We start from the raw sequence: 265,352 nt of genomic DNA on the forward strand, positions 1-265,352 counted from the left end.
TGCCATAACTCAAGAATTATGCTAATTATGACAACATTTCCTACAAATGTCTAATAGGATAATAGCAGTGCTGGAGAGGAACTACTTACATGTAGCTACTTACATGCAATCTAATTCCAATATATATATATATATAATTATTTGTAACTAAATTACAGTTACTAATTAAAATGTTGGTGATTAGAAATGGGTTACATCCAAATATTCTTTTCAGGTTGACTGACAGAGATCTGCACTCTACTAAGTGCACCCTAGTCTGCTTCTAGTACATAAAATGTGTATTTTTCTAAAAGGATAATCCATAGTAAAGTCAATAAAGCATGTTTAAAACAAGTTTGAACAAAGTGATCTGCAGAGAAATGACTATGTTAGGGGTCTGGATGCAGATTAGCAGATTCAGTGTTTCACTCGCCACAGGAGAAGGGAAGCCATGACATCTCACATCAGACACCCAGATTCATGCTAAATATGGACATGTGAAGACAGAAGTCCAAGAAACAACATGTTGTCTACTCTCATTCTAAACATGCTAAACTTTTGGGCCATTTTAAAGAGACTGAAAATCTGTCACTCTCTCTCTCTCTCTCTCTCTCTCTCTCTCTCTCTCACTCTCTCTCTCTCTCTCTCTCTCATACACACACTGGCATCACTATTGTGTTTATATGAATGTCAAGTAGGTTGTAACACTTACTGTAGGCATGTAATCACACACAAATCCAGCCAGTAATAAATTTAGGAGAGTTTAATTATAGGTACACTTATGTTGTGTTGTTGAAAGAGGGAGGGAGAGATAGAGACAGAGAGAGAGAGAGAGGAGAGAGAGAGAGATAGAGACAGAGAGAGAGAGAGAGAGAGAGGAGAGAGAGAGAGATAGAGACAGAGAGAGAGAGAGAGAGAGAGGAGAGAGAGAGAGGGAGAGAGAGAGAGAGATAGAGACAGAGAGAGAGAGAGAGAGAGAGAGAGAGAGGAGAGACTAATCCCTCTCATTCACTCACACTCAGCCTGAAGAAGAAGAAACGCTTGAAAATGCTCCTCTTCCTCTTCCATCTGAAGTCATTTGATATACTTTAGTTCGGGGCTGAGAAAATAGAAAACAGGCTACTGTACATTAGTCGCCTGCAGACATGAGGATGGCAATTAGCCTCTCTTTGAGTATTTCGGTTTGATTTTTTGTACATATATTTCTCTGCAGCGTTTCTTCTGTCAGCCCATATTTGATGTATGTCCTGACATTGTGGATTTTCTTTTTTTTCCCTGCAGGCACTGAATGTCAATAACAGTGATATTTACAGTAGGGTGGATGTTTTGTGTGGAGGCGACGAACTGTGTGATGGTTTAGGGAAGTGCTTGCTGGGTTTCATGGAAATGTGTGTCCTTATCTGCTAAAGATTTTCCTATGATCGAAATATGGTTGTAAAAAGGTTTCAGAGAGAATCACAGTGTTTTATATCTTTTAAATTGGATTTTTTTTCAGGGTGTCATGTGCATATCTGTTTTGCTGTCTTTATTTGGCAGTCTTATTGGCTCATGCAGGACTGATATGCCTTGAAATGACTGTGCTGTATGTCTCTGATGCGCTTTTGCTGTGCCGGCTGTAACAGAGCTATTTCTGTCAGCCTCTTTTTTTTTTTTTTATTTCCTCCTCCCACCTAGCCTGATTTATTGTCAAGAATGTTTCTTCCATTCACCCGGTGTACATCCCAGAGCTATTACTTGTTCCAGTAGGTGCCGATCATTTTCCGTCCGAGTAAGCCCTTTCTTTCTGATGCTTTTTGAACTCTTGTTTGAGTCTGAGATTGAGTGGCGGGATCAGGTTGGATCTCTGCCCTCAGGCGTCTGACCTCGCCCTTTGGGATCCATTTTCTGTCTGATTGCAATCCTTGATCCAGAGGGGCTTATCTGTTATTTTTGATTTGTAGGACCTTGTCTTTTCTAATGCTTCTACAAGCTGCTCTGTGCAGCCATATTGTACCGGTTGTCCACTCTCCTTCCATACAGCTTTTTGCACTTTGATCTTTTGTATCATTTAATAATGCCTTCAATGTGGTGCTTTAGAGTGAAGATAAAACCTTTGATATTGTTCAAATGAAGACCTCTAGAGAGCTCAACTGGGGATGGGAAAGATGAAAAAAAAAAGACAATTCTCAACAGATGACATCAAGAGGACTTCTATGTTTTCTTCTAGTCAGTGCGCATGTTGATAAAAATGTCAGTTCTCCTGAAATATCTTGATATTTAGTAAAGAATATTAAGGTGATTGCAAGGTTGTGTTAAGATTTTTTTTTTCGAATTAGGCCTTTTTATTTTCTGGCGAGAGTTACATGAGAAAATCGATACCACTTTGAAGTGTGCACAGTGGTAAGTGTGAAGCTAGTAAACAGCAAACTGGTTAGTATAGCTTACAAGGGGAAGAGGAGCTAGCCTGACTGTGTCCAAAGATTACAAACTACACCTACCAGCATCCCTAAGGCTCTTTTGTTGACAGACATGACAGTGGCATCAACTTTCTCATTTTACTCTCAGTATGAAAATGAACAGCCATATTTCTAAAAATGTCTGTTCCTTCATTTTTTGGGAAATGTAACTGGAAGTATTTTTGAGCTGAAACGAGTTTTCTCCACTCTGTGACACTAAAACCCAAACCTGACAGAGGTCAGACAGCATTCACCATCTGTCCTCCGCTCTGCTCTTTTGGGAAATGAGACTAACAAACGTCATTGGCTGGTTAACAGATGAGATGTACTTTCAGTGGAAAGTCAAGAGGAAATGGAGAGGCTGGGGAAAGGAAAGGTTGCCAGATGAAAGGACTTTGATCCCCTGAAAATACCCTCCATTCAGTGGCAGATGTATGTAAGCACCTGAAGCTCTCCACACTGCCTCTGAGAGGCCGGAAGTATAAAGTGACACTTAATCAGTTCAGGATATAAACAAAAACTTAGTGGGAAGATGTCAACGTCAGGAAGAGAGCTGCTCATTTGACAGAACAAAGCTTGCGCTCATAAACAGACTCCTTTGTTTACTGGTATCAGGAGGAGAGAATGTTATTCAGGAGATTATATAATGGGGTGGATATAGTCAATAAACTTGACAACACAGCTGAGTGGTCTCTGCACTTATTGGAAATCCTGTCATGTTTAGTGACAGTCTGATCTGCAGGTACATTCTGTTGTAAATGAGCGTCATAAACTATCTAGACTTGAATGTACATTAATGTGCTTTAAATATCCAGTTTTCTAGTGGAGCCGTTGTTAGTATGAGCTGTGCATTCTGACCGCCTCAGATTCCCATATGGCAAATACACTCTTGTCTGAAGAATAAGGGCGCCATTAGAACCATTTAATCTACAGAAACACTTTTGGAAGAGAAAATTCTTTAAGGATTGTTAAAATCCTCGAAGACCTTTTTCATAAAGGATTTCTTTTATCAAATTGTTCAAGGGTTCTTGGTAGAACCCCCTGGGCAGGTTCTAGGTGAAACCCTGTGGGTGTGTTGTAGAGAAAACCCCTGGAATGTATAAAGGTTCTCTCTGGAACCCACTGAATATATGTTCTAGATAAAGCCTCACTAGAACCTCCATGGTGACTTCTCAGTCAAACCCTTGGAATATAAAAGGGCTCTCAGCAGAACCACTTGGGTGGGTTCTACTTGAAATACTTGGAATATAAATTTTTTTTTGTACAACCCCGTGGATGGGTTCTTGTTAGTACCCTTAGAAGGTGGAAAGGTTGAGGAGAGAGCCCCACAGAAGGTTCTGGGTGGGTTCTCCTTAAAAACCTTTCATAATGGGTTCTGGGTGAAACATGTCACACATAGTTCTAAGTACAGTCATTTATGTTGGGTTCTAGGTAGAGCTCTCTGAAAGACTTCCAAGTGGAACCTTTATTAAAGGTCAAATCAAAGAACCCTGTGTGGTTCTGGTTAGCGTCTCTATTTCTAAGAGTGTATCCAGGAAATGAAACCTTGTAAATGTGGACTTGGATTGTAATGAAAGGAGCAGCCATTGTTTATATTGTTTAATGATGATACAAACACAAAACAAAGATCTCAGTGATTACAGCTTTTGTTAATCTGTGCTGTGTTTCTGTGAATTAAAGAGTTTTCCAATGCACTTCAATGTGACACTGTTAAGCTCCAGAAACAGAGCGATAATATCGGCATGAAACTAGGTCTTTAACCAAACACCATCTCAGCAGCAACCCTCTGGGATTCGATGACATTAGCGTGAATTAATCACCTGTATGCAAATCAGCCAAAGCATTGAAAGCAGCAATCACACCAGTGTTGTTCTTTTGTTAGCCAGGCTGGTTGCATGGCTGACACTGTTTAACATCTGATTATTATACCCTCTAATGATGTAGTCTGTTGATTGGCAGATTTGCTGCTTCTGGAAAATCAAAGGAGGCGATTGTTGCAGTTTAGCTGTGGCTGAGAATAGAAAGCTTTTTAGGAGAATGACGTATTTGTCTGAAATTAGAAATGGAAACAAAAGCCCTAATTTATGCACAATATAACAAGGCCGCCATGATTGTGTCAGACATACTTAGTGAAACCTAGAACTAATTTCATTGTTGTAATGATGTCTCCACAATCGGTGCAGATTAAATTCACAATTTTTTGTTTGTTGTTCTGCACTGAATTGTAAGAACTCGTACTCCAGCAATTTAGTGCAATTTAGTGTTACTACGGGTCACAATTCTGGGAGCAGAACAACAAACTACTGTTGTTTTAATGAAGAGGTAGAAAAATGACACAGAATTATGATGAACAATTGTGGTCAGTCTCAAGTTCACCAACAAATGCATTGCATCTCTTGTGACTACTTCAAAATAAACGTTAACTAATTTTTCCCCAGTTAAATGCTTTTAATGTGTAGCTGCAGCATTAGGAAATGTTTGGTTTGCATTCACAGTAATACAGTATTTTTACTAAATACTACAAAAATTGTTATGCCAGTTGACGATCCCTGATTATTAAGTTTTAGTTTAGATCCTACACTTCCCATAATACAACTTACCAGCTTCTCCCTGCCTGCCTCCTAAATACCACCTCTTTTTAACCCCAAACCTCCACCTTGTAATCCAGACTTTCAGATAAAAAATAAGACGTTTCAAGCCCAAGCCAAGTAATCATGGGGATATAATCTGAGTTATTTTTTCTGACAGAAAGATCCACAACAAACATTATGCAACTGCTGCCCCGGACAAGTAGTACAAATGCCCCTTTTAGTTTCTCTAAAGCTGAAAACTGTACCTGTACTGTATATCTGCTGCTCTAAATGCCATTACAGTATGGGCCATTTATTATATTACACTCCCATTATTAGAGGGCAGTGGATCACGCAACGATATGTCTTATTATTATATGCATGGATAATCATGTTTTTTCATGAGGCAAGGGCCATTACTATATGACATTTCAGTTCAGTTACAGAGAACAAAAATAGAGAATGAACTAAAGCTGGACTGTGCAGTCGAGTGGTTCTGCTGTAAATTGGTCAGACAGATGGGGAATACTTTGGATCTTTTGGCTTTAAAGTCCTGGTGGTCCCTCCACAGATTAATGTAAAGACCACCATGACTGTAACCTTGAGAGAGGGACGGAGAGGCAGAGGAAAAAGAGAAGAAACAGGAGAGGAAGAAGTTTGCACAAAGCAGAGCATAATGGGTGCAGTTCCTGCCAGGATGAATATGGAGCATGTAACTGAACGCAGGGAGGGGTTCAGTTTTGGGAATCGAGTACAGCTCTTCAACCAGACTTCAATTATTATTTTAACTCAATTTAAAGCACCTATAAACAATATTTTAGTATTAACAATGGAGCACATGACCACTTGCATTTAAAAGGGATTGCCCGCAGTCAGTTAGTGATTTGATCATTTCTAACAGCTGAGATGGCCCTAACCCAAAACCCACCCCTAACCCTGTAGTAAAAACTACTTGTAGTCATGTCTCCCCTACATTATTTTGTTAGATTGGTCTGGGGGTTTGTTTTCAGCAGTACAGACACTGAATTATCATAGAAATATTATAGGAATACTAGCAGCAGTGTGTCTCTATCATCCTCTTGCTCCTCCACAGCTACATGTCGGTACTTGTCACTTTGATCATGAAGGTGACACTATTCCATAGAGTATATAGGGTACAAAACACAGTCATATAGAATTACATATTTATAGTATGCATAATTTAGAGAATATAAAAGTCAGATGGGTGCAACTGATAGAAAACTATGCAATTACAATCCGACTGCCACTTCAGCACCGCGGATGGCGCCATGGATTTATCAATACACAGCACAACTATGTCACTGGAGCATGTAGCAGCTAAAGAGCCAGCTATTGCCCATAGGAGGTGGTAGGGACCAAAACAGAGCTAGAGAGTGAGAGGAGAGTGAACATTGGACTTGCATTCATCAGGTATCCAGAAAAACTGCATCAAAATGATGCTAATGTTGCTCAGTATCTTGAAAAGATTCAGGATGTAATTAATTTGTTGTTCCAAAGTACACAGCATAACTTTCCCAGACATGTTCCAGACAGATTGGTAAAAATTACTGTAATGCTCAAATTAGGCTCATTTAGGGATGTCACAGAAATGGAAAATCCATGTTCATTTTGGGATGTTACCTCACAGTAAAAAAACAAAACAAAAAGTAGTTATGCTAAGATGCATGGGCACACCTAAGGCTGTTAACCACAGCTGAGTTATTAGCTGTGGAGATGAAGAGTGGTGCAGAGGGCTCCGACCTGTTCCATGCAGTCATAAGTGGAGAGAAGGAAACGGTAAGATGGCTCCCATCAGTCTGCCTGGCAAACACTGAATAACACCAATTTATATTTGATGTATGTTTCCTGTATTTGAAAGGAGTCATGCCAGTTAGAAGAAAAATGAAAGGGAGGCGGCATTGCTTAAGAGCAGCAACATGGGTACTGGATCAAGCTAATGTATCTGGACGAAGTCTAGATTATGACGAGATGTTATCCACTACAGCTATCCATGTTTCCTTTCCTAATACCCCCTTACAATCCCTGTCTCTTCCATGTCTGCCCCGTCCATTTCTCTCTGGTCTGGGAGAGGAAGTGTGTGGGATGTCACTGTGTTAGAGATCAGGTATAAATCAACTCTTTGCGCAGAGCCAGGGAGAGTCCTCTTATTACCGGAGGCTTGTTTTGAACAGCTGGAACACTGGAGCACACAATACTCTCTTGCTTCAGCGCCCCCAGCCATATTGCTGCCACTTCACTGGTGAATAACAGGCAGGATTTGAGAAAGGTACTTGAGCTCAAATACTGGAAGGCAATATAGCCCCTTTAGGGTGGGTTACAGCACTAAATGTCTCTTGAAAGGGCAGACAACAGAGCTTTTAATAAAGAGTACAGGAGCCGGTGACCTCTAGTTTAAATTTCATGCACTTACTGGAGGGTAATCATTACCTAAGATTGGGAGAATGAATGAGCTTAAGGATGCGTAACATGTACAGGAAGGCTGTGTCTGTAATTAAAAACGCTGACCTCAGGAAGATGAATCACATTATGCTGGAGGAGATAACTGTCCAATCAATCCAGACTATGAAGGCTTTGTGTATGCACATGCATCTTAATTTGTTTAATCATCATGGCGATGAGTCTCCCTGTCACAATCTGTTTGGGCTTCCACTGGTCAACCATCCACAAATTCGTGGGCTGTTTGGGATGTCAGACAGTAAATCAGGCCTCAACAATCCTTGTCCCATCATTATCATGTTTGCTTAAGACTCATTATCAGAGAAAACAATCACACGAAGGATTTTAACCACTAAGCCACTGAGTCTGCATCCGAAACTGATCAATCAAAGAGAGAAAAAAAGAGACACAGATTGAATGAGTATCCAGTTCTTTCCATCACATCAACAGCATGAGCCAAACTAGGAGAAGTCACTCAGTAGAGTGTAGCTCCGCGTCAGGCAACAAACACATGAGGAAGCACCTACTGCAATGTCGCCACAACTGCCAGATTCAGGTTCATCAAGTTCTGTCCACATTAACATGACCCCCACATACGTTGTCTTTAGCTTAAATAAGGTTTCAAACTGAAGCTGTTGTTGATAACTTGTGTATTTTTTACAGAGAAGCACAGAGTGATAGAGAGCTGAACATTATGATGTCATAGTAAAGCTGACCTTTGAATTTTTGGATACAAAATGTCACCACCTCATGATTTTACCCCGTTAGATATTTGTGTGTAATTTTGTCATAATTAGCGTATGAATTCTTGATGTTATGGCCAAAATATGTGTTTAGTGAGGTCACTGTGACCTTGTCCTTTGACCACCAAAACTTAATCAGCTCATCTTTGAGTCCAAGTGAATATTTGTGACAAGTTTGAAGAAATTCTTTCAAGGCGTTCTTGAGATATAGCATTCACAAGAATAGGATGACCTGAAAACATAATGCATGTGGCCATAAAAAAAAAAGCATAAAAGTCATAACAAAAGGGTTTTTAAGGTTTTTCAAGAATTATGAACACTCATGCGTACCACCTGGCGGGGATAACAACAACACTGACTGTCTGACTATGAGCATTTGTTTTGTTCCAGTGCTGAGACATTGCTAACTAACTGACTGAGTATACACCAAATACTGAGGTAGACTGCAGTAGCAATTCATCGTCCAATGAGGTGAAAGATGCATAAATCGAGTCAGAAATTGTGGTGACTAACAAAAGCATGCAAAATGAGACTTGCAGAACTTGACACACAACAAACAAATTCATTATTTTTTGAATCTCTATTAACAGCACAAGCAAACAGTCGTTCATAACTGTTCTGAATCAGGAGGAATATGGTGAGGCAGTCTGCTCAATACGCCCAAGAAATGTAGTCTTTTTTCTGCTTGAGGAGGACACAGTGTGATGTTATGTGTGTGGAGGAGGTGTGGATTCAGCTCAGCCTCTGGGTCCTCAAAAAAAGTGGTTCCCATAGTGGTTTTGTCTGTTGTGCACCCACAGCCACAATGACGAGCTCAAGTACCTCTTCATGGACACCACTGGTGACGCTCCAAAATTATTCAACACTACTAATTATATAAAAATGGATGCTTTGATGGTTCTGGTTTTTACACTCTCTTATTTGCAGCTGTCAACATAGGTGGTAATTTGTTAGTTAAGGGCTGTACAAAAACTATTATGGAGTGTGGGTGTCAAAAAGTGGGTAGGAAAATTTTAATTTTAAAAATCAAGCAAAAAGAATTAAACGAAAAAAGATTAAATCGATTCCCATTAACATATTATGGCATGTTATCTTCAGATATTGGGTCAAGAGAATGGTCCAAATGAAATATTAAAAAACTCCCCACACCAATATTTTTCCTCTTTTTGTGTTTACTTTTTTGTGTGTGTGTTTTAGCAAATCATTATTTCTATTTTTTTTTTTTTTTTTTTTTTTTTTATCAAATTAGCTTAGCTAGTCCACAATTTGTAATTGTGCTCAGTGGGCGATTTGAGGGGGAATGAGGAGGGATGTTATCCTTCATCTTAACAAAATGACCAAAATGCATTAATCTGGTATTCCATTAAAACATCAGGTTTACAGCTGATTAAACTTTTCACTGATAACAGCATTTTAACACGCCAAATTCAAGGCTGATTATCAAGCGTTCAGATGTGATTTTACTGTATTTTATAGTAAAAGACCATCTGTTATGCTGCTTTTCTTTAAGTTTTTCAGTAGTTCTGTGTCTTGTCTGGTTGCGTGGCTACATATACACTGTACAGTAGAGCAGGGAACAGGACTGTCTGTGCTGTGTGTGTGTATTCTGTGGAGCACAGACAGATTAGTTGAAAATATGATGTGTCACCATAACGGGAACCTGTTTAATGTTTAAAGGATGTGCTAGTTGATGAATCTGCTGGATGTGCCCAGAGAACTAGAGAAAAAGCCGGAAAGGGGGAGAAAGAGGAGACTGGAGAGGAAAGGAGGCCAGAGCTTTTAAAGGGGGAGATTTTAGAAGAAGGGAGGGGAAGCAGGGGGAGCCAGAGCAGGAGTGGAGGGGGTGGTGGATGAGAGAGAGATAGAGAAACGAGGTGAGAAGGGAAATAGATTAAAGGAGCAGAAGATATATGGAAGTGAAAAGGGAAAAGAGGCCAGAGAGGAAATGAAAATACAGGGAAAAGGAGGATTTGGGTGAGGAGGGGGAGGTAAATGCAAGTGAGGAAACGAAACAAGCTTGTTCTTTTTACCTTAATTGGAGAGACTGGCATTCGGTATATTTTTAGATAAATGATAAAGCCAAAAAACATGAAAAAAGACCAGCTGCAGATCTTTCATCGCTTTCACCGTTTACCTGTTTCACCTCAACACAAGCTTGACTCTAACACAGAAATATGCTCGCCTCAAAAAGTGCTGAAAAGAGACTCAAGAGCAGGGTAATAAAACTGACTGATCAAGCCACATAACTTGGACTGATGTAAGGTTCTCCTCCTCTGAGTGGAATTTTATCATAATGAGTCATTTTTTAAAAAAATATCATCTCCATATATATCAGCGTACAAAACATTAGTTTCAAGATCGGTGACCTCCTTCCAGGCAGGCATGTTTCCATTTATTTCACTACTGTGAAAGTTACAACAATTTCGTGATATATATGATTGTCCATCACTGGGAAGATACGTTAAATCACGTTATCATCATGGTAATGCAGTTTCTTGTAGAAAATGTTTGCAGAACTGTTGGTGCAAACCTTAGAAAACAACCAATAAGCAAAGATTAATGCCATTAAAAGGATATGCACAAAGTTTTAGACCCCGGATGGTTGAATGTGCTCCATCAAGGATCACTTAAAACAGTCCCTGCTTGCAACTGCTCACAACTGCAACTGATGCATGCAAATAACACCACTTTACACTTTAAAATTGCATGTAGTGCATCCGCCAAAGTCCTGTCCTGCAAGCAGGTGATATGCCATTCCTATTAAGGGTCCAGTGTGTGAGATTTCAGGGGATCTATTGGCAGAAACAGAATACCATTTTCATAATTAGATTTTAATTAGTTTTTAATGACCTGAAAATAAGAATTTTTGTGTTACCTTAGAATGAGCTGTGTATAACTACAGAGGTTCTGGGTTGTCATCCACAGAGGCCACTGTGTTTCACTGCCAATTTTCAGTTCATGTTACAGTAGCCTGGAACAGACAAACCAAGCAAGTTTTGTGGCCACTGCAGGTTCTCCTAATCGTTTGGAAGGGGAGGGTGAGGTGAGGTGTTTGTAATCCGCAAACTAACCACTAGATGCCACAATAAACCATACATACTGGTCCTTTAATTTAATTTAATGTGGAAAGAAGATCCATCCATTCATCAGATCAAGTGACCTTCGTCATCATGGTAACAAAATAAATACTTGGTTAACGTTGTGAAACGGTCACAGTTTGATTCGGTTCATGTTACACAATTCACCTACTGTAACTTTAAATAATGTCAACTTTTGGTTTGACATGGGACACAAACACAAACCTCCCCTGCAAAAGTCCTGGGTTTGTCTGACCCATCCAACAACCCCACCTCATCCACATGCAGACTTTCTTGCTCATTATGCTGTGTCACCTGTGATTTTTTTAATGGGATCACCTACCAACAAAACTGGATTTTGGTGTATGCACTGCAAGTTTAAAGTCATGTTCTTTGTGCACAGATTAAAGAGAATGGGCCAGCTAGACTACTGTAAATCAAGAAGAGTCTCTGCAGTAATGTAATGTGTTTTTAAGAGTGGGCAATATGACATAATATAACATAAGATGATGAACGTGTGACTTTTCATAGATTTTGCTTAACTGTTGCCATGGTAGCTCTTCTTTTAAAGCAGGGCTGCTTTATGGAAAGATAATTTTTATGTGATTTTTGCATCAGTGTATATAGTGAAGCTCTAAATTATCTTAACAACAGACATTGCTGTTTGGAAATGTTATCATTCTGCATCAAGTTAATATTGATATAATGATATAAAATTGCACACAGTGATGGAGTGAGGAATTTATTCACATCACTTAGATCTTTGCATGATAGTTGTCACAACTGGAGGATCGTCTGTGGTGTTGCATAATCATAGGTCATTGAATTGGCTTATGAATGGGCTCGTAGGAAGCTGTGAATGAGTTGACGTCATCAGTATTGCTAAGGAGCCGTGTTGTTTCTAGTACGTGAATCAGAAGCCTTTGATGGTTTGTTTGGTCAGCTAAGTGCTACCATGGAAAAACGGTAGGTTGATTTAAGGACAAGTTTAGTTTAGATTGGTGTTTTGTGAGTTTAGCGTGGTGCTGGTGGGTTTTGGTATCGGCTGGTGTGCAGCTGTTTGTGTGAGAGCAATGTTCCCCATTAAGTTTAGCAGTGTTGCTCTTTTGAGCTTCACAGGTTTTGTTTTTGTAGGGTTGGGTTGACAACGGTTAGACCTTTGTCTCAAGTGATATTGGTTCTTTATATTTATTGGTATAAAGTGTGCAAAAACCTGCAAAAATTGACCTTTAAAGAATATAAAATATGTAATAGTTTTACCAGATTATATTGTTTTTCTTCACAATATTTCAAAATGCATTCAATGCAGATAAAATCTGTATATATTCAGTATGTGTGCGCCATGCATTATCATGCCTCTGCATGAATGTGCCTTCATTGCGGGCATTCACACAGATCTCTGCTGCACCTGAAGCTTTTACTGATGTCTATAACTCTCCCTGACAGCACAGTCAGGAGGCCATGACATGTTGTGCATTAAACATTATTTAATGGGAAGTGTGATTATAGATGTATTGCCGTAGAGCTGTTAAACCTCAGTAGCAGTGAGCAGTAAAGAGTCTTATAATATGGCTTTGACATCATGCAAGTCGTAGATTATGGCAACATTTTGTTCTTTAGATGAGACTTATATGACAGCCTTGTGGGTAATGTCCAGAATCTGTCCATTCATCAAACTAATCCACCTGAGCTTGCATTGTAATCCAACTCATTTGTCCTGGCCCACAAATGGGACGCCAAATCACGTCCGTTTGTCTGCTCCCTTCAGACTGAGTGATGGGCTCTGAAGTGGTGAAAAGTCAGAGGAAAGCAGATCGAGCTGCTGCGTCCTCCATTACTGATGTGATGTCAGCACAAATCTGTTGTCACCATGCCTGTGACCGCTCACTGCAAGAGAGAGGGGAAGAGATTGTGGCTCCGTCTGCTGCTGTCAGAGTGATGTAAGGATGCCAAAAACAGAGGGAGACGAAAGGGTAAACTGAGGAGGAGAGGAAGCAAACGAGGGCAGAGATGAGACAGAGGCCCGAGACCAAAGACAAAAATACATTAATAATAATTGTAATAAAATCAGGACACTTTTATTCAATTTTTGGATTTTGGGAATAACAAAACAAAGCCTAAGGCCACAACCAAAAGTGTAATTCTTAAAAAGAAAAATTGTTTTTTTTTTTTAGATGAACAAAAGTACAAATGTATTTTGTGGTAGACTTGAATTTGAAAGGATTTGTTATAGGGGTTGCAAATGAAACAGAATAGAGATACTGAAGGCAGATGATGGCTAGAACAGACATGAGATATGAGAAGTTTGAACGTCAGTCACACATTTATTATGTACCTTTACAGAATACCAGGAAAAAGATGGTTTTCAAACTAAACCAATGTCAGCTGAAGGGCACAAATTCAAGAGTAAAAGCTGAGTCTAAAACAGTTTTTAGCATTTTTTTCTTTATATTTATTAAGGTTCCGAGGTTGTACCGACAATTATTATTTTTTAATTTAAATTAATTTGCACGTAAATGATTTTAAACTAGTTTAAAATTAAGAAAGGAGTTTTAAAACCATCTTTAAAGCTCAGTTTATTTTTACTCTAAACATAGGTTCAGTCTACTTCTGTTGCATTAAAACTTAAAACTCAAATTTCAAATGTGATCTAGTATTAACTTTAAACTTATCCTTGAGGAAGTTTAATTTTTAAAATGACTGCCTTATTTTTAGATGGATTGAGCAAAATCAAGTTTCCCACAGAAAGCTGAGGGACAGGCTCAATCCAAGCGAGTTTTATGATGTGTCTTCATTCTGTCATTTGATAATTTAGCAAACACATTTTTCTCTAATGTTTCTGTAATGTTTTTAAGTCACTGAACTTGGATTTACTAAACAGAGATTAGTTTTAAATTGTGAGACAGAGCTCTGCTTAATTTTAAATCTGGTCTTACTCATTTTGAACCTAGCTTTGCTAAACTTGGATTAGAATTAATTTTAGATTAAATCAATCTTTGTTGGTCACTTTCAGTCAGTATTTTTATTTACAGTCCTCATACAGGAATTAAGTTTATTTTGAAAGTGTTTCAGATCCATTAAAATCCCTAAATTTAATGGATTTACCATTTAATTTACAGTAGATTTCATGCTTCACAGCATCCTGTGAGAGCATCAAGTGCTGTAAATCTATGCTATGCAGTCACTCGTCCTGTCTGAGTGCTTTTCGATGTCTTCTCTCTAGGAGGTCTTGTCTCTTTAATGAGCTACACATGCTTCAAGCCTTACTGTTCATATCACATTGGACCTAATGGCCCGCAAAATGCTTCGGGGACTATGTTTAGAGTCGTCTAAAGAGCTAATGTGTAAGGCAGAAAGACAGAGCTGTTGAAAGAGCCCACACTCCCCCCCGCTGAAAGACAAATATAGCTGGGAGGTTTGAATTTGAGCAAACTGTCATATGTGCAGCAGAGATAAGTTATGAAATCTGCTGTTGGCAAATTTATTATTGATGGACTGAGAGTGAGTTGTAACTCTGTGATGGACCACATGGGTCTAAAGAGACCCGGCTGAGTTTTAACTTTCTGTATATTTTAAATTAATTTCATCATTCAGCATTCCAGTATTCCCCAATTAACCTTTCTTTGATCATCACAAATCCTTATTTTAATTTTTCCTTGATAATTTTCTGAATAAAAATAATGTTTGTATCACTACTCTTCTAACGCACAACATGGGCCTAAAATGATCGGTATTAATTTCCTATGTGATTTTATGCATTGCTCAATGATTCTTTCCTATATTTTTGGAATACATGTAGTTTATCATTTAATATACCAGGTTTTCACAAATTTCAATGTCAGGGCTCATGACCAAAACAAGCCCCCCCCCCCGCAAAGCTGTTAAGCAGAGGCATCATTGCTGCATCCTGGGCTTAGCGCTGGCCACAACAGTTGTGATTAGTTTAGAGAAATACAAACAATCCAGATCATTTCTTTTTTCCTCTATAGCAGAATAATCGTGTGTATGCTATGGAGACAGGTCTGGCTATATGGGTCTGCGGAAGTGGGATGAAGGACCCTTTAGTTTCTTAAAAAGTCGTTCCTGGTACTAAAGGTTCTGGGTATTTTGGGTGGAAACGAGCTCTTAGTTGACGTCATATGATGAGTGTTTGAGTATGAGAGGCTGCTAAGGACAGAAATGGTCTAAATGGGAATGGGACAGCACTTGCCAACTTATCCCTTATCCCTGTTACAAACAAATGTGGGTTTGGAGCTTTGTATCTCACTTTGTTTACTTTCTTCACGGCCAAGACACTTCACTTTGGACCAACTGCCTGATTTGAACGTCTCCAAGGCTCTTGCCTGAAGCCGTTCACGGTTTCGGGCTGTCCCAGACAGAAGATGACCAAAGTGAACGAAACGTAGAAAGAAATGCAGTGATATCTTTGGTCTGGTCAGCCTGGGTGATGGCTGAAATCCCAGTCTAGGCACCATTTCAGAGTGGATGAGAAGTAATCAAATAGCTTAATCATTTTACTTTTTGTCAAAACAGCATCACACTTGTGTAAATTTCTTTTTCCTTGTTGCTTCTTGTTGTATGTTTACTGTTTTTTTTTTTCTGGGCTTCCACTGGCAATCCTGTGGATAATTCAAAGAAATGTGGACTTATGGAAAATGTGTATAAAGGGCTCAAAATGTCTTAGAGAGATCCCTCATGGACTTGATGATTTGACAGTGGCACAGACAGCACTAAGCCCCTGTGGACTTAGTGGGAATGCGCCTAAAAGTCTGTGTGTGTGTGTGTGTGTGTGTGTGTGTGTGTGTGTGTGTGTGTGTGTGTGTGTGTGTGTGTGTGTGTGTGTGTGGATATTGGGATTGGGCCTGTGACCTCAAAACTCCAGGATGTAACTGAGATAGGCCCAGTTTATAACCTGGATGGATTAAATAAACAAGATATATTATGGTAATTAGTGAGTTTTGGAGGTGCTGGTAAGTTGTTACCTCTGGACAAAGCCAGGCCAGCTGTTTCCCTCAGTTTTCAATATCATATTTAGCATGCAGACATCAAGTGATATTGCTCTTCTCATCTAAGACTTGAACAAAATTAAAGCAGCATATTTCCAGAGAACACTCTTACCTGTCAGTGTGCACCTTTGTTTCTCTCTGTCCACACGAATGAACAAATAAACAAACCATCTATGAAAACTCCCAGGTTTACAGTTGACAGCTGCTGTAACACAAAGTCAGAAGTGCCAGTTGTATACTGTTGTTTGACTTGTAGAAACATGCCTCCCTTTAGAGAATATCCCACTTTTAGACAAATTCACATGCACATGCGCACCCGGAGGTGATTGGCTGATAATTGACTGGTGTGAATCCTCTGCTCTCCGGCTGATGATAATGGTTTTTATAGATCTTCTCTTCCTGGAGGCCGTTTTGGGATCCATACTTTCCCTCCTCTGATTTCTGTTATCCCTTCGCCTTTGATTGGTGTTTCTGTGCTCTTCTTTGTGTTCCTTCCTCACTTCTTTTCAAAGCAGAAGTACTGTATGGAGCCATTTCGTCCTTGACTGGGCATTTCAGCACACTGGATCCACATGGGTATACTGTATATAGTCTCTTGTATACTGGAAATATTGAGCAGAGTGTAGAGCTGAGCTGAAAATGGCTGAATAGCAGCTATGATTGGAAATGCGAGCTAAAACAATTAATCTGTTGATCTGTCTGTCAAAAATTTAGCAGCAGATATTTTAATTATCATGTTATGTTAATCTTTGGCAGTTTAAACTAGTGATTATTGATCGAAAGATTAAAAAGATGATTGTCAGGTGTTTGTTTGTGTTTAGTATAAATCATTAAAGATCTTATTTTATTTGTATGCAAGAAAATTATCTACTTTACCATGAGGTGAACTGTCATCAAATGACCTGTAACTTCAAAACGCTGTCAAAAAGTTCAAGTTAATTTGTTAGATTTGGTATCTTTTGTTTTCTGAGCTCTCGTGACATCAGCTTCCACTACTTTACAGGATTTATTGGAAATATACAAAGTATGGAATATGCAATGCACTAGAAGTATAAGTACATTTTCTTTTTCCATCATAACAGTTAACAGGAACATCACATACCCTAGCATACTTCAGCATTAAATTAATACAAGATTTAGAGATTTCAGAAATTACTGCAATAAAATATTTCCAAAAAGCCTCCAGGAGCAGACGGCTCCAGAAGAAGAAGAAGATTCTCTGTTGAAATTCTACATCCCTGAAACACTGTTGATGTTGCCGAGGTCTTTCAAAATGTGTTTGAATTATTATTATTATAATTATTTTTAAAAAGATAAGGTTTACATTCATTGTTTATTTTGGGCTTCCATCACTTCTGTTTCATGATTTATTTATCGTTTGTTCGCATTATGAAAAAATAATGATCATCAACTGTTAAAAGTGAAAAATTAAGTACCAGTGCTTTTGTTATCTGTTGTCCAAATGCATTTAGAATTTCCGTATTGTAGTTCTGCAACTTGTGATTATTTGAATTATTCATCTAGCTGCCGGTTATTTTCTCACATAATTTTGAAATAAACTTAACAAAGAGTGGCTGACTTTCATTTTTAAGATAAACTTGAATTGTTCAGTTTTAGAACACCCCAAAAAATTGCATTAAAAAAATGCACAGTGAGCTCTTAACCTGATTGCCGTTATGTGGGTGCTCGACAATTAAATTGTGACAACCGACAATTAAATTAAATGCAATTTATGGGTGTTTCTAAAACTCAGAGATTCAAAGAAGAAAAGTAAATTATCTCAATTAAACTAATAGTTGGTAAAAACTCCTTCACTCAAAAATCTGTTGGGGTAAGTTACCTTGAAATTTAGATTTTTACCTCAACTTTTTCATTTTTACAGTGTAATCATCTGGCTATAAAATACCACATAAGACTGGACAATGCCCATCAACCAGGGTCTGCAAATTCATTTCATCACGTCTAGCTGCAGCTAATTCACACAGCTGAAACCAGGCAATGTACCATGTGTTTCTTGGACAATTACTTAAATTATGAAAACAGCTGCGGATGAATTCCCAGTCAGTTGACTCAATGTTTCAGCTATACTGTATGCAAATGAGACAGAGAGACGGTCTATATTTGAGCCTGGAACAGAAAAGTCTCTTTCTGAATCTAGATTTAAGACAGAGGACAGTATGACTACTTTTAATGATAATAATCATCCTCATATATCAATTTCAGTATTAGTTTTGTATTTCAATAACTCATGGATGAGACATAATAAATTTGAGACAAATTTCAAAGCATCCCTGGTCAGAGCTCAGCACTTGTAGCCTTAAATTCTTTGCAGATGGAGCTCCAGGTTTATTTGTCAGCCTAATGCTAAGTAGCCTACCATCAGCGTGCGTCTGAAAGCCAAAACAAACACTATCAATCCTGCTAACCTTTCACGGTGACTTACAGGCCTTGCTCATGCATGTCTATCTGCTGGAAAGCCTGCCCCTCGGGCCGACGTGGGCTGTGCAGAACAACCAGTAGGTCGCCCTAACTGTTCAAACTGCGGCGTGATGGAGCTTCCATCAGGGACTCTGCAAGCCAAAGCAAAGAGACCTGAAGTGAATTTTAATCTCACATGCAGTCAGTTATTAAACTGACTGATCTGCTGCTGTGGAGGATCAGCACAGCATGACTGATGACCATCAACTATTTTTGTCTGTCTCTGTCTCATGTTTTGTCTTCCTCCTTTAGCTCAAGCAGTATTACATTACTCTTTCATGCTTTTCATGTATTGACAGGTATTTTTTTCTGTCAGGCACAAACACAAACACACACACACACACACACACACAGGAAAAGTGTGTAATGTCACAAACTGCGGTGCCTCTGCTGCAGTGTTTTGCATTTCAGATTAATGATTGCTGTTGCTGTTTTCTCCTGAGAGGATGTAATCCTGATTTGAAAGAGCCATATGTTTGTTCAGTCACTTTCACAGCAGACAACTTATTTTCTGATAGTTTCAACTCCACACTCTCTTTTCTCTCTCCAGACATATTCCTGAGAGAGGAAGATATGATGTTAGTGGGCTCCCTTTGGATTCTTTGGTTTCTCCTGGTGGTAAGCTCTCTTTCTTAAATTTTTCTAGCTCATTATGTATGCTTCACATGTATGTTTAAACATAGGATTCAATTTTCATTAGAAGGACATGTAATATGCTGTGGTCTAGTGGTTTCTCTTTTCTCAGCAAAAAAAAATCTCATAATTAATTTTCACTCTCTTCATAATTAATAATTATAGTTTATAATTAGCTCAGCTTATTCATTGCAAACTTGAATGATCTGAAAGAGAGGACATGTGGACCATGACTGCATGTTTCTGTGTGTGTTTAATGCTTTTTCACTATATCTGAGCCTTTCTCTTTTATGCAGATGATGCACTATTTAGGATGTCTTGAATTTTACATGTATTTTAACCTGGATTTAGAATTTTTTTGGGGGTCCCATTTGCTAATGGGTCCATTCTTTCTTGCAACATATTAGGATATTTGTCTTTATAAAATAAAAAAAAAAGGACAAAATGCTTTGATAAATGTTGAGCATAGCTTGGCATGAATATATACACTAAATGAAAATGTTATACCTATAATACCTCATTGTGTTTTTGTAGTGGGTCTAAATTGTCTTCCAGCACTTTATTGCGATGCATCAGACAGGCAACAGCATGACACTCCTGTAGCTGTAGAGAAACATATAAAACATGTCTGTCTCAACAGAGCACTTTATCATTAAATGCTACAAGGCAGCTCTGCTACACAACAAAATCAAATTTTTGAAGAAGCCCTGGCAAGGACTGCTGCAGTACAGTGTTTCAAGCAACACACACAAACATTAAAAACATATAAAACATAACATACATGAAGTCACAAGTCCATACGTCAGAGAGGATTGACAGGAAGAAGCAGTTGTAGCTAAGAAAGCAGTTACAAATTCCAAATGAATTTGCCTTCAAACCCTCCACTACATTTTTAAATCCCATAATTCGGCCTGTAACTGCAAATCTGTTTGCTGGTGCTTCCAGGCTGCAGTGGTAGAGAACATAAAAGCGTGTTTGCCCATTTTAGTGTGAACCGTAGAAACAATAAGAGGATATCATTTGTGCAAACAATAAATTTAGTGTTTGGAGTAAGATAAACCCATAAAGACAAGAGGGGAGCAGACCAAGGATGGATTCATAAATAAATATGTACCAGAGAGTGAGATCTGCTGCTGCAGTGCTGCATGAAAATAAATACAATTTTAGTTCAAAATGCAAAAATGTCAAAACAGTCATATTACACTAGGAACTTAGATATACAAAGTAATAATGCCAAAGGTGAGCAGAGTGAAGAAAATGTGTACCTTAAATGTGTAGTGAAAAAATTGTACCTTATCAGGGACAAGTCCAGAGCGAAAAGACAAAGTAGAAGTTGGTGGAAGTACAAAACATACACTTAGAATAAAACTGTCTGCGACCACACTAGTTTAGTTTCACACCACACAACACCTTCCACACATCACCCAGTCACTCATCCATCTGATGACACACTGAGAATTCAGATTAACACACCTCATCCCTTCCCACCCTTATATTTTTGTAATAATTTTTTACACCTTTGAGTTTAGACCTGTGGCTCTCCCATTTTTGACTCAGGGATTGACTTCTGGGATTTGATCGTGGGACCTCTGGCAAAAACATTCTCTTCTTTTGTAATGCCTCATGAGCCGAATCATGACATGAACAAAAACTTTCCCTTTCTTAAAGAAAGATTGTGGAAATTCTACATCACAACATATTTACAGCCGTAAAAATAGATGTGGAGGAAAACTGGAAATTTAACACTTCAACTGTTCATCTGTACCCGTCAAAATAAAAGTTTCTGCCTAATCCATATCAAATTTTACAGGTATTTCTTAAGCTCCACTCATAATTTCAGGCAACAACATATATTGAAGAATACTGCATTTCCTGAATTTATTGTCAGGGTGGTGGGGTTGTTGAAGTGGGGATAGATGGCTTTTTGTCCAGCAGTCTGAAGGGTTGAGTCATGTTCTCACCGTGTTCCTGTAGTTTTGAGAAATTACATCAAATATCTTAATGGAAGTGTTGCAAACATTAGTCAACGATGGTAACACAAGACAAATCATGTATGGGTGACACATCTGGGCACTACAGTATGTTCTGTCATTTAAAAATACACTCGTTTGTTTGATGAAGGTGTCATAATTAAACAAATCAAACTTTGAAATGTCCAGACTTGCATTCCTTCTTACAAATTACAGCACACCACTTGGCGTGATGAGGCTTTTATAATGAATTATATTTTCAACACCATCATGGCTCTACATTTTGGAAAGTGCAGAGACAATATTCATTTTGTTTCCGACAGGCTAAACACGGGGTGACATATTCTCTTTGGCTTTTACAGCAGAAAAGCAGAGGTCTTTCATGACTTATTGTCCCTCATGAAAAATACATTTTGTCCACTATTCCTCAGTGTCAGTGCGAAATGTAAGTTTACTGTTTCAGTTTCCTTTGCTGTTAAGCATCAAGCTTGACATGGAGGTTCTGGAGAATGTCCCTGCCAAATGTTTTATGCCTGCTGTATCTCTGCTGCTCTGCTTTATGTTTTCTTTTTTGAGGAGTCCTGTCGTGTTGATTCAGGAAGATGAATTAATTGTAATAGGTGACGAGAGGCCTTGACAAGAGAGACGATTTGTTTTTCTTTTTTTCTTGTTCAGCTCATCTGTTGATATTGGTGGTGGCCTGGTGGTCGTATGTATGACGTCATTTACTTCAATGTTTGGAGTGACATCATATGTACGGCTGCTAAACTGCTACATGGGACATCAGCATTCTCACACTTTTTTTTTTTTTAAGTGTTTTTACCTTTTACAAGCTTTTATCAGACAGGTAAGAATGGTATTTTGGCCTAATGATATTTCCTTTTCCCTCCACAAAGAGACGGAGTTAGGAGGTTTGCATCTCAATCGTGATAAGGCATGTGCAGTCTCCCAGGCGAAGTATTAGAAAATTCCTCAAATAATTCAGAAAATGCAAGTGCATGAGCCTGGCACTCTGAGAGACTTAATTTTCATCCAAAAAAAATTCACGAGATAAGTCAAAGCAAAAGGGGCTCTTTATCCTTCACCGAGCAGCATTATCAAACTCAGAATTTCACACTGGCAGGCGTCTTCAATTTTAATGCTGCCTCCAAATACAAACAATAGAGCAGAGATAAGATTCATATGGAGAAAATCAGCTGCTCTTTACTTCTTTTGTGAGCTCTCAAACACTATAATGAGTTACATGAATAGTCAGGGACTAGAATTTCAAAGCCAAGTGAAATCCTCATCAGATTAGCTTTGAAGATGCTTCAAAAAACTTTCCATTTAAAATTTTTATCTCATGAAAGGGTGCGTGTCTTCATCTAGGTGTGATAAAGCTCTGAAATATTACAAATTTAGTGAACATCATCATGCAAGATAATATTTACACTTTGTCTTATTTTTTGACAGTCAAGGGAATGTAGATCAGACACTAACAACTCCCTCTCTACACTCCATATTTTGTTCCAAGTCAGATTAAAACATGTTTTCCTTCCCCCTTCCTCTCACCTTTGCTGTCGTGTTGTCTCCACAGTGCAGGGCGGCGGCGGTGGCGGGCGCTGAGTCAATCTCAGACCCATCGCTCAGGCCTGGACAGAGCATGACAGAGGGACAGGCGGTGAGCCAGGGTCAATACAAATGTCTTGAGCTGTCCAACAAAGACCACCAAGAAAACAGAACTGGTGAGACGCCTGAATCATTTTAAGGCCAAATGGATTATCTCTGAGAGAACATCACAGGTGTAGTGGTGTTGTAAGTCAGAGGACTGGGATCAGAACATTGTTGCTGTTCTTGTTTAAGGTAATGGTAGTGTTGTCAGCAGTGGTATACATCACCTGACCTTAAAGGGCTTTTGGAGTAGAAGCTGTGAGGTTATAATTGCTTTCAAGGCAATTTCAATAAATTGTGTATTAAATAGGTTTACACCCTATTGAATGTACACTCTGTGGTTGAAGCGACTTGTTTCCCCCCACTGCCTTCTCCCCAGACTCAAAGCTCAGGCAGGTTGCCTGCAGGCTGCAGGGACACCGAACCTACACGAGCACAAGACAAGTGCAACACTGACAATAACAAGCGACAACAAGTCCTACACTATAAGTTGATCAGCTCTCAGTTGTCTTCCGGTGTAAGGCTAAGCCCATTATCCCGAAAACAAAAGCCCACTTCTCCAAAAATATGCATGGTAAAAAACAGTTTACCGGTTTAACTCCACAATTCAGTACTACATAGTTCTCAACAACCATTTCTAAACTGTGTAATGTATTAAAAAGATTTCAGGGTTTTTTTTTTCAATTTAGGATGTTTTCCTAATCTATGATGACATATCATGGTAATTTTATAATTTAGTACATCAAATATATTACATATTTCTCCTTTAAAGACAGAGAAAATATGTCAGTAATAACCTTGAAGAGTCATTTCATCTTTTTCCTTTCTCAAGGTATGTTCTGTGGACGTGCTTGGGATGGCTTGCTGTGCTGGGATGAGACACCAGCTGGGACATCTGTAACACAGAACTGTCCAGATCACCCTGACCTGGACACAACTGGTAAGAAAGATGCACACACATCTCACCACAGTCTACAAGAAGCTCACTGAATGGAGAGTGATGGGAAGCTGAGAGGGTTTTCTGCAATGCTTTTTGATTCTGGGTCAGGAGGCAACACAGATAAAGATCCAATCCTGTGTGCAATGAAGGTCAAAGGTCATGGGGCTGATTGTATAAACCAAGCTGGTTTTATTTTATGTGTTTTTATTTAATTTTACCAGCTGTTTCCATGAGACAGTCACAGCCAAGTGGTTTATTATACAGTACGCTGTGCTTTGAGTTTTGAGCCTGTATCAACAATATATTGTGGTAATTACAGCATAAAACTGTAATATGATTTTAAGATGTAATGGAATTTAAATTGGAAATATGATATGCTCCATCTTATATTTATTATATTATTTATAATTATTATTATTATTAGTTGATGAAGAGCACTGAAGTTGCATTTGTAATAGATGATGGGAATAAACTGTTTTATACATGCTTCATTATCACTGGCTTATTCGTCAGTTATTTGGTTACCAGCTGACTAGTGACATCCAATGAAATCCATGCAGCACGGCCGTTATAATTCTGCTGCTCCAACAACCCAACCTCCACATTATATTTTTGGTGACACTGATTTAAGTAAGATTCAATGTACATGTGTTTATTGAGGAGGGAGCAGATTCTTTGGATTCTTTCTCCTCATTACTTTTCCACCAAATCTAACTGCAGTTTATAACCATTTACAACTTACTATAAATGCTCAATTCCTTGATGCAGATGTCTGACTAAAGTGCACATTGTAATTGCATTTTATGCATCATGTCTTAAGCAGATATGATTTATGGTGAGTAGTAAGTAGATACTTTATTTAAAGGAAGATTTCATGATTAATGATTGCAAAAAGTGGTAACCTGTCAAATTCTCTGCTGCACTGCTTTTTTCTTTATAATATATCAAACAATACATTAATCAAACAACACAGCCAGAACTGTGACATATTTTCTTATATGTACTGTTCTGCAGGTGCTCTTTGTTACTTGTTGGCCTTGGGTTCATACTAACTATCAAGTTCTTTATTTTTCTTACTATACCATATTAGTGGCTCTGATATAAGTAATGGTCTATTGGTCAGTCCACCACTTTGGCCCTGGCTGAAATATCTCAACAACTATTGGATGACTGTCATTAAATTTGGCACAGATACTAATGGTGCCCAGTGGATGAATCTTAATAACTTCACCTAGGTCACCAGAAGATGAATATTTATTTTATTAAAATTGATCAATATCTACTGGATGAACTGGCAACCAGCCATTTCAGAGGATGTCATCAATAATGACCATTGATTCCCTCACTTTTCTTTCAGTGATACAAGGTGCGCATTTTTGGTTTTTGAGGTTTTGGTCACATTTGGTTGTATTGATGCATTTATTCCCTCCTCAGGATAAATTTTAATTCCTCTGGCAAACCATTGATTTTTCAGTTAGCGTCATCATCAAGTTAAAATATGTCCAGTATTTTGGTTTATGAGCAAATACCTCACTCTCAGCTGTATTTTGTTCTAAATACGCTAAACTAAGATTGTGAACATTAGCATGTAGACGTGTAGATGTGTTGCAGCCCCTACTGACTGGTTAACAGGAATCAGTGTAGGTTATATATACAGTAGGTCTTACAATTTTTGTTCAGGTTTTTAAAGAAACTGGGAATCACCACTACTGCGAGAGATTCTTGAGCACACAGTGTGTATATATATATATATAATTTTAGGATGATAGGTCCAGAAGTATGTGAGATTGGCTGCAGACAATCTCTAGCACACACACACACACACACACGCACAACACATTGAATGATCTCTAGGATTATGCTTGTCAGTTTTGTTGTATTAATCAGACTAAATGAAAACAGACATTTATTTATATTGAAATTGACTTTGAAAATTGATTATGTAAGTACACTTAATGTCTGGAGTTAAGTATAAGCAGCCACTGCAGCATGAGCAGTTTTCACATCATGAGGAATGCAAGGCTCAATAATGTCTACTTGAAGAGATCCAGAGTCAAGTCATGTCTGATTTAGTAGATGCAATATGATGAAGAGAGGGAAGGTGAGGGAGAGGGCAGAGAGAACAATCAAGGGTATATACAGAGAGAGAGAAAGAGAAGAGGGATTACAAAAAAAGAGAGAGAAGTCAGAGTCAGAGCGATGGATGGGGAGAGAGAATATGAATGAGAAGAGAGAGAAGGTGTTTTTGTAAGAGAGGGCCCATAACAGATCTTCCCAAAATGCCTGTGACGTTAAGAGTCCCCTCATGGCTCCTTATTTGAAAACCGATGCTGCTGATATGAGGCTTTTGGGGAGACGTACAGTTGGAAGTGGTTGTTTAGCAGTTGATGAGCTGTCGGAGAAGACTAGGCAGCCGGACTTCAGTCGTTGATGTCAGGAACAGTGTGATCTCATTCTTAGCCCAGTTGTGGCTCTGCAGTACATGTGGTTTTAAGCTTGACATTTGAGACTTTGCCAGAAAATTACTCCAAAGAGGGAATTTTATTTGACATAATGTTTGATGATGCGTGCCAAGTTAAATTAATAGCAGTTGCGCAGTAATGCCAAAACTCAGGGTCCAATTTATGTGTTTTGATTATGCCAATATAGCTACTACTGCTGAATAACAAAGACAGAGACAAAGAAGACAGCGATTCTCCACTTAGCATGAACATCAAAAACAGGAGTAATAATGTACCCATAAGTAATGATACAGTATACTGGGCTGTTGGAATGTTTCCTAAAGTTAGTTAGTTTGGTTTAATAGTGCAATAATGGTATTAGTACTATTCTGTTGTTTGTTTTAGCAAATTACTGAAGTAATTTGGTTCAGTAATACTAAGTGTAACATTATCTGTGGCTCTCACCTGACTGCCCAGTGGGCAACGTTATGGTCTGAACAAGCTAACTGCAGGATGCTAGTCATAGTAACACCGAGCTGCAAATGAATTCCTGCAGTTTGACCACTTCTTTTTCACATGTAGTTATATTGTTACCTGCAGGGCATGTCTATCGAGCACATCAAACACAAGCTCCACCCACAAGGATAACAGCAGAATCACTACCAGCATCCAGCCTACTTCTCTAGTTATTTAGTTAGTATCTCTAGTTGGCTTCATATGAGCCTTTAAGACAGTTTCTCTTGACTGTCCCTTACTATTATAACTCTAATCCAGTAGCATGGTGTTTATTATATAAATTATTATATAAATTATTAGTTATTGAAACCGTCTTAATGGCATGTGAAGCTTTCAGGATAATCTTCAATGTTTTTTTTCCCTCACAGAAAAACTGACCAAATATTGTGATGAACTGGGTAACTGGGTCCAGACTGGGTCCACTTGTCAACCAGCCTCAAAGAACAAAGTACAGGTATTTAGGTGTTTCACTGCAAGTAATAAGGGAACTAGATTATGCCAGCCTCAGCTGCTCTGTAAATTGAACTGTCTTTTTTTTTTTTCTCAGAAGGAAGTCTCCCATTTTCTAAGCGACGCTGCAGGAGAGCCCAGCACAGAGGCCACGGGGCTAAACACAGAAAAAGGGGGTGTAATGGAAATCATCCTTGAGAACGAAAAGAAATGCTCAGAGAAAATGAAGCAAGATCCGCCTTATAACAAGTCAGGTAGTGATACTGTCTACTGAAACCCACTATGCAACTCTGATCTATCGACAAATGTTTTTATTTTATAGCAACATGATTTCCACATGGTGAGTTTTCATGTTTGATGAACTTTGCCTGTGAACATTTCTTTGTTTTTACATTTTATTTTATTTTCCTGGTCAAGACAGACAGATTCAAAACAAATCTGACAGTGTTCACATGCAGAACATATATCCCTCCTTTGTGAAATATAAGCAAATGGCCTTGTATATGGAAGTATACCATCAACCATATGTAATGTGTGAGCAGGGGCATATGTATGCACAAAATTCCCATAATCCACCACAGGCAAAAGAGTTGCAGCAAAAACTTTTTTACATTAAAAGAAAAACACAAATTTTCTCTCAAGTAAAAACTTACTTTAAGCCTAATTTTTTTTCACCAAATTCTGTACATGTGGCTTAAAAGTACAAGAGTAATCACGAGAATGCCCTGAGAATTCAGTGAGAATTAACTTTCTAGATTACCTGTCCCTCACGAGTAACCACTGACGGGATATTCAATGGCCTACTCTTGGCATTAAAAAATATCAAAAGCTTGTTCTTATTAGCATACAGCATATGTCAGCATACAAATTATTTACATAAATGCTGAAAAGAAGTGGGCCAAGCACAGAGCCGTGTGGAACACCCCTGTAAACAGACAAAACATGAGAGCAACTTCTATCCTATTAGTGCGTGTTTTTGTTGGTGTTACAGGTCTGTACTGCAGTCGTAACTGGGATGGCTGGCTGTGCTGGGACGATACTCCAGCAGGAACTTATGCCTCCCAAAACTGCCCTGGTTATTTTAGTGACTTTGACCCCACGGGTGAGCAGTGAAACTGTACTGATACCTTGTTACCCTCTGACAATGAATTCTTCTTTAATCATCTGTTGACTGTGTTTAAAGAAATTTAGTTAAATTGCATAATTGTGTTTTTCAGAAAAAGCGACTAAATACTGTGGAGAAGATGGTCAGTGGTTTCATCATCCAGACATCAACAAGACTTGGACCAACTACACACTCTGTGCAGCCAACCATGAGAAGAGGCTGAGGGTAATGTACAGTATTTTTGATATGATAAACTTCTGTGGATTTATTGTACAGTTTTGCATACAAGTTCTCTGTAATTAGGTTTACTGATATTGTTGGTCATCCCAGAAAGTCCAGGATGTGTGGCATCGTTCACAGTTATGAATTAAAATAATGAATATTACAGAAGAGGTACAGGTCAAACTTTGTACTCAAAAGTACAGTCTAAACAATTAATACTATTCTTATGAGAGCAGATGCCTATTGATTCACTATAAAGGTATAAAGGGGATTTAGGATGTGCAGCAGCATAGACTGAACTGAACTTAAATAAGTCATGGTAGCACACTGATTAAAGTGCCTGGGGAAAAAAAAACATCTGTCAACTACTTCAGAAACCGGTGGTGCTTCCAGCTCAGCCCGACCAACAAGACTTAGCAGTGTTGGTGGGTGGGAAGCTGGTGAGGCCTCACCATTTTGTCATTGTAGCACTAGAACATCTTTGTGTTTGGTCTTTCTACACTGTATAGTTCTCGTTTTACAACAAGTGCTCCACCAGAAACAACAAATTAGGTTGTCATTGCTTTCCATAATTACTCCCTTTTAATTACTTTATCGGCAAACTGACTGACTATTGACTCACCAACCAGATAACTCAAAAGTTGTTCTAATTTATGGCTTATAACTAGCCATACATTATAACTACTTTATACAGATCTTGTCAGCACATAATGATCTTAAACCTTGGAAATTCTGAAGCAGTTTTTTGATTGAAAGTGGGTGTGAATGCACCTAACTGTGGTTGTTTGTTGTTTGAGCAGTCTCCAGTGTTAGACTCTGACATCATTTTCCTTCAAAGTAAGACTGTAGCCCCCTTTTTACTGCCCTTTTCTTAGGAACTATTGTGGCTAAACTTTTCCAAACATGTGTGGGTTGACCAAGCTCTCTGACTACTTGAGATTACTGTTGATCAATGTTTATAAAGGTCAGGATCTGAGCCACACTTTTGATTAATCCTCAACTTGTCTGTATAATGTGGTTTTGTAATGTCAAAACATCTATTTTTTTTTTTTCGCAGAAAGTGAAAATGCTTGAGAATGAATACAAGTGCCTCTTGAAAATAAATCGAGATCCGCCTTTTAACAAATCAGGTATTGATACAGTGTACCTTTGTTAACTCAGATACTTTGTGATCACACTTTTATTTGAGATTTCATGTTTGACAAGTATATGAACAACAGGCCTGTAAACATTTGGAGTCATGTTTTTGTGGCTATGCTGGTGATGCAGGTCTGTACTGCAGTCGGAACTGGGACGGCTGGCTGTGCTGGGACGACACTCAAACAGGAACTTACGCCTCCCAAAACTGCCCAGATTATTTTCCCAACTTCGACCCAACTGGTGAGTCAAGAATTTAGCTGTAAAGATCTTCTGATATCTTGTTAACCTTCTGATTTTCTACTGAGTGTTTCGACAATCAAAAAGTCTTTAAGGATGAGTCATTTATCAAATCTAAGGGGACTGAGTTTATATCAACATAGGAGAGGACGTTCTGGGAACCTTCCTTGTAGCCCTTTTTCCATCAACATGGAACTGCCCCTTCCTGGCTTGCAAGCTAATTTTCGACAATTCTGAGAATGAAGAAAAGTTTGTTCCCAGCTGGAACCAAGAAATGCCAGGTCTTTGATTACAATGGATCCACTCGAAACTGGTGGAAACAAGGATTAGTTCACTAGATATCTCCAAGGTTCCAACTATCTTGAACAGTACCAGTTCAAGAACCAGAGCTGATTTGGTGGTTAATGGCCTTTTGTTACTTCACAAGGATATTCTATTTCTTATTATTTTATGTTCACATCACAACGGTACAAAGAGGACATTTTGAGCATAAACATAATGTAATATATGATTCTCTGTTGGTTATATGAGATGAGGTTTCCTTCAGGTTCCTGTAATGTCACCAAAGGTTCTGCAAACAGTAAGGGAACGTCCTACAGTAACTGTTCTCCGAAAGCTCACTAAATAATGTTCCCCTACCCTTTAAAGAATTCCATATTGTGACCATCCTGGAACGTTCTGGAAATATGGCATTACAAAACAACATCCTCTACACCAGCAGGGACGTTCTCAGAACATTTTGAGAACCTACAATTACTAGCTCGATAGACAAGGGTGCACAGATTTATAGAGGAGTGGAAATTGTCAAGAGAATGTGTTACACACTTGATTTTTCTTTTATGGCATAATCACACCTTTCAGAAAAGGCAACAAAGTACTGCGGAGATGACGGGCAGTGGTTCCACCATCCAGAGAGCAGCAAGGCTTGGACCAACTACACACTCTGTGCTGTCAACACTAAGGAGAAGTTGAAGGTAATGTTTACGTAACAACTTTTCATCATAAAGATCATCATGCACAGACTTTCTTGGAAACTGGCTTAAGACCACTGCTGGGTTTTCCTGTAAGCTTAAGACATGTGGCCTCTTTCACAATTATGAAATACTTAGAATGTAGCTTCCACAAAACCTCAGACCATACACAGTATCATATAGTTGCATAGATTTCACAAGGATAAGCCTCACATAGAGGTATTAAGCATTTCCACTGGGGGATGTGTGTATATCTGTATTACAGCTGAAATATGAGAATAAACTAGGTTCATCTAGCTACTGCAGGAAAGTATTATGAAACAAAATAGCAAACGTTACACTGCCATGAGCCTAAAACTTGTCTTTACTTGTTTTTCACCAATAAAGTAGGTTTATTTGTCATTTGTATATTGTCTGATCTGGTTCATGATTTATGAAAATCTGTTTTTTTTCTCATGTGAACATCAATTCAAAATGATCGCCAAAAGAATCACATGGGACAAAACTGACCTTGGCAAAAACAAGAATTTGTAACTAAACACCATTGGGGTCGTAAAAATAACAGATGGGAATGGGAACCTATTTCTTCCACTACACTATAGTAGGTGGTCAACAGTACAGTACAGACACTGTCAACCACAGAGATACAGGGCAAACATGTTTTTACACTCAAAACTTTTACACTTTGAATCTCTGTGCTCATTGTATAGTTTGAGTGATCATGACTCTGTGTGTGTGTGTGTGTGTGTGTGTGTGTGTGTGTGTGTGTGTGTGTGTGTGTGTGTGTGTGTGATGTTGACTTCACTAAAATGAAGGCAGCTGCCCAGCTCTCAGGGGACACTGAGGTAGAGCCCACTGATGAGGCCACAGTCAGTCCAATGGTAAACCCAGAGGAGCAGGAAATTGTGAGGAAGAAAATCCTTGACAGTCAGTACAAATGCTTCGAGAAAATGAATCGAGATCTACCTTACAACAAATCAGGTAAGAGACGATGTCTACCGAGACTCACTGTGGCTCTCTGTTATTGTGCTTTTTCCTCTGTGGATGTTTGAGTCTTTCTGTTGCTTTGTTTAGGTCTGTACTGCAGTCGTAACTGGGATGGCTGGCTGTGCTGGGACGACACTCCAGCAGGAACTTACACCTCTCAAAACTGCCCCAATTATTTTGTCGACTTCGACCCCACAGGTGACCTCAAGCACTCAAGAGTCTATGAAATATTAATTGCTTTGAGGATGAATTATTCACCAGTGATAACAGAACCTGTATACATAGACACAACTGTATGGATTTTAATAAATTGTTGGAGATTCTGTATTTATTACTAAATTGTTACTTTTAGAAAAGGCCACTAAGTACTGTGGGGAGGACGGGCAGTGGTTTCGCCATCCGGATACCAACAGGACTTGGTCCAACTACACACTCTGCAATGAAAACACTAAGGCAAAGTTGAAGGTAATTCATTTAAGATAAAGTAGCCTGCTATCTAAAATCTATTGCATGGTAGCCACAGTGTGATGGGTCAGCATAATCTTTTTCTTTTTCCCAGTATTTGGATTGTGGGCAGATAGGATAAAATGTGGAAAGTGGAAATATGTAGCTCTGATGTATTAACTCATAAATATTGTAGCAGACACCATTATTAACAGGCTTTTTATTTCCAAGACACATTACTCTCCTATACTGAGCTATACAGGAATATTTAGAGAGGGTTGTACCACCAAAGATAAATTTAATCTTGGATTAGCCTAGTTCTAATCAGAGTTTAGCCAAACTAGGTTTAAAATGAGTAAATCCATTTTTAAGAGCTCTGTTGCACAACTAAAAACCAACCAAAAGTTTAGTAAACCTGTTTACTGGTATAAAGTGAAATGTGGAGATGCTTGCCACCGCTTCATGTCACTTGACCTGCCCGTCATAACCTGTGGTATTTTCTAGACAGTCAATCCACACCTGCCTGCCCCATGGGTTGACTGCATAATTCTTTTTCATTTGTGCCAATGATGCCAAAATTATTTAACCAATAATTTTGCATTTTTCAACTCAAATGCAAGACGTCATGAGTGTGTTTGTTGGAAAATGTCCTTAGTAACACAATATTGGACAACTGGAAGTGTTTTTGTTAGTTTTTTTTGTGCAGTTTATAACTATTTGTCTACAAGCTGACAACAGTAATTGGTCGGTTATGTAAAACTGCATGGTGCCAAATTTCACTTCATGCCAAATCTTGCACAAAACCATCATTTGCACTCCAAACGTAAGTTTGCTTTTTTTGTTTGCTTAAACGTTATGGCTTTCCTCTTGAAAACTTTTCCATTTTTAATGCAGATGAATAGTCCAACTCTATCTTAGCGAGAACACTTAGGCATTTTTTTTTTTCTCACCCTGCAAATATCCATGGAAATAAAAACAAAACAACAACTCTACTCTGCTCTCCAACTGGAATAGAGAAGATGGACAATTGCAAACAAGTGCAACTTGTAAACTTATACAAACATCAACAAACTCCAGTCAGTTGGAACAGCTGTCCTGGCAAACCTGAGAGAAATAAGTCTGCTGATCGATCAGAACCAGAAATCAGCCGCTCCATCTGTTACCACAGAAACCTGATCTTTGCTGATTCAGCCTCCCAGCTTTAGGAAACTTCTGGGAACAAACGGCCTCAGCAGTACGATCCCAAAGAGAAATACGGTTAAATAAACGTTTCACTGATGCCAACTTTGGCTTATAATTCTTTCTTTCACAAGCAAGGACCACACCACCGACTGAGGTGTGGAAAGATTGTTGTAGTTCTATCCTTTACAAGATTCTGCCACATTTTTTAGGATTTATGTGACTCTGAGTTTTCATAATCTCATTTTATCATTCATTGATTTATGCATTATTTTCGTAATGTAGGGTCAACCAGTTTCATTATTCCAAATTAACAAATGGCATGTTATTTTGTTCTGGTTGTCTTCACCTACCATTTATCAGATTATATTAATTAGTATGTACTCAATAAATATCTCCATTCTTTCAAGCAGTTCTGGCTTCATTTCACTGCTACATGTAAGAATTATATCCTGATTGAAAAGGGGGTGCATCAGATTGATGAAAATAATTTTATTGTCATCATCATCATTATCATTATCATTAATAAATGATAAATTGATAGATAATTGAACTTTGTTAATAGTTATTTTACTGTTAACAAACAATGAAATTATAAATATTTCAAATTCATTTTATTTTATCATTAGTTTGTGTAATATACAATAAAAAACACATTTTGTATAATAAATGTTAGGAGATGAGACATCTCTAACAAGGTGAAAGATAGCATTACTAATAATTAGGAACTGTTATCAATTATAATTTCATTGTTTGTTAACAGTGAAATAGCTATTAACTAAAGCTTAATTAGCTATCAATTTATCATTATTTATTGATGATGGTTATTGTAAAGTGTTACCATGTCCATTATGAGCTAGTGTTGAATTCTGATAAGGTATTTCCTGCACCAGCTTTTATCTGCAGTACTAACCGAACCTGAGACCTGAAACATGGCTTGATGACGTGCCAGATCCATGATCCCCCAACACTATATAAGCCCTACAAACTGACACACAAACCACACTGCCTCACCCTTTCCTGGTCACTCACGAACATACCTTCAGTGACTCTCTCAGTTAAAATCAGCCTAGCAGTTCCATTCAGGTCACTTCATTTCCAATAACCCTGACACCCAAGAAAAAAAACATAACATCCTGTCACGGTCCTCTGGCTCTGGTGGCTCAAACATGTCCAATAAAGCTGCTAGATGTCCATGTTTCAGGTCGTTTTCAGGTCGTGGTGGTGTTTGACACTGAGATAGCAGAGTGGTCACATCCCCAGCATTTCTGAGCAGAGAAAACTGCTCATTTTTATATAATTAGAGATATTTTTAATCATTCAAATTTGGCTGGGTGGTTAATAGCACAATTCTGTGGTGAGACAAATTCAGAGCACACATTTATTGATGCTTTATGGTATCTTTAACCAAAGAGCCTGCCTGCAAATCTGAAGTAAGGTGCAACATGGAATGAATGCAAATGTGCCATAAAATGCATCACACAGTTTTAGGAAGATTCAGTGAGAAACTCTGAGCCTTGATTGGTTTACAAAATGTACAACCTGTGGCACCTCATTTATATAAAATTTACACTGTATATCTTCTAATTCTGATTTTTCCAATGCTACACATTATCTGATACTACTCAGTGCTGTTTGTCTGTGTTTTTTTTTTGTTTTTTACAGTCAGCGTACATCCTCTTTTACATGGCAATTGTGGGTCACGCTTTATCCATAGCCTCCCTGCTCATTTCTCTGGCCATCTTCTTCTACTTCAGGTAAGGAATTCAATCTGATGTTTTTGCCTTCCATGTCAGATTTTAATATATAAGAGAATTTGGCTGTCGTTGCAGTTATTGGTTGAATAATGCACATTATAATGAATGATTAACGTAGTGCAAATGGATGATAAAGTTTGTCATGTGATGATTAATTGGTGGTAGTTTTGCCCTTAAAGGCTCAATCATCTGATCACTATCATCAGTGAATCTGACAGACGCACAGATGGTGTTCATACAGTCTCCTCCAGCCATTTCATTACTCATCATCAGTACTTTGCTCTCAGTCTTATTTGCAGTCAGCAAAATCCTCATTTTGCCTCTATCCACACCAGCACAGTAAATTAAATAGTTTTACAGTTTTAAAATTTAACCCAGAGCCACTCAAAAAAAAGTTTTAGTGTTAATGAGCTTTGATGTTCTAGTCACATTTTATAATCAAAAGTGTTGATTGTTGATTCATGCATAGAGCTGTTCTGAGGCACGTAACATCACCTAAAAACGTTAAAAGAAGCCAAACATTAGCACAGTTTTAGATTAACACCGAAAAACAGTCACAACCTGAAAATAGTTCTGCTGCTTCATTGAATGTAATTTATACACAACTTAACTGTCGTTAATTTCATGCCAACTTGGTTTCCTTCTCCTTTATTTCATGGATATTTAGGATTCAGAACCGGAGGGCTGTGGCGTCCATTGGATGTGTTGGTGCTTTGCTGTTATTAGAAACGTGTGCACCTGAGTGCGTTGCTCATTAAGATTGTTCATCCCAACATAGTGCCTAATCCCAGAGGGAAAAAGTGCACAATTAACTGAGATACTGCTGTTGAAATTCAATTAGATGAGAGTTCAAAATAACAGACTGGATAAGGGGAAGGGATGTATAATATTCACTTAATGTGAAATTTATAAACGGTTAAGCCTGAGAAAAAGTTAACAGACTGTGCCAAAGTTAACACACTGTTGAAACCTTATATTTTATCTCTGAAGAAACTTAATCAAAATAGTTTTTAATGGCGCTATATGGTTGTGTTGCACCAGCGAGGATTATTCTAATTTAAACCTCGGTTTAGTTTCTACTCTAAATCTAGATTAAATTTAATTGTGTTGCACCAAAATTTTAAACTCCAATTTAAAATGTGATCCAGTATCATCTTTAAACTTACACTTGAGGAGGTTTAATGTTTAAATAGGTTATTTTCTTGTATGTAATTGAGCAAAAATAATTAAGACAGAGCCATCACAAGTTAGCTAGCTAGAAAACAATATAATGTTTTGTTAAGGCATACAGGGCAGCCGATAGTTAATGTTTCCCCTCCCTCTTTTATACTTTCTAGGTCCTGACAGCAGTCTTATTATTTTTATAATTCTTTGTTAATTGTAAATTGTAGACATTCACCAATTTCAATTTTCTTGGCTGATTCTGATTTCTGATTTTTTGAAGGGTCTGACCCTTCTGATTCCAATTTTAGCAGATTCCAATTTTCAGTCTTTCTAAGAACTATGATTGACAGCATTCACATTTTTGCAACTTTTCTTGTAAAAAAATAAATTGGATGTCCATAATAAGACACTGACTATTAAATATTCATTAAATACTATTTAAATTTTCTCCAAAGTCCTCCAGGTTACAGCCAGGCCTTATTATAGTTTTATATTAAGATTATGAATCAGGTGAACATGATTGTGTGAGATCATGGGATCTCGCAAGATTTTGCGGGACATAATTTTACGTGATTTCCTGTGGAAGCAGATGTAAACAAACTGGAGACTGACGCGGTGCAGCAGTTTGCTGCAGTAAAACTTTGCTGTGAGAAAAACAGACACAGAAGTTAAACGAGTCTGGATGAGGAAATGTTTGAGGAGACACATCAACACAGGATCTGTGTGGTGATATCACGGTCAGTTTGTCTGCTGCACACATGACATGACCATCGTACAAAAGTTGTGTGTGACAATGACCGGCACAGAATCAGATTTGTGACGCTGACCAGCCGGTCACTGGTCAGGGCCTGTTATGTGAAAACCAGCCCGATTCCAAGCATTGTCGATTAATTGGTGCAAGTCTAGTAAATTGGGTAAGCTAGCATCACCATACTGATAAACTTCATGTAATTTTAGTTTGCATCACTAAACTTGGATTCACTAAACAGAGATTAGTTTTTAATTGTGCTACTGAGCTCTGCTTAGTTTTAAATCTGGATTTACTCATTTGAAACATAGTTTTACTAAACTCTGATTAGAACTAATCTTAGATTAAATTAAACTGTTAGTGCAACCCAGTCTGAGGACTACAGATATCTGTGCTGAAACCTGAATACGGAGTGGAAAGGAAAAAATTGACTTTATGTTCTGTAACAATATTTGGAAAAGTTGCTTTGTTGGCCCTGCTGTTGTTGAGCACTGCGGTCATGAAATTTGATGTGTTGACCTCCTAAACGCAGCTGTTATCCAGAACAGATCTTGTAAGAGACCCTCAGTTTGCTGCAGAGTTTTATACACACTCATAAATCCAGCAGGCGTGTTTAGGGCAGGTGCATTATCGCGAAACCCCCGTGACCCGCTGAGAGTCAAACTCTTGACTCAGACAGAGACACAGAAATTCAGCAGGACAATTCATCAAGGTCAAAGTCCTAACAAATTAAGAACTCAGTAAAATACAGAAGTTATTGGCTCAGATAATCTTTTATTTCTTTATTCTTTTCAACCATGTCTTACCATATTTATAGCCAAAACACTTAAAATATTGGAGACTTAATCCTGTATTATAAGATCCAGATGTGAGGCCTACAGTGGAATGTGATGGTATACAGCTGCACTACTCCGTTATTTACAACTCTACATCAACACTGTCAGGATTCCCAGATAAAAATACTCCAGCAAGCTCGCTGTGGAAAAACCAGAGGTGGTTTAACGGACGAGCTGAAGATGTGACAGTATGAACAACGTTGCCATGAGAATTCAGCCTGTGTTTTGACATTGCCTTTTAGATAAAAACCCCTTGTATATACGCATTCAGCAGCTCCTGCATTGCCTTTTATGTCTGGAGCTAAAGCCAGACTGTTTTTTCCTGCTTGAGATAACCATGGCCTCTGCATGAGACAGTGAGAATGTGTGCTGGTTTGCCTTTGCTTGTGGAAATTTAGCACTCTTCCCGTTTTTCATTGGTCTCTAGAGCTTTATGACTCATCAAAGATAAAACTGGCCATAAGCAGTAAAAGGATATAACTTCTTTAACTGTAGAGGACATATTTATAGGAGGCTACATCCAGCGAAATATATCTGGTGCGAGGTTTCATTCCGCTTTAAACACTCTGTGAGCTGCAGTAAGTTTGATTGCTGCCTTGAAATTAAAACATTATTAAACCATTACAACAGTAAAGCTACTGGATATGAATGACTTGTAACCATTTTGATTCTAATAGTTACTTTCACTTTGCTTGTCAAGCGTTTCATTATGCGATTAATTCTGAGTGGCCAGCCAAGGTAATGAAGAAGCACCCTTGGGATCCATTATGCATTATTTAACAGGGTTTCTAGCAGTACACAGAGCATTTAGAGGCAATCCAGCTCATTGATCCCAGGGATTATTTACCAACCACTAAAAACGATCTGAAATGAAAGATCCCAATTATTTCATATTTTACAGACTGTTGCAACATCTGACAAACACATTAAACTATAAACCTGACAGTCATGAGTTTGTTTTTGTCCTGTTTACTACATCAGTTGTAGAAAAATATTCTTGCCTTTCTTTTTTGTGTGTCATAAAAGATGTCACTCACAGCTTGCAGAAGGTATTTTTGTTTAATCATCATGTCAGCATAAGTCATGGCATTCCTGTTCATGCAGGAGTCTGAGCTGCCAAAGGATTACCCTGCACAAGAACCTCTTCTGCTCCTATGTGCTCAATTCAGCCCTCACCATCATCTACCTCGTGGCAGTGGTCAATAATCCTGAAGTCGTGGGCAGAAACCCGGTGAGTACGGCCTCTGATGAAAATTTACAGCCGAGACTACCCATGTTTGTTAATTAGCATAAAAAAGTACAACTTGCTGATGGCAGTGTCTTTGTTTTTGGCATCTTCTGCCAGAAAATCTTTGCAAGGTCAGGTGACAGAGAATGAAGAAATCCTCAAAGTTTTTTTTTTCTGCCAGAAATAACGCCAAATATCAATACATTCAGAAATCAACACAGTATTTCCCCTACCATTGTCTTAGGGAGGAGGACTGGACAGTCTCAGAAATGTCTGTCCTCTTCTCTGTGTGTCACTAAGGGCTGGGCTCACATAAAGTGGGGCAGAGGGGGACAGATGGAGTAGATGTTGTTGCCTCACTGAACTGTTGCGGCTTACATGAGTGTGCCGTGTACGCAGGCAGTGTTGCTGCCCAGTCTTTCTACACTGAGTTTACAGAAGAGTTGTGGAGACAGAAAAAAAAGAGAATCGAGAGAGCACACTATAAATCCCTGCCGTTCAGACGATTTTGTCCGTGTGTGACATATTCTACAGATCCAGACATTGAAACTGTGACGGAAGGTGACATGTTGCTGGTATGATGCCAGTATGACTATCAACAGATCATTTTTACTGTCTAATTTAGCTGAGAACTCTGTATGTCACACAGAAAAATAGGTGAGGTGCAGAATCTTTAGATGACACGTGGCTGCAGCTGTGTGTGCAATTTTTTTCTGTCAGAAAACCTTTCTAACAAGAGGGGTTTCTGGCAGAAAGCCCTGAAGGCTGGCTTCTCCCATGTGCTTAGTTTTGCAGATCATAAACCAAAGTACTGAACAAATTAAAATTTTGACCTGGTAATGGCACCAGAGGAATGTTATTGGAACTAAAGTATTACAAGTCATCCTAAGAGGGACATAACTGTCTTTATCCAATTTTATTGTCCAATATTTTTCGAGCTATTTAAGACTGGACCAAAGTGATGGAACGTCAGACTGACCAGAATTGCCATCCACAGAGCCAGATGCTAGCATACAGAATATTTAACAGAATACTGTGTGTGAGGAGGAGGATTAGTTTGACTGTCTTGAAATGAGATACAAATTTATTCATAATTTAATGCTAAGCCAAAAAAATGCAAGGAAGAACAAATTTCGATGAACTTTTTAAAATTCATTTGCTCTGCAAGACCAGGCAATGTGAGTAAGAGAAATTTAAATGCAGTTGCTCTGTATTTTAAGTATTCAAAAGTTTGTACAACGGTCTTTTAAGTGTATCCTAATTAGTATTTCACACTGACTGTGCCACATCTTGGCAGTGTCACACGGTCAACAGTGTTTTTTTTTCTCTCCTCTACATTCTGCTGTCAAGAGTTTTGGAGCTACACTAAATGCATTATGTGAATTCTTTGAAACCCTGAGGCCTGATTTGGTAGAGATGATAAATCTGTCTTGTAGGAATGCCTCACTATCAGGTCTAAACATAAATTCATGTGTTACTTTTCAAGAAACACTCCTTTCTGGAAATAATAATGAAAGACTGAGTGCTTGCTGCTTCTTAAACGTGGGTATTGCAGCTCCATAAAACGATCACACGGATCATAACTTTCCTTTTATGGAGAACTGAATAAAATTAAACACATTCAGGTTCTAGAGGTTAAAATTAGTAAAAAAAAAAAAAAAAAGGTCAGAATATTGCTTACACTATAAGAAATAAGGATTCCTGAAGGGCTGACGTTCTACCCAGAACCATTTACTTATGCAGAACCCTTTTTGAAGAAAGAGTTCATTGAGAGTTCTTTGTAAGACTGCAGGTTCAATTAAGAACCATTTTCAACCAAAGAACACTTTTTGTAAGAAAGAGTTCTTCAAGGATTGTTGAAATCTCTGAAGAACACTTTCCTCAAAGGTTCATCAAGGGTTCTTTGTACCAAAATATATGAGAGTACATATAAGTGTTCTTGGTAGAACCCACCCAGGGTTCTCCCTAAATAAACCCCTTGGAATATAAAAGTGTTGTGGGTGGTAACCACAGGGTGGCATCTAGATAAATCTGGGATTTAGATAAAAAGGTTCTTGGAAAAAAAAAAACCCTCTGCAAAGACTTTAGATAAAACTCTTGGATTATAAAGAGGTTCTTGGTAGAACTCCCCAAGTGGGTACTAGATAAAAACCATTTGAATATTAAAAGGTTCTTGGTAGAGGCCCCTAGGTATGTTCTTTTTAGCACCCTTAGAAGGTTGAACATTTCTAGATAGAACTTCCACAGAGGGTTTTGGATGTAACCATTAGAAGGGTTCTCTGTAGAACCTCTCATAGGCAGATTTGGGTGAAACCTTTTACAGATGGGTGCAGGTATTACCTTTTATGTTGGGTTCTAGAACTCTCTGGATGGTTTCCAGGTAGAATCTTTATAAAAGGTTTTACCAGAAACCAAAAAGGGTTCTCTCCGGGTAGTTAGCATCTTTATTTCTAAGAGTGCACTGCAACTCCCCCCAACACAAATATATTAATGTGCAAAAACTAAAAAGAAAAGAAGACTTTCAGATGATGATTGTGCCGTACAGAAACAACAGATAGGATTGTAGAAGTTGGCTCACAGTGTGCACAATCCCATTATAGCCCCAGCCTGCTTTCAGCTGGAGCATCTCTGGCCAGACAAAGCACTAGAAACATCCAGGAGACAGTGCGGGCTTCAGCTGGGGTCGGGTTTGATTCTGCATCCTGCTGCTGCTTCTGTCCGTGCATTCATAGTCCGTCTGGCTCATCCTGTCTGCCGTCTTTATTCACATCTCATCTCCAAACGTATTTGAGAAGCAGCCAGGAATGACAATCATCATCATCAATGTGAGGAAATATATGTTTTTTTGTGCAGTGGATTGATTTCAAGACTCTCCTCCTCACCATTTGTCAAAAAGGTCTGTGTTGAATCTATTACTTTCTGACGTAGAGCTGTCAAGCTGTGCTAACTCGCCGCAACATGTCAAAACAATATTGGTCACTGTGGCCCGGTTTCTCAAGAGGAAGCAGAAAAAGAAATCACAAGCATCATTGGTTGGGATTCATGCATGTCTGTTGGGAAGCATTTTGAAATTTACTGCTGCCAATGTGAGACTTATGTGCCTGTTTTCTGCACCGGTGATTTAGGAATGGTGGATTGTGGTGGAGATTTGCTCTCACAGAAAAAACAAGCTTTGTATTCTCTGGTGTGGTGATAGAGAGCCTGGGTTTGGCTTGCCAGCAGTGTGGAGGAGTGAATCCCCAAAAGCTTATGTCAAACCAGGAGGAGGAGGCTGAAAACATGAGAAACATCTAAATGATCTATAGTAGCTTGATTTGTAAACCAGAACATTGTCGGTAACTTTACACAAACCTTGGTGAGCTTCGATGAAAAACGGTTGCGAATTCATGAAAAATGAGTGACCCGACTCTGTGTATACTGATATGAGTCCATGTCTGTTATAGTGGAGATTCTTCATGTGGAAAGGGAAACGCAGGAAAGTGAGGGATAGACATATGGACAAAAGTTTAGAAGTGAATTACTGTTGTGTGTTTTGAGCTAAGAAGGCCCCTGAGAGCAGCAGCTAAGGCAGTACTAGCATATTTGAATTATACTGTGTCTGGATGCATGCACGTTTTACACAGTGAATGTCAGCATTTCAAAAATATATACAGTATTCATGTGAAGGTTTCTTCATGTACGCTATGTGTTTCAGGGAAAACAATGAATTCAGTACGTGTTTTATTAATATAAGAAGTAATTATGTTAAGCTTTATGTATTGAGTGTCATTGAGAGACCTGAGAACAAATATACAAGATTACAACAAGCACTAACACAAAACAATCACTATACAGACACGCTAATAAAACAAGACATTTGGAGTAGCCACTCAGGCGTATATAGCCTAGCATGGCAGAGACAAACACCCAGGTGTCTGTAGCCTGCAATGCTGTTTGCATCCATAGTGTTAGTAGCCCATGTGGCTATTTACACCTGCATGGCAAAAGACAAATCATGATCTTTTCCCAAAACTCACCAAGTAGTTTTGTTTCCTAAAACTAAACAAAACAGAAAATTGAAAATATTTTTTATAAAATCAAGTGTACAATATAAGCCAACCCTGACTTCTAATGTCACACGAGATGTGTGCAAGCCACAAAAAATAAACAAAATGAACTCATAAAATGTCAAGAAAGTAAATATTCTCACAACTGTTTTCCTTCTTGAACAGAAAAAATACAACCAACCACCCAAGTTTTTCTATTTTATCAACCTAAGACTAGCTTTAATTGCCTCATTAACTCCATAAAACACACTTCACTCAAAATCAATAGACAGAAACTAAATAAAACTCACCAATAAAAATGTTGTTAGCCTTCCACTGTTATAACAACACCAGCACTGCATTGGTCAAAATAAATCCGTAGATGTTGTTGTTTGTTTTGTTAGTGCCTCTCTCACACTGGCAGGAGAGTCCTGTGTTTGACCTTGTCATCCACCACCACCTCTAATCTACAGTGAATTTGTCATTCTTCATCGCAGAACTAAGGGAGTCAGGTGTGAATAGTGCCTATTCTCACCCGGGTATAAATAGACACTTCATTAAAAGAAGGCATCACAAAAATGGTTTTAGAAATATCCGCAAGCAGAATGTCAAAGTAGTTCAGAGGAATGAGTGTCTCCAACTTTAATTTGTTCATTCCAGAAATGAAAGTCCATTTAGTATAAGAATCCAGTTATGTTTTTAGTTATTTAATGAGGTGTTCAACCTGAGCTTTATTGGACAATTGTCTAACCAAATGCCTATTTTAATGCTGCACTGTATCGATTCAATTTCCTTGAGAGAATGGACCAGAGGAGGAACATCAGGAGTTTGTGCTCATATAGTCTTTCTGTAGTAGGTAGGTACAAACAGAGTAAATACTAGTGGGCCTAATATTGATCCTTGTGGGACACCTTTCTCAACTGTTTCAAAAGTTGATTTGAAACCATCTACAAGAACAACAGTAAAAACTGGCTGTAAGCAAAATGCAGGAGGAAAAAGCTAATTTAACAGAATGTCGTGCCAGAAAAGCATAGGAGAGAACTTTTTTAGCTTTTTTACTTATACAGTATGATTTGGTGCTGTGCACTATGATATTGTTTTTTGAGTAGTTACCATAGACTAAAGGCAATCAATTTGGTCCAGTAACAATTAGAATTTCTTGATGGATTTGATTTTACACTGTGCAGCCATCTTGGCTTTTATTTAGCCACATGACATAATCCAAATTTGGGCACAGGGGAAGCCATCTGGGATGGGACAAGCAGCAGCCAACACCGCTGACGTGATCGGGTGGGGAGCCTGTCAGTTCAACAGATATGTCCAAAATTGTGTCTCCTTAACAAATCTCCAAATAAATTTCCAGAGGCACAAAATTACCACTAACTTTTGCTGAAGAAAAGCTATTTTGAAGAGAGAAGTTTGTACTTTTCAACAGAGGTCAGCAGAGTCAGGTTCACAGAAGCTAATGTCATTTGCAGAATTAGAGGTTATGGCACCTGCATTAGCATCTTGGTAATTACAGCATTAGTAGACTATGGTTAGATAAGATTTACATAATAATATATCATCAGAGTCATCTCTTTCAAGAAATAATAATAGTTCAATCAAAGGCACAGGATCTATAATGAGGCATATTGTCATGTTGTGGCACTGTGCTGGATGATGAAAAGAAAACAGCACTATAGCCTGCTGTAGGTACTCTTACATCCTTGCAGAACATGGCTTTTCTCACTTCCTTGTGCAAAGTGAGTACAAAGAAAAAACATAATTTCCATCTCAGCTCACCTCCAGAGGGGGTAAATGAATAAACATCCTCTTGGTCTGCAAAGCGTAATGCTGGCTAATGATTTTGTGCCATGAGTGCAGAAACATCATCTTAGAGCTTTTCAGTGTCCTGCTGAGATGATGTCAGGAGTGTTTAAATTGAATCATCTTACTAGAATTCTAGTCGAAAACAGACTAAATACTCCTCTTTGGGCTCTCTGTCTCTCTGTAGGTTGGCTGTAAGGTTTTGCACTTCTTCCACATGTACATGCTGGGCTGCAATTACTTCTGGATGCTCTGTGAAGGCATCTACCTGCACACGCTCATCGTGGTGGCTGTGTTTGCAGAGGAGCAGCATCTGCATTGGTACTACCTCCTGGGCTGGGGTGAGTTCATCTGCATGTGGCCTTAAACGGTCCTAAATTTTACTACACATATGATGTCTCCAAAAGTGTTCCAGGTAACTGTCAGGCCTTGTCCTCTTTTCCTCTTTTCTCTCTCCTTCTCCGACATTTCCTTCTTCCAACCTTTCTTCTCCTGTCCTCTCATATTTTCTAGCTCTCTCTGTTTGTGTAATATCTATTTTTCCCTCTCTTCTTTCCCTTATTCCTCTTTTTGTCCTGTTCTTTTATTGCTCCTCTCATCACTGACGACATGCTAGCATGGCTGTGACCAGTGCTGTAGTGCCTACATCATGATTATGTCAAAGTGTTGGCTGGGGGAAAAACAAAGGAAAAACTGGGGGCAAGCTCCTAGTCAAAATGTCATCTTTCTGTGCTGTTGGGTGACAGAATCAAAGAATCAGAATCACAAGAAGAAAGCTGGGAGATGTGTGCAAGTCGTGACAAAATAAACAAAATGAACTGTCATTTCACTCCTGTTGTCCTTATTAAACAGACAAATACAACTGATCATCTTCTGAAGTAAAGTTTCTGCCTTTGAGCAAACTAAAGGGCCATGTACACCAAAAACTATAATTACAAAATGTAGTTCTAAAATCGTTCGAACTCAAGCGGATGGTGGTGTCCAGACTGTAGCTGTTATTCTTTATTCAGATCCTCATTAACTTCTGCAAAGGGGTTGCTAATAATCCTGGGGTTTTATGATTACAAACTATATTTTTCATAGTTACTGTTATAGTCCTTAAGAGGAGCTTGTATTTTCTTCTGCCACTGTACAGAATCAAGCCAACCAAACTTGCTAGTTACTGTTAGCAAATGTGTTTAGGGAATTGTTTTGCCTCTATCTAAGCTCCGCCCACAAAAAAAGTCATAATTTGTGTCACAGTGTGTCTGCAGTGACACAGAATCGGACATATCTCACACTGATGGCCAATCAAACTGAAAACTGGCTGATTCCGGTCACCAGCCAATCAATCAGTGCATCTTTACTTTTTAGACTATCACTGGACTCAGTCACAGCTTGAAAACTCACTGAAAAGCATTTCAGCGAGGCAGGACCCAATCTAGCAGCCACAATTTACTCATATCCACCCTATCTTCATACAGTATATCAACCTGGATGCGGTGACAGTTTTATTGGCCCTCCTGCCGCTGAGTGCTTAGTGCAGTCCTGTTTTTCACCTTGTTCAAAACAGGAATAATGGGTGCAGTCTGTCAAACAAGTACGCAGTGGGACTAAATGGATGGTCATTAAAAATAGGAGGATAACCTTTGTGTATGTGTGTGTGTGTGTGTGTGTGTGTGTGTGTGTATGAGTCTGTGTGAAAAGCATCCAGTTAGTTAGGTCCATCTGTGGCCGATATGCCGCAGGGCCTCAGTGGTGTCTGAAAATGAAGTGCACATGGATTCATGTGTTTATATCCCGACCAAAAGTAAAAAGCAAATCCAAGCCCAGCCTCTAGTGTTTTTTTTTATATAGACGTGATGTCAAATTAGACAGGATTGCTGCATGAAATTAACAATGTGGTGTTGTTTTTGGGGTTGGAGCAAACCAGTTGTGATTGGAAAGTTTTTAATGAGGATATGAAAGTTGATCCACTTTCTTTCAGCCGCTCTAGGAAATATATACAATATTTATAAAGTAATAATTTATTTGATGAGGAAGTCTAAGACCAGCAAAACAACTGCCCAACCTAACCACACTTTCACTGTTACATAAATGACAAATGAATTTCGCTAAATTCACTCAAGACCTCATATGGCCGCCATCTTTTTTCATGTCCAAGGCTTTCCTCTAGTGCCTGCATCCATCCACGCCGTGGCAAGGAAAAAGTATTTCGATGACAAGTGAGTAATGTTCCAGAAACTTCTGCAAATAAACAGGAGCTGTTTGCATATGTGCTCGTCTGTGTGTGTGGCAGAGAGCGTGCACGTCCATACACGGCATGCACGTTTTTGTATGTGCGCGTGTGTGCATGTGTATTTTGGGCAGCAGACAGCACTGACTGATATGTTTTTCCCCCTGTAGCTGTTGGATGAGTGTGGAAACCCATCTGCTCTATGCGGTCCATGGTCCTATAGTGGCAGCGCTCCTTGTAAGTCTGCAAATCCACAGTTTCAGCACAATATAAGAAAAACTAACGGAAAAATCTGATTATTGGGTTGTTATTTTGGTAGCTTGCATTCTAAAACATAAAAAGAAAGAAAAAAATGACATTTTGTTTGTTTTTCATGTATATTTTTTTCATGTTTTGCAGGTGAACCTCTTCTTCTTACTAAATATTATAAGAGTGCTGGTTACCAAACTGAGAGACACACACCGAGCAGAGTCCAACATGTACATGAAGGCAGTGAGAGCCACCCTGATCCTCGTGCCCCTGCTGGGAATACAGTTTGTCATTTTTCCCTGGAGGCCAGAGAACCGGCTTGCTGGGGAGGTCTATGAGTACATCATGCACATACTCATGCACTACCAGGTAGGCACTGAGCTGACAGCACTGCACCACATTAATCAGAATTTCCATTAAAATGCTAGGTTGGAGCTCAAAATATAATTCAACAGTAAATTAGAAAGCAAATACGTGGGTTGAGGTATTCTGCACAAGTTAATGAAGAAAAAGAAATATCTGTAAGCATTGTAATCAGTGTATTTAGTACTGAGTACTTTGTGGTAGTATTTATGTGCTAGCCCTGAACTTTAAGTGTGCCTGCAAACATTACCTAGCCGACATTGTCAGTTCCTTTGGGTCCCATCAGGTTTTAGATTTAGACGTTTGTCTTGCTTGTTTTCACCAATTAAAACCTTGTTTTCTCCCTTGTGATTGTTGTGATTGATTGATGTGATTCACTGCTGATTTACCCTTTAATGAACCAGTTAGGCACTCCATTAACTTTATTTAGCTACTACTTAAGCACTTAATTCAACAACAGGCAGTCAGGAAGGCTGTGAAATTTCACTAGTTGGTTTATTCTCTTACCAGATATGGATTACACTGCTCCACCAGATACTCTCTCCACTGTACTTTTCTTTTCAATATATACTCTAGATGACTGTGAAGTTGCTGCCCAATCTCACTTTTAGAAACTGATGCATTTGGATTAAATTCTATTACTTTTGGAAAATAAAAATTGCTAATTATGTCTGTTCATTTTGTTTTTTTAAGGGATTACTGGTGGCAACAATATTCTGCTTCTTCAATGGAGAGGTAAGCACTGTTCATGTAGTTTTGTTTCCTTACAGGGACTACCAATTATTCTGACAAAAAAATGTCCCATTGGACTGAAAGTCCACCTTCCCTGAAAGGATTTTGTCCAAAAAACAAGCACCCATTGCTCCACAGGTCTTTTGCTCCAAAAATACACACTCCCCCTGCAGTATAGTTCAGTGACAGCCAGACCTGTCCATGAATCATCAGAGTTTTTGCCCTTAATACGCTATCTTTCTGTCTTTGAACCAAAGTACATTTCAAGTGATTTTAGATGTTGGAAAAAATCCCAGAGAGTTTTAAGCTTCGGTTGCCCAACTTGTTAGATATAAGCTAATCAAAAACAGTAGCCTACAGTCTTTTTGTCGTTTTGGCTGTTCCAATAAAGTCAAAGTCAAACATATTTGATATTAGCTATTGGATATTAGAGCGTTTTAGGACTTAGCTCATGCAGTGTTTGAGGCGCAAGAGAATGACTTACAACCCTACAGTATAAACAGTCAATGAAATATACTGGCTGTCTGATCAGTTAAAACTAATGGGTACAGTATGTGCACCAAAGTGAAGTCAAAAAAGATCTGGTATCGTGTATAAAGCCTCTTTTGTGAAACTTGCTTTTCAACCAAGAATATTCAGCAATTCAGATTCAGAAAGCGTTCAAGCCACATGGAGTCAGAGTTTTGTCAGATGGAGATGTTTAATTGTTGAAGTTTTTGATGAGCACTGCTGTACATCAGGCCTGTATGTGTGCACTGCTCCCTGCCTCCCTGCATCTGTATCACGACCACAGCATTTTCTGATTGTAGCACATAAATCAATAATGGTCTTTTTAATGAATCTCTATTTTCTTGTTCCAACAAAGTCTTTTCTGTTTGATGGTATCAGTGTTGTTTTGTTTTTTGCCAAGAGTTTGATGAGAAGATCAATAGCACTGTCATGTTTGTGAGTTAAGTATGAAACTAGAGCCAGTAGACATTTAGCTTAGCACAAGGCTAGAGTCAGGTGGGGATGGCTAACCTGGCTCTGTCCAGAGGAAGACATTTCTATCAGCACCAATAAAACTCACAAATTAAACATGTTTGACAGTTAGAAGGAGGCTGAACAAATACAAGAAGATACATATCTATTTTATCATTTGAAAGTATTTCTGTAAAACAAAGATTTTGCTATTTGCTTTTTGTACTAAAGCTGGTATTAATGGCTGTTTTTTATTTTTGAAAAATTGCATACCCATTTAAAAAAATAGCATCAGTATCAGCACAACTGTGACAAAAAGTATTGGTATTATATCAAATTTAAAAAGCTATTGCCTGTCCCTAAGGGAGTCAGGCTAGCTGTTTTGCCATTTCCAGTTTTCATGCTAAGCTAGGCTAACATCTCCTGGATCCAGCTTCACATTTAATAGACAGGTTTGAAGAGTGGTATGAATCCTCACTCTCGTGTAATGCTCAGCAATAAAGCATCTAATTCCCAAAACATTGAACTACTCCTTTAAGAATAATGTATCCTGGAAAGGTTCCATGTTTGGTGCAACGTGTGACAAAATAAGGCTGTGGTTTTGATGGAGAAATTGACCTTTCTTAAAGGTCAGCCTGCACATGTTACTCTCGGAGCTGTTCAGTCACGGAGCAATAAAACCGCTCATTGCTTATGACATTAAGTATAAGACATCAGACTCCATCAAGCAAAACATTTTCATATTTGTTTTTCCAGGTCAGATATCTGGGATCTTACATCTGTGCCTGATAGCATATCAAGAAGTGACCCAGACACAGATTAAAACTTGGGTTTTGGCATTAAATGACTTGAATAAAATAGTTGTAACTTCACAGAGATGCTACATCTGTCATTAGTCCAACTGTAACAGGTAATAAAGCATTACGCTGCTCGTCTCTTCTGAGACCAATCTTGTGCTATGGCAGTGGAAGCTGGAGGGTCATGTCAGGTGAAGAGTAAGACACAGTTTATAAATGACTGTGTGGTTTCCAAGCCCAGCTGGAAATTGACTCTGCTTTCAAGTCCTCCTGTCAGCCTTACTAAGTCTGTCTGCAGCTGTCTGACTGCGAGCATCCTTAACTTGGTTCACACACGTCTCCAAACCAATGAGTTTGATTTCCATTAAAACTCAGATCTGGGGTTAATAGTGTTGTGGAGACCCTTTCAACGTTTCCACAGACTTGTTGCGTGATAGATGGTTTCAAGCTCAAGAAGTTGGCAAAGCACCAACAATATGTGCTATAAGGTTGAATTAGGTATTTTCAGCAGTTCCACCGTGGTGTGAATACCAGTCAGATCAGGCAATTACAAACACTTGTGTTTGCGTGTTTAAAATTAATATAGCATTGTAGTATTCTGTGAGTTAAATAACAAATAAAATGGGACAGTGAAATTCTTTGTTATATAAAGACAATGACTGCTACTCAATATATAGTACACTACATAGTGAGTTTGCCTTTTTGTAGTGCTGTCCAAATGTGTGGTTAAAATTATCATGTACTTATATCACTCCCTTCTGGATTTCACTCTATATCTGTGAGTCATGTAGCGGTGCTTTACGTGTTTTTACAGTAAAAACTGCAGGAGCAATGCAGGGAGGAAAAAAAACACACTCTGTTCTGAGCGTTCTACGTAACCTTGCCAGAAAGGTTCAGCATTACAAAGCTTTTAACAAAATATGCTGCAATTTGTAAATGAAGAAGTGCATACTATTCACAAAGACGCAATCTTTTTGGAGTTACATTGAGTCAAAGCAGCATGTGCACAGAGCACTGAAAAATGTCAACAACAGTGACAAACCTTGTGTTGTTTTCAGTACCTGTGGCAATTTTTTTTAAAAGATTACAAAAAATAGTATATAATAAAACATTGAGTCTATTAATTGAGATGTACATGTATGACTTTTGAGCGGGGGACTGTTATGATTGTTGGAACTCAAGAGAAGCTGTGATGATTGGTCAAATTTGTGAAAAAGGTGTGGTGATTGGACTAAATTGCTGGATCATGCAGAATTCACAGAGACTGGTTGAATTTGGTAAAATCTGAATATGTTTAAAGTGTTAATTTTAGGTGTGGTGATCACAACAGAGTAACTTCCTGGAGGGACTGCAAATATTGGGGTTTTACTTCAGTTTGTGAGACACAGCCTCTTGCCTGTTTTAAGTCAGCTCTGTGCATTTTAACAAACCAACTACAGTTTGCAAGGCTGAGGTAGAGATGCATATACAAAACAAAAGCCCACATTTCTGGTTGGAAGGAGAAGCACACCTAGATTTAAACATTATGAAAGGCTTGGATATTAACAGGTTTCTGGATATGAGCACATGTCACAACCCTGACCTTTTCAAGAAGGTGGCTGAGCAAATATAAGACTGGGATGTGTTTCCACGCTTGAACAAGTGGAAAACTTTGACAAAATCCTATTTTGACTCAAAGAAGAAAAATGACTAAAGCAGTTCCAGCCGTCCCACGTTTACATAATCTGAGTATGCATGGCTGCAATGGGAATACTGTGGAATATTCATGTCCATTATCCATGACAACAGTTTTGCAGGAATACTGGCTTTTTCAAAATAAGGGCAAAAAGTTTGCATTTTACTTTGTGCATGTAAACATTGTTGATTTTTTTGGATATTTCTTTGCATGAGAAATAAAGAGGGCAGAGATGGACAAACAGAGAGCAGCAGATTTAAATACTCAGCATGAAGTGTCTGGCACAAAGGAACTAGCAAGCTATTGTGGAGTTGTGTTTTATACATTCAGCATGGAAAATAGGTCAGCTATTAGCTCATAGATGAACAGACAGAGCACAACAGCATTTTCCTAATTGATGCAAACAATTTATGGAGTGAAAACAATGTGTGGAGCATACGCTCAAAGGACGAGCCCCCTTCTGGGTGATATGGGGTCAACTAATGCACAATCTGTCACAGGAGAATGAGACAAGAACGATAGGATTTGTTTGCTTCACCCACATAATGACCAATTCAGCTCACTTAATCAGGACGCGGGGTTCTGGGGCCAATTTCAATTCTGTTTTTTGATTTCAAGGCCAAACTGCACAGACCTGCCTTGTTTCTTCAATGGCCCCATTGTGAGGTTAGGTCAGTGAGACAAACAGCTTTCATGCTGTGTTTGTGATATCAAGCAAGACGTTCCACATGGGAGCTGTAAGCCCCGGCTGCTCCTTTGTCTCATTATAACAATTAGTGTCATAATTTATAGAATTAGATCATCATGTGCTAATATACCAGCAGTAATTGCAGTAGTATTAGGGGGTTACAGAATAAAAGGTTTAGCATTGTAGAGCAGGAGGATTGTAGCTCTGGTTTCTGTTTTTAGCCCCAGCTTCTCAAATGTATATATTGCTGCTTTTCTTTGTTTAATATCACTTTGAATTTCGATTGGATTATTGGTTGGATGAAAAAGCTAATAACATTACATTATTGGTTCAGAAATGTCATTACATTAGCTATTACAGTTATTACATTATCCACTTTTATTCGATCAATAATTAAAAAAAACTTTTTGTAAACAATGTAATATTGCCTTATTGACTGTTATTAAATTATTAGCTGTGTTAAAAAAAACATCTAATAATTGGATCTGATAATGCAATAATACACTTATATGACTATGTTTAAAAAAAATGAATGGCAGCTACTTGCTATTTGAAAGAGGCAACGGTAAGAGTAAGTGTTATGGAAGTGTGACATTTTATAGCCAATAAATAAAACTTATTATTACATTACTGACTCCAGTTATTATATTTTTAATTTTTCTTTAATCTCAGTTAATAAAGTAATATCGACTTTTATTACATTAAGAATGAAAAAATTATTACATTATTGGCAGTTATTACATTGACAGTAGTTATTAGTGTACATTATCTGCTGCTACAGGCACTAATTGAGAGCCAAAGCCCTCCTCCTATTCAATCTCCTGAACACACACACATCTACATACACACGCACAGACACACACACATTCCCCCAACCCTTTTTGGTCAGAAGCCATCCTGTATTTCTATGTTAGAATACTATCATGTCCCAAGTTTGCTGTATGTGAGTTCATGACAATTTAGTCAGAAACAATTTCGTCTTCATGATATTCGCCATAAAAGTATAATATCAATTATACAAATAACATTTTGTAAATGTTTGACACAAAAACACATCTATCAGGAACACAAGACTTGGTTTAAAAAAAATGGCCTTTACCGTTTCAGTTTTTAAGTTACTGTGCAATTGTAAAACAGTCTGACTCAATTTTGTCTGAAAACCTTGAGCTGTTTTACTGTTCAGAAACCTGCCTGTGTCCGATTGATTTACCACTGGTGACAAGTGTAAGACATTTCAATATTTTTTAATAAACAAGTGTCTCTGAATAGGACATCCTGAAGTGACATTTCTTCTGTAACTGAATGCTCAGCAGGCAGCCATGACAAGCTTTTTTTCCTTTTGTCCTTTTTCTTGGTAATGTAGGCGAAATGAGGGAGGGGGTGTCAAATATGGAACACTGAGTTCTCCGAGGCATTTAGGCTTCTGGAGAAGTTTAAGTTTGTTGTTTTGTTGTTTTGCTTCTGACAGAGTAACCATCTTACAGTAGAATAAAGAAGTGGAGCAGCAGAGCCTCTGAAAACATATGCAGTCTATGCCATATTTAAAACATTTTTTAGTTGACTGATTTAGAAGTCTGAACTTGGGAGTTTTATTTAATAACTGAATAAAACATCATAACCACTCAACATGTTAAGGATCAGAAAAGAGCTATTATGGAGGGTTACTTACAGTGTGTCATCAGCATAATAATGGACTTAGTGATGCTTCAGTGTGGATGTAATTTAAATGATTATCCTTCCGACTGTTGTGCCCACAGACCCAAGAGGTAGACTCTTGTCACATCTCACTGAACTTAATTTTATCATTTTATCATTTTGTTGCTAATATCTAGGGATGGGAATTTCTAAGATTTTATTGAAACCGATAGTATTATCTATTCTACATATCAGTTTGATTCTTTATCAATTCCCTAATCTTGAACTGATTCCCTGATCAATTTTCTGTCTTGAAAAAAGTAGACCTACCAGGTTTTTCGGCATCAACGCAACTTGTTCATCCTTTCTTTGCTCATCTCCCTCATGTGCTGCAAGTTTGAAAAGTTTTTGGTGTCTGGGAGCTGACTGGTTTTCATTTAGGTTTTCCAAGTAAAGTAAAATCCGCTAAGCCTGCCTCTGTATGTTATAATAACATAGGATATTTACCCTCTGTAAGAGACGTGCTGCTCGGTGAAGTAGTGCCACGTGTAATATGTCATGTTCTGAAAGATGTTTAAGCATATAGCAGGTGTTGACACAATTGCTTTTTATAATTATTTTACTTACATTTCTTCTTCGCTGCATGACTCCTTGTTGTTGCAAGTTTCCAGCAGCATAGAATCATGATTTTGATGTCAAGGATTTACACTGTTTTGCGATATGAAAATAAGAAAAAATAAACCAGAAAAATATGCTTGAACTATCTTGAACATATAGCTCAGTATATATTACATCTTATTTCCATTTTATAATGTGATTATAAACCAAATGCACATCTTGGCTACATTTCAAGAAGTGAGACTTTGGTGTTTACATTTCCTGACTGGCATCTGTGAATGAGATTGAAATTTGAGTGATCCACATATGCTGCAGCAGTTACGCTTGCATCAGTTAAGATCACTGTCACTTGGATTAATATTGTCACAAGACGGTGTTTACATGGGCTCTGCCTCAGTCATTTTACCCAGACTGCATGTTCATTTGCATGTAAATTTGAACGTCTGGTGGAATAATTTCGTGGTCAAAAGTGGAACAGATAAGCATAACAGACAAAAGTTCTGAGAAATGTTTGTGATAATTAACTCTGACAACTAAAACACAAAATATAGATCAAATTGACTTAATTTCTGTTGAGAAATTATCTTATGGATGCAAAGACAAAACTTTTGGTTATACTTTATTTGAATGTGTGTACATATGACTGTCATAAGATCATGACATCTGTCAAGAACATAAGGAGTCTTTATGAATGTTTGTTAATGACTGTGGTCATTAAGTATCATTTGGTCAAGTCTGTCATTATACTGTCATATGTAGTCATCATGACACTATTATAAGTGTGTCATGAATATTTTCTTTGACCTCAAGTAAAGTGATACCTTTTGGAATTGTCATAAAGATGTCATTAAGTTTCAAATGCTTCTATAACACTGTCATAAATAATTTCCTGGACTTCAACCAAAGCGTCTGGATTTGTCATAAAGATGTTGTTAAATGTCATTAGGCCAGTTACCTGATGGACAGATACCAGCTAGCTAGTTCACTTATTGCTAAAGTAGGCTAACCGCTATCTGCTGTTAACTGTAGCTGGCTACAGTTAACAGCAGCTGATGTCAAGTTGTCATAACAAAGACATCTCACAAAATGTCAAATTTGCAATGGAAATGACATAATCGATCTATTGACACTTAATGACAACAGTCACACACATTCAGAAAGACTCCTTCACGTTCATGACAGGTGTTATTACATGGTTAGCATCGCCCAAATTTTATGTAACCTTAAGTGCTTGATTCCCACATTAGTTCAAAAGCATTACCTACAAAAACAACGTAAAAGATTTGAACCACGATACTGAACTATCTGTTTGTGTGTTGTCCAGGTACAGGCAGCTCTGAAGAGACAGTGGATGCAGTATAAAACCCAGTGGGGTCAGAGACGAAAGGACCACTGTTCAATGCGCTCCACGTCCTACACAGCCACCTCCATCACAGAGGTGCCCGCCTTCATGTACCACCACGACTGTAACAGCGAACACTTGAACGGGCGTCACACAGACGACTCTGAAGTGGTTGCACTGAAATCAGGAGAGACGTACGCATGAGCCATCAAGTCACATCGAGCATAAAGAGGGCAGTGGTGGGAACAACCGAAGAAGAGCAACAGAGCAACAGAGATGTACAGTAAGAAAGGAAAATGAATCTCAGTGATTAAATCTCAGAGGCTGGTTGGTTCAGCCCAGGACGATAATACGGGTCTGGAAATAAAGAGCTCATCGGGACGGAGATGGATTAGCTTCAAATGGCTGACATTTTACTTTATATTGCTGTTGCGGCTGCTTTTTGAGAACTTTTGATGTCAAGAACTTGTGGCATGAGACAAGAGCTGCTTTTTTGACGTGTCACTTCCTAAAGCTGCTAAACTGTGTGAGCGCGCTCACAGTGACGGAGGCTGGCGCCGGCGTGGAGACAGAAATAACTGCGACTATGATGACTGTCTGTTTCGAGGTGATGCTGCTGAATGTGACGGTGGTGGTGATACTGGTAATGATTGACATGAGGTAGAGGAGAATAATGCTTTTAAATGGTGTCATCATGCAACCCTGTCTCCTAGAAATTACGTTTGTATATTACTAAATTGTTTTCACGATTACATTGTGGTGGCAAATGTAATTTCAGCCTGAAATATGTTCACAAACATTGTCTCTTTGAAACTATACATTTGCCAGGAGCTGGCTGGGGTGGATGGCAGGCTGATGAAGGTTTAGGACTTTGTGGCAAAACACCAGAGTCTGGAGGTTGATGTCCTGCAACAAGAGCTCCTTAGTTAAGACAGTGGTTCTCAACCTGGAAGTCGGACTCCCAAGGGGGTTGCAAGATAATTTCTGGGGGTTGTCAGATGGTTGAGGAGACATTTGCATTTTCTAACATAAAATAAATGAGTAAACTCAAGAAACTACTCAGTTCAGCACTAGGCATGATGGTAAAGGAATATCAACACCAGTGATATAAAATGCCCTAGAATAGAGTTTATGATCTGTTTGTGAGAATCAAAGGACTGGTCTTCCTGTTTGACTTTCTCAGGCAGACAGGGGTAGGGGTTGCAATCACCAACCTGATTATTCTTGGGGGTCACAATTCATAAAGGCTGAGAACCTCTGGGTAAAGATAAGGAGATATTGTTATTTGGGTATGTTTAGGCTATAAATGGATTTTGGGTAGGGTTAGGAAAACATTGTGATTTTGGTTAGGTTTTGGCAACAAAGGATTTTTGGTTGGGATTATGGAAAGATCATCACTTCAGTTAAATATTAATTTAAAAAAAAAATAATGTTAAAACATTCAGTGTTTTGCGACTTGCCAGCTATGTTAAATAACCTCATTATGTTAAAGCTACTAAAAGGAACTTTCATATTTTATTGATTTTGGAGGCCCCTGTGGACTGTAATAACTGCAAAATATAACGTAAAAAATACAATTATCTCAAGAAAACTCTCCTTCTGCTTTCTACCTAGCTAAAGTAGCTTCCACTGTAACTGGAAGCCCAATGGCAAAAATTAAGCCAACTATAAAGAAATATTTTATCTTCTTGTAGATTATCTTGCAGGCCATGTAGAGCTATCAGTAATGAACTGAGAATTTTTAACTACTAACTAGTTAAAACTCCTTGTAGTAGCTTTAACATAAATGTATTCTGGACGACACCACATTTTCCTCAAAAATGCATTTGCTGTTGCAAATTAGTTGTATATAAACAGAATTTCTAGGAGACATGATGATGATTTTTGAGGTGAAGAGGAAGAACCAATCTTTCCTAACCTCACCGATACCAAAGGGCACTGTATGTTGGTCACGGCTATGAAGGGGTGTCCAGACACACACACACAAACTCATCAACAAACTTCACAAACCTGATCATATGTGCCATGATAGAGGTCGAATTTTAAAAGACTCTCTATGTTTGAAGCTCTGGAATTGTGTACATAATGTATGTTCACCAAGTTTAATTTGAAAAAAATGTTTTAAAGGATTTTATTTTATTTTCTATTAATATTTTATTCTTGCTGATTCCTAAGTATGTGTTCTCTATGTGTGTGTCCCGTGATGCTGCACTCCTGACTGCTTTGTTGTTTTGCAGTTGCTGTATTTGTGCCGATGCCGAACATCACAGGGCTGAGAAGCAAAAAGAAGAAGCTAGATGCACAACAAAGTATATAAATAAAAAAAAACTTTATTTTAAGGTTGAACAACCACAAGAGTTGTTTCACTGTGTACGAGTCAAATATGCTATCAGTCGTGCCAATGATGATGGCAGTTTCTCTGACGTGTGGGAGCTGCAGCTGTCTGATTCTACTCCCAATCATCCTTTGTCATGATGCCTTTAATCTATGATATTCTCTCCTCCATGCATATTTATTCATGAATTTTGTAGCATTTTGTATGAATGAGCATCCAGGGCAAAGTACAGGCTCACTAAATATGAAAAGATCACATGCATATTGTCTGCACAGACTCAACAAATTTTTATCTTAAAGGCATGTTCACATCTTGCTCACATCTCGCACAGACAACAGACATGAATAATTTACTTTTTATCCTAAATGCATTCATATTAGTCATGTCGCTTTATTGTTGCTTTGTCATAACAGTGCCATAATATTGTGCAGGATGAAAGTTTAGACTCTTGATCGCCATTTAAGTGCAAATGCAAACAAAAGACCACACTGAATTCTCTTGTGTCTGTAGCAAATATTTTAAAAACCATAATTTGTTGGATTAAGATTTCGTCTTGCATTTATCTGTGAAAGTTATTGAGAAATCCCTAAGTTTCTAAACTGCATATCTGATAAGAGACATTTAAATTCAGCCAACGAAAAACATTTATTATCCTACAGCCAATAAAGCCTCTAGCTGGCTCAGACTGCTGTTATTTGTTTGTTGACCTCCTCACAGGAAACTGCTGCTCCCTGTTTATGTGACGGAAAAACGTTCAGAGAACTAAAAACTTTGTAAAAGACACAAAGAAAGGACATCTTTAAAGATAAGACTGGACATATGTATTATGTATTTTGTTACTGTTAGCAAATTCCAAGAAAAAGCAAAACCTACAATGCATTTGTCAGTCTCTCACTACTTTCTCAACCCCATTTGTTGTTTTACAAATGGGTAAAATAAATAAATGAATAAATAAAGTTTCAATGGTAACACTTCACTTGAGGGGTGTACACAACATAAGTCAATACACTGTCATAACCATTTCATGACATGTGTTATGAACATAATGGAGTCTTTGTGAATGTTTATGACTGTTGTCATTCAGGATCATTTGGTCAATTATATAATTTTAATGCAAAGTTAAGATTGTGGGAGATGTTTGTTAAAATAACTTGGCATTAAGCAGACATAGGTTAGCCTACATAGCAACAAGTAAACTAGCTATCCACTGTCTGTCCACCAGATAACTCTGTAAGCTGTCAAACTGGCCTTATAACATTTAATGACTTTATGACAGGTCCAAATGGTACCACTTAAATTGAAGTCCAGGAAATTATTCATGATATCGTTACAAATGCATTTGACAGTGTAATAAAACATAATGACATTTTTATGGTCAGGGAAATTATTAATGACAGAATTATAATGTCCCATCACAGCCAATGTCAAAACCAACCTCACAGGACAGTTTAATGTCATCTTAAAAATAAAGCTTAACAGTTACTTTAAGTTTAATAATGTCTAGTTGTCATAGCAAAGACATTGACAGGGTATATTGTCTTGGTTAATGTCAAGTTTTCATAATTGACCAAATGACACCTCATAACAGTCAAAAACATTCATAAAGACTCCTTTACAGGTGTCATGACATGGTTGTGACAGTGTTATGACAGTATTACATACACTCCTTCAAATAAAGTGTCACAGTTTCATAATTTAAAAAAGGCTTATTTTCTAAAACACCCCTCTAGTTATTAGGAAATGTTACTAAAAGAAGAAGAAAAATTGCACTGTCGTTAGGGACTATTTTCAGCTGTGGAGAAATACACATTTGATGCTTTAGCGAGTTTTTTCCAGTAACATGATATTTTGTGTGACTGACTCAAAATGAACTACAGTGCCCATGTTCATCATAATGAAGAGACTTGCCAAGCAGTGCAGCAGTGTGGCTGAGTGATGTGTTTTTAAGAGCTTATAGAGAACAATGAAGCCTTCGTTCATGAAGGAATAAACTATATCAGCCCTTAGATACACAGATATATCGTTTTGGTTTTGTCTTTTCATGGTGTTTTCTGACAAAAACAAAAATACTGAATACCACCAGACATTTGGACTAATTTTGAACCCGATTTGGTTGTTTCAGATGACATTCTTTCAGACTCACAACATTTTTTGTTTTTGTCTACATGGGTGCTACTGTGTTATTGTCTATTTAATGTCTGGTCACCATATATGTGATGATTTTCTTGTCACTGTCAACTGGAATAACTTTCACCACAATTTGTGTGAGACATTAGAGAGATATTAGAGGGTTGTAAAGAAATGTATATTTCCATGGATTTATAGAGTGAAAATAAGAGAAGATTTGCACATTTTGCTACACAGAATAAGAGTGAAGTTTATCTACATTTGAAAACAGCTCACACTGTAACAATTGGCTTAACATTATTACAACGTTAACCAATAATTATATAATTAGAGATGAAACAATTTGAAAATTTCACATCATGATTATAGTGACCAAAATTATCACAGTTATCAGTATTATCGCGCTTTTGTTATCACAGTGATCAGTATTATCGCGCTTTTGTTAAAATGTGCTAACACTTTTTAAAAAGTACTGACACATACAATTAAATTATTTCACTGACTTTTATGATAAAAACCTCTCAGAAATGTAAAGGCATCCTGCCCGTGTTGCTTCTGTGTCTGTGGGAGACTCCTGCTAACTTTGGTCAACGCTGAACAGTATTTACTGTTAGTTTTACAAAGTTCTGTAATCAAATGCGCTTTTAATGATAATCAAAATCTGAAACTGTAATACTAAGGGTTGGCAACTTTATTGCAAAACTGGTAATCGTTTCATAGACTATTTAATAAAACATAAATAATGAATATACAGATACACTGTGAACGAGGGCTATCTGCAATAGCAATATAGGATATGACGAGGACCATGCATACATTATATTTAATACAGTTTTATCTGAGCAGGAATTTGAAAACCTACCACTGCAAGCTCATAAAACATGAAATTGGTATAATAACCTAATCAAGTCAAATCATCAATCAACTTATCAAAGGATGCAGCTCTAAAAAGTTGCAGTTTAGCCAACAGTGGACATATTAAAATAATTACCTTAATACCTTAATTCCACCTCAAATAAAACAGACATCTGGATCTATTTCAAACCTACATTTCAATGACTTTTTTGTTTTTGGTCAGATATCAGGAAGGAACAGAGAGTGACAATCAATATGAGAGAGTAACATCATCACCCTATGATGCTATAGTAGGTTTTATGCTACACATGTTCTCATGTGTAATATTAAAAAATGTTATTTATTTTAGTATGTAATTCACCTTCCTCTACATCTTTATAACTGGTTTGTCTTGGATATGATGCACACTAAGACATATAATTAATCTACTGGGTTTGGGGGAAGACAGATTCTGTATATTTTGTATGTTCATGTAAATATGAGCTGACACTGTGTATATAATAGATTTTTGCACTGTGAAATACTCTGACAGCTATTTTTGTTACTTTCCTGTTATTCATTTTGGCTTGTGTTATGTCTCTTTTCTTCCCCTCAGCTCGGACTGGCATCATCTCAAAGCTGATAAAAAAAAAGCATTTTGTAAAATCCAAAATTGATTGGTGTTTTTTTTTTTAAACAAACCTATTTAGCACAAGAATACAGACATAAAAGATACTTTGGTATTGCTCTTTATTTCCCGAGCAAATAGCAATCAGAAAAACAAGCCTCAACATCTTGTTTTCAGTGGACAAAAAAAAAGATGAAAGAACAGAGATGAAAATGGTCAATTTTCAGCACTCACTTGATGCTAAAAAGTACGATTTAATGAGATTACGGACTCCAAAGGGGAAGGAAAATTTGTTCTTTTTCCAACCACACCAGCAAAAACTTTGTTTTCAAGCATTTCCGCAACATTCAGCGGCATTTTCCTCACCAACACTGTTCTCGTCAATGTTTCAGGGTTGAGAGATTTTGTATAATGAGTGTGCAGGGAAAACAAAGACAGTCTTACTCCATTTGGTGTCTTTGTAATCCCTCAGACTTGGCAGTGCCACACAGCCCGTTTTTTCATTCATAAGGTTCAGCTCAAATCACGTACCAGCACCTGATGCGTGGAACTGGACAGAATCGACTGACACAAGATGGACGGCAGCTCACACCCTGCGACAAATTAATGTTGTTATCGCTCTAACAAGGCTGACTTCTCCTCTTTATGTGAGTATTTCCCAGCCGTTCTATAGACAGCCACTGTATAATATGCAATTTCAGGCTCTGCTGCATCCTAATGGTACAGCTAAGAGAAGAAGACGTACTGTCCTGTAGCATATGATGATGAAGTTAGACGTGTATGGAGCTGTCTTGTTATTTTCCTGATGAATACTGTCCCCTGCCAACATAACACCAAATGCATTAAAGGAGATCTTTTAATGAAAATACTCGATGAAAAGCCTGAAACTGTATGCAAATTGAATTTGATATGGAGGCTGAGATGGAGGAGCTGTGCAATAATGGAGATACAGTGAGGGTGAAATCTTCATAGATTACTGGTCTTGACCCCCATAGTTTAAAAAACGCTGCAAAAGTGCCCTCTGGTAAGCTCCTATGATAGATAAAATATGATAAAATGCCCTGTAGGGTGCCCCTCCAGTGGACAAAATGTGATGAAATGTCCTCTAGGGTCCCCTTCCAGTGAAGAAAATGTGATAAAAGGCCATATAGGTTGCCCTATATGCTAGAAAACTCTAAACACCATGGATTGGAGCTGTTTCACCATAAATGCATCACAGCTTTGGGCATGCTGGTGCCTCACTGCATACATCTGGTGGCTTATTTTTTTTGCCCCCATCCTTCAGACAGCCACTGTCACAGACCCTCCTGTGGGCATTTCTTCAGTTGATTCAATGGAACAATAAAGCAGAGAGTCAGAGGAAGAGGTCGTAAATTGCTTTGAATGGACTCCATTTCAGGAGCATGTTGGCTTGGGAAACTTTAGGGAAATGTCAGCGGCTGGCTATCTCAGGCATGTGAGAACGTTCCCCTGACAGCAACAATCTCACAGTACACTGGACAAATCCAAAAATGTGTCACATGTGCGCAGAAGTCAGCTGTGAAAGTGATGCTGTATGTGGTTTTGCTCAGCAGTGATAAACCAAGAAATGACAATTTAAATCTTCATCTGAGCGTTAAAAATTTTTTCAAGGTCACTCGAAACCATCACATCTCCAGCTTGTGCCCACGACTGTTCAGATCACTGGTATCATGGACGGCCATTTTTCTTTCCCTTCCCAGTTCTGTGCACATTCATGTCCATTCTTTCCAGCTCAAGTGTACTGACTGTGCGCTGAACCACTCTTTCACCCAGGGCTTGGAGGATTTCCAGCTGCCGTGGCCAGAAATTCATCACTACTGAGCCTCACTGCAGGAGAGGCAGGGACAGGATGTGTTTTAATCTCTGAATTTTCTTTTCTCTGGTTGGTAACACGCAAAGACTCCGCTGCACCGTGTCATTCATCGGGGTGTGATAGCACCTCATCTGGGTTTCTACTTGGCTACAGTGAACCAGGGCTCTGATCTTGCCACTGTGGCACACACTGACCCATTTCACAGTTGCAGTCCATAAGCAAACATGCCTGGAGCGCTGAGAGACCAAAGATTGTCACTGTGTGGCCACAGATTCTCATGTTTAATGAGCAGACCGTATTTACAGAGGAATGTATAAATAATTGGCTTAATAGAGGCACACAAATGACTTAAATCGATTAAAAATGTGTGCACAGGAATTAACAGTGCACAAAGTTAAACAACATTGTTGACATTTTAACATATGTTTAAGGGCTGTATTAAACCCAAATTGCTAATGTGGCTATTTACGTCCTCATGGCAGAGTAAAACTGATCTTTCTCTAAAACTTACCAAGTACATTTGTTGCCTAAGCCTAAACAGTTTTGTTCCCCAAATCTAACCAACTGTGATTGCAAATAACAATATTTAAAAAACGAATAAACAGAAAGTGTCTACAGCCATGCTAGCAACTTGTGGCGCTGCACTTAGGGACAGCGAGGCTGTTTACACCTGGCATTAAATGCATCCTGGGTGATCTGATCAAGTGGACAGCTCTAAGTACAGGTGTGAATGCACCCAAGACACGCTGAGGACACAATGAAATCCGAGCGGTCAAACCATTTGGAGGCGGTCTGGGGCACATGGGCACATAGGACCGCCTGTTCAACGGACGTCCTGCAAGTCCACATCGAAAAGAGCTGTCTGATTTCCATTTGATACACTGTAATGCAAATTATGTATTTGGACTCTCTTACCTGCCAAGAAAGGCAGTAGATGTTTGTGAACACAATGTCTGTTTCAGCTGATTTCACCACTGAACAAGTAACCACAATCCCCAGACTCCCTTAAAAAATTGCACAATTTTGAGGGTTGTTGAGTGAGGAGAAACTTAAACTTTGCAGATCGACTATAGCAAATTTTCATCAGTTGTGCCTTTTTGTTAATGCAGCATTAAATGCATTATATTGAGTTGTTTCTTTCCTTGTAAAAACATGTTTGGCCTCACTGTGCCAGTGGCTATGCCACATCTGAAATATATCTACCAGGCAAAATTTAGCAATTAGGTGTTTGAACACCCTGTTTTAACTGATTTCACACTTTACACTAAATGTAATAAAGAATATAACATTTTACTGATGTTAAACATGCAAAATTTTACAAATTCAGTAGTCAGCAACCAATGTAGGTTACTTCTTTGTTGCCCATAGAGAAAATCCACAGGCTGTTTTTAAAACCTCACTTAATTTTGTGAGCTGTAGAGTTAGGAGAAACTTTAAAAACTTTGTGAAACACTTTAATCATCTGGGCCTTCTTGTAAATTCAGTTAAAGTTGTACATCAAGTTATTTCTTTATTTGTGGAAAAGGCATAATTTATCCCACCATGTTAATGGCTACTACTGTTGGGCAGTCAGTTAAAAACAACAACACATTTCTTTTTTCTTTTCAAACAGAAATACATAAAACAGAAATAAATATGATATACACTGATATGAAAAAACTTAATGAGGACAGAGAAGCTCCTGGCCAACTATGTTTCTTGTTTTATAACCATGCTCCTAATTTTTAGCTATTTATAATTATTTATTTATTTTCTCAGTGTTGATTTCTACAATTGGTTGCCAATGTACATGTACATCTATTTTCAAAGATTCACTGCATCGCCCACCATGTGGGTAATCCATGCATTTTTCCCCTCTAAAAGTGGTATCAGTATCTGTCTTAGAAACTCCATATCCACTGGGCTTTATTTCAGACTTGACTAAAACTGTAGACAGAAAAATATTATCAAATATTATCTGTAACTGTGAATTCTCCAGTCACGTGTTGGTGACTGATGTAAAAATGAGCCAGAGGAGCTGATCTTAAAATGTTTCTTCGGTTGCTTTCATGTGTTGCTCTATTCCCTGTTGTTCTGTTTGTTTGGTGTCTCACAAAATAAGAAATGTGTCATAAGACCTGCATCAAAATATGTGTGTGGAGGCAATGTGTGATACAGTTCCATGCTGTGCGTGAATGTGCGGCTGCATATGCCTGGGTACGGCTGCATGTGTGTGCCAGTGTTATGGTTGTTTTGAGTATAATATGAGAGAAAGGACCCCCTACAGTGCCTCAAAGAAAATAAATCATACCATCAAAATCTCCTCTCACTCAGGGACTAATCTGCAGCATCGTCTCTATGCTCTGCTCATGAAAGATAGGACTTTTGAGTCGTGATGGGATTTAACAGCAGTGGCTGCATTCAGGCATTGGAAATTGCAACACTTTTGCAGTGGGGCGGGCGGGCGGGTGGGCCACTGCATGAAAGAGGGGAAGAAGATTAAAGGGAAAATTTTCCTGATTATTCTGCAGGAGAAAAATCAGTTTTCACGCTCATTAGTTGGTGACTGGCACAATATCCCCAGAAGTATTAACTGACTAATTTCTGAGACTGTCATGTCATCTGTGCTGTTTTCAACATGATGTGCTCACAGCACTATTCCACATTTTAGAGGCCGAGTCAATTTATTCACAAAGCCCAGAACAATCAAGGTTTTTATTGGATTTTTAAATTGCACTTGATGGTGTTTGCCTCTTCAGGAAATTAGCATCCCCCAGAAGTATATGGAGAGAGAAGCAGAGATTACCTAATGAAATAACTCCTCCATCAGGATTACAATGCAACACTCATAAATTATAATCTTAAATGAGCTTTGTGTTCTCAAAGCCTTTGATGTATTGTTGGAAGACAATGCTCGCTGTGTGATAATTATCTGGGCCCTGTTGGTTTAAACCCCTTTGATATTAAGTGCCAAAGCAATGCCCTAAAGCTGATCACTGATCCACTTGTGTGACGATACTCACTGCCATATTCATTTTAGTATCTTATTTTGTCGTGAAGCAAGAGGATGAGAGACCGGAGGCGTCATGCTGTAATTTGTGGAGTTGCAGAACTGAAAAAGAGGGAGTGAGAAGGAGGATTTGCAAAAAGTATATTTTTCTAACCCTCGAGCCATGAGAGGAGCACTGATAGTAATATATGTCTGCTGAGGGCTGCTGCACACATTGTGCCACGTCAGTCATGATGCAGCAAGCTTCTGACCTCACTAAACTGAGTCATGCAGTCTCAAAAGAAACCCTGCAAGAAACCAGTGGATGTGTGTTCAGTCATAGTCGAAAGCCAAACACAACCTGATGGTGTAGAGTTGATATTGCCTCCTATATACAACACTTTGAACTCTGCAAGAGAAATGGTCTGCAAGTGCTTACGCTGGTATTTTTGCTTCCTGTGATGTATTTTCTTAGGGTATTTTCACTTGCTTCATATGATCAAATCTGTACAACCTAAGCTAAAATGTTATCTAAGTCAATAAAACACAATAATTGATAAACATACTGGAATTGTGTCATTCAATATGCCTTGAGCTCATGATGGATCTTAGAAGATGACTGTCTCAGTCATGTCTTACTAATAGAGGTTGTTCCCTCATTATACACTAATGGGATTTGTGAGGCAAATTATTAATTATGAGGTCCCTTGATAGAGTTCATGCTGCGGTGGTGAAGATACCTTCCACAAAACAACAATTCATTTTCCAACCTACCTACATTTGGGGCCTAAGCTCACATCTTGTTTGAAACCTTTGCTGTGTTTTTTTGTTTTCTATAGGTTCATATCTGCCAGATTTAAAATAGCAAGAATGCAGTTATGCACAGTGTCAAAATAAATACTCAAACAATGCAGTTTTCTAGATCCTAGGGAGCCAGAACATGCCAGTACACTTTTACTTGTTTGTCTTTTTGTACACTGAACAAATTAACAAATTTATTCCTTGCTGACATTGCTTAAAGTCTGATTTTTCTCAATCCCAAATGGTCTTAAGATGCAGGAACTATTACTCAGTGATGTGGAATGCTTGGTCAGTATAAACATTTGGTTTACATTTGCACAAACCAGGAACACAGCTTTTTATGATTGAAAAAAAAGAAGAAGTGTTAGGGGGAGTTTTTTAAGGACTGAGAACAAGTTGATGTAAAACCAAACTGAAAGTCACAGTTAACTTTAATCATGTTTCCTGTTGAGTGTATCTAAATAGGTCATTTCCCTCTAAGACCATGTCAACCAAATTAATATGGCCGATTGAAGCGTATTAAGAGAGTTAATGGCATTTGACCAGACTGCATATCTGTGCTGGAAAAAGTTAACCAGACTGTTGTTTTGTCGGTCTCCAAAAACCTCTGATCCCGGTGCAAGCAACCATTACCTCTGAGCCACAAATTTCAACATCTACCGTGCACAAATACGGATATGCACCAGTGTCGTAATTCTCTGACACACAGAGCTTACAGTGACACGGCCGAAAAACCAAAGTGCTTAAAGTTAAAGGACCACGGAGCCTCGTTAAACGCCGAGTTAGCAGCCAAAGTTTCCCTTCCATCCAAAGGCTGTGTGCTCGGATTTTCCACGGAGCTCAAAGCATTTTACGAGGAGTCCCAGCACAGCGGGAAAAGCACTAACTTACTCCTGTTTTATTACCCCTGCAGTGTGAAGAGATACAGCTTTGAGATGCATCTGGAAATGAGGGACAGGCGATTTATATTCTTACAAATGTTGTATGCTTTTGTTCACATACATGTTGCGCAAAACAACAACAAAAAAAAAATTTATACTGCACCTTTTAAAACCAAGTTTACACAGGGTATTTGCCTTGCAGGTACAGACAAAAGAAAAGAAAAAACATGACACTGAGAAGAATTAAAGACAAGCAAGGGTCTTACAAAAAAGCACAAGTGTTTTCACAACACCCTACTTGTTTGGCACATTTCAAACAAGCTTATCCATTTGACTAGTTTTTTTTAGTTTGGTCTGAAAGACATAATTTGTACTTCATTTGTGGCGCGAAAGCAAAGTGTAAATACAGGATAATATAAAACTGATTTCACCATGAATTCAAAAGCTAAACTAATTTAATAAAAAATTCAGGCCAAGCTAATTTAGACTAAAACTGACTGATTGGATTTGTCCTGGAAGTCACATGTTGTTTTTATTGCAGGTGTTTTGTCCAGCCAACTAACTAACATGCAAACACAAAGAGAATTTTGTACTAAAATGACTTGGCTTACTTGGAGAACTCAGACTGCTTTGTATTAGTTTCATGCCTAAGAACAGGGATTCCCAAATGTTGTCCCCAAATAGCATTAGCTTATAGCCAGGGCCCATGCAAGATGTCTTTAGATGCACACATTTGAGAGGGTCTTGAAGCAGAGAACGCATTTAGGGAACTCATAGCCATTCTTATGCAGTATATTCATATTTTATTTTAGCTGCATAATATTTTTGAGTTTTACTTGGCCAGGGGATGTTTGGATTTTTTGCAGCTGAGTTTTTGTCAGCTGTTGTGCTCATCAGGTCTTTTCCTTTTCAAAAACGTGTCCATTTTTGTGAGTTATCGGAAAATTTCAGGAGCAGAGCAGCTTTGTGGGCAGGTGGCACGTGGCAGTTCAGGTCAGCATTGACAGGTTATGACATGATGAATGATGCTTTGACTGGCAGGAATAAGAAAGATGGGCAACGTCCATAATTTGATTTTTATTTTACCTATCTATTCTATTTCATTTTATTTTATTTTATTTGCATTTTGATGAGGCCCCCTTGGCACCCCTTGGAGGCCCCCATTTTGAAAATCACTGCTTGAGCATGACTGGATTTTTAAAAAAAAGCAGCTGCTTAGCTCTGTCCAAAAGTACCAAAATCCACCAAGTATTAACTCTCAAATAACATGTTAATCAACCAACTTGACATGTTAAATAATTAACAGGTGGTGGCTTAAAAGGTGCTGGTTATGTCAAGCTAAGCTAATCGCCTCCTGGCTCTAGCTATTACATTTAGTGTCTTATCTATCTTATCTGTTATTTCAGTAACCTATAACTCTTGCAACATACATTTAACATGGTAATCTTGTATTAGCCCTCCTTTAACACTGCATTGGCACTTGGAACATGGATGCATTAAGGAGAACTTAATGATACAGTGTTGTAAGCAGGCCTCTGTTCATTCCTATGAGAACTACCCAATGAAGTCGACTTCCATGTATGATCTTCTATGTATGCTTCCACGCCATTATGCAGCCTATAGAGCAAGCGCAGCAGAGACTTCCTTTAGCCAAGCGACTAACTTCCAGTTTAGCCCTCCACCAACTTGAATGGGGATAAAATTATTTTAATTATTAATGAATTATTAATTTATGTTATTATTTTATCATGCAATTCTTCTAGAATTTCCATGTTATTGGACCAAATGGATTAATATATATCTTGAAACTAATTGTTTTGCAGGGGTTGTGTTGCACAAAAAAGTGTATCCACCACAGACCTCCACCAAGGCCAAATGCCCTGTGTCGCATGTCAACAAAACAGAAAATAATTTGTGTAAATTATTGGTGTATCCACCATGTGACTTACATCTGCTCAGACTTTAATGGGGTTTTTCTTGGCCCACTTCTTTGACGGAGGTAATAAAAAAGCATGAAAACATAGACCACCCCAGATGCCAGATGTGCACGATATGTTCTATTAATAAATCTAAATTCTTGTGTATTCATAGCATTTCATGTGAGCAAATTTTAAGCAGAAATAGGTCCTATAACTGCTTCTCCATAAACAGCCCACACGCTTTGATACTTCAAGGCTTCTTCAAGCACTCAGGCTGTAAGTCACACACTTAAAAGGAAGTGTGTTTCCCCCTTGGGGTTATATACTGCAGCAGGTTAGGAGGGGACAGCCAGCCACTTTCCACCCACAGATAAGACATTGTTTAGTGTCATTCAAACCTGCCTCCAGCACCCGAGCTGGTACACACCACATATCACCTATCACGCTGAAATCAAACTCAGATGCCACCAATCAGTCTCACTCCAAAGGTTTTAAAATGCCTGCCAAAGTTGAAGATGAACATCAGTGAGCGCCATACACAGAAAGCAACAACACAAGCAACCATGAAAAATGAAACAGAGACAAGACGGAACAGAGCATCCTGAAACATTAGCATGGACACTGGAGACAGGATTATATCCAGCAGAAGTGAACTGACAGAGACAAAGTCGAGCAGGATTTTCCTTGTATTTACGTAATCCTCCTGCTGTGTTTGCCTTAATAGTGTGATTGGTTGGGTACATGCAAGTCATTTACTCGCAGAAACCCTGACAGTCTAATAAATTACAATTCTGAAGATGAATGACCAGAGGAAGACAAACAGAGAAACAAAGATAGAGAGGGAGGTGCCACTCTGAGGAATAAGGGTGCCAGCTAGAACCATGTAGGAGTCCTAAGCTTGTCCCCATGGAAGAAGACTTTTGGTTCCTGGTACCTAGAACTAGAGTAGGGAGATACGTTAAAATTTTCCAAATGAACATCGCCAGCCCATCCACTGGCGACTGGCGATATCATCATCCCCACTCCTACCTCCTCCTGTTCTCTTCAGTCTCAGCTGGGAGTTTGATTTTAAACTGAGAAATACAACTGTACACCTTCTGAATTCAAGTTTCTTTTACGTAACTAAGACCACCTTAACTGGCTCGTCAACTCCTCGGAAAACACCCTTAATTCAAACTCGACAGAAAAACATAAAACTCAACAAAACTGTCTTTGTTAGTCCGTCCACTCTTCCAACAAGCACCAACGCCGGTTTGGTCAAAATTAACCCTTAATTCATCACGTGAAAAGCGTGAAAAGAGTCTGATTCTGCACTCGTCACCCAGCTCAGAGCACTCATGGTTGGCTGTCACTCTGCAGACTGTTACATCAGCAAAATAAAATGACAAATATTGCCCTAAAAATATCCCAAAAAAAATAATCGGCAATTGATTCAGCCCATCGTCAATAGACGATATAATTGCCCAATCACCCAACCCTACCTTAAACCATCTGTGAAAGGTTCCATCCAGAACCCCATTTGAGTGGTTCTACAGGGAAACCTTCTATGGTTCCACCCAAAACCCTCTCTCAAAATCCCATCCAGAATTTTTCCATCATCTAAAGCTTAGGGTAATGGGGGGGTTCTACCAAGAACTCTTTCATATGTGAAGGATTTTATCCAGAACCCACCCTGGAGGTTCTACAGAGAACTATTTTATGTGCCAAGACTTTTATCTAGAAGTCACTTAGTGGGTTATACAGAGAACCCTGCTATATTCCAAGGGTTTAGGTTCTACCAAAAACCTGTTTATATTCCAAAATCTAGAGTTTCTAGGTTTCATCTAGAACCCACCTGGGGGTTCTAAAATAGAGTGTTTTTATGAGGGGGCTACTAATAACTCCCTTGTCTTCTGAGGTTTCCATGAAGAACCATTTTATATTCTACCAATGAGGCAAAAAAATATTGAATGCCATATACTGCAATGATGATAAGCTGTTTCTACAAAAAAAAGGGTTCTTATGAAGCAGATGGTTCTGGGTAGGTCCTCAGCCCTTCAGGAAGCACCCTTTTCAAACCTTTACTTCTTAGAGTGTAAGAAGCAGAACCGAAGGAGGCTTCTAGCAGAAAGTAAATGTGGTTTCTTTTCTCTGCCCCTTGTACTTCAAAGGTACGAAAAGCTGACACCAGTACAAATATTTTAATTACTGAGGAAAATTCAAGCACATGCATGCGACAGATGCATAATGTAAATGCTTTAGTGAGTTCATGCAAACCTAAAGTTAATCCTGCGGTTAATTTGAATATGTAAATAATACTGGCTGTGGCCCAGGTGGGATTGGATGGGATGATTTATCTGAAGCAGCTCTGTGAGCCCTCTGTCTGCACTTTCTATCATCCACGGGGTATCGAGGGGGAGATCCGGAGAAACCTGTCAGGGCTTTGTTAGCCGGCGCTAAGCTCAGCCTGCACGGTCTGCACGTAAGCCTCATTCCCTGAGCGAGCACACACACCTAAACCCTCAGGATTATCAACATCAAGATCAAAAATAGTAGAACCTGAACGCCACATAAAACAAGCAATCGAGAGGGCTGATGGTCATTCTGTTCAAAATGCTTCAAGACAGTTGCAGGTGTGAGAAAACAAAGGAATGATCTTCAAATCGCTCAGGATTCTGGTTTTTGGTCAATGGAAAATGTGATGGTGTGTGTATATTCAAGACTGCTGCCTGTGTGATTCTGGTTTATTAACGCTTAGATCTTTTTATAGCTGAGGCTCTACGTTCATCCTTGACCTTGTAAACAGCATTTAAACCTAAAAGTCAACATGGATGAGAATTTCTATTGATGTTCTGAATCAATGGAAACTTTAAACGTTTGCAGTTCCATGACAATTTAGATAATTAAAAGCAATTATAACAAATGTTTATACAGTTGATGTGGCTGAAAATGCTTTGCTCTTTGAAGGATGGGAGAACTAATCACTTCTTAGTGAAAATACATGAACATAAAAATCTTAGTTAAATCAACAACAACTAGAATGTACCACATAAGGGGATTGTGGTGGTGGAGCTCAGCATCTAACAACATTAGCGTGAGTTTGTCAGTAATATCTTGTTACATCTTGCATATGAATGGCTTTCACTAGTCAGCTGACAGTCACACAGCTGTGGATGAGCCAGTGATTCCAAAGTGTGAATGAAACTGATGCCACTTAGCTGATGCTCAACTTGAGTGCTTTGCTTGAACTAATGCTGTGTTGGAATTAAAAAAATTCCTACCTCGTACTAGAGTAATTGTAAAAGTATTACTCAAACTTTCCACTGTAAACATCCATCACAGTTTACTGACCAACTTCTACATGAACTTTGACCTTTAGCAACAGTTCAAGCAGGAAGGAGGACAATTTTCTCTCTATTTAATCATCGCACTGGTGCTCCACCCCTCAGTTATCATGCGATTTTTCTGGGATTTAGCTGACTGCTTTGCTATCATCCAATTAGCATCTCAGCTGAAGAAAATGCGAAACCCACCTCACCTGTTTTGTCTCTTGTCCGTTCTTCTTTGTTGCTCCTGTTTGAACTCTACTCACCACACTTGTTTTCCTGTGCAATGAAAGGTTATTACTGACATTTTGATTTATTTACAACCTGTATGACTGTTACTGTTGTTACGTTATCAGACTTGATTGTAGAGATGTCCTCCTCTTCTCTGTTCTCTGACTGATGGCTTTGGTGAGTACAGCTCACAGAAATGATTGCCAAAACTATGTAAATGAGGTCCAAGTGGGAGTATACTGTAATAGCAGTCCAATAGAAGTTAACTATAATTATCCCAGGGCACACTGCAGGGGAATATAGTTGGGCGCATAAGCATTCATTGTGGTGTGCCCATACAGCAGGAAAAGTATATGTTACCACAGAATGCATTACTAGTCTAGTATATAATATGTATTTCTATCTGTCCCTCTCTGAATCTCTTGAACACACACACCTACACACTGTCAGTCTGGCAGAGAAGCAAAGACGGTGTGTAATTGCCATTAAAAGAAAAGCTGTCACGGTTTGAGGTTATCTCAGGTCCTGTTAAACCTTCACTCTGACTTATTTAAACTCCCCGATCTTCAGGCCTGCCACAGCTTCCCTTTGAGTAATGAGAAACAGGGAAAGCCAAGAGAGGAGCATGCTGGGCCTTATGATAACCAAATGATGGAAATGGAGGGTACAGTACACAGATTGCATTACTAAAAGCAGTGCGGAGGAGCCTTTGACAAATTGGTGTGTGAAATATTGGTCTATATGATAATGGTGGTCGTGAAACGCATTTTCCACAGAAGACAGAGAATCTGAGTAGGTCTGCTTTCCCTGGTATGATGTATTGCTTTCATTATTTTGTCATCCAGCAAAAATGAAAATACTGTAATCATTTCTGGGTCACTGTTTGGACGTCCTCCCGTCAGCAAGATAGTTTTACGATGGCTTCCTTCCTGCAATGTGATTATGTTTGATTTTTCTTTTTAATGCAGTGGAAGTTGTAGACAGTCTTTGACAACCATTTCAGCCATTCACATCATGTTGTCACTTGTCAAAAGTCCTGTTAAATACTAAGGAAAAGGGACAGAATCTGATCCAATGTCACATTAAGTAGCACTGTGATGTACTCAGTTCTGTCACTATTAGTTATCTAAAAGGCAAAATGCAGAGCCAGCCCAGACCAGTTTGGTACCTTAGAGTTTAGTTGGTGCCAGTTGCCATCGCACACTAATCATTTTATTACCTCACAGACATCTGAAATGTGACCTGGACTACACTGCTTTTTGTAAGACATCAGAAGAAAAAAAGGTTGGAAACTACTGATTTCATCTGTAATAGTGTGGTGCATTTTAAAAGCTTAGTACATTATCCATAGTGTGAAAGTAAAACTTAAAAGCAACATAAAATTAACTGGTAACATTTGGTGCTGGAGTGGAATTATAAAGTAGCATAAAACAGAAATACTCAAGTACTACTGCACAGTATGTGAGTAAACATAGCCTACAATTGTACTTTCCACTGCTGATTACAACCTATAAAAAAGTGTATTTCTCAAAATTGTTTCGTAGGTTATTCCCAAAACATGCCTCCTCAACTTCCTCCCTAACAAGGGCAGGAGTAACTCATGTTAACTCAAACTGTTGCTGGAACTAGTGTTCATTTTTACATGAACGCTTGCATTTAATAATTTTGATCTTTTTTTTCTTTTTAGTCTCTAGCATTTGTCTACACTACGTATGCGACGGGCCAGCCCTGGAAAAATATGTTTCTAGTATGCAGAACTTGTTTTTTGTAGCATCTTTGACTCCCGGCTCAGGATCAATAGGTACAGTGTTAATCTAATTTAAATGTGCAGTAATGGTGAGTTTCACTTTTTTCAACCTTAAGGTCAAACATGATTCTTGATCATACACAGCAGATTGTTTGCATGCATTATAATATATGCAGGGCAGATTGTCCATATTGTTACATAATGATTATTAAATTCTCCTCACAATACAAGCATGTAAGGTAATCTGAGGACAGTAGTCACTGGCTGCATAAATAAGAAGTGTAAATATAGTACTGCACTTTTATTATACTCCAAATACATCTGCACACATCTCTCATCAGAAATATTTGCATATCGTGAGGCCATGAATTAACCACAAACACAATTAGAGTGAGATAGCTGATAAAAGCCTCTGAATTGTTATCTGTCACACTAGTCAAAAGTCATCACTCTGTTTGTGAAATGGAGGACATGAGAGGGCGAGACCCATGAAATTAGGTGGAATTATCTTTTGTGATCATTTCGTTTGTTTACCAGTGTAAATATTCAGCCTATTACTGTGATTCACACTCTTCTGCTGTATGTCTGCAGTCCTCATTCATGGCTCACTTATTATTAGCCATGGTGGACATGAGTCATTTGTTATCGGGAGTGTAAAAATATGCCTGTGCAAGAATATTAAAATCCAATGAATATTCTGTGTTTTACAAAGTGGCCTTGAGGCACTCATGTTTTTAGTATCTGGAGCAGAAAGGCCATTAAACAAAAACATGAAAAGGGAGGAACAGCGAGGACACTGTCACTGATGCAAAGCAGCTGAAACCATCATCAGTGCAGAGACACAGTGTCATTAGTTTCAAACCTGCACATTGGACCAACAGTTAAGGTCTGACCAACGCCACCTACAGGCAAAAAAAAAAAAAAGATTTGCACCATCTGCAGGCAAGGAAAAACAGTTCCTGCAATTATAATGACTATATTACTTACAACTGTGTTAAAACTGTGGCAGTATGGCTCACAATGAACCAAAAGAAAATCATCTAAAGGTAGCGTACAATGGTGAACATTATACCTGCTTAACACCAGTAAGTTAAAATTGCTATTAGCCTATTAGCATGCTGGTATTAACAACATGTTTAAGTTTAACATATTAAATTTGATTATTTTAAATTTTAAAAAAAAGAAAAGAAAGTTTTTGAGATAAGTTTGTGCTAAATATAAGGAGTACAGTCTCATTTGCCCTCATTCATTTGGGAGGAAAAGAAGTGTCCTCAACAGATTCTATTTATCCAGAGAAAAACACCAAACTGATGTGATGCAGTAGCCAAATGTAATGTCTGTTTACCAATTTATTTCCAAGTACAATTTGAAATAAATTCTCAGTAAGGTGAAGTTGTCCTTTCTGTGTGCCTAAAAAACTGAGGCAGTGTCAAGATATGTTATTCTTCAGTACTCTCTGATTGAAAATGTCACTAGCCATCATTGTGAGTATTGTGTTATGAAGTCATTGGCTCCGGACTGAGATTATGAAACCAAAATATGCGCAGGAAGTTATTCCTGCTGCAAGCAAACTGACCAGACACATATTTGTCATCAAAGCTACACTGCGGAAAAATAAACCTTCACCTCCTTGAAATGAGACATCTAATATACGCCAGCCCGCTTTTCAGAACTGCGTGACAACTGGTAATTTACATCAAAACATCAGCCCAGAGGAGAAAAGTCGATATCCATTCCTGAAAGTAAAGTATTGACTTTGTGTTTTGTGTGAGGGTATTTCCAAGAGCAGCAGAAAGTGCTGCTGATAAGATGAATATTATTACATGATGTGAAGGCTTGATTCATTAATTGTCCATAAAGGGTTGTGTGCCAGTGCATGCTGTTATCTTGACAAAAAAAAGTCTGCTTCAGTGGAAAAAGCAGATTATAATTTCAATTTTTTTTTTTTTTTTGTAAATACCATCAGACCATCCTATAAACTTTTCTATTTATTTCTACTTTAACTGAAACCAATTTAACTTGAAGTTGAACTCTGAATTGATAGCTCTTTGCAGCAGAGCGGCCCTTTACTTCATTCACTCGGCTGAAAAACGGAGAGCCCTAATGTTTCTTGAGAGGTTTCCCTGCCCGGCTGATGTTTACGACCACACACACAACATTTGTTTCCACCCAAGCACAGCTACTCAAGCAACAAATTAGCAGCGACTGGTGGAACAAGATTCTCACAGGGTCGTCATGAAAGTTTATGCAGCGGAGTCTGACATCCAATTAGCTGCTTCAATCTGTAACGCAACGTCAATAAAAAAAGAGAGAATACTGACATTATGTTTATTTAATACTGGAAAATAACTGTGTTTATTGAATTATTGAGGGGTTTGAATAAAATGTAAATGATTTCTTTCATGCATTCTGCAAGATATCGCTATCTATTTCCTATTTCCTGAGCCCATATTTGCAATTATCTAATGTCATTTTAATTTGGTAGTTGTGACTTGAGTTGAATACACTCTTTGAAATAAAGGTCCTGACTAAAATGATGTCATCCCCAAAGCCCTTTTTGGTTCCTGGTAGAACCTTTTATATCAGTTTCACTTGGAACCCTTTCAGAAAGTTCTGCCTAGAACCCAAATTAAAGGGTTATACTAGGAACAAAGAACAAAGAACATTTTTATGTTCCAAGGGTTTTATCTAGAGCCTACCAAGGGGGTTCTACTGAGAACCTTTTTGTACTTTTAGGATTTTATCTAGAACAAGCTGAGGAACCTTATTACATTTCAAGAGTGTAATGTAGAACCCACCTCAGGTGTTCTACTAGGAGCCTTTTTATATTACATTACAAAAAACCTTGACAACCCCTTAATGAAAAAGTTCCTCAACATTTTCAGCAATCTTTAAAAAACTATTTCTTCTATAAAAAAAAAAGATTCCTTGAAATGAAGGGGTTCTTAATGGAATCCTTAGAACCCTTGACAAGCACTCGAAAAAGAGGTATTCATAAGTAAATGGTTCTAAGTAGGACCTGAGCCTTTCAGGAAGAACCTTTTCGGAGTCCTTATTTCTAAGAGTGTAGCGAGCTGAACGCCTGGCATCACCAGCTATAACCAGGCGCCATGAACATTACTGAACTCCCTTCTCTGCACAGTAATACACACGTCTGCCATTTCTTTATGAGAACAGACATTCCCATCCCCCTGCAGGTTTGTTTGGTGATCACAGGCTAAATCAATAAGAGCGCTTTAATGAAAAGCTCTGTGTATACACTTGGCTGTCATTATGAAAGAGGGAATAGGTTTGTCTAAACCGCGCTCAGTTTCCTGGTTACAGCTTTCGATTTTCTGCTCTTACAGACTGAGACACTGAGATTAAAAGGTCTTCGTGTGTGTATGTGTTTGCCTAAGACACCCCAGTTGTATTTTCTATCCTCTTGAGATGAACCCTCTATCTTCTCCTCCCCTCTCTGTCAGATAAGTGACATCTGACCTGACGGGGAGGATAAGCTACTCAGCCCTTTTCCTCCCAGTAGAGTCTTGGAAGACTTCATCTTATTTTTGCTCTTGTTTATACAACAGAGCATTAGGAACACAATAAGGGGAAACAGGGGAGGAGGAAGATTTTTTTTATTTTTTTTATTTTGCATTTTAACAATAGAATTGAAATGTTGAAATTAAAGTTGAAATGCTGAGAGTAATGTTTTTTTTTTAATTTTGAGAATAAAGTTGAAATGTTTAAGAATAAAGTTAAAATACCATGTTGAGAATTCAGTCAAAGTGGTATGTCAACTTCATTCCTCACATATCAAAATTAAAATAATATCTTCTTACTCTCATTTTTTGTGGCCCTAACCCTCTTCTGTATGTTTTCTTATATGATGACACTAAATGATGTAAGAGGAGGGGTGTGTCCAGACTTTTTTTGGCTGGGGTGGCCCGGGGGTGGCATGAAGTAGGTGTTATTCCATATGTGCTGTTAGTAATAATTTAATGATGGCATTAATTTAACATTACTGACATTACAGTATCCTGTAGTTTCTTACATTTCTGTGTTTAAACTTTTTGTGTAAACGATAAATAGTCCTACCAATCACAACACAACAGAGTGGCACCTTACAAATATTTAAGTTTCCATAGTTTATGAGTCCAAAAACAAACTGTACTTCTATTGTACCTCTTTTCTCAGGCTGAGACTCCACCACAAAAGATAGTTTTATTTTTATGACATATTATTTAGTCACGAGTTTGCTCAATATGTTTTTTTTTTTTTTTTTTTTTTTTTTTTTGTGAATAACATAAAGGGGACTAAAATCGAACTAATATCTCATTATACAACCATATGTTGTAAAATGTCCAGTATAATAAAATAAGAATAAAATTAAAAGTAGGCTACATATAAAAGAAAACAATGCCAATTTAAAAACATTTGTCAAACTAATGTCCTGCCTTTCACCAGGCAGATAACCAACTGTACTTGAGGATAATGGAGTGGCCAATCAGATTTCAGGGGTGGGCAATGCCCCTCCAGGCCCACCCCTCTGCAAACGCCCCTGTGTGAGAGCCAGGTACAGCTAATGGCTAGTGAAGGCCTGAAGACCAAAACGCACTTAAATCAGTAGTTGATGCGTCTCATTTGACAGACATCAGTTGATGCTCCTATGGCGCACTGCAGGTGCCAGATTTAAAATGCCAACAACCAAGAACAAGAACCAGTATTTTGGGAAAAGGTCTCTTACTTGAGGCCACAAGGCTTTTCGAAGCATGCTGAGGATATTCTCCATCATACATCCATGAGGATCGTGTCTGCAGCCAGCATCTCTTTGATGACTTGTTTGTGACTGTCTGGGGACCTTTGTGACTGCCTGTGTTAGTTTTGTTGCACCTGATGTGTCAGGACAAGTTACAGCTTTAATCCTTTTAAATAAATCCAGGTTGAGAACCCATTTTCAGCCTGATAAAAGCCAAAGTAAAACCATGGGGGGACCAGAGGTGGACTGCAACTGGGGTCCCAGTGGAACGGGCAGAAAAATTAACTTCTCCTTCCGTAAGTCATTTCTTAAGAAAAGTCCGATCAACTTTAATTCTACATCAACTTTTACTGAATTCCAGGAAATTGTTAATCAAAGCTCAACATTTCAAAGACAAGTGATTAAAGTCAGTTGATAAAAAAGCAGCTTCCACTGAGCAAGACGTGTTTTCTTAATTCTGTCTGCATTTCATCTGACCATCTCCAACAACTTTCTCTTTCATGTCCAACCAGCACAGCTCACCATGCAGAATCTCTTCTGGTTGCCACACTTACTCTCACTCTTCCCCCTCCACTGTCACAGCTCGTCTTGTCAATCATCATAGCAAAGTAAACATCACTAATCAGCTCTGCCAGCAATTGTTCTCAGTTACATATTTGTGAAAAGACATGAATGAAGTCTGTGTCAGTGCATATCAGCAGACAGTGAGGGAACAGAGGCCATGTAGGTCAACGACAGTGATTTCTATGGACCTGGCTCATGAAATCTGGCAGGAGGGGCAGACAGGCAGGAGCAAAGAGCGTCTGGTCTTTTATCTGAGAGGGTAACTGGGCCACGGCATCACAGGAGGGGTTCGATCCGGCTGGGCAACCAAATGTGTTGTGCAAGTACAGTGGGAACAGTGGTGTTGGTCCGTGAATCAAAGTGTTTGAGGGACAGCTCTGCAAGAAAAAGCAGCACACAAGCAACGAATGAGCAAATACTGCCACATAAAACGCAGAAACTGCAGGCCAGATATTTGAAGAAAATAGATATATATAAGATATAAAGATATATAAACGTAAAGTAATCTTTTTTTTTCGTTTTTGGCATTGCTCTCCTTTGTGCTGCTCGCAGAGGCATCATTTAAAGCCAGGAAAACTGACACTGTGAACCCTGTCAGTGGTGAACCTTGAGGGAATAGAGCCGACAGGATGGTTTTGGGGGACCTGCATGATGCTGATAGCAGCAAACAGCAGCAGCAGTGAATGACTCCATCCATTTAGGTATACAAACTAACCTGATGCATCATCTTGTCCAGGATGCAGCACCACTCGACCTCTGACTGTCTGGCTAACATTTCAGATATTTATCTCTTTAAGCAAAGTGCTTTAATAATCTTCACCTTCACTTCAAATCAAGTGCACAGAAGGTTAATATCAGTTGGATATCAAATAAAAGTGCATCTTTAAAATAAGGTCGAACAAGTCAGGTATGTTTGTTTTAATGAGCTGAAAAAAGGACCCTATGTGATATAAACATGTAAGTTAATTTAACCATATTATATTAATATGGCAGTACAGGGCTGCCATGCCACAAAAAGAAAATCAGTATTATGTTAAAACATGAGAATCTTGTTAATGTGAAAATGTCAATTTAATCTTGTTCTTGATCTTTAATCTTTAAATATCCATTTATTATAGTGTGAAAACATCCTGTAATAATGTGAAAATATCATTTTAATCCTGTGATGTGAAATATCCTGTTATAATATGAAAATATACTTCAATATTATTGACATTAACATGAAAATATCTTGTTATAACACTAAAGTAGTCATGTTATAAGGTGATACTGATCCATTTTTTCCCCCAGTGTCAGGTGTGGCAGCAATACTGCATCATACAGTAATAAAAAACAGCAAGTCATCAAAGTTATCCTTTGTCCTTCACAGCTCTTTCAGTTCAAAACAATCCGCAGGTTTCACCTAAACAGGAAGGCTGAGGGCTCATAACCACACAGGAAGCCGCATTAATTACTCTGACAGCGTCCTGCTCCTGGCTGAGTAAAGCTTCATTAGGATGGACACGGGCACTGCTGAAAGGTAACACTCATATTCTGATGAATGAGAACAGAGATGTCAATGTAAAGATAAAATGGGTAAAAATAAGAGAGGAGACAACAGAAGTCCATCATTAGTGTGTTTATTATGTTAAATGATTTTGGTTCAACCTACAGTTCCAACACTGATTACTGATTTCACTATAGTGCACTTGACCCTTGACATAATTTGACAATGTTTATATTAGCTTCAGTTGATAAGTTACAAGATACTGAGAGGTGATAAATGACAGCACACATCCTGCAAGTATCATATAAAAACCCAAACAAGACACAAAGCAAGAAATAAATACAGACATTGTTCAAAACATTCACATTTACAGTATTCTTCTTGGAATAGTTGCACACAAAATATGAAGCTGTATCAAAAGCTGTAACTCCATTTTTCTCCTTTTTTTTTTTTTAATCAATCTGCCCTGTCGGCAGGCGCGGTCAAGTTAAACTGATGGAGAAGACTGGAGGGGAGAGGCTTAAAGCTTAGGAGGAAAGCTCTGGTGTAGCTGATACACTTCAACTACTAACTCATGAGACATCACGTAATCAGTGCCTGACTGCACAAACTTACAAAACAGATTAATAAAAACCAAAACATTTTTTTTCTCTGCTCAGCAAGAAGACCAAGACTGAATTCCAGGAGAAGCTCTTTCACAAAGATTAAGGACAATAAAATAATTTCCTCCTCAGATATAACAAACAATCAAATGCAGCTGGTGCACACATACAGTACTACAAGTTAACTACAGCAATTTATATTATTTTCAGAATCATCATTATATTAGATTTATATCGTTCATGGACAAAACAAACAAAAGAAGGAAGCAGAGTATCCAGTCAGGCACAACAAATACCCTGAAGTGAAATCATATACAGCAAACACAAGGAATCATTTAGAATGAAGAATTACAATGAACAATAATCCAGATCGTACTGTACATGGGACATTCATTCATGTGACGAAGCTTCAATATCAGATAGTGGAAGTTTAAAACTACTACAGACTCTTCGTAGATCTGTAACTGGGGAGTATTTTAACACTAAACTACGCATAATACTGTGTCCTAACTGAACGCATTGCATTGCATAACATCAGACCCACACTGAATCTGTTAAATATGCACTTTTGTTACATCATGTAATCAGACCTCTTACCTATAAAACGTGGTTAAGTAGGCAACTTGCTGTTTTCCTATGTTTGTACTGTTTAAACAGCTACCAAAAAAAAAAAAAAAACAGCAAGCAGACAAGATAAGCCAGATGCCCCGCCACCTCCCTCCAACTGCCACCGTATTTAAGTTCTTGTAGTTAATGAGGAGGTGTCATTAAGGCTGCAACTAACTATTATTTCCACTGCTGATTAATCTGTTGATTAACCTTGATTATAATTTCAATTAATTAGTTGTATGATCTATAAAATGTAAAAAAAAAAATAGTGAAAAATGTTGATCAGTGTTTTCCAAAGCCCAAGGTGACGTCCTTAAATGTCTTGTTTTGTCCGCAACCCAAAGATAATCACTTTACCGTCATAGTGGAGTAGAGAAACTTAAACTAAACTAAAACTGATTAATCGATTATCAAAATATTTGCTGATTAATTTAATAGTAAGCATGTTTTCATTAGTACATAATTACCTGAAAATAAAAATATTTCTGTCATGTGAGAATGAGCTCTTTATCTACAGAAGGCGCAGGTCCTCTTTTATGTAGGCTACCATATTGTGCTATCATGGTAGCTTGCAATAGACAAACTAGACCCTGTTGAGAGGGGAACATGAGAGGGGTCACTTTTTGCAAGTTTTCCCACCACAGCAGGTTCTCCTACATACTTAGAGAGGAATTTGCTCGATGCCACTAAATCCTCCACACTGGTCCTTTAATTGTTGCAGCTCTAGTATAGATAACTCGAATTTCACATTTGTGAATGAACTGTTCCTCGTTCATGTAGAGCTTTCAAAGCAACTTACAGGAATAATAGAAACAGGGCATCTGACACAAGTTTAGCTCAAACTGGCACGGCACATTTAGGACATTGCAATGGAACGTCAATGTAATCAGACTGATTCAGTTAGGACACAGTGTTGCATCAAATTCAGCAACTCATAAGCGTTCAATCATTCTTGTTTTTAATCAGGAGTTGTATCAGGAAACAGCCACATGGTTGAGCTACACTTCACATTACACCGTTAGCTCTCGTGTTTGTAGTCATACTCGACATCTGATCTTTATGGTGACTGAGGTTGAAACTGTGTTTGCAGAAACTTTGCAGAGAAACCTCAGAAGCAGAATGTTTGTTCAATGAAAGCAGGATGGCATGCATTATGGTACATCTACTGTACGCATAGAGTAACTGCAGCATGCTTGAGTTATTAGTATTTATGTGTGTCAGCATGACATGAGGTGCATTCAACAAGTGATAGTTTGTGTTTCCGATCACATCAGGACTGTAGATTAACAGATAATTAGCATTTGGCTAACATATGAGCTTTAAATGGATGTATACAGCAGCTCTACCTCTGTATGTACTGTACAGCTCATCGAACACGCCACAACATGAATGCTGTAAACTGAAAATGACATTCTAACGCTGAGCTCCGCCGTGGGAGCTTCCTCTGTTGGGAGTGTCTCTGTCTCATCTCTGCGGCTGGTTGATGCGTTCAGGGTCTGTTCGGGCCATCAGTCTATCTCTTGGGTCTGTCAATGTCATCGATGGCTGCCAGAAGTTTCTGACGAGCCTTCTTGTTTATATGTGAGCCCAGACAAACATTCACCAAGTTGGCCAGCTGCTTCATGGAGTATTCCTGCACACAAACACAGTCAGTCAGAATAAATGAGTTAGCTTTAATCCAAATTCGAAATATCATCATTTAAGCTTTTGTACACTTTCCTGATTCCTTTTCACCCAAATGTTTGTGGGTGAATTAGACACTAAATTTTCATATCACCTATGCATTTTTATTATATCAAGCCAAATTTCCAGAGGCTTTGGATGAAACTTTATATTCAGAACCAGCCTGTTTCTCAGCCTCACCCTATGGTTCTTGATAAACTGCTCCATGTCGTTCTCCGTCAGGTAATAGGCCTTGATGTAGGTCTCAACAAATTCTTTATCAGGGATGGGTCGGAGGTCGGTCAGCTTCTCCAGCTTCATGAGGAACTGCTGGAAGTCCAGCTGCATCAGGGCTCGGCCCTCATTGCTGCATTTCTTAACATTAGCGTAGCTGCAGTAGATCAAACAGCAGAGGAGAAAAGAAGAGGTTAGCAGGTTCAGATAAGCAAGAAAATTCTGTTATTGCTCTTTTGTTTCATGAAAGTCGTCACGTGTGTTGGTCATAGGCTGATGTTCATTTTAAGATCAGATAACATTTACTGATTTCACGCAGGCAAAGTCCTGTTGCAGTGGTTTTAAATTCTTAACTGTATTTCACTGTGATTTTTTTGTGCATAAAAATTGCCTGGAAGATGTGGTTTAAATGATCATGTGCCAATTTTTTATCAACATTTGAGTCAAAATGGAATTACTGGCAAAACTCCAGCAGCAAAGTGATCAAAGAAATGTCAGGTAATTTACCAGATGATGGGAGACACTCAGAATCCATTAGTGTTTTTAGAAACCAGTGTAGAAAATTTTACTGATGTAAATGAAAAGAAGGACACATATTTCAGTAAATGTAGTATTTGTATAAGACCTATACCATTTAAATCTACATGTCATGTAGCTAGAAAATCATGTTTTAAAAACAAGCTCAGAACAGAGCCTGAGGTTGGTTATGGGTTAGAGATCTCATGGTTTTCCTTTTTCTTTTCTGTTCTTTATTTACCTATTTATTTTTGATATATAGGAAGTATGTTATTCCTCTGTCTTGATACTATGTTTGTTTATACGCAGAAGAAATATGGCAATACCACTTTTATTATCTTTGAAAATGATGTTTCACAATAAAAGAACAGGAAAGAAGGAAGTCAGTACTGTAGCATAAACAGAGCAGTCTATATAAATATGTTTCTATTTGTATTTTATGCACAATACCTTGTTCTTTAAACACAGTATGGGGAGTTTTTTACTGGTTATGAAACAGCTTTAAGTTAATACTGATACCTCTATATGACCCACATGAGAAAACAAGACCATAAGCCAGAAGATCAGCTGTTTCTATATAGTTACTCTTACAGAAACACCGGGTTGGGTTCTTCATGAAACATTCATTTACATTTTCTCAAAGTTACAGCGAGTAGTAAGTTTGCCAGCAAAAAAAAAACACGAGGAGACTTTTCCTAAGATAATTTTATTTGTGACGTTATATTTTGGGGTTCTGGCAGTGGAAAGACTACTGCTTTTATCCACAGGGTCCTCAAAAATTCAACACTATATTCTGCTGTACTGCAATCCAACTTGTTTTGCCCTGTGGCCCTCCTCCCCGGACTCGAGGCCCAGACTGGTCGCCTCCAGACTGTCGTGACACTGGACCTACACAAGCTCAACATTTGACTCTGACAATGACAATCTATGACGGGTCCAACACTACAAGTTGATCAGCTGTTTATAACTATCAATTATCTGTCGATGTCAAGTTAATCCCATTATCCCCAAAACAAAATCCCACCACTCTGAAAATACACACTGTGAAGTTCAGTGACTTCCTGTTTCACTGCAGTTTAACAGTTATAAACATCTTTTCCTCCTAAAAGATTATTAATGATTTTTTGTGACTCATAAACAGACACTAACTCATTTGTTGAACATTTGGTATTAATTTGAAAATTTGAAACGGGTAGTGTGGCCAAAACAAAAACAGACACACTGGATCCAAATGGAAATTTAAAAGGAAAACATGCTGGCTGGAGTGTCGCTGTATTTTAGCATGTTTCCTTGATCTCTGCTGATATATCATGGTCATTTTAAGATTTAGTGCAGTAAATGTATTACAGATTTGTCCCTTTTTTTGGTCCCTACATGTGTTTGACTGAATTGGCTTACTTTTGGTTTGGTTTTCTTTCTTTTCCTTTTGTGTTATTTTGTGAATATCTGGACAAGCCTTACGAGTCCTTAGGTGCGCCTACATGTGTCCTGCATTAAATATTAAGTCACGCTGGTCCACACAGCTGTCTGTGCCATGTCAGTAAATGTGTGTGTGTGTGTGTGTGGGCCAGAGTACACATGTATTTCAGTGTGTGTGTTTCTGTTTAATGTGTTTGGCAGAGGGGACTGTTGTCCACTGGCAGGTCAGCATGTGTGTGACATCTACAGTACATTAACGCACCACACAGACAGGTCTGCTCCGTGTAAACTCTCTCTGTCTCACACCTCTGTTTCCATTTTCTGCCTCACCCTCTCTCTCTGTCATCACCTCTCTCCGTCTCACTTTTGCTTGTCAGGCCTGCCAGAGTTTGCTGCTGAGTGTACGAGCTCCGGCTCAGAATGCTAACAGAGCCATTTCTGCAGCTCTCTAAGGGGAGACGAGCGCTGGACAGAGAAATTGAATAGCAGGCTGAGCGAGTCGGAGTACAAAAAAACAAATATGACCACTCCGTCTTGGCGTGCCAGAGGGGGTGGCAGATGTGTGTGTGTGTGTGTGTGTGTGTGTGTGTGTGTGTGTGTGTGTGTGTGTGTGTGTGTGTGTGTAGGTAGAACTACACAGACGGCAGAAGTCTGCAACAGCAGCTTAAATTTGCATTGCACTTGTAATGGGCCATTTGTTCATTGGAAAGGGTTCAAAAGTTCTCTTACGCAATGGCAAGAAAAGTGCTCAGGAAATGTGTTGGGAGGTAAACATGTTTCCCTCTGTCAGTGGGTGAGGGCCTACACTCTTAGAAACTGGGGTTCCAAAAAGGTTCTTCCTGAAGGGTTTGCTTCTGAAGAACCCTTTTTGAACACAGGGTTTGTCAAGGGTTCTTTGTAAGAATGGGGGTTCCATTAATAACCCCTTTGGAAAGAAGAGTTCTTCAAGTATAACGGAAATCCCTGTAGAACTATTTTGTCAAGGGTTCTGTGTGCCTTGATAGAAAAGTGTTCTCACTAGAACCACCTGATGGGTACTACATAAAAGCCCTTCAGATATAAAAAAGTTCTCAAAAGATCCTCCTGGGTTGGATAAAAACCTCTGGAAGATAAAAAGGTTCTTCATAGAAACCCTGGGTGTTCCTTGGTGGTACGCTTAGAAGATGGAAGGTTCTGGGTAGAACCCACAGAGAAGGTTCTGTGTGGAACCATTACACCATAGAAGGGTTCTCTGGAGAACCCCTTTGGTTGTTTCTATATAAAACACTTGAAAAAGGTCTTGGTAGAACTCCCTGAGTGTATTCTAGATAAAACCCTTGTAATATAGAAAGGTACTCATTAGAACACCCTTAGTAGGTCCTAAATAAAAAAGAATCCCTGTAATACTTTAGGTTCTGGATAGAACCCCCATAAAACGGCTCTTTGTAGAACCTCTCATAGGTGGTTCTGGGTGAAACCTTTCACAAAAGCTTCTTAATCCAAATTTTTATGTTGGGTTTTAGGCAGACCCCTCTGAAAGGGTTCCAAGTAGAAATAAAAGGTTCTACCAGGAAACCAACAAGGGTTAGGGACAATCTAAAGAACCTTTTATGGTTCTACTTAACATCTTTATTTCTAAGAGCGTATGCTTAATGTCCAGTGTTCTCTTTTTCCTTCTTAAACCACTTAACAAGCGTTTGTTTTTGACCTGAACCATTTTCTGCTCCTGCCCTCACAACCATCACCTGCACTCCCACTGCAACCTGCACACATTAGCAGTCCGGGACGAGTCTGCCTTCAACATCAGCCAATTTCTTGCTCCCATTAAAATGTTTGTAACCTCATGATAATTGTCAGCTGTTAGCGACTGGCTTCGTCACCATCCTGCCACTCTGGCTCAGAGTTGCTGTGCATCTCATCTGTCTGATCAGAGGTTCAATCTAAAATCCTATTTCGCACATTGACTCAAGACGCTGAGTGAACAGACAGTGAGGATGCAGGTGCTGAGAAAAAAAAACACGTTCTGACATTTTGTCAGCTATCACAACTCATATCTCTCACTTACGAGGGAGAAAGTGGGCAAATGCATTACAAGGGATGTGTCAAGAGCGTTTACAGTTTGTGTGAGTGGACTGTCAGGCAATTCCCCTGATGGGCCTTTGGTGAAACTGGAGAGATGTGACAGAGGGTTTACCAGCATGAGGAGGGAAGGAGATGGCAGGAATTTAAGAGTGGTTTTCTTGGAGGAATACTCCAAAGGAACCTGGTGTTAGAGAAATACACATTTCTTATGTATTGTAGGTAATTTCCCCTGTTTTTTTATGGTGCTTGACAACATGCTTTGGAAAATTCTTTTTTTTTTAATTTTTGAATTTATGACGTGCAGATGTTCAAACTCAGAGATAAACACAGAGAAAGAGACACAAAGAGGTGATAAAATTCCACTTCTCTTCTATCAGATGCAATGAAGTCTGGGGGGCCTCAAATCACTGTGATACAATAATTCATGAATGATCTTTTGTAAGTTTACATATCACAAGTGCAGGGGACGCATTTATGACTGTAACCTGAGCGTGAAGGCAAAACCCACTACTCTACATCTGCATTGAATACAGAATGGAAACATACGGTTTTCAGTGATTCATAATGCTAATATGTGCATTTTGTGCACATTTTCTTCCTCCAGTATCAGCCTGAATAGCATTAAATTGCTTCCGCAATAGCTGCTGAGGTATCCCAAATAAATATTTAAAAACACAAACCTTACTGCTGACTGAGGCTTTTACTATACTGACAAACTATCAATAATTTAATGAGCTATATACAATGGTCTTTGGACGCTGACCTTTTTTTTTAACAGTTCTATTTTTATGAATAAATACATTTAATCAGGTAGGAGTTGCTCTCCAGCAATGGGCATAGCCACAAAATACCTCAATTAAATGACATTTGAATACAGTAAAAGTGCATTCGTAGGAAAGATGTTTACAGTACATTCAACCTTAAGAGCTTTTACTTTTACGTTTGCTTAGGTAGATGACAACAGTACAACTCAAACTTGAATATGTACATGTTTTTGTGGATATAAAGATGGATGTTACATGCATGGGAAAGCGTGGCATGACAGAATCAAACAAAGCAAAAGTGCTGTAGCCACATAAATAGAAATCCACACTGTAAGGAGAAGTGCTCAGGTAAAGTTACATGAGACACAATCAGACTCATCTGAACTCTCTCTGTCTCTAAATTAAAAAAAAAAATAATCTCAGACTAATTTTTTTTTTCCAGATAAATCAGATTTGGCTGTACGATATTCAACAATATGTCAGTGTGCCACAAGAAATTCTTTTTATCAGCCTACATGAGTATGCTTTCCCAGTCAGATTTGTGTTTTAATGCACTTCTTTGTCATCTGTGATGTGAAAACACCCAATTTGCACACAGTCAGAGAAAGTACTATTGTTCCTTCTAGTCCTGCTATTGTTCAGTTATAAAATCAGCGCACCGTGGAGCGTCTCCCCCGGGCTGCTGACAGCACTGCTGCCGCTGTCCGGCGTCACCTGCCCTGCACGCACTGCACTCCTTCCCGCCATGAAGGGTTTATTTAAACCAAACCACACAGTGTACAGTGGAAAAACAAACCCATCAGTGTATTATTTTGTTTTTGTCCAGCCTGAGTGAAGCTGACGAGAGTTTTTGCAAAGGGAGTCTGGTTAATTTTAGCAAGAGCAATAAAACAGCTGTTTCTGGTTGAACAAAACGTACCTTACTCTTTTAAAGAGGGTTTCTCACCATAGAGATTCTGTCTATAATGTTGTCAGATACTTAGAATAACAATGTGAGCCTGTCAAGAAAACACGTGTCACCTGCCCTGTGTGCTCCGGTGCACTCTGCTGAAGTGAGTGCTGCAGAGCATCACCTGCACTCTGTTTCTGTCACTCTTGTCCACGTCAGTCACAGTTAGATTTGTGGTTTGTGGTGATTTAGAGACTTCTTTTGTAAAGATTTCAGCCTGCCATGCTGTTGTATTGTTCTGTGTACAATAATGCAGCTAAAAAAAACAGGAGCTGAAAGTTAACCACCAGCGCATGCTGTCACAAGGCCTTTCTTTTAAATAAGTGCGCCAGCTATTATAAAAATGCTTTTATGATAATTGTATAATAATATAATCCCACATTGAAATGTTGTCCCTGTGCATTTTGGGAACTACTATCTTACGTATCGTTTTATCCTGTTACTAAAAAAACGCAAAACAAACCAGAATTGTATTTTTATCAATCATTGAATGGCAGATGCACTTAACTGCCCAAACAGACGATCTTGTACATTTGTATAGTTCAAGGACTGTTTCACACTGTTTTTTGGGTCACTCTTACATTGATATAGAAGGAAAAGAGGAAACTATTATGCACCACTAAACTGTGTTCTTCAAACTGCAGTTTTAACACTTATTCATAGTAAGTGACAGAAAAAAAGGCTTTGGCTGCTACTTTGGCAGAATGACACAGGGCTGCACACATCCCCCTTGATGCTGAAGAGGCATTTTATGACTCTCTTACCCTTCTACAAGAGTCCTGTTGGCCAGGCGGATGCAGTGCTCCCACAGGACATTGGACACAGGCAGCGGGATGCGCACATGTCTGGAAACATCTCCCAGCCGCTTGTTAAATTGCTCAAACTCCTGGGAAGGCAGAGGAGAAAGCACAGGTGAACCCATCCAAGAGTTAACTAGAGTATAATAAAAAGGAGAAGAAATAAGTGATGTTCAAGAGGTACATTTCTTTCACTGGAAAACAGCGTGAAATTTTTTGTTAAACTTGTGTCATGAAGATATATCTGCAATATTTAAAGGTAAAATCAGATTATTAGCCTCTGCAAGGTATACCAAAAAACATGCTATGTAAGGCATTTATAAACAGCAAACAACTGCAGCCACAAACAGGAAACAAGCCACTGTGGGACCAAAACGCCTTTGCTTTCCCAACTGGAACATAAACAAAATGAAGGTCTTCATGAAAAATAACTCGCTCTCTGTGTGTGAATACTCTGTGTTCCTGGATGATGCCCAACATCAGCTCCCTTAAGTCTCAACATGGAGAAGCTAAACAGAGTTCGAGAACTACCTCATGCTGTGAATTTCACAACCCAATTATTTACAGTCTGTGAAGAATAAACAGGAGCAGGTCTTTGTATCAGTGTCTTTTTATGTATACTTGCATCATTTAACATACATTACATACTCTGGTAGTTTTGTAAGTAAATTATATCAACCAAACTTTTTTTAACAGTATGTCTGGGTTATTGTACTGCAACTCTACTTTAAGTGAGCGGGTCAAATGATTTTAGAGTCTGGACTCAACATCCTGATCTACTGAACAGACATCCACAAATCATGCATTACAACAAATCATTTGTTTCTGATGAATACTGTATTCAGGTTTGTTAACATCACAGCTGGACTTATTAACTTTTCAGCAATTACAGACACCCCTTAGGCTGCCTTTGGGGTCTACTAAATTAAATCTTTAAATACATGCTTGAGAAAACCGATGACACTGGTTGCAGCATCTCCTTAGAACATATCCCATTTATTTCTTACACATTTTCCACGCCAAAGCATAAAAAAGAACCCAAGTAATGAGTGGTATTGTATTATAAAAATAATAAATTGATTAAAAAACATGAGGGTGAGTTGCAGACTTGCAGCAGAGAGAAATCAAGAGGAAGAGAGGAAACTTGTGCGTGTGTTGGCGATATAAAAACATTTTTCATCATGAATCCTTATGTTACTGTACAGTTTTGTGGTTCATCTGTCAAGTATGAACACTGTAGACTAGAGTCTCTGTTGACAAAGACAAACTGACAGATCTGTGTTATAGTCTTTGCTCATTTCCTCTATGAAACGTCTGCCACTGCAATGCTTTATCATAAACTATGATGAACTTTTCAGACATCGTCTCTCCCTCCTCATCAGAATCCCACACCAGACAACGTTGAAAAACATTTTTAGAATGACTTGGGAAAATAGCATTTTGATTTTAGGACACGTGTACTCCAACCAAAATTTGACTGTGTTGATTTTAAAACATAAGGAACACTACTGGGAAGCTAGAAGAAGATATAAAAACCTAAAAAAAAAAAAGAAATCGCCCTTTAAACCAAATAATAAAGAGGAAATATCCCACACTAAGATGCAGGCTCCAAGACATAGAGATGTACTGTGTAGTCTTGGTCACAGAAGGCCCACAGCTACATGTTTGTAGCCACAAAAACACAAAGGCATTTCAGTTCTGCCAGTGCACTCAATGCACTCTGTTCAATTATGGATGAAATTATACAATTATGATATTATCTTATTGCTATTTATATGGAACAAATTGGAGTACATAAGGACTGTGCATAAACATGACAGATGTGTCTCAGGAGATGTGGTTGTCTAGTTTGTGTTTGCAAATATATGTCTGATGGCTTTAATTCAAACCGCGTCTTATTAAAAAATGAACCTGAATTTTAAGGCACACACAACTACCATTAATTTTGCACCCTAGAATGAAATGGTATTCATTCACAAACACGCCCACAATGGTTTCTGACTTGAGCATTTTGTCAATGAAGTCATTCTGAGGCTGCTGCATTTCTCTGCCACTTTATATGCAAATCAATGCCATTGTTGAATGCTCGTGATCAACCTGAATTCATGAATAAAATATTCTCCAGTGTGGTGCTGTACAACAAAATGGAGCACACTCTTTTCAGTCAACGCACATAACACAATCCATATGTATTATGATGAGTGTCTGACAAGTTGGTAGAGAAGGCTATTAGTGCTTGATGGGGGAAAGTACATGCTAGTTGTAATACGCATCATGTCAGTCCATCCGCTGGACTGGTCTGACACTGTTCGGCATTCAAATGTGGCCGCTGAGAGAGAGAGAGAGATTTTCCCCTGAGGCAATTTATCTAATGAACTTAATTAGTAAGACTTAACTGCAAAGCTGTCAGGACCTGTGTATACATATGGTATATATGTGTATGAAGGCTATACTGACAAGATAAAGCAGAAAAGTATAGTGTGCACTTAAACTGATTTTTTAGGAAGGCCTTTTTTAAGTGTATAAAATATGTTTTGCTGCTGACCCTGTCCACAGCAGCACAGTGCTTGGCTTCCACACAGTTACTCCTCCTAGCTTCTCCAAACTGGGCACATGTTGGCCACTATCTACTGTAGCTAATTACCTCATTCAACTCCACATTAAATAATCCAAACTATCCCTTTAAATTTACCTAGTTCAACAGCATCTGTGGTATAAAATGTGATTAAATCGTCAGCTTTCTAAGGCATGCCTATGCATATATGGGGATTTGTCTTGCTTTGGTGCCAGTCTGTTCAGGATTCCACACCACAGGAAGCCCTTCAGACCTCTCTGTCTCTGTCTAGTCCCATGTGTCCTTCAACCCCATGCACAATTTATAATGTGATAAGTGGCCAGCATGCATAAAGACACACATTTAGTGGGAACCTTCCAGTTCCAAAAACATATCTGTGACCGATGGGCTCGAATGTCTTTTTAACAAAGCTGAAACCTCAGGGGAGATCTGCATTCAACTCTCAACATCTCACTCATGTACTAAATTATTCATCCCGTCCCAAATAATTGATATTAAAGATTCCCGAATGAATTTAAACTCGAGAGCGGCAACAAAGAACTTAAAATTTCCTGACTTTAAGTGGAATAAAGGTTAATACTTCATGTAAATGGAACACAAGTACAACAAAACACTAAAAACAAACCTATTACAGGTACCTTTTGTGTTTTCTCCTTATTTACTGTGGATATTGCATGAAACTGAGTACTGAGTATTTGTTTCAGGAGAAAAAACACAAGATTGAGATATTTCTGAACTTTCCCTGAATATAAAATAAACTAAAACGGCAAAAAGGATTTTAATTAAGTTTTCTTGATATCATTATTTATTTATTATCTTTATACTGACAAAGAGTGTTAGTGGCTTAAATAAGGCTACATTTTTAATGAGGAGGTATTTGCATATTATCTCTCTATGAAAAGTAAAAAGCTGTTCCAGTGAGGTCTCCATCATTTTTTTAAACAGACGATTAATGCAGCACAAATTAGGATTAAAAGCGCTTGAAAACTTTAATGCTGCACTAATAATATCTTTACATTAACAAAACATAAAATTACTACATTTAATATGAAAGGTGTTGCTTGTAGTAACAAATCCACAGATAATTATGAACAGATTCTGCGGTTTTTCTCAGCTTTACAGGACTTTTTAAAGAGCATCTCAGCTCATTGTTTTGGTATTCAGGGCAGAAAAATTACTGTTTCAGTTCACTCTCAGCGTCCTCATCAACCTTGTGTCCAGTGTTTCCTGACTGTACATAAGTTGGCTTGTTTACATACCTGGTAAACAAAGTGGAGCATGCAACTATTAAAGCCACAGATATTTCCTTCAAGAGTTGATGACGACAAATCAGTAGCAGACCATTTTCATATAGTTCGAAAGAAATAAGAAAGAAATAAGAAACTGCTTTTTTTCACACTCACTCTCTTACTTGGGCAAAATCCTGGTCAAACTCATGGCCCATGATGACATATATAAAGTTATTTTGCTTGCAAAAAAGAAAGGCATCACATGAAGTGGCTGCAGGCAAAATCAAAGGATGAATGGATTGCAATTGTCAATAAAATACACTGTACTGGAAAACTGACCTTTTCCTTTTCCTTCCAATACAGAAAATAGGGGAAAAAATGGACTACATACTCTATGCCATGTAACGACTGTGTAATTGAAAAACCTGGCAATTAAATGGTCTGCAGCCTTTTTATTTAAAAAAAAAGTTGCATTAAAAAAGTGCATTAATTAATGCCTGTCTGTATGACAATAAAAAAAATGAGGGGGAGGCTGTGTGTGGTGCTCTCCAGCAGTAGAGAGCAGTCTCTCTGTGCAGAGAGTTATTTCATTCATCACAGAGTTGGCTGAAGTTGTATAATGCCGTGGTGTGTGTCACTCTGTGAACGTTTTAACGTCTCTGGGTGATGGTAAAAAGTCTTCACGTTTGTCTTGCAAATTCAATTATTCAGATACTAAATCAAAAGATGATTGCAACCGCTGGCTTCTGAGAAGATGAAGTACATCTCTGCCTGTTAACTGCTCATAACTCTAGCAAGTGAGCGCTGTAGATTGTCCGGGTGATGCACTGCCCCCGAAGCTGATTTCTGCCCTTCTCGCTCCATCAACTTCATGTTAAGTGACATTTAGAAAATCGATTTGACATTTGTGAATCGATTCAGAATCCACATCGCGATGCATCCAAGAATCAAGTGTTTCTCCCACCTATACTGTAAATAAGCCACTGTTTGCTACACACATCAGCCATAAACCTTTAAAAATGTGATCATATGTCAGTGCTGTGCTTACATCTTATTCTGCTGCCACCTTGTGGTGAAAAAGAAATGTACTAAATGCTTGTTAAAAGCGCTCCAGACTTTTAGGCCTCTCGTGTTTCAGGCCTGATGTTAACCACACTGGTGACAGTGATGTCACACAAGTAATATGAAGTGATATAAAAACAAAAATAGAAATATGAAGTTGATATTTTTGCTTAAAAATGTTTCTTTCACATGCATTTGCTCCATTTTTTTGTCTGAAAAAAGCTTATATATTTATATATGTTATATATATGCTTATATTTTAGTGCTTATAGAAACAGAATGAATGAAGCTAGAACATGAGGGTTTTGTATCTAAAAGTAAAAGATCTGCTCTTTCTTTTGATATATTCCATGTTAACATACTCATAGAACTGAATATTCCATGGGTGTTGAAAATCAGTCAATCTTGTCAAAAATGCTGGCGCTGGCTGGCATCTTTATTAAAAAACACTGGCAAGGAAAGAGTTAATGATTCCATTCCCATCATTTTAAGATCAGAAGAGTGCCAAGTCACTGTCTCTATCTCTATTCACAAACCAGTAAACCATATGGCACATCACATGTTACATCAACAGTCATATGTGTTTCGTATGCAGCTTTACCTTTAAGAGGACGTCCACATAAACATTATGTTGTGACATTATCTCCCTGATGTCCCATTTCACTCCGGCCATCAGGAGCAACATTTGTTCATAGTCGATGGCCTTGGCTGCAACAATCCAGTATATTGGTTTTCGAAGTTCACTGGCTGTAGACACCGTCTGAGACGAAACAAAATGAGAATGTATACGTGTTATACACAACATGTTTTTGAACGTTATGTAAGCAGTAAACAGCAACGAGGCAAACAAGAAGTCAAGGTCTCCTCTAAGACGAACATGATGTGCAGGTAACATAACGTCAGCAATTGCACAGTATTTCCAAGACTGAAATTATAGGACGTGACATTCATTTGATGTTTGGGGGAAAACAGACCTGTCTGTGTACCTGAACACTTCAAATGTCAAGAGGACAAAAAAATCAAAAGACGTGCAAAGAGCGGCCTCTGTGGTTATGAGTGACAGACAATTTTCTTCTTTGTTGATTGAAAACAGGACTGATTGCTGGGTTGCAGTTACATACTCGTTTGCCTCTAAGGAGAAAGAAGTTTTTAAAGGCATGGTGAGGGTTACCAATAAAGGAGTGAATACAACTAGAATATGTTTTTCAGAGCACTTCAAACAAAAGATACTGTCTATATGATACAGTATGATTTATTAATGCTCAATGAGTTGAGTATCATACAATTATTATTCATCATATTCAATTAAAATTGATGAATGCTGTCTGTTTGTTAGTATTACAATTCTTACACCATCCAAGCCTCACAAGCATATGAAAAGCTTACAAGTAAATGACTCATTTGGACAGTATTTGTTTTTGTTTTTTTTTTCATATAAATAAACCAATTATTAATGGTGATTCCTGTATAACACATTAAAATTAATTGCTTCCACTGTAGTGAGATGTTTGCTAAAACTGTGGCTGACAATGAAGACATGATTAACAGTTACTGTACAGACTTCTGAGAGAAGGTGCAAGTATACCTGGGAATAAAACTGTTGCAGGAAGGGTTTCTTGGCTGCTGGCATCATTGTGTCCAGGTGGGACTGGAGGGATTCAAACTGTTCAGCCAGAAACACGCTGAGAAAAACAAACAAACAGAAACATCTATTTAATACAGCAAAGTGGTGGGATAATAAGGTCTGGTGTGGCACATTACAAAGACAGATGTGTGTCACTTTCATTTTGTTGTACTTAACTAGCTAGCTAATGATTGATGACAATTAGCTAGCTAGCACACTGCTACCATTAGCCTTAAGATGTAACTAGTGGGCTAACGATGGATGTAGAATCTGGCCCGTGACAGTAGACTTAAACCAATAACAGGTTTTTTAGTACCTGGGGGACTCCTCCTACTAGTACAGCTGCGTATACACGTTCCTGCAGTATGACCCTGAATCAGTGACGGAAACTACTGCAGGAAAAGTCGCTATAAAGCGGCATTATAATAAAGAGACACTGGAGTTGCTGTAATGCCAGCTACTTCACTGGCAGGAGAGGAGCGTATGTTTCAAGAGGATTTATCTTCACTACTGCTTCAAACTTCTGCAGCAACAATGAAGAAATCATGGGGCTGTGGACCGGCCAGATGAGAGCTCAGCATTTGTGTTTGAAACTTTTGAGATGAAAAATGTATTTTTACTCCTGCCTCGCAGCCCCTCTGCAGCAACGATTCACGAAACAACTGTGGATGTGCTGACTGGTCAGACGAGAGCTGAGAGTTTGTTTTGTAAACTCTTGGGATTAAAAAGTGGATTTATCTTCATGTTTTCTTGTTAACAATTAGGCACCGTGCTTTTGTACTGACATTTTTGACCCCGCGAGTCAAACTGTGTTGCATTTTCATGACCGCTTATATTGTGGAGAGCCGTGCCCAACATGAACCATGAGCCCAACTCGCCTCCAGTCACGTCGTGGCGAGCCTCCTTTCTGTCCCCCTCCAACAAGCGATTGTTGTGATACTGAGCTCATGTGTGCAGGAGAGCAGAGTGGAAGACGTTTTCAAAAGTCTCTTTATGTTCAACTCTCAGTATTTCTGTATCTTCACACTGAATCTTTATGTTTTTAAATGTAGTTTCTCTCCTCTGTCCGTGTTTTTACTGTCAGGTGTCTGTTTGATTACACACAGCTGATGTCTTGTCAGTCTGTGCTCACTCACGATTGTAAACTGTTGCTTGCGCTCATGAAGGCCGTGCTGCTCGTCTAATGGGTGGGGCTCAGGACTCAGGATGAAATCTAAGTCAGATGAGACTCAAAAATCAACTGTTCTCAGGCTTTCTACCTACTGCAGCTTTAAACTGTGATGTTTATGTCTGTTGTGGTTATATTTGTCTCACAGCTGCCACAAAGAGGGGAATTTCCAAAAGGGTAATAAACAAAGCTAACTAGGAAAATTACTATGCCTTTGTTTTGTATTATTCAAGAGTGGCAGATCTATTAATTAAAGCTGATATTACTTTTGATTGAATTTTGGTTTGAGGACCTGAACTGAAGCAACTGATAATGAGATATGGTCTTTTCACAAAACATCACTTTGAATCTTTATAACAGAGCAGCTCAAGAACACTAACAGACTTGACAGAAAAGAGAAAACACATGATGTTAATTGTGTTAATTTGATAGTGTGACTAGGGTGCAAACACTCATCTGCACATCCTGAAGACATTATTCTACAAGTGTTACCCTCTGAGCATTTTCTATGAATTGCAAATGTTGCACTTGTCCAAAAAGTGCACCATTAAATAGAACTGCATCATTTTCCACTGTCACAGCAATCTAATTTTTGCCCCCCAGATCATTTCAATTTGCAGTCATGTTGTACTTGAAACTGTTCACAGTCAAAACTACTTCTGAGGTTCTAATCTTAAAGTCTCACCTCACAAGGCAAACTGTATGTCCAAGAAGTCAGGGAGCAGTTTTTATAATGAATGTGTTTCAAATATCTTTGAAAAATAGGCTAAGCAAAACAGCAAAGAAATAAAGAGAGGGCCACAAATCAATAACAGAAAGATCTAATACCTCAATCCCACAATGAATCCAGCTCTGACTAAAGACCTTGTGACTCGAGTGATCAGTGGCTCTGATAAGTTACCGTACGACCGTTAAATAAAAGCCAAGGGAGCAGGTTCGAGTCAAAAACAGCTAGGGCAGGAAGTTCATGGGTCAGGACAGCCATGGCTGCCATGCCACCTCAGTTTGGCGCTTTGTCCCTCAAAAAATGATATGCCCTGCAGCCATAGCAGCCTTGATGCCCCACCTGCACTACCACAGCTGATTTTGCTGTTTCCTGTCAGTACAGTTTTTAGAAATCAGTGTCTTTTGTTGAGATTCTCAATTCTTATTGGGCATCATCATGCTGCCCACATAACCTATGGTGGGTTTGAGTTTGAGATGGAAAACTGGGCTATTTCTATCAATAGTTTGACACAAATCTGGCCTACCAGGAGACGTGATCGAAGTCATCCCGACGTGCCAATGGTGCAAAGCTGTCAACTTAAGTGAACTTCTGAGAAGAGAGGTTTGACTAAGACAAAAGTCTAGGAAAGTCTAGGAAAGTCTGATAAATCAGCAAATGAATAAAACAAGAAAGCAGACTGGCTATCAGGAGCACCAGGAGAAATCCTGCTGGGCCGGCTGCTCTCTGGATCGCCTGAGCTGCCCATCATACAAAAACAAGAGGAACAGATGTGTTGTCAAACCCTTTTGATTGTTAGCCAAGCTTTTCTAGCTGCAGCAGTAAGACAGGAGACAACAGGGCTAAGACAAGCAAGGTTTGGGGTTTGGCTGACTGGCTATTTAGGTATATCGGATGCCTTTTGTTGAAAAAAAAATGACCTGAAGAAATAGACAACACCAAAGGCCAAAGTGGCCTTGACACTTAATGAATGAAATTCCAGGTCTGACAACAACACAACTAATTATGAAAGAGCAGTTTATGAGAAGAAAACAACAAGACCAGGACTTACACTCTATGAGCGTTACCACATTCTGTGCTGCCCCAGTTTTGGTTTGAACTCACTCAGCACCCAAGTGAACAACAATACCAATGGGACAGAAAACAACGCTGTCACTCTGAACATCTATCTTCATGTTCCTGAAAAACAACCTGAGTGACAGGATTTTTGAACAAACATCAGAAAATTATTGGATACTTCAGTTACTAGACCTCTGAATTAAATGTAAATCCCATTCAGACTTTGCAACACGACAACAACAATGAGAGAAATATATTCAATGCATGGCATTCTAGTTTTATTGTTAGTTTTGATTACAGTCTGACCATCTTTTTCACACAGCATTAACAAAAATATGTTTTTTGTTTGCATAAGCACCGATACCAACATATTTGCAAAATGTGAATATTGGCCAAAACATACGAAATTTTAATTAATATTTTATGTTCACTTTTTATTTAAATTAGAAAATGGATATGAATGTTCAGTATTAAAAGGGTGGGATATGTGATTTATAAAATATAAGTAAAAGTTTCAACGAATCAGCAAAAGCTTGCTTTCTCCACATTTCTATGTTCACTTTTTATGACTAGAAAAAGAAAAAGTCAGAACCTTTTTGTTTTTGTTTTTTAAACATTTTTCTCCTCTTAAATTAGGTAAGGTATATGCAGTTTCCAATTCTGCATGGCTGTTTTGTCCAATAATTAAGATATTTCACTTGAAGAGCCAGCTATACTGACGCTCCACAAACGGACCATCTGTAAGGATGCTGCACGGCAGCGAATACTGGCAACCCCAACAGAAATCTTTATATTAAAAGCCAAAATGAATATTAATAGAGCTGACTGGTAAATCTGAAACACTGCATCAAACACAGCCAGCATCCCGCAAATGAACCCAATGGATGTTTATTCTTTTTGTAGAGCAGAGAAAATCACATTAAGCTTAGCTGGAACAGCTTGTCTTTACCCCGGCAACATGGTGAAGTGTGGAGGATGAAAAGCACATCCTGCAGGTCACACTTATCTGATCACACTTGTATAAATAAGACACTGAACAACAACTCGAGAGGTGAAAAGGAGCAAAAGGGGGAACCTGACAGAGCTTATCTTTGCTTTTTTTTCTCCCCAAGATGATATTTAAAATGGCATGAAGACGTCAGAGGTTCTCACAGTACAGACTGGGGTTAGCTGCCTTTTCTGATAACACCTTTCCAGACAGAAAACTCTTCATGCGGTTATGCCCAGAATAAAATCTGTTTCCTTTCACCCCCGGGAATCTTTTCCTTTCAAACTTTACCCAAGAAATATCTTCACCTCTGCACTTTAACTCTTTTACTTTCATTATTCTTCTGAGCTTGTTGCCCGCCTCAATACATGAAAAACTTAATGTGAGAGAGTGTAAGCCTATTCAGCATCTTTACAGCAGTGTCATCCGGGCTCTTGGTTCACAGTCTTTCATTATGAAGCACTCGTACACTGCAGACTTCTCACAGTCCAGGAGTTGTCAGCACTGATGACCTAATTATGTATGTTTGTAACAGACAATGTTAGAGGAAGGGAATAGCTACACACGCAGAGCAAGAAATTATATTTAAAAATAAGTTTTTTCATCTGTCTTTCTCTTTCAATTATCTTTTTTTCAATTTAACAAGCTTTACTGATGTGAATGTTGACAACAACAACAATGACACACACAAACACGTGCACTGCAGGTGGTTTAGACCTTTAATGGCTGTGCTGTGTAACACTGCCTGATGAAATTAGGAGCACCTTGAGGCGAGGCAGTGAGCCAGAACCGGCTCCTTAACTTGATCAGAGAAAATGCTTTGATGAACATAACTGCCAAGTTACATCACACTGCCAGGACACACAAGTGACGACGTGAAACAAACCCTGCTGTCATAACCTTTTCCCCCCAGAAGAAGAGAGATCAATAGTGCTATGTGCTGTCTCATAACACTGCTCGCCTGATTAGTACAACCCTCATTCACAGAAAGTTGGGACGCCAAGTAAAACGTAAATACAAACAGAATGCTTGAATAGTATATGTTTACATAATAAATATTTTTTTAAATAGTTGTGTAAATAGTACTTACAGAGACTCAGTGGCCACCACCCTCTGTGCTAGCCCATAGAGAGTCCCACCGTTAGTGAGGACCACCATTTGGCTGAGATGGGGGCTGGGCACCTTCTCCTTCCTGTCCTCTGCTGGGCCATGGACTCCTGCATTCTCACCCACTGCCTCCTGGAAGACACACACGTCGACAGGAAAGTTATATGTTATATATATGTATAGTCAGTATATTCTTGCCTTTTCAGTGTTCAGAGACACTTTGTAACTCATCTTGTAGCTAGATATGCTTGATATGAATAATAGAGGAAAAACTAATGTAATGAAGACCTTCACACTAATATTCATTTTGCAAGAAAGGTTTCTGTTTCTGTCAAAAGGACTGTGTCTGTGTAAGTATTTACATAAAGTAACTAGCACAGCAAACAATAGTTTTCACAGAAGTAGCAACTAGTGGCTATCAGTGAAACACATTGTTACCTTGAATAAACTACAGATTTCTCTAGGTTTGAGCATTGTTGGAAATATTTGTGATAAGAAAAGTATACAACTCACTAAAATATATAACATATTTCTAGCATTTTGAGATATTTTAATGCAGATATGTTACATATTAGAGCTCTAAAACTAATTACATATAAGCCTCTCTGCCAAATGACTTGTTGGCTAAAATCTCCATCTGTCTGATCAGCATCTACAGTCTGTTCTCTAGTGGTAAATACAAATTCTAAGGTCTTGCCAATTTAATATCCTAAAATAAGAATACGTTATTGATTTTATGCTATTAGGAGCCCAACTCCTATGGCCAGTCAGGCAAACAATTATGTTATGTCGTTGCCAATCAATAATCTGCATCATTATATGGAAAAAAAAAAAAATATAGAAATAAAACCTAACATACACAACAACCTGACTGAATCTCTGTATAATGTTTTACAGACTCCTGTCACTTTTATGTTGTCATGATATTTTATTTTGCTGTTTTAGTAACCTGTCTTTTCTGTAAACTAATTAAATCTGTGGTGACACTGAGCCGCCGTCTCTATTTTAATAGCTGTTTGTGGCCAATATGGTGACTGTTTACACAAAGTAGAGCAGAAGTAGAAAATAGGTCGGTTTTAGCTCCCACTTCCTATATGTGCTGTTCACAAGAGTCACTATTAGAAGGCAGGTCACCTCAGTCTGCTCCTGGCAGTTTTTCAAGTGGACAGCATCTAAAAGCAGATGTTTTATGGTAGGACCACATTTTTTCACAGTAAAAATTCTAAAAGACTCTTTTCTCATTTATTCTGATCTACAGGCACAATTGGCTCACACGTCATTTATTCAATAATATCATTAACTAACTTGTGATGAAGGGAACGCCTAAAGCAACAGATCTCTTCTTTTACCGTCCTTTGCTCTTTGGGGAAAATGAAGAAAACTGTAAACTGTTTTTTTTTCGTCATCTGATGTGCACAGCAGCTTTTACACATGGTGCTATTAGTTTTACAGTGCTTGTTTTCACCCACAGGGGTACGCGGTCGTCGAACGTGATGTATGGCTGCTCTAATCTGTGGCCATACACACCCGGAAAATGGCCCTGACGTTTTGGCCACAGCACGCCCAATCTCACACTTGCTCAGCGCGATAGGGGAAAAGTGAGAGGAAAAATGATACACCTTTAATACCTTATTACATGGGGTGCTCAGAATCCTTTTACACTTTCTTGAAAGTCTACTTAGGCTATTACTGCCATTGGAAGCAGCACAGAGACGTACAGTAACCAGGGAACAGAGGTAGCATTGGATAAAAAGCTGAGAAATAACAACTATCAGTGTTAATCATAAACTGCTGTGGAGGAACACTGTCCTACTGTTACTTCAACAGTTAACCTGACATAACAAATATTTCACTTGCAAAATGAAGACAAAATGTAGATGTTTGCTGGTAGGTAAGCATAATCTGAAATTCAATCACCCTTGTGGAACTGAGTTACATCCAAAGCACACACACTCTCAAATTCTGCTGACCAAACACTCCTCAACAGCGAGCATTTATCTTCCTTTTGATATATTCCACCACACCTCTCCATCCAGCACCCCTTTATCCCTTCATTTGAAAAACAATTGAAACAGAAAAAGAACGATTTCAACCTGAATCCCCTCCCATCAATCACAATAATCTGTATCTGCATACACAGCCATTGGGTTTCCATACAGTAGGGCAGATCACATTATTTTCTATAAGGCGTGTCTGGGTGATGTATCACACTGGCATGTAGAGCTGTGCAGCTGCAGAATGAACGAACGAATGAGAGTTATTAATGCTGGACCACATCATCCACTTTCACACCACACTCCTGTGCAATCAGGATTATGGTAGTATTGTGTATGAGCACCATTGTTCCACATGACCAGTGGACTGCTTTTATTACTGAGACTGCACCCAGTGCAGACGAGCTATTTTAGAATAAGAGAGAGTATAAATCAAAGCAAATGGTGACATCTGAAAAAAAATGACAGGAAAAAATTATAAAACATCAAAACATGTGACAACAAGCCCTCATGTTATTAGTGTATCTTCACTGAAAACTTGAAGGAAAGCAGGAAATATCTGCTTTGAAGATGAACCGGTGTTGTAAAACAGGCAACGATGTTCACAGTTTTAAGATGATGTCCGACGCTCCTCTAACAGCAGTCTGCTCAGTCAAATAAGATATGTAAACAGCATACAGAACAAAAATGCAAAGTGTGCAGCTCTGCTGAGAATTTATGGTTCAGACCTGCTATACTGACACTGCCTCCTCCTCTGTGAAAACTGCAACCTTTCCAGAACCTCCAACTTATCTCTCTGCATTCAATCAAACCTTCAGTGTTGCAGAAACCATTATCAGTCTGAAATAAAAGTTTCTCACATTCAGAAGATTAACTTGAATTATATTACTTTTCCTATACAGCGGAGGGAATCTAATGGCTTTCCAGTGCAGGATGCAATATCTATCTCCCCCAAGAGCAACTCTCTGCAAATATGAACACTGTTACTGTTTAAAAATCAAAAACATGAATAAAATAGGTCATTAAATGGAATGAAATACTCCTCAGCACAGAGAGTAAAATCAAATATTATAAGCCTTAAATAAAAAGTGAGTTATGAACAACTTACTCATAACATTACATGACTGTTATGGTTATTAATTAAGTTTATAAACTAGAATTTACATGTGATTACAAATACACAACATCACCACTTGTTCCTTAGCCTGAATTACTTGCAGCAAAATTACAGAACTGCACTGAAAGGCTGGGGACCAAAAGCGTAATCTGATTTTTTGTCCATTGGCAAAAGACTGCAGAATATTCATAGCAGAACCTCTCGTCCACACCACAGCATCCAAACTTTACACAGCTGAACCTGCTGGTGAATATGTCATGGCACGGTGTCGCTGATAATAGCAATAATATTCTGAGATGTTTATCAGGATTTCTATCCAGATTGTCAAACTGGGATTACACTGTGAAACTTTTCACACAACATTAGTTGGTTGAAATTTTCGTGAACCTATGTAACAGTTGATTTGCATGATGTAAAGCCCTCTGCAACACACTTGGAAGTTGAGTTGGAGTTGGAAGTCTGAATCTCATCTGCAACAGCTGCAAAACGCTTGACTTTGTGAAACTAGTTTCACACAACAGCCAATGAAAACACTGATAACGTGTCTGATAATAACATCAAACTATGATACAGTATCATTCCAACCCATTTCAACTGACTGATTTCAACTCAACAACGGTTCCTTATTCCCAAAATGAACAAAATAATTAAACAGATGATTCCCTCTTGGATGATTCAGACTTGCAGCTTTGGCAAAACACTGTCAACAAATACACACGAGCTAGAAAAAGTTTGTTAACATTGCAGTTTGTACAGCTACCTTAGTTACACCTACGCTAAGTGATGCTAAGCAGTTATGATGAAACAAAGTGGCCAGCCAGTGCCAGAAAAAAAAACAAGACAAAACACATCCAAACTGATATTATCCAGTGAGATAAAAACATGTAGATCTAGTTACAAATAACTGTTACGTTGCAGGGAAATTATGTTTCATGCAATTTTCAACCTGCATTTAGTTGTGTAAAAGTCTTACTGTAAAGCCAGCCTTATGTTGGCAAAATAAAAAATGAGTTATGTCAAGTTCACTATTTCCTTTTTTCCACAATATCAATATAATGTTAATTAAATTTCCTTCAAATAAAGAAAAAGTACCTGAAGTTAAAACAATTTCCATTCGGCCCCTGCAAGGGCCACTAAAAGGAGGACTGTCCTCAACATTTCAAACACTTCACAACACATAAACACGACAAACTCGCAGTGGCTATGGACTTAATCCAGGAAGGCCATTAGGACCCACATTCAATTAAATGATTAAAGATTTGGAACATAACAAAACACTCTTGCGCAGCAGCGGCTGGTGGGCATTACTACAGCTGACATGCCAACACAACTGAAAGACACACAAACTTTGCAGATAGATTAGAGATGTTTTGTTGCTTGAAAACAGCTTGGTAACACAACAGTCAACATGGAGCTACACTGAGGTCAAAACATACACCTGCACTCACAAATGTAGCTCTTTTCACTTTCTGGAAGTTTATGAATTTAAAATTCACGTCTCTGACTGGTTTCTCCTCTTGGATCTGCTCATGCTGGAGGATACTGTGCTCGCAGGTGGTAAAAAGATGTAACCAGAGGATTTTTCAGTGTGAGACATACCTCTTCATTTGCGAGTCAGGCTCCAAATGCACTGCAGGGAGTTATAATACACAATTTCCATGCTTTAGGTTTTCACAGTCTGAACATGTGGGCCTCCCCTTAGACGAAGCTCGGAAAATAGTCCCTGTTAGTTTACTTGATTAGTTTTGCTCAATTCCTGGGTGTCTACAGGATCAAGGTTCTGTTATTTGATCCCATAGACACAACAATTGAGATAAGATAACCTAATATTACTGCTTTACATAACTTCGGACTACCCTAAATACTTATAAAAATAAGTTCTGTCCAAAGGCATTTATTAGTTTCTGTCTCTGGGAAAGGAAGTAAGAAAATTTAAGCTATTTTATGTGATCTCCCTTTGATAACTAATGTAATATTTTTTTCATTTCCATTCACTGAGCCTCCTCTGAACCTGTTTGAAGCCCCCCTGGGGAGGCCTGCCTTCCATGCTGAAAACCTCTGCTTTAAGTGTTTTGTATTTTAACACAGCTTAAAAAATTAGGTAACACCCATCTTCAGCCTTAGGAAATAGTTGTTATGCCATAACATGCCCCCATCATTGCACGGATTTCTATCATTACTGCGTTACGAAAATCATGCTGGTAGCTGTATATTCTCTCCTTTGAATTAATCAAATCAATTAAACTTTGGTTGCTTTAGTCTGACATTACAGCGAAGTCTGGTTTGGTCTATTTTTAATCACTCCACATGAGGCTTGACCTTTCACTGACTGCACCCCTGCAGCATAAACACTTCCTGCAAAAAAAAAAAAAAAAAAGGAAAAGACTGCTTCTGAGAGACTGTCTGAAAAATACGACTTCTGTTCCACTGCATATAACTCTGCAGGGATTCTTCAGGTAAAAGCAATAGCTGATGTAAAAAAACAAAAAACAAAAAAACATCCATGACATTTAGGATTTTATGCATCTACTTTTCCGCTCCTGAGGTGGGAAAATGAGTGCAAAAACAACAAGTTGTTCAGTCTGTTGCAACCTTACCATGTTTTCAACTTCTCACCTGTCTGGGGTGACACAGACCCAGAATGTGATACAGTATCAGCCCTGAGTGCCTACTTCATGTTTATTAGTATATATTGTTTGATCTACCATCATTATATGCTCAAAATGGCAAACATAATTTGATGGAATAGCATTAACATAATTTCCCACTGTTGTTGCCCTTTGGTGACCCAGAATATTTAAATCATTTCTGGAGATAAACATGCAAATCACCCCTGATACTTAGAAAGACATCTAGCATGTTAATATAATGGATACAAATTCTCGCACACAAGTTGAACGCCTCTGCCTGTTGTAATCTACAAATAAATGTAAAAATGGCAGAGGGAGATTATTTCTTACAAATAAGAGTCTGAACTTCTTTGCCCAATTGTTGTCTCAATCCTATGACAACTATGACTTGTGTATCTTTGCAGTTGCTGGCAGACATGCAGCAAAAAGCAGCTGCTGGAAACCTCAGATTTGTCAGATAGCAGGTAAGAATTCAACTTCATGATTCAAGCTTCTAAAAATAGCTTAATCTATAAAGATATCAGCTCTTCAGTCATCATTATGAACCAATCTAATCAACTGCAGTGTAACCTGCTGGTTGTTTGACATCCTCGAAGATACGACTGCACAAACAATTATGATTCCAATTTAATGATGACACCCGATCAAAATGACAAATGACTTCAGCGAGATAAAAGTAAACCAACTCCATGTGCCGGCTGCGCTGCCAAGTACGTGCAAAAGAATGCCATATTGGACAAATTAAGCATCAGTGATAGATTTTTCAAAGTCATACAAGGGGCAAAATAACTTTCCATATAGCATGACTTATAGTGAAGAGGTCATACGTCATTTGATTTAGAACCTGCAGCTGCTGAAGATATTTAAGAGTTTAAACCTCAACAGCAGGTTTTCTGTCCCACTGAGATAAATAGTGAAACTGTTTTTCCAGACTGGAGTGTAGTGTATTTGTTGCAAAGACTGATGATCATTGTTCCATGGTGATTTTCAATATTTGCTACAAAATGACAGCTGTCAGAGTGACTACTGAACCATTTCCGGCTAATTGATTGCATTCTTAATTTAACTAGAAGAGGTCACTCAGTAGAGAGCAGATCCCCGCCAGGCAACACAAAAAGAATGGATGTAACCCCTTTATAATCACCAACATTTTCATCAGTATCTGTAATTTAATTACATATTTTTTGCCAGTAACTGTAAGGGATTAAAATTTCATTTGTTGTGTCATTTAATTACATGTAATTAGTAATACATAAGTAGCTACTCTCCAGCTCTAGTAGTATCCTATATTTTGCGGAACCAAAATTTAATGAGTTCATCTTAAGTCCAAATTTGAAGAAATTCCCTCCTAGCATTGCCGAGACATCTCATTCATGAAAGTGGGATGAACGTGAGGTCACAGTGATCGTTGACCTTTCAACACCAAAATTTCATAAAGTTCATTTTTGAGTACAGGAGAAAATGTGTGCCAGGTTTGAAGAAATTACCTTAAAGTGTTCTTGAGATATTTCATTTACAAGAATGGGATGACATAAAAATATAATGTCTCTGGCCACGGCTGTTATCGACGTGGAGGCATAAAAAAAGGTTTTCCAAGGTTGATCGTACATAAAAAAAAAACAAAAAACTTTAAGACTGATGGGTCCAGTAATGGGTGAGATTAGCTGTGGACAAGCTCCAGGTCTGTTGGCCACGTACACATGCAAGATCCCCTCCAGACTTACACCTGACACCAATAAAAATCTCTACGTATACAGTATCTATCAGTGGCTATAGTGTATACTGTAGTGGGATATAAAAATATTCAAGTAAATCAAAAAATACAATTCACAGGAAATACTGATGGTAAGATTATCAGATAGTTGATGGACATCGATCGATTAATCTTTCTTTCAATCTTTTCAGTCATTTTTCAGGCAAAAATCATAAAACAACACAATTTGTCTAGTTTCACTTTCTCAAATTAGAGGATTTGCTAATTTTCTGTTTTATCTCACAGTAAACTGAACATCTTTTATGTTGAACAAACAAGACAGCTTAGGCTTTCACAAACTAAATGACTGACCTAAACAAAAAACAAAAGAAAAGGCAAATTCATCCAACGGAAATAATTGTTGGTTGCATTCTGAGAAAAAAAATGTACTTGCCTTAAAGGCACTCATTTAAGCTTTCATACACCACCTGCAATCATGCTTCAGTAAAAACTCATTATGTTAAGATTGACAAGTTGACATTAGCAAGTGACATTAAACCCCTTACAGGGTCGATTCATTGTTAACAGCTTCCTATTCACAATAAGGGAAAAAAACAAAGGAAAGATATCAAAGTTCAGACGTACGCAAAACAAACAGAAAGTTGGTATTGGCAGTTTGAGACGCTGCATTGACTTTATTATTACAACCATATGAATGATTTCCTCTGTGAAAAAAAATATGTCATGTGCATCCAAGCATGGTAAAACAGTTCTACAATGAAATGCTCTCAAATTGCATTTGTTGCATTTCCCAGAGCAGTCTCAAAGTCAGAGGCACAGACTGAGCACATACACTCTTCACTCAGCAGATATTCATAAATCACACAACTTTTTTTTTTTAAACAGTCAGAGGCGGCTTCCTTTCTATATGCCTGACGTCAGTTTGGCAGGCACTGGGAAGGAAAATATGCTTGTTTTCATTTCTCACTGTGAAGACATTCACCTCAGAGTACTTATGCAAATAATCATCAACTTCTGACTGAGTTTAACACAGACAGACAACCTGCGGCAATGAATGACCCCTGCAAAAACACAAGAAATGAAGATAAAAAGGAATCATCAAGGGTAAGCAGTGAAGTGAGCCATGGCAAACAACAGGAGAAAAATTACTGTATGGAAAGTAAGAATATTCCCATAATAGGTCTATTTGAACCATTTTGTTTCTATGACTACAGTAAACATTTAATCTAACTTTAGGCTTATTATTACCACTCACGGACTCATGTGACTCTCAAACACTGTCGACTGTGTGTTGCAATTAGAGTATTGTGAATAACACAATAAAAGTAAAACTCTCGTAAACACGATGTCTTAGGAATGCTTGGATGAAATTTCGCCAAAATTGGGTACAAACGTCCACTCAGACTCAAGGATGGAATATTGAGATTTTGGTGATCAAAGGTCAGGGTCACACTTCACAAAACACTTTTTTTTGCCATAATTTAAGAATTCATATACTAATTATAACAAAATTTCACACAAATGTCTAATAGGAAAATAGCAGTGCTGGAGAGCAACTACCCACATGTAACTTCTTACATGCAATTAAATTAACATGAGGCAAAAAGTAAATTTCAAGCCCTGCAGGTAATAAACAAGGCTGGCATCCTACAAGCGAGCTTTGCTGTAGGGTACAATTTGTTCACTACTTGTACAGAGAAACAGAAAGCAATCCACTGATAAGATATGCTGAATTAAGTTACTGACTGTAAAAAGCCAGGAGGCTCACTGAAACCTGCTACACTTAAGTGGTGCTTGAAAAATGTTCAGTGATGTCCTCCTTCAATTCTAAAACATAGATCATATTTGCAATTCTATCACCTCTAATGGCTTTATAAGTGAATAATTCAATATGCTTTCTTTAAAAAAGTTCCATTAAATTAATCTACTATACAGGAGAAGACCAGCGTTCAAACAGCGGATGTGAAGTATTTTCATCTAACAGTTAGGGCGTGATCTATGCAATTATGTAAATTATTTAATTAGGACAGAGTTGGTAGGAGGTTCACTAATAATGTAGTAATTAAGATACTTACACCCACACCTAATGCAAATGCCCCAACTCAAATTATTGGTTTGAGACAAAAGTAATGACCGAAAAATACTTGTTTCATAAGATTAACTTTTCTACATTACTGTAAAATCTTAATATTTTTGCCAATGCAGCTACCCAGACTGTATTCAAGCATAAACAGCAACAGTGTTGTCATATATGTTTTAATCTCTTGCATTACAAACACCATTTACACATTTCTTTGCAATATGCAAGCAGAGGAGGACAGTCATTTCATGAATAAAGCTAGTACCCACTGCATGACTATTGTAAAACCAGTCATTAGTGTCTCATTTATTTTGTAAGTAATATGCTTTGTAAGCTAATGGTGTGTGTGTTATGAATATGTACATATTTTGTGTCTTTCTTTCTTTTCCACAGATAATTCTGATGATTAACCAAGTAACCAGAGAAGAATGAGTATGAGTACCTATGAGTAATTATGAAAGCAAATATGCAGACCAGGTCTCTTTAAAGATGAACATGTAATTAAATTTAAGAAAGCAGCTAATGAGGCTTGCATACATTCAAGTAGCTAAGGACTTTGTATAATTATAAGGAAGAAAATATCAAAGCATCTCCCCTATCCATATCAACAGCTAATGTCCACCATTTTATTACACTGTGAATGCTTCATATGAAAAATAATCAAAGTTCACCACAGAGGTTTGAACAAAAACTCTACTTCTGCCCATTGTATTAGAGAAAAGGAAATATCTATGTGGGAGTCTGAATACTCAGTATCAGCTGAACTGAAGTAACAAAACAGTGGGCCAAAAAGCAGGACTGGAGGGAGAGAACAATTATTTTCTTTGTGAGTTCACCGTGTTTTAATTATCTGTCTGGCGCTGGTGCTCAGATAGAAGTGGCCCTTGAGTTAATGAACCATTTTAAGACCTTTTTTGCTAAATGACGAGTAAAAGCGAGACTAAAACTTCCCAGTGACAGACAGACAGTTCAAGTCTTTTGTTGATTTCTTTTAATACAGACCTCTCTGCCCCTGGATAGCACTTAAAGTAATGCTCTGGGAATGCTAAAGTAATTCAAACCTTTGACTTGCGAGATGTTAATATAAATCCATCACAGATATAACTAAGGGGCACTTTAATGACTTAAGTTACACTTCACTGTACTTAAAGCTGAAGAAAAAGGCACCTACTCATGGTGATATCTCTTTCTGTGCTGACATGAACACCCTAACAATAACACACTGAATCTAAATGCTCTGTCACTGACAACATTATGCAGTGAGAAAGCGATTTTGACACTTATTAAGACATTTAGTTTGACTCTCACTGTTATTAATAAAGTCTTTTTCTCTTTCTTTTTGGTATAATGACAGCACAATTTAAACCATCAATTAAGAAATGCTACATTTAAGTTCTCACCATGTTTCCAATGCTGAGGAAAGAGAAATGTGCTTGTACAAGGCAACTATATATTACAATTAAAGGGAACAAATGAAAACATACAACTCACATCAACAGATCTAATAATTTCTTCTTTTATCATCCTTTTGGATTCTGACTAATGCTCATATACTACTTGACAAAACCTTGGCCTATAATGTTATTAATACTGGCAGGAGGCCATCATTACAAACCAAATGTGTCTGTGTCAGTACCTTAACACGTCTGAGAAGCTTTCTGTGTTTCAGGAGCCACATGGAAACTTTATAACTGGCGGATCTTATCTGAACTGTTTGGTAACCATGGTAATTAGGATTAGGACCTGATTTAGGAAAAAAAAGACATTTTTACTTTAACATTTCTTGAGTCAACGTTCCTATCCTAACTGAAAATAGGACATGTCTATGAAAAAAATATATGCTATCATCCCAAAATCTAGGATAACTGATAAGCTGTCTTAACTTTCACTTTTCCACCTGTAGCGGCTCATGTACTAACTAGCTAACACTGGTGTTCGCTAACAGTAGCTAATAGTAGTAGCTATATTGTTCAATCCATATGGCTGCTCTTTTATTGTTTTTTACAGAATGGATTCCAGTTGTTGTAACTATAGCTGGATTTCTCTACAGATGTTATCCACACTTCTTCTGTCTTCAAGTTAAGAGCTGGTCATTTTTGCTCTGGCTTTTGTATGTATCAATGTATGTTCCAATGAAAAAAAAACCCCAACAATTACAAAGTTATTTTGTTTGGCAGGATGAGAAAAGTAGTGTTGGTTGCTAGGTAACAGACATAAAAGTTTGTAAGTGATGTTGGATTGAATATTTATGATTTCCTAACCTGAGTAAGGTAAGACAGAATTCCTTAAATTACGTGGGATTTGATTTTGTAAAAGTAAATTAGGAAACATAGCCTTATCTTAAGACTCAAGTCAGGAAGTTTCAACAATACAGTGGCCCCTGGTCTTCTGCGTGGTCTCATCTTCTTTTCCAGTCTTTGTTGTCTTTTCACTTTTGGATACAACAGTCTCTTAGTCATGCTGTAGTGTGTGTACTCTTACCATCAGGCACTGATAAGACTTCATCGATGATCAATAATTAATGAGAGAAGCGAATCTGAATGTGGAAGAAAGCCGGGTACCTTTCAGCGAGAGTTAAATATAAAAAGATATTTCTGGTGTTTGTAGGAAATAAAAACATCATGCCAAGAGACAAAAACAGCTCAGAAAAATGAATGGGAATGTCAGTGCTTTAACAGAAATTTCACTGCCAATACATTTATTTGAAGCCAAAGTATAATTTGATTAGGAATTTTGGAGAGCAGCATAATCCCAAAGCTTTCAGTAAGGATTTCATTACTCGATTCTGTCAGCTTTACTAACATCAAGTCATTGAAAGAAAGCTTACCTAACAGTACAAACATAAACTTAAATGTCCTTGAGAACCTTTGCATTGTGTGGACAGGCGAAAGTGAAAACACGTTTTGTTTCTGTCTGCAAGGTAGGAACACCAAAATGGTTTCCCCATGTGGACCGACAGCGTTGTTAAGTATGAAGACATCAAGCATCAGAGCCAGGGAGTTTATCTACCCCTGTGTAATGATTAGAAATTAAGCCCTGGAATTCCCAAAGAAAAGAAAACGTACAAAAATGAACATCCAGGGAGGGATTTGAAAACAGATAAGAGCAAAGCTTTGAATAAGACTGAAAAACAGGGATGTAGCAGTAGCTTGATGACTATCAAACCCTGCTGTTTTTCCCCTTAGATCAAAGACAAGATGTTGTGATATTTACCCAGCTGAAAAATTATACTTAATGAGGATAGACGGATGTATGTTGTGTGTCTATGTACAATAATTGTGTGTGGTAGGACTCAAACATAATAAGATTCCGCTTTGCTTAATGGTATTCATAAGGGACATGTAATTTCCTCCCCATCATGCCTTATAGGGAGACAGTGGCACTCAAGTTATATATCAATCAGAATAAAGAATGGAGAATTTCAGGTCCACAGGGAAAAACCCCTCCAACTCTGATTCCCAGTCTCATCTCTGTGTAGTGTATTTTAGATTTTGCACAGGAAATACATCTATTTCCAACTTAACATAACTTTCTTGTTATTTTGTAACACAAAACCACCCAAAAGCTAACTTCCAGCATTTTTCATACAGCAAACTATCAACTGGCTCCCTCATTACACTTAAGTAGCCATAGTCTGCAGTGCAGGCCATCAGTTTCCCTGGCTCGCACAAATTCTCTGTTTTTCTAAAATGCTGAGTCAAGGTGTATTTTATCATCGGGTTTTCCCTACACGTGCGCTGGGTGATGTGTTGTGTGCAGCTCAATTCTGAGCCACAGCCTGAGGTAGTTTTGAGGTGGGCCCTATCTGTCAGCAGCAGACACCTGAGGAGAGACGGGGGCACCCTCTCAGCATCAAATCTGCCAGATCCATCATTTGAATTGTGTGGAGTAAGTTTATATAGACCTGGGGGACGGCCAGGAAATAGTCCTCAGCACAAGTGGCTGCTGTGAGAAAAGATATGCAAATACAATTAAATACTTAAGGCCCTGAAAACTTACTATAAGTAATGCTGTTTTACATAATCACATAATAATCTACCAAAATTACAATTATTTTAACATGGGAGATTTTAGATGACACAATACAGTATATCTCTGCCTTATGATGGCCACTATGTCAGATTAGGTGATGATAAAGTTGAAGGCTCTTGGCCGAGAGATGTATGAGTTCCCTGGGAAGGAGGTGCTCGGGACCAGCTTCCAGGAACAAGAATGTAAACAAAAACAAACAATGGCTGTGTGTTTGGAAAAGCCTAAAAAGGAAAGAAGAAACTACAGTGACCTTTGCTCTTTTTCACAGTTTCCCCCTCACAGCACCAACACCGTCCTTTGTCTTTTATTTCACCACACCTGCAGTTGTGCACGGAAGAGCGTTATGTTTTCCTATTGGTCAACGTTTGTAACACATTGTGGGATTCATTGCAGATTACTCCGATACACTACACAAAATAAAACGATCAACTGTTGTGCCTGAAACCCATTTTCATTTTATGCCCTGGAGGGTTCCAAGGTTTTGCATTTAAAACCAAGTTTTCAGCGACCTTAAAATTCACATAACGCATCTCTTGATACAGCAAAACTGAACGACTTCTAAAACTTTCATATTCAAGCATCAGTATCTATGTAAAGCTGAGACAGCAGCTGATTACTTGATCAACAGAAAACAAAATCACTTCAACACTTCTGATAATTGATCCTTTAAGACATTTAAGCAAAGTGCTTGCTTTTCAAATGCTTGCTCATTTTGAGCCAAAAACAGGACCATGGTGAAGGCACCAAGTTAACAATCTGGTACCTTTCAAGTAGCAAGGGAGCTTTAAGCTAAGAATTGAGTCCTTTCAAACACCAGCGTTCCAAAAAAAAAGATTTCACACATCTATTTGATGAGACAGGCTTAAGAGAGGCACACATGGACCAAAAATGTTGCGAGTACACCAATAACCACTGACAATTTAAGATGGCTTCTCATTTTCATTATTTGCCTGATGAAGGTCTAATGCCAAAATATTACACATAAATGTAATATTTTCCCAGTAGACAGTGTTTACTTGCAATGTTTTGGTTCCACCACTAGTACTTACCAGCAAAAATTTACAAAGGCATAACTTTCAGATATTATTCCCTTGCAAACTGAAAAAAGTTCCTTCATTTGAAAGGTTCAGTTAACTCTGAGAGCTTGATAATTCTGTAATCACCCTTGTCATGGAGGAAGCGCCCAGCTCTGGGAGTTGAAAGTGATCTCTCAGTTAAAGTGTCTCAATCTATCGTGATTGACTGCTTACTCCTCTCCAATCCAGTCCATAGAGATTTACGACCAAGTCGAGTGGATGGGCCGCCCGGCAATTACTGTCAAGTGGATCCTATTGCACCTCTTTGTCACTCTAATACTAGAAATTTGGTTCTCATTAGATGAATGTCAAATGGAATTAGGACCTTCATTTATTTTGTGCAACACTGCCCGGCACCTACAAACCTATCTCTTTCCCCATGGCTGCTGCACCTGCTTTGGTTTGACAAAACATGCCAAGATACAAGAAGAAAAAAGCTCAAAAAACTCAAGTTAAGAAACATGAATGTACCAAACTGAAGTGTAAGGAGGAGAATGCAGAATGAGGATTTCAATTAAAGTGGATAATTCTGCTCATCACCATGTTAGTCACGCTGAGGGATGTGATGAGTCATCGTCAGAAGTTGACAAGATTTTGCAGACAGGAAGCGTGAGCTACCGTATCCATGGGGATCGACTGCCTCACCACAGCTGAGGAGCGCGACCTGCAGCTGGGCCTATCAATGAAAGTGTGTCCGTCTGTTCTACTGAAACCCCAGCAAAATGTCAATACTTGTGATATCCTGACAACTAAAGTATAAACAGTCACACAACAGCGCTTAATTATGATCCATAATCCCTGTCAAAAGGCAATCCCCTGTAGATCGTTGCACCATTCACAGCGAGACAGCAGGCCACAACAAAGACACCGGGCTGGACAGTGATGTGCCCTCGTGAGGGCAGCAGAACTAATGACTGAGTTCAGTGTGAAAGAAAATGTAGTGTGTGTGTGTGTGTGTGTGTGTGTGTGTGTGTGTGTGTGTGTGTGTGTGTGTGTGTGTGTGTGACATTAGACAGTGCCTCTTATGAGAGGCAGCGTGTGTGTGTGTGTGTGTGTGTGTTAGCTGTGCCAAGCCAGTGTAGTGAACCACAACCACAACACATGCTCAGGGATTATCACTCTGCTACTGAGAGACGGACGGAAAGAGAGCGTGAAAAGTGTTGGGGACAGCGAGTGTTCAGTGTAGTTGTGACACAGTAGGACTAAAATGCATGTGTTAATTTGTCCGTCGTTCTCTATCACAACTGGTGATTTTCTTAATTCAAGTTGTTTTATTTGTGTTTTTTTTAGTTGAGTATCTATTTGCACCTGGGTGAGAACAGGCACACAGCAGCTATTCAGCTATTCACACCCAACCGTTCATTTTTGCTATAGCGACACATTCAACTATTGTTAAAAGGCTGTGGTGGACAAATGGGCTAAGCACAAGGCTTTCCTGTAGGAGAATGAGGCTTGAGTCCTGCCCCAGGGAACTATAATTTGGCAGCAGTGTGAAATTACATGCCAGTGTTACCGTTTATTTGCATTTTTATTTTATTATCATTTTCAGGTTTCAGTCGTAGTTTGGTTAGGTTTAAGCACCTGAACTATTTGGTTAGGTTTAGGCAACAAACCAGCTGGGTTAGGTTATGAAACAAAACTACCTGGCTAAGTTTAAGGATAGATAACGGTTTGTCTTGTCAAATAGTCACATTAGCTATTTTCACCACAAGTGCAAATAGCATTGTTGACTATAGAGACCTGGAGATTTGTCTCGTCCATGCTAGGCTATATGCAGACAGGTGCAAATAGCCACAATGGTTATTCCAACCTGGGTGCAAATAGCCACACTGGTTACTCCAACTTGGGCGCAAATAGCCACAATGGTTATTCCAACCTACATGCAAATAGCATTTGCCTTTTTGAAATTTACTATTTGGTTAGGTTTAAGGAAAGATGATTTGTCTTCTATGTAGGTGTAAATAGCCACATTGACTATTCTAACCTGGGTGCAAATAGCATCTGCCTTTTAATTCAAAATTATTTACAATGATCATAAATACCACATATTTTACTGTTTCAGTGTCTTGATGTTGTCATGGAGTTCATATAAATAAAGAATATCAGCTGATATCTCAATATCAGATAAAATTTTGTCCTTAATATTGGCATCAGCACCAAAAATCTAGTGTCAGCCGGCACTAGTGTATATGTTTGCGTACATCTCTGCAAGCACCGTTGACTGCCAGATCACTGGTGCCAACACAGAAATTACCCAGCTTCTCATTCCTGTTTTAGTGCCAAGCCTGAAAAAGCCAGAGTCCCACTACCCAGAAGCAAATGCACACACACACAAACAAAGACACATCTAATCAGCTCATCACACAATTGTGGGTTGACTTCAGAACTGCAAGATTTAAATCAGGAGAAAATACTGGGCTGATGGTGAACACTGGCCTAAATACACATACAAACACACCATTGTATGTTCAGTGGGAAGCAGCAATAAACTGGGAAGAGCGACACAAGCAGTTGTTTATGCTGGGAGTCAAGAGGCATGTAATCACTGGCACACAGCTGCTAAAAAGGAGAAGGCGATAGGACAAACAGATAAAGTGGAGGGAGGGAAGAAATGAGAGGAATGAGATAGAAAGGGTTGGAAAAACAAGTGAGAAAAATGGGCTGACTGAATGGGTAAATACTGGTGGTTCAAGTACTGAGAGAAGTGAAGGATGGTGAACCAGAGGTGGCCTTGCAATAGCTCGACTGTGGCAGCTCTTTTCATATTGCCTGCAGCAAGGGCTCTCAACAGCTGTCACAGCTGAACTTTCTGGCAGCTCCAATATGGCCACGGATGATGTTCACGGCATTATTCTGATATGGCACTAACCTGCCCTGAGCAGTTTCACCAGAGGATTAGATTTTTTTGGGGAGAGGATTGTATGCAAATCATTCTTTTATGTGACATCTGACTCCTTTCAAGTAAAGCTTCACATTCAGGTAAAGATGACACATTTGAACTTGAAACTGGTGTTGATGACAGCGCAATGTGATTAAACATTATGTAACAAGTGTTTTGTGGAAAACGTTGAAGGCAATTACATCTCTGCCACTCTCAGAAGTTTCTCCCGAACCTCACAACCTTCAAAACACTCACAATGAAATATTCAAAGTCAAAAGTGAGCGAACTCAAAATGGAAGCCGTCAAACCCACATGAGCGATGGGGTTTTGGTGAGGTAATCAAGAATACTGGAGGCAGAGAAACAGAACATAAACGAGGGGATGATCTTTTACTTTTTCCCCGCAGATCTCCCAATTTAAGCTGAAGCCACTCGGTACCTGAGATGAGATGAGATGGAATCTCTCTGCTGTTCATATGGGACTTGGAGTCATTACCAGCACATTGGTTTTGGGATCAAACAGTTGCGACAGCAAATCAGGGGAACAAAACCGCAAGGATTCGGCGGCTCAATTGAAATGCAGTGTGCAATTAACTTTATAATCTGTTTACAAATGAGGTCTACCCTGCTGCAATCTCTGGAGTGTGTGGGTGTGTGTATTTGTATGCAGGTGAGGGGGGTTGCATTTGTGTACTCAACGCAAATATATGCACATTTTCATATTGGAGTGAAGTCACCTGCAGTATATTAAAAAAAAAGGGATTTATAGCGCATATGTGCCCACATCTAATAAAACCACAGAAACTGCATATAAATTGTTATTGTAATGACAATATACAAGCAGACACTTCTTTTGTCAAACAGGTGTACACAATATGTTTCAACACTTTTAGTGGAAGAGTGTGTGTCTCTGAGATTTATATGTGCAGATCATGATGCGAAATACAGAAGAGCAGAAAGAGAGTGAGATGTGAGGAAAAAAGGAAGAAAAAATAGGGAGTGCTGTGTTAGTTTGGAAAATAGGGCATTTTTCCAACATTGAATGATTTATCGAGATGAGCTAAAATAGTTTTGCATATGAGAAAGGGCAGACTAAAAGCATTTGCCAATACATTAGAGAGAGGATGGCTGTAGGTACAAAGCCAGAGTCTGAGGACACAGCCTGTGATGGCCACAAAGTGATATGATTATGCTCATCTGAAAAGCATCTGTGTGCGTGTATGTGCGTGTATGTGCTTGTGTGTGAGCATACTGAGGTACTTATCCATGGTCAGGGTATTTGCTACAGTTATGGGCATATCCCAATTTTGAAGAAGATACTGCCACGGACAGGATCAGCAACAAAACGTATTATAGCCACTTAAAAAAGATACTGGTAGTGACATCACAGTTTCAGTGTTTATATCTGTAGAGCATCTCACAGACATGAAATAATCAGATGAATGGCAGTATTTTTCAGGTGTGCTTTTTCCTTTTCTTTCTTTCTGCCCCCCCTTCTATTTCTCTCCGAACAAGGGGAAACAAATCACTGCTTTCTGGTTACAACACTTCTTCTCTTCAAAACTCTTTTGCAAAGTCATTTTAGAAAGACAGGGCTGGCAACAGTAGCACTGCAGCATCAAAGCTGCCTGTGTGGTCCCACAGGCGTGCAAGCCGCAGCAGTTCAGTGGGGTAGCTGTCACACAAAGGTACAAGCAGGCAGTTTGGCTCAAGCATTTGTTTGTGTTCTTGTGCAACTTCAGTGAATCCAAACTACATGTCATTACACCAGACTCCTCTCCACCCAGTCCATCCGTTTGTCCATCTGTATCTATTTCATGAGTTGAACAGTTCAGAGGACATGAACATATTCTCCACAGACAGCAGCTGAGCACCGAGCTCGTCTGACATTTGAAAACAGCTCACAACTTAGCCAGAAAATTACTGGGGTGTAAATAGTTGCTGGAGTGCCCCCTGAGGGAAGAAAAAACATGTCGCAGCATCACGCATCTTAACACAATTTGAAGTTTTGATCGTTTATTATTCTTTCCGGGTTTTCTGACTTTGATCAGTTTTATTCCTTCTGCCTTCCTGCTTTATTTTTCTTTACTTTTCTCCTTCTCCTCAGTCCAACCCATAAACATCACATCCAGCTTTCCTATCAAAGCTCTGCTGTCAAATAAATGCTTTGTTTTTAAAATGTGCTTTGGATGCTGTCTGAAAACTGCTGATTATGTCTGCATGCAAAGGTGTTGATGGTTGGAAAAACTATTTACTGCATTTGCCTTGCTTCACATTCTGATGGGATATACATTAAAAGTGAGAGTGGTGTTGATGGTTGCCATGGCAGCTTGTTATTTGATTGTTATTGGCATTGACAGTCACCTTAACACTTAACACAGTCCAAATCAGTGATCAAGTTACTGCCAGCTCTTTTCTCAACGTTGCAGAAACGTTTCAAACCCCAAAAAGAAAAACACACATTTAATAGTTGCAGCCTGGTCTGTGGTGTTACTTGAGTGTATGGATGAAATTAAAAAGGATATTTGAAGGAGAAAGACAGAAAACCCCACAGATTTTCAAAATTATTCAGGATCTCGCCATGGGAAAAGAATGCATTTTCTTTTTCATTTTCACAGCTGATGGAGTATTGCGAGTCACAATTTGTGACATATGATAAGAATCTAATTTGAGCAATACTGGTCGATTTATTTTCCAGTGCAGCAGCTCCAGCCTTTATATTTATCTGAAATAAAAGCTGAGCTAAGGCTGTCTAGTTTCTTGAGCTTAAGAACCAGACACTTCTGAATAATGATGTAAATAACAGACATATGCAAATTACATTTTTAAATGAGTTAAACTTGAGCCCACATTTGAATTTGAGGCAGACTGACTAAAATATAAGTTCAGTAGGCCATTCACTCATACTTCTGCCATAATTAGACTCAAGGGGACACAACTCATTGTTTTTTCACACTAAACAAGCCAAAACATGAGCAGAATTTCATATTCGCCTGCAGGGGAGCAAAACTTCAGTGGCATGACAGATTCGGGCCAGATTAAAGTCCAAATGTGGCTTCTTTGAGCACAGGCCAAAGACAGGCTATTTGATATGGAGAGAAATGAAACGAAAGGCAGAAGCGAGAGATGGCACACTGTAAAAATAAACAATTTGTTTTAACTTGAAAAAGTTAGTGACAGGCTGCCTTAAATATTAAGTTGACTGGATTTTAAAAGAGTAGTTAAGATAATTTTTAAAGATTCAAAACAAATTAACTTTTCTAGTCAAATAATATTAGTTCAGTTGTACCTAAGTCACATGTTCAGTAGTAACTCAGTTCTAAAACAGTTGCATGCTCTCAAATCTGTGAAGGCACCATTGCTGAAAGGTACATACAGGTTTTGGAGCAACACATTCTGCAATCCAGACAATGTCTTTTTCAGAGACTTCAGCAAGGTGAAGCCAGGACACATTCTGAATGTGTTCTAACAGCGTGGCTCAGTCGTGACAGAGTGCAAGTACTGGCCTGACTGCAGTCCAGACCTGTCTCCTATTGAAACTGTGTGGTGCATTATGAAGCAAAAAATATGACAACAGAGACCCCAGACTGTTGAGCACCTGCAGTCGCATATCAAGCAAGCATTGTAAAGAACTTCACCTTCCAAACTTCAAGAAATTAGTCCTCCATAACGCTTACTGAGTGTTGTTAAAAGAAAAGGTGAAGTAACACAGTTGTAAACATGCCCCTGTCACAACTTTTTGGGAATGTGCTGCATGAATCAAATTAGGAATGAGTGTATATTTACAAAAAACACTAAAGTTGATCAGCGTGAACATTAAATATCTTGTCTTTGTAAGGAATTCAATTAAACATAGGTTGAAAAGTTTTTACAAAACATTGCATTCTGTTTTTATTTATGTTTTATACAATATCACAACTTTTTTTTTTTTTGGAATTTCACACAAAGAGCTTAAGCTTCAGCTGCTCCTGTTGGAGCTACATGGTTCAATATGTGAAACTGCTCCCAGTCAATTTATTAAATTCTAAGTGTTAAGGGGGTAGGGACTGAATTCAATGAATAACCTTCATAATGGTTCACAGTGTTTGTATTATTGTGAAAACAAACAATCATGACTCATCTCAAAGTGTATTAGTGACACACAAGTTTCCATCATATATGTTAAAAAAAGAGGGGTGTCAGTGTGAAGTCTGCTAACATGCTGATCATGTTTACTTAGCGGATTGAACTCAGTACAGGATATTCAACTCATCATTTCAGGTCAAAAGACTTGAAGTTAGAAAAACTCATGTTTATAAACTCTTTATAAACTGAGTTGTTCTGAAAATAAATACCAGAAATTGTAAGTTCAATTAATGTGAATTGATACAACTTTTTATATTAAGTAAAATGAGAAAAGATTTGTTGATTCCACTAAATTCATGTATGATTTTTTTATTTATTTATTTTTTTTTACAGTGCACTTGGATCATCATGTAACAGACTGCAGACAGAGTGTCAGACAAAAGTACAGAGTGTGGACTGGAGCAGGCTAATTGTCACTATGTAGTATTGCAGAAGGGAGTAGTGATTGAGGCTAATGGAATAACACACACATCCACCCCGATGTGGCCACTTAAACAGACGGAGGTGTAGGTACGTGTGAGTGACCACTGGCCAGATAATGATGACCCATAATGCATTTTGTGGCGACAGAGGATTTGGGCACACATTTGGTTGGAGTGGATAGAGTGGATGGGCAGAAAATACAGAGGCATAAAGAGGAGAGAGGATGGGGGGGGGGTTAGGGTGGAGAGAGCATGTTTGTGTCGGGGGACGAGACAGGCGATGAGGTAATGAGAGATGGTTAAATAGAAAGAAAAAGTGTGAATAGAGGAGAGAGCGAGACAGAAAGAAGAGGAGGAGAGAAAAGAGTTACAGTCTCACCATGTCAATGAGGCTCTCTTGGATCCGGTTCAGTGTGGTTCTCAGTCTGCTGCTGATAAGGCCCAGACCCGATGACTCATACTGTAGAACAGACACACACACAGTTAAAAGTCTGCACCATGCACAGGCAGTTTTCTCTACAAGAACACACACTTCAGCAGAGTGTGAAAGCACGCATACACAAAACACAAGGCAGCATCTGCTCTCATCTCACGTAGTTGGAGGTGAGAGAATATTTACTTTCTTCCTTCTAGTAAGTCGACTCTAATCCAAAAAAGGAGGAGGAACTGGGAGGAGCAGGCATCAAAACTCAGACAATCACGACGGCTACCGTAGATAACAGAGGAGAGGTAAAAGAGGATGGGGGAGAGGGTGAAAGCACAGCAAACTCAACATCTAAATCGCTTTCCAATGCGCTTGATGTCACTTGAGAAAGCAAATCATACAGCGCACCTTAAGGGCTTCAAATCAACCACACTACAACAAGCGCTGACTAGTATTCTGGACTCACAAGGCAGGGTCAACCTTGTGTATTAGTCATAATGTGTTTGGAGATCTACTCTTACCAAGCAAGCAGGGCCCACCACCCTGGCGGTGCCTGCCTCTCTGCCACCATGAGCTGGCAAAGAAGGGCTTGGGACAGGCTATGGATGATGAATGGGCAGCAGAAAGGACAAACAAGAAGCAAAATTTTAAAATAACTGCAGCATTCAGAAAGAAGCAAACAAAAAGATACAGCTTAATTGAGGTAATGGATGGAATTACTCTTGTACAAGCTTACAGTATTCCTGCCTCACTTTTAATGATCTTTAATTTAGGAAAACTTTGTTCTAACTAATCAGAAACAGCAGATCAGCCAGGTAAGGTGAAATAGTTGGTAGCTTCCTTCTTTAGTCTCCACTCATTAACTTGTATGTTTTCTGAATCTGAAACTAACTTCTATTCTCTTCTATTCTTCAATATTCCTTTTACATCTCTCGTGTCTGTCCTTATTGTCTGTGTTTTAGAGGCTCGAACACCAAAGAGCAAAGAGTTCAAAGCTTCTCGATTGTCAACTTCAAACGTGTTTTAAAGCTTTCAAGTTGGACTGACTATATTTAGAAACTTACAAATTAGCTCTTGAAACCTTTGATATAAATGGGGCCTCACTCATCTCAAAGCATTTTATGCAATGCAAGACATTCAACTTGACATCAGTATAAAAAAAGAAAAGGAAACAATACAACAGCTGTTTGAGTCTACAACAACACTACAGGTCACATGTACAACACCACCTACTATACACTGTACAAATGGGCACATGGTAAAACAGTAAAGACAGAATGGTTAACAAATTAAAACATTAAAAGGCCATCATGCTGATTTTGCATACAAAGTTCAGTTTAATCACCACAGTTAGTACCACACAGCATGTGAAAACAGTTGTATAATGTCTAATGTGTCTCTGGAGGGAGCTCCCCAAGGTTTGAAACCCTAATGATGTCATCAGGGATACCCTGCTGATGTCATCAGGGTTATCTTAGTGTGAACTGAAAACTACAACTTTTTTCACAGCAGGCTTAAATTCAAAACTTCAGACGTAGGATTTGAAAAAGGTGGGCTTGGAGAAGGCAGGGAGAGTCTAATGAAAAATGCTATACTGAGTTGCATTATGGGAATTAGGTTCCCATACAGTTGAAAGCGAACATGAAACTAAAATAAAGCAGATAACTGAAAGTACAAACAACGGCGCAGGAGAGAAACTAAACTTAAAACCACAGAGATTCAGTTAGAAGCTAAAAAAAATGCTGAGAGCTAAACACAAAAACATCTTTCATTCTGTTCTTGTGCACAGACATGAGTTGAGTTCTGCAACACACACTTGTTTGGAGTGGCAAAGGGTCATCACAGGTTGGAGACAGTTGGCGTAACATCAATGCAACCCACTTGGAGGCGGGTCTGACGTGCTTTGGTCCCACTCTGGAGATGGTCCATCTTGGGCATGACTCAGTATAGCTCAGCACTTTATAACTGGTAATGGAAATGCCCTTTAAAAGTCACGAATCTCGACTTCTGGACTTTGATTTTCACCATTTTATTTATAAAGCTTCTTTTGAGTTCTCAAACTTAGGAAAAATGGAATACAAATTTCCTGGAGTTAAAAAGCCTTGCATAAGAGGATAAAATTGTAACTCCAACTTTAAACTAACCAAGCTACCAGTGAAGAACTGTTAACTTAGATTACAGGCTTAATTCAGCATGCTTCACAATTATCTGAAAGAAGATATAAAGCAATTGTGAGAGTGGGGGATATTTTATTGTATTTTACGTCACAAGCGGCTCTGAAGACTTTGACTTGCACATGCGCATGCAAGATAAATAGCATCCATGAAGAACTGTCAGTGGGAGTCAGGATTCCCGAATGAAAAAGAACTATTTCTAAGCTTGCTGCTAGTTTTCCAGAGAAGAAATTTCAAATGTGAGATACTTTCCTGATATGCTCTCGCTCTCTCTGCAGCTCTATCTCAATACATCATTCATTCTTTCAGTAGCCAGCCTCTCTCTTCCCTTCTCTCTGCCATCATTTTGCTTAAACAACGTCACATTGTAAAGTCCTCCATCTTTATCTTCTCTCTGTCTTATTCTCTTTTCCTTACTAAATCCCTCTTCTGTTTGTTCTTAGAATAGGCACTTGAGTGAAATCCAGGTTGTTCCCATGGGGCACAGCATTTCGTACTTTTTAAACATTAGTCATTTGTCCAAAAAATGTCTGTGTCCCAGTCCCAGCAGCAGACAAGCCCAGTTGTTAATGGTGATGGAGAGCATGGCACATAATGCATCTTCAGCATATGAGTGACAGACTCAATAGTGCAGCTTGATTTGACAGGGCCAATACACACAGATAATGGACTATTTACTCTTTTGAATATTAATGCCACACATTACTCCTCAAGTGAAGAAGTCAGACTGCTCCATCTTGATTCCAGTGGTGTAAAGAGAGCAGAGCCTAGGTCAGAATACCAGCATAGGTACACAGCAATTTCCATAAGCTTTTAAAAAATTCATGGGGACATTAGCATTTTCCTGTAGGTGCCACTTGGAGTGAGACTATTCATGAAATGGGTGGGTTCATGAAATTACACTTAATGAGGACTAGTGGAAAAAAGAGGAAGCGGGGGTTTCAAAGCGATGCAGACAGAGATAAAGAGTGGCATGGGAGTAATGACAGGAAAGGGATGAAAGACAAGTGATGCTACGTGAAAGGAGCAGAGCGTGTAATATTAAGGATAATGTACGGCACAAAAGAAAGAAAAGAAGAAGGGCAAGAAGCTTGACTTAGAAAAATGACATACAGTAAATGTGTAGAGGGAGAGGGAACAGGGAGTGTAAGACAAGGTATACAGTGATATAGAGAAAGAGTGATGTGAATAAAGTCCTGAAGAAACACACTCGTGCTGTTCATGGACCCTCAGTGGTCAGATTAACCAGTGTGTCCCTCATCACTCACACACACACACACACACACACACACACACGCACACACACACACAGACACACACACATCAATAACGTGTATTGGAAGAGCCCCCGCAGAGCTCTCAACCTCTTTATCGCTTCTACCTCAATGGGACACCAGTCATTTTGTTGCTATCATTACCACTTCCCCGAGGGTGATACTGACACAAATGCTGTTTTCTTTCTTTGTGAGGCACAGTATAAATGACATAATAGTCTTTAGATGGAGTGGGGGAGACTGCGCTCGCACACTGTAACCTATCGTTCAACTGAAATCTTTACTGAGACAGACAGCAATGACAGAAGATGGAAGCAGTGTCTCTTCCCATCCCACTGTATATCATCTAATAAATCACTTGAATTCATGAGCTTATAAATAATTCAGAAGTCCGTATTTTGAAATAAAGTAAGACAATTTTGTCAAAGCACCAGAAGTAATATTATGTAACTACAGAATCGTAATGAAAAAAAAATACTTCTGACTTCTACTTGTTGGGTATAGTTAATATACTTCTTTATTTTTAGCAGCAATGCAAGAGATGACACACGCCTGCACAGTATGATAATCTTTTTTTTTTTTTTTTTTTTTGCTTTTAATGTGTTTGTGGAGCATTTTAAGCAATTTTATTAGAGAAATGACAGGAAATCAAGGAAGAGATAGATGTCCAAATGACTTCTCAGACTTAGAACAGGGATGTTGCAGTGGTTTTCAAACTGGGGTCCCCTGGAAAAGGAGGAACTTTTAGCACATTTTTTGGGAGTTGGAACAACAAGGGAAGAAATAGGGTTGGTGGTGTTGTCTGATTGTAATTTATAGTGATCCTAGTTTGATCACTGATTTACTGTGAAGACTTTATCATCTTCAAGCATAAAATAAAGAAATTACTCAAAGGGGTTCCTTAAAACAAAATACTCTAGAAACTGAGGGTCCGTCTTACAATGTGCATCTACTTTGGGGTTCCTATAGACACATATAGACATATATGCTCCTTTATGTCTTCTAGTTTTTCTATTTATAGTTTAAGTTGAAGTATTTAGTTACTTTCCCCTTTAACTGCCTCATTGCTCCTGAACATAATATAAATATACAGTGTGTAATTAAACAGTAGAAAAGCAATTAAAAAACACTGTACCATGTCATTGCGTCCAAAGAAGGTGTAGACGGCGTACAGGTAGTAGTCAAAGAGCTGTGACACACAGTGGATGACATCGAAGGCGATTGGCTTCAGGATGTTCATCATCTGCATGTACTTCCCTGTGTGGAGATGATGGAAAATAAACAGTTAACCAGAAATGTGTTGGACAAGATTATTTTGTTTGTTGTTTGGTTGCATACCAGAGTGTGACACAGTACACACAAATACTGAGTTTTATTTATGACCTCAGTCTTTTTTTCACAATTAATATGCAATGAATGTAATGGTTCTGTTCTTAAATACATCTTATATGAAATTAAAAGAGTTAAACTACAGTAAGGTAATCATAGAGAAACCGCATCCTTTAGGGAAACACTTCAGCAGAAATGCACTGCATTTGCATACACTTGAGGGCAAGGATTTAATTTTGCAGCAAGGTAATAAAGGCACTGAGTACAAGAGGTACAGGAGTGTAACAAAGTTACCATTGACTCAGAACTGATGAATGGAAGAAAGAAAAGCAGAAATAAACTCAATCTCTCCAGCTTCGCCACTGAGACAGCACTATTTCTCTCACACTCTCATTTTTCACGCCCCTTCTCTTGAATTCTACACCAAGAACTCGGGGAGCAATCTAACTCCATCAAAGAGCTGCCGAAACTCAATTAGAAGTGATTGCTTGGAATCAAACTTTGGCGTTTCACTCAGTTTTGCCACACGGCTCTAAATCAATATCACCGATTGTGTGGAGAAAAAGACAAAAGTAGAAAAAAAAAGATTTGTCCTGTATGAACAGAAAATGAACAGTCTGAAATGAAAACAAGCCACAGGAGCAGACATTTTTTTATAGTTTGAAATGTTAAGAATAGCAGCAGATGTGTATGCGCATCAGTTATTAAATGAATCCATATTACCGAGGATTTATTCAGCTACACAACCCACACAGGAGAGATAACTGCCTCGTCTAATTCCTTTTCACACATGAAAATCACATCAGGAGGGTCACATCGCCAAAGGGCTCGCATTGCCAAGGAAGGGCCATAATGTCTTCAAAGCCACGTCAAAGAGAAGTGTAAGCCCCTCTTTGGAAATGAAAGGTCAGAGCCCCGGGCAGAGGCTAACCATTATTAGTGCAGCTCAGTCACACAGGTAGCAACGGACACCTGAGCGTGCCGATTGCGATGAGCTGCTGGCTTAATCGGTGATTAAATGGAAATCTCAGCAGGTTGGAGAAGACACCCACTGTGGCTGAGTCTGGGCTGCTCTCAAGGGAAGGTAAGCGATGGAGTGCGTGCATGCGTGCGTGTGTGTGTGTGTGTGTGTGTGTGTGTGTGTGTGCGTGCGTGCGTGTGTGTGACTCACCAACAAGCCGGATGACGTTGAGAGTGGTGTTGGTGAGGATTGGTGCGTTGGTCTTATTCAGGTTGTAGTCAGACTTTTTCTTGCTTCTTATGGTCTCCCGGGACACACTGCAGGAGGAGGAGGCAAGAGAGAAAGAGAAAGTGCACTCTGAGAAATAAAGGTGCTAACTAGAACCATGCAGAGTTCTTTGGCTTGTTTCCAGCTGGAACCCTTTCATAGAGCTCTACCTAGAACCCATCATAAAGGGTCATACCTAGAACCCCCTACGAGAGGTTCTACAGAGAACTCTTCTGTGGTGTAATGAACCAGAAACGTCTCTGGGGCTTCTATCCAGAACCTTTCCACCTTCTAAGGGTGCTAACAAGTACCCACCAAGTGGTTTCTACTGAGAACTTTTTTTTTATATTGCAACACTTTTATCTAGAACACACTCCTGGTTTCTACAGAGAACCTTTTTATATTCCAAGTCTTTATTCCAGAACCCACCAAGGGGGTTCTACAGAAACGTTTGTACTGATAATCTTTTAATATGTGAAGGATTTTATCTTAAAAACATTCAAGGGATTCTACCAAGAACCCTTTCATATTCAAGGGTTTTACCGAGAACACATTCAGGGGGTTCTGGAGAGAATCTTTTTATACTCCAAGGGTTTTATCTAGAACCCACCCTGCCAGCTGCACTTAGAACCCTTTTATATTCTACGGGTTTTATCTAGAACTACCCAGGGGGTTCTACCGAGAGTCCTTTCATATTATGTTACAAAGAACCTTTGATAAACCCTTTATGAAAGAGTTCTTCAAGAATTTCAACAATCCTTGAAGAACTATCTCTCAAAAAGGGTTCTTTGGATGAAAAGTGTTCTTAATTGAACCCTTGGTCTTACAAAGAACCCCTGATGCACCCTTTCTCCAAAAAAGGGTTTTTTAGAAGTAAGTGGTTCTAGGTAGAACCTCATCCCAGCCGGAAGAACCTTAATTTCTTAAAGTGTGGGGCAGACTCATGAGAAAAGGACAGACTCTTTAATATATGTTAACATCACTAATCCTCAGCAGTGATTGGCCAGGTTCAAAACCTTAGTGCGGGTCAGAGGCTTGTAATTGATCAATCAGAACCCATTACACAAGGCAGAAGACACAGAAGGACGCTGCTGGTGATGTCTCTGAACTGGTGGTCCTGGAGCACCAGACCCCTGACTCCGATCATCGAGCCATATTAACCAGCAGTCATTACATGGGCTTTCTAATTTCTGGATGTGACCATGCGATCCATTCAATAATTAACAATTAGCCATTCCTGCTTATAAGAATGGGAAATTAGCATTTTAGTGACTATAGGCTAATGTCAGGTTAATACACATGGGAAGCAGGAAATCGAAATGTGGTGAGACTTAAAGCAAAAATGATCAGGCATCTGGGACCTGTGAAGTAATGAGACTCAACCCTGAGCACAAACATCATGATACCATTAATAAGTAATTGTACATTACATGATCATTATACTGGTGTTTATGTGATAAGGAGCTTCTGAATAAGTAATAGTATTTTATGTGTTGTTTCCCATGCAAATCTGGCCTAAAATCTGATGTCAGCTCTCAGCTATGCACAAACACACATACATGCTTTCTGTTCTTGCATAATGCCACACGCAAGCCACACACAAGCCTGGTGTGAACCACTGAAAACACACCTGGAAATTAAAGTGTGATGCAGACTCGCAGCAGAGAGAGAGAGGTGTGATTTGTGTGAGAAAGGGAGCATGGGAATATGGACAGGAGTATCAATGTGATATAAATTGTTTGATCATGAAGCCTAGTGTGACCCTACAATCTTGTGACTTACACTGTAGACTGGAGTCTAAATCGGTGTTACATACATGTCTCCTCTATGCTGTCCAAGCATTGTTTGTCTCATCAAACATCCTATAAGTCATTATAATGATTCATAAAACAATGAGTTAGTATCTCAAAATTATGATCTAGTTAAGTCATTATTTTGAGATACTGACTCATTATTTTGAAATAGTATCTAAATGTATTATATACAAGTATAAATAAGAAATAAAAATAAAATCATCTTTAACTCCTAAGTTAAATTCATTGTTTTTATGGACAGTTTTTAACATGCTTAGATAGTAAGTGCTGCTGGTAACTGCCTTCCTGATAATAAAATAAACCAAATATAAAACTTTCTTCAACTGCATTCAAATTTCTCTTTGAATTGAAAACTGGGTCCTTTCGCACAAAGTGGAGAGGAGTGCATGATTTCAGCCGCCTTTATTAAACAGTCTTTCAATGGTCTCGATCATGTAGGCAGAGGTGGAAAGAAAGAGAATTTTTCATGGGTAGACAAAAAGCTTTATACAAGCTTTCTGTCTGCTTAGCAGGGCTAGGCAGAGGTGAGCTAAAATTAACATTGCTGATGGCATAAAAAGTGGCACAAGACTTCACCTCCTTTTAGAATCCTTTTTTTTCAAAGATTCAAGGACATATTTGTCTCTGTGATTAACACAAGTCATTTCTTTTTGTGTCTTATGGTCACTTATTTTCATACATTTGAAATAGTCAGGAGCAGAAATGATGTGTCTTCAGAGTGGTATAAAACAATTAAACTTGGAGCTGACCTCTTTAGAGGGGCGTCACCCGTCTGCTCGTCAACGTAGTCCTGCTTGAGCTCCTCAGGGACATCGCTGTCGCTGTCGTAATCTTGATACACACTCTTCTCCAGCTCGTCTGACTCATACTTAAGAAAAGGGGAAGAGAAAGATCAGACAGAAGTCACATAAAGGTATGATCAGCGCGAAGAACAGATACAGCACACATAAAGTCAGTAAAACGGATAAAAACAAAGTTGAACACTGTTATAACATGCTGTGAAAGTTTGCTGACACATCAACAGCTGTGGAAGACAAGTGTAGAAAAATCTGATGCCATGGGGAAATCGTGTTGTTATCACTGCTGTTCATCAGATAACACGCAGGAAAAACAAACTGCCTACTGAAGAAAAAACTGTGTAAAACCAAATTATGTTAAAGGGCTGTGATTAAATTATCTAAAATTTATTTGAAATGAAAGTGTAACATCCCTATCTCACAGCCCTGTTGAGCACATAACCATGAAACGACTGGCTGGAGGAGAAAAAGCAGAGTTTGGTTGAAGTGCCCCTGAAAGACAATATTTTCTTTGTCCTTAACTGCAAGCTCAGGCAACACAACAGCCATATAGAAAGGATTACAAGCTTAAGAGCAAGCCAAGCTTGGGTTCCTGTAAGCCTAATACGTTAGATAGTGGAATATTGCTTTTGATGTTGAGCCTGAAAGAAAAATATATCAATATATAAAAGAAGTGGGTGATCTGTTGAGGCACCTGTCTAATCTCTCCTTTCTATTCCTGAAGAGAAATACTGTTTCATTCATGAAATAAGCCTTGTAGAAACAACTTACTTATTTTGGACTTTATATAAGTCATAGGAGGAGCACATGTGTGTAACATCCACAGCATCAGGCAATATTCTGTGGCTCACTGTATTCATGCTATACGCATCTGGTTAAAGCCTACAGAGGCCTTAACAGAAATTACGATTTCTTCTCTCCGTGTTTTGGTGTCACTATACCTCAGTCTGCTATCAGAGCTGACAAGTGCCACTTGAGACTCTGCAGTGGTCACGGGTATTTATTTGCTCCAGCTCTGATCAGCAGAGATGTATTCACAACACCCAGGTGGACACGCTATTTTCACCCTTTTCAGAGCAGGAAATGAAGGCTCGTCACCTCTTTTGCCCCTTTTTCATGCACATGTGCCCAGGGCAGCGGAGTCTGCACACACATGAAGGTGTGTGTTTAGTGATGAAGCGCTCAACTTTAGTCAAGTGACTGAACGGTGTGTCTAACAGTGCATTTTACTTTATATAAATTCTTCTTCTTCTTCTTTACCCACCACTATTTTGTTACCTATGAAGCAGCAAAATTAGGAAATGTCAGGTTTTCACTGGCAGTAACTCAACATGAGTCCTATCAGCTGAAATCAAACATGAAAGCGACACAGGAGAGAAACTAAACTTCAAACCACAGGGATATTTGTAAGTAGTATTTGCAATGTCTTGTCTTGTATTTTTCATCTATGTATGACATCAATGTGCACTCAACTCGTAACTTGGCTGCCTTTGCTGGTAAATAAAAATAAAAACAGTTACACACATAAGTTATTATTTCAAATTTTCTAATATACAATGTTGTCAAAAGTGTATGAGACTACTGCTGAGAAACGCAAAGAAGACAGGCAAACCTCAGAGGCTGAAAAATGAAGCCAATGCGGAAATGCATAAAACTGCAGTTCCTCAAATGGCCACTTGAGGCTGGCTGAAAATAAAAGTGTTTACAGCTGGGTACAAAAACGGTTTTGGTCTCTATAGCTGGCTTGCAAGTTCTTGATAACTGTACCAGATAGATTTTTTATAGAATTAACCTGTTTAAATCATCTAAGGCTTAAAGTTATGCATAATTAAGGGCAAGCACCACCGTCAACCATTTTGGGCTTAGCCAGGGGTTGGACGGAGTCAGGCACTGCCAAGATGGTGATGAACAGAGCCACCACACTGTGGGCTTCAAAACGGCCTCATGGCGTCTTCAAACTGCAGTAACAACAAATGTGGGATGTTTATTGATTCTCCAGCACCACCTTAAGAGCACAATAGTAGCTACTGTTCTGCTGTTGTTTAGTGTAATGGTACATGCAGTGGCCATTATGTTTTTACATTTAGAGTTGTCAGGCAAGCAGAAGTGCTTGTTTTCAGTTGCTGGACAAGCCAAGAGGCTTACACTCCAAAAAAAAAAAAAATCAAGCTAGGCTGGTCTCTTCTGGCTTTGAAGATGCAGTTGCACAAAGCGTACAATAGATGTAGAGTGAAACAGGCTTTCAAAGATAGAAAATAATGATTTCTCCTCTCTGTCAATTATGTATGGAGCTAAAGTGGAAGGCCTAGTAGTTTTACTGGACACACACAGGCTGCTAGCAAAGTGAATAGTAGTAAAACATTTCTTTCAAGGTGAAATGCTGCCTATTTATATTTAACACAAAACACAGAGTAGAAAATGTGTTTCTAAGAAATAAAAAGGATTCCAATATTGCAGGGCTAGATACTAAACATTGCCCTAAAATAGCATACTAGGGGTGTACTGCTTTGCTGAGGACGATAACTGAATTCTGATGAAGACCCCAAAATATCCATAGAAAAATGGCCCTACTTTATTACATACATCTCTACACTTAAGTCTTTTATTTGCCCTGCTGCTGGATCTCCCCACAGGTTTCATTTGCTATTTAACAGCTCATAAAGTAAGTCAGACAACATGTTAAAGTGTTATAATAATCATGGCAGGTTGTGCACTGCTGGCCCTCCACTGTCAATAAACGTTTGTTATGGCCCTGTCGATGACAGCTTGAGGGCTGCTGTAAACCATTTAATGACCCACAGTGGTTGCGTCCCAATTAATCAAGTTGTCTCTTTATTAACTTGTTTGGTAAGGCACCTCAACAGGTAGCCTTGTTAATTAGACATGTGAGTAGGTGTATCTGACAACTTGACAGAATCGGCAGTAAATGATCACAACTGCTTCCGTGTTTCGCGTCTATAAACTGCTTTTGCAGCTTTTTGACTGACTTGGCAAAACACATTTCACACTAATACAAGTGATTCCAAACCATTAAGCAGGCGTCAATTGCAAGCATGTTTTGCTATTGCCTTTCCTTTGTCACTTACCCCATTAGATGCCAGCACATCCTCTGTCTCCTCCTCTTTGTGCTCAGTGTGCATCTCAAAGGGGTTTCCCTCCTGAAGATACTGCTGGAACAAAGACAGCTCCTCCTGAGCCGGGCTGGCCGAGGACACGGCCTGCCTGCTCGGGGAAACGGACGGAGAACGACACTGGCCCATGAACTTAAACTCCTGGATTAGAGAGGATGTGACAGAGACACACAAGCGAGCGGACGAGGAAACACAGGAAAAAAGGTTTAGAAACCTGAGCATTTTAGAACTTGACCTGCATTACGGCTGTATTTTCAAGTCATTTTTAATCAGCAATAATCACTAGGTAGAATTTAGTGGTAGAAAATAGAAAACACAGTGTGCAGATCTATGAATAACACAACCTAACAGGTCCGGCACGTCTTAGCATGCCTAGGTACTGGCTCAAAGAAAAAAACATCAGCAAACTGTCTGCTTGTAAGGAGACTTGCTTGTTCTTGCATCATTTCTTGTTTTCTTTCAAGTCATAGATCTTAAACAATGGGGTCTCCTGCAGGTTAATCAAACCTATCTGTATAATTGAACTGATTTATGATTTACTTCATTTATTGAGAAAAACTTCATCTTCATTCGCTGAAAGAATTTAAAATGGATCCTATATGGTCAAATCAAAAATGATATGCAATGTTTGGGAAGAACTTTAAAGATAAAAATAAGCAGCAAGCCGCAAGTGACAAAGATAATGTGAGGAAATGCCTGCATCATTTAGCTGGAGAACAGACTCAACAACCTAAATTCAGGTATGTAGAGCATAATCAACAAATTCTGAAGAAATTTAAAATGCTTCAAGGATTTAAATGCTCAGATATCATCACTTTCAGGTGTATATTGTGCATGGATCTGGATTAATTTTACAACAGGCTGTTCTATGATTAAAAAGATAGGAGACCAAGGTTGGTTCAGATTACCTTAAAATGTACTGAGCTGTTGATTACAAATTCCTTACTTTTTGCAATTTTGTATTTAGTAATGTAAACCACTGGATTACAAAAATGGAATTTCATCTCAATACGTTTGGATTACTTCAAAATCAAACGTAGAAAATACTGCATGTCTACTTACTTATACTAAAAACTAGATGCAGCAACAAACAACTGACTTGCACAAACACAACTTTTTCTTTTTAACATGTTCAATACAGATACAATGTATGTCTTTTGTGGAGCAGCTGTTTAAAAAGTGCTTTTCATGAGTTATCAGAGCACTGATTATCATGAAAAAGGTTTCATAGTATTATAATTACCATTTTGTAAAGGTGTAATCAAAAATATAATCAAGTAATCCTGGACAATGTAACTATATTCTAATTACACATTTTTCAAATGTAATCTGGGCTGACTAAAGTTAAAGTAATCTAATGATACACAGCATGTATACTGTATATTGCATTGTCATATTTATGTGACTTTTCATAGTACCAGCAGTCTGTTCTACACAGTGCTGGTAAAGGGTTAAAGTCATAAAAATACACTGTCCCAGCTGGAAGCCTATAACAAACACATTCAAAATAACCCAACTTCAATCTTTTTTTAATGCCAGCCAGGCTTTAATGTACATCTCCTGTTTAGCATCTAGTACTGTAGACATACAAAATTCTCATGGCAGCGGCGTTACAATGAAGATTCTGTGTGTTTGTTCAAAATGTGCCCAAGCATGAAGGGAAAAACAAGATGTATGAAAATGAAAAATTAGACTCTGATTTAGCTCCATTTATCTTTCTGACATTTCTTTCTTTCCATTTATCATTTCTGCATTTAGACGAAGTGAGCTGAACATGTTGTGAGTTGATTATGGTGCATATCCATGAGATACCTACAACATTTTGGTTTGGGTTGTGTGCGATCCATATTAGGCTCTGATATTCAAAGCTTTATTTTTAACTATTGCTCATGGGTGCAGGAAATGAAACCCTCTAACATACACACCACATGGGACAACATCCGTTTTTTCTTCTTCTGTGTATAACGTGCAGTAAACTTTCCTCCTCCTATGTTGATACGAAGGCTGAAACGCTTGCACACCCACACACATATACGCACAGAGATCATTGAGCAGGAGGAGCCCCTGCTTTTCATATCCTAATGTAAATTGCACAGTGGTGGGAGTGTGTGATGAGTGACAGTGAAGAACAAATGAATGGTACCATGCTTCATCCTCTAGCTTCAGATATGAATTTTACTCACATGGAGCTGGGCGATGTTAAAGTTAGACTTGACAGGGCACAGTTCCCACGTCTCATTTTCCAGAAACATCCTCAGCTCTTCCAGTCGTGCCCTGAGGGGTTGAAAAGAGACAAAAGGGAACGGGGATGAGTGAAAAAAAAAAAGTCAAGAAGAGGAGTGAAAAAGTTAAAACGAACAAGCCTGTCCATTTTTGACCTCCTGCCATTTTGTACATTCAAGCTGCTCCTCAGTTCTGTGAGTCCTGATGAAATGTGCCGCAGAGGTCACTGATACCCAGTGAAAAGGAAGAAGTGTCTGCGCATGGTGTGAGCGTGATATGTTTCACAGCTCACGTCAGCCACCCTGGTGCTCACCCGCGAGGTCAGTATTGGGTCTTTGTGTGCGAAATGTCCGAGGAGTGTTGACTTCAAACACAGTGGTATCTCTTGTCACTTGTCATAGAGGTGTTTGAAGTATGAGACGTGAGAGAATTTGGAACAGTGGCAAGAGAAAGGGAAGCCGTGTGTGTAGATATAAAGAAAGGACATCAATTTAACTTTTTGGCTACGTAGAGTATGCTACAAACCCTCAATCCAAAAAAGCTGTGATGCTAAATAAAACATTATAAAAAACAACAACAACAAAAATGGAGTGCATAATTTGCAAATACTTTTCAGGTATTTCATGTTCAATTGATAAACTTTATTCCTTTTTGTAGCTATACGCTCATTCTGAATTTGATGCCCACAACATGTTCCAAAAAAGTTGGGATGGGGGTATGTTTACCACTGTGTTACATCACCTTTTCTTTTTTTCTTGAAATAAACAGTGGCGTCACCTCGGTGTTTCTCAATCCTGGTCCTCAGGGACCCCTGCCCTGCATGTTTTAGATGTTTCCCTGCTCCACCACACCTGATTCAAATGATCAGGTTGTTGTCAGGCTTCTGCAGAGGCTTGAATTGCCTTGTGTATGAATGGTGCTATATAAATAAAATTGCCTTGCCTTGCCTTGCCTACAAAAACCAACAAAGTTTACTTTGAACATCAAATACCCTGTCTTTGTACTGTATTCAAATTAATACAAGAAAAGAATTTTAATTCATTTTAATCTGTCCCAAGTTTCTTGGAATTGGGGTTTGTAAATTAACTATGTTCAACCAGTCCATTTTGCATCATTTTCTTAGAGTTATATTCCTCTGGTGTGATGAATTTTGAATTTAAAGGATATTAAAACTTTGAAAACACTTCAATCACTCAGAGAAAATGAGAACTGATGGCACAGCTCTTGGATATTTATCATGTCTGATCCCTAACAATTTCATTCTGTCCTTTGCACCCGCTGGCTAACAATACATCCACCCTGATGACTGAGTGTGTCACTGCAGGCAGCTGACAGACAAAGTTCACTGATGGGTAATCTCTTTGGAAATGACACCCGGGTGGAAAATGAATCAAACCTAATGTAAAGATGAGGCACACTGGAACCCTCCTGGCAAACAGTGCAGATGCATAAGTGAGAGTGTGTGTGTGTGTGTGTGTGTACATGGACACAGTTCAAGGGCACATTTCATAATGTGCCTTCATTATGCTGTCAGGTCCACCCCTTGTTCTTTCCTCTCTGGGTCACCTCTTGCTTTCCTTTTCAGTTGCAATTACAATCTCACACCAAGATTGACCTCTATCTCATCACCTTTAACCTAAAGACGTATCCCAGCTTGCCTCTGCGTCTCCCTCCTTTGCCATTTTGTGTCACGGGAATGACAGGATTCTGATATTCAAGAATCTATCAATGATTTTGACAAGCAATCACAACACTGATCAATGCAAATCACCTCGAATTATGTGTCTGAGAGGGAGCATAAATATTCATGAGGTTGGCAGGGGGTTATGTAATCAGGAAGTAAATGTGCTTCCATCTCAGTGAGTGTTACCATGTAATTACACGTTTACTCCAAAGACGGTTAGACTGGGATCAGAGCATGATCTGAGGAGCCAGTTGTTGTGATTGTGTGTAAAAGTTTCTATCAGGCGATGATAAACTCATGTCCATGAATCAGTTTCATCCACCATCGTCTCAACAACTTTCGTTCAGTGATATCCAGGGGCTGCATATGCCAGATCCACACACTCTATATCTAACTGTTCACGCACAATTAATCTTTATCGGTGAAACAGAAACAGAAATTACGTATTGTTGTCACATAATCAGGTAATGAGCCAGAAGCATCTTACCTGTGATAGTTTTTAAAATAGTTGACACTCTGGCGTTTGATGGACTCCTGCAGGACCTCTGACCTACTGCCGCAGAACTCCTCACCCACCTGCATCAACCTGGAAGAGAGGGTTTAAGGTTGAGGGAACACATGAAGATGAAAGAAGCAGATGGAAGGAGCAAGGGAAGAAAGACGACAAAGGGACTTATCGCTGGGGTAGTTATCTGATGCAGCACACAGTGAGGAGTGGACTCTTTGATGGTTGCCTGTTGAACCTTTAAAGACACTTTTTGCTTGATAAAACTTGGATCCTTTTCTATTTGTTGCTTCCCCAATTATTCTTAAGGATTGAGATTTATTGTGTGTGAAGACCACTGAAACCCGGTGCTAAATTTCTAAATGAATACATTAATGGAGCAATTATATTGAAATTTTATTTCAAAAAAAAAAAAAAAAAAAACTTTCACTCTGTATCATATGTACTTCTGCATAAATCTGTTGCTGCTGCTGTCAAAAATGTTCAAGTGATTTTCTAAATTTGTTGTTCACATTATTTTATCATTCAATAAAGAAAAATATCTCCAGGGATCCAAAACAGCCCTTCAGCATTAAGGCCTCTGGAGGATGACAGATGAGTGTGTTTGACTGACAGCAGAGCCAGCAGGGGCACAGAGACACGATGTAAACAGACTTGCTCTGGTAACTGTAACTTGTCAGTCAAGGGACAGATGATGTACTGTTAGCAGTATAAAAAAATTCATTTTTGACACTTTTAGGTAGCTGAGTAGCTGTTGGACTATATCATACTACTGCGAAGATTACATCACCTACAGTATAGAGATAACAACACAAACAATGGTTTCATTAGATCAGCAGAAAACAGAGAAACTTGGATTCAGAAGGAGTAAGGTCGTATGTTTCTGTTTAATGAGGAAAATAAGTGTAAGAATGTTGCCTTTCTTCACACTTGGATGTAGAGAATGTACACAGTGCCATATATGAATATATTGGCAATTGCTGGTTGATAATGGTGACTGTTGAAAAGACTACCGTTATAAATTATTTCTAAATAGTTTATAATCAGGCTATTAATTAGGTTGTAAATATCTTATAAATCATTAATAAACCTTATATATGAGTTATAACACAGTTACTGCATACTACTAATTTATCTTACTAATGAGTTACTGCCATTTATAACGGGAAGCCCTATTGTACATTGTACATGCTGAAAATGTCAAGGATACAGAATATTGCCAAAGCCTTAGTATATGACTAATTTGATATGTTAATTTGATGCCAAATTAGACTTTCTGACTATTTCTTTATTATTTCTGACTATTTCTGACACCTGTTAAATGCTGCTTAATGATTAGAAACACCTGATGAAGCTGACAGGTATAAATACTGACTGATGGAGAGGACAAACTCAGGTAAGTAAGCAATGAGACCTGAGGGTATAACAGTGCAGATAAATGTGGGCTCACTATTTGACAAGGTCACTGTTGCCTTTTTTATCTATTCTACTTACAAACCAGACTCCTGCCAACCACAAATTTGTTCCTTCCTATTTGGTGTCCATCAATGCAAAACAGCCTGGAATATCACATCATTATAAACAAGTTAATAAAATCAAAATGACATACTGATAGTACAATTTCAGTTTTGCATTACATGTAAACAAAGAAATGAGAACTTTCTTATTGGACAAGGAAGTGTGTGTGTTTGTGTGTAGGTGTGTTTGCATAATTTGAGTCTGTTAGTCTGTAAATTACTGAGCAAATGAGAGTTGTGAGAAACAAAGAGGGGGGAAAAAAAGCGAGACTGCATATGAAAGCAGATCAACCTAAGAGTGAGAAAAAAGAAAAAAGACAAAAAGGGGAAAGGGACAGTGATGGCAAAGATAATGAAGACCAATTAAATGAGACAAGGATGAGCTGGCTGTTCCAGCCCCGCGGCGTACCTGCTGATGACATCCAGTACCACTATGAAATCGTCGTATTTGAAGTTAGACATGTCTGTCCCCAGGATGTAGGCTTTCACTTTCAACTGGACATCCTGAGGAGAGAAATGAGAGGGACAGGGTGATTCACTTGTGATTGAGCAACTGAACTGAAGAAAAAACTAGGGGAAAATATATGAAAAGGAAAAACTAGGAACAGAGAAGGAGGCGGAAGAGAGAGAACACTATTTTTGCCAACCTGCCAGATCCGTGTCAGTCCATGCTCCAGCTTCTTCTTCACGTAGCTGCGGTCCACCACCGACTCGTCAGACTCTGCAGCTGCCGCGTCATCTTGGGGTATTCAAACAAACCACACAGGCGGATTAAAAACTAACAACAAGACTTGATGAAATTCCATTTCTCCTTATCCATTTTATTCATCTATTGTTTGACGCCGTCATTTCAGCATGACTGAAAGGAATTCATTTACGTATTTCAATGGAAATGTGCACAATGATGCGTGAGCAGACTGAATCAGAAACCCTACAAGACCCAAAAAGACTATTCTTATGACTGATAAGCAAGCAAATGAGAAATATCTCTTTGATAATGGTAAAATATGATTCCTCAGAAGTGTGGTGTAGTTGATCTGCAGATCTGACTTGCTTGAGCACTGTCAAAAGTCTGTCACTGTCAGTTTGACCGTGCAGGCAGGCTGAACTTTCGCTGTAAACTATAGCAGACTTTCCATACAGAAGTGGTTGTCAGTCCATACATATCTGACAAGAGGTCACAGAGTCCTTCAAGAGAGGAAAGACTAACAGCAACCTTGAACACAATAGGACAATACCGGATGCCACTTAAATAAGGTGTTACGGGTCTTGCTCACTGTCAGGCAGTCAGAATGAAACCAACACCTCCAGAGTGAATGTGGTGCCTCTTAAAAATCAGCTCACTGTCCTCTCTTTTGTCAGTGCGTTTTTTTTTCTTCTTCTCACAGATCAGATAGAATACCATGTGGTGCAGACACAGCAGAGGCCATAATATCATAGGAGCTGCAATACTTTTTCCTTGGCTGAAAATTGCTTCCATCAGTCTCAAGCTGCTTGCTCTGTTTGAAGTGGATCTCTAAAAAAGCCAACAGCCGTGAGCCTGCAAGTCGACTAGCAGGTGGTTGTCGATCCCACATTAAATTCCTTTAATGTATTGTGAACACAGAAAAACGGAGACTTGTCTTGGTCATGGATTATCTCATGAGTTAAATTGTCTGCCTTTTATTATTGAGAAAAAAATACAGAGGAAACCCTCTTTTAAAGCCATAATATATAACATCTCCACATTAAAACCAAAACAATACATATATATTTTGTCCCAAGTGTTTTGAAAACTCATTTATTCATTTATTCAAGTAAAGAGTATGTTTCCTGATAGTTGCTAATTGCTATAACTTCTGGGAAAACACAGGATACATAAGAGAGTGAGGAAGGAGGTGGGCGAACATGATTAAACATAATGTGTATAAAACCTTAATGGGTTATTATCTCATCTGTACAAGATTTCTGCCTGAGTCACATCGAGTAGATTTTCATCCGCAATAGTGGTTGTTTAACAATGAACAACTCCCATGATCCCACAGCTACTTCACAGCGTCATTACTTCCTGTCTTTTGTTACTGTTTTAATGTGAGAGAGACCTCTAGCAGCAGAACTTATATATTGTTTGCCTATAAAGTGAGAAACGGCAACAACTTAAACATACTTTTTTGAATTCGGAAAAGTCTTTACACACCTAAAATCCCTTGTTGCAGATATAATTTTCCTCCAGGAAGCTCACAAGACCTGCTGAGCAGAGGCGCCTGAGGGCTACATGGGTCTCACAAGTTTATCAGTCCACTTTTTCCTCCAAAGCTCAGGGTGTTGCTGTTCTCATCTGAAAGACTATATACCAACCGATTCTAAGATGGCAGATTTTTACTAGTCACTGGTAGTATTAACGCAGCCCCATTAACACTGTTGAACGTGCATGCTAAACTATGATTACCCCGACTTCTTCTGTAAGGTGTTTAATCTCATTACAGATCATATTTCCAATAATACCATTGTTGGAGGGGACCTTCTTATTGATCCATCCTCCACTGAATCTCCCCCATCTTAAAATCACTTGCTCTATTAAATAACCTGATAAATTCTTAGAGAATTCTTAGAGATACAGAATATTGATTTTATACTCTGTTCATCATAGTTATACATGGATAGATTACTTTCTTCTGGGCTCCAGACTCACATCCAATGTGTTACAATCAACATATCACAACACACTGGTCTCAGAACACATCCTTGTCTCAATTGTGTTTTTTTTTTTCTTCCCAGATGCTCCTATAGATTTAACCCCTTGTTGCTTTCACACCAAACACCTACAATACACCTATGACAACCAGAATCAGTGAATCCATTCAAACAAATGATAATGGAAAAGTGTCTGCTTTAACTTTATGGGAGACTTTTAAAGTTGTGATGAGTCCGGATTACAAAACGTTCTCAACGAAATATTGAAATTAAGATATGAATATAATCAAATTTGAGGCAAGCAGGTGAGCACTCTCTTGTGTAAACTGAAACAGAAACATTTCGAACTGAGTGATAAAGCAGACAGATTGCTCTCACAACAGCTTAAGGGCTTGCAGTCTGAAAGAGCAAGCTGCAGGATCTGTTCCATCTCTGGGCATATTGTTACAGATCCTAAACAAAATAAATGATAGGTTTCTGGAATATTATTCACAGTTATATTCCTCTAAGTCCCCAGCCACAGACTCCAAATTTGCAGATTTTCTCAATTCTATTAAAATGCCAACTCTCAGCACTGATGCCAGGGATGAACTAGATGCTGCATTCACTCTCTAAGCAATCAAATCGGCACAAAATTCTTTCCCTAATGAAAAAGCTCCTGGACCCAATGGTTTTGGGACAGAATTTTATAAAACATATGCAGATGCAATAGCTCCACTGCTTCTACGGATGATTAGATGCTCTGTGGACAACAGAATCTTTCATGGCTCATTGTGTGAAGCAAATATATGTCTTATATTAAAAAAATAGAGACAAATCTGATCCGGTCTCCTATAGGCCCTTAAATTTGTTGAACAATGACCAAGAGATATTTGCCAAGGTCCTAGCTGGTCGACTGAAGAAACATATTGGTTCGCTCATTTACCCTGATCAGGCAAGGTTTATTCCTGACAGATATCTATTCTGTTATTCTGTTGTTATTTCTTTTGATCCTCATCAAGCTTTCGATCAAGTGGAATGAATTATTTGTTTACTGTTCTTGAATACTTTGAAATTGGTGAGAAATTCATGGCTCTGTTGAAAATGCTCTGTGTGTGTCCAAGATCAGCAGTCTTAACTAGTTGGGGGGATCCGACAGGGATGCTGTCGCTTACATATGCTTTTTAATTTAGCACTTCAGCCTTTGGCTATTTCTATCAGGATGAATCCTCAGATTGCAGGAATTAGGCTAGGTGCTACTGAATCCTTTATTGGTCTGTACGTGGTCTTAACTCTCTTCAGTATCCAGACTTCTCTTCCCCCTCATGTGCATCTTATAAAAAACTTTGGCAAACTATCAGGTTTCACTATTAGCTGGTCCAAAAGTCTTTTGATGCCGCTTACAGATGACTGAAACTCAAATTATCTCAACACCCTGCCCTTTGAGATTTGTGTGGATGATTGAGGGCCAGAGGTGTGTACATTTGATGAAACCATCTTTGTCAGCTATTTATTTTCCAAACTTGATTCAGCACCAAAACACAGGGAAAAAGATTTTGTCCAAAATATTTCATTTAGGATTCTTAAACAAACCAAGCGGGTACTTGAGGCTACAGATACCTTGCCATACACTTGCCATTTTGTAATAATCATAATTTCATTCCAGGTCAAACTGATGCTGTTTTTCCACAGTTGGGCAGAAAAGGGCCTGTCAATAATCAAGGACTTTTACCTTGACGAGCATCTCTCTTTTTTTAACCAGCTAAGAGATAAATTCATTCTCCCTCACAGTCACATTTTCAATTACTAAGAGAAGAAAATTTATCAGTCTGTGTGGTCTATGCTGACATCTTACAGTACTTACACAGCATGTCTTCTATGAATGCACGTCACTAGCTCCCATCTCCTCACTCATTATGTCACAATTTGTCACTCTCTTCAAGGTGAACATCTCAAAGAAGCATGGAGAAGGAAAATTGGCTCTCAAATACCTCCTAGGCTCCGGGAGAAATGGTTAAGTACTGATTCAATTCATCAGTTATGCACCGAATACAAAGGTCAAGCTGAATAAGATTTACCCTCCCTCTCCCCTACATGTGACAAATCTATATCAGAGGATGGGACTTTAGCTCACCTCTTGTGGTCTTGCCCTAAATTTCAGAAATTCTGGGAGTAGATATTTCAATGGTACAGTGTAATACTAGCAAATCAAGTAGCCCCCGAGTGTAACTTTATTATTCTGGCCTGTTCTGAAAATTGCTCACAACCTGGCTCTTAGGTTTGGCATAGTGATACCTAAGAGGGTTAAATTGAGGGAATGGAAGTTTTCATCCCCTCCTTCTTATTAAAGATGGCTCAATGATATGACTTCCTGTCTACGTCTGGAGGAGATATGATACTTTTGTCTAGCTGTAATTTGAAATTTGCAAAGATCTGGGGACCCTTTGTTGATCACATTAGGCTACAGGGTGTTTAACTACTGTATAATCTTTTCATGTTTGTGTCTGGAGTACTATTGAGTACCCTGTACTTGCTTGGACTGGCTACATCTAATGGACCTTATGTGTATTTCTGCTTATTTGCTGTCGGTCACTCCTGGTGATCGAATTTGGTTTCCTGTAGCTCCTGAACTATGCTGGTTTTTTGTGGCATTAACACTGGGTAATACCCATCCTGCTAATTTATTATAAGGCAATATTCATTCATTCATTTTCTGTAACCGCTTATTCCGTAAGGGTCGCGAGCTGCTGGAGCCTATCCCAGCTGACATTGGGCGGGGTACACCCTGGACAAGTCGCCAGTTCATCGCAGGGCTATAATGCAATATATTTTCGCCTTTTTTTTGGGAGTAGAGTGGACTTAGGGTCTCTGTTTTTGTTTTGTTTTTATATTTTGTATATTGAAGTCGCTGCAAGAAGGTCTTGAGTTCGATCCCCCGGCTTGCCAGGGCAGGGCCTTTCTGTACAGAGTTTGCATGTTCTCCCTGTGTCTGCATGGGTTCTGTCCGTGTTCTCCGGCTTCCTCCCACAGTCCAAAGACATGCATGCTAGGTTAATTGGTGGTTCTAAATTGCCCATAGGTGTGAATGTGAGTGGAATAAGCGGTTACAGAAAATGAATGAATGAATGAATGAATGAATGAAGTCGTTGGGAGGTGTGAAAGCTTCTATCCTGGCTCTCTCTGTAGACAGGAAGGCCTTCCTACACACAGCAGCACTCTGAAAACTACCTGAATCAGTGCAGTGCAGTATATAACACCCCAAATTACAAGTTAATATACATAATCACAACTGTTTTTAAGCAGCAGAGAAACAGATTACTTTGATCATGGCTAAAATTCTGCTGCAGCATCCATTATTAGTGTTCTTCTTCACTCCAGGTTAAAAAGACATTCTCTTCAAGTACTGGACAAGAATGTATATTTAAAGGCAAACAAAACAAATCGGTGAATCCATCTCCGTGCACAAATCACAAATAGATGATTAATGAGAAAGACATTCAGACAAGAATCTCCAACCCTCAGTCTAAGAGCACTGAAGAAAACATAAATATGTCAGTGACAGAATATGTGTGGATCTCGTTGTGTTCAAGATCACACACTGCCCTTCATTAACCATTAAACCAGATGATGGTTAGACACATTAGTCAAGGGAAAACAAGGGAGACAGGCATGAATCATAGGTAATGTTTTTCTTATTTTGCAGCAGTGAGATGGTTGAAAGACCTAAAGCTTTAAACACACAAACACATAATTTAACTCAGCTTGACGCAAACATCTCCAAGCTGTAGTCAAAACAGAGGCAGTGTAGACGGGAACCTGCTGGGCGAGGCATTCTTCTTCTGAGCAAGAGAATAAATATACACCATCTATACACGCATTTCAGAGAAAAAAGAAAAAAGGGTACTCAATAGTAAAACTTTATATCAAATATATCCCTCTTTGATGCAGGAACCATGACAGTGAGGGTGTTCTCATAATGACACACAAGAAAAAAAAGTACACCCATTAAAAACCCCACACGATGAGCATAATCAATTACCTAAATACAATGACAGCGAGTGAGGGAAACAGTGGGAACAGTTGAACAAGTTATTAAGTGCTTGGTGCTTAATAACTTGTGAAACAGTTCCACATATTATTAAGCACCAAAAAGGAAAAAAACACTATTAAAAGGGACCTTGAGAGGTTAAAAGACACAAAAAACCTACACCAAAGAACACGAGAAGCGCTGTGTTCGTGTTCAGCGGGGATCAGTGCACTCAGATTAATCAAAGCTCCTCAGAAACCTGTGAGTCAGTGAAGGGATTACTTTATGGTGATACAGACAAAAAAAAAAGAACAAAAAGAGAACAGAACCTAGCTGTAGAAAGCAGCAGGGTGCTCAGCTGTGACACAAACATATAGGAGGGTAATCCTGGGAATTACACAATGACACCATTCGCACCACGCTCACATAACAGGCTGCTATCACTGTTGTTTAAATTTGCACAGTACAGTTAGAGTCACCGTGTGCCGTACAGGTGACAGATAAACTGAATAAACTGATGAAACTATGTCCAGAGGTTTGAGGTGTCCTGTCAACAGTTTTACAGACTTCTCCTTTATAAGGACAACTTTAGGGGAAATTGCTTTTTGGGCTATAGGAGATTTTTTTCTCTAAATACAGAGTGACCACAGGGAAAAATTGGAAGCGAGGCTGAGTGGCAATGCCCTTTCTAGTTCAATTATACATTCATGACATATATCACCAACTGAACTGTTGACGGTTGTGTTGCATTGTGGGTTATGTAGGTGCCATGTTTTGACAAGTAGTTTAGCCTAGTATTAAGTTCAATTTAAACATTTAAATGAGTGAGAAAAACTGTTGATCATGTGATTAAACCATCTGTTTCCAAAACAAGTTGACTTGTTTCAAACATTTTCTAGAATTGCGGACAAGGAAATTGGATTTTCATAACAACAGATCAAATTTAAATTCTGACCAGCAAAAATATTTCTGCACCAAACCATACCGTGAAGGTTTATCTTCTCCCACAAACTGATTGCAATCATCACACTCCGAAATGTGACAGTGAGTGATACACCTCATGCTTTTCCACAGTGTCTGGATTTCTAAGAAATATATGATGTTCTGATTCATCTCAGGTTCCCACCTTCACTGGGATCGTGTTCATAACACGTTTTAAAGCCCTTTCCATCCTTCCATATTACCTCCACAGCCACTACTGCCATGTTGTAGCGATTACTAGCCATGATTTCTAATGATGAAACTGAGGCAGGGTTTAATCAAACATGCATGAGGATTTCACAGGACGGTTCAAACTGACGGTTTTCAAACACTGCCCTTAAGAGCCCAATAACATTGGCTGTAATTTGAGTCATTCATAAGGCAGAACTGATGAATACACATGCATCATTCACTAAAAGACAAAAGAACAGAGGACTTGGCAGACATCGTGACACAGTAACTTGACATATCTGGGTTTCATTTAATGAGCACAAGGACTCATTAGTGAGGTGAGTGAGGGGGTGTGAGGAGGTTTTTTTTTTTTTTGTAAAAGACAAAGTGAAACAGTGCTAGTGAAAAGTGAGAGCCCTGACAAAGGTGAGAGATTTGTGACTGATCACCCGAGGACACAAAACTGAGAGCATCTGGGGTGCCAGAAAGAGGATGACTGCATCAATTGACAAAGAAAGAGGAGTACAAACTAGTAATTGTAAGAAGTGTAATTCGATTAAAAATGAGAATTCCCTTGTCTATAGAAACTTGGAAATTAAGTAGAAGCTAAAACACAAAAGCCCTACAGAAGCAAGAAATTGCTGACTCAAATTCAAAATTAAGACTAGATTCCTTTACAGCAGGGATTTTCCAAGTCTAACACTAATGGTCCCCCTCAGGCAAAATCAAGACACCGACTGTCAGTAATATAAGAGTGTAAGGGGAGGTTCACACCTCAAGATCAGGTTCCTGAATTGAGCTAATAATGTGAGGATGATACAATGCCAACTGATCTGGTTTGTATTCACAAAGGTAAAATTCAAACGGTCCAAATATTATAAACACAAGTGACGTGGTGGACATGTTGTTCAATTATTGGGCATACAGTCATTGAATAAGAGGCAACAAACCGCCCAATTTCTACCTAGATATCGTACTTTATAGAGCACCATTAGGTTCCATTTGTGTTGATCTGGACCACACCTATGAACATCTTGTAAGACAGTGGTTTTAAATAATTTAACAATGCACACATTTCTGTCTTTGTCGTGAGTCCAGTTTTGTCATCTGCCAGTCAACGTTTTGGTAGCATAGGCGCTACTAGTTCCACCAGAGATAACTTTCAAAATATATATATATTTAGGGATTTTTATGCCTTTACTTTACAGGACACCTGAAGATATTACAGGAAATGGGGAGAGAGAGTGTGGGAATGACACGCAGTAAAGAACTGTAGGCAGGAGTTGAACCCACGGCTGCTAAAGAGGACTCACAACCTCAGTACATGGGGCAAACGCTCTACCAACTGAGCTACCAGGCTACTGAGAAGATGCTTTTTCATCAATGAAATGACACATACAGTAGTACACACCAGACATGAACTGCTCCAGACATCATTAACAGCAGTCCAAGAGCGCTCATTTGAGATTTCAGAAAGTCCTGCATTCACAGTAACCCAAACAAACTGCACCAAGGGGGTAAACTAGGATTAAACAAGGCTGGTGTGAACCCACCCCAAGAAGCATGTTGATGGGACATTCTGAGTCTTAGAAATGTCAAATTAATACTGACTGTTCAACATGAAAAAAGTTATGTTAATGGATTTTATCACTCCTATTATTATTCTTTGTCTTAGTTGGACAATCATGCTTTACAACTACAGTTCCCATAATGCTCTGGGGGATGTAAACAGAAAGATGTTGCTATGGATTCAGTGAGTTAGGTGTGGGCTACAATTTGAACGGTCCTTTTTTGTCTGCTTTTTAATATTTTGGAAAACTGGCACCATTAATGTACGATGAATTACCTTTTTTTCTATTTGTAATGTGCCCAGGGTGTGAAGACAAGATCGAGTTATAATGAGCATCTTTTTTTCTCTCTCTTTTTTAAGTGGTGGACATTGGAGATAATGATATCCTCTGAAAGTCCAAGTCACACCGAATCTAAAAATGTGAGAGTCATGTCTGTGTGCTCAGATTTGACTAAATTATGCCACAGAGAAGCGGTTCAATTTTTTCACTCCAATTGCAGGAAACGGGTGCAAAGGGTTTCAAAGTACCTTTGTTGCCTCCATGAGCTGTGTGACAAAGTCGCTGCTGCAACTTTTGAACACACTGGTAGCCAAACTGCAAAACTAACTTCTAAATCTTTTCAGTCCTTTTCCCCTCATGTACCATTTTTGCCTCACATCTTTTACTATGCACCCTCCTTTGAACTCTTCTGCCTCAGTTTGAAAAACCCCTGCTTTACAGAAACTCACTGTAACTGGCTAAAATCTCATAGTGACAACCTAGGCTTCTAATGAAGGCACCAAAGTAGAAGAAAAAACATGAATGATACATAAGTACATATAATAATGCTTAATGGGAGATTTCTGATTCCATAACTTTTTTCTTCCACGTAACAAAGAATTCTCTCGCTCTCTTTTTCCACCAATTTTTTAATGGCCTATATCCCCATTTACTCCCCCCTACTCTGCAGTGGTTGTCAGTACAGTTCATGTCACTGCCAACTCCCACTGTTGACCTGGTGATGGTGTTGACAGCCTCCCCAGGTTAACTTAGAAGGCCTAATGATGATTAAATAGTGTTACTGCAGAGAAGGAGGAAAAGATAAATAATAGGGAAAGCCAACCTTTGCCAATCCGTAGGTGGTTACCATTGTTTGACCTTTGGTGGCATTGTGGGTAACATAGTTCTCGGTGATTCACAGGACAAACACCTACAGGGACCTTAACTCCCTGCTGTTTTTACGCTATGAGTAATAAAAGAGCGGCAGGTGCATAACTTTGGATAAATCTAAAGTTTTGGAAAATAAATGTCAAAGCATGGCTTGTAGTTTCAGAGTGTTAAACAGAGATACACTGATCCACTTTTTATCGTTCCAATACAATTCCAATATCTGGATTTGGACATCTGCTGATATCAGTACTATACCAATACCAATGCTCATTATTATTATTATTATTATTATTATCGCTACATGTAAGATTGCATGAGGTGGAACTGAACTTGATCCAGTCAGTTTTTGCCATCTGGACAGCTTGTTCAGTTTGCGTAATGTAACTTCTGTACTGGCTTGTGTGGGGCACTGTAGGGTTGTATGCTGCGAGACAGCCCTCATTTCCCATGATGCATTACTGATAGTTAGTCATCTTAGGTTCCAAAATGCAGTCATGTGTTAGTAATGAGTTCAGAATGTGTTTGTTCAGAACACGGTAGCTGTTAGTTTGTCGGTGTCTGTTATTTTTGTGCTGGTTTATTGCAACATGGGTGAGATAGTACATTTCTCTACTTCAGCTGTGGTCAAGCTAGAACTTGGAAGGTGTTTTCTGTGTGTTATATGCTCAGACATAAAAACGGCTGCTTATCTTTCATACAATTTGGCATTATTGGCCAGTAGTACTGCACCACATTTAATAAATCTTACTCAATTTACAGGGTTTATGTTCCATCACACTTTATACCTAATACATTTTTTATTTAATTATTCAGTGATCATTCCGAGGAGTTTAAGCATAATAAATTCTGTTTTATTAATTCACATGCACACCTTAATGTGCTGAAGGGCGTGTGAATCAATGCAATAACTGTATATACATGATCTATAAGCAGGTTGAAAATACTGAGAAAAAAGCTAAGACTGGTTCTACGTCATGTTGGCTCATGAATAAAAAAGTATGATGAAATGGGTCAATTAAATATGTAGAGGGAGAGGTCAGTAAACCATAAGTTATTTCACATAGCATGCTTCCCTGGTTAGTTTATATTCTGTTACCGGTGAACATTAATGAGGTGTGAAGGCCAACTGTCACCCTGACTGCTGAAAACAGATTGTTTTCTTCATCACAGCACAGCGGACAACCTCAGCGCACTTCTGTATTAGTCTATATGCTTCATGCTTATGCTCTGTATGAACATTACAGATAACACAGACAAAAAACCGTCCGTGGTTATTTACTCTCTCTCACACAGAGCAATCTCTGTGCCTGACAGCCATCAATGGTGATCAAACACGACAGGGTGTGTGCTACAAGAGCAAATCTCTTTTGTCAGGAGGGTATATGACCCTGGCCCATTTCACTTCCTGAAGCAACCTTTCCTTTCATCAAGTGGCGAGATTAATTACTGAAACATTACACTGACCGGCTCAATATATCAAGTGGCCGCAACCCTAAATTCAATGGGATGGTCTCTTTTTCCTTTCTCAATCAAAGGAGATGTGAGATTGTGAGTGTGTGTGACAGAAAGAGGGAGGAGAGAGTGATATTCATTGGGCCTGACTGTAAAGACTCTGAAGGCCTCGTGTGAGAGATGGGGGGTCACTGCAGAATACTCTTCGACAAATGAGGCAAAGCCTGTATGGTAAATCACTACCCTGAGGGACTCCCTCACACACACACACACTAGGATTAAGAGAGAAAGGTGAGAGGCAGGACAAAGCCAGGGCCGGGGACACCTTTACACAGAGGACAGAGGTGACAGCCAATCAAATAGTGAGATGATAGATGAGCCTCATGAAAGGGAATGTGGTGGATGTCCTTTCCCCCGTGAGGAGGATGGCATCAAATAAAGGATCGTGAGGACTTAGCATGTCACCAGCCATTCAGGACATCCGTGTGTCCTCATCCATTCCCCTAATGAATTCTGCACTGTAGAGGAAATGAAAATGAGCGATCTTTCGATACTCAGCAGGAAAGTACCAGCTAATGTGACATTTCTGCATTACAGCTAATATCTAGCAGAGCCTTTGGAAAGACAACTGATATAAACTGTGACGAGGTGAAAAGTGCTCTACACCAAATCCAGGAGGTTTCTTTTATAATGCTGGTAAGAAATTCAACTTCTAGTGGAGCTTACTGCTAAACCACAAACTATGCATTGCCTTGACAACTGAGCTTCTTGAGGCTTGATGTTTTCACATCTGGCTGACTGAAGGCAGGATGGTGAGAAGCGGCGACACGAGCAGGACTTTTCTTGTTGATCCAGACGTAAGCTTTGGGTTTGGACAGATGTGGTGTTCAGTCGTCTTGCTGTTCTTAATGGACCGTAACTGGAGTGCAGCTATATTGAGTTTCCAGTGGAGAATCAGTGTACTTTATGCTCTTACTGTCACAGAACTGCTTTAACAAAACAACATGATTGTATAAAGGATACTACGTGGGCTTGGGTACACTTCAGAAAACCTTTGCTGGTAAACATAGTTTGTTTTTGCCACAAAGGTGGCCTTTTGCAAAATTCCAAAGTCATAATGTGTGATGGTATGGGTATATGTTAGTGCCCACAGCATCACGGGTAACATACACATCTGTGAAGGCACCATTAATGCTGAAAAGTACATAAAGGTTTTGGAGTAACATGCTGCTCTCCATCCATGCACTTGTTATAACAGCGTGGCTTTGTAGTAAAAGAGTGCAGGTACTTGGCTGGCCTGCCTGCAGTCCAGACCTGTCTCCTACTGAAGATGTGTGGCGCATTATGAAGTGCAAAAAACGATGACAGAGAACTCTTAAGCAGCTAAAGTAGTATATCAAGCAAGAATGGAAAAGAATTTTACTTTCAAAACTGTGTCACAGTGGTAAACATGCCCCTGTCCAAACTTTAATGGAACGTGTTACAGACATCAAATTCAGAATGAGTGTATATTTACAATAAATAATCAAGTTTATCAGCTTCACCATTACATATCGTGTCTTTGTACTGTACTCAACTGCATAAAGGTCAAAAACGACTTGCAAATCATTGCATTGTTTGTGGCAAGTCATCTGTAAACAGTGCCATGATGCAGTAACAGCAGCTGGATTTGATAATCCTGTTTGTACCAGCATGGAAACAGAGCACGCTCAAAGTCACACATGACACATTTCCATAAGAAAAAAAAATGCATCATTCAGGGTTCATCACCTGTGCATATGTTTATCCTTGAAACCATGCGACTGGGTCATGTTAATTTCATCATGTAAATTCAACAATGTGTACATATTTATATTCATGCAATTAGGACAGACTGTGACACCAATTTAAATTTGATAATGCTACAAAATAAATACATAAAAAACACTGCAGCATTGTACCACAGGGCTATAATATTTGTATTGTTGCAGAGTGGAGGTGATTATTCCACTACTAACTCTTTCAATGACCTCTACACTGACCTCTACTAAGGGAACTTAGTAAAAGCTGAAAAATATGCACCACTTCAGCAGCTGTACCACTACACAATGTGCTGCACTGATGCCTGAGCACACATTCAATGCTCTCTTCTCTTCTCATACGCCGACCAATATTCAGTCATTCCTTTCTGTGAGTTATAAAGCTGATAAACCTACTATATGCTGAAATCAAACAGCGAAGAAAGGAGAGGCACTCCTGAGAGTACAGAGAAAGCTGACCCCATTCTCACCGTCTTTGTAAACTGAATCTGTGACTTGCGTTTTCAGCTCAGGGTATAGAGAGCAGATTTGGTGTTTTATGAGTAAATCTAAATGAAAACTAGGGAGAGAAAGCAGGTGACAAAGAGAGATTTTAGGAACGTAAACTGAAAAAAAAAGGATGGAGATTTTGAGGCACCAAATACTAACTTGTTTAAGATAGAAAGAGTACAAATCATGTGCTCCGTCAATGTGGGACATGTGAAAGATATGATGCTTTTACAGGGAACTGTGCACCTTTTTGTGGCATTTTGTCAAATCAGAACAAAGAGAGTAGTGCAGCTGAATATAGAGAGATTCTGAAAAAAGGTCAGGGGGGTACAGTGTCTTACCTGGAGTGGCTGAGGCTTCCTGTTTGTCATGCTCCTCATGCCACTGCATGGTGCGGTGGTAGCTCAGCATCACCTCCCACAAAGCCTTGCATAGATCGGTCAGGCAGGGAATGTAGCTGTCCAGGGTGATATGCTGCCAACAGAGAAGTGATGAAAATAAGATCACTGATGCTCTTTTTGACATTGTACGAATTGCTTAGCATATGTTGTATTTTTTTAATCTATGTATTTATATTTTATTTTATACACCTTAAAGAAAAACATAAGAATTACAAGACTCAGCAAGAGATTCAGACAAAATAAGATAATCAGCTGTCCTCTTTGAAACGTCTAATTAAAGCCTGCTTACAGTCATCACTCAAGGACACAATGTTAGAAAACATCTATTTTCTGTGCCAAACGAAAGGCTTTCATCTAATTAATGTAAGGACTGATTAGAATGGGATGTAATTAAGATGGTGTATCATTAATACACAGAGCACACGCTTAAAAGTATCTCCAACATGCACATTAAACAGGCTATTATACTATACCATGACAATCTGAGCTTGAAGGTGACATGCACAAATGATTCACATTGGTTATAATTGCATTTAAGTGTAATAAGACCGTAATAAGGTTATCTTTTCAGCAGTCCTGTAAAAAAAAAAATGCAAATGGATATACAGAACTGTTCACTCCAATACTGTGGTTGTCGTGGTAACTGCACTTGTGTGAAGTTCACATACATACATTTTCTCATATATGAGATATAATAAAGGATGAGAGCACCTGTATAACAAGCCCAGTGCTGTAGCTATAAAATTTGCATCAGAAAGAAATACATCAGCAGTGATATAATGTTCATATAGCCAAGGCCTGAAATGACACACTGCTCTCATAAGATGGGAACTTATTATTTCTGTACATTATGAGACATTACGTACAGTACATGGGCGTATTACGTATTCATTTTAAAGTGAAAAGAATATATCAATGATAATTCCGCCAGTATCAGGGCTCAGGTAGTGATGTCTTTTAAAAGGATTCTAATGCTGACCTACATCTCTTTTATGATAAACAGATTATCTACAAACCTATACATCTGACAGTATGACTTGATCCCTGGGTCTTCATTAGGGCGTCCATGACCCTTAAGGGGTCCTCAGAAGTACTGCAAGTTATTGTTTGAGCTAAGCTTATTTTCTTCAAAAAATTCAAATATGTCTGAAAATATGCATTAACATGAATTCAACATATTATATATAAAATATAAAATATTATTAGCAAAAATAAATCAGCCTGCTTGTAAAAAACAAACAAAGCATTTAATTCTAACAACACTGACAAAAGGCTGATCATGTGAACCAGCTAACCTACTAAATCACTGTGTGGCACCTATCATAACAGTGAACTAGTTAGCAACATATAATTGAAAAATACTGGCAAACTGGCCACTCTTATGAGCAACAGAGAATTGCTTTATAACTTCATGAGCAAGAGACTCTGACATACGTCCACCTCAGAGACCACCGTGCAAAGTGTGAGGCTAACGCACCTAACATTAGCTAGTTCAAACAAGAGAAGACCCAAAAATATTCAATAAAATATAAGCAGGAGGGGAGCCCTGCTCCATCTCTCTGACAAAAGTTCATGCCCTCCCCATAATTCTTAGCAATCATTAATAAAAGTTGGGGAAGCAACTGATAAAAAAAGAATTCAGATTGAATTTTAGTGAAATAATGGTCAGGATGGCATCAGCAAAGTCTTGATTGTTTATTTCCCTTCCATAAATCATATTCATTCAATTTAGTATCACTCTATATTTCTCCCCTGGTCATCCACATCCCCACTGCAGAGGCTCTGCACCCCCCAGTGGGGCTTGCCCCCCAGTTTGGGAACCACTAAGCTAAGGGGTCCATGGGCTAACATAATGTTGACCTGACTTAATCCATGAATTCAGGGCATTGAGATTCGTGAAATATCACAATGGCTCTAAAACTAAAACAAGACAGCTATAAATGTAAAATATAAAGTACTCCAAGGAAAATGCACATATGAGCACATCTGATTCTGAGCTCTTAGTAGGCCAGTCAGCCTGGAAAAATACTTGTGACGAATTAAAACTTGGCCAATCTAAGAAAGGTGCAGCTGGCACAATAGTAACCACTGACACAGTTCAATACTCTGCAGCAAAACTTGCCAACAGAGTCCTGTTAACATGTTCAGAAACAAATAAATCACTGCCAGATGAAACAGCGCTGTCGACAGCAGACGTGCTATACTTTGTTTTAGCCACGATAATGAGTAAGTGCTTGAAGACCCCTGCTATTTTTCACAAAAGCATCTTAAATTACACACCACAAGCTTGACACACTGATGGCTGCTGAGACAGAAAACAAACCACAGCAGTAAAGACCCCAAACTGTGCAAAAACTAACATGGGCAAAGTAACAACACCCTCTAATAGCTTTTTGCTCCGGCCCTGAGTAACAAACCACGACCTGCCAGGACAATCGCTCAACAGAGAATCTCTTTTTAGTGAGGCACTTGAAGAAGAGTCACAACTGTAGGTTAGTAGCGAGATCTATCTCAAAAGATGTCAATGACAGAGTTGTTACTCAAAGGAACTAGGCTGCACAATAGGCATGAATCCACTTCTTTCAAGAACTTTTAGGGATGTGTTGCAAGAGTGAAATATTAATTTCGCAGCCACTGTTCAGAAATGCAACATCACTAAACTGAAGACTAAAGTTTAACAGGTAATCAAAGACTTCTAGCTCCAAAAATTAATAGTGCAAAAAAGTAAAATACTAATATAAAGAAGTTGTCATGACTATATTGTATTAAACAGGAAGGATTTTAGTTTTCCAGACTTGGAAAACTGCATTTTGGAATTCCATCACATTTCCAGGTTTTCCATGACTGTGGGAACCCTGCTCAAACCACAGATTATTGGAAATAAGGCGATGCTTTCATACACATTTCATTGTTTAATACACATCAGACTTTTAACAATCTGTTCACAACAGCATATTAAAACAACATGCCCTGAAAAACCTCCAATAATGACAGTCAATTATGCTCTTACTAATGCACTAGATCCTCATTCAAATTTGTTTTACCTGCACTCAGAGTCGAGAGGTTCATAATACCTTTGCTGCAATGGACATTAATCACTGTTCTCTTACTGAGGATGTTTTTGTGAGCAAACATAGTACCAACTCATCTCTAAATTAACATTTCAACAACAAACCTCGACACTGCTAAGCCCACAGCCAACTGCTCACAGTGGTGAATAGTACACTGAATTAATTAGTGGAATTTTTTTAGCAAAGCTTTTTTTCATTCTCTAGATTTTGTTTTTTGTCTATGGGACCACAGCTAACTGCGGGATGTGCAGTCAGGTGTGCACAAAGAGGAGTCATTGAGCTCCAAAATTACACACAAATATGTCGTCTTTCGTGAGCTGTGTTGACTACAATAGCAATGCCTAACTGACATGGAGTACAAAAACTGTTTTAGCCATGAACACCACAAACCACAGAACAAAGCATCAGCCAGCCATGAGGTAAGACAGTTGGAGCACATTTTGCAGATAATCTTTATTTTGCTTTCAGTTGGTTCAGCATAGGGCTGAACAATTTATTATGTGTGACTATACTGTATATTGCTCTATGTTCTAATGCCTGAACAAACAATATCAATCTTTACACTGGGCTGCTAGATAATTACACTTCAACAACTTAAATTGTTTAATTAATCAAACTGCTACTGCTACTTTGTGTGCATCCACAAGAGACACAGCCATTATATAATGCTAATAATAATAGTAACTAGAAGAATGCACCCACTAAACTTTTGATTAGTAACTGTAATTTAATACATATTTTTCTCAGTAACTATAATGGATTACAATTACATTTATTACATAATTTAAGTACATATAACTTGTTTCATGTAAGTAGCTCTCCAGCACTGTTACCAAAATCTAAGCAGTTGATCCTTTAGTCCAAGTGGATGTTTGTACCAAATTTGAAGAAATTCCCACCAAGCATCCCTGAAATATCACATTCACATGAGTGAGATGGACGTGAGGTCACAGTGACCTTTGACCTTTAACTATTTCAATCTAATCGGTTTACTCTGGAGTCCAAGTGGACGTTTGTGCCAAGGTTAAAGACATTCCGTCAAAGTGTTCATGAGATATCGCGTTCACAAGAATGGAACACAAACAAAGAAAATAATTCAGCACCAGTACTTAGGAGACCATCCTGAAATAAATTAATAAATAAATAAATGGACATAAACATAGCTGCAGTTACAACCAGGCTCCAGCATTTCTGGTCATAAGTAAGTTTAATGAACCAGTTGTGAAAAAACAAGGTTCACACTCGACATTCCATGTTCTCCTCACAACAACATGTTGCCAGGCAACTGGCGTGAAGGGAGACTATATGGGGGTAAGAGGTGTGAGTGCGTGGGTTAAAATCTTCAGTGGGTTCGATAAGAAGAAGTAACCTCAGCTACCTTAACTATCTCAGCTAATGCGACTCTTTTGTCGGCACCAGCCCTCCACCTCGCTAGACACAGCCGTCTCAACAAGTGCAGTGATGAGAATTCCACAGAGACAGGCTCGGGATCTATTTTGGAGCAGCCATTTGGTGTTCTGAAGACGGTTACCCATCATTATGCACATAACATATGCCAAGCTGTGTCAGGGAGGTTTTGAAAAGACAAATCGCTGAGTCTATTTTTTGCCACTGTGTATGTGTGGATGTGTGTAGGAGTATGCATGAAAAGAAATGCCACAATGCCACACATTTTACAAGAGAGATGTGGAAGAGAGTACAGGTACCCTTGATTTAGCTGATTCACTTTCTTTAGGAATTGACAGCCATGCTCCCCCTCCTTTTAAAAAAGAATAAACAAACAGATTAACCTGCAAGAGATCAAAAACATAGTCAGCAATCTGTAGACCTGCTGTGCCAGCAAAGAAGCAAAGTACAGTACACTCTGCTCAAGAGGGAAGCCTTACATACACTCTCAAACACAACTTAGTGCACAAGTCTGTTAAGAGAGTCTGATTTAACTTTGAGCCAACATATACAACACTTATAGGCAGTCAGGGACAGTTAGAAAAATCTCTGTGACCATAAATAGTGCCAATACTCTAGTCCTCCTGATTTAATGTACTAAACCGGAGATGATTTGTCTTTATAAGCAAAGGAGTTACAAGATATAGCATTATAGCATTTTTGATGGCATAAAATCAGTCTGTAAGTTAATAAAGGCCTCAACAATAGCAGGTGATATGATATATATATAATGGTATCATCTGCATAAAAGTGAATCATCTCATTTCTTATGGATAATGTAAAGAGTAAAGGATCAAATACAGAACCCTGTGGCACACCTTTATGGAGTAATGAAAATGAACAGTTCAGTCGTTCAGGAAAGACTCAAACAGCTTACTGATGCAATGTATCATAATCAACGTCTTTAAACTTTTTAAAGTAAAAATACTAACATATATATGAAATGCTTTTGATAATTAAATTAATATTAATATTTCCTTTTTATCATTAAAACTGTACAAGCAGCTGTGGAAAGAATTTTAATTAGATTTAAATCTAGTTGAATTAGGTACAAGATTGAGATTTCACACAGGAATGTATTCGATAATCTGCTCCCTTTTTCATTTTGTACTTAAACATGTCATCAAAGAAACTTGAGCAACAACAAGGTTCACTGCATGTCAACTTTGTCATCAACTCTGACTAATTCTCCATGGGATTGAGAGAAAGAAGTTTTTGTTGCTATTCAAACTACAGATTCCCTTGAAACACAGTCTTTAGATGTCTATCACTGCTGTGGCAGAATAATACAATTTTCCACCCACAAGAGCTGGGATGATAAGATGCACAACGTTTGACAGTAAATTAGTTTTATTTTCTTAATGAAGCTTTCTGCAGCCGCAGTTAACACAAAAAGCAAGCCTTGGATCAGGGCACTGTTTAACATGAGAAGCAAACAGTGTATCCATCTACTCCACAGCCTCGCAAAATGGTACATCCTTAAAATATACAACTGAACTAAAGGTCAGCCTACTTCAAAATAATGAGACACTGCACAACAGAGAATGGGATGGATCATGGGTTACTGATGAGCAGTTGTTTGATATTTTGGGGGTGATTTTTCTGTCATCAGTAGAGCTAATGGCTTCGCAGAACACCAGTACAAACAACATTCAAAAGCTAAAGCCCCACTACCAACACCTTCCAGTGGCGACAAAATACTTATGTTAGTGTATTCTCATTAGGTGCTCCCAGTTGGCTGGATGAACATCATTACAATAACTACTGTGGTATATACAGTATGAACAAGAAATGTTGGCTCGGAGTACAGTATATAGTCCAGACTTTACATTCACCCCTTCTCTTATCAGAACCTGACTCTGGATGTGAACCATCCTATTTCCATCAGGAGAAAAGTCAGACAGATCGGGGATTGATAAGGAGTGAGGCTGACCAATAATGATGAGATGTTGATGTAAAATTAATAGACCCTTTCACAATCAGAATTGACCTTTCAGAGTGCTCCCATTTCCCTTGAATTTTAAGTTGCATAACCAAGAGGTAAGTTCAGAGGGTCTAATGTGGCTTTAACATTTTCTTAACCTTTATTTATCAGGGGAAAAGCAGCCGAATAAGTTTGCTCTTCATTACAAACACAAAGTTTCCCATTGATACAGAACCCAACATGAACACGCTCTCTGCTGAGTGGTTCCACTGGAGCAGCTGAGGGTTCGATGGCTTCCAACGCGCATTTTTCCAATGAAAAAATGACTACTGTCACAGGCAAAAAGACATTCAGAATTGGATGCCATGCAAAGGACCTGAATTCCAGTTGCCTTGATGAAAGTCTTGTATTTAAGCTGCTCATCCATCACATCTTGCTGGCCATTTCAATATCTTCCCTCCTCTTTACAGTACATCCTGGTGCACATACCAATGTGTTAGGTTACAGCAATAAGCACAATTTCTTTTTACATTTTACACGAAGAACCTCTCCCATTATGATGTCCTGGGAGCTTTGTGTTGGAGGCACAGCTCATATTTGTGACAGTTTATATGAAATATTAAAGGTGTTGAAATTATGTCCTTGTATGGACCAAATTTCACCTTCCAGTGAAATATGACTGTAATGAAGTGCGTTCAATATGTCTCTCTTTCAATCTATATTGTAATTACAATATAGGTGGTTGAAAAGAGGGTGAAACAGGTCATTCAGACCATTTATAAACCTGTTTTCAACTAGAAACCAACACTGAACTCTTGTTTGGTGCACAAGAGCAAATCAGTAGTCTGTAATCTGTTAAAAGAGCAGGCAGCTCTGCGTAACTGATTTCATATTTTTGCAGCTGGTCTTACAATTCAACTCAGAACTTGTTCCAGGTATATTTTTATACTAGTCAGAGAGAACTTAGAAGCCAGTCAATGAGTACCTGTACGCTACAAAATCACAAACAACCTCAGAGAGGGACAGTGAAGGACATTTCAAATACTCAGAAATCTCAGAAAGTCCAAGCCCATCTTCAAATATTCAGCTCCTCTAAAAACCACCTCAGTTATGAGTGTGTGTGAATAAGCTAAACATTTATTTCTGGGTACTTTGGCTAGTTCTCCTTTTGACATTTTAAAAGCATGGACATAAGTGCCTGAAATAAAATAATCTACGGTAAAGAGCAAAAGTAAGCAAAACACTTTATCTCCCCACTAAAGTCTCTGTGGACAGGCTGAAAATGCTGTCAGCCACACAAATGAAGTGCGTGGGTGTTCACATATCTCTTAATTTGAGTGCGTGACTGTGTGTGTATGTGCTGCCCTATCTATCATGATCACATGGCCAAGAGTGTAATGACACATCCCATCGATCTAAAGTTGGTAAGAGTGTTTGTACAGTCTGTGTGTATGTGTGTATTTGTGGTATAAGCAGGATCATCACGGCAACACGGCGTGCTGACAGGGTATCTATCAAGCACAGGTAAACATTAGGATGTGTCTCCAACTACTGTGCACTTCCACAAACACAGTATTTCAGGTGAGCCACGACACCGATTTCCAGTAAGTCCAATAATTAGGTTCAAAGGAAAGAACAAGTAAGTGGACAGAAATTAATGGCACTTCAGTTTAAGGAAAGAATGTTATGTTTCACTGAATATAAAATATATTGCAGAAACAACACAAAAGAATGTGACAGATGGAAATATGAAATATGAAAGTAGTCCTATAATTATCCTACAAAAACCTGCAGAAGGACAGAAGGCAGAATATGTTCTGAAACAAATAGCCTTAAAGCAGAAAGAATCTGAAACATTCAATTTCTGGGGAGCTGTGCCTTATCTTATCTTTAGAAATTCATTTAAGATGACAGATAAAAAACATGCACAAATTCTATATGGAAAATGTTACTGTGAGTTTTTTTTTTCCCCCACCATCAATCAATCTCAAGTTTTGATTGAAGTGGACTACTCTCTGACAATCTCATATAAAGACGTATAACGAAGAAATCAGAATGTATTAGATATTAACAGTGGTCATTCTTAGGGATACTTTTCATGGGATACTTTGGATGCTTTTCTTCTTTCCTTCAATATAGGCTGTTTTAACATGGATAAAAACTGTGGTATCCAGACACCAAATGTATTATTTACATTTCAAATAAATTTGGCCCAGGATGAAGAATAATTGAATTATTAAAACTTCCATTTGGTCAGTGCTGCATGACAGGGGAGAACATTGTTGTAACCATTTTCCCTCAAATACCCTTCGATTTTGAATTTCTTTACCAGTCCAGAAATGTGATCTGAGATCATTATTACTGAACCACAACGGTGCCTCTGCAGTTGCCTGAGCCTTCAATTATGGAAATGAAGTGTAATGACTTGTGTATTCAGGCTGATATCAGGCTACTTTTGCAGTCTACTCAGTAGTTTGATTGAATATGTTTAAACTGTGACTTGTGAGTTCATAGCATGTTCCAATTCCAGTGGTGCTAAGCATAGACTAATCCTCTATTTCTATGTTTTAGAATAGCTTTATTAAAACAATGCAACTGTTTATTCCAGCTTGTTATAAACATTATTGTGTGCTTGACAGGACCCTGCTGCTGTTGAAATATTGATGCCAAGCTAACAAATTTTTTTGCCCAGTGTGATTTCTTATATTCTTATTTAACAGTTGCTTAGAAGGATCTTTAAACCGTCTGGTCAAACATCCTACAGCATTGTTTTCTCTGTTTGTACAGAGGACTTTATACAGTCTAAAATCATGAGAGACCATTCAAGAATATAGTTGTATAGTATAATAGTAACCTGATAGTCAAAGCAATCTGACAGCCTCAAATCAAGCTTTTGTGGCAGGTGATTAACTTTTGAATTGTAGTGTAACACAATATAAATAAGGTGGGTGATATAGTGCTGGCACTGATAACTTGACAGGTCATGCAGTAAGGTTATGCTCATACTGTATTGGATTGGTGAAAAACTGGCATTACTGGCAGGAATGATATAATACAGTATATCTCTAGTGTATTATTAACCACTGTGCACTCCGGTAAAAGGAGTGCAGTAGAGTACATCACATCTAACAGCAGCCACTGGTCGAGTGAACAGGATAATCTTCCTTGTAAATAAGCTCTCACCCCACAACAGACAACTCTTCTTCAGATCATCACAGACAAATAATTAACATCTCATCAGCATCACTTCGTCTCATCCTCAGTCTTGTTCTGTTAGGGAATCCAATGCACCATATGTTACCAGTGATACAACACTGTGCTAAAAGCCCATCTTGGCCACAGGTGAAGAAAGCAAATTGAACATTTTTGAAATCCCACCAAACATATTCTATTCTATCTTGGAAGAAACTCAAAACAAACTGAGTTTAAATTGACAGAGGAACTGATATAGCAAACTTTACATTCATTCCTGAAACATCACACCATCGAGCCTGAATGCGGGATACCATTGAACCCTCTGGATGAAAACCCAGGTCCAGTCAAATGACACCTTGAACCCCCAGCCTTTATAAGTTGAATATTATTCCTTCCAGGCCACTACCCACTAGGGTAAGTAGGAGGAGAGAGAACACAAAGGCAAGAGGTAAAGGACAGGGCATTGTAGATATGAGCACAGTAGGCAATGCTGTGCAGTCAAATAGCAAGGCCAAACAAGGAGGTAGAACGTCTGGGAGCGTCAAAACTATGACAGCTGACATATCGGGAGTGCCTGTAAGGAAACAAACTGTACCCTGTGATCAGGCAGTGATAACCTTTACCTCCATATACCCCTCCACACTGTAGGTCAGACTTTAACACAGCCCCTGGGATAAGAAAACTCACTCCCAGCAAGTTCATGAAGCATTGAATGAGTTATGGCTTGCTGGCTATGCAAATGTGATTTATTTTGATCTAGAGGGGAAAGAAAAAGACAAAGAGGGAACTGGGGCGTGATGGCCAGTATGGAGAGCCTAGTAAGAGAGTGCTGCTGCTGCTGCAGTGCACTGGTTCTGTATTGTGAGCAAGATTAATTATCTTGTAGTGAAGGGCTACAATATACTTTCTCTTTCCCTCAATCACTTTCTCCACGCTTCCCTCTCCTTCATTTCACTCTATTATGGAGGATCTGTAGAATCATTTGTCGAGAAATAAGGCATTTTTCACTTGGCTACAAGGCAATAAGAAAGCTACACTCTTAGAACAAAAAGTGCTAACTAGATCCCTAAAGGATTCTTCAGTTTGTACCCATTGTAGAACTCTTTATGGTTCTTGTTAAAGCCTTTTATAAAGGTTTCATTTGGAGCCCTTTCAAAAAAGTTTTACCTAGAACTCAACTTAAAGGGATATACTTATAACCATCTGTGAAAGGTTTCCTCCAGAACCCCCTATGAGACGTTCTACAGAAAACCGTTCTACAGTGTAATAGTTCCATCCACAACTCTCTGTTGGGGTTCTATTCAGAACCTTTACACCTTCTATGGGTGCCAACAAAAAGCCTCCCAGGGGGCTCTATCAAGACTTTTGAATATCCCAGGGGTTTTCTATAGAACATACTGAAGGGGTTCTACCAAGAACATTTAGTTTTATCTAGAACAATTCAAGGGGTTCAACTAAGAACCATTTTTATATTCCAAGGGTTTTTTGAAGCACATGCTCAGGGAGTTCTACAAGAATATTTTAATGTTCCAAAGGTTTTATTTAGAAAACACTGGGAGATTCTATTCTATTAAGAACCTTTTTATATTCCAGGGGTTTAATCTAGAACCCACCCAGGGGATTTTACTGATAACCCTTTCATATTATGTGAAAAAGAACCCTTGAGGAAAGAGTTCTTCAATGTTCTTCAACAATCCTTTGGAACTCTTTGGAAAGAACTCTGAAAATGGAACCTTCTACTCTTACAAAGAACCCCTGACAAATCCTTTCTACAAAAAATGGTGCTTCGGAAGCAAAATGGCTTTGGGTAGAACCTCAGCTCTTGAGAAAGAACCCTTTCGGAGCTCTTATTTCTGAGAGTGCAGAGGGGTAATGTGAGGAACACAGTGCGAGAGTGTGAGAGTGTGTCAAAGTCCTTTCAACACTTTGCTGACTACAGAAGCGGTTCATCTTCGAATTTCACATCTAACAAACAGAACTGAAACTTTTACCGCGAAAAAGCTGTTCAATTAGAGACAGAATGGATGAATACTGGTGGAATAAATTGGCCAAGCTTGTTACCGTGCACAGGTCCTTGTACTGCATCTTCTGGAACTTGGTATCAGCGTTGCCGGCACACAGCTCCACATATCCCAGCACCACTTGGAACACCGTGTTGTGGATGGCCTGGGTGAAGTGCATGTGCAGCTGGTCCATAGCGGTCTGCGGAGAAAGCCAAACACAATGTTTGAAAACTATCATGTCAGGACAATACTGACATCTGCCAGTGTTGGTCTGTGAAAAGGCAAACAGCAGGGAAATTGGGAATCAAGCTTCTTGGAGACACAAGCTGTTCTTAATATCTTGAATTATTTGCACACATTATGTTAGTTACACAAGATGGCTGAAGGAAAATGAGCATAGCTGCCTACTATGAGAACTCGAGCGTTCAAGTCCAAGTGAAAATAGACAATTTTGTCTCAATTTTTCCATGATTCACATCTCTGAAAGCAGCTCAGTTTGCTGTGGAAAGTGCCCTTAATGAAGCAATAAAGGTAGAGACATTTGTGACGTGTATGTCATGGTAGCACAGCTATCTACCTCCATCCCTGGTGACGTGCGGCACCTTTCATCTCATATGAAACACCCTGAGCCGTATGGTCATGAAATGAGTCCTTATCAGAGCACTATGCCTTAAAGGAAAAATTCCACAATTACTCTTTCACTTGTTATTAAATATCATCATCTAAAGTTATGAATTTGTCACTTGAGAAATGGAAATGATAATGGCTTTTCAAATGGCTTTATTAAAAAAAAAAAAAGTCTTGCCTCGGCAAGGCGATCGATGACTGCAATGGGAGGAGGGGGTCAAGAGGAAGCCTCCATCACAGAGAATGACGACAGAATTACATGCCATAATAAGTGATGCTGCACTGTCAGGCCTAACTATGGGGGAGGTTCCCCTGGACAGTGACTTGCCTCGGCCTGCATGTGAAGATACAGCCACTACAACTGACTGTAGTGGTAATAGTTAATTTATATTAATGGTGATATCATTACTAGTAGTGTAAATCACAAGTTTCATCACGATACATTATTAAATCGATGACACAACATTTGCAGATATCGCACAGTCTGCCATGATATGATTTTGATTCTATTTAATTCAGGGGGCTATGATCAGTATCAACCATTTAACACATTCATCCTTAAACAAACTTAAATCTTTCAGATTCAGACATGCCAAGTGATTTTTAAAAGAAAGTTGTATGTTAAAGATGATGATGTACATCGATATTTTCACTTTGCATCAATAATATTGGATCACTGAACAATCAATCGATATATATCAATCCAGACTGATGTATCATTACAACCCAAATTGTTAAGCAATATGAATAAATTACAATTGGAAATACAAAATCAAACAGGATGGTGTCAGTGTAATTATAACTTCGGTTTGGATAACAGCAGACTGAGTGCACGTGACTCCTGCGACAGGTAATAATTAGAATAATAAAAGAATAATAGAATAATGATTCTTTTTTACTTCATTGATCATTAGTAGACATGAGCTTAATTCACCACAATGTGCCCTGTTTGTGCCTTTGCATTTTTAAGTTTATTGTCCCTTATTCTCTTTCAAACTCCGGTAACATTTACCATCATTTTCTGTTTTGCAGCTCCCACCCATAGTCTTGCTGTGGGATCCCAGTGAATTGAGGACACTAGAGTCACAGGAGATGTGGGCACAGTATTGAGTGAAGCCCTATAGGTACTGGGTGTTGCAGTGCAATTAGACTTTTTTACCGCTAGCTCATGACCACAAAATGTTGTCCCCCATTCATTTGGACTGCCTGCTGCCACAAAAGTAATTTAAACATTTTTCTTTTCTGAGAGAGTTTCACTTCATCTGTCCTAAAAACACAGAAAACTGCTGGCTGTACAAAGCAAGGACAAGAAAAAGGAGCTGAATGTGGCAACTAACATCACAATAACCATCATAATCTCCAGCCACCACTCTGTAGACATAATTATTGATCAACTGCAAAAGCACAGACTCATTCTTCTGCATCTACTTACACCAAACAAGCAGATGTTTCACTCTGACAAATGTTGGGAAAGCAAGCTGGGTGTCAGGCTCATTAGGCTGTAAGCAACCAGCGCATCTGAGTCGGATAATGAGAGTGAGAGCCAAGAGGACAATGTAAAGAGAAAGAATATACAAATGGTCTAAGGTGGTATGTTTTAAGTTGGATACATGAATGTCATCCAATCTGTACTGTAAAGTGTCAGATTAAAAGAGTTAATGCGTGCACGTGTGTTTGCACCGAAAGGGGACAACACTGCCAATAAAGCTACATTTCAGACAAAGCACATTGCTGCCTGTGAGAGACAATGATGCAGCAAAGATGAGAAAAACAGCAAAAGAATAAAAGATAAAGAAAGATGAAAATAACCACAAGCTCTTAGGCAGTTAACAAAAACTCCTTGGTTACCTTTTAAGTCTGAAAATGCTCATCATCACAGCCTTGAGAGGAGTATTATTCTTTCTCAACAAGCCTTGATGACACAGTGTCTACCTCAAAGATGGCTGTTGTCAAGTCTTATATAGCATATTTATTCACACCGACATAAGCTCAAGTTTTGAATAACAATGATGCAACATGTTCATTGTTGTTTGAGTGCCAGGATAAAAACGTGGCTCTTTTTTGGTTACTCTGCTTGTGCAATAGGGTTTAATCCTACATCCTGATTCCCAGGAAATATAATAATAAGAAATCAGGAAAAATATGTTTAAAACATTTATAAAATGTGGGAATATATTTAGAAAATATGTAGGCTCCCTTTACTTTCTTAAAACAGTGAATACACTTAACATTTTAATTGGTTGATAAGTTCAAAGCGGTATGAATTTAAACACTTCTGACTGTCAATACAGTTAGTACACTAACTTAACTAAATTAAGCTAACACAACACAATGCCTGTCACCAGATTTGCATGGAAATACTTAAAAAGATTGAACGATGAAGATGCAAAGTACGTGCTGTGCTTGCTGAACAAGGGATCAAGTGCGTCAGACTGAGGTTCAACAAAGGGTTTGTTGCCACATTTGGAATCTCAGACAAAATTTCAAGTGAAAGCCTAAAACGTGCAGGAACACTGGATTCATAATTCATCCAAAACACTTGTAGGCAAAATACTGGAGATGAGCAGAATATGACGGACTCACATTCAGCAGTCTGGCCAAATGCGCAGCATGAATGAAGACGGCCATAACCTCCCAGAGAATCCAACCAAAATCTCACACCTAGTGAGTAAGAGTATTTTTATAGCTTTGCTTTTTAAATTGGAGTAATCACTGACTTCATTAGGCCGACTATGTCTCACATTGCGGCAAACTCTGTGAGAGCCTTCAGCAGCCTCTGAACACAAACAGAACACGGAATCTGTCTCATCTTAAAATTAAAAAGACTTTAAAAATACCAAACTACCTGCTTCAACAAATTATGTAAGTTTATAATATGAAGAATCATAAAATATCACTTCTGTTCAGACAGTGACAGATCACAAGCAATGGACTGGGCATTTCAACCTTGAAACTAAAGTGAGATTCAAGCTGCATGCACTGTTTATATTATATTCATTCTAATGTTGATTAACATAAATAGCGTTCTTCTGCATCAATAATTATCAATACCACCACCACCACTGTAGCTGCTGTAGTTTTGAAGTTATAGCTTAAAAACAAGTGCATTTCCCAGGATTCCCAGGATACTTCTTCTGTTCCTGGGAGAGAAAATGTCTCATTTTCAGGAAAAATAATAATCCCTATCATGCGGCGATTAATGATTACACCCTGATTTCCAGTTTCTACTGTAACTCGTTAAATACCGCTCACACATTAGCACTGCCAAGCGTAATGAGAAAACAGTGACATAATTTTATTTTAAAATGTCCACTCCATTAATAGACAGAATGTACACTGGCACTAAAACAGCTGTAAAGGAAAATGCCATCTTTGCAGAACATTAATTTAGCCAATATAAGTCAATTTCAGACTGGCAAGTAGCCATACAACCACAAAGTACAGTCTGGCCCAGCTCCAACATCCACCATAAGCCCTAAGCAGTGAACCTTCACAGACTTTAATTACCATCACCAGTAGGCTCAGTGAGAATGTGCAGAAGTTCAAAATGAGGAATGAAACAGCATTTGTGGAATCACAAATTCCATATAAACTTCACCGAAAGGTGCTATGAGTTATTTTTGGACAAGGCAGCCTCTTCACCATTTAAAATTATCATGCATAGCTGGATGGTTACTCATTTCAACTGTTACTGGACCACAATTTCTCCTACTGTCAGAGAAGGAACGTAACAAATACTTCAAGGATGACAAGGGTAATAAGCACAAAGTTTATAATTCCCCCTTACAAATCACGCCTTGATTGATTACCCATACCAGAGAGCAGTGGTACACAGGGAGGTAGAAAGAAGAATGTTGGTTTACACCTAAGCACCCAGCATAAAGTCAGGCCTATGAGAAAGAGATAGAATGTAAGTGGAGGCACAAGAAAGAGATCAGGGCAGAGTGAGCTGCGGGGGATGATGATGATGGAGTGTGTTGGTTATGAAGGAGAGAAGCCGAAGCATTACAGATCAACACTTTTAGATGACAAATATGCAGGCTAGAATGGGACAAAAGGAGCAGAGGGTTTAAAGATAAAGTGTAAGACATACAGATGCTGGTAATAAGAGATGATATTGGTGTCATTTGAGGTTGCAGTCTATTATATTTCTCTGCCATTTTTAACAGAAAATACAATATTTTTTGTTGTTGTTTTAAAGTCAGAAATATAACATACAAACATGTTGTTGTGACAGTATCATTCCAGCTATTTTTCATGTTTTGAGAGCTTATTTTATATTATCCAAGGATTATTTTGCATAACTCTGCTGTTTTTTGTGGTTGATTTCTGTGGATGTTGATTGACAGAAAGTGCAGCATTATCACAGAGGATGGCATGCACACACTGTAGCCTCAAGTATTCTCTGCTCCAATGAGAAGACCCTGAATTAACTCACTGGAGTGAAAACACTCCACTGAGGCAAGAAGGGATAATCATGAGAAAGAGGAACTGAAATAAACCAAATTACATACTTGTGTTTTCAGTGAAGGTTTAGCCAGCTTCTCTGTGGAAGATTTAAATTTCTCTAATCTAATTAAATTTTAATGAGATGTTGTTATGGAGAGGAACACACAAACAAACAAAAGGACACATGAAGTAAGTAAGGGCAACAATTGGACCATCAGATCCAGTCATGTTTAACCACTCCCCATGACCCTGTAGATGAGTGAAAACACTGACCTGTGTCTTGCCCAGAAGCGTGTAGGCCAGCTGGACCTTGGTGTAGTGCGAAACATCAAAGTGCTTACAAGTCTTCGACAGGGCGACATCAAGCTGCTCCTGGAGCCACAGATAAATAGATGACAAAGGAAAAAAAGGGGTGAAAGTGAGGGAAAAAGAAGAGAGAGGGATTATCAACGCTAAGACCAGGGATTTAGATATAGATGTGCCGATGTATACCTACCACACAAAGCCAGGGGCAGGTAATTGGATGTGGATGTGAGTGCGTATGTGTAAGTAAGTCTTTGACAAAGGGATAAAAAAAAAAAAAAGAGTACAAAAAGGTCAGCAGGAAGTTAGAGAGTACAGGGATGCGTAACCCTGACACAATAAGCCGACCTCAAAGAATATTGCGCTGATGAGGCTAAGTGATCAAACACCTTGCATCACCATGCATTTTCTCACGCTTCATGTTTAAAACTGCATTTGAACATAATACAATTGACCCTTCATAAGACCCGCACCTTTAGAAAACCAGTTTTCTGTATTTAGATATATTATGTGCTAGGCTTGTCTATGTTGAAAAGAAAACCAACTCTCAAGTTAGCTTAAGTTAGCACAACGTTAGCAAACTAATTAGCTAATCTGGATAAATCATTCACTAGCTAGGCCATTGATTAAATCCACTACATTTAGAGTCACTTTCACTTGGACTGTGACTTTTCTACAATAATCACAATATATCCCACATGTATATATGTTTAAATACAATATTAGCAGCAGGAAAATAAGCTGAAAATGATTAGGGAGTAAATACAGTGATTGTGATTATAGATTGGATTATCATGACCTTCACTGTGCTTAATTCAAAACATCACTGATAACACTTTCGTTGCATTTCTAAAATGCCTAACCATTTGTGAGAGAAGTGAGTCTTTTTATATGTAGGAAACCTGCATCACTCGGTTGCCTGGCTGGTTGTGTTTCTATAGAGGGCCTGGACAGTAGGGGATGGTTATTTGTATTTATATGAATGTTTTCAGGTTTTGGCATTCTTAAGATGAAAGTGTTAGATACCAAAATCCTTTGTGCAACTGTTTACCTGTATGATTATGAAGGATTTTGCTTTGCTTAATCACAAACTGCTGCAGACAGGTAAACAAATGGGCACCTTGCTGCATGGCAACCTATGTGTATGTGCCTGCACGCCTGTTTCTTGTGTATAGACAAAACTGTAAGTAATTAATCTACTGAGGCGCAGCAGCAGCGGTGCAGAGAAAATTGCTTTGCATACTATTTATCACACACAAGTATCACGACACAGCTAGAGATGAAACAGATATAATTTACTGCGCTTGCACACTCACAATAATGACTTTCTGAATGTGTCAATATTTGCCAGACCCAGAATGAGAACCTCAAACTATCAAAATGTCGAAATGAAGTATAAATTGCTTCTTTCGGAGGAGGGCCTCTGGAAAATTACAAGGTTAGATCACAATATTATTCACTGCTGAAGGCCTCCTTAATGATATCACTCTCAAACAATAGAATTAAAGATAAAGCAGAGGAGCACATACCTCTATTTGCTCCAGCGTGTCTTGTAGTTTGGAATTCAATTCGCTGTAAGGGGAAAAAAGAAGGTGGATTAGTACATCAATTCTAAAGACAAATAAGGAATCATTATAAGCAAATGTAAGCAAATCTTCATATTTTACAGTCTGTAACCACCAAATCATGGTTTTAGCATATAAATAATAAATTATGATATTCAGTGATGAAAACTGCTAGCAATTATGCATCGATTAACTGAGTATCATAGGAGCTAGAATATGGCACAGTTTATATTTTCAAATTAATAAAATAATCTCAAATAAAACCCCTTTATCAACATGCTGCAGCTGTGTGTCTTGTGATTTTCCACAAACAAAGAAAAGAGGGAGCAAAAGTATAAGCAATGGATGTATTTCCGACAAACATTTTGAGATGGTGAGTTTTTTGTGTTTCATGTGTTCATAATCTTTCAATTTCACAGTGGAATCTGTTATACAAATTGTGAGCGTTCACATGTACCAGACTATTACTGGTAGAAAAGGCCTATGCATCCTTTTCGTGTGATTTTGCCCCATCCTGAGAAAGGCTTTCAGCTCAAAAGCCGCAAAGCAGTAACAGAAATCAGGACTATTTTGCCCATCCCAAGACACCAGCAATTCCCTTGTGACTCCCCCTGCACTGCACCCATTGATAATCATCCTCTGTTCCACCGTTTCCCTGCCTCTGTCCCTGCTTTGCTTGGGGTCTTTTTCAGGTCAGCCTGCTCTTATGTTGTGCCTTGTGAGACCGCAGTTGCCCAAGGGAGAGAGTGTCCTTAACAAATTGCTAATTAAGCATCTTAGCTTCAGTTTAGGATGGAGCGAGGAGGAGAGAGCAGAGAAAGTGAGAGGAAACTGCAGATTGTGTCCCATGGGTCATTTACAAAACAGGTAACAAAATGTACATGCCACTTCAGAACTTCATGCCTTTTTTATCTGTCCATATATGAGTGAGAAATAATATCACATACAGGAATCCACACCAACTGAAAATCCAACATGTAGGAAATGTTCAAACAAAGTAAAGAGAAAGGTGAGCAACACTTTATTTGAAGATGTTTAAATGACACTGTCATAACCATGTTGTGACACCTGTAATTAACATGACGGAGTCTTTATGAACGTTTATGATTGTTGAGCTCCTCCTTTATTACTGTTGTCATTAAGTCTCATTCAGACGATTGTCATTTTTAATGCAAAGTTGTCCCTGTTTGAGATGTCTTCATTGTGATGACTTCACATCAACCAAGAACTATGGTGGCCAGTTTTACAGGGAATACAATAACAAGGTGGTTTTCTTGCAGAGTTTAGCTTCTGGCGCTATAGGGCAGAGGCAGCTAATTAGACAGCTAGCTATAGGGCTAAACAAGCTAACTATCTAATGCCAGCAACTACAGATAACAGCAGATAGCAGTTTGCATACATTAGCAACAAGTACGTAGCTTACCAGTGTCTGTCCATCAGGTAACTCTGTAAGCTAAGTCACCTTGGTACTATACTCTTAGTGAAAACTTTATAACAAATCCAAATGGTAGCACTTTATGTGAAGTCAAGAGAATTACTCATGACACCCTTATAAAAGCATCTGATGGTGTAATAAAGCATCTTTATGAAAAATGTACAAAATGTACAACTTTAATTTATCAAGGAATATATTCATGACACAATCACAGTGGTCTCATAATGGCCAATGTCAACCATATAAGACAGTATAATGTATAGTTAAACCATAAAGGTAAATAGTTTTGTTAAAATTCATAAAAAGACAACTGAAATGACCAAATGACACTTATTGACAACAGTCAAACATGTATAAAGACTCTTTCATGTTCATGGCAGGTGTCATGACATGGTTATGACAGTGTCATCAGTCTCATGCATACCCCTTCAAATACAGTGTTAATGAAAGCCACTACCACAACAAGAGACTTATGGATTTAACTGTCCAAAAAAAAGCTGAGACTCACATAATGGCCAGTGAGCACAATGTGAAGCGACAGACAGATGAGCTAAACACAAATACCACTCTGCTGACATTAGAGTGAGAGTTCAGAGGAAGCTTCTTACTGAACTATCAGCGTCTGAACTTGACTGCCAAGGATGATTATAACATCAAACCATATGGCACAGCAGATGCCAATGAAGTACTACTCACAATCTCCATTACTACCACACTGTAGCTGTGGTATGCGCCACAGCAATGATAACACCATAAATTCACAAGCTCAGTGAAGGCAAGTCACAGCCAGTACCCTCAGTGGAAACCACATTTGGAAGCCAGTATAAAGAAAACACCCAAAGAAGTAAGTGCTGGCCCAACTTCAGAGGGGTGAACAGATCAATGTCAGGTCCTGGCTACTGAAGAACTACAGCTGAATGTCCATATGCAGTGCCCAGGAGAGCGCTAAACAAAGGCTTACAGCTCTGGCAGCCACACTAAGGAGGTACACCAGAGGTGCAGAGGCCAACAGCATAAATGCCCTGTTTATCCCAGACCCTTCTACTATACTCCCACGCTGCAGTGTGGGCTAAACCACAAACTGAACAGTACTGGAAGAGCATATAAGAGAAAAATAATCCCACAAGACCAGCTCCACACCTGAAAGTCAGGTAGACCACTGTAGTTTTGCAAAAAAGGAACCAGTCAGCATCATAATGGTTGACAAACATTACGAACTAGGCGCCAACATGACATGATCCACACCTACTGATTAAAGGAACTAAAATGCACCAATTACAGAAAATATATATATATAAATATAAAAATATAAAGCTAAGGCCACCAGGTGATTAGCTTAGCTTAGCATAAAGAGCTAACAAGCTAACTTTGTTTCATGTATTAGAGGCTGAACACAACTAACTTACGGACATGTGGTGTGGAGACGAAGACCCTTTTAAACTTGAGACGTATATTTTTATATATATTTTTAAACAGAGACGTATATCAGCTGCTCATCCAGCATGGATGTGAGAGTTGATTTGCCTGCTCGCTGTGCTGGTGATGGGAGCCAGATTTTTCTTGGCTAGTTAAACATTGCTGTCAAAGCAACAGTGGGAAGCGGCGGTGACTACAGTGGTGAGCTGGTTATGGTGAGGACACCGCCATGTGCCAATTTGGCAGACATTGCCCAAGCCTGATGTGACTGACCTCTGGTAGTGCATGCAGTGCACAACAATATATCACCTCAATACAGCATCTCTCTATCAGTTTAATAGAAAGAAGAACTTTAATGTTGATTGCTGCATTTATGGTGGTATTCAAAATTATAACTTTGGGATTCCTAAATAGCCTGGTATACTGTAATGCCTTGATATCACCCAAGTGTAAGAACAAGGCTAGCTGTGTCCCCTTGATTTCATCTTTTTGCTAAGCTAAGCTGGCTCTAGCTCCATATTTAGCAGATAGACACTACATTGGTATCAGTCTTCTAATCTCACTCTTAGGCAGAAAACAAATAAGCGTACTCCCTCAAAATGTCAAACTTTTTTTAACACCTGGAAGGACACATGAACAGTAAAAGCTGTCATCCATCATAACCACTAAGCTAAAATGATCTAAGAGTGCATTAGCAACCTCTAAAATGTGGCCGGAAAACCAGCACAATGCTGCACACATGAATCCTTGAGGGCTCCAGTACAAGCTAAACAGCTCACTCATAACCTTGACCTGGAACTTGAATGAAAACACAAGAGTTCAACTTACAGGCAATAACCCAGGAGACCACACTGTATGATCCAGTCCTCCTTTTATTGGGCATATACTACTATAGATTAGACTGTCCACTGAGTGTTCATGTGTGTACAGATGCAGCTCCTCCCCACATAGTGGCACCCGTGATCAGACAGAATGCATAAATAACAGATGAGGAGAAAAACTTAATTAACAATCTGTTCCCTGCAGGGAACACATGGGTTTAAATAGAGTTACGTCGAAATCAGGGTAGTTTTTTTTTTCTACCACGTTTTCAATTATCACTGGCATTATCTGTCCACAGGGCCTTGAGGCAAGTTCCTCCATAATGAGTGCTGACTTGCTAAAAAGACAGTGCGTGGACTCTTGTGCTTTCGGGGTCCTGCCGGATGCTAAGATTTTGTAAGAATGCCACATTTGCTGTAGTCATGTTAGCCACAGTTGCAAGGCAGGGGAAGGGCTTCAAAGAGTGAGTCATGGTTGGCTTGGGGGAAGCAAAAGAGAGGAGGTTAGGAAGAAAAAGACTCAATGAAGAAGAGAGTCTGAAGAAAGAGCACTGGGGAAGAAACCATCAGGCCAGACCAGGAGAATGTGAACTGATTGTTTTCTTGTTTTTTCCAAGTATAAGATTAGATATAATTTCTAGATATTTGGCTCTGGCATCTCAAGTGAATTTGTGGCTCTTTCTCCATGGGTACAGTTCTGACTCCAAGATTACATTGGCCCACTGGTGGACTGGTTAAACGACTGCTCCCCTGATGACTTCATGTTAGGAAAAAAGCAGCAGACTTGCCCTCTTGAATGCTCCTCTGGTAGATAAAACATGATAAATGCTCTCTAGAGTGGCCCAATCCAGTCCAGTGGACAGTGGTACTTCAGTACATCACAACTTTCAGTATGCTGGTGCCCCACCGCATACAGCTGGTGACTTTTTTGTTTTTTTAGTGTTTTTGAGCACATCCATGGCTATGTGCTGAACGAGTTCTGTGATTCAGAACTACCAAAAAGTTACTTAATTACTTGTATGTTTTTTTATGTTTTATGAACAGTGTTAACAGAGTTATTAAATTTTCAGGTCAACTGATTCTTGTGAACATGAAATCTAAAAAAAACCCTTGAGTGAATTTCTTCAAACCTGACACAAATGTTTACTTGGATTCTGAAATTACCCGATTAAAGGGTTAGGATCACAGTGAACTCACTTAACACATTTAAAAATTACACAGAAGTATCTAATAGGACAAAATTATTAGGTTATGATATTTTTACATCCAAAAGCTCAAAGGTCAACTTCACTGTGACATTAAAATATTCAGCTCTTTGCCCGTCATCTGAACTCTGGTCTCTAAAGTGAGGACAGCATGTTTCTTACTAGAAATTCTTTACTGGAATCAGTTCAGATTTTTCCCATGAGTTCAAATTCCTTCAAAGTCTTCACTACATACGTTATATGAGTTATATGAGTGGACAGGCATGGATATAAACTGCAACTTGACTGGTTGGTGGTGCGAGACAGTAATTCTATTTTTTGCAATCGCTATTTTTGCTCTGTTTTATACGACCAATGACAGTTGACTTCTCAGTCTTCTTAACCAGCCACTCTTGGCTGCAAGTGATCAACAGCTGCTTCAGTCTGAAGTCTTATTTCAGCTACAGACAATGTATGTGGGGGTTATGTTAATGTTGACAGAACTTAACAAATCTCTGCTGGTTGCGCCTGGCAGTTGTGGTGGCATTGCAGTAGGTGCTTCACCACAGGGATCTGCACTCCACTGCATGCATTTTTCTAGTTTGTTTTCTAGACCAGAGTCCATGAAAAACTTGGAAACTTGAAAAAGGGGAATGTGTTACACATGTTCAATACCAACTCCACTGAGATTTACAGCAGAAATGAAAACATTCACCTCAACAATCAAATGTTAGAAGATTTCAGTTCATTTCTTATGGAAGGTAAGATATGCATTAATATCTCACAATGCTTTAGGCAGAGTGTGTCCATTTTTTTAATATGCTAGCCCAAAGAACAAAGGTTATTAATGTGTTTGTTAAACTGACTATCAAGTCCAGTAGCTCATGTGAACATCCAATTAAATCCAAACATTTGGAAAGCAGATAACATGTCAGACTAAAACAGGTTCGCTTGAAAAATGAATGTACCCTGGCATAACCAGAGCTCAACGTGAAGAAAAGCAAAATAAAATGTTCTTTCTTCCAAGCATACAAGCGTAACTGAAAAAGTAATGTTGGTGACAGAGAGGCAAACAAAATGCAGTGTGGTTCAGCTGAATTTGTATGCGTGAAACCAAACCTGCCAAAGAGGAAAACACCCCGGAACAACATGTCGTTCAGATCAAAGTAACTGACCCGCCTTTGAATATGTCCTAAAATTCTGCTGTTGTTTTGAGCGCTGGGGGGCTTCTATCATGAGCTCTTTAAAGCCAGCCAGTAAACAAAAATACCACTGACACCCTACTACGGCTGATACATATGGAGATCTTCCTAAAAAAAATCTGCGCTGCTACACACTCACACTGCCTCTGAAAGAAAATACACTACAACCACAAAGAGGAAAAAGGAGGCCCATGGCCCTGAATAAATTGGTTAACTGCTGCAACGCTTGCAGTGGATTGTGGGGCAGCCTGCACAGAACTGTTTGTGTATCTGAGACACATAAATGAATGAGCCCTCTGCCCTTCTTCCTACACTTTGCTCCTCTTGAACATGCAGGTGAATAGCTCTGTCCTTCAGGTACATCAGCATGCCTCAACAAACCACCTCCCTCAATACTAAGAAGACAATTAGCTGAAATATAGGTTTGGAGCTTCACCTTGAAAAACCCATTGATAATTTATGTGGCAACTTGTGTAAAATAACATATTCTGAGCCATCTACAGTAGTATAACATTGTGTGAAATCTTAATTTTGCAGCATATAACTGAGATTATAATTTTTTATATATATAACACTACTTCCAAGATTATCTTAAAACCATGTAAAGGGGGAAAATGTACATGTTCAATTAAAAAACAGAATTAGAATTACCACCTTGTAGATGTATGCCTCCACCAAAGCAGCCACCAGCCATGTTTGTCCAGATTCATATAATATATGCAATGAAGACTCTGAAGGAATCTAATAAAACGTTTTAAGTGTGTTTTTTGTCAAAATGGAAGTTATCATTAGACTGACACATATGATTCCAGTGAATACTTTCTAGTGAAAAACATGCTGTCTTAATTTACAGACCAGTTTTACAGAGGGATGCAGATAACCGATAGCAAGCTTCAAGCACAGAACATTATGATGTCACAGTGAAGGTGACCTTTGACCTTTTGGTATATAAAATGTCATCACCTCATCATTTTATCCTGTATCAGACTGATGGACAGACAACCCAACAGACAGAAAGACAGTGATGGCTGTCAGCGGCACGACACATGAAAATTCTATTTAACATGTATGTATCTTAATTTATTACTGCCACACAGTAAAAAATGCTATTTACTCTTACATCTCTGTGTGTCACAATGCTACAGACATGCTGTAGGCTAGATAACATCTTTGTTTTTCTAAGGCCACAGCAGAGTTCACAGTTATGAACACTATGCTGACATGTGGGGGTCTTGCTGTCCAACAGCTGCCCATGTGGTCTGCCTGATGAAAATGGACTGAGACGGTGCACGAGGCAGTGTTAAATGCCTTCCTGGGAAAACAGTATTGACTTTGAAAGGGTTGGGGAAAGAGACAAAGGAAGGGCAGGCATGAAACAAAGCCTCCATGTAGGACATTCAGCAGGGAATGGGAAAGCATTGCTCCAAGGTGAAATCTAAGTGCAGCAGACCGGAAACTTGCAGCTTGGGGAGGGCGAGGCTCCAGTCAGGTTTCTAGCAATTTTGGACAGACAGCCTAAGTGCAATGTGCATGCTAATGCAAAGAGTGACAGATGTGTGATCAATGCACCAATGTTAAAATCTATTACATTCAGAATGCGGTATTAGCATAATGCAAAGCAAAGCACGGGTGAAGAGGGCAATCGAATTTATATCCAGCTGCCAAAGACCATACATGAATACAGTGACATTGACAGTTAAAAAAAAAAAAGTACTTCTTTGTATAATGACCACATTCCCTCATGTGATGTAATGGGTGGCTTCATTGGTAAAAAATGGTGCATGGGTCTATTCTGCACACCACCATCCCTACAGACTCAGGGTGCATTATCACGGAGATGAAACGCTATTAATGGTAAATTAATGACACTGTGAAAACAAAAGTGATATCTGCATAAATAAAGCAGCTGCACGTCCACACAATAACTATCCACTCTGCATAATGTTGCCATATTGATGACCAGCGGTCGTTCTGTCTGTTGAATAGCATTGTCACAGCCTGAGCCCCAGTGTTTTCTGTTTTCTCTGTTAATACACTGCGGTTAATGAATGCTGAACTGTTACTGCTGATATGAACTCAACACTAACACTCATAATTAATGTCAGCCAAGTGAAGTTCTATTGCCAAAAGTTGATTTGATACATTTTCTGGTCTTTCCCAAGTCATCAAATGTTTGCATTTAGGGATGACACTCAATAATCAACTATCTTACCGACCTGTGATTGGCCAAAGTCTCCTGTCACAAGCTAGATTTTCTTAAGCCTGAAAACAGAGCCAAAGAGAAGGCACAGAAATATAGTTTTCTCTCAGACCTCTGGAATTACAATATGCTTAAAAGGTTATTATGGAACTTTTGCCCAATGACGCCAAAAATAAGCCTCCTACCACAGCTTTACATGTCCTAAGTGTCGTTTAAAAGGTCTATCTGCCGAAGCAATTGTGCATTTACAGTAGAGCTGCAATAATCAATTGATTAGGTGTAAAGTATTAAATCAATTGCCAAATAACTATTTTGGTAATCAATTTATCGATTTAAGTAATTTCAGAAAAAAATTTTGAAATTCTGTGATTCCAGTTTCTTAAATGTAAATATTTTTTCTGATTTCTTTATTCCTCTCTTACAGTAGACTGAATCACCTTTGGGTTTGGACTAAACAAGTCATTTGAGGACGCCATCTTGGGCTTTGGAAAGCACTGATTGACATTTTTCACCCTTGCCTGACATTTTGCACATAAAACAACTAATAACTAATTGGTTAATCAAGAAAATAATCACAAGGTTAACTGAAAAATTTAATTGAAAATCATAAGTTGCAGCCCTAGTTTACACAGAGCTCACTGTCTTAGGAGGCTACAAATAGACCATACACACACACAGACACTGCTACACACTTGACAAAATAACACAAATGACAGCAGGAACACCATGTAAGCAGCTAAAGAACTTCATTCTCACACACACCTATTCATGAAATGTTCTTCCTGAATCCGTAAAAGGTGTCGCAGTAAGAGGGAGAGAGGCAGTAATGGCGTGCATCCCTGATCAATCCTCAATCAATACACAAAAAGGAGCACTGTGCCACCCACCCACCCACTGCTACAATTTGAGCACAATTACACAGGAAATCAAAGGACAGAGATGATTGCCCCTCTGGTGCTCAATGTGACCCAGCTTACATCGGTGTACACACACAGATGCTTATTACACACACACACACACACACACACACACACACACACACACACACACACACACACACACACACACACACACACACACACAATCGTCAGTATACCCTGTACTTTTAAATCTTAACTTACTCTCATCTTAATAGAAGGAGAGAGAGACCAGGGTTTATCATGATGGTCATGTGTGGGCACAAATCAAAAATGGTCAAAAACATCCATGTATAAGATAAAGGTTATAACGCCTTATTGTCCGTTCGCATGGAAATTTGTCTTGTACCCCTAAACACTCACAGTTGATCCTCATGTGTCTCCTTGAATTTGTCTGCCTGTCTGTCTCTCTGTTGATGTGTTTTTCTGTCCAAACATCAGTAGTACAAGACCAGCCTGCTGCCTGCCTGTCTGTGTGTGTGTAACTTCATCTTGTAGCTGGATACATTTCAATCCAACAACTATTTAAGAGCTAAAGGCTTTCGCAGTACGAGATAAGGGATAATATGGTTAAAGCTGGCAGCCGCCTATTCCAAACAAGCCAACCACAAACTTCTTTAATACAATGGTAACAGCAGCAAGCTTTAAGTCTGAAAAAATGTCCTGGTTTAGACTTTGTACAGTTTTCCAAACTAAAAGCCCACTGGCAATATTGGCGGATAGAAGACATTTAAAAACTACTTTGACGTCATTACCAATGTAACAGCAGAGCCACAAGGCAATGCCAGTGCGCAAAACAAGAGGAAATAAAAAGGCTCTTAATGAGACCAATTACATTCCAGCATAGGGTCACAATTTTACAGGGGACCAATTTCCTAGTTTGCTCTACCCACGCAGAGATGACATCTGATGATTCCAGTCCAACATTACTCAGGATGTTCATGTTTATATCATATTTTACTCTACAAAGGTCAGAAATCTCTCTATCCAACCATAGAAAATGAAGTTGGCTGGGACTAAACATCACTCAGTCAGTCTGTTCATACTGTACCTGATGCAGCTGTAGTGTTTGAAGGTGCTGGCAGCCTTTTGACATTCCAGACAGAGCTGGATCGCACCTGGATAGTCTTCCTCCTACAGAAACAGATGATGGAGGGCACGTGAGAAATACAGTATACTGACCGGCACTGCATGTACAGCATAATCTGTATAATTTTATAACAAAAAATAATCAAACAGGCAACAAAATATCATAAAAATAGTTAATTCAGGATTATTCTGAACGCTGACAGTTTTATGTATGACTTCTGCGCATCAGTTTTGTCTGATTCAGTTTGATCTTCTTCAAACTGGTTGTTATGACAGACACTCCATGGAGAACCAAGGTTTCACTCAGTGGTAGTCAAATCTATTCCATGTGTTACAGCCGACGCTCACAGCAGATAGGCATTTGTCGGACTGTCTAGTGTGGGTTGTGCGGGTTTGGCTGTCAATGCAGAATCCCTGCTGATGTTTGACCTTTCTAGTCAACTATAAATATGTCTCTGCATGTGTGCCTTTGTGTGTAGAAAAGATTACAATACCTCAAGCATCTCGCTGAGTCTTACATCTGTTCTTTGCTGTGAGGAGAAGAAGGACAAGAGGAGGACATAAATACAGCATCAAATCACTAACAAGCCACAATATTACACACAAGTTACATGCTTTCTTGCTGTGACCCTGTTGATAAAATCTTTTAATGATTATAGCAAATGATCAATGCAAATGAGCAAATGATTAAAGGAAAGTATGATTAACTTTATCTTAATTTTAAATCTTATGTGCAATGATTACTGTAGACTTCATTGATTCATTTCACAGCAGTAGCAGGTCACACTGTGTTCATGACTGTATTTCAGATAACGGCTCTGGGTAGAGTCTTGTAGTAAGAAGGTCAGATTCCCAAGGGGATAAAAAAAAAAAACACTTGACAGGCAAAGAAAAAAAAACTTTCCTCAAGACTACAGTGGGGCTGCACAATTAATCAAAATATTACCAAAATCATAATATGATAATATGAAATTGCAGAAGCTGTAAAAATGTGTGACAAATAGAGTGGCCATGATTAGTCTTAGATTAGATTAACAGCCAACTATTTTGATAATCAACAGTTTTGAGTCATTCAGAAAAAAAACTACATTTTATGATTACAGTTTCTCAAATGTGAATATTTTTTTTACTTTTCTCCTCTGTGACAGTAAACAGGACATTTGAGGATGTCATTTTGGGCTTAAGGAAACAAAGATATATAAGATATGTACATCTTTGACATTTTATCAACTTAACAGCAGTTTGATGACTCGATAAAATGATCGTCAGTTTCAATGATATGAATGAATGAATAATCATTAGTTGCAGTCGGGCGACAAAACAGTATTATTATTATGAAGTACAATAACAATCAAAATATCCCAATCCCAATATGATTTTTTACCACATCCTGCAGCCTTAGACTACAGTGTACATGAATTATGTTGCAGCTCACAAAGATACATATACATATCAATGTGTTGATTAAAGGGACAGTTCACCCCAAAACACCTTTTTTTTCTTGGCCTGTCATGGGATTTGTCCATCCAGATTGTTTTGGTGTGACTTGCAGAGGTTCGGAGATGTAAAGACATCTGCCTTCTCTCCAATATAATGGAACTACATGGCACTCGTCTTGTGGTGCCGAAAGCACCAAAAAAATAGATTTGAAAAATTCAAAACCAGTGTCTTTCCAAAAATCAAGACCCGGGTACTCAATGTAATTCGCAGTCCCTGTTGTGATCAATTTCATGAAGGAACTATTTTCTTTGTAATAGAAAAAAAAACCAAATCAATTAATCGATAAAAGTATGGTAGCAGTCAAAACTACACAACTCAAACCAAAAACTGTACAGATGGATAAACAGCATTACAGGCTAGAAGAAATATGTATTTTTGATTTTGAGGTCAACTGCCCTTTTAAATATAAGCCGCCCGATTAATTCAAAGCATAACTGGTAGATAACTTTCTGAGTTTTATCCACCTTTCAATTAATTAAACAATCATCACACCGGATGCTGGAACAATCTGTGTAGGGCATGGCACTCATGCTGGCAGGTACTAATTTGGTCTTTGAAAGTGAACCAAATCAGAATGACAATCCATGCAGGGTGCTAGAGTGAGGATCAAAAAAAAAAAAAAAAAAGCGTGCAATTACGTGGGACTAAGGGAGATTTTTTTTTAAAGTAGGTCAGAGGTCCGCCTCAGTGATGGACCAGACTGTTCGTGCTCAGGGAGGTAAAGCCACAAGTGTAATTACCAGAGCCCACACAGATCTATGTGTCAAAATGCTGCACAACAGCTAGATGCAGAATACAGAATATGTTGAGTGTAAACTGTGTGTAAACTTTACCAGCGTCTTGATGGTCCTCAGTGACTTCAGCAGGCCTGTCAGCAGCTGTCGTCTCCTCTGATTGGCCAACAGACCCAGACTAGCCTCTGTGAATCCCTCCTTCGCCACACTCAGTTGCCTTCACACAAGATGTCACAATACAGAGAGAATATACCGTCAATACAGTTTCATACCACTGTATACTACATTGTGGTGAGCAAGAAAAATTGATGCACCAGTAGGACTCAGTACTAAGTAGGGAATGGTCTGTAACTGATGGACTGCATATGAAATACACAGAAATTATGGTGAGTTAATTATTGCAATTAATGCAGAGATGGTGGTACCAGGGGCTTCATTACAGAATCATTTCCAAACTGCTAGTTTTAAAGGTAGGAAAAATCCTATCTTCCTATTACAGGAGCAATTCTGAAATTCGTGGCTGTCACCTATCATATCTCACACCTCGTATCTTATCTTAATAAATCCTAACTAGAACTGTAAACTCAATTTTAGAATCAGCACTCATCTTGTCATGCCTCTATCTGTGCTTAGAATAAACACAAGACACGTGTTCCCCTATGGTCACTTCACTTGTCACTTGTCAAATTTACAAAATCTATTATGCCTTAAGGAATTATTACACTACAATATACGGTATACTGTTACTATCAAGATTTTTAAGAAAGTTCTTGTCTTGTCACCCACAACAACATGATAACAAGCAGAGTAAACAAAGAAGTAACTTATTGTAGAAAATAGAGTATCATCTGTCACTGTTATATGTTGTCTGAAATTTTGCTTAATGTGTTATTGCCTGTCGTGCCCATGACACACTTTTCCTGGTTAAATACATTTTAAATAAATAAAAATAAATTAAATTAAGTATAATTGCATGTTTTTGACTTTATTTCAAGGGCGTAGAAGACAGAATAATTTGTCATTTGTGGCCATATTATCGGATTGACTGTCTATGAAGGAAAGGAATGCTGTGTTATGAGAAAGCACTTACTGTAGTATGCAGACACACTTTGAATGAAGCTATTTCAGCAGCTATCTCATTTAGTGAATAGATATGCAATAAAACACCATTACCTCCTTGCATTAGTGCAAATGACTGCTGCCAGCTGCAGGTTAGTCTGCAGCGCTGTCACTCGCTCCAGTTCCTGTGAAGAGGTAAAAATTACAGTAAATAAGACAAAGCAGCATCTATAATCACTTGAACATGTCAAAGTTAATCCTTCAGGTTCTGAAGACTTATTTACTATTTGGCATAAAACCAGAAAAGTCTATTTAGTGCTTAGAAACAGCCACAGAATCTTATTCTATAATGCTGAGGGCGTGTTAAAACTGTAGAACAGAAAGATATTGTTAGACTGGTTCATTTACCATGCTATCAGTGAAATATGCCTGTAATAATGCAATTTACCAAGCAAATCACTTCCCCCCACTAAGTACAGCACAGATTTGAAGAGCAACACTCACACACAGAGACAGTATATCAGAGCACTCTTCACTAAGATGCATCCTGCTGTGAGCATTTAATGAAGACAGATATTATAGATTATGCCATAATGGTAAGGCATGAATCATCAGTGCCCACGTGTAACGTAGTTCAAGACAACAACTTTCAAAACACATAGAAAATGAGAGAAAATCTTCCTTTTCTTCAGCACTCTGACATTTAGAAAAGGATCAATGAGCACTCTGCTCTGAGAGTTCAGTTATTAGGCCACTTCAATGACCTCTGCTGAGAACAAACACTCCTTGAGCCAAAGTAAGAAGGAGGGACGTGGTCTTGTGTCCCTGTAAAATTGTGGATTTTCGCTTCCTTTCTTTTTGGTTTTACTTTTCTTGATCTGCCAGGTGTCATGCCTGAGGTGAGAGATGCTTGTTTTTTGATCCTATTTTTTAATGTTCTATCACTCCTCCACAAAAAAGGCCCAGTGTTCACAAAAATGTCCTCGTCCTGTCAGACATAACCACTAGAATATAGTCCACGGAAATGAATTTTCAACGGTGATAAAAAAACAACAACAACGTCAACGTGGCACTTCAGCTGTGTGTATGAGCTCAATGATCCCATTCAAACCAATCTGCCCTCATGATCTTGAGCGTTGAGGAAGACCTTGACAACTCCTCAAAACAGTTTAAGAGCTGATTCACTAGCCGGGGTTTTCTCTGAGGCAAACATGCACCATGCGACTGTTATGCTTTTTTTGCTCAGGGCCTACGACATCGAGACTGATAACATGATCATTTTTAGGAATGCTTTTGTCAAAGTTAACACTTTACTGGTAGAGAAATCAATAAACTGCTTTCAGCTTTGTTTACGTTAAGTTACAAACAATGTTCTTATCATTAAACTTAAAACTTGTTGAAAAAATACTGTAACATCATGGGAAATTCACCTTCTCACCATGAGTTAGATGAGAAGATCAACACATTTTTTTTAAATCCGGATGTTTAATATGAAGCTAAAACAGCAGCCTCTTAGCTTAACTTGGCTTAGTATAAAGACTTAAAACGGGGAAACAGCTAGCTTGGTTCTGTCTGAAGACAAAAAAAGCCACCGACCACCATCTCTGAAGTTTTAAGACTGACTCAAATGCTTCCAAGCTTCTATCACTGCCACGGTAACTGTTGATTAAATCAGTATTTGAACATTTCTTTTGTTTGGATTTTCTTTTAAGAAACAAAGTATCAAAGTACATAAGTCTGAGGAAAGTATTGTTTTCACTGAAGCTTTGAAGCCCCAGAAATAGTATTCAGAACAGTAACAGTAAGTCTTTATGCTAAACTATGCTAACCACCTGCTGGCAATAGCTTCGTTTTTAGCATACTGATAGGACAGAAGTATCGAACTTTTCGTCTAATGCTTGTCAGGAAAGGAAACAATAGCATTTTCCAAAATCAAATTAAGCAATATGTGTAATGTTGATGGTGATTTGATGCTGGTATTGGTAGCAGATACTAGTAAAGCCAGTACTTTCAACATCACAATCAAAATGCTGTTTTTTAACAAGGTCAAGATCTTTTTTTTTAATTGAATCACTTGCATGTTCATAATGATGCTTTTGCAAACCAAGTACTACTCAAAAATCCATGAACAACAAGCCTTCACATATCTACAGCACAGAAACCTTTACCTAAATGCGTCCTTATAAAATGTCCTTGTGCTCTAAGCAGTGGGAACTGGCTGGGACTGGGCTGACTCACCAGTTCCTCCCAAGAAATAAACCAGCGGATTGATTCACATACTGGGATCAGTGTAGCCACAACTATAAACCTCTCCTGCGTCTCAACTTAGTGGTAGAATGAGATTCACTAAAGTCGGACTCATCAAAAATTTCATAGAGAAGGGGATCAGGCTGTACAGGTAAATCCCAAACTCCTGACTCCACCAATATCGTGTAAGTGATGGAAAGGCTTAGTTGTAAAATGAATGAATGACTGACGTGTATCAGGCAATATCAAGATCATTCTGCACCATTACAAAACAGGGCAAATCTAGTCAATGAAGGAGAAAATGTTCTTTCCTGTGTCCAACAAAAACTAATCTTTCGCTTCACCAGATGAATACACAGTCTGGCTTGAACCCTCTACCCCGTTATGATGCTTGTTATCAGCACACAGATACACTGCACACAGCAGTTGTGCAAACACTCAGTCCGCGATGTAGTGTAGTAACACTCGTGAACAAATCCACACAGGAAACAGGAAAACAGCTTGAATACACACAAGCAGCTTCAAACAGACTCACACACACACACACACAGGCAACATGCCGTGTGCTCAGTATGTAGCCTGAGGCTCCAATTTGTTGTTACTCCACTGCTCCGAGCTGTCGATTCCATCTGTAAGCCACAGTTAATGTGACTGACGGAGGGCTCAAACAGTTTAGCTCATGTGAGTAACAACAAACACAGTAACTGACATGTGGTCAGTCAGATTTTAATGCGGTTGCATGCCTCCACCAACCAGTCAAGTTGCAGTTTACATCCATGTCTGTCCAGACTCAGAAATAAAGGAAGTGAAGCCTTTGAAGGAATTTAATAAAAGGCATTAAGTGTCATTTTTGGCAACAGAGGTTATTGCGCCACTGACATGTATGAATCCAGTGAATGATTTCCAGTGAGAAACATGCCATCTTCACTTTGAGACTATTTTCACTACAGAAACTTTTATCCTATTATATATGTGTGTGAAATTTTGTCATAATTAGCATATGGATTCATTGAGTTATGGTCGAATAATCATCCTTGCATCCAAGTGGACATTTGCACTGAATTTGAAAAAAATCTGTCCAGACGTTCCTGAGATTTCATGTTCAGGAGAATGGGATGGACATGACATCACATCTAATCAGTTCATCCTTGTGTCCAAATGGACATTCGTACCAAGTAGGGCGGCACAATTAATCACAATTTGCACTATGGCCAAGTGCAGTATCTAAATTGCAGAACTAGAACCAAATAACAAAATGACAAAATGTGTGAGAAAACAGCATTATATTGAAGTACTGTAGTGCTGCATGTATACCATGTATAACAATGTGTGAGAACATGCAAACACCAGTGTATAGTGGATCTGTATGTACTGTACACATGCAGGAAAGGTGAGCCTACTCAACTACAATTTAAGTATACAAACAAACTCCTACAATGTCCACAAACACAGGCACTGATGTGGGAAGTGAAGGTCAAGGAGGAGAAGATGTTTAGTCACAAGAGAGACTTTTTTCCCAGGCCTCTTTATTCATATATTCATAAGAGGTCCTGCCTGTGACCCCCAGCACATTGACTATGCACTGGCTCGAAGTAACCCATCCTGCCTACACATTCTAATGATGCTGCTGTTTAGGGCCTGCCCAGGTCGACTTTTTTAAGTATAAAGGTGAATGGAAAACAGAGATGAATGACACACAAGTGCAGTTATTCACAGCTGGAGCTGACATTATTTTGCCTCCACAGTCCCATACAACTGCCTACATGCTGCTGCCACATCTTCACCCATATTAACAACCCTGTTTCCTTTCAGTCTCTAGTCTCACCAACGAAACAGCTTTGAGACCACCGTGTAATTTGCAGGTATGACCACTAAAGGCAGGACAAATTACCAGTCTCATTCTAAGGAGGCAACTGGGGAACACAAGCAAAGGCAGCTGCAGTAACTGTGATGAATAAGTGTTTCCAGTGTGAAATAATTGAATACCTGTCCAAGACCGTTCCTTTCCAATGGGGTTGGCTGACCCAGTCATGGCTACCTGGTGCAAATTCATTACAACCTGGACTCCTACAAGGTGCTCTTTCTTTACTGACAAGCCTAAGGGTCGTACAGTATGGCAATTCAATTCTAAACTGGCAGTTACAGGCAGTTCTTTTAAATCGTCCCACAAGCTTGACCTTTTACTGATTCAGGAATTTTAACTGGAGAACACCTTGAACTCATGGAAAATGAGAATGAACAATGTTATACCTTATATGCCTTTATAACTTTAGAATGACAAACACTCAAAAGCAGAGGTATAAAATGTCAGGGCTCAATAAAGGCTGGTAAAAGTACTTACCTGCTCAATTGGCTAAACGGTAAAAAAGAATTAAACGCACTGTTTTTTCTAGAGCTGATGGATGTAGCTAAAGAGTGAGCCCTCACACTTCCCTCTAACACCTGTTAGGTGTTGTATGTGCACAGTAGTGGTCAAAGAGATCAAAGTTTATGAGCTAAGGCACAAGTGAGCATTTCAATTATCCTGGAAACAGGGGTTAAGTTGGGTGGCGTTAGAGGATGTGGGCAAAACTCATACAATGTATTGCTCAGTTTGCCTTAAGTCTGGGACCAAGGCAGAGAAAACGGGTTCATGTTTTCATAGGCTAGGCAGGTCAGGTTTCCGAAAAACAGCGCAGGAGTGCCATAACAAGAGCAGAAACATCAACACTGAGGAGTTTAATGGTTCAAGAAATACTAGTTCCCAGTTTCCCTTGTTACCATTTGATAACAGATAATAAATTAGACAATTTGCAAAGGGACAAGAAAAAAAATTTGAGGAAACAGATTTTATATAAGTTTTTTTTTTTATTAAATTAAATATTAAAGAAATCGCCATCCAACCCACAACCAGCCCTCCCAGACATCCTCTGATGGTCACACTTTAAAGAAAAAGCACTACACAGTACATCCTATTCAAAAAAGAGCTACACAAACACCTAGACAAAGAGGACTACACTAAACCAGAGGTGTAAACTATGTTCTAAGATTGGTCATCCCAGTCCTGTATATCCTTCAACTTATCAAACTAATTTAAAGAGGGTCATCATTCCCTGCAGAGATTGGACTTCGTTCCCTACAGGCTGTAATTAATTTTAATCAACTTTAAGTGAAACAGCACATCTTTTAGCCATCTGGTATGGCAGGTGGGTCCAGGCCATTTCCAATTCAACAGAATCAACAGAAGCATTGAGATTGCGACCACATTGTCCATATTAAATGACATTTCACACTGACACCAGACAATATGGCAATGGGCTGTACATCCAATGGTGGTACCACATGCTTCATGTACACTGACACCCCGCCCCCCCAAAAAAAAAAGATTGGAGCAGGCGCAAAACATATGAGCCACCCTACATCTCTCACAAATCAGGTCAAAATGAGGATATAGCTTTTGAAAGGTGGGTGTGATGGACAACTTTAAGTTGAATAAGACCATGTCTGCAGTATGGAGTTGATATGTGAACATGTTTTAGTATTGCCTCCCACACATCCTCAGAGAAGGGACTGCCTCGGGCAAGTAGATCTCTGACTGATTTGCTTGACCAAGCAAGTGACAAAAACATAAACGCTGAACCCTGAATGTGCAGCAAAATGTGATCATTTGAAAAATATACACATTGATTAGCAATCAACAGTTATAAATCAATCAGTGATAATGGTTCTGGCCTCTATATAACCTTCCACATGAGGAAGCCTGATCACAGTTTTGATCCTTTCTGAATGCAAGTCGAGGCCACATGTTACTAGAGGGCAGCAGCAGTGATCAGACAGAGCTCCCAGCAGCCCAGCAGAAGAAAAGTAAGTCACTATATAGCTATGAATCACTTCAGACGCTTAGCGGGCCATCCTTTCAAGCTCTGAGGCATAAGCGTACGTGTCTGCACAATTTATGTGTCCACCGATGTGTTATACACAGCGAGCGACTCCTGTAGAGAAGTGGCATTTTGCCCTGTGGCTGTGTTTGTGCAGCAGTATGTGTTTCTGTGTACACATTTGATAAAATATCACACAACAGAGATAAAAAGACTTGGTAAAGAAAAACTGTGGAGGAAAAAATAACTGATGAGACTCTTCTTATAGAAGTGGGTACACTGTAGCAATCACAGAACCGTGAGAGGAGTCTTAAAGATGTCCCCATTTTTCAACTTTCATGCTTGAAGGGCAGGATAAATTCATATTCGCCATATACTAAACAAATTTTTAAATCAAGAGACACCAAGTACGTCATTGGGCTTGGTTTCTTCTGTTCTCCAAGTCTTTCTTAATGCTAGGAAATGATGTAGTGAAATTCTGCCTTCCTTCTCATTGTGACATTAATGCAGTGGATGTAGAAACTGAAGTGCCCTCTGAACTCCACAGGGCATTTGTGGACCAAATGAATCTGGGCTGAGAAGGGTCAGCGGAGGTGCCCCTGAAATCCCTGGCAACGTCTACTAATAAGCCCTGCTGTCATTTTGACTCTGCAGAGTCACTCGGAGGGTCACTGAAATAATGATCAATTTACTATTCATAGACTGACCTTCATATGGCTTTAAGAATGATGGTAATTTTCCTCCAATTTCACTACACGCTAAATTTGTTAAAGCTGTCAGTCATCTGATAGGTCTTGCTGAGAATAAGTCTTCATTGACTAAACACAATTTTGACATCTTCTACCAAACTTCAAACAGAATATATCTGATGGGACTACTGAAGTTTGGTTGCTAAGTCAAATACAACCCCAATTCCAGAAAAAGTTAGAACATTGTGTAAAACATGGGTTTGATTGTTGGTCTTTTGACTTATGACCCTGATTCCAAAAAAGTTGTGCATGAAACATGAATCAGATCAGAATGCAATGATTTGCATATCCTTTTCAACCTAAATCCAATTGAGCACAGCCAAAAGTTTTTTTGCAAATCAATGCAATCTGTTCTGATTCATGTTTCATGCACAACTTTTTTTGGAATCAGGGTCATAAGTCAAAAGACCAACAATCAAACCCAACACACACACACCTTTTGGCACACACAGATGTTTGATCTCCTTTCAAACGCTTTTAACTTGAAGCTCACTTGAAACAGCCACAAATCACATTAAATGCACACAGAAATGTATACCTAGTTATCTAGCTTGGAAAGATATTGATGCTGGCTTCAGCTGTTGCACGAGGGTCTGTATAGAGTTTCACTTACTAACAAGCATTGATATCCAAGATCATTAAACCTCCAAAAAAGGTAATAAAGTCATTTCTCTTCCTTTCTATGTATCTCTCAGCTCATGATTTTAAAGTTTGAAGGGTAAAGAATGCTGCTTTTGCTGCAAAGTGCATTTGTAAAAAGAACAAGATGAATGACCACACTTCCGTTCACTTAAATCAAATGAATCAGAAGTAATAAATATGTTAGCCATTCTGACTCATCACTGTAACGAACGTGATCTCCTTTAATCTCTAGTTTATCACCAAAAATAGACTGAATATCTTCTGACTTGCTATAAAGACGTTGTCGCAGACACTGATTCATTTCATCTCATTGCAACATCGCTTGGCGATCAAAGAAGGGATTTTATAGACTTAGTTTTAATTCACAACCTACGTTCTGAATGAAAACTAGATTTACTGCCCCAAATTTCCTTATCCATGGATGTCGTCAAGTTTCCTGTTTCCAAATTCTACTCTATCCTGTTGTCAGTCAGCAGCCAATACAGGAATATATCCACTGAAACCTGATAGCATCAGAATAACCTGATGTCCAATCATAACAAGTCAAAAGTTGAGAAAAGATGGCATAAAAAAAATAATAATAATAAAAAAAAAAAAATTATTACTGCTATTTTTTGGAAAGAAATGTCAGTGGGTGAAATACTTCTTTAGGACACATGGCAGGGCCAAGAATAGACAGAAACTGTTGTTTAATGTGGCCGTGAGTTGACATTGGAAGCTTACCTTGACATAGGCAGGCTGTTTCTCCAGGATGAGATCGGCGACCTTTTTAGAAACCTACAGCGAGGGAGAAAGAGAGGGAGAGAGGGAAAAAAGATGAGAAGCGAAATACAAAAAAAGTGGAAAGACATTTTGATGTTCTTCCCAAATGTCACCCCACAAGAACAGTTTGAGCAGTCTTATCTTGTTACTGAGGAGCAAGAATAACAATGACTGATGCCTGCATCTAAGGCACAATTTAGACAAAACCTTTTATGAGAGCCTTTCTCAATTATTGCATCCAACATCTTTCTCAATAGCATTACTCAGAGAACTCTTGGTTCTCTCTGTTCCTGTTGTGTTTTCTAATGTTCCCTCCTCTCCTTTATGCTTTTTATCAAACTGACTCACAGCAGCAGAAAAACTGTAAAAACATATGCCCTTCTTACAGCACGAAGCACAGTAAACACTGTCGTGAGATCAGTGTGACCCCCCTGCTGCGAGTGTTGCCCTCTGCTGCTTTAAGTGCAGCAGCACAAGGCCGAGGAACCCTGAGGGTTAATGGAAATTGAATGTATCGTAGCCTCCCTCACCTATACTACAGGACCAACCAAACAAGGTTGAGGTTAAGTCCTTCTGATAACGCTGATTTAATACTTTTTCAAAAGAATTCTAAGCTGTGTATTTTTTCCTACTCTGTCCTTGAATACTATATAAATGTAAGTTTACTCTAGCACAGCTGAGTTTGTTATTTTTTCTTGTTTACCTCTTATTATGGTCACTGATGTAATTTTTGCTATAATTAATGCTGATACACATTAAACGCATAGTCCAGTGATTTAGTACTTCAATAATTTGCACTTCATTAAGGCGGGGGACTTGTGAGAGACAGAAAAAAGAATGGTCAATCTCAAACCAGCAGAAGCTGCGAACATGAGGACGTCCTAACGTGCTCTGTGCGTCAGCGAACAGGCTGAGCAACGTGTCACTTGCTTCACCTCCAACTTATTTTGTCTGATCAAAATCGACGCTGACATCCTCGGTGTTTCTGTTTAGCAGTCAACAGGGAGGACCAGGGACTAATTTACTTGGTTGAAAAGCGGCACATCTTATTTGATGCACAGCACCCTTTTTATAGGAGGTTTGGGAGGAAAACTGTGAGCTCCTTGTAAGCAAACTATCCCCCAACCACAAACAAGGCTTTAATTATGTTAGTAGAGACTATTCCACACCTGGCAAACACCACATCTTTCAAACTCCATGCCCCAGGTTTGTAACCCAGGCTTAAAGTGATAAATTCGAACTCTCTAAACTCAAGCTGTTAACCCTGATGACATCACTATGATATCATCAAGGTAGGGCTGTGCAATATGGACAAAATATTCTATCACAATATGGGTAATTTCACATCTCAATAGTAATATCCCGATATAGTACGTTTTCTGTAAATTCTATGAAAATATTGTCTGTACAAACTAACCGTATCCCTCATGACTACTTCTTGATAATCTTGTGCAAACTAAGCACAAATAAAAGGTATTTTCTCTTTTCTGCTTTTATTTAAGTGACACTGAGCAGAATTGTCACAAATGAGAAACTACTTTGGATAATAAACACATAAACAACAAAATATTAAAACCAAACATCAGTGTTTCCCATACATTGATTAATTTGTGGCAGCCTGCCACAATTAAATCATGGGCCACCACAAATTGATTTCCTGTTTTTTGGAGCTGCACCCCGTTCACTCAGTTGTTTCTATAAAGGAATCTTTGATTTGCAAAACTCTTGCAAGATTTGTACTCAGTGTTTCTGTTCCACTCTTGCAATTTTTCTTTTGGGTCTTGGGTCCCCTTCCAGACACAACTGTCTCTGCCTCTCACAAACTCATGCCAGCAAATCTGTCTGTGAACAGCATGATAATGCAATGTTTCACAAACAAAGACTTTATTTGGGTGGGCACCCGAGTGTATTTTGCAACCCAAATGTCCTGTCTGTCCAAAAGAGTGAAACCATACATGATTAATTAATGAATAATCTCTCCCTCCCTCACCTGGTTACTCTTCTGCGTGAGAAGAGTGATGGCTGCACACAAACTCTGCAGAGAAACGTGGAAAAAGAGTCTCCTGTTTAATGTATATATCTACTTATGCGCTTGTTTTGCAAGTGCGCCCGGTTGGGGCTGATGTCATTAGATGACATGGTGTTTTCAATCGCTTTAATTGGTGACCTCATTAACATCTCCTCCCCCCCAAGGTCAGCTGCTGCTGTGAGCTGTATTTTTGGGCAACTTAATAAAACATCCTGCTGATAAAGAAAGTGAACATATCAGATACAGACTGTACAAGGAGAGAGAACAGAGGTGGAGCAGAGCACGCCCCAGTGTGTGTGTGTGTGTGTGTGTGTGTGTGTGTGTGTGTGTGTGTGTGTGTGTGTGTGCAGTAGTGTGTATCAGTGTGGGGAGAAGAGGACAGAAGAGAAAAGCTAGGTGAGCAGATGTAAGTAGTTTGTGACTAATCATTAAAATAAAGTAGTAAAGTGTTATAGAATGGCGTATTTGATAAAAATGTATATACTTATGTATGTTCAGTGAATGCTAATCTCAAGAACTCATGGGCTCTATCAATTACAAGAAAAATGGTTCATTCCACTGTCAAAATCTTACTATAAATACATGCGCTCAAAATTAATGCGTAGGACAAAGTCATTCAGCAGTTGAAACCAACCAACCATCTTTCTCACATTCACAGCGAGGCATCTCCCTTCCAATTTTTGAACTGTGTAACTACGCACACCAAGGCACACAGTGTTATAGCAAGCTTGAGTTTATTCAGAAGAGTGAGTAGGTGTTCATATCTGCTAGTATGCAGCAGACCAGGCGAGGGGCAGGGATGACATTTCAACATGTGTTTAAGTATGCATGGTGGCCGACTGGAGACCAGAACAGATGGCGAATGAAGCTACTGTTCATTCCACAGGAGTGTCTGTGTCTTTTAACATTCAAATGTATGACTAAGATGAGAAAAAATATTCAGCACTTGGAAGAATTATAAGAACTTGGACAAGGACACTGGCAGAGAAACAAAAAACTATGTGGAATCATGCTAAAGAAGCACAGGACAGATCCTCAACCATTCACAAAAGTTGCCTCAAAATTAGGCCATAATGCCACCTATTGGCAACCTGCTGACTATAACACTAAACTTTTTAAGAGTGAAAGGAGTGAAAGAGCCTTAACACATAATGGAAAGCCAGCAGTGAGTGACTAAATCCTCCTACCTGAGCCACAAGGCCAAAGTCATTAGTTCTCACACACACAAATGGAGGCTAATTGTGCAGTAGCTGCGTTGCAAAGCAAGCACAGTCAGTGCATGTAATATCTAGCAGATGGAGTCACTGTTGTCCACAACTAGTGACTGGCAATGAAAAATCATCAACACACACACACAGTAAGACAATGAATGCATTTCTTTTTTTCATAGGGGCACTGTGATAAGGAAAAATGATGGAAGGCATAGGAGAAGACAGATGCCTTATGCAGACTACACCATGCAGCTCATCTATCAATAAGAGAAAACAAACGCAGGCATTGATAACAGAGATTGAACATGTCTAGACACTTTATCAAGCACTCGCTCATTAGCAAAGAGGTCTGTACAGCTTAGACATATATATGTTAGGCTGCCTATAATAAATGTGTCTGAAGAAGAACGTGTTTGTGACTTCTGGCAAGTGTTTACTGAGATGTATGAGGCAATTAAAGCTAAATTAGCTAGCACTAATTAGGGCTGGTAGCAGTGGAAAGTATCAAGCAGCTAAGTAATAGTGAAGGTCAGACCTGATTAAGAGAGCTAAGGAACAAGACAGAGAACACTCAACTGAGAGGGTTTCCATTGGTACCACAGAGTAATATAACCCAGCGATCTAAGGCAGCGTTTCCCAAACTAACTTTCTGGGGATCCACTTTTTAAAAATGACAAACCACTGTGACCTGATTCACAATCGGCCTTATGAATAAATATTGGGAAGAGTTCATGTGTGCATAAATGAACTTTGCAGACCATTTTTCCTGCCATTTCTGCATCATATTACTGAGTAGGTATGCATAAATGAGATATAACTGCATTTAGACTGCATTAACAGGCCATTTTATTGTTTTTATTTCCTCTCAGCAGGAAAACACTACACAACACTTTATCCCACTTCATAAATAAGACAAAATTAGTGCATTTAGGTGGAATTAACAAACTCTCATTTTTTCCTCTCATCAGAGAAATAATATTATGTATATTAAATTGTTTTATAAAAGGTGTACTGCAGATATAAATCTTAAATTTCCAGGCTTTCTTCCATAGACTTTCATTTTTTTTGGAGGACCACAATAAAATCTCCTGTGATCTACCTACGGGTCTCAACAGAGTCTTTCGAAAATACTGGTCTAATGCACTGCTCTTGCACATGTAAGAAGAGGTCTTTATTGTTATCATAGGCAGTTTATTATTGGACAGTGTGACGGTGACACTTGTTAGTTTGTGGACTACCATTTTGAAGCCTTGAGTTTGGCATTACAGGTGTTGCCACCTTGGTTTTTTGCAAGCGGAGCAGGTGCAGTACCAATGAGAACGTGCAACTGGTGGGTGAATAATATATCGCCAATTGCTGGTTCCTGGACTGACAGCAGCTGGTTGGAAAATTTTTACATATTGCCCAACCCCAACAGGGGTTTGATCGGAGTTTCAGGAGGCTCTGTTGGAGACCTGAAATACAATGGTAACTGTGCTTGCTCATGTCTGGAGAGGAACCCCAGACTGCAAAAGTTCTTGTAGGAGTGAATATTTTGACCCAAACCATTATCTTTACCTAACCGTACCCAGGTATTTTTTTGTCCCCAAACCTACCTTAACCACAGACCTGTCACATCATAAAACATAATTTGTCTGTACAACATGCACAATGAAGAAACAAAGCTTAAAAGTTCACTAATTTATGTATCTAAAACAGTTTTGGCAAGAAATAAGCAAAGGAGTAAGATAATTTTGATCCATATTTAATCATCACTGCCTAGTTAAAGCTAAGACAGTTGCATCTGAGTTTTGTGTGTGTGGCACTGAACGGACTCACTGAGAAGAACCTGTCAGTCACACGGTAGCCCTAAAATACAGCCTACCCTAATTTACCATCTATTTCACATGCACATCGTAGAAGAAGACTTGAAACTAGCGACTGAGACCACAAACTCATTATAAAACTGTTTACCAACGTCATAAATCAAGTGAGAATTAGGGTCATTTTCTCACAGGACTCCATACTATCAGTCTTATTTTGCAACCAATGGAGTCACTCCCTGCTGGCCACTGAAAAGAAAGCAGGTTTAAGGTACTTCCAGAGTGACTTCACTTTTTAGACCCCGGGGCTCCGTCCACTCTTTCTTCTTCTATTGTCTGTTTGTGATGCATGAAAAAAAAATCCAATTGCCAAATGAAAATAACATTAAGAAAATTTACTTCAAAGGTTCAGTGTCTCTCATGTAGACTGACTGACTTCCAAATGGGGTGTTGTTGTGCCTTGAGGCTGTGTGTATGTCTCTTGTTCATGCAGTGATGTAATCTCTCTTGGTCTATTTTCACTCACATACACACTCTACCTGAAACTTCCTCTGCACAGCAAGAAGTCGTTTCAGCCTGATGTGAGCATAGGGAGAATTTCGGCAGCCAGGCAGGGTTTCGGCAAAGGTTGCGTAAGCATTACTAACTTTTAAAAAAATGGAGCAGAGGGAGAGAATTCATTACTGCTGCAGGAGGGGGTAGTCATCTCTAGCTTTCAAGTTTCATTAAAAATTGAATATGTTCATCCACGTTATTAACGTTGCCTCCTCGGACATCTCTGCAGCCCACATTCCTGTGAAGAAAGTCACTTGGAGGTGGATAGGAACTATAATCCAAAATATTGTGATACTGCTCATGAGCTGTCCCAACATTACAATTATTCTAAAGATTTTTTTTAATTGTTTGATTAATATAACAATTAATTTACCCCCCAAAATATTAAAAGCTCATTAATATTTAAGTGTTTTATTCAATCATCATCCTGAAAAAGAGACACATAAAACACATTAGAATAATGGTAATTATGGCATATTTTAAAATTAGTGTAATTTCCAACCTAACAAACCCTATTTGCGGTGACACATTAATTTAATCACTGTGTCAACCCTTTCTCTCAAGTGGATAATCTGTATTTTTATTTTGACTGACTTATCTAACTATAAAACTTAAACTGGTCATGACATGAATTTACTTTCTCACTGGACTAATGCAGTTACGACAGGCCTTATCACTGGCAAATGGATTTTTAGGGCAAGAAAAGTTAACAAAATGAAGAAATATTTAGAAAATCAATTTTAAGGAACTGATACTAACAGAAATGCATTCTGTGTGTTGATAATCCCAATATATCATGCTTGGGCGCTGACAAAAAAAGAAGACAGGACGGCGCTGTCTTGATATTCCTGACTTGAAGGAGTGCTTCCCAGGCGCAGTCAATGCAACACACTAGCCACGTTTTGCAGATCAATATATTTCTGTAAATGATAACTCTGATGAATGGCCCTAGTCCTCCTAATATGTATAATACAGGCATGCATGACCACGTTAATTAAGACTCTTTAGTATTTGAGTGTTTACATGGGAATTATACTAAACCAAACTGCGTCCCTGGACCCTGACATTTTTCGTATAAGAAGATGTCTCGCTCTAAAAACAGGCAATTGGCCTTTAGACAAGCCTGTCCAAGGCATGTCAGAGGTGCCAATTAAGCTTGGATACTGTGTCAGAGAAACTGAGCTCTGGTTCTCTTCTCCAATACCACATAAAGTCCATTCTACCCTCAAACAGATGGCTCAGGAAAGGACAAGAAAAAGGGAGGCAAGGGAACATATATGTCAACACGTGTTAACACACCAGTTCATGCAACCCACCCCACAGTAGGAGCACAAAAAGAGTGGCACACAGAGGGTCAAGTGCATGCACTATACAAGGTATAGTACTGTATCTTTTTCACTTTTATCTCATGTACTCACAGGCATGTGCACACAAGTCGACATTACAATTTTACTAAAGGTGTCACAGATTAAGTGTGTGGAGACCTTCCACATTATCTGCCAGAAGGAAAGGCCGTCACATAACAACCCCATGGTGAGAATCTGAAAGCACTATTATCACTTTTCCAGAGAGCTATGTTCTATTTCACACACTGGCGGCTACCTGCCTCTGTAGGCTTGAATGTGTGTGTATGAGTCGGGGAATCAGTATGTGTCCTGTATGAATGCACAAAAATAAACTGCCCTCCTGTGGAGACGGTTGTTCTATCAGTGGCAGCAGGAGATCCGCACCAGCTTGGTGAACCATAACACGTACACAAATAATACACGCGCATGACTTCACAATAGAATAACAGCTTTCAAGAAATTGTGATTTTTTTGTAGCCCATTGTCAGATTAATTCTGATTTTAAAACATAAAATTCAGCAGCCCCTTTAAACTGTGCTCGGCTCAGATATTTCAAACTTTCTCCTGCACTTCATTTACAATGCATATGATAACATTGATTTTTACCAGAAATCAAGCCTTACAACTCCCCAAATCAAAGCATAAAATCAATCACGCAGGCGTTCTGATAAGGCAACAGTGTTGTTTTGCTAACACAAAACAACAAATATTTTTCATCAAACTTATTTTAACAATGAAAAAGATTCCTGGTTGGGTAGGTGGACAATGTAGGAGGCTCCATGCTAACCAACAACTGTTTAGTGTGTCCAGGATGGATGGGAGTGATAGTTATAGTATTTGTTCAACATATTAGCTGCTAGGGCTGATGCCTGAAAGTTAAATCATCAATCAGAGACCCCTGACTGAGATTCAAGATAAAAGACAAGATAAAACAGAAGCTTACAAAAATGCACGGGGATAACTTTTCAATGAAGAATTATAAATAACGGGACTCATAATTATATTTTCACATTAGCGGGTGCACTTACAAAAAAAAAAAATACATGTGACAACATGCGCTGGTGGTTCACCGATGAGAGACGGTGAAATGAGAGTTCGGTAGTTTCAGCTCTTGTTTTTCAGGCAGGCTGGAAACTTAACAAACCAAGCCACTAAATCATCACACACCACAAAATTAACTATAATGGAAGTGGAGAAGAGTCACAGAAATGGAGCTCGGTGGCTGTCAGCAGCCCAGGAAAGATGCTCTGTGGTATGCTGAGATTTTATACCTGAACAACAAGCAGCAGGATGCACATTTTTACTTTCTCTGACTGTGTGGAAATTTGATGTTTTCACACGACAAATGACAAAGAAAGGAATTGCAATGAGTCTTACTGGTGAAATGCATGTACAAGCAAGAGCGAGCAAATCGTTAAACAGTAAAATCTGGTTCGACTGCCAAAATTTTGAGATGGGTGCAGCCCTATTAACTGCAGAGGAAAAGAAAGTAATTATTTCAGTGGTAACAGGTGAAATCTGCATCTTCTGGTAAGCATTATGAAATTGTCTGACTGAAACACAAATACAGCATTTTTTTTTTATTATGCTTTTGGGGTTTTGATGTTTTCTCCTAATGTGTATAAATGCATATTTAAGCCTATCTTAAAGCTTAGGCTACTGAGATGTATGAGGCAGTTGAAAGCCGAAAGCTGTTGCTGTAAAGCTGTTGCATGTGTATACACTATCTGTCTGGACCTGAGGAATTCAATATGCACTGCAACTGCCGAGCATTGGCTTACGTAACTTTAGAGCCAAGATGATGAGTGGCAGAAAAGAAATGCCAGCTTGAAAAAACAAATATAAACAAATCAAAGCAGGTATATGCTACTGAAGATATTTCACAAAAGCCTTGGGGTACTGAGGAAGACAAACAGGTAGAGGGTTTGCTCATACAGACTCAGGATTGCAGGTTTTCCTTTGATGAGCTTTCTGAGAAACACAGATTTACTGCGTGACAGCACATTGGACCAATTACCATGGTTATTCCAGCGAGCCAGACAGAGAGACAGAGGGAGAGGGTATGTGCGAGAGTATGTTTCGGCTTTACTAACTTGTAGGTTTCTCCATGCCACAGGCCACAAAATCTGGAGCATCGTCTCAGATGAAAAGACAGCTCTGTGGGCAACTGCTAAAACTGTCAAAAAAAGGGATTTGTGGCATGTATGAAAAGAAGGAGGTGTGGAGGGAATAGTGCAAAAAAACAAAAGTAAAGCTGAGTGAGTGATGGAAACAAACAGGTGTGTGAAAGTACAGAAGCCTGTCAGGAAAGAGGGTGAAATGGGTGAAATCTGCACCGGACTGTAGGGATTGAGGGCGCAGACAGGAGCAAAGAGCTGCTTCCTCTCCCACGTGTCTCTATAAATAGAATTTGTTGACAGGCCGGCTCTCCAGTCTCAAGCAGTGAATACCTGACTACCTTCAGAACGACGGCCTCTATGGAAATGGTCCTGTTGTGACCCGAAGGAGGAAGACAAAGTCACTGACGTCAGTAATGTCTGCCATCACACTTTAGTCGAGCACAAACTGTGGCTATTTGGTGTAGGTCAGAATCAGTCATTTGTCTTTCCATATGTCCTCCCTTTTTGGCTTAAAAAGACCACCAAAAAATAACAATGAATGCACATGGTGCTGTTGACTGTGGAGGGACACAGGAAGTTGTCAGGCAGGCAGACAGGATTTTTGAACTTCCAAGCAACTTGTTTGTATGAAATAAATAATGGAGCCATTGCAGAAATTAAAAGCTTTTATCTGAATGAAAACAGGCTTCTGGACTATTATTTACTGTATGTTTGTTGTGTATGCCAGTGTGTTTTCATTCACTGCACTTTTCATTCTTTTCATTTTCAAAGAAAGCTGCTACGAGGACCTTGAGATGAGACTGTTTGCAGCTTCCAAGGTTAAGAATGAACTTTGAAGCTCATTTTTTAAGACAACATAGACAAAGTCCCGAAAGTGCTCATAAAATAAAAATTTGAACGGGTACAACTACGTGACATGCTGATGAAGGTGATATAAAATGAAAAGTTACTACATGGACTACATGAGGTAAGATTGACTCTAAAGTTTTCTTCTTTCTACTGTGTGACCACACTGCTCTGAGTAATATGGCCAAATAAGTAACTGTTAGGATCCTGTCAGTGTCATTTTCCTTTAATAAAGCACTGCACTCTAATAAACAATACAAACAACTTCATAAATGTATTAAATGACAAAATTTAAGGTAACAATCAGCTTTTTCTGGAGATTTCAATTCAATTATAGTCTTAATCAGCAGATAAAATTTTGGCTTATAAGTACCAGTGTTGGGCAAGTTACTGAAATTTATTAATAGAGACAGTTACTTATTACTTTTCTCAAAATTAAGTGAATTACTTCACCAATTACAGCATTATAAAAGTGATAAGTGACTAGGGAAAGTAACTTTGCCTTATTTTTAAATTTCTGCTTTAATTTTCTTATTATTTATTGTAGTCTGTATTATTTTAGAGACCTGTCTGTTTTTTACTTTATCATTGTAAAAATTATCCCTAATAGGAGTTATTTTATACTCCTGACCAACTTATTGCCTATGGGTTAGACAGTAAGATTTAGTACAAAAAGACCCCCAGGATGAAGGATGTACATTAACCTGATGAACTGTTATTAATATACTATGATAAAAAAGCAAGCGCTCATTGCCTGAACTGTCTTGTGCCATCATAAGGTCAGGTGATGTTAGATCAAAGACCAGAAAATGGACTGTATTTGTCTGCTACATCTGCGGTCCTCTACAGCTGTCACTATTTTCAAGTAAGACGAAAATAAGGAGTAACAAGTCTACTTCAGTTTCAGCAATTGTAACTGTGTTATTTATTTGAGAAAAATAATACAACAAACACTGATAAGTAGATGAACAGAACAGAATAAAAGAGAAGTCCTAAAAGTGCTGTAGATGAAATCACTGAACTCATATGTCAACAGATCCATCACCATGACAACTGAGCATATACAGTACTGTACATGATACATTATACAGCTGAAAGCCGTGGAAAAGGCAAATAAGTTTGACTCCTTTTTTAAATTTTTGAGGTCAGGAATTAATTTAATGATTTAAACAATAACATCTTTTATCTTCTTGATTTTTACATCCATAGGCCAGAAATGACCATGACACCATTGTGTGTGTGTGTGTGTGTGTGTGTGTGTGTGTGTGTGTGTGTGTGTGTGTGTGTGTGTGTGTGTGTGTGTGTGTGTGTGTGTCTGTGTGTGTCTATGTGTGTAAGTGTAGGTGTGTGTGCACTCACTGCTGCCTGTTGTCTCTTCAGTTTGTCTCTGTACTCTTCCAGCTCCTGCAGGTTCAGCTCAGGAGGGAGTTTCTGTAATCACACACAAACACAGAAACAAACATTCAACTTTATTTGTTTGTTTACGATACATCCTCCTACGCAGGTGAAAGCACACGAGACATTTAAGACACATCCGCAAACACAGTCTGTGAGCTCTCCCGACGTCTACACAGCTGCGTGCTGCTTCCAAACATCTACCGTTCAGCGCAGTTAAAGTCGCTGCAAGGTGTGTCGGACAGGAAAATATTTAAAGCAGGACTGTGGAAATATCTGAGTTCTGGTGCTCAGGGCCACAGCAGGGATTTCATTTATCTTGGGAGAGCTAATCTTCACTCCTGAGCATCTTAATTTTTCAAAGATATCTCACTAGGCATTTCAAAGAACTTAAGCTGGTTTAAGTGGTGCGACCGAAGATAGCTGCAGCTCTTCCTCCATCCAAAAAAAAACACAAAACAAAAAGAATTTGCTCAATAAATACACTTTGCCAGATCATAACTCAGATTAGTCAAGAAGGTAGATGACGTTATTTAGTAAACAGCAAACAAACTCTGCTTGGGAAAGAAGATATTACAAATCCATGGCCCAAAGGATGATAGGTAATTACTTTCCCCTTGACTGAGAGTCTCATTTCAGATGGTGTAGCAATACCAAGATAAATCTAATGAGATTTCACACCCATCCTCTGTTGAGCGGATGCAATCCATCAATCCGAGTGTCAATGGCACACACACGGCTCGGCAGAAGTGTACAAGACAGCAGCTCAGGTGAGAAAGAGCTTTAACTCTGCCAGTCAGACAGGGTTCAAAGCACAGGAAACCACATTTATTCACATCAAAAAACGCAAGATTGCTGCTATAATTAATGAAATGTGATGGGTTTGATGGAAACGAGAGGTGTTGGAACTTGGAAGTGAGTCTACTGTCATCATTTACAAGTGAGTAATGCAGTTAATAACGCATGATTATCAACTGGCGGGGCACGGACCACATCTGGTCTACAAAAGCATCCCATACAGCTCACACAATGGCCACTAATGAAAGTGCTGCCATATTTATATATTTGCAGTACAGTAAGACTGCAACTAATGATTATTTTTATTCTCAATTAATCTGTTGCTTATTTTCTTGATTAATTGACTAGTAGTTTGCTCTAAAAAAGAAAAATCAAATGTCTTGTTTTGTCCACGACCCAAATATATTTGGTTTATTGTCATAGAGGGCTAAAGAAACCAGAAACTATTCACATTTATAAAGCTGGAATCAGAGACTTTAGACTTTTTTTCTCAAAAACTGATTATTAAAACAGTTGGCAATTAATTGAATAACTGATTAATTGCTGCAGCTGCAGTACATTCTGGAAAAATGCTGTATTAATTTACTGCTAACACAAACCAAAAATGCAAACTTGCAACTTCACATTAAAAGAATTTAACTGGCACTTTAACTTGCAAAACAGACTTTATTTAGACTAAATTTTTATTTTGAAGTAGTCAGGATATACAATGTACTTTGTCAGTGAACTGAAAGCAATTTCTTAAAAAATTTTATTATGAATTTCTCATGTTGATAGTAGTTTGTTCACACTGATAGAGACTAATAAAAATAATACTAAAAAAGAGAACATATGAAACAATAATAGTAGTTTAAAAAACATAATGATAATATGGCCTTAATATTTTTATTCTTAAATATCTGGCCCCCACACTGCCTGCTTAGAAAGCTTCTGGCCCTTTGACAAATGTAGCTGATGACCCCTGCAATAACTCATTCATACAGAGTTAATCTGACCTCCAGCTCATGCTGCACCATGTCAAAGGAGTCGTTTGAGAAGTAGACCTCCTCGATGCTGTCGATGATCTCCTGCTCCGCCTGGGGGTCGATGGGCTGCTCCCTCAGCTCCCGCAACTCCTCCTGAAAGAAGAGGAGACAAGCCAAGAGAGGCAGACAGTGACAAAGAGAGAGAGAATTAAGAGCTGTCCTTGAAGTAAGCACATTAGAAAGTTCAGACACAAACAGAAAAGGTCCAAAACAGAGAATTACGTCATTCCCAAGTAATGAAAACAACAAACAAAACCTCTGATATTAATGTCAAGGAAAATACATCAAAATAGAGGAGAAGTGAGATGGTAATAGTAATACAGGGCAAGAAATAGGAAAGATACCACCGGAAAGTAAAATAAGGGGAGGAGAGATTGGATTAAAGGAACAAGAGGTACAAAGGAGTTTAAGGACGAGGACAGAGGTGAAGGACAAAGTGAAGAGAGGGCAGAATGAAAATGAGGTAGAGACCAAGTGGCGAGGAAAGGGAAAGAGGAGGCGTGTAGTGGGAAAAAAGGGGGAGAAGAAAACATTAATCGTGGAGTTTGGGAGAAGATTGCAGCTTGTTTCGTTGGACAGCTGTCAAAGGGGACGTCAGGCAGCCTTGAGAGGAAAGATGAGAAGAAAGTAATGACCGAAGAAAGTGTTTCCCTCTTCAGAGCGTCTCTGAGAAACATCAGAGCTGTATTGATTAACGTGCTGTGTATCCATTGAGGCTTATTGCTGCAGTGAGTCTTTTAGATGAAGGGTTTTAAACCCACATTCCTAATGAGCCAAGATATAGTCACAGGTCAATAACAAAGTGGTGGGGTGACTGTGTTGGCAGTTTAAAACAAAGAAATAAATAAATTTAAGTGCAACAAGACTAAATCTGTGTAGAAAATTACTCTTACTTTTCTATATAGTGCACTCTATTTACCCTCCGCCATGTTATTTTGTCTGATTGTGTGAATTTGTGCTCAATATATTGTGCTTGTAAAATTAGTGTCCCTGGCACGTGCAGAACACTACTTTCTGCTAACAATCCCACAATGCAATGCATCACATTTTATGAATGTCTACAGTCATTCAGGCAGCTCTGTGAGGCTGTACTTAAACAAACCAGTGCTTTAAGCTGTATGCTAACGTCAGTGTGTTACCATGCTCACAATAACAATGCTAACATGACAATATTTAGAGACATTTCACCCAAAATCAAAAAATACATAGATTTTAACCGTAGGCCGAGTGCTATTTATCTTTTCTAAACTGTTTTGGTATGAGTTGCAGAGTTTTAAAGTTAGAGAGCGTTTTAAAGCCTTCTCTCTAGTGCTGATGTTTATTTTTACTTGCAATTAATCCGTCAAAAAATGTCAGTCAAATGTCTTGTTTTGTCCACAACCTAAAGATATTAAATTTATTGTCATAGAAGAATGAGGAAACTCCTTCTCTCCTAAACTCAATCAAGAGGGATAAACAGCACTACAGTTAAGAGGAAATGTATTTTTAATGTTGGCGTCCTGTCCCTTTAAGAAGGTATAATGTTCACCATGTTCAACAACTTAGTTTAGCATATTAACATTTGCAAATTAGCACTAAACAAAAATAACTGCTGAGACTGACTTGTCATCAGTTTTACAGGTATTTTGTCATCAATCAAAGTAATGGGCTTATTTGAATTTTGACCTGATGTTGGTGCTATATGTAAAGTCGGAGGATCATGAAAGTTACTTTAGTTCATCTTGAGGGGAACACGGATGTGTGTACCAAATTTCATAGCAATCCAGCCAATAATTTCTGAGATATTTTAATGAAAACTAAAAATGTCAACCTCATGGTGGAGGGAGAGAAAAACTCAGGGGATCCCATAAGTCATTAGGATTCATCCTGGGGGAAACATGAATGTCTGTACCAAATTTCATGGCAATCCATCCAATAATTAAAATATTTGTGGCTGGAACTAAGTGGTGGGCTGACCATTGCCATTCCTAGACTTCTGAATATACCCAATATTAGGCTACATTTTATTGCAATATCACAACTCATATAGAGAAAACATCTCGTCCTTTATTATACAATATAAATCCTTTATTAAAGGTAAATTTGAGTCTAACAGCTCACTTGTGTGGGATGAATACATTGAGGCATCAGCACATTAAAGCATAATGACACTAAAAATAGACAACAGGCTTGGGAAGGAGGTGAAACAGAACGGATGTGGAATTATGAGATAAATTCAATCGATATGCCCCCTATATGCATCCATACTCTATTAAGTAAGAGTAAATAAATCTCTATTAAAGATCTGCACACGTCATCTCATATAGACTTCAGGAGATAGCAGACACTGATCAAGAAAACCTTGTTACACACCTGCCTAACCCCAAATATTTTCCCAGCTACTATCAGCTAGAAGTGTGCAGTAAGGCAATGAAGTGTGCCACCCATGTAACTGAATCTGCTTCTGAGGGTGAAAGTGTGTCTTGCTGAGTGACATTTATATGAGGCAATGCTGCTGTGAGTAATATTAACGTGCGCAGTCAAATATAGCCTCATTTAATTCAATTACACCAACAGAATCCCTTTTATACACCATAAATAATTTGAAAATGAAGAATTAAAACGAGGGCATGTGTCTCTGTGTCTGCAATGCATGGATCTTCAGGCGAGTGTGCATGTTCCCATGTTTGAATCAGGTAAAGAAGGGAGCAGGAGCCCCTGGGGGAAAAGCGTGGGTGAGTGCGTGAGATTGGAAAGGAGGGAAGGAGGTAGGAGATCACGCTCTGCCGTCAAAAGGGTGGGTGGGAAATCAGCTCAAATGAGAGAGAAAGCGAAAGAGGAGGGGGGGGTGGGATGAGATGGATGACTCATTGGTAGAGAAAAGCAGGTAGCAGAAAGAAAAAAGACAGAGGAATGAGCGAAACAAAAGACAATGATGTGGTCTCTTCTGTGAAGCCACTCCAGCACGGTTAGAGCAATTCACCTCCCCTGTGTCACTTCTCTTTTCCTTCAGCCTCCCACCTGCAGTGATGTGGAAAACTCTAAACATCTTTAAGTGAATGACTTATCGAGAGGCTACCTGCAGGTTAAGTAATTCCCTTCCCACCCTGCTGCTGCTGGGTAGGCACAAAACAAACCAGACGCCCCTGATCCCCATGTGTGAATCTCAACATCAGCTGCTGTGAGGCTTTGATCAAATTTCACTTTGAAGGATGAGGGACAAACAAACCACCCTTCACCCACCCCCCACCCGCAAATTAATGAAATTCTCATCTTGTTGCGTAAATTAGAAATCTATTTGCATCCAAACTGCGGGACGTTCAACGAGCCTTATCAAAGAATCAAAGTGGATATTCGTCTGGAGTGCTGATTGAATGTGGAAAAATCAGGCACAGAACAAAAAGGTGCCCAACAACTGACTGAACAAATAGCAGGAGGTCCGTGGAAAATCCTGAGAGACATTAGAAGAGAATGATGGCAAGGTGAGGGGACCAAGAGGAGGGCCAAGTATTAATTCCACTATGGAATCGTTCATTAGATGAATAAATCAAACCGTCCTCATTGTAATCAACATTGAATATTTATGTCAGCCTAACCTGCTCATCTGCCCCTAAACAAGGGTTTAACACAGTTGTCTCATGGGATATTAAGACACAGTCACAACCAGCAACAATATTCTGGCTGCAACACTGCTCTCAACTGCTGGGTTAACAGGTAATAATATTGGATTTTTACTTGGAGGTATGTGATTATTTTCCCCCAACAGTCAGTCTGCACTAAATATAAATGAGCCAAAAGCTTTTATCTGTGTTGTCATGCACTTGTTTGATTGTATGAGTGCAGTCTCTAGGAAGCATAATTAGACAATAGCTTATCTCAGGGACAAACTTGATCGGGTCACCTAAGGCCATAACACATGTGAACTGTCAAAGTGAGCTGTGTTCCCCCTGAAGGTAGCCTGTGCAAACTAATGACAGGTTATCAAACATGCTCCCCTCACAGCTTCAACTGCAATCCCTTTATTCATACAATACATCCAATCAATACAGCCAATCATATTCATTCTAAAATTTTAGAAAATAATGAAATATAGAGCAGACGATGAATGCTTTTTGTGAGAGGAGAGCTCTATAATTCTGATAAGATAAAAATGTTCATTGAGTAAACTGAGGGTGACCCCTGCTGGCAGGAAATGGTAACTGCGTGCATCTTGAGTACAAACTGAAGCCCCAGAACAATCCCACTGTTCCTAACACTAAACAGGGTTACAGTTAAATATAACATTTTTCAGCATCAAATGGATATTAAGTACAGGGTTTCTACAGGTTCCAATGAGTTCAATTTAAGACTTCTTGGGGACCTTTTTAGGAACATTAATATGCAATTGTCTGATCTTCTTCAGGACTGTCTTCAATATATAAAAAAAAAACACTATTTTCCTGACCAGGTAACGTACATCAGAAGCAAACTTAACCATCTGACTAGGTTGGCAAGTTTAGGACATATTTTACCACCTAGACCTAGAACAAATCTCTTCAAAGGTACTATAATTTACAGAGCCATTATAGGATGGAACTATTAAAACAAATACCAAAGCTGCTTTTAAGAAAAACATTACAAGAGTACTAACACAATTAACTGTTCGAACAAATACCGATGTTTTAAGCTGTTTGTTGTGTCTAATGATTGAACATGGACTTTATCAGTAATCTGTCGTTGTTGAATGTGTGTATAATATTTATAAACTTGTTATATCTGTGTTGGACTCTACTAGTTGACGTCATTGTGCCAGCTAATGGGAATCCTAATAAACTAATGAACCATTATGAATGCAATGACCTATTTCACATCCATATTGGTAAAAAAGTACATGCACACATGCACTGAAGGTAATATAACTTTATAAATAATTTAAGTAATTTTAACTAACTCAATGCATTTTTAAGGCCTGTCAAAATCATTTATAATACATTCTGAGGCCTAAAGTTCACATTGTTGGATTTTAGACATCTTAAGGAGAAAATCAGTAAATTGTTGTTTGAAAAAGAAGAGACTGCAACTACTTGTTTACTTGAGAAGCTATTTTGAGGCTGCATCACTATAGTGGATATCCTGTGTGTCAGTATATATGTAATTCACTGAAAGTCAATATAACACAGCTCATACCTAGAATTTAAAGTTGTGTTGATTGAGCATTGCTTCATCACACAATACAAGGCACGTCAGGTTTGAAGAGGTTAAGAGATATAATGCAAACACCTGCAAAGAAAAACCTTAAAACTGACTCAGAGAGGGACGACAGCTTTGAGCAATAAGGGATTGGAACGGGGCAAAAGGTGTATTTGTTTGTTTTTAATGTGAACATACAAAGCAGCTTATGCCTTCTTAGGAGCCCAGAGAGATTAACAAAAGGAACAAGTACATCAAAGTGATCTAAAAAACCTTAGAGCCATTTGGAATGATTTAAATAAAAAATATATTTTTAAAAATCTGCCATGGTTATGATTTATTTAAAGGGGACACATAAACTGATACAATTTTCTATTGCTATCATTCCCCAAAATTTAAATGCCATTGTAGACCCCTGTTTTATCATTTTTGAGATTAGGCCCATATCACATTAAAGTCGTGACTAAGGTCACACTTTTATTAAATTTAGGTCCTTGGATCATTGTCCAGATTTACAAGTAAATTTGTGGAGGGTGTTAGGTACAAACAGCAGCAGGTGAGCAGGGGGATCAGATTTTCTTTGAAAGAACGGGTTCCCCTGAGGGTAAACTGCTGTTACAGCCAAGAGCCTGACCTCTGTATGCACATACACATAGCCTGACATCTGTGACAGGAACCAACTTCAGTAGCTACAGTACACTGAGGAAACTTTATATAATAGAAACCATATTTAACTTCTGCAATCACGCAAACAGGGCAAACAGGTAGATGTATTAAAATTACTACAACAGCGTTAGCAAAACAGCACAAGCTACATTATTTCAAAAGGTGCAAGGTATCATGTGGAACTACATATCAAAGTTGCAGAAAACAGCAGTTGTCGCTTCCTGTTAATGAGTACAGCAAAAAAAGAAGGTTATCTCTGGTGATGACTGCGACATGGTGGCATGTGAAATTGTTTGTTTTGTCAGATAAACAGTCCAAAACCTGACAATATACCATTTAAAGTCATAAAAAGGGGAGAAGAGCAGATAATCATATGATTTGAGAAGCCTGAAGTAGCGAATATTTGAAATCCGTCCTTGATAAATGACTTAAATAATTACTTGTTTATCAAAATCAACAAATCAATTTATTGTTTCAGGTCTAAGTGATATGCTATTACGGCTCCCAATGGTTAGGCCAACACCTTGCATGGAAGTGCAGTGTGAGTGTGTGTGTGAATGGGTGTATAAGAGGCAAAATCGTGAAGTGCTTTAAATAAAATCATCATACTAATGGAGTTTATTTGTCTTCCCACACACAAATTCACAAACGCCTAACCTACTACTACAGGCTAACTATCATAGGTTTATGTTCTGTTTTCCCTGCTTATCACTCGAAGACCATCAAACCTTCAAGTCACATCCAAATAGTAACTCAACAGCATCATTTGTCAATCATCCCCCTTATCTGTCCCCCCCCCCTACAGCGAGCCAGATGTTTCTGTCAACTCCTGGAGGATGATAAATGATGTGAGTCACGACTAAAATGGTTGGAAACAGAGGAATGGTTCCAACCAGTGAGTATCAGATTAAGTGCAATAATACACGCAGGCAGTCAAGCACATTGGTCTCACTCTCCTACACAGAGCAGCGTGTTAAGTAATGCAGTGTCACGGCATATTGAAAGGATTATTCACCTTTATTTTCAAAGGACCACAGGTTTCGATGTATACAAAGCCAGGTCTGTGTGGGTCCCATTTCATTTTCCTGAAAGCTCAAAGGCCCGGTAGCAGAGTAAATAAAGTCAACGCATGATATCATCAAATAATAAGCCCTGTGTTTTGGTTGCACACACAAAAGGCAGGTGTTTGCAGTGCACACAGGAGACATAATTTATCCGTGAGCATCAGTAGGCTGAGACGCTTATAATCAAGACAGCTCACATGCATACTAACTCTCTGTTCACTTAGGTCTATACTATGCTGCCTCATGTCACATATACCAAACATGGCAGTTATAATAAATAAGAATAATAGGATTTACAGCAATTCTTTGGGCCATGACTTTAGAATCCAGAGAAATCTCAAGGGTCCAAAGCCAACACCATTGACCACTCAGGCAGCACTGCGTGAAAAACCAACACGACTGTATAAATAATATTACGACATGGGCTCGGGAACAGTTTGGAAAACCGTTGTTCATAGTTTGTCGCTGCGTCTACAAATTAAGTTAAGGCTGTACCAAGCAAAGCAAAAGCCAACAACAACATGCAGGAACACTACACACTTCCGTGGGCCCGAGCTCATCTGAGACAGACTGATGTAAAGTAGAAAAGCGTGCTTTGGTCTGACAAGTCCACATTCATGGATGTCATGTCCTCAGGGTGAATTTGTGTGTGTGGCACATTATGAAGTGCAAAATACAACAATGGAGACCATGGATTGTTAAGCAACTGAAGTCGTACAACGAGTAAGAGTGGAAAAGAATTCACTTTCAAAACTTCAGCAATTAGTGTACATCAGAATGAGTGGATGTTTAACAATAAAGTCTATTAGTTTGAACAATAAATATATTCTCTTTGTACTATATTCAGTTGAATATAGGTCAGAAAGGATTTGCAAATCATTGCATCCTGTTTTTATTTATGTTATTGGAATCAGAGTTGTACAATCCAGACCTCTCACATACATACCAACTGTCTCTCAATTTTTGTGTGGACCTATATGATTCAGCTTCATATCACATAAGCCAAACAAAACAGATCTAATAAGATTTACAGTAAATCTTGAGGCCATGATTTCAGCATGAAAAAAGGTGAATATTTGAGGCTTAAAACAAGGGTGTTTTATGTCTACCTATCCAGTTTGGCAACAACACCTGATATCAATCCCAAAGCCAGGGTGAGACGTGCATCCTTATAAAAAGAAGCAAATCTTTCAGGAGACACTCCCCTATGCTTTTACACCTGAAGAATAAATGGCTGCTTATCTTCTTATCTGATCTGTGTCACTGGCTGGTTTTCTGCAATAACAGGTCTGGCAACAGAAGTGTTATATTGTCCACCAAGCATGAAGCAACACAAATACGATACAATGATGTCAAACTATTAGATTAGTAAATAATGTGTTGTCCATCATGAGTCCATATGTTATTTACTGTGACAATAATATCAAACCCTATCTTTGACAGAAAAAATCATTGTTATGTATGAGCCTTTCAAAAGAGACAGCCTGTGTTTACTACACTCTGCTCAGTCTTTTTCTTTTCTCATGACAAGAGGACTTGAAGTAAACAACAGATTGAAAGATATTTTTCACAACTCTCTAAGCTTTGTCTTTCGCAACCTCTCATGGATGAATCGACAGAAAAGCACTTCCTTTTAGCCTGATCTTTTGCAGTATTTTTCAACCTGGGCAGCAAATCCTCAAATGGTACATCAGCAACACACAACATGAAGAAAATAGTACTCACACTACAGCCAAACGAGATCGACAATCAAAACAATGTCAGCCGTTAAAAGCCAAGACTTTCAAGGGAGAGAAATAAAATGTCTCGTCGAATCGACCTGGCTGATATCACCCTTGCACAGTGAATAAATAGAGTTGGTCACCTTCCAAATTGTAGTCAGCCACATTAATAGAAGGTCAACACACCAAGGCAAAGTCAAAGCAAAGGCAGCAACTAGCAGTGCATTGAGGTTTAAGTAAGTAAGGGACTATACATTACATAGTGCCACTCTACAGTTTCACTCTCCACTTGACAAATTGAATTTGTACAAGTGGATAATGACAAATGCTTCCTGAGACTAAACATGACGGATTGCATTTTCAAATGCTGCCATGCCAAACTGCTAAAATACTATTACAGCGACCATATTTCACACTCCTGCTGTTACGCGGGATTGATGTAAAGTGTGCACTAAAGTGATATCAATGGGAGCCTTCAGTCTTGTTACACTGCTGCCTAGAAAACCCAGTTGGTGTGATGCAACTAATGTAATTTACAAGAAGTAGTGACATATGAATTATACAGTAAGTCTGGTTCAAATGTAAAACCATCCTGACACATTCAGCCATGTTGTATCACTATATTAGACCTTTCTCACAGCAGCCATATTGATATGAACTAGCAGAAAAAAACACAGGTGTTACCAGTCATACTAATTAATGCTCCATTCTGTTTCTTCTAGTGTAGCAGAGCCTGTCAGCACCCTGACTCTGACTCTGTCTGACCAGAACAGAACCAAACTAATCCATTAGTATCACTGGTAACACCTGTGGTTGCTGTGAAAATGGTCTATTGATATAACTGCATTTGAGTCTAAGTGGACTTGGTTTCTTTACATAATATGCCTGGTCAACTGGCCAAACACAACACAACAAAAGTGTAATGCTTAAGATGACACTTAAAAAAATACATTTATGCATAGATGCATAAATTTTGATTACTTTCATTGTGTACTGAAAGGAATGAACAAAGAGCAGCAAAAAAAAATAAATCAGTTGTCAATAAAACTGTTACACACATGGTAGAATTTGGCAGCAATCTTTCTGGCAGAAAGACTTACTGAAATGTGGGTAACGGCCTATTTTAACTCAATCATCTTTTCCCAAACCTAGTCAAGTAGTTTAATTGCCTAAACTAGACTGTGACAGAAAACTGAAAATAAAACAATTTAAAATTAAGAAAATAAGCCAACTATGTCTGAAACTAATGACTTCCTAAAGCCTTTCTACCAGGCAGCTCTTTCAAAGGCCATATTAAAGGGCTTTTATGTGCGGAAATCCCTTTCTGGCAAAAAAGCTTTCTTCTTTCAAATATTTTTATTGTGAAGCATGTGTACAGAACCAACACAGACCTCCGTAGAGTGGATATCATGCCTCATTTCAAATATTCAACAAAGACAAGCAACAGAAGAGAGTAAAATGGGCAAAACAAGACAAAAAAAAGGAAACAAACTAAATAAATCAAAACAAAACAACAACCATAAATTATTAAACACAGAAAGCAGAAAGCTTTCTGACAGAAAGATTTCTATCTTGAAGGCTAAATTCACCCATCTGTAACTGTTACAGGAAGCCCTCAACTACACAGACCTAATTACACAATTCAAACAGTTAAATATAGGACAGGTAGCTATCTGCTATTAACTAGTTTTAGGATTTAAGTATCGATACTTTTTCAGTGCCACATATTTAAAAACAATACCATACTAACATTTCATAGTATCAGAAGTACCATGGCTTTTAAAAAAATATCTGACTGCTCAATCAAAACCATTTCTTGTCTGTCTGAAATTCAGCATGCAGCAAAACCAGACAGTGTTCAGTGACTATATCTGTAACCAGCACCATGTGCAGGTTGTTAGAAATTATTTTATGTTTAATCATATTTTCCTTTCTGTGGTATCGAAAGAGGTATCAAGTATTGCATCTTATACTAGTATTGTACTGAAGTCTGGTATCAAGACAACTCTAACTGAAGCATATCATTAGCTGGGGTGAAATATATTTAACTTTTGTGAAAATGACGTTGATGAGGTTGGTTTTGTCGAATATGCAGCCTAAAACGCATGAATCACAACAATAAGAGTTTACCTTGCTGGGGATCCTCAGGTTCTCTACAGGACTGAGGTCTGCCATGCTTTCCTGTGGGCTTTTCAGACCCTGTCAAAATAAAACTCACTGTTAGACCCCAAAAAAAGTCACGTAATAGTAACGTTTTTTCAAATGCAACCTGCTCCCGATGTGACATAGTCTACTATTCATCAGCACACTACTGTAACACGGCAAAAAGTGGAACTGACGGACAGATTTCTGAAAGCGATACGCTCTGTTGTGTCCATTGGTGAACCGTGAGTGTAACATTACTGCAGTGCAAACTGAGAACTTCCCTCACCGCCCAGTTTCCACTGTTGTGCCCTGCTGTTTGTGCTTCTCTCAGGGTGCACTGTCACATCTAAAACACAGACATAACTGCCCCCATGCATGTGTTTTCTTCATGTAGGGTTAAAAGCTCATAGCTGTAATAAAGCTGTTTAAAAAGCAGCTGTAATTCGGGCTGAATGTTCCCTTTAATGAGCCACACGATGAGCTGTCAAATTAGCCAGTTAGCTTGGGTAGCAGGCATGCTAGCTACCTGCAGCTGTCAGACTCAAACGGCTGCAGCTCGGTGTCTGTTGGCCTGCTTCACTCACCTGCCGGGCCATGAGAGACTTGATCTTCTGCATCCTAAACCTGACCTCTGTTCGTGGACAAAAGAGTGAGGAAAGTTACAGTTTTGTTTTGTTGTCAACGAAGAGCCTCCATCACTACGAGAAGGAAGCCATAGTTGACCGTCACGTGACTGGTACGGCAGGACCGAAGATTCAAAAGCATCCTGGGAAATGTAGGTTTTAATTAGAGGCGTGCTTGTGACCCTCACGGACAGAATCTCACAAGTAAAAACTGAAAATATCTGAATTAAATTAAAAATGTAAGTTGTTCTGAATAAAAAATAACAATAAAACTATATTCAACTGAGGTGCAAATTGTTTATATTGTGCTACATGTCATTACTGTCTCACACCACTGGATGGTAGTAATTGCACATCAGAAAATGCAAGTCAAATAGCACAGAATATTAGACAGAAGTAGTGACATTGCTTCTCTGAAGACTGTTAGTCCTCTTCTGTGTTCTGCCTGTCACCTGTGGATGTTACAGGAGGAAAAGCACAGGTATAAACAATAAAACTGATTATGCCTAATATCTGTTTTGCTTCTTTGGTATCATGGTGGATGCTGAGAGCCTGACATGCTGTCATGGCCTCGTTAATGTTATTAGTAACACCTGGCCTACTATGTCAAAATGACAGTCAGAATGTATGCAGTAAAAAGACTTGTGATTACTGGTGGTTATATTAAATTTACATCCATTTATGTCATCACAGAACTACATACATAACTTACCAAATATGATACATGATTATATATTAAACATTCCAACAGAACTGGCCTATAAAGTAATTGAAATCTCCCACTCATGGACCAGAAACCTGAAACATTAAAATACTGCGTACAATGTCAATGCATCAGTAATAATACTGTAATCAAATAGTATAACATACTGTGTGTAATATTACATTGGCAGCCATTGTTCGGCATAACCCAGCTAACATGCAACATTTTCCATTTCCAACAACGTTCTAAGAATGTTGAACAAATGTTTCTGTTTGAAGAACCTTTCCCAGAATGTTCTAATAACCACATAAATTAATGTTTTTGTTTTTGTTTTTTGTTGTTGTTTGTTTTTGGGTTTTGTTTTGTTTTTGTTTTTTTGTTTGTTTGTTCTTTTTAGGGCAAAATGTTCAAGTACCCTTCTAGGAACATTCAACTAACCTTTCCAGATCATAACCAAAATGTTAGATTTATGTAACAAAAACTTGCCATTTCAACATCTAGGGAACATTAAGGGGTAACATTCAAATAACTTGCCTGGGGCATTTAAGTAACCTTCCAAAATGTTCTGGAAACATGACAGTAAGATTAGTTTCATGTCCAAAAAATTGGCATTTTAGCATAGAGAACATAATGCAGAAATGTATATTGTGACATATTAATGTCATATTAATAACATTATATTAATGTATGGTGACATACTGTAATCAAATACATATATTTTGTTGTAAAACATGTTAAGGGTGACTATATATATATATATATATATAACTTTGTTTTATCATTATTTGTGTGGCCGGATGATTCAGCAGCCTCTCCTTTTGCGAGCAGCAGTGATCATGTCATCACGTCATGCCATCCATGACTCAGTGCCATGTAGCTTCATGTCTGCCAAGCAATTACACCTGGCTGTGCATTGTAAACTGTTGAAAATAATTACAAAACGGGCGCACGCAGACCCATTCAGCCTGCTTTGTAAATGTAATTGCCCCCTTGGGTGTTATTTTGAGCAGCGCTTGGTTAAAGAGAGGCAGCGTGCAGCAGACAGCAGGCACTGTGAGCTCTAGTTCCTGGTTAATGATGCCTCGGGCTATTTCCCAGTCAAATGAAGGTGAGGTCGCTCTCCTTATAGGTGAATCTACTGTGCTGTTGTTTGTTAGGCAGTCATCCACAGTGCGGAGCCTCCCTTAAAGCATACACTGAGACGGAACAGATGGCAACCCCTACCCGGAGATGCCACCACAAAGACACAGCACACTGAGCTGGTCAGTTCAGACGCTATAATTAGAGGTGGATTCAATAAACTGCTTGTTGTTATGCAAGGGAGCATCACGATAAGCAGCACTTTATGACTCAGTATGAGTTTCAGATCTGGACAATTTAATATCTCTGAAAAACTAGTGTAATAATTTGTTTTGTTGGTATATACTGACAATAAATATATATATATATATGCTTTCAACATAGTGTAGGGAAGACTGGGGACAGTTGCAACACTTTCTGAATTTCTTTCAATTACTCAGAGACTATCTGACACCAAATCTTTATACATTAAACTTACATCTGTTTGCTAATTACCCATTCTGTTTAAAGATAATCACATATGACATATTATTCACAATATTTCTTTGAATAAAAGAAGTCATATGTTGGCACAGTTACAGCATGCTAAAAATACATTAAATTTCACAAACTGACTTTTGCTTTTTGTCTCAACAAGCTAATAGGAAAATATGTGTTGTTTTATAATAATGTAGAACATAGGCCTTTATGTTTATGTTTATGTAAAAAATATTGTTGTGTGCTCTGTTTGGATATGGTGCTTAGCTTAGGGGAAAGTTGCAACAACTTGCTGCAACTTTCCCACCATGACAGAACATCATGTACCAGCTAAAACTGATGTTGAAATATGCTATGTCATTTATAAGTCAAAAAAAGAGTAATTCAAACCAAGTAAGTTTTGATCAATTCATACAAAAGTTTGAGACAGTTTGACAAAAATACAGCTTGTCTGTTTGTCTGTTTGTTTTTCATTAAATGCAGCGACAGATCTTAAATGTGTCCTCTGTCTTCCTGGCGGGGAGAGAGTTTAACTGAGCATGTCCAGTGTGAGTGTCATCACTCTAGCATGTTTCTGATTGGAAGAATAAGACTTGTACCCTTGTTGCAACCACCCCTAGTCTACCCTAATTTATTTGTGAAAACCCTTAAGGTTCCCCAGTTTTATTTGGAAAAAACTGCAAAATTTCATCTCAAATGTTTCCATTTAAAAAATCTCAATACTAGATCAACTAGCTTGTCAATCTGGTCAGTTTTTGTGGCGCAGCATTGAACATGGATTTGATTGGTGCACAGAAGTGACACAGTGAGGACAGCACAATGTTCTGGTTATAAGTTGAATCGTAGCAGAAAGCAGACTGCTCTGTTTAAGTAACGCATTCAATGTGGGAAAAATAACAAAGAGCTATGTGAGGGAGTCTCTGATGTTCATCACAGACAGATTCTGACCTTTATTTTCTTAACAAAACATGTTGTGTCTGCTTCTCTCCATGTATGTCTGTGTCTTTTCCCTTATTGTCCCTCTAGCTCTTCTCTCTTTCACATACACACAAAGACACAAGCAAGCACACACATTTTTATCTACTCGTGACAAGGTGTCAGCGGGAACAGGTGGAGGGCACTCTGCCACATGCTGAACTATCCGTCTGTTGCTGCCTGTCTCCAAATCACGGCAGGTACACGGCATACCAACACAACAAGGCAGAAAGGAACAAGGACTCTGCAGCAATTTCGCGATGGTAAGTACAACTCAAACACACTTTGTGAGAAGAGAAATCACAGCCAAGACATCAGACAAAGACTGTCTGTGAAGCACCAGAACAACTGACATCTTTGCTGGCTTCAGCTATTTATTTTTTTTCAGGAGAATGTTCATTTCAAGGCCTGACTGCTATCGCCATTCTACGAAAAGTGACATAAAGAAGAAAATGCATAATAAGACACTGGTTGTAGGCCGCAAACACATATTTAAAAATGATCCAAAATAGTAAACAGTTATATTTTTAATAAAGTACAAAACAAGCATGTGAATGCAAACTGTACAATAATTTATGAATCATAATCAATGTCCTCATTTCAGCATTTCATGATATATTTGTCAAGCCGAAGAAATGCTACATTTGTGGAAACAGGGTTAATTGTTTCTGAAGGAATAAATAGACTGAGCAAAACATAGAAATAGAATAATAGGTATAAAGAATCTGCAGTATAATCCATGTACAATATTTACACTTATATATATATTTCCATACATTATTTTCACACATGAAAAAGCATTCATTATAACACTTGTTTTCTCACAAAACATACTCTCCTTTGTGGGAATGTTAAATTAAAAATATATTAATGAAAGAAATACGATCTTAATATTTCAAATTAAACATACGTTTTAAATAGCATTCAAGATATGGGAATTTGGATACCTTTTTGGTACAATATTCTCTATTTGGACAATGTAGTATCATATATATCTGTGTTATGAGCTGCACAGCTGTTTACTTCCTGTCAACGTTACCTTTGCCTACAGACAGTGAGTTTTCAGTTAGTTTGGCACATTAATATTCACCATTTGTTTTTGTATATTGTGTTTTTTATTAGTTTGATAATCACCTCAGTGTCTTAGATAACTGTTAGCAATGTTAGCTAACTAGCTAGCATCTTCGTCTTCATTTAAATTTGACATAGACAAAATAAAAGTCACTGGCTCGTCTTTCCACTGCTCCAACAACCGCCAACTCTAGTTCGGTTGAAATACACCCTTAATTCACCTCATTAGAGATTAAAATACCACGAGGAGAAGAGCATCACAGAAGCACTGAGGAGAAATAGCATGTGCAGCCTTAAGCTAAGTGCTGTGCAGAGTTAAGCTAAGTGAGAGTGAATAAACTAATTTAAGGATAAAAAAAAAAATCATCAAAGTTGGAGGCAAAGTGTAATATTAGTGTGCAGGTCGTAAAATAGAGATATATGACACTACATTGTGCAAGTCAAGAATAAGATCTTCAAGATAATTTAAAAATGGCTCCTCATAACAAGCTTGGTTTCATATGATCCCAGTGACTTTCATTTGTGAATGGAAAAGGCAGAACAGTTTCAACTTAAGTTAGAATTTCACATTAAAAAAAAAAAAAAAAATCAAGCCACACATACACTTTCATCTCACAACAATGTCAGCAAAACACATTTCACATCTGTCCCAAACTGTGGACAGTAACAGTGCACGATCAGGTTGTGTACTCACACAAGTCTCCTTCATTCCTTGTGCAAAAAAATGGGCCCCCAAAACCAGCATTTAAGGGACTTTGGAGAATAAAGCTACACAAGAGTCTTCAAGTGAAATGACTGTAAGTTCAAATCCCCAGGTGGAAGTTACGTCAGCAAACTGTGACTCGGGGTTTCAGGAACATGTCTGATCACATCGTAGATGGTGGTGTGCATGTCCTGAACAGACTCGAGGCGAGCCAGAGATCTGCATGATGCCTGCAGGACAGTTGCATGGAAAAATTAAAACTACACTCAACTGTTCAACAATAGACAAAAGCCTCAAATCTTGCCGTGTTATCACTGAATCCATGTCAATGTACAGCATGTTAAATACCTGCGCAGATTCCATTTTCCCAGGTATGGAGACAAACTCGTAGATGCCAAAGTCTTCTGTTGCATCCTCATGACCTGTTGATGCAAAGGTTTTAATGTCAGACCAACACTTAAGTTACATTAAGTGTGCTAGTATCTATTGGGCCAGACTTTACAATAACATGATGAATGCAATGACATCATAAAAACAAGACCTGCAGGTGGAATCAATGAGACCTTGTTTACTAGTAGATTAAATTTTAGTATATGGGGGTACTTGCAATCAGAGTAATCATCATCAAGTGTGTCAGTGATTAGTTTTCTTGAAGTTGTTATTTTGGAACAAAACAGTTTGTACTAAGTATACTTTAGTTGTGATTAAACTGGAGAAAAGCTCAAATATTACGTGTATTTAGAGTACTTTTATGTACCAAAGTGGAACAACAACAACAACAACAAGTATATTTGAATGTACACTTAAAGTACATGGCTGTGTATGTACAAATATACAATGCTTGATTAATGAATGAAGTTTACCTCAATTGTGCTACTTTTTCAAAGTATACTGAACTACAGCTTGTAAAATAAACCTTTATTTCACTACACTTCCTTGTAATCATACTTTAAAGTCACTCCTAGTGATATTAAAGTACACTTTAACAAAGCATGCTGATAGTGTACTACAAAGGACCTGAATAAACATATATATTTCCATTTTAGTACATTTTTTAAAAAGTACACTTTAACTATACTTTCAATTATGCAAAAAGTACAAGAATATAAGTATACAATGCATTTTGTATTCATAAATCATATTTCTAATACACTAAAATATACTACTTTTTTACTTTTTAAGGAATGACTTTTTTACTTTAATGGAAAAACAAAGCCCTGTACATCCCCATAATCACTTCAAAAACTATGATACAAGATATACAGTATACAGTATCACTGTATATATGCAGTATTATATGTAGTAACTTACCTGAACGATGTGGTCGTTTCTGCTCTGAAAGAGGTCTGACAAAAACAAGCAAATAAAGCCGTTAGGTCAAGTATGTACACTATGTATACTAAAAATACTACAGTCTGGTTAGTGCCTGTGTTAAGGCTCTTACCTGTTGTAAATGCTCATAAGCACTGTTGATAATATAGAGACAAAGACACAGACAGAGGGAAATTAATTATTCAATAAGGAAATGACACATTTTTAAATATTACCTTAACTTATTCAAATACAAAAGTTATTATGCCCTGGTTGGGTTACATTTGACTGATATTTGCCAGTAATTTACATTTATGATTAACCTAACTTTGACAAGTGAAGCAAGCCGTTAGTGTTATCTTGCACATCTCAGCATTGAGACACGTGAATTTCAAACATGGAACATGTTAAACAGGTTGCAGAACCGACTGTGAGGGCTGAACTCGCGGCGCTTTACAAGAGCTACTGACAGAGAAACACTTCTGTTGAAGCAGCAGAATAAGACTTTATCTAACCTCTCTTAGGATGGCAGGTTCTCCTGATGAAGAACAGCAGCATACAGCCGATGATGAACAAAGAACAGACAGTAATGGCTGCTAGAGGCGACACAGAGCTGCTCTCCTGGGTGTGTTTCTCTTTTCCTGTAAACAAATATAGAATGATATTAATGCTTATTTTAAGCCAAGCTGGTTACATGGCTCTAGAGATGGCAACGGCGGTCAACAGACTTTAGTGGGTGTAGTGTTTCTGTGCATTTTTAGAACAAAAAATGTTCTTAATGCTTTGTTGCCGTTTCATATCAGCATTCACTATCACTATAGCTAGCAATCTTTGACACCATTAGTAGTAGCTAGAAGATTAGTAGCAAGTTAGTCTTGTTTATAGTAGCAGTTAAATTGACGAACTATGGAACTGGATTAGAGTCTTCTTCAAACACTTGTGCTGACAATCAAAGGAAATACTTTATCGTCTAACATATATCCCCAGGCCCTGCGATGAACTGGCGACTTGCCCAGGGTGTACCCCGCCTCTTGCCCAATGTCAGCTGGCCTATGCTCCAGCCCCCCGCGACCCTTCAAGGATAAGTGATTACAGACAATGAGTGAATGAATGAATGGCATATCCCCAGCAAGGATAAAAAAAATTAATGAGTATACAGAGGTGTGCCAGGTGTGAACTACCATACTTAGAGATGTACAGTTGTGATCAGATCAACCAGGACAGATGTTAATACCAGATTTCCTCTAGTTTTTTTTGTTCAGGGTGAAACATCTGTACAACTCTTAGATGTATTGATGTGAAAGTTGGTCCCTGCCATAGCAGATAAACTCTTAAATCTTTGGTGATAACTAAATTTCAATTTGTTCAATATTTTGTTTCATGACCAAATACCTGCAAAACGAATGACCTTCCCATCAGCCGCAGCTGTGCAGTACTAATTAGCAAATGTTGGCATGTTACCAGGTTAACTAAGACACAGAACATGTTAAATATTAGCCTGCCTCCTTAACATCAGCATGTTAGCGTTGTCACAGTGAGCATGCGAGCCTCCTCAAGTTAGCATTTGGCTTAAGGCCCCAGTGTATGTACAGCCACACACAGCAGCTAGTATGGCTAGTCTTCTTCAAAGGTTAGTCATGAGAGGATTCTTTGCTGAACGTCATCAGAGAATTTGATGTCAATAAAAGATTGATGCTGTCATGTTTCTGTTGACTCAATAAACAGCGTTTTACAGTAAATCATAGCCAGTATCAGCAGTAGCCATCAGTGAGCCTTTCTCAGTATCACCAAGACAACATATCAATGTTTTATTCAGCACACAGAAACTCCACATGCTATAAAACTTAGTCAACAAATACAACAGCTGTTATCCACTGTTTACTTTCCCAGCCACTGAACTTTAATACAAGCTGCAGCCACTGGAACCTAGCAACAGAGATAAAATGAGTTTCATAACAGCTATGTATATTTTATGTCATATTTATAACCTGGTTTCACTTTTCGCCTGTTGTGCACGCCCTGCTTCAGCAACAGCATTTTATTGAACTAACTGTTCCCAAAGCTGGACGTGGTGGTTGTCATTGTTAAGATGTACTCATAGCTCATACAGCTCCTCTGCTGTTGGCACGACACACTGTTTACAGAATGTTTATCTCAGAGGATTCCCAAAATCTACCCACGCTCTGCTCCCTCATGCCATGTTCCACCCTCTACCCACCTGTTCCCAAACTGGCCACCACCAGAGTAAATTGGGTCTCGTCCTGCTTCTGTGTCACATTGTTGAAAGCGCGGCACAGGTACTCTTCAGCCTGGGCCAGTCTGTAGGACCGCACCTCCAGCCGCGGGCCCTCGGTGATGACCTGAGTGGCGTTGCGGCTCTTGGAGATCCAGACATAGCTGTTGGGAGGGTTGGAATCAGCCTGGCACTCAAAGAAGACCAGCTCTCCAGGGTTGATGGTGAACACTTCTCCTGTCCGCAGGCCTTGGCCCGAGTTCACCTCCAGGTTGTAGGGGCCATCTGCAGGGGCAGACAGTGGGTCAGGGAAACATGACAGTTTGCTGCTGATATGCTGCTTAATATACACAGTGGTTACTTTTTCATGAATTGTCTCATATTAATGCATCATGGGGCAACAGAGATTTCAACTACAGGGTCATAGGTTTGATTCAAAGTCCAGCAGGAAATGAAAGAGCAGTGCTTGTCCTTCCCAGTTTAGAGTTGGGGTGACTTTGAACTCAAGTCATTTAACCAAAAAAACATAACCAGTTGGGATGTTAACAAAATCTGAAAACAAATTTTCTTATTTGAATAAGAAATGTGTCTTGTTTTAAGTAGATATGCTGACGTGCTATAATACAGAACAGCTGGTTTTCAACACATTCTCATCCTAGCGTGTCAACTGCCAACATCTTTGTCGCGCCCCTTGACATCTCATACTGATGTACAAGGTACCCTTTAATGCCTGTATGGCACAACTCACATGACACACATGGTTTCATATGGGACATGAACATTGGTGGTGTATGTGAAAAGATATTGCCTGCCTTGCATGTCTGAACTGGTGGCTGCTGTTATTTGACAACTTGGGAATGAAAACAGGCTTGGTGTTTTGGTGACCTGTAAACCAGGTATTTAGGTCAGATGTCTGTTTTATGAAAGCAAGAAATGTGTTGCATCTTGGCAATTTGAACATACACAGTGTAAACCCTCCCACAAAATGATGCACCAAACATGCATGTGCATCTTGCAGGGATTGAAGATGAACATCATCGATGTCAACCGTTGTGACTAATTAGCAAAGTTAGTGTCTGACCCAGAAGCATAAACTTCACCCTTTATGAGAGAAGTTCCACTTCATAACCCTGCTATATAACCAGTTTCTGTAACGTCAGAAACTCCAACAAAGTGATTCATTTTTTCTCTAGCTGATCGCCTCATGTCTATTTCACTAATTGTCTTCATAGACTTACAGCAATTGGCTAGTTGCATGTTAGCTTACCCTGATTGGTTGTTTGATTTAGACCAGCTCCGGTTTAAAAAAAACTAAATACAAAGGGATGGGTGCTCACAGATACATATTACACTTTAATTAAATAATGTTAGTGACATACAACAGTCAAAATTAGTTATTTCAACCAAAATTACATTGAAAAAACATTGCCTACTGCAGCTTTAAGCAGCATCAATCAGTTTTAGATTTCAGTTTTAGTTTTAAGACTGGAACTATGGCATTGAGGAAAAAGTCACGGTCAGTGATATATCAACATTAATAAAGACTCAAACATGATCAAGATGATGGAGGTAAGTGATCATTTTACACAGATGCTACTGAATGCTAACAAACATGCTTCATGTATGCAAACAGAAGTGATGACAATGCTATATTCAGTGGTGCTGCAGTTCTTGGTGCCAAACCCACCCAGTGTTTGAGCACACCGACTGAAGGGATGGGGGAAAAATAAAGGAGGTTACAGACTTTATGGTAACTAAATTAATTCATGGAAATGTACGTTTGGGTGGGTGGCAACCTCAGACTCACAAAACCAGGCAAGTTTATCATTGCATCTACACATTTTATAGTGGAACAGAAGGGCTCTGTGAGATAAGTATGCTCTCATGCAAATATGATCCCGTAACGGCCACAAGTTGTTAGTTTGTCTGAAAGAAGTCTGATCTCACAGACATTTACATACAAGCTAATACTTCCAGGAGAACAGTGCAAAGAGAGCGCAAAAGAGAAAATACGAAAATAGACGTATGTATTGGTATTAGGACAGGAGCTGTGTGACAAATACATCCTACAACCAAATGTTTGTGAAACTGAGCATCACAGGCTGTTCTGACCTGACAGATCTGGTCCCAGTGTGAGCCAAAATTAAACAGACTTATGAAAGAAATCACACCTACAGCTGACTTTTTTTCCGTCTGCATTGTTGATTTAATAGTATTGATGTGTTCAGTTCATTTAGGTTTATCCTGCCTGATTACAAGTTAACAGCAGCTTGTACATGACGATCACATGATCCTCTCATGTTACAGTAGATTTACAATAGGAAAGCAGGGAGCTAAGACAAATGTAAGTCCTGCACCTGTAATATTATTCTTGCACTATGGACTTCTTTTTAGTGTCATTTCTGGTCTCCTTTGAAAAAAGTGATGCAAGTGAGCAGCATTTTCTTAAACCAGACTTTGAGAAGCTGCTAGTACTCAAGGAGTTCGAACATTAGCATTAGCTTACATTGGCTAGATCACATCTGCTAGTTAAGTCATCATTTTAGCCAAAATTCATGGTCATCAGCTAGAAATGAGAAGCCGTTTTCTGTGGAATCTAAGGAAATGTGGTTCACAAATTGCTGCCAATATTGGTGTTAAATCACCATTATCACCATAAACTCCATAATGTTCAATGCAAGAATGTATAGCTTGGACAGGCTTAGCAAAGGGTCAATTTCAGGTGGTATTGATGCGGGGAAAGTGAAGGAGAATACAGATGGATATACTCACAATAGACATTGAGTTCGACAGCCCTGCTGTGCTGACCCTGGCTGACAGGGTTGCTGGCCACACACCGGTAAGTTCCCTTGTCTTCTTTTCTCACAGGGCTGATGAACAATGTAGAATTGTCTGGGGAAAAGTGGTATCGTTCACTGGGACCAAGTGCCACGTTGTCTCTTAGCCACTGGAACACAACTCGTGTTCCTCTCTGGACAGAACAAGTCCAGGTAACGTTTGCCTTGTCCTCAACAACTGCATACGATGGGCTCTTCTCAATGACAGGAATGGAAACAGGGACTGAGGAAGACACAATAAATGTTGGTAAATTTAGAGTTGAGTCCATAGATGAGATCAAACTGGTCAGCATTACAGGAAAACACTCACCGTCCACTGTTACATGCACAGTTCTCTGCTCCTTGATCACCAGTCCTGTCTTGTTATGAAACTCTATGTTGAGGTTCAGTTGGTAATCCCCTTCATCGTCTTGGTTTAATTTCCGGATTAGCAAAGAAACATTGGGTTCTCTAAAGAGGAGGTGGTTGCGGTACATCATGTCAGTGATTGTGGCCTCTTTGGTAAACGTCACCAGTGTGGCTCTGGTGCCACTCGGCCTGGTGTGAGACCAAGTTCCCTGGATCTCAACTTCGTCCAGCGGGAAGTGAGTCTCAACAGACAGGAGCAGGGGCTTCCCTTCAATACCATGATGGACTAATGAAGGGATGTGGATGAACTCGGAGCTGGCCTCTGAGTTGGCAGGAGAAAAAGAGAAGGAGAAGAAGGAAGGAAAGAGAATTACTGCACAGTAAGGTTACTTGTAGGATCTCCCATTTGAAGACATCAGGCAGTATACATTATTATGTTGTGATTTAAACTTTATTTCGGAAATAAAGTGTATTTCTTTGATGAATAATCAGGTGATCAGGTGATTCAAGGGATGAACACACAAGGTGCTGCCATGTTTTTGCAGTATCTTGTCACTAAGTGTGTCTGTTTCTTAAGTGTTCCATACAGGTTTGGACACTGATGCAGATGAGATAGTTAACCAATATCTCATAGCCTACTCAGTATCTTTATATCTGACCATGTTCATGTCAAAAATGTTCATGCCTTCAGTGTTTCTCATTAAACCCATACTTTAACAACATTTCAGGTGTGTTAGCAGCTCCTTCAGCTATAGCCTGTCCAACCTGTGGTTTCAGAAGTGAAAACTGTTTCATGACATTTGCAAAGAAAATAAAACATCTTTCCAGCCTGTCCTCTGTTGCTGTTGAAGTGGACTGCTGGATGGTGATGAAAATCTGACATTTCAACTGGCAATAACTGATTTTTTGAAGACTTGAGGACAGCACAACAGGCTGTACACACAACACTGGCATATTATCACATCATAAAGTTGATGTTGCCCACATATTAGCTAACACTTGTCTATTTACATTGAGCAGACACACAGTAATATGATACTTCATTTAGAGTTGTGTGTCTGACCATCTGAGAAATGTAAGTGCAATATTCACTCTCCAACAGCTTCTGAGGAAAATCTCTGTCTCTTTAGTCGCTAAATGTACCACTGCATTCACCAGCTAGTTGCTAACACTGTCTGCCTGCCATCTGGCACTGAACAGGTAGTGTCCATTTAATTCTGAAAGCTTTCTCTGACAAAAAAAAAGAACCGAAATGGCATGTTCTAGGAAGTAAGACCAAAATAATCAGCTAAAAGACACTATAACAGTCTGTAAAGGAAGACAGCAGACTTGGGGGATCATTCTCTGTCGGTTTTACTATGAGAGATCCCTTTCACATTACACACAGTTATTTTGTATAAAAATATTTATTAATGCAGCTTTAATAAAAACCCAAAGTGTCTGCTTTTTAGTAAGCAAGAACAGAATATAACTGAGCATGTGCAGAGTGAGTGAATCACTCTAGCTTGTTTTTGATCACAAGAATTCAAGGTATGACAACCTATGTTACAACTGTCCCTGGTCTCCCCTATACGTGTAGCGTATACAAATATATTGATTGATCAAATCAAGCGTGTCACATCACCAACACTGAAAAATAACTAAACTGACACTGACACTGTCACACTGCTGTACAGACCATACGAGAGCAACACTGATAAAATTCCATTCAATCTTCATCGTATTAAGTATTAGGGCTTGATAATAATTAGATATGATCATTTATCAACATACATGTGATAATATTATAATATATAATATCCAAATTAATAAATTCCATCAAATTGTAATTAAACCTTAGTTACAAACCAAAACATATTCAGCGCATAGTTGTTATATCATGAACACTGTATCAATATTGGAATAAAATTGTTATTCATATTGTGCTATTGATTACATGGAGCGAGGGTGACAAAAGCAAAACAGGGCTATTTTCATTTAAAGGGGAACTCAGTTCTGTTTTGTCTGTCTAATCTTAAAATCCATATCCTAGTCTTCACATTGTGCAGGTCCTGAAACTGTAGTGAGTTAATATTGACCCACCTCACCACAGAGTGTCTTTGTTGTCAGACAAGGACAAGGCCTGTCTCTTTGATCCCAACTTGTCCCAGAACAAACACTTGGCCCGTCTGAAGTAACTAGAAAAGTGTTGATCTATTGCACCTGTTAAAGTGTTGGCTAGTTGCCAGGGCAGTTTATTCTCTAGTAACCAGCTGAAAACACGGGATGATTTAGGCTGTTTTTTAGCAGCTATTGTCATTTCAACTGGTTCAGGTTCAGATCTAATATATAGTGATGGTTTTCCTCAGTATGCTCAGCAGTTGAAATGATCCTTATCTATCATTTCTTCTATCTTCCATACCTCATCTTACATTAGATTTCTGTAGATTAGAGATATGACCCGATGGTATCATTTCACAGGGATTTTGACAACTTCAAACTTCTGGGTATTTTTGACAGTTTGAAGTTAAAAAGTGAGGGGCTGTGTTTGGATGCCAGGTTAGCAGCATGTGAGTGGGCAGTGCTGTGAAACAAACTTACTGAAGCCTCTCACTTTTCTATTACTTGTGTCCTTTTGTCTCACTTCTGAATATGTGCCTTCTCTTGCTCCATTTCAGCATTAAAGAACTTTCTTTGGGGAACAGGAAAATATTCACTGAAGACTGTTAATACGCTTCATGAGTTCATCTTTACGTCACGATGAAATGACTCTCTTAAATCACATCTCCCCTCATAATGTGCACCTGTTTTACAAAAAATCTATTTATTTGTGTTTTAATATCATGGAAAATGCAATGTTCTCTTCCTGTAAAACAAAATATGACATTTGTTTACATACGCTAAAACCAACCAATACAGTATCAAAGTCATTTACAGAGTTTCCTGATGGAAATATAGCTTTACTTCCCACTAAAGCAGCTAACCCCTATCTGCCCTTAGCTCAGTTAGCCATGGATTCCCTGTCCGTCACACCTCTGTTATTCATAGAGGCTGCGTCCGGTCTAGACTTGCCAACTTCAATGTGGAAAAATATGGGACATCTTGCCAGTGACTGGCATGGGGACACAAATCAAGCAGGGGGTCTGGAGATCCTCCCTCAAGAGATTTTGAGTGTCATTTGTTTTATTTCCTGCACTCTGGTGAATTTTATGCATCTATTTGTGTTTTTATGCATCGGTTTCAAAGTTTTCTGCTACTCTAAATGTGAATTTGAAGGAAATAAAGAGTCAACAAGAGAAAAGCACAGTTGCATCCGTTACATTAAATAACTATTAAATAACTCCGCCCTGGGCCTCTACCCTTGTACTTGCTCCAGACAGTCCACCACAGGCGACAGAAAATACTCTATGACAAACTGCACAGTTTGCTTTGCACTTATTCTCAGTGACAGGACTGATCTACCTGTGGTCTGTCGGCCATTTAGATCCATATTTGAACAGCTTCTCTGTGGATTTTAGCTAAAGGTATTTGTCGACACTGAAAAAAAAAAAAAAATTAAAAATGTGTGTCTGAGTCTCTGTAACCAGGGCAACAATAATGGTGAGTGACAGACAACTTGCCTGTCATTTTGAATGTGTCTCATGAAATTGTTTTGTCTCTCATGACATTCTAAGTATGTGAAAATGTAGTGTTATGCACTAAAGTAGGGTGTGCATGAAAATAAGAGATAACTTGCATCCTGTAAAGGACGGTGCATTTCATTTTTCAGTAAGGAACAATTCTGTATTTTACAGGACGGGTGGCGACCCGAGTTTGACCCTGTCTTGCTATGTTCACTGTGAGCTGAAAGCTCCCAGTCTGGAAAGAATCAGCCAGGTTAATGGACCACTGTCTGTAGCAAAACGGCTGAGGGTGTGTTGCTTTAATGCTCATTTAGTGCCATTAGCCACTGCAACAAGTCACTCCCTTGCTGCCTGTTTTTACAGGAAAAACATACATGTACAGAAGCAAATATAGCTGTTTGCCTTCTGTATCATGTGGACTTTAAAGCTACTACAAAGAATTTTAATATTTTGTTGATTTTGGAGACCCCTGTGGACAAAAGCAGTAGTGTCTCCATCGTAACAACCACAAAATGTCATGTCAAAAATAACATTATCTGAGTAAAAATCTCCTTCTTCCTCTTTTTACCTGGCTAATGTGCTACTCACTGTAACTTTGGCTGGGAAAATGTAAATACACACGCAGAGAAACCAAAGCGGTTGCAGACATTAAGAATAACTACATATAAACAGCTGCTCTTTTTACTGATGTTTCTATTGACTTACATAGGTCATGTAAGGGCGTCACTAATAACTTAAGACTGTTTCATAACCAGTGAGTTATCTTCCTCTGGAGCCATATGTTCCCTCACATCTCTACCTCTAATCTCTTTTTTCCTTTGTCACTCACTCCCCTGCCCTCCCCTTTGGCCGTTCCACACTTCCTCCTCGGGGACGTCCAGCTGGTGTCAGACAGGTCCCTGATGACTGCTGCCCATCACAATAGATCCACTGTGTGTCTGGTGTTATGTCCTAAATAATAAATGCAGTGCAGACGTCCCGTTGACACGTTCCACTCTTACGGGCCTGCAGGCAAGTTTCTGTGTGTGTGTGTGTTTGCGTGTGTGTGTATGTATTGTTAGTAGCGGGCGTGTGCCTGTGTTTACACCAGCTGAGATCTGGTGAAAAGGCAGAGTGAGGAGAAGTGTGCCGAGCCCGCTCCTTCACTGTTGTCCCCAAACAACACGGATATTGTTGTGGTGATACAGAGGAGATTACACCGACAATGGCCTATGAGGTGAGAGGATATCTTCATTTAGTGGTCTTGTACACACACATTCAAACAACTGTGTGTGGAGACCCACAAGCACCTGCCTGTTATCACCCTCACACACATCCAAGTTGTTTGGACACTAAATAAAGTCTCCCAGTGCATGTCCAAACACCACCATCTTCTTCTGTCTCCCTTTAGATAAGACAAATAGAGCTCCTCAAGAAAAGTTGATGATACAAACATCAAAAGCAGAGGGAAAGTCCATGTTTTAGGGACTTTTCTGGTAGCTTTATCTGGTCACGTTAGGACTGCTGTTACATGTCTGTTATCACTGAGTCACACAGCTGTGACCGAGGTCACTTCTTCTTTCCACTGACCCCTTCCTTATGTCTTTATTTACGGCTGACAGTTGTAGAAAAGCTAATCTTGTAAAGTCACAAGGCAATGACTATGGAAAGGACATGCAAAACAAACCAAGATAGACTCTTAAAGGAACACTGTAATGGCCGAATATGCAGGATTTGTCAGTTGCTGGTTTTTAATGCACCAGAAAGAAAGCAGATTGTTGACTCTCATTTCCAGGCTGTCAAATACTGGTGCTTTAGGTTAGTAAAGTGCCCTGAACACAGAAAAATGGTGAGAAAATAAAACAATACAGGCAGAGGGCAGGTTCTCTGCAGATACAGACACTACTACCCACTTCTAGTGAGTCATAAGTGATGATTGAGAGGGATTATGTTTATATGAGTCTGTTTTAATATGCCTTTAAAGACTTGGTTGCACCAGCAAAGAGTAATTTAATCTCAGATTAGTTTTAATCAGAGTTTAGCAAAACAAGGTTTAAAATGAATAAATGCACATTTAAAATCAAGTTGCACTGTTGCACAAAAATTGAACAACCTTTTGTTTATTAATGTGAACCAAAAGTTTACAAAAAATTACATAGAATTTAATCAGTATTGAGATGCTTGCTTACCAAATTTAGTAACTGCTGCTGGGTCAACTAAACGTTACTAGCTAGCCAAAAAGCTACTCAACGTTACATTGTTTCCTAGCTAGCTTAAAAGTTAACTAATTGTTACATTGTTTGCTAGCTAGGTAAAATGTTAGTTAGTCTAGTTAGCCAACTAATGATGGCTTGACAGAGAAGCTGTAATTTCTCCTCCTCTGAGCAAAACTTGTTGGCTGAATTACCAATTGGAGCAAAAGAAAGAGAGAAATGTTTAAAAACTCTACTTTCTTTGACAAGATTGATTATTTTGCTCAATCCATCTAAAAAAAAAGGCAGCCATTTTAAAAGTCAAACCTCTTGAAGTGCAAGTTCAAATTTAACACTGGATCACATTTCAAACTGGAGTCCAAAGCAAAGTATCCAAAGTTTGTTTCTTTATTTTGCGATAGTTTTAAAGTTTGGTGCAACATAATTTAAAGTTAAACCACAGTTTAATCATTATTGAAAATGAATTCTTGTTGGTGCAACCCATCGTCAGACTTACATTGAAAAGACTGTGGAGAGATTGAGGTACTTCGATTTCAGAGAACTCTCTGATCAACTTAAATTGTTGTCCAAAATGTTACAGTATTAGGATGCCGCATTTAACTTTTTAAAATAGAAAAACATACTATGCTTGTCCTCAAATTCACTTCTTGTGGCATTTTTTTAAAAGTAGTTTTTAGTTTTAAATTTTGCAACCCAGTTTCCTTGCTGCTTCTGACCTTTACCCTTAAAAAGACAAAGAATTTCACAAGGTTTCAGTGAACATTTTGTTACTGTGAACCACAGAGAAAAAAAAAACTTCCTCAACTGCTCCCTCAGTTTTACCCTGCCAACCAGGCAAACACAGCAACAACAGTAACTGCTGTAGCTACACCAACACAGCATTGACAACTCAAGCAGAACATCCCTCCACAGCAGCTCAATGAACACTCACCTGTTAGGATGAAGAGAACAGAGCAGACATAAAGCGCTGTTCTTCCTTTGGCCTCCATGGCATCTTATCCTCTTGGGATATGTGGGACTTCTGACTGGCAGACAAGGGAGTGAGGGATGTAGGAAGGAGGAGGAGAGGAGTGGAAGAGAACTAGGTGGAGGAGGAGGAGGAGGAGAGAAATGTGACTGGTTGTGGTGACAACATTTGCCAGGGAAATAAGAGGATCTAGCTTTAGCCCGCTTGCAGCCAGGCCCCTCCCATGTGACACCAGGAGGAAGAAGAAGAGGTCCACCTGGCAGAAAGGCGGCACAGTATGGTCCTCTCTCTCTCTCTCTCTCTCTCTCTCTCTCTCTCTCTCTCTCTCTCTCTCTCTCTCTCTCTCTCTCTCTCAGACACACACACACACAGAGCTGCCCTTAGGCTGAGGGTTTCACTCTGTCAGGGAGAAACTGAGACATAAAAACTGTAAAAGGATAGTGGAGAGCAGAATGGAAACTGTTTCTTTACACCATAATACACCAGCTGTCTGTTGCTTCAGTTCCTCAGGCTGTGAAACAAAGAAAAAGCAGGCAGACGGAGAGCTTTTAACCACCAACATCACAGTTTGATTAAGTAACAGAACTCTCAGTAGACAATAACGGGCAGCGATCAGCTATTCTCTCTGATTTTTTTTCAAGGATAAAAAGATTGATACTGGCAGTAACGTTGCTCTGACACGGACACACGAATCACTGACCTTTGAAACACCTGCAGGACACAGACACATCAAGATCAGAGAGAGGCATGTTGACGACATTTATATATTTCTTTTCTGCCCTCAAGGAGACATTATTCCAGGACAGGAAAAATAGAGGAAAATCTGTTGTTGATTCATATTCTAAAAACCCTGACAAAGACTTGCTTGTGCCACGACCAGTTTGTGTTTTACTCTCAGGCAGAAGTCTCTACAGTGGACTTTTCAATTCCTATTTCCCATGAGGAAACTGGGTTTTGTCTCTTTCTGCCACAGACGCCACAAAGTCACGACAGTTTGTGAAATGATGGTTCCAGGGCAGGATCCACAATGTGTCACCTATTTTTAACTTACTTTTGGCAGGTTTTGTTTGCAGGATAGTGGACTTTACTTTTACTTTTACTTTACATTGACAGACAACTGGCAGTTATAAAAAGCTGGCTCATATAGGATGTGTCCCTTTAACCTGCAGGCAACTCACCTGATTTTCATGTCTGGGGAGGAGGAGGCATGGGGAAACAACTCGCACATACATCTTTTAATTAAACATCTGCTCCTTCTAAAAGATTATCAGTGATTTCTTACAATTCATGAACAAACACTTACTAAATCAGCAAACATTCGGCATTAATTTGAACTCTAACGTGACACAGGCTACCAAAAACAAAAGTTATGGGCCGTAATAGAAATTTCAAAGGAGGACACCGTGGCTGCTGAGAAGCAAGTATTACAATTTGGCATGTTTCCTTAATCTCTGATGACATTTCATGGTCATTTCATGATTTAGTACAGTTAATATATTTAATTTCTACTTTAATATACCGTTTGACTGCATCACTCCTTTGTGAATGCTAGGGTGTTAAATATTGCTCCTGTAATGTTGTATTCATTGCTGGTAATAGATATATTTCATGAAGTCATAGCCTACCCAGTCAAATGTTTGTCTCAAAAGCGCAAAAAGTCACAAAACAGTCACATGTTTAGTGTTAAACCCTTATTTTGTCCTTTCATTGATTTGTTCAGTTGAGTTGTTTTCTGCATGGTCATCCTCTGAAAGGATATGGTGAAACTGAACTGCACAGTGAATGAATTAGGCCATTGTAGGTTGTGTAAATGAGTGCCTAGTTTGGTGATGGCACCGTTAAATAAACTGATTATTTACTCCAAGGGATGCCCATGCACGGATAGAAAGGACAGTGTTTAATGGTTTATCACATCAATACAGTATTTGTTGGTCAGGACACATGATTTGGAGTCATCTATTCATGTTCTGGGAAACAAATGTGGGTCTATATTTAACTAATTTAACATGGATTAGAAAATTAATGCAGTCCAAATGATCTCTTAAGTAAGGTTATCTGATCTGTGATATTTAAAATGGATATTTTTCTATGTAAAACATTGTTTTTTAATTGCAGTATTGTCTTGTGCCTTAACTTTATGAAGCAGACTCTCGCCACAGAACCTGCAACGTCACCTCTTCACCTTTAGATGGAGTGAGTGCATCATCTATAAAATAAAATCTGCCAGTGGCTTTACAAACCAAGCCGTACAGCAGGTTACAGTACATCAATATTTCTACTTGTTAGTCATGACTAAGTATCTATATCCACCCACTGTGGCATTTCATGGCTCTGAGGCAGCTGTTCCCAAACTGTTTTTGCTTGTGACCCTTTCAATCAAAGTCTTTACAAAATAACAGTCGAGTTCACAAAAAAATATGAAAAATAAACTATAAACTATTTGTTACCAAGCACATATTTTTTTATTTATCCTGATTATTTATCATGTGTGTCTATATCATGCATGATTATGCCATTTCATCGCTTTCCAGTGAAAAATCATGTATCTCCAAATTTGGTGAATATTTAATTTTTCAAATAAACTGAATAAGTGTTCCTTCCTGACTTCCTCTTAAACTAAATATAATATTTCAAAACCTGTTGCACCATCTCCCTATCTTCAGCACCTTCTTTTAAATCATCCCACGCAACTTTCTTTTATAGTAAATCTGTCTTTTCCTGTTTCCATTTCCCTTTTATCACTTGTATTTTAACATTATTTATTACATTTTATTTTATCGGGTCTCATGTTTTGTTTGTCTTGAACTTGACTGTACCGTTTTATCTTGATCTGTAAAGCACTTTTCAATTGCACTGTGTTTTGAGAAGTGCTATAAAAATGAAGTTTACTTTTTATTAGAATATTTTTATTATATTTTATGAATTGCATCTGCTTGCAATGTATAGGACTATGGATGGAAATTAGCGCCTCACTAGAGGCAGAGTAGAGTACAACTATGTCTTCATTTCAGGTAAATGATCAGTGTCCCTGCACACTGTCCTTTTATAGATAAACTAGACTAAATAAAGTTAAATTAAATTAAGTAGTAGTAGTAGAAGTAGTAGTAGTATTACAGTGCTGCATTGTTGCAGTGCTGAAAATGGCTTACAATTGCTTCTGGAGATTCATGGTTTCCACAGGACAGGTCATATCACTGTTATGTGACTCCCCTCCCAGAGGTTGTTTGAATTATTCATCCAAGGTGCAATGCAACAGCATTACAGCACATCATGAGAAATGTTGTGAATTTTCATTCAAAAGGGAACAACATATTGTCATAAGACTTGGGGATGTTGAGAAAGACAAACAGGGCTTAGCTAATAGCTGACCTTTTAAATTTGGTGAGTGAATAGTTAGAGAAGTAGATCCATCGTTGAGCTGAGTTACATATTTAAAAGGGTCAAAGATAATATCAACAGTCAAAGTTTAATGCACAAATGTCTGCGACAGCAGTTTGGATGTTCTTTGGAGTTAAACTGGGATTTTGTTATGTGAGACATCACTGCAGTCTCAGGGTTGTCATGGGTCCATGTGTGTGTGCATAGACCACAAAATCTAATTAATATCATTGAATAGACTAAATAACCATAACAAGGTGAAAGAGACCCCTGCTCTTAATACTAAAATGTTCATTAAAGTTGTTAATACTATTGGCTATGTGCTAAACTACGGCTGATGACAATAAAAATCTTTCTTGTGAGCTCGGCACTCTCGATCGAAAATATAGAAACATTGATGGAAAATTCTCACATCACTTCATTGATGTTTTAGTCCTGCTTGAATGATTAAAACTGATAAAAGTGTAAAAATATATGTACATTGTTCAAGACGTGAAAAGTTAAGTGTCTCCTGACACTTAACTTGCAAGGCCCATGTGAGCTCGGCCAAACTATAACAAAAGGTTTCACGTGTACGCTCAGTGAGTGCTTTTATTCTGAAGAAATTGACTACCATAGCTTTAGCATCCAGACAGTTCCTAACTAACGGTTTGATAGTTGTTCATTTTCCCTCACTGGAATACATTTCAATGTAATGTTCATGCAGATTACAAACACAAAAGTGTGTTAAAAACACCTTAGCAGTGTGTGTGTTTTGTGTGGCAGCAATGATGCCGATAATGTTAGCTAGGAAGTGTCTGAATGCTAATGTAATGGTAGATATTAGCTTATCAAATATGTTATTTTACCTTGAAATATGGCCTGATGACCCTCCAGATTTTCACAATCCATTGTCTTTTCAGTTGCTGATCAATCAGGAAGTAACAAAATGATAATGAGCGTTTACATTTATACAGGCCAGAGGAAAATGGCCACCATATGAATACGGAGAATAATGAATGAAACAAGCAACAGGAGCCACTGTCTCTGACACATTTTAATAATCTGGTCTGGTCTTTGCATCCAGCAAGTTAGTTTCAGTATGGTATGGCCTGGTATGGCCTTTTTGGACCGCCCTACTGAAACCAGGACACAGCAGCTGAGTGACACACCCACACACACATACACACACACACAACCTCAAATGGGGGCCCTCTTGCTGTGCTAAAACATGTCACATTTTCCATTTTCAGCCTCCCAGCCCATGTCTGTGACTGTTGCCACACTTCACCACAGCTCTACCCCTCAGGACTGTTTGTCTCCTGCCGCCTCCTACTCCTCCACCTCATCCTCATCACAGTATCTTCCTCTTCTTGTGCTCGCCGTACTAAAGAACAAATTTCTTAAAAGCGACGAATTGTCACCGCCTAAACTCCTCCTCACTTTTTGGACGTTGCCTTTACACAACTCCTCTTGTATCTGTGTTCTCCTCTATCTTCTCCTTCTTCTCTTTTCAATCCTTCCTCTTCTCCTCTTTCATTCCTCCTCTCCTCCAGCAGCCTTGGCCTCCAGCTGCAGACACTCAGAGCAGACACAGCACACCAGCCCACATCAAGGCCACACTATTGGCACACGTGTGTGCATGTGCGTGTGTGTGTCTGGAGCAGTCGTTACAGTGGGGCCACATAGGGTGTCAGTGGCCTACTGTGATATACTGTTGTAGGCTTGCAGGGCATATTTCTTTCCCAGTCCACTGAAATGTAGAATAAAAGTGAATTGTAGCTGTGTCTGTCCGTTTAAATGTCCTTCAGTTTCATCAGTAAGGCTGTTGAAGTGCAGGATGAACACATCTGTGACATCACAGACAGTCGCCTACTGTATATTTCAAACCATTTGAAGTTGTGTTAAAGAATTGTTCACACTTACAAACACAATCGATAACGGTGCGACCAAAAGGAGAAGTGGGCACGCACAGTTGTGCTTGTGAGGTTGATGACAAGAGGATGTCACGCCTTGGATGACAAGTTGAAACGCCGTTCAGCCTTGTATGCATTAATGTTAACCTATAGGTGAAAAGGAACAAGAAACACACAGAGTGGGGTTAGGTGGAGCAAAGAAAAGGGGCGGGGACGTCTGCATGGCCTGTGAGTGATTTGATTGGATGATGACGTTTCATTCACACACAAAGATTTATAACAGTGGGAAGCATAGAATGTTGGACACACACGCTGCACAGTGTGTGCGTGCATGTGTGTGGGTGTATGCACACTTTTTTTTTTTTACTGCTGCACCGTTGAACCCTTCTATCTCTCTGTGGATCTGACTGATGTTGCCTAAATGGCACGTTGACTACATGAACCGAGCGCTTGACCCAGAGTGCGTGGGTCGAGTCAGTGTGGAACTTTCAGCCTTCTCCACCCTGAACTTTCAACATCAGTCAAAACATTGTGTGTGTGTGTGTGTGTGTGTGTGTGTGTATGTGTGTGTGTGTGTAATATGCTCAGCTGACCTCTATCTATAAGTTTGTCACAAAGCAAACATATAAATATGCTCCTATGAGCTGCATACTTTCATGTCTTCCTTTAGTGCAGCGTGTATCCCATTGCAAGCGCATATTTAGAAATAAGGGTTCCAAAAGGGTTCCTCCTGAAGTGCTGAGGTTCTACGCAGAACCATTTGCTTCAGAGAAAAAAATGTTTTTTTAAGTGGTCTTTGTAAGACTAAAGGTTTCATCAATAACCTTTTTCATTCAAAGAACTCTTTCTGTTCTATAGGTTCCAGATATAGCCCTTATGTAAAAAAGTTCTTGATAGAACCTCCTCAGTGGGTTCTAGATAAAACCCCTGCAAAAAAAGAGGTTCTTGGTAGAACCACCCTTTGCAGTTTCTTGTTAACTCTCGTTAGAAAGGTTCTGGATGGAACCCCAAGAGACAGGTCTAGGTGAAACCATTATACTATACAAGGGTTCTCTATAGATCCCTTAATAAGCGGTTCTGGGTGAAACATTTTGCAGATGGTTCTGGGTTTAACATTTTACGTTAGGTAGCAATCCCTGATGCCAAGTGGAACCTTCTACCTGGAACCAAAAAGTGTTTTCCTATAGGGATAAGCTGCAGAACCCAACATGGTTCTAGTTAGCATCTTTATTTTTAAGAGTGTTCTGCTGTGTGTGTGTGTGTGTGTGTGTGTGTGTGTGTGTCTGGTGGCAAGAGCCTCACCCGTTTAACGCATTCCACTATCTCGCGCCCACGCAGTCGCCATGTGACCCGCAGTCAATGACAGGAAATAAGCTGATGTCAAATCCTGCTGCCTGCAGCCCAGATCCTCTTCTGCTTCCAGTCAGAGACTCAAAGCTTTGTGTGCTTTAAACACAACACACCCACACAGCAGCACAGAGCTCAATGTATAGTATCTACAGGAACACGACTGCATTTCTGTTCAGCCTGCGTGCACTTACTGCCATGACTTTACCTCGGTTGAGTAATTGCTTTCTTAATTCAAAAGACACATGACTGAGCGCATGCTTTACTTAAATTCCTCACTTAAATACTCAAGTGTACATTCACTGCCACACATGTGACATGGTATCTGTCAATGGCAGGTGTAGCACTGATAAAAACTTTCCTCAACAGTTATGTTTACATAGTTGACACCCATACACACACACACACACACACACACACACACACACACACACACACACACACACACACACACACACACACACACACACAGACACATACATTATCTTATTTCCTGTTCTCCAGTCTAGAGGTCTTTAGAGAAATTAAAAATCAAAGATTCTTACTCAGAACAGAAAGGTTTCTTTACTGCAAAAAAAAAACAAAAAAAAACAAGAATTTAGTGGAATCAACAAAAATCAACAAATCTTTTCTCATTAACTTAACATAGTTAACAAGTTAATTTGGGTTTTTCTAACTTGAAGTCTTTTCACGAGAATTGATGAGTTGAATGAATGTACTGTACAGAGTTCATTCAACTCATTCAATTAAGTTTCTTAAGAAATCAGCATATTAGAAAACTTCCCAGCATGCATTGTTTGAGAGTTAAAACTCTCCTGAGACCTTTCTTTTTTATAGTTTGAAGAAAACATGTATGATGAAAACTTGCTGTACGTCTCTAATACAGTTCAAGATAAGTCATAGTCATTTGTTGAAAACACCTCAAAGGTCAAATATAGCAGCTGGCAATCATCTCACCTGAGCCGACCGCGGCTTTTTTGTACTTGATCATCATGCAGTGATTTTGTGCATATAAACACCATAACAATATGGATGCTACTGTGTGTATGACTGATTTAAAACACACACACAAAAGACACAAGTACTAATAAACAGCTTTCACCACTGTTTTTGCAGCCGTCTTGCATTCTGAAGTCGGGGTTGGTGAGGTTCCTCTGATTTTTCGAGTTGGAAATCCCGCTTCAGGGGGCATTCCAGTTGAAATGTCCAACTGGGCAACTGGAAATTCCCAGTCTAAATGGCACACACTATCAATACTGAATTCAGTCTTACAATTAAAAAAATAACTGGGAGCAGTTTCATATGTTGCACAATGCAAAGCAGCTCCAACAGGAGCAGCTGCACCTGGTAGTTCTTTGTGTGAAATGAAGAAGTGACTTTTCAGACTGGGAAAATGTAAAAGAAAATAAAACTTGTTTGTAATTTTTGTAATGTAATTGAAGAATTGTTCAACTCGATATCTTAAGCTTATTGAACGTTTCCTTAAATACAGTACAAATGAATTAATATCAAGTTAATTTGACTAGAAAAGTTTATTTGCATACAAATTTACTTTAACTTATCTTTTCAAATTCAGTCAACTCTGACACTAAGTCAAAACGAATAGTTTCTTTTCGCAGTGTATGTCATGCTGGGAAGGAAAGAAAAATAGATACAGGATTTTGAGTATGAAAGGTGTCTACTCCAGACATGACTAAGTGAAATGTCTCTTTACTAAACTGGAGAAATGAATGTTCACAGTTATTCCGTTGCAGCAACGACTGTTTAATTAATTCCCCTGCAGCTTTTCGTCCAACACACACACACACACGCGCGCGCATACACACACACACATACATCTATGAAAAATAGGTGTTTACATGCACATGCCACAAACCAAACTGCTGTGAGTGTGTGTGTTTTTTGTGGGTGGGTGCACGTGCATGCATACAGAGTTGAATGGACACAGCCACCTCTATGTTCTCTCTAGCAGTAAACTGTTGGCTGTTAAGACAGACCGTGATCCCAGGCTGAAAGGCAGTACTCCCTTTGCTCAGGTCTGTGCTTGTCCTCTTTGCTTCACACGGTCATAAAGCACAGGATAAGGGAAAAAAAATAACACTATGTGCGCACCAATGTGAAGTGAAAGGGTATATATTAACCTTATTTGACCAGCTTCACTGGCTTAGTAACAGCCTCAAGTAACCTGAGTGGAAAAAGATGACATTCTGCAAAATAATGTCAGACACAAGTACCAAGTATACTTGTCACTGCCATGAAAGAACACTAGTGTGTTTTGGAATTACCATGCACTCTAAGAAATAAAGAACCGAACTAGAACCATTCAAAAACATTAATTGGTTTGTCCCCACAGGTGAACCTTTTTTGGTTTCCGGTTGGAACCCTTTCAGAGAGTTCTACCCAGAACCAGCTGTGAAAGGTTTCACCTAGAACACCGTATGAAAGCTTCTACAGAGAACCCTTCTATGGTATAATGGTTCCACCCAGGTCCCTTTCTGGTGGTTGTATCCAGAGTCTTTCCACCTTCTGAGGGTGTTAACAAGAACCCACCCAGGGGGTTATATCAGGACAGATTTAATATTCTACTGGTTTCATCTACAATCCAGGGGTTTTTTTTACCAAGAACCCTTCTATATTCCAAGGGCTTTATGCAAAATCCACCTAGGGGGTTCTACTGAGAACATACCAGGAAGCAATAGTCAGGGAGTTCTACTAAGACTTTCATATCATCATACAAAAGAACCGTTGAGGAAAGCAGATCTTCAAGGATTTCAACAACCCTTGAAGAATTCTGTCTTCAAAAAAGGGTTCAGTAGATGAAAAGAGGTCTTAGCAGAACCCTTAGTCTTACAAAAAAGGGTTCTTCAGAAGCAAATGGTTTTGAGTAGAACCTCAACCCTTCGGGAAGAACCTCTTTGGGCCCCTTATTTCTCAGAGTGTGGGAAGAAGGAGTCAAACACCCGGCCCCCATCACACAGACACACACGCACCCCTGGTTCATACAGAGACCACCTCATTCCTGTCTTTCCACTCATGGAAGGTGCTAATGTTTGTCGTCACTCGACACAAACAAGCTGGTGGCTGCTCATTTGTGTGTACAGGACTCCGCCATTTATCAAAATACTCAACGTAATGCTCCCTGCTGCAGCGCCCAACATCTGGTGGTCTTTCCCGCCCCTACCCGGAGGTGTCACGGTAAAATGTTTCCCACTGGTGCATAGTAGAGGTATGAGATTACATAGTTCCTGTCAGAGAAGAGAGATGTATGCATAGGGGCAGTTGAACAGCTGGCTGGCAGCAATTACACTTCAGTTATCTTAAATAGAGGCATTCCTTTGTTTGAAGGTATTTAGATGTGATACCCCCTAACCACCCACAGTGGTGATGTAATCAACAGGAGGTGTGAAGTTGAAAAAAAAAAAGCCATGCTAACCTGTGTTTGTACGAGTGACTGCTTTCTAAGGAAAATGAATGACAAGTTGTTTTGAATTCAGGAAGAAAAAGTTTTGTAAGAGAGCTTTCATTGTGTGTGTGTGTCTGTGCTTACAAACTCGCTCAGTGTGACATACAGTCATAAATACAGTGTACACACACGCAGAAAGACCAGTTCTCCCACCCAAATACGTCACTAGTCTTACAACAAACCAACACAGCTACATACACACACAAATTTTAATGCTTTTATTTGAGCTGGGATTCAACTTTTTTCCCTAAAGAAAGGAGATTTCACATAATAATTCGTAAGTAATGTAGTCACACCACATAAATTTCAAAGTTGTAAGATCACTTTCTGATAACTTTCTGTCTTGTCTGTCTTGAAGAGGATGTGGTTTGCAAACTATATGACTGATTAGTGACAGAGGATCATACATTATTAGACCTTTCACCAGTGGGATTCCTCTGTGAGCCTGCCTGCTGTCCAAACTATGTTTTATTATGAAAACACACAACATCAGAAGATTAAAGGTGCAATATATGACTTTCAGCCTCACTAGATTCCAGCAAACAACTATTTGCAATATAAAGATATATGGTGTCCTTAGCAGAAAATGATGTCACAGCTTTGTGCATGCAAGTCCTTCTCTGTCCTCTGCACTTCTCATGTTACAGCTAAACAGCACACTAAAATATGTTTTTGAAAACATTTTAGGTGAGAAATAGAAAGGCAAAGTCACACCCCTTCCAGTGTGTGTATAAAGTAAATAATCTTTTGCCATCTCTGATCAACACTGCCTAGTTTCACATTTTGATCTGAGTTTCAGCAGCCTCCATTGGAAACCAGAGCCAAGAAGATGGCCGTCTGATCACAATAGATCTCATATTACAGCTTAACAGTACGCTAAAATATGTTTCTGAGAATACTTTTAAGTGAAAAATAGGCAATTTAATAACACAATCCTGCATCATATAATTAGCACTGCCTAGTTTGACAGTTTTATCTGAGTTTTGTGAGCAGTGTGTAGTCAGGCACCTCATCTCTGACGTGAACAAAGTGTGAATTTGTTTTGGTCTGGCGATGCTGGTGTTATACTGCAACCTCTAGACGAAGTACATGTCATTTATAGCACCTTTGACAAGAAACATCAGGGTGCAGCATATTACTGTTGTAGCTGCTGGTGGTGCAGCTAGTTTGAACTACTTTATAACTACTACTAGCCTAATTTATAGCTACTTTTGTGTGACTCCCTGACCCGTGCCCAACACAACCTCTGCGAGGCTTCAGCAAGCTCTCATACGTCTTTTAACAGTTCACATATAGCGATTGAGTACTGATTAGCCAGATGTTTGTTACGTGTGGAAGAGCCAAGGATGCCCACCACAGCTTAGAGACTATTTTGTTATTAAGTCAAACTAAACTAATATGTTGGTGGCTCAGGCTACATTTTTACTGTGCACATATGTGATTGCTATTGATCTTTCTGTCTGATTTTCTCAAAACCAAGATGGCTGACAGAAGGCCAGAAACACTTAGCAGCTTTGGAATATCTATCCAATCCTTCTATAGTAGCAGACCATTGCAGGTGAATAAATGTTTTGACATCAAGTAACAACTAATGAGCATCATACCTGCATTGATTTCTTTTTGTTGAGAAGAAATAACGATCCGTTATTTATTAGCTAAATTAGACGCATCAGACGCATTAGACACGCTTCGCTGGCTGTGTTTCAACCACAATTCATACTATTACTGTCACTATGTTATTTTTGAAAATACTTAATCTGCAATGACATTTTTGGCTGTAAATTGACTGATTTATGTTATTAGAATGTAATTAGCAGTATTGTAACAAAAACAACATTTTGTGCATCATTAGTTACAGTGACAATAAGTGCAGTGTGTTATAGAAAAGAGTGAGGTATTAAACATTATTTGATTATGTTACAATATACAAAAACAGTTAAAATGCATTACAAATATATATAGTTTTATAGGATTTTATTGTATCGTTTTATTCATTGGGTTCTTATATTTTATATTTTGGAAAACTCAAATGCGTGCTGTCCACTTGAGAGATAAAAACTGCTTGAAAAATTTTGTTTAAAAAAAAAAAGAGTTGTTTGTTTTTTTCATGCCTAAAGAGGAATAAAAATGCGTGGGAAAAAGTACTGGCTGAAGCTGTCATAATTCATGCATGAAAGGGTCAAGTGAGAGTCTGTGTTAGTGAAAGTCTAGTTAAAAGAACTGTTTCTCTTTATCACAGCATTTATTTTACCCCATTACATAACTTTGCTGAGTTTGAAACTGATGCACCAGTAATATAGGTAACGACTATTGTAAACCACGCTTAAAAAGGCAGATACACAAATGAGTCACATTATGCCCAGCCAACGAGCTGTATGTGTCAGCTGTAACAGAGGTCTGACTATGACTATGTGAGTTTTAAGGAAAAAGGTCAGTCACAGCCTGAAGTCGTTGGTGGTGCATCAGCACAAACATACAATGTGGCAAGAGGAAGAGTCTCAAAATTCCTGTCGACATACGACAAATACAGCAAAACTGCATTAGCAAAGAGGAACACCGCTCACCAGCAGACCCTCACCCACAGTGACTACATGAAGCTTAGCGACACTGTTAACTACAGCCTCAGAAATGACCGTGACCTGATGAATTAACACCTCCCACAGGCTGAACAAAAACTAATAATTATGAGGTATTTACTTCATGGCTATTGTTTAGTGCTAGAAGGTGTTTCTGCTATTTTCTCCACCCCTGTACGCTCAAAAACACAAAAACTGGAATGTAAAATATGTGTTTACTTGTGCAAAAACCATAAACAAAGACAGAAAGAGACCCTCTAATTGAAGACGATGTGGAAAACAACCATCATGTTAGCAGTAATTAGATCCCACCTGTCTCCAAGAAGTGTTGGTACAAATACAAGGAAACGGGACAGTAAGACCATATGCTGTTCAGTAACACAGGGCTATACTCCCACAGCAGGCCCATACAGTATCTGTGACCACTCAACTGATTACAGACAAGATGGCATAATTGTTGCCAGGTGAAACAATAACACTTCGTCACAAAGTAAGAGCCGCAGATGCCAGTGAAACGCCAGCGGCTCCTTTTAAGGTCCAAATAAAGTCCGCTCCCTGGGAAGATAAAACTTTGATCTCTTTACTACAGATGTTATAAAGTGATACAGCTCACTTTAAGGGAGATACAGGCTCTGATTGCTGATATTGTTCCTTGTATTATTCCTTTTGCACAAATCCCAGTGAAAGATGACCAAATATCTGGCTATAAAAACGAGGGTTTTTAAAGGCTGCGTGGAACATGTGCATGTATTCTGGTGTCGCTTATCAACACAATAACAAATGCTTCTTGTTTGCACTGAAGAAGTTAAGCCCAGATTACAGTCATGTCCACCACACTAACTAAACCAAAAGCTCTTAAATTCTCCCCAAGCCCATTTTAAATTGTAGGATAGACTGGGGATGGTTGCAACAACTCTTATTCCTCCAATCAGGGAAATGCCAGAGTGATGCCACCCATAGTGCTGTTTTTGCTGTTATTGTTTCATTGATTTTTAATGACATGTTTAGCAAGTGTCAGCATTGGCGTGTCTAGGTGGTACACGATGTTCTGTTGTGGGATAGGGTGGGGTGGTTGCACCAAGTTGTTGCAACTTTCCCCAAGCTAAGCAGCCAAATCAAAGCAGACCACACAACAGTATTTTCCTTTTTTCATCTTTCAAAACTAGTCTTTGCTGCATTTTTATACAACAAATAACAAATAAACATTTGTTGCTAATTGTTCCCTTCTTCCCATCTCACACACTGAGAGACTGAGTAGCATCGTATAGTATCTGCACATAGACTCAAGGTAGGTACCCATTTAAAGCTGTTACAAGGAGTTTTTAACTGGTTACGAAACAGTCTCATTTTAATACCAATGCCTCCGTATGACCAAAATAAGCAAACAAGACCATCTGCAAGAAGATAAGCTATTTCCTGATAGCTGTTCCTAAAGTCTGCCAATGTGTCAGATTCATGATGTGAAATCAGATGAAACTTGAGGAGGTCACTCAGTAGAGTGCAGATCTTCACCAGCCAACAGATGGTGAAGCACCTACCGCAATCCCACCACAACTGCCAGATGCAACGAAAACAATAGTCCGTGAGTAACTGGAAGAAATTCAGGAAGTGTTGTAACTGTCCCCAGTCTCCGCTACATGCAATAACACTTACTATATTACTTGTATATACTTAAAATAAATAATCATTTGTGTAATAGTATTTTTTGGTAGCAGCGGTACCTTTCAAGTGCCAGTCAAAGTCCTCTCCGGATAAAATATACACGCCTTTATTTCTTGATTACTGTCAATAAAATAATATGCCTCTCTTTAGGGACGATAACAAAGCTGGCATGATATGATTACATCCTTAGAAATTTTAATACTTCCCCAACAGCAGATCGTGATAACATTGATTGTGCATTTTTATGGATTCTACCTTTAATTGATCACATGCTGTATACTGATACACTGTTTGATGGCTTTCGTTTCAGCAGTAAAGCTGCTGAGTTCACTCAATTCATCCACTAAATGACTAAGCACCAGCACCACAAACATTATCTGTACCCCCCATCTTCTGCTTATTTAACCATTACCAAGCAGGCTTGAAATAATCTTTCCGGTCCGCTCTTTAATCACCGATCTATCCCTTTAAAAAAAGAAGACAAAAGAAATCTGTCAAATATTATTTATTTGCTCTGAGCTTGTGTTTCCTGCGTCTGCGGTTAATTTTCTGCAGAATGTGAGGAGCAGCTGTCACTTTAGCACATGAATGGAGCCAGTTTAGTGGCCCAGAGGCATCAGAGTGGATCAACGGCGGAGGAGGGACAGCTGGGCCCGAGGGGACAATAGCACTCTCAGTTAATCATTAATACTCTTAATGAACAGCAGCCAGGCACCAGAGGTTCACTCACCAGTCTCTCCAGAATATTCCGCCTGCAACAGGAGGACGCGGGCAGCCTCGGCCTGCCGGCTGACCCCGAACTGACACTTGTTGACTGGGGCCTTTAAAGGGGCTGCGGGAGCTTTAAACTGCTGTCCGTTTGATGAAGTTTCACCCACCAGCTTTGAGAAAAATGACAGCTGATTGACATATTATCATATTATAATAATGTGGAAATGAGATCTGAGCTAAATCGTGTCTTCTGGTTAAACAGCATTGTGTTTGTCAACAAACTGACATGTGCTGTTCGCTCAAAAAGTTAAAGTCATGTTGAAAATGTCTTCTCATGGGTAGAAGGCATGAGCGCAGGATGGGGAAATGATGATGCAAGCTGTTTACTGCACCAAATGTTAAATAGCACCACAAGCACTAAATGATTTGCTGGTCAGCCTAGTTTCTTAACAGCTAAAGCTCGAGGTAACAATTTGACATTTGAGGGAAAGACACTTTTTTGTTTTCTTGCTGACTGTTAGATGAGACTCTTAGGTGAGATTTTGATACCGCAGGTATGAAGCTATACACGCAGACAAAGACAAGCAGTGTCAAGCGGTGACTGTGTGCGTTCAAAGAACAGTTACAGCACATAGTGCTCAGTAAAAAACACAGCTTGTTGCTCTCTCATGTCAGACATGACAGATGAAATGAACAAGATACAACATGTTAATTAGTGAGCTTTAAGCAGTATTCCGACCGCTGAGGTGAAATTCAGGTCGTCCCATTCATTTAAATGGAAGGACAGCGTCCAGGCTAAGGGTAGTTTATGGTATGCCAGAAAAAAAAAGCATCTGCCCTGAAAGAAAATCAGCTTTTGGAGGTATGCAACCCGATGTCAAATTGTCAATCACGTGATGACAGTCATCCTAAAATATCACTAAAACCAGGCACTACTCAGGTGGCCTTCATGAACCAAACAGTGATAACCCTCTTTAGACAATTTGACAACAATTACGAATGTATGGTGTAATATTTAAGTTATATTCATGTTATATTTAGTCACTCTCTGGCATAACCAACATATCCAGTGTTCTACCGGACAATCAGGAAATGCACCTATACCTTGAATAAATTATGGATTTCTCTGTGTTTCAACATTGACGGAAACATTTGTGATGATTTAAGTATATAACTTAACAAGATATGTAACATATGTCTTGTGTTTTTAGCCATTTTAATACAGAAATGTTACATATTGCAACTTTGACAAGCAACACTCTCACCTAACGAGGTTACAGGTATAGTTGTTATTGTACGAATAGATTGGTTGGTCAGCTGAGCATGTGTCTGGATTTCCTTCAGGATTACAAGTAATTCCATTTCTTACCAGAGTAACCACTGATGTAAAAAAAAAAAAAAAGAAAGACACAATCAAGATGTAAAATAAGGAAAAAAATGTGTCTTAACTTGGAATTATAAACCTTCTCAATAACTGGATCTTTTTTTCCATAAACCTTTCCTTGGTTTTTTGCCTGAACATGAGTTAAGAAAGCCACTAAACAACCTGAGATGTTACTGGAAGATAAATGAGCTTCTACAGGGGAGCAGATGTTAGCTAGAGGTCTCATTTGAATGTTACACTGATCCTCTGTTTATGTGGATGTGTGTGTGTGTGTGTGTGTGAAACAGAGAGAGAGACAGAGAGTGTGTGTGTGTGTGTGTGTGTGCGTGCTTGTGGCCACATGAATTTGTATGTAAGTGTGTGTCTGCACGTGGCCAGGCGTCCAGCCCGGCCCTCCCCAATCGGCGGAGGTGGCAGGTGTTCCTGTGTCCCCCTAAAAGAGCAGGTTTTTATGTTGCCTCCTCAAGTTAGTGGCTTGGTTGCCATGGCGATGCCCCAACAGAAAGAGGCTTGTGTCTGGGGGCCGGTGCCGGGGAGAAGAGGAGGACAAGAGAAGAGGAGAGGAGAGAAGGGGCTTTACTTGCAGCAAACACTCTGGACTTCAGTCTGGCTTGACAAGAAAGAGGGGAAGAGAGGAAATCAAGTCAGAGACACAAAACAGGCTTCGGATTGTCTGCCGGGCCCCCTGTCTTTACACTCAAAATGTCGCTTAAATATTAAGCTGCTGATGGGTGACACACATGAAACACTGCGGACTAAGTGATGCTTGTAAATGCTGACAATGGGAGAGGGAAGTTAAAAAGGAATCCAATATCACACATCCTATCAAATTCCTCTCCAGGTGTGACAGCTGTCCACTTTCGGGTTATTATCACTGAACCTCATGCCTTGTGGCGTGGACATCCCCCTCTATTTAGGTGGGATGTGGTAGACAGGCCCACAATCAGTCTCTCCCTCTCTCTGTATGTGTGTGTGGATCTTCTGCTGTGTGTGTGTGTGTGTGTGTGTGTGTGTGTGTGTGTGTGTGTGTGTGCGTGTGTGTGTGGGTGGTGGGTGGGTGTAAGGAGATCTGGGAGAGACTGGGAGTCACCTGTCCCTTGTTGGCCTCTTTCGTCCCCCTCGGGAGGACGGTAATTCTCTCTTGGCTGGACTGATCAGCAGCTGCCACGCGCACCCACCCACACACACATACACACACACAAACACACACACAGAGACACTCACACATTGGGATATAAAGGCAGACACACAAACTTATTCTTTCACATCTCAGAGTCAGAGTGACAGATTGGGCTGTGGACTTTTTGGGGGCGCTCAAAAGCAGCAGCAGCACATAATGACTCAAGTGCTCTAACTTAGTAAGAGCATGACATCATTATTACCATAACAAACATAACATAACATAATCATTATGACTGTACTGACCTCACATCGATGTGAGGTGTGAGCTGGATCTATTTTGGTAAAGGTAAAAAAGTTATGTAAAAAAAATTAAAGCTGCTCTCAATACATTTAGGCCTTATATCTATTGAAATAATATGATTAAATCTATAAAAAATATTACTCTTAACACTTTATAATAAGTTACACAAAATTCTGAGTAATTATCAGGGAACAAATAAGGAACTAACTGCTTCTGCATCATTAGTTAATGAGTAATTCCTAATGAAATTTTAGAGTTGCTTATGATTAATTAATGATTAATTAGTTAAAAAATAAGTGAGGAACCAATCAGGAACAAATTTATAATTGGTGAATCATTAATTAGTAGTTCCTTAAAATTTCTTCATAGTGAATTATATAGTAGAAAATGATGTGTTACTAGAGAACAGACCTTGAGATCTATATTAATGAATGACTAGGTAATGATTAATTCATGAATATCTGTGAATCTATCATACTGATCACTGTCTTCATGAAAAGTTCATGATTAACCCTGAACCCGTCCGTGGACAGCACAAAACTAGCAATGACTCATTAATTACTAATTACTTAAACATTAGGTACTCTTTTTGTGGCCCCAACAGTAAAGTGATGAACAATACTGAGTAGTTACTAAGTAGTCCCTCAGTTCTTCATCATTATTGCACAATTACTTACCCTTTTAGTGTCCCTTCAAGTAAAGTTATGCATATCACTGGGTAGGTACTAAGTACGTCATTATTACTTGTTCATTTGTTACAGTTTTACTTGAATAAAATGTGTGTTTATATATTTAAAGTGTGCTTAAGAAATTCTAGTTCTTGCTGAATAACAACATTACAATGTAGAAATTACTGTTAATTTAATCTACTCTACCACAAAGTTAATTTTTTCTGTGGTGTGTCAAATGACGAAATTACATGGCGTTATTAAATACTTGATTCTGATTGATGAGTGGCAGCAGTTTCTATGAAGAACAGGTTGTTGCTATGGACACAGTTTTGATCATGACTCTGGAGGAGCAATAAAATTAAATAAAATGTATTGGTTCATTTGGTAAGTAACCATGTAATAAGCAGGATAATGTACAGTGAGCAGGTCATTATTGTCAAACAAACCTCTGGCTTTATTTCACAATAATGACCTGCTCACCATACATTATTACTTACATGTGTAACATAGAAGGGTAACTCAGTGACAAACCCACAGAGAATTATACTCTCCAACTATGAAGTTCTGCTGAGCTTTTTAGTGTCTTTTAGTGCATTGTTTTGGTTTACTGGCTCACAGCTTTACTGTTTTAGTTCAATCTCACCGGTCTCATAAACTTTGTGTCTAATTGCAGCAGGTAACTATTTCCAGAACAGAAAAAAAAAGGCTCTGACAAACCTGCTGTACGGTACCTGCCTAGCACCAAACGGCAAACAGTTACAACATTAAATGGATAGTTCAGATTATCTGATGTGTGATAATTATCAATAGTGTATTAGCTACAGTAGATGCAGTAGATGCCAGTCTGCACACCCTCAGTTTGGAGAAGCAGAGAGGAGAACCAGCATGGAAGCTTAGCTCTGGACAGGATCATCAACAACAGGTGTTTTAGCCACTTAAAAAGGGTCAAAAATCAATATCTGACTTTTTTTTCTGCAAATTCTTCCTATGTTGTGCACAATTTATTGATTGATTAATTTAAAGACAAACTGCGAAATTTCAACCCAGATACACTTTTTTCACTAGAGGTGTGTGTGTGCACTGTGCATGGTAGTATATCTTTCTTTAAATAAAAACTGTAAACCTACAGTAATCTCCATCTTTACTAAATGTATCCATAATCTGATTCCGTTTTTTTTTTTTTTTTAATCTGTAACTGTAAGGGAATGCAGCTATCCATTATGCCCCAAGCCTGATAATGACTATATATGTTATTATGTCTGTCTGTGTTGTTTACAGCTCGTTCTGCTGCCTGTAAGTGGCCCAAAAATCAGCAAATGCAGCTTTAAATTTTAGTGCTTAGAATAGATTTGATAAACGATTGAAAATAATTTACCTTAGATTACTGGACTTTAATGCTGTTAAACCCAAAACAAGCTCTGACTGACAATTAAGAAACACATAAAAGCAAGAGGAACTGTTCCCACAGTGTAATGTTTGGTTTCTCCCCTGCTATTTGATTCCTTATCTGGTTTTACTTGAACCTGAAGAATGTGCAGTTCTGCCTCAAACACCTCACACTGTCTTATCACAGCAACATTCAAGTGCTCAGAAAAGAGCTCATTACCTGAACTGTCCATACCTGAGGAACTGTCTACACAACCTGTCTGACAAATATCCACAGATCTGATGAAGTAAACATGTTGACTGAGAGAAAACAGTCATTATTTAACACTGTGGCAGATTCTCAGGAATACTGAGCTGAAATGCCAGTTGGGGCGTTTCACTCTGGAGGAACTTGAGTTGTGATATGGGAGTGTTTTGATAAGGAGTGACCGCAAAACATGTTTTAATCTGTTTTATAGGGTAATTTATTTTAGTATTTCCATTTTATGCTAGGCTACTTCATACCTGAGTAACAGTCGTGTCTACGCCCCCAAACTTCCCCAAACTTCTAGACTGGATTTGCATACCAGACAGCAAAGTCAAAACTACCACCACTTGGACCAGCTAAAACTGTAAAATCCCTCTGTATACATTATGCATCACTCACATGGACATTTGTTTTCTGCAGAATTCATATTTGTACTTTTGATACTTTAAGTGCATTTTGCTGATGGCGCTTCTGTATTTTTACCTAAGTAGAATTTTGAATGCAGAACTTTTGTTTTTTTTAAAAAAAGCTTTTATTTAGTTTCATTTATCCAGGAGTAAAACATTAAAAAATCTCAGTTTCAAAAGACAAACATAAAACTACATAAAATGAAAATAAAGAGCAAATTACAGGATTATAAAATATCAAAACATTCTTCAACCTTCAAAATATCTACAGCCAGACATACTTGTTTCCAAGTTATTTAGATTCTCTTTAAGTGTCCACAGAGACCAGCTCTTAAAGATTTTCATGATTGCAAGCTGAAAAAGCTTAAAAGGCCCTTTTTCCCAGATCAGGACAGACTTTGGGGACAGTTAATAGAAATAAGTCATGGGAGACAAACAATATCCTCCCATTTCTTTCATTTTCTGAAACGAAGGACTGGAATACTTGGAACTAATACACCATGCATGTCTGTGCCAAAAACCAACCATAAACAGCAGAAACATGAAATTTCAGCAGCCAAATTAGAAACACCCTGATTGAAACATCCTGGTGAATGTGAATGTCACCAAATCCACGTAAGCACATGTTAAGCAACTATTTGTGTCTGAAAATCACAATGAAAAGTTGCTGTTCTAGTCCCGTTCGCTGCAACAGCTTCTTGTCAAAGTGACATAATAATATAATTTCCATTAAATTAATCAATAATAATAATTTAATCTTTTATTTTTTTTCATCTTGTCCTGATTTGTCTCTGAACTGTCAACATACTGTGTTCATGCTACAACTTCAAGAACCGGAGAAAAGCATGAGATTAAACATTAAATAATACTATGACCATGCTGTTCCCAGAACAAGGTGTTCTTCATTGGACCATCCTGTTCCTGCATATTTTCTTTAATAAAAAAAAAAAAAGAAAAGAAAAAAAAAGAAAAAATATTCCTCAACATGAGACCCATCAAGGTAAACACAAAAAAAAAAATACAGACTGTGGAAACTTTATGTGTCAGATATTGACTAATCACTGTTGCAGAATGTGTGTGTGTGTCTCATCTCTGTACCGCACACAACGGGTCTAATTGGTTTGTTCTTCAGCCGAATAAGAAGTATGCATGCTAATGTATTCAATCTGGGCGATGCCTCTCAGAGCTGATTTCACATGAACAATGATGATGAAAAAATGTAAATACCCACATTTACAGTAATTGGCCTGGGACACATTGTCTGCATTGTGTGTTTTGTGATGCAAATACTTTAAATTTGGGGTTGCCCATAAAGTTGGGCAGGGGAGATTGCCATACATACTTCCATGTCATTATCTCCCCCAACATTACCTTTTCAATGGAAATCAGGGGAAAGTTTGCATGTAAATCACAGCACCGGGGGAATGTCCTTCCTCTGATCTCCTGTGCGTCTCTAATACATTCCTCCCAATGAAGTTATGATAATGGCGCTTGGTTACACGCCTGTAATTGGCTATTCATTGCAATAATCTGACATCAAGTCTTGTCATGTCTAAACCGTGTCCAGCATGAAAGAGAGAGAAAAAATGTTAAATACAAACTTCATGTGAGAGTTTCAAAGAACTTTTCAGACAGAGCATATTGTTTTAAATGTCTGCATCTGACATATGTAATACAATTAGAATTTGAAGCATAAATGTGGCTACTAAAATAAAACAAAACATATATAACAAAGCAAAAATGATACATCTAAAAATATTAAAAGAGAAAAATATGAGATTTAAAGTTGGCCGGTATACAATTTTATTTCTGTGAGTTATAGGTAGGGCTGCACATTTAATTGAAATATTATCAAAATCGCAATATGGCCAATAAGCTGCAATTTTTTGATAAATAAAATGAGTGACAAAACAGCAATATAATGAAGTACTGTACTATTGCTGAGATTTCCTGGCCTACAAATTTAGTTCTCCAGATGCAGGATGTTTGTTACGAAACCCAACAAATGTCACATCATCATGATTTTCGTTTTTTTGTCATAGAAAATAAAAATTGTGATGCAAATATAATCATGGCCACTAATTGTGAATCATACATCTGCAATATCTGTCAAAATAATATATATATAATAGCCATAGTTAAAAGATATAAATGTTAACATTTAAGAGGCTTTAAGAAGCGACAACATTTATCTGATACTGGTAAGAATTTCATTACACATTATAACATATATACTTATATGTTTATAACTTATAATATACATGTTTATGTGCATTTTAATTAAGGAGATTGACATTCCTTTAAAAAAAGATCCAGATATGTAAATGGGGGCAGGATATTTTACAATGTGACAACAACTGAAATAGTAAACTTTCACTGATAATTTTAATAATTATAAGCAACTGTAAACAGAAACCACACATATAGAACAAAAAATATCAATATACTAAACTTAAATTAAGAAAATGGATAAAATATGCATAAAATGTTGCCTATAAAATCATGAATAAAACAATCTGCACTACGTTCTGT

At 38.7% G+C, this 265,352-nt stretch overlaps 3 protein-coding genes across 4 annotated transcripts; 1 reads left to right on the forward strand and 2 right to left on the reverse strand.

The window, feature by feature from the left end:
• The first annotated feature begins 6,718 nt into the window (after positions 1 to 6,718).
• Positions 6,719 to 57,887, forward strand: calcr (calcitonin receptor). Its single transcript, XM_084739434.1, has 21 exons — positions 6,719 to 6,781; positions 22,925 to 23,072; positions 23,831 to 23,938; positions 27,264 to 27,349; positions 27,443 to 27,599; positions 28,337 to 28,447; positions 28,563 to 28,675; positions 29,730 to 29,802; positions 29,942 to 30,052; positions 30,911 to 31,023; positions 31,836 to 32,001; positions 32,095 to 32,205; positions 32,360 to 32,472; positions 35,296 to 35,387; positions 39,240 to 39,366; positions 45,385 to 45,538; positions 47,341 to 47,401; positions 47,583 to 47,649; positions 47,812 to 48,030; positions 48,718 to 48,759; positions 56,454 to 57,887. Exons 1-21 carry the CDS (start codon positions 6,719 to 6,721, stop codon positions 56,673 to 56,675), a joined length of 2,457 nt encoding a protein of 818 aa, XP_084595560.1. The 3' UTR covers positions 56,676 to 57,887.
• Positions 57,888 to 85,029: 27,142 nt separating this feature from the next.
• vps50 (VPS50 EARP/GARPII complex subunit) lies at positions 85,030 to 223,877 on the reverse strand. 2 transcript variants are annotated; one of them, XM_084739154.1, is made up of 29 exons: positions 223,733 to 223,877; positions 223,134 to 223,202; positions 212,375 to 212,497; positions 210,546 to 210,617; positions 199,239 to 199,292; positions 191,135 to 191,205; positions 190,061 to 190,178; positions 188,222 to 188,257; positions 187,690 to 187,772; positions 177,428 to 177,470; positions 175,869 to 175,967; positions 170,578 to 170,718; positions 158,821 to 158,953; positions 144,836 to 144,927; positions 144,598 to 144,692; positions 142,654 to 142,752; positions 140,443 to 140,533; positions 138,215 to 138,400; positions 135,081 to 135,199; positions 132,461 to 132,567; positions 131,096 to 131,217; positions 127,034 to 127,111; positions 126,468 to 126,548; positions 104,002 to 104,150; positions 98,934 to 99,030; positions 97,950 to 98,108; positions 92,450 to 92,571; positions 85,944 to 86,133; positions 85,030 to 85,713 (listed from the first exon to the last, which is right to left on the reverse strand). In XM_084739154.1, exons 1-29 carry the CDS (start codon positions 223,763 to 223,765, stop codon positions 85,594 to 85,596), a joined length of 2,982 nt encoding a protein of 993 aa, XP_084595280.1. In that variant the 5' UTR covers positions 223,766 to 223,877; the 3' UTR covers positions 85,030 to 85,593. The 2 variants fall into 2 exon arrangements, with proteins under 2 accessions (XP_084595280.1, XP_084595279.1); XM_084739153.1 differs by lacking the exon at positions 127,034 to 127,111.
• A 4,303-nt stretch (positions 223,878 to 228,180) lies between these two features.
• Positions 228,181 to 242,394, reverse strand: hepacam2 (HEPACAM family member 2). The gene is made up of 8 exons (XM_084739894.1): positions 242,235 to 242,394; positions 235,097 to 235,831; positions 232,310 to 232,609; positions 230,607 to 230,732; positions 230,225 to 230,246; positions 230,092 to 230,126; positions 229,129 to 229,202; positions 228,181 to 229,010 (listed from the first exon to the last, which is right to left on the reverse strand). Exons 1-8 carry the CDS (start codon positions 242,290 to 242,292, stop codon positions 228,900 to 228,902), a joined length of 1,461 nt encoding a protein of 486 aa, XP_084596020.1. The 5' UTR covers positions 242,293 to 242,394; the 3' UTR covers positions 228,181 to 228,899.
• Positions 242,395 to 265,352: the final 22,958 nt, after the last annotated feature.

The sequence above is a fragment of the Lutjanus erythropterus genome, chromosome 16, assembly GCF_056507025.1.
Source record: "Lutjanus erythropterus isolate fLutEry1 chromosome 16, fLutEry1.hap2, whole genome shotgun sequence".
Classification (NCBI taxonomy): domain Eukaryota; kingdom Metazoa; phylum Chordata; class Actinopteri; order Lutjaniformes; family Lutjanidae; genus Lutjanus; species Lutjanus erythropterus.

Coding starts and splice junctions, on each gene's coding strand:
- calcr (XM_084739434.1), top strand. CDS start 6,719: ATGAAGAGTGGTGCAGAGGGCTCCGACCTGTTCCATGCAGTCATAAGT. Junction 23,073..23,830: donor CCACCAAGAAAACAGAACTG/GTGAGACGCCTG, acceptor TCCTTTCTCAAG/GTATGTTCTGTGGACGTGCT. Junction 30,053..30,910: donor TCCCAACTTCGACCCAACTG/GTGAGTCAAGAA, acceptor CACACCTTTCAG/AAAAGGCAACAAAGTACTGC.
- vps50 (XM_084739154.1), bottom strand. CDS start 223,765: ATGCAGAAGATCAAGTCTCTCATGGCCCGGCAG. Junction 223,203..223,732: donor AGTCTCTCATGGCCCGGCAG/GTGAGTGAAGCA, acceptor TTATTTTGACAG/GGTCTGAAAAGCCCACAGGA. Junction 188,258..190,060: donor TGAGGACCATCAAGACGCTG/GTAAAGTTTACA, acceptor TTCTCCTCACAG/CAAAGAACAGATGTAAGACT.
- hepacam2 (XM_084739894.1), bottom strand. CDS start 242,292: ATGGAGGCCAAAGGAAGAACAGCGCTTTATGTCTGCTCTGTTCTCTTC. Junction 235,832..242,234: donor TGTTCTCTTCATCCTAACAG/GTGAGTGTTCAT, acceptor CTGCCAACTCAG/AGGCCAGCTCCGAGTTCATC. Junction 229,203..230,091: donor GAAACGACCACATCGTTCAG/GTAAGTTACTAC, acceptor TTGCATCAACAG/GTCATGAGGATGCAACAGAA.